General features: G+C 44.6%; 14 protein-coding genes and 1 long non-coding RNA gene across 50 annotated transcripts in view; 7 read left to right on the forward strand and 8 right to left on the reverse strand.

Annotated features, from left to right (window-relative positions):
- The window catches only part of ARMC7 (armadillo repeat containing 7), a 4,510-nt gene extending 2,972 nt beyond the window's left edge, over positions 1–1,538 (forward strand). Inside the window, exon 3 of the mRNA XM_048965128.1 lies at positions 1–1,538. This exon is cut by the window's left edge and continues 1,655 nt beyond it. The gene's annotated coding sequence lies outside the window, so the exon portion shown is untranslated.
- A 60-nt stretch (positions 1,539–1,598) lies between these two features.
- Positions 1,599–11,398, reverse strand: JPT1 (Jupiter microtubule associated homolog 1). 2 transcript variants are annotated; one of them, XM_048965129.1, is made up of 5 exons: positions 11,207–11,397; positions 8,774–8,916; positions 8,049–8,140; positions 6,177–6,204; positions 1,599–2,577 (listed from the first exon to the last, which is right to left on the reverse strand). In XM_048965129.1, the coding sequence occupies exons 1-5, from the start codon at positions 11,260–11,262 to the stop codon at positions 2,429–2,431; spliced, it is 468 nt and encodes a 155-aa protein (XP_048821086.1). In that variant the 5' UTR covers positions 11,263–11,397; the 3' UTR covers positions 1,599–2,428. The 2 variants fall into 2 exon arrangements, with proteins under 2 accessions (XP_048821086.1, XP_048821087.1); XM_048965130.1 differs by lacking the exon at positions 1,599–2,577 and adding an exon at positions 2,584–4,616 and having other exon boundaries at positions 11,207–11,398.
- Positions 11,399–16,336: 4,938 nt separating this feature from the next.
- Positions 16,337–22,592, reverse strand: SUMO2 (small ubiquitin like modifier 2). Of its 2 annotated transcripts, none has more exons than XM_048965131.1 (4): positions 22,409–22,574; positions 21,035–21,166; positions 18,983–19,054; positions 16,337–17,534 (listed from the first exon to the last, which is right to left on the reverse strand). In XM_048965131.1, exons 1-4 carry the CDS (start codon positions 22,427–22,429, stop codon positions 17,472–17,474), a joined length of 288 nt encoding a protein of 95 aa, XP_048821088.1. In that variant the 5' UTR covers positions 22,430–22,574; the 3' UTR covers positions 16,337–17,471. The 2 variants fall into 2 exon arrangements, with proteins under 2 accessions (XP_048821088.1, XP_048821090.1); XM_048965133.1 differs by lacking the exon at positions 16,337–17,534 and adding an exon at positions 17,541–18,357 and having other exon boundaries at positions 22,409–22,592.
- Positions 22,593–24,985: 2,393 nt separating this feature from the next.
- Positions 24,986–39,297, forward strand: NUP85 (nucleoporin 85). Of its 2 annotated transcripts, none has more exons than XM_048965113.1 (18): positions 24,986–27,188; positions 27,458–27,780; positions 28,308–28,378; positions 28,846–28,889; positions 29,317–29,386; positions 30,623–30,744; positions 31,091–31,225; positions 31,790–31,912; positions 32,169–32,300; positions 32,682–32,788; positions 33,031–33,114; positions 33,702–33,767; positions 34,208–34,359; positions 34,450–34,567; positions 35,607–35,707; positions 36,704–36,855; positions 38,452–38,538; positions 39,112–39,297. In XM_048965113.1, the coding sequence occupies exons 1-18, from the start codon at positions 26,952–26,954 to the stop codon at positions 39,220–39,222; spliced, it is 2,235 nt and encodes a 744-aa protein (XP_048821070.1). In that variant the 5' UTR covers positions 24,986–26,951; the 3' UTR covers positions 39,223–39,297. The 2 variants fall into 2 exon arrangements, with proteins under 2 accessions (XP_048821070.1, XP_048821071.1); XM_048965114.1 differs by lacking the exon at positions 24,986–27,188 and adding an exon at positions 27,216–27,357.
- On the reverse strand, positions 31,516–38,456 carry LOC125702191 (uncharacterized). The gene is made up of 3 exons (XR_007380479.1): positions 38,077–38,456; positions 36,605–36,840; positions 31,516–31,663 (listed from the first exon to the last, which is right to left on the reverse strand). It is a non-coding gene; the product is annotated as an uncharacterized LOC125702191 (long non-coding RNA).
- Positions 39,298–39,425: 128 nt separating the features above from the next.
- GGA3 (golgi associated, gamma adaptin ear containing, ARF binding protein 3) lies at positions 39,426–57,617 on the reverse strand. 3 transcript variants are annotated; one of them, XM_048965110.1, is made up of 17 exons: positions 57,284–57,617; positions 53,912–53,996; positions 53,123–53,198; positions 52,556–52,654; positions 51,625–51,748; positions 50,534–50,637; positions 49,946–50,026; positions 48,907–49,044; positions 48,248–48,329; positions 47,669–47,785; positions 46,473–46,727; positions 45,616–45,683; positions 44,925–45,217; positions 44,167–44,432; positions 43,818–43,987; positions 42,986–43,096; positions 39,426–41,817 (listed from the first exon to the last, which is right to left on the reverse strand). In XM_048965110.1, the coding sequence occupies exons 1-17, from the start codon at positions 57,501–57,503 to the stop codon at positions 41,707–41,709; spliced, it is 2,400 nt and encodes a 799-aa protein (XP_048821067.1). In that variant the 5' UTR covers positions 57,504–57,617; the 3' UTR covers positions 39,426–41,706. The 3 variants fall into 3 exon arrangements, with proteins under 3 accessions (XP_048821067.1, XP_048821068.1, XP_048821069.1); XM_048965112.1 differs by lacking the exon at positions 39,426–41,817 and adding an exon at positions 43,329–43,442 and having other exon boundaries at positions 42,993–43,096; XM_048965111.1 differs by lacking the exon at positions 39,426–41,817 and having other exon boundaries at positions 42,987–43,442.
- Positions 57,328–64,804, forward strand: MRPS7 (mitochondrial ribosomal protein S7). Its single transcript, XM_048965120.1, has 6 exons — positions 57,328–57,421; positions 57,553–57,653; positions 61,150–61,341; positions 61,640–61,703; positions 62,237–62,404; positions 63,834–64,804. The coding sequence occupies exons 2-6, from the start codon at positions 57,598–57,600 to the stop codon at positions 64,053–64,055; spliced, it is 702 nt and encodes a 233-aa protein (XP_048821077.1). The 5' UTR covers positions 57,328–57,421; positions 57,553–57,597; the 3' UTR covers positions 64,056–64,804.
- A 128-nt stretch (positions 64,805–64,932) lies between these two features.
- On the reverse strand, positions 64,933–71,227 carry MIF4GD (MIF4G domain containing). 2 transcript variants are annotated; one of them, XM_048965119.1, is made up of 6 exons: positions 71,098–71,227; positions 69,049–69,185; positions 68,202–68,311; positions 67,757–67,912; positions 66,950–67,042; positions 64,933–65,753 (listed from the first exon to the last, which is right to left on the reverse strand). In XM_048965119.1, the coding sequence occupies exons 2-6, from the start codon at positions 69,128–69,130 to the stop codon at positions 65,526–65,528; spliced, it is 669 nt and encodes a 222-aa protein (XP_048821076.1). In that variant the 5' UTR covers positions 69,131–69,185; positions 71,098–71,227; the 3' UTR covers positions 64,933–65,525. The 2 variants fall into 2 exon arrangements, with proteins under 2 accessions (XP_048821076.1, XP_048821075.1); XM_048965118.1 differs by having other exon boundaries at positions 68,202–68,374.
- An 803-nt stretch (positions 71,228–72,030) lies between these two features.
- SLC25A19 (solute carrier family 25 member 19) lies at positions 72,031–80,465 on the reverse strand. 3 transcript variants are annotated; one of them, XM_048965116.1, is made up of 7 exons: positions 80,255–80,465; positions 80,039–80,170; positions 79,416–79,571; positions 78,458–78,628; positions 77,310–77,493; positions 76,594–76,724; positions 72,031–75,367 (listed from the first exon to the last, which is right to left on the reverse strand). In XM_048965116.1, the coding sequence occupies exons 2-7, from the start codon at positions 80,162–80,164 to the stop codon at positions 75,167–75,169; spliced, it is 969 nt and encodes a 322-aa protein (XP_048821073.1). In that variant the 5' UTR covers positions 80,165–80,170; positions 80,255–80,465; the 3' UTR covers positions 72,031–75,166. The 3 variants fall into 3 exon arrangements, with proteins under 3 accessions (XP_048821073.1, XP_048821072.1, XP_048821074.1); XM_048965115.1 differs by having other exon boundaries at positions 80,039–80,465; XM_048965117.1 differs by lacking the exon at positions 78,458–78,628 and having other exon boundaries at positions 80,039–80,465.
- A 1,208-nt stretch (positions 80,466–81,673) lies between these two features.
- Positions 81,674–129,292, reverse strand: GRB2 (growth factor receptor bound protein 2). 7 transcript variants are annotated; one of them, XM_048965123.1, is made up of 8 exons: positions 120,449–120,516; positions 117,684–117,745; positions 116,437–116,678; positions 101,315–101,410; positions 93,938–94,035; positions 89,097–89,219; positions 85,872–86,040; positions 81,674–83,958 (listed from the first exon to the last, which is right to left on the reverse strand). In XM_048965123.1, exons 4-8 carry the CDS (start codon positions 101,399–101,401, stop codon positions 83,773–83,775), a joined length of 663 nt encoding a protein of 220 aa, XP_048821080.1. In that variant the 5' UTR covers positions 101,402–101,410; positions 116,437–116,678; positions 117,684–117,745; positions 120,449–120,516; the 3' UTR covers positions 81,674–83,772. The 7 variants fall into 7 exon arrangements, with proteins under 7 accessions (XP_048821080.1, XP_048821081.1, XP_048821083.1 ...); XM_048965124.1 differs by lacking the exons at positions 117,684–117,745; positions 120,449–120,516 and adding an exon at positions 129,268–129,292; XM_048965126.1 differs by lacking the exons at positions 117,684–117,745; positions 120,449–120,516 and adding an exon at positions 128,763–128,784.
- Positions 128,948–176,502, forward strand: TMEM94 (transmembrane protein 94). 6 transcript variants are annotated; one of them, XM_048965105.1, is made up of 32 exons: positions 128,948–129,081; positions 136,872–136,998; positions 146,364–146,483; positions 147,163–147,290; positions 147,871–148,007; positions 148,667–148,863; positions 149,889–150,040; positions 150,678–150,780; positions 151,075–151,161; positions 151,700–151,816; positions 155,507–155,563; positions 157,369–157,473; positions 158,011–158,175; positions 158,472–158,681; positions 158,844–159,159; positions 159,909–160,082; positions 162,611–162,713; positions 163,751–163,968; positions 165,181–165,362; positions 165,550–165,688; positions 166,322–166,437; positions 167,301–167,400; positions 169,074–169,182; positions 169,734–169,923; positions 170,416–170,493; positions 170,899–170,984; positions 171,549–171,630; positions 171,936–172,090; positions 172,417–172,511; positions 173,360–173,453; positions 173,711–173,881; positions 174,651–176,502. In XM_048965105.1, exons 2-32 carry the CDS (start codon positions 136,975–136,977, stop codon positions 174,721–174,723), a joined length of 4,083 nt encoding a protein of 1,360 aa, XP_048821062.1. In that variant the 5' UTR covers positions 128,948–129,081; positions 136,872–136,974; the 3' UTR covers positions 174,724–176,502. The 6 variants fall into 6 exon arrangements, 5 of the variants coding, with proteins under 5 accessions (XP_048821062.1, XP_048821065.1, XP_048821061.1 ...); XM_048965104.1 differs by lacking the exons at positions 128,948–129,081; positions 136,872–136,998 and adding an exon at positions 140,438–140,609; XR_007380476.1 differs by lacking the exons at positions 128,948–129,081; positions 136,872–136,998; positions 174,651–176,502 and adding an exon at positions 140,436–140,609 and having other exon boundaries at positions 173,205–173,453; positions 173,711–173,740.
- Positions 176,503–177,896: 1,394 nt separating this feature from the next.
- CASKIN2 (CASK interacting protein 2) lies at positions 177,897–208,835 on the reverse strand. Of its 8 annotated transcripts, XM_048965031.1 has the most exons (22): positions 208,543–208,835; positions 208,193–208,408; positions 207,953–208,094; positions 205,835–206,550; positions 189,911–189,962; positions 188,447–188,544; positions 188,196–188,341; positions 187,987–188,082; positions 187,081–187,211; positions 186,756–186,864; positions 186,501–186,609; positions 186,100–186,194; positions 185,901–186,018; positions 185,476–185,661; positions 184,984–185,105; positions 184,650–184,731; positions 184,442–184,536; positions 184,126–184,236; positions 183,910–184,011; positions 183,549–183,687; positions 180,593–183,206; positions 177,897–180,299 (listed from the first exon to the last, which is right to left on the reverse strand). In XM_048965031.1, the coding sequence occupies exons 4-22, from the start codon at positions 205,926–205,928 to the stop codon at positions 180,203–180,205; spliced, it is 4,596 nt and encodes a 1,531-aa protein (XP_048820988.1). In that variant the 5' UTR covers positions 205,929–206,550; positions 207,953–208,094; positions 208,193–208,408; positions 208,543–208,835; the 3' UTR covers positions 177,897–180,202. The 8 variants fall into 8 exon arrangements, with proteins under 8 accessions (XP_048820988.1, XP_048820993.1, XP_048820991.1 ...); XM_048965036.1 differs by lacking the exons at positions 207,953–208,094; positions 208,193–208,408 and having other exon boundaries at positions 180,593–180,902; positions 181,047–183,206; XM_048965034.1 differs by lacking the exon at positions 207,953–208,094.
- Positions 208,836–217,427: 8,592 nt separating this feature from the next.
- On the forward strand, positions 217,428–221,644 carry LOC125702225 (melanin-concentrating hormone receptor 1-like). The gene is made up of 2 exons (XM_048965216.1): positions 217,428–217,485; positions 220,599–221,644. Exons 1-2 carry the CDS (start codon positions 217,428–217,430, stop codon positions 221,642–221,644), a joined length of 1,104 nt encoding a protein of 367 aa, XP_048821173.1.
- An 8,278-nt stretch (positions 221,645–229,922) lies between these two features.
- TSEN54 (tRNA splicing endonuclease subunit 54) lies at positions 229,923–240,563 on the forward strand. Of its 3 annotated transcripts, none has more exons than XM_048964913.1 (11): positions 229,923–231,649; positions 231,793–231,927; positions 232,646–232,709; positions 232,847–232,930; positions 234,080–234,178; positions 234,492–234,544; positions 234,891–234,989; positions 236,091–236,737; positions 237,310–237,370; positions 238,058–238,174; positions 239,262–240,563. In XM_048964913.1, exons 1-11 carry the CDS (start codon positions 231,621–231,623, stop codon positions 239,410–239,412), a joined length of 1,539 nt encoding a protein of 512 aa, XP_048820870.1. In that variant the 5' UTR covers positions 229,923–231,620; the 3' UTR covers positions 239,413–240,563. The 3 variants fall into 3 exon arrangements, with proteins under 3 accessions (XP_048820870.1, XP_048820871.1, XP_048820872.1); XM_048964914.1 differs by lacking the exon at positions 229,923–231,649 and adding an exon at positions 231,669–231,683; XM_048964915.1 differs by lacking the exons at positions 229,923–231,649; positions 232,646–232,709 and having other exon boundaries at positions 231,746–231,927.
- Positions 240,564–240,928: 365 nt separating this feature from the next.
- Positions 240,929–276,464, forward strand: LLGL2 (LLGL scribble cell polarity complex component 2). Of its 8 annotated transcripts, none has more exons than XM_048964910.1 (27): positions 240,929–240,947; positions 249,859–249,956; positions 257,476–257,573; positions 258,744–258,825; positions 260,087–260,202; positions 260,827–260,985; positions 261,536–261,698; positions 261,892–262,024; positions 262,722–262,776; positions 262,969–263,123; positions 266,180–266,397; positions 266,900–266,967; positions 267,343–267,496; positions 267,605–267,709; positions 267,986–268,278; positions 268,517–268,670; positions 268,968–269,118; positions 269,785–269,901; positions 270,424–270,590; positions 271,350–271,614; positions 272,162–272,315; positions 272,927–272,964; positions 273,699–273,746; positions 274,291–274,333; positions 274,597–274,651; positions 275,088–275,149; positions 275,817–276,464. In XM_048964910.1, exons 2-26 carry the CDS (start codon positions 249,882–249,884, stop codon positions 275,139–275,141), a joined length of 3,120 nt encoding a protein of 1,039 aa, XP_048820867.1. In that variant the 5' UTR covers positions 240,929–240,947; positions 249,859–249,881; the 3' UTR covers positions 275,142–275,149; positions 275,817–276,464. The 8 variants fall into 8 exon arrangements, with proteins under 8 accessions (XP_048820867.1, XP_048820869.1, XP_048820868.1 ...); XM_048964912.1 differs by lacking the exon at positions 240,929–240,947 and adding an exon at positions 242,261–242,388; XM_048964911.1 differs by lacking the exon at positions 240,929–240,947 and adding an exon at positions 242,544–242,563.
- The last annotated feature ends 4,324 nt before the right edge of the window (positions 276,465–280,788 follow it).

The following is a 280,788-nucleotide window of genomic DNA, read 5'->3' on the forward strand; positions in this document are numbered from 1 at the left end:
GAAACGGCTGGAAACTGCAGCATAGGAAGTTCTGCACCAATGTGCGCAAGAACTTCTTTACAGTGAGGTGACGGAGCACTGGAACAGGCTGCCCAGGGAGGTGGTGGAGTCTCCTGCTCTGGAGATGTTCAAGACCTGCCTGGACGCCTACCTGTGTGACCTGCTGTAGGGAACCTGCTTTGGCAGGGGGTTGGACTCGATGAGCTCTGGAGGTCCCTTCCAACCCCTACAATTCTGTGATTCTGTGAACTTTCCACAGCCAATTCAAATGACTTTGAAATGACCCAAACTTCATCCTTCCTGCAGAAGAAAGGTGTTTCCCTGCCTGGTACTTTGCAATCCTATTACATATTTGGTACTAAATATACTGTCTTATCGTCATGCCATAGAACAGGTGATAGCTATCCTTTAAGTCAGGAAGTAGAAAGCTGTATTTCTCTCATTACCACGGGTGAGAAACGTGCAGGTAGAAAAAGGGTTTATGGCATTCAGGTTCACAAGAAAAGCCTTATCTTAGTAAAACATTAACTTAACTATTGTGTAAACAGTTATCTGTAAGCTTGTAAATACTTCTCTGCAACACTTGCAGCCCAGCCTCTGCCTGCTCTTACTAATGCATGTGGGCCAGAAGTTGAAGCCACTTTGCTCTCCTTTCATTATCAGCCAACCATGCGAAAGGTAACTCAAAAGCCAGGGTGGCTAACTGCCTAAAAACATAAATCAGTTTGGTCCTTTAGCACAGTGCTTCCTGAAAGACAACGCTGCATGCCTGTGAGTTTCAGAGTTTTGCTTCCTCCCCCTTCACCGCAGCTTGAAACACACCAGAGAGAGCTTAAAAACACAAAAGCCAACTGGGGTGTGACAGCTCTGCTGTGAGCGAGCAGCTCCTCTGTGCACACTGGGCACCTTTTTAGCAGACAGCCTGGTGTGCCCAAACTCATCTCCTTGCAAGTGAAGAAGATGTAGCCACGTCTGCTGCTCATGGGGCTCGCAAAGGAAATACAACTTCGTTACTTACTTCCCCCCTCCTAGGCCAGGAAACGGGTAGGCATGGTTTACATGAACCCAGACCACGTTCCCTACCTGCTGTGCAAAGAAAGGCCATTAGAGCAAAGCCAGTTTGATAGTCAGCATGTGAAGGAGGGGGTTCTCCACACCTCACTGGGAAGTTGGGGTATTTTCAGAGCTTTTCAGGAGTGGGAAGGCAGGCTGGCAGGCTGGCAGACACGCAGCAGCTGTGCCGCACACACTGAGCTCCCGGCCGGCCCTGCCTTCCCACCAGGCGTTCGGTCACCTCTGTCAGGCTGTTCAGGCCCTGACTTAGCAGTTCTGCCACAGAATCTAATTTGGTTTTGAGGAGAAATTTTCATTTCCTCTATTCTGGTAAAACATATCACATGTACCAAGCCACACTGCGTGCTTCTTTGAGAAAATTGATGTTTGACTTTTAACATGGAGACAGCATGTGATGATACCCCCAGTCAGGTGTATGCACTCTCCTCTTCTGCTCCATCCCAGCCCTGTTCAGATTAGGGCAGGACAACTGAGAACAATGCAGAACCAAACCCACAAAATAAAATCCACGCAGGAAACATTGCTTCAAAATTTCTATATTATTTACTTTAAGCAACAGTCCAGCTTCATGAAATTACAACACACACTTTAAAGAATGAGATTTTCACCTCATGGTCAAGCACCAGCATGATCATGCACAGCATTGAGTCAGTTGTATTTAAAAAAAAAAAAAAAAAAAAAAAAGCCCTGTAAGTTTTTATTTATTTCTATACTCCACTCCACCTTTGCTGAATAAAGTCCAAACAAAGCCCCTCCTACCCTCAGGCCAGGTGACTCTGATCATCAGCCCTCTATTTGGCACATACCCTGCTTTACACTAGTCCAGTACCAATGTTTTTTTTAAAGGCAGCATGGTGTACCCTAACCACTTTAAATGGCACAGCAGGGCTCAAGGCATTCACCCTACACAATGAATTCTTTTAGATCCCCAAAGTTCACATGTGGAAGAAGGGACCACTCTTGCTGATCATTTGCTGGCCGCTTTAACCAGGACTTTAGACCCTTGTGTAGCTAAGGGGTTCTAAAAATCTCAGTACAAAAACCCTCTAAAGCACACTTAGAACCTATCTACTTTCCTTTGAATTACATTACTATACTTCATAAAGCTTTCCCTCAAGTCTATCACTAGAAAACACTCATGTAACTTCCAGCAGATCTAGGGGAAAAACACAGGACAAAAGTGGAAAAAAAAACCTTGATCTGAAAAAAAAAAAAAAAAAAGAGTACATAAAGTGCTTCTTTTTAATTGAAAGAAATTCGAGATGTACAGTCAGGCTCAAGTTGTGCAGTTCACAAGCATGGGGGGGAAGGGTGGGCAAAAACAGACACAAGTTCAAGTCAGGAAAGGAAAGGTTTAACCGAGGACTAGGCTGGACTTGCCACCGGGTGGATTTCTCCTGGATGGTGCAGGTGCGGGTGCTACTGGGCTAGGAACAGGTGCAGCAGGCAGGGATTTTTCTTCATTCTGACCTGGAGCAGCCTCTACATCAGCCTCAGTGTTTTCTAGAAAAAAAGAAGCTTTTTTAAGGTGTTTGATGTGGATGATAAAAGCCAGAGGGTTTCTCTGGCTTAGGCAGAAGATCAACTCCTTTGAGTTTTCTCCAGCCTTACAGTCACACAGAGCTGCTGTCATCTGTTGGCAAGACAGACTTCCAGCTGCCTGAAATATTTTTCAGAACCCTGATGCCTTCAGTTGAGTTTCAGGCATTTAAGAGTTGCATTCTCTTAGATGCTATTAGGGGACCCCAGTGATTCAATTTTTTTTATTTTTTAACTGACAAGCAGCTACAATCAAGTCTTGTACATAGTGTGTGACCACCCTAATAATTTTAACTCAAATCTGAGCAAGTGCTGGAAATGGAGTCACAGAAGCATCAGTACTTACAAGCAGGAGTTAAGATTCACACCACATTCCCAATTCTGTTAGAGGAGAGAATATCTGACACCTCTGGGACTTTGCATAGAGCAGACCAGGGAATGCAAATCCACGTACGGGCAGGCTCAAATTTACATTCCCTGGAAAGCACATGCCAGTTCCATCTGTTTTAAGTAGTTCTCAACAACCACAAGACAGGACACAGAAGGAATTACTCACAGGAAGCACTTTAGATACTCTAGCAAATAATTTATGTATCTACTTCACTGACAGTTAATGAGGACCACGAGATCATTAGCATCTCACATTTTTGCAGATTAACAGAATTAGTTACAAGCCAAAGGCCTAAACACAGCAAGATTTTCTCACCATCAGCACTTTTGACCACTTGACAAAACTTAGCCATTGCCAGCAAAATCGAAGACTTAACTGTTCATTACCTCTTCCAGGTCATGGATGAAGGCACCCAATAAAACTAATCCCAGCACCACTTCCCACTGCCCCAACAGCAATTACTAAATCCTGCCTTTCACCTGCTGTTTTTTATCTAGCTTTTTATTACAGGAGATGCTTTTCACCAATGCTGTGGCAACTTAGCATTGCTTTTTAAAAAACCTTTGATGCAAGATTTTATCAGAAACACAAAACCCACTTGTGACCCTCTGCACATCCATGCTTATAATAATCTCCAAGAACTCTGGCAGCTTGTAGTTTCCATGCAACCTCAGATTCTCTGCTGCCTTCACCAACCCACAAGCACATGAGAACAAAGCAGTTAAATACAAAGCCTTAAGCTCAAAGCCTCTGCAACTCATGTATGCTGCTGCCTGCTTACTCAGCAAGCTGGGAACAGTGGCAGCCACGGCCACCATTCACACAGCCCCCAGTGCTTCATTCACAGCAGCCCGTGCTTCAAGCAGACTGCTGGAGTACTGCAAAGAACTCATGATGATAAACTTTCTACTGAACACCAGATTTCACCTTAATGTAATTACAGTCACTTGTGACCATCTTAAGTGCTGTCTAATTCTCTTTAGTCAGTCCCATTAATCCAGTACAAGGTGCTAACTGAATTTAAAACAACCTCCTATCACAGGAGACTTCCGGAAAGTTTCTACAGCTTGTTAAAGACTCCTTCAGCCATCCGATACATACACTGGCACTTCTCAGATCAGATGTTGAAGTTCTTTCCTTATCAGAAAGGGTATAATCTCCGAGTTAGTTTGCTGCCAAGTACACTGCAAACTACTGGAACTTTTGATGTGCAAAAGGAACTACAGCGTTCAAACAAGAAGCAAAAACATTTCTGCAAAAGGCACAAGTTCTCTTCTCCTAGACAGACATGACTAATAGAAAGTACATATCCCTCTGGACACTTACCTTAAGTTTTTATAATCAGTTACATACAGAAAATCATTTCCAAAACCAGAAGAGGAAACATCTTTTAATGATGGAAGCTTATTAAAACTATAGTTATGCTGTGAGTTTGTAAGCAAATAGCTTTTTTTGGAAGCATATTCATTCCCTTGAAAGCCCAGGAGACAGCCATATAATGTCAAGTGCAAAAATCACATGCACGATAAGTGGACGCTCACCAGCTCATGTCTGATATCTCGCACAGCAGGAGTATGAAGCGATGAAGTGACACGGCTAGCTCAACAGGACTCTGTACTCCACATTAAGGTAAAATACCCAAAGCCAACAAGGACGAGATTAATTTAACAGCACATCAAGATTCTCAGGTACTTGTCATATACACCACTTCCAGTGAGCACTAGCTTTCTACTCCTTTCGAAGTACCATCAACAGAAGTTTAACAGCCAAACACGTGCTGACATTTTTATTTTGCCAGGACTGTCTTCAAAAATTTAATTTTTGCCATAGCCACAACAGCAGTAAACTTCAGTTGGGAATGCCAAGTAGTTACTTTACTTGTTCGGAAAACCCCTTTCCAGCATACATTTACTCAGCACTTGCTAAGAACATTTTCCTGTCACCTTCTGGAAACACTCCAAAGGCCCACAAACACTCAACCTGTGAGAATGGCAACTTCCAAGAGCCAGCATATCATTTTTTCACTCTGTTTCGGACAGCTGTTGCTAACCCAAGCAGTCCTGTTTCTGCTGCCTCCAATCTCATCTGTTCTCGCCTCACCACTCCTCCCGACACCACAGTGAGCTGCTTTTAACAAGTACCAGGAGAAGAGCAGAGCCTGCAGACTCAAAAAAGTATCAAAACCACATTCTCCTGCCTGAGGCATGAACTCTAAGTGCGCACACTAGGATGCCAATTAAGAGTAGACAGTCTTGAGTAAGAAATACTGAGCAAGCCTGCACAGTTCTACTAGAAGCAGCATGCTGCATCACAGTATATCTACAGTATGTACATCTACAAGAGCAAGATGCTCCAAAGAGCTTTTTGGCCAGAAATACAACACTCAGAGGTAGTTAGCAGGCACTCTGGAAAACTTTTCACCTTCCCAGCAGAAGTCGGTTCAGGATATGGAGATCTTTAAAGATCTTCCACAATTCTAAGGTGTTAGAAGTAACACTTAGAAGTACTTGGTGAACAGACATATTCCTCACATCAGGAAGTCAGCTATTCTCAATGAAAATCTTGCTAAGGAGAGATTTCCAGCGCCAGAGCTACATAAAAAGCCCTCAAGATAAACACACATTCTGCCAGGTGAAATCTGCATTATGATTACTTACTTCCTTACAAAAAAATCAGCATTTAAAAAGCATCAGGAACTTGAAATCTAATAAATGAGGATGCTTTCAGATGCAATAGCTGTTCTTGATTATTTCTGTGAATTGAGAGTTTGCTATGTGGGAAGACAATAAGACAGAGGTAAAAGCAAAACCTGAAATCTCTGGAGTTGACTGTACTATTTAATTACAAGCTACTACAATGTAGTACAATCTATCAATCACACAAGTCTTTGGATGGTATCCACCTTGCCTTACAAATTTAGATCTTGATACCAGTTGCTGCTGCTGGCAAAATAAATGAACAGGACTGCTCTCGTTTTTAACGTGATGTCTAACAGAGGCATTCTGCTATTACATTCTGCATCACCACCAGCAATTTCTGATGAAGCACTTAGGTAATTTCATGATCTGATGGGTTCAAACGGCAAACCAAGCTCTCTTGAGATTTTTTTTTTCTCCCATCTTCTTCTATTTTGAGAAAATGTTTTTACAACAAGCCTGAAGGAGTTACTCACCGAATGTTTCACCACCACCATCTCCTCCCTAGAAAAGAGAGGAACACATTATAACTTATAGTTCAAAACACAGTTTTACCGGGCTTCCATTGAGAGGGCACTCACACTGTGACTGATCAAGCCATTGCAGCTGGACACACTGCTCTGCCAAGCAACATTCTGACAGACCCACTGAAGCACTTCTGGACTGACACCACTCTTACAGGCAGATACCAGAGTAGAGCAAATGGTTCTAGATGCATGTTTCAAGAGATTTAAAACGATGGATTTGTAAGCACCAATTCCTACAGTGAACAATTTTACTTCATCAACTGGTCAGTTATGTAACACAACTCTAGAAGTTTAAACAAAGATACAGTTGAAGTAATCCCAATGACGTGTAACATCAGTATACATGCGATGCCCCCACTGTGAAAGATGCGGGTGGCCATGAGCACTACTGTGTACAGCACCCCTCATTAGGCAGAACTGACAGGAACCAGAACACTGGAACTGTCAAGCAGCAATGACAATAAATTAAGCCATTAGCCATCAGTGTCTCCTCTTTTTTCCTAAGTGACTCTTTCCAACACCTAACGTGTAATTGCTAGTAAAGCCAAGAACATTCATTCCATCCGGTGTATTTAGCTTTTGAGATACCAGTTTCTGACAATGATAAAATTTCTTTCATTACATAAACAGCTAAACATTCTCTTCATGATCAACCTCTTCAGAATGTAACTTGACACAAAGATACAGCAAGTCCTCTAGCAGCAGCAAGGGTTCCACAATAGCATAACGTTTTAGCAACATTCAATCTATGAAAGTTGATAATTACAAAGTGAACTTTCAGTTGTCAGGATATTAGTACACAAAAATCCCCCTCAGAAGCTCTAGTTTCTGTCTGTAGTTTTAATCACTGCACAACATTAAAATATTTTCTATTATGAGAATCATGATTGCAAAGCTGAGAACGGTAACACATTTATTTAAATAAATAAAACAGAAAATAGAATTAAGACTAAATCATTTATTTTTGTGTTCTGTGGCAGCAGTTACAAATTTATATATCTCACTTTTGTTAACTTGGAACAAGACGTTTTATCTAACAAACAATTCTGAGGCTCAAATACACTTCTAACAACAGAAATGGGTTAAACTGATGATTGATGCCTGCTATCAAAATAAAACCTGTCATTTACAACTCACGAGGGAAAAGATATCTGCCAAAAATTTACCTATCTAGTTCTGTTCTGGAAACCTAAAACTTGAGACATTTCTTGTCCACCTACAGAATTTATTTATGTGAGTGTGAGCCGTTCTTGGCTTCCCTTTCTTTTTTCCTACCTTCAGTGAAATGACTTCTCATCCTATTTTCCCCATTAACTGTATTCGTACATAATGCAAAAGCCAGGGTAACACTACGAATCATGCTCCATATCGCTATCAAGTAAACAGCTCACATGGAAAGAAACACATCTGATGGCGTTACTAAAGGCATCAACACAAATGTAACAAGCATTCCTGCCACTGGGAAGCATGGTGCTGGGTATGAGACCAAATCCCACGTAAGTCAATAAGTTCACTGTAGCTAACCTTTGTGTTAAAACACAACTGCATGCTTAAGGCTGAAGCAAGATCTCACACCACCTCACTGCTGTCCCATCAGGAAGAAAGAAAAGTTAAGAGTCTAGAAAATACACATTTAGAAGAATCCAACCCTTCCACAACATGCAAGAACTATCACGTGGAAAAGGGAACCTGCACAGTAAGAACAGATTTAAGAACAAGGTTTCAAACTCTACAGGGCTTTCAACTGTGCATATGTCACTGACAAAGCAGCCAGAGAGCCATGTAGCCCATTACCACGCTCTTTACAGGAAGCATACTGACCTTTGGATCTACATCTCCACAGTTAGCATCAGTTGAGTTTCTCTGTGCTCCAGATGGTTCAGTGTCTTCTCTGATTTCACCTGGCTTTGTCCCTAGCAGCAGAGATTGATTCTAATTAGGTTGCAAGATAAACTTACCAGGAAAGTAGATGAAAAAGTGATGTGGCATGTTTTATTTTCTTTTCCTCCTCCCTCTACTTCTTTTTTGAATTAAAGCTTTACCATTCAAAGTTTGTCCTGGTTCTTTACATAATGACTCACAAATTACAAGAGCATTTTGTGCAGCTGAGGGCATCGCTTAGATGGATAGCAGGGTCCCAGGGCCATCTGTTTAGGAAATGATCTACAGAAATGGAAATTTAATCCCAGCTGCAGGTACAACACAAAGCAAAGCTTTCTCTGATTGATCAAGAACAATAAGTACTATCCCATATACTAAGTCACAAGTTTGCCCTACTCTAACATAATTAATCTGGAGAAATTACATCCAAAAATACACTCTCTCTTAGCTACCTGCTTGCAACAACACCTAGGTCCGATGTTTACATATTAAATAAATAATAATAATAATAATAAATCCCACGTCAGTAATGCTAATTTCTAGCCCTGATCTACAAAGCAAGAAATGAACTTCAGTTTCCAACCACAGACACCAGCAGCTTCAGGCCAATCCCAAAAATGGATTAATGCATGTCAGCAAACCTGCAAAGAAAGCAGTGTTCTTACCCGACGATTTAGCCCAGGAAGGTGGATTTTCTTCAGGAGTTCCAAAGATGCTGGATGCCATTTTGTTCTTTCGTGTGGGCTGTTCTTTTGGTTCATCAAAACCCAAGGAAAAGTTGGAACCACCGCCAGGAGGACGCAGCACTCTGCAGAGAGATTCAGCCTTACAGCCTGCATTACTAAGCAGCACTCCCAACATACACAGAAAGCCCACTATGCTAAGAGAGCACTGCTGGCTCTTGTAGCGGGTAGCTGCATGGGCTGAGCACTGCCAAATGTAAACATGAGGTGTCTGTATTACAGCGTTTAATAACCAACGCTCACTGTTATGTCTTGACTGCGTAACTCAAACTATAAAACTAAATGGTTTCCCAGAATTCAATCCAGGCATTTTATCTCCACTGCTCTTCACTTTGGTGTCACTTATCAAAACTAAGTTTCTTTTTAAAGAACCCTGTGAAGGCAATTAATCTTCACATTGGTGGTACAGCAAAGAGTAAACTTTGGCATGAGCCGTAGTGCTGCTTGCAACACTGACGACTGGACTGCAGCCTCTGTCTAGATTTCTTCAATCAGAAAAATTAATTTGGGGCAGGCTACCAGGCTGATGTTAAAAACATTTCAGTACACCAACAGAATGGTGTTTCCAATGCACCCAGTGCTCCCAAATGAAGCCGATGTAGGTAGGGAAGGGACACGTTCCATCTTCTAACAGTTTAATAAAACACTAGAACTATAAAAAGTCAGAACGTAACAAGCTGCGTTTTCTATGGTGAATACACCAAAGCTGTGAATCCCACACAAAGACGATGTCAGAATTTGCAGCGCCAGCACCACTGCAAACAGCACTTGGATTTTTTGAGGCTTGGTGCCTACAGCGCTGGAGATGTAACTCAGAAACACTTTCCCAGTCTATGGGACTTCAAGACCACGGTAAGAAAATAATGAAAATGTCCGAAAAGGGTATTTACTGTTGCTAACCTGATTTTCATTACAAAATCCATCTCCAAATACATAATCAATGGGAAGATCCCAGCCAATTGGGTCATGCGTTTTAAGAAATCCAAGAACACTCCTAAAATTTGCTGCTTCTCCCTTCTGAATGGAGATGATACAATGATCCTGAATTGCCAGTGCCATTTTTTTTCCTTATACAGAAGAAGTGCCTGCGTTTTTTTATGCCACATCTGTTGCACTTACCATTACATCATCTTTCTTCTACTACAGCAGCGAAACCACTGCTCTTAACAGTGTAACAGTTTGCAAAGACTTAATGAGATTAACAGAAAAAGTAACTGAAGCAAAAGAGCAATTACTTAAACCATTAAGTGATCATTTCTGCCAATGCTAGATGAAGGTTCATTAGAAGATTCTCCCAGTCCTGAGGTATTTGAGCATGCCTCAGCAAAGCACTGTTCTTAACATCACACCTGGCACCCGCCGTGCTGCACTGAGAATCCGCCCATATTTAGGAAGGGCTTTTCAAGTGTTTTTTGTTAGTTACTGTTCCGCCAAGCCAAAGCCGTATTGAGAAGACGGCCGCCAAAGCGCGGCGCTGACCGCGACCCTTCCAGGCACCTTCCCGAAGTTCCCTTTGTTCCAAGAGCCGCTCCGCGCGAGCTCCAGGTCCGGCTCCAGCTCCGTCCGGGCCCGCCGAGTCCCGCGCTTCCTGACGCCTCGAGGCCCGGGGGTGCGGAGCCGAGGAAAGGCGTCACCCCCACTCCCTCCCCCTCCCCTCGAGCATGCTCGCTGCGAGCCGGGTGTGAGCCCGTTAAAGCGGTCGTACACAATGAGATTAACGAAACGGACACCGCCGCATGGCGGTGAGGGCACCGCGGAGCGGGCGGCGGTCACCCGCGCGAGGGGAGAAAGCGCGGTGCGCAGGTAGGGCGGGGGGCGAGGAGGGCGGCGGAGCAGACAATAGAGCCGCCTCGGCCCCACCCAAACACCGGGACTGCTCGGCGCGGTGCGGGCAGGGGGGACGACGGCAGGCATCGAGGAAGGGGAGCGGAGCGGCGATCCCCGGGGCGTTCCGGCTGCGTGGCTGCGCTGGGCCGAAGGATTCGCCTGCCTTCTTTGTTAGGAAGCGGCTGAGGCGGGCGGCAGCCCAGGGCGAGTCCTGCGAGCTCCCACCCTCGCGGCTCGCCCCCCACCCACAGCCATCGCGTGGCTCGGTCCCTTCCCCTCCCTGCCGAGCCCCGAAACGGCCGGCTGTGCCTTCGCTGGGTGCGGCCCGCCCCCGCCTCCTGCTCGGCCCGGCGTGTTCCCAGCCCCGACCCAGCCGCTGCTCGTGCCTCCCCGGCCGGCGTCGCCCCGGGGTCCGTCCGCTGCTCCCTCCCGCCGCCTGCAGAGCCTGAGCTGACGGGGAACCGCAGCCCCGCCACGCGCCGCCCTAACGATCCCGAAGGCCTCGGAGCCCCTTCTTCCCCTCCGGACCTGGAGCTGTTCCTGCCGCTGGGGTCCATGCCCGAGAAGATGGTTGTGGTGGTCATTGCGGCAAGGATGGAGAAGACGGGGGAAGGGCTCCGTTAAGGCGGTGGTGAAAAGTGACGGTACTGGGAACGGAGCTCCCTCCCCCTCGCCGCACCCTCACCGCTGCCGGTGACAAATGCAGCCCCCCCCCCGCCCCTGCCGCACCTTTTATGCAGCGCGTAAGGCCCGCCCCCCTAGCTGTCCTCTCAGTGGACGGTTCAAACACAACGCCGAGTTTCTATTAGACAACGCCTTGCCACTCTACCCTTCGGCCCGCCTCGCCGTCTATTCTGAGGCGTCCCGCCTCATCCCCTAAATCTCATTGGTCGAGCAATACGTCGGCTCCACAGCAACCGACCGCACCTGCGCGATGAGGGCTTTCGTTAGCGATTGGCGGAAGGACGCGCCGCTCACTTAAGGTGCACCGGGATTGGCTTCTCCGCACGTGAGACGACACAAAAGTCACCGCGCCGCTTCGCTCTGCAGGCCGCTCCTCACCTCTGGCGCCGCGGGCCGTGTGCGCCCGTCCCACCACCCGTTTGGCCACCCCTGCAAAGGATCCCTCGCGCCCGTGCCCACGCTGGGAGGGAACCTGGCCTGCAGTAGCCGCAGAGCTCCTCGGAGCGCACCAATCTACGTTCGAACAATAGCCGTAGCGGCCATCGCGGTGCCGGAGCGTCCGGCGAGGCCGTGGCCGCCGCCTGCGAAGGGCGGGCTGGCGCGGCGCACGACGCCGTCCGCTGAGCGGAGCGTCCCCCCTCAGCAGCGGGGCGCCCAGCCGTGCGGCTGCACGGAACCGCAGCTCCGCCTCAGTCTGACGCGGAATCTCCAGGGCGCACAGCTGCAGGCCTCGCCGATCGCTTCGCTCCAAAACGGACGCACAGGGACCGCCCGGGGAAACGTGCCTTTCATTAGTACTTCAATGGTACGTGCTTAAGGAAGAAGGAAAGAACACCCGTGTCTGCTCCGGACGTCGCTCCCAATCTGCACTAACAACAGCCTTTAATACCCTCCAAACACTTTGGATTTAAAATCTTAAAAATACTCATTTTTGGTCAGGAAACCGCAACTTCTGGTTGTGTTGCTTCACTCCACGTATAACATGAAATCAATTGAATAATCAGCCTTAATCAGCCTACTCAGGAAGGAGTTGAACTGCTACAACTACAAAAACAGGACCATGTTACTTTACTTTTTTAAGCTAAGATCTATAAGAAACTCCTGTTAAAAACAAAAACAAATACCATCGCTATTGAAGTCCCCAGGGAATACTGTCCCATCATGCCTTCCTGAAGCTACATTAAAGGCAAGTTTTAATCTACACGAAGCATCTGCTCTCTTGGGAACTTTCAGAAATATTTTGTCACTGAAAAGCCTTTTATTCAAACCCACAGGATCTGAATCTTAAGTCTGAACACGACTATGGCCCTTAGAAATAAATTTTATTATTAATACTCTTATTTATTTTAAATGTGGAGAAACTCATTTACTCTGACAAAGCTAGTTTCAAAATACAGCTTTAAGATTCTAAAACTTCAGTATTTCCAAGTGACTCCACCGATCTGAGGTGCTGAGACAGCCCTGAATGCAGGTTAGGCTTTAAATAAAAGCTGCTTTGCCAATTTTTTACTAATAACAAGATCAAGGGAGTTACGAAGATTGTCACAGAAACTGGACTTACACTCGTCTCCAGGGTCATGAGATTTGACCAGCGATTCTCCTGTTTTAACCAAACAATTCCATCAGTTGCTGAAACTCATCCTGCAATGAATGTAAAAAACATCTGGAACTCTGAACGAGGCTCCAGAGAATGTATATCAAGGCTAGGCAAGGAGAGATACTGCTGGTTTGTGAAAAGCCTCAACTTGATGATCCTTCCAAGACCAAGGGCTTTTCATGCCAGTCTCAGATACTTACGACAGTCACAGAAGACATTCCCCCCTATCCCCAAGCACATAGTACCAAAAAGAGGTTTTGACTCAATCTTGTCTTCTCCCATCCATTCACTCACAACTCAAACTAAATTTCAGCTAACCATTTCTGCTCCAGATGGATTGAGCAGGCCAAGCCTTGCATCTGAAGTGTCTGTTCATGGAAGGCAGGTATCACACAGGTTAGGCTCAAGCTTATCCTTCTAAGCAGATGCTGTATTTTTCAAGAGTGTTAAAGCAATTAATCCCATGCCACAAGTGAAAAAATGGGAAATGTCTGAAATGAATTATCTTGAAGGCCAACCAAAACTAAGGACAGGGAACAAACTCCAGTCTATCATGCTACGTCTTCACTACCAGGGAAAAATGCTGTAGTAACAGAACACAGTTTGGCAACAAGCTAACAGCCAGAACAACATCAGTAATCCAAAGACTGAAGTACATTAGGTCACAGGTGTACTACAATTAAAAATAATTCAAGTTACTTAAATGTTTCTAGACCTTTTTTTATAATACAGAACAGTGTATTACATAAGCTGATAAAAAGCACACCAGGAGGAGGCTACTATCTAAACTATTAAAAACCCTCCAATTTAATTTTCATTTTCAATTTAATAGATAAAGATCAAGGAAGCATTTTGCTTGTTTGTTTTCAGATTTGAAAATATATTGCTATTCTTTAGAAATTGAATTGTTTCCAACTGGCTAAAGCATAGAAAGCATTATGTCTTTGAGCCAGCCACATTATGCTTTTTCATTAATATTGCAGTAGGGTCACAATAGAATCAGTATCCAGCAGACAAAGTGACAGCACTTGGATTACATTGTCAGATTCAGAAGTAACCAAGTAAAGGTACCAGGAAAGAAATATTGCTCTGAGAAAATGACCTGTATTTGACTGTAACCTTTGCAGAGATGTTGTATCTGTTTTGATACCACTGTTAATTACCTTGCAGCAGCAATTATTTTAATAGGATTGCAGGGATTTTTTTTCTTTTTGTCGACATCACCATATGCCAGTATAAGAATCTGTCTTGTTATCACCTGGAGTATTTCCTTACACACTTAACAGTTCAGTACATGCCATTTCAGAAATGCCTTGTACTTCTAGGGTGCAGATTTTCAGATGTTAACTGAGTAGGGGTTCCACTCAAAGCCAATTTGAAAATTGTGAGTAATGATTTAATTGGCTTGAGCTTTTGAAAGATCCCAGCTTTTTAGTAAACATTAAAAACTTACCTGTCAACCAGCGTGACAAGACCTCTTTGCCAATTTTCCTTTATCTTCTGATATGTGCACTTCTTGCAGTTCCTTGGGCTACTACAGCAAACACAAGATCTATCAGAAATTAAGCCAGATCAAAAACCTGAAAATCTCCCAATAATGCGGTCTGAATGGATGGTTTACAGCCCTGTGACTTCATACTACTTCTGAACTGCTGAACTTAGCTATAGCTTTTTACAGAAGATGAAGTCACAGGAAAATCACCGAAGTCCCAGCAAACAGCAACTCATAGGTGAATCCTCTAAGCAACACAGGGGTAGTGCTAACAAGGAAGAAGTTCTGTCACAAGGCAAGTATTTGCATAACCACAAAAGAATTCTAAAAAACTAGTTGAGGGGGAAAAAGTCAGCATTCATCACCTTACATACACCTCACGCTGTACTGTTCAAGGAACTATTCTAGAAACGTCAGGAGCCATCTCAGATGAATAGCAAAACAGTATTAGGAACTGACAGATTTAAGTGATCAGTGCCTCCTCATTTCTTTTAGGAGCGTGATGCCAAATGCTAAAGGAAAATTCAATTTATGATGGAGTATTTCCACGGCTGCCACATCAATTGAATGCCACAGAAGAAAGTTTTTCTTATACTTCTGTACAGGAGAATTTTGGTTATAGCTAGACACAATTCATTTCTAGATGGCCTCGCTTTATCAACAGAACATATTACAAGAGCCCTGCTCCTAAGTTAACAACAGATGAAGTACCACTGTATGAATTAATGAAAGTAAGACACTGTTTTTGAAAGCATACTGCTCCACAGCTGTCACTTGACTTTTGTTGCCTCAGGAAAGAAAGATATTAGACAAGATGCGGCAGGGAGTTTTGAGCTCCACAGTCTTAACTCAGGCTAAAAAAAAAAGAGAAAAAAAAAAAGCTGTACTTAAGGAGACCTCACCCTTTCTTCAGAAACTAGAACAAGTCCAAACATCTTTTTTTGGCCAAACAAAATAAAGACAACTTTCACCTGGGAGAAGTCCTGGCATGACATCCAATTGAAAGAATTCTATACGGTGCTATCAGTTGTCTAGCCAGGTTGGAAGCCAGAGATTCCAAAGTCTGAGAGGAATATATTCTATGTCTAACCTATGGAAGGCATTGAAACATATCCACCCTTCTTTTTTTTTTTTTTTTTTTTTTTTTCTCCAGGCCTTCATAACTCTATCTATGAAAACATTCGTTCACAAAATAGCAATTTTGACCTTGCAATGTGCCACAGAAGTCTACGAGATACATGCCAGAATAAGAAATTATCCAGTTAGCATGAGATTTGTCTAAAAGTTACAACAATGGCACAGAAGTGAAATCCTTCAGCTACACAGTCAAAAACAAACAAAAAACCAAATACCATCTTTCTAAGTCTACTTTACATGCAATTAATTTAACATTAAATAACTTAAAATCATGATATAAATTGAACAAATAATTGTCCATGCACTAAATGCATGAGTCCATCACTTTGGCACAAAATCAAAGGATGTCCTGATCCAGCAGACTCAGGCCAAGCACATATCAATTGCTTCTTGAACTGACTGTTACAAAAACTATCACCACAAGGTAAGCTCTGCTAACAGTACCTAAAAGGGCATTAACTACTCGCAACTACCAGAAATACTTGAACATTCCTAGGACATTAGGGAATGCATTGGGTCTGCTGAGCAGACAGTTCTATAATCTTTCACATTCACAGGTTTCACTGCAACCTCTCATCTCCCCCAAGAAAACTGAAGAACCACAGACCTGTGGAAAAAAATAATGAAAAGCATCATTGTTGCTCTCCCAGCGTGCCGAGGAGACACAGCCTTTCCTCCCCTTCAGGCGGGAACACTGCAACGGTAAACCAAAACTTGGAATCCTCATCATCATAGCTGAATACACCCAAAAAGAAAACTCATTTTTTTATTTTTGCTTTACATTTCCAAGCATCTCCCATTTGATACCATGGCAAACTGAATGTTTAACAAAATGAATGTCTCTTTATAACTTAACGTTTACATCAAAAGGCATTCAAACACAAAGTATTAAATATGCTTTTGTAACAACATTGGTGCTTCTAAGAAAGACTGACAAAAAGAACCCAACCCAAAACCATAGGCAAGTAGGTCCAGTATAATGCAGTTTGCCTAATCAAACATTTTTGGCTTAGCAGAACATACACACGAATCAAAATAAGAGAAAGCAGACTTCTATTTCCAGTTCCATTGCTGGTTGGCTGGCTGAGAGCTCTCAGGGAAGCCTTTCATTTTCCAACAGTCTTCCCACTGCAACTGGGGAGTATGTTTATTTGCTCACCACACAGAAAATTAAGAAATGAAAAACATAAAGTGCTGCAGAGAAATAGCTACAAGTTCTGAGTACTATTATTCCACAGGGGAGGAAAAAAAAAAGAAAACTGGTTATTTTAAACAAGAAGTTTATTTAAACAACAAGACGCTTTACTAGAAGGGAGAACTATCTAGGATTTTTTTTTTTTTTTAAGAGTAATTTACCCCTACTTAGACAGATTGCTCTACAATGTAACAGCTACGTACAAAAAAGTTATAAAATTGTCCTTGGTTTTACAATGATAAAAGAAAAACATTGAAATTATCCAATCAAACAAAGTATGTAAGGTTTTTGTTTTTAAACAAGGAGAGCAAAATAACTTACTGGAATATAAAGATAAAAGTAGAAGGAGCATGCCACTAATGGAGAAAGGGGCATTTTCACAGAACCAGTTTGTTTTCCCACCCCATCTCCATTAAATGTTGATCAAAACATACCATTGGCCATTTAGTTAAAAAAAAAAATGCGTTTTGTCTGTGCACATACACCAGTTACTTTATGTACAATAGAAGGAATAGGAAAAAAAAAAAAATCAAGAGAGAGAAGAGAGAAAACTATACTGCAGTAGTCAGGATGTGGCTGAACCAAGTCTTATTTTTCTAATTGTGAACGTGTTGCCTGTGGGAGCACAGTTCTGGAGAGGAAAGTAGCAGGTTCTTTTTTTGTGGTTTGTTTTTTGTTTGTTTGTTTTTTAGTAAACTCCTCCTGTTTGTTGCTGGAACACATCAATTGTATCTTCATCCTCCATTTCCAACTATAGCAGAAAAGAGAAAAAAAGCTTTCAACTACTATAAGCTGGGTTGTTTTCACATTTCCTTTCTTCATGTTTGTTATGCAACTTATCCAGCCCAGCCCCACTCCCCTCCATCATCATCATCACTTTGTGCATTTAACCTACGTCACCATGATTCAAAAGCAAAGAAACGATGTAGAAATAAATGCCAGTGGGTAACTTGTCCTGCAATTAATGCTTGTACATAACTTCAGGGCGCACTGTGGAATTCCTATGGAAAAGATCAATGTTTCTAATACTTTCATTTTATTGTCTGCTTTGCCACTGCATCTTCTTTCTCCTGTTTAATTCCTCCATTTACCTTAGAACACTGCCACAATTCCATTTTGTTGCTGTTGTTCAAATGTGCAAATGGCTTCGGCTACAGCACTAAAGAAAGCATACTATGATTAAAGCCCCTAGGCCACCAGGCAGTAGAACAGACAGTCAGTAACTGCGAACAAATAAAACATTTTATATGGTCAACAACGCAACAATCTGCCCATGAGAAGCAGCAACACTGCATCACTGCGATTCTTGCTCGCCCTGTAAGGTCTGCGGTTGCTGTTCCTGGATGCGTTACCTACTGACAAAACCTGCACCAAGACTAGAAATACAACTTGTAAGTTATAGCACCTTTTTCAAACAGCCTCAATTTCTGCTCCAAGAAATCAAACTGGTCTATGGCATTCAGTGCAGGTATAAAGAGACTGATCCTCAGCTTCAGGATAATATGGATGGAGAGAAAGGCACCGTGTTGCTTCAATTCTCAGCATTTGAAGTTTGAAAGTTCCATAGATCGTGGCTGTAAGAAGCACATTCTCAGGAGAATCTGCCATAAACCTTCTAAAAATAAGTCTCTTATTTTGTAATGAGTAATTCTAAAAATCATATAAAACTGTAAAATTCTATTTAAATGCAGCTACGTGGTGCAATACAGAAAAACAGTTAAGTGACAGTGAACCACCTGGGTGTTGGAATGGCCTTTGCTTTAACCACATTATAGACTACCTGAACTCCATGATATTCATTAATTTTACGCCATTGAAACACAGCTTCAAATTACAAATAGCAAAAAAATGACTTTTGTGTTACAAAATGCAAGTTTACAGGCAGGGTCTCTGATAACACCCGTTATAAAAAACCTTTATGAAAAAAATGAAGTTACCGCTTCAGGAAAAACTCACTTCTTACCTTACTGGTTCTTATTTCAGAGCTGTGACTCAATAACCTGGCAGTCTTGCAAGATTCACCACCTACTAACATCGTACTTCACCTCTATTGCTACAATGATACAGGCTTGCTATGCAAAGCACACAAGGAGTCTCAGATTTCATTTCCAACAGTTCTAAAGTAGGTCTATCGGAACATCAGCAACAACTTCTGCAGCAACTTTCAAATACAGCCCTTTAGTTCTGCTTTCTGTTTACCTGTGCAGGTGTGTCTGTTTCATTAATTGGCTGTCCATCGAACCGGAATCTGATTTGCCTCATCGACAACCCCTGGGCAAAGAGAAGCAACACAAAAGGAGCTATGTTTTGTAGAAACCACTCACTACTTTTCTCTTTAACTTGTTACTAGAATTGTGGTACAGTCACTAAAAGCCATCATTCATGATGCATAAAGCAGTTTTCATACTCCCCTCATGCACTCATTTCAAAGCATTTCATTACAAGTCCTTGCAATCTGTTTTGCATTAAACACTGTATTGTGTCCAATTACTAAGAGAAGCAGCAGCGTCCACCCTCTGACTGAAAGTTACAGTAATTTCTAGCATAAAGTTGTCACCCCAAAGGCTAAGATTTTTATAGTGCTTTGTAATAATAATTCACTGGGAAAAAAAAAAAAGTAGATACAGCACTTTGAATAACAAGTGTTGAACAGTAACACTAAGAACAGCTTTTTCGCTCTTTCCCAAAAGCAAAGGTATCCTAAAACATTTTCCCAGGAAAGCAACAGCTGCCTATTAGCATAGGATAGTAGCATAGGACGACCAATGGCAACTTTTTGGCCTTGAACAAGAAGCCAATAGAACAAAGTTTCTCCATATACAGGTGAAATGAACTTTCCAAAGAAGTTAATATTCTGAATACCAGAATTATTAAAGAGCGTTGTGAACCAGCATCTCTACCACACACACCAGTCATTTTGCTGGCCTGTTCCAACCCACAAAAGATTACTACTCATTCCTGCCTAAACCAGCGGAGAAGTTTCTGTGTCCCCTCTCCCTAAACATACAGGAAACCCACAGGGCTCTGAAGTCAGTGCAGTGCATTGCATGGCTCTGCTTTGGCACCCCTCAGAAAAGGAGCCCCAATTTAGCCATGCAAGAACACATGTAATACAGAATGAAACAGCCTAATGATGACTTTTGGAAAGTTTTAAGGAAAAATTTGTTAAAGAATATTATGATGAGCAAAATTTCTGTTAAGACTTCATAGATCACAGTGAATACATTCTTCTAGTGTGTCTAAGATTCTGCAACATTCCCTCAAAACATCATCTTATTTAGGAAAAGAAGTGGCTACGTGTCAGGACAGCAACCGGTTCTGCAGAGCTGTGTTCTCAGACTTTGCCTTTCCTAAAATACACACTTGCCTATTTAGAAACCTTTGGGTTTTTTTGCAGGTTCTCGAGGACTTCTGAGCTTAATAAATGCTAGCTGAAAAAAATACTAAAAAGCTGTACCTTTGTGGATATTAATCTCACCAAGAGTATATTGCAATAATTATTTCAAGAGGGGGAAAGTGGTCTTAAATAGTCTTGATCTTTTAAACATATAATTCATGGCTCAGTCACTGCCATTTTCATCTACTACATGCAATATGTCTTTTCATTATTGAAAGTTGCTAAATTCTGTTATATACAGCTTCTACCTCTGTAAAATCAAACCTGAATCACTGCTTAAGAATTTTAATACTGAGTATGCCTAATTAGCAGTATGAACAAAGTCTGACTTTCAGATTGACAACTAGATGGCATCAGGAAAAAACAAGCCTCATCATTATGCTCCTTCCTAAGGTAAATGTTAAACACTTTTAGACCTTGAGACGCTAATTGACATTCTGTCATCTTAACAAGGAAGCATTAAGCTAAGAAATCAGAATTCTATGAGCAATCCAGTAGTTAAGTCAGTGTTATAACACATGCTGATCACCCAACTCTCCCCTAAGTTCTTTCTGCAGGTTCCTAACTCACCCTTTGCACTCTACCAATTTTGAGACACAGAGCAACGGCCCCCACCTACAATCCAGATTTCACAAAGATAACCCACCTTCGTTTAACCCATTTCCTGTCACCACTCTCAGTCCTTTCTAGAACAGATCCTAAGAACAATACACCCTCACCACACAATTAGCTCCTGTTAAGCTTCTATCATTCTGTATATTTACGCAGTTTAAGACTTCACCGTTTTCATCCAGCCCTTAGGAGATGCCCTCTCCCCAAGAAAACCCTCTGATGTGTTGAGGCAAGATCCATACCTGTCGTTCACAATAGGCTTTCATTAGTTTACTAAGTGGTGTATGCCTCTTAATCTTAAACTGCACCACAGACCCATCTTGCCCTGCCACCTTCAGATTAATGTGGTCATTGTTTTCAGTCTTCACTCCTTCCTGTTGAGGAAATTAAAAAAAAGTTTTCTTAAAAGCTATGAAATGAGAAGTTCACATTTTATCAAAGTGCAACAGGTCATTAAAAATGAGGAAATAAAGTTATTTACCAACATGAAATGCTAAGTGGGAAGTAAAGGGCAGTGCAACTTGGGCAATAAGTAACAACAAACACTAACAGCAATGAGAGTTGTCACTCCTGAGAGTGGTTCATGAGCAAAGTGGCAGTGAACAGCATCATAGCAGGAGTAAAAAAAAAAAAAAAAAAAAAAAAAAGTTATGTCTATCAAGGACACACTAACACACAGCACTGAGTTACCAATCAAAGGAGTAAAACCACGTGTGACCGTAATCCCAAACACTGAGGAGGCCATTTCACACTTTATCTCAAACTTTTTGGAACTCTGCTAAGAGACTCCTCAAGAGAAGTTTAGAACACTTTAAGGGGTTGCGTTTTGAAAAGGCGACGAAGTCTGAACAGCAGCAGCTTTCTCCTCCATAAAGCGCTTCGGAGGCGCTCCCGCAGCGCCGTCTGACGCTACTGCTGCACACCGGAGCCCCGCGGGGTTTTACAGCCACCGCCTCCCGGGGTCCCGCAGCGCGCGGAGCGCGGCCGCCATGTGACAGCTCCGCACCGCCTCCCCCATTATTCCTCAGAGTCCGTTTAAAAACAGAAAAAGGAAAGAAAGCAAAAACAAAAAAAAAAAAAAAAAAAAAAAAAAAAGAGGAGGGAAGGAAGAAAGGATTAAAAAAAAAAAAAAAAAAAAAAGGAAAAAAAAAAAGAAGCCGGGCAGCGCCGTTTGCCGGCTGCGAGCTCTCGCCGCGGTCGGGTCTGTCGGTTTTATTTTCCTGTCGGAAGCCGAAGCGCCGCGCGCTCCCTCAGGGCCCAGAGCCCCGGGGCGGGCGGAGCACGAGAAGGGCCGGATGGGCCGAGGGATGCTGCGGCGGCAGCGCGCGGAGCGGCCGGGTCCGGCCCCGCGAGGAGGAGGAAGGCAACGGCAGCAACCGCCTCCGGCACTGCCTCTCCCCGAGGAGGGCGGGCGGGCGGGCAGCCCGCGTTCCCCCCCCGCCGCCCTGCCCGGCGATCCTCCGCCCGCCCCGGCCGCGCTCCCCGGCGCCGCTCCGCGCAGGAAAATGGCGCGCAAAGGCGGCGCGGCCCTGCCCGGCCCCGGGCCCGGCGCGGCTCCCGGGCCTCCCGAAGGACGAAGCCGAGAGGGGAGGGGGGAGGGGAGGCGCCCGCCTCACCTTGGGTTTCTCGTCGGCCATGGCGAAGTCGGCGGTGTCCGGGACGCTCCGAGCGCTTCACAAAGGGGGGGAAGGATCGACCGAGCGCGGCGGCGGAGAGAGGAGGGAGAGAGAGGGAGAGGGGAAGGCGGGGGGGGAGGGGGAGAGCGCGCACGCACCGCCGCGGGGCCGCGCCTTGCCCCGTGCGTGCGCGCGCCCGCCGGCCTCTCCCCCGCCCCCCCCGCGGCGCGGCCCCACCGCCCATTGGGCCCCGGCGGACGGGGGGGGGGCCGGGAGGGCGGGGGGAAGGCGGAGGGGGCGGGGGGAAGGCGAGCGCGCGCGCGCCCCGGCCGTTACATAACGCGGCGGCGGGAGGCGGAGCGTGCGCGCTCCCCGCCGGCTGCCCGCGCGCGCCCCGCCCGCCCGCCGGGCGCAGCGGGCCGTGCCGTGCGGCGGGTATTGTCCTCCTCAAAATGGCCGCCGGGCCGCGCCGCCCATCCCCCCTCCCTGCCGGGCGGCTCCCCGCGCCCCTCGCGGCTCCCCGGCGGCGATCCCGCCCGGCTCCTCGGCCTCCCCTCCGGTGACCCCTTCCCACCTGCCTCTTGTCGCCTCTTCCGTCCCGGCTGTAGCGCCGGATGCTTGGGGCCAGCCCGGGTGCGGGCATTGTGGGCCCGGGGTGGGCGGCAGCCAGCTCCGGCCTTTCCCGAGGAAATAGTTTGCTGCGGACTGTGGTGGGCTCTGACCCGCGAGGCATGCGCTCCCAATGCAAAAGGGGAAGCGTTTGTCATAGGTAAAACAACTGCGGTCAAGGTTTCGTTATTACCTTCTTCAAATGTCCGAGAATGTGAAGCGGCATTTCAAAGAATAATTGTGTCTCTTCTCATGTGTTTTACCATGTTCACCCCAGTGGCGCGGTACCTCAGGCATTGCACAGCACTTCATCTCTGACGCTCCTCCGCCTTTTGGTACCAATGTAACGTCTGCTGCCATTGCGTCGTTTTTCCATGGCCTGTGTGGAATAGACCCCAAACGGCCCTCATGGAGGCCTGTGGTGCGGCTTGGCCGGGCTGTTCCTGCAGAAAATCCAGGCCTGCATCGTTCCACAGGGATGGGATTTGTCCAGAATAAGCGGCTGAAGTAGTGAAATACCAGCTGAACAGAAAATGACCTTACTGAGCAAAGACTCTGGACTGTTCTCCCTGCAGGTTCAGCTCTGCCTCTCTGCCTGTTGGCACAGCCTGGTTGCCTCCCTTTGGAGGGCAGACACTCAGGAGGTGTTTTGTTTTACTGCAGTTGAGCATCTTAAAACCCACTCTATTCTTATACCTCAGACACTGTAGACTGCTTTTTTGAGCAAGACTCAAACCATATGGGTACAATGCAGAACAAAAGACAAGGATGCTAAATTCTGTTTAAAGAAATGCAGCATCACAGAGAAGTGACTACTGTGTCACTTCTCTGTGAAGTTGGTTGATGGTCTTTGCTTTTGCCATTGCTTTCCACTCCCTCTTTTAAGGTCAGTGTGTTGCAGACCAGGAGGAGGATTTCTTTGGGAGTGGCTCTGGGGACATGAGATGAAACTGGTCAAGGCTGAGAGCACCATGAAAAAGCTGAATGCCAGAATGAAACTAACTGGAACATATATTAAGGCCTGCATCACAAATAGAACAAATCTGCTTAAAAGGAGACATGAAAATAAGCTGGATTTAATGAAAACGTATGGGATTTCTCTACCGCTGCAGAAGTTGTATCTGCTCAAAAAAGATGAAAAATGTTTAAGCTGTAGCACCACTGGTCTTGTCTTTCCACCAATTACAGATTCCCTAATCACAGATGTTTCTACACCCCCTGTTCTTATATGGCTTTTCTTCTTACAGAATGAGAGGAAACTCAAAGGAGATCCAGTTGAGCTAGCAATAAACAGTGCTAAAGAGTGTAAAGATAACTGGCTACACAACAGCACTCAGAGCAAGCGGTGGGAGAGATGCCACACTGAGAACTACAAAAGACCCAGTCCTGCAGAGTCCAGGCTGCAGCAAAGTGGGGCAAAGGCAAAGCTTTATTTCTCTCTGAGCTCCTTTTACGAATAGAGTTGAAGAGATGTGAATGGAGAAGCTCCACAGTTAAAATTCCATAGAAATTCCATCTCTGGGGAAAAAAATCCCACGTTTCTCAAATATTTCTGTGCCTTGTTTTATTGTACGGTAGTTTTATATAGAAGAAATCTGACTTATCTCAATCTTGCAGAGCACTTATGCTTAGTTCTCCACTTTTCTGAAGAGGGCAGGGAACACGGGCATTCAACCTATGTTCCTTTTCACCCCAAGACTTCAAGAGATTAAGATTTTTACAATAAGACGGCTGCAGGTGAGTGTAGGTGCCAGTATGGATTAGTAAGCACAAGGCTACAAGAGCAACTCCAGACCATTCAAAACTTTTTGGCTTTACAATTAGCTCAGTGCAAAAATGGTGAGACAATAGTTACTAGAGCTGTAAGCAAGAGAGTACAGCTAAGGCTGCCTTTGTCATCCAAATTGTCACTCGAAATCCAGGCAGAAAACGCTCTGACTACAGTGCGGTGTTGAAAGCAGCATTCCTTTATTCCTCACGATACGTTCCGGGTGACTTAACAAGCCAGCGCGCTCTCAGAGTCGAGGTTCTACATTCAAACAGTTAAGACATACATTTCGTTCTTTTCCAGTAACTCATTAATACATGTTAATGTTCCTCTGTGCATGTGCAGTTGCATTTAGTTGTATGCCCACTTACTTTATCCCCATTTTTCCACCATTAGCTTCACGACAGAGACTTATGGCTGACCTTTAGCTGTTTTTCCCTAATCTGGCAAAATTCAATTGCTCGTTAGGCCATAATGAGCAATTTCCAAAACAATATATGTGAAAATCTGTGGAAAACACCCTTGCACCTGATGAAATGCAAAGACAATTAGTCTGTTGTGACTCCAGTGCTTCTCGTGAAGCAGAATTAAGAGAAAACAAAGCTGTTCACACACCAAAGTTGAAATTTTTAGAATTGGCACTCATTGATTCCTTTTGCTGAACTCATATATTGGCCCTTAAACTAATATACTGGATCCCTATTGCTAAACAAATCAGCCTAATTGTCACCTTTTCAGCCTAAACTCTGAAGGGGTGAGTGGCTTATTCAGATTTTGCTCTTCATTAATATTAGTGCAGCACTGGGAGCAGAAAAATATTGTCTGGGGAACTGCCTGTCCCATGCCTCCCCTTTCATGATGCTTATCTCTCTTGCTTTTCCCAAGCTCCAAAATTACTTCCAAACCTTCTATTTTGTAACTTTTTATTCCCTTCCTCATTAGACCTCAAAGTTCTGCTGCTTTCCTCCATCCTCAGAGAACAGTAGCATTCCTTCTTGGCCTTTGCCTTCGGTGGCTGAACCAAGAGCCTGAACTCTGAAGTCATTTTGAACAATATGTGCTTCCATGCTGACACTCCGGTTGCCAATTCAACATAATTACACAGACTGGACAGGCACAAGAGCCTTTTTTGAGAAAGAGTGCAGGCACATCTCCCTTCCAATACATGCAGCCCTCCAGCCAACCTTCCAAGCAGAAGCACAGCTCTTACTGCTGGGTTTTCAAAGATCCTGTTTTGGTTTACATCTAGAGCAATTTTATGTCTGAAGGATATTTCAGATCTAGAACTCAGCATCAATATCCTCCAGAGTCGTAACCATAAGGCAGCACCATCTTCTATGACAGTGGAAGAATGTGACTCTGTGGAAGAGATTCAATTGTATCCACATCCCCAAACATGGGACTCTTGCCTACCACAAATCACAGAATCACAGAATGGCCAGGGTTGGAAGGGACCTCCAGGATCATGACTCTCCAAACTCCCTGCCACCATAAAGGATGAGCTCTCTTAGATTAGTTCCTAAAGCAGGTTTCTGAAGATTTCAAATTCTTCCACCCTGCAGAAGCCATTCCTCCTGCCTCAAACAGACACCACTTCCTGTTCTCAGCAGGACAGTGAAAAAGCCACGCTCTTAGCAGAGAAAAGCACTAGCGTTATCTGTATAGAAAATGATGGATGCGGTAGCCAATAAAGAGGCAATTTAGCAGCAAATTGTTGCAGCATTCTTCTTATGAGGTCAGCAAATGACATAACCAATACTGAAAAATTAACCCTGCCCACAGCACGGGGTTTGGAATCGGATGTTCCTTGAGGCCCCTTGCAAGCTGAGCCATTCTGTGAATGCAGGATTCTGCTCCAGAAAGCGCCCAATGGGCCCAGCTATCCGTCAGTGACAGGGGGACTGACTTTTTCCTGGTAAGAATTCAGCAGGACAGCGCAGTCATTTTTCTTATCGAGCACACCTACAGGAACGAGGAGCAAAGCGAGGTGCCTGCAGGCAGGAAGGACAGCACGAAGGGGCAGCGTGCGGACAGCGCCGTTCAGAACTGCTGCCGGCCCGCCGTGCTCAACGTGACCCTGCAGTAAGAGATGCCCTCGAGCCTGCAGGCGCCCAGCAAGGCACAAAGCACGGAGTTCCACCGGCCCGAGAGCCGCAGCTGCACATAATGTCTTCTGGAGGCTCATTTACCTGCGAGGGCCTCGAATGCGTAAAGAGAGACCCATCGTTAGAGAGCGACCGCGGCTCGGCGCCGGGCACAGCTCCGCCCCGCTCCCGCTGCCTCCCCACCGCCCCGCTCCGGGATTGCAGCGGCCCGCCCCGCCGGGGCCTTTCGGTGCCGGCGCTGTTTCCGGGGCGAGCGGCCGCGCCTGCCCCAAAGTCGCGGAGCCTAGGCGGTGCCGAGGTGGGGAAGGACGGAGGCGGACGGAGGGGGACGGCCGCCGGCCGAGGGGAAACGCCGCGCAGCTCCCTGCGTGGCAGCAGGCAGCGGGGCGGGCAGCCACGCGGGGCCTCGGCTCGGGCGGGAGAGCGGCGCGGCTATGGAGGAGCCGGACGCGGAGCCACCGCTGACGGTCAGGGCCGGGGTCGCGGGGCCGCTCCGACGGACCGTACCGGGTCGCCCGTCCCCTCACCTCGCCTTCTCTCCCCCCGCCCCCCGCTCCCTTCCCGCAGGTGGTGCCGGGCGCCGACCCGGCCCGGACGCGGCTGTGCTTCGCGTGGGGCCCCGCCGAGATGCTGCTGTGCGAGACGCTCTTCGGCTGCAGAGGCAGGGAGCGCCGCGAGGCTCCGGGAGGCAGCGCAGGGCCGGGGCCGGCGGGGTGCGGCGCTGCGGGCGGTGGGGACGGAGCGGCGGGCGCCGCGTGTGTGTTCGTGGTCCGCAGGGATCAGGACATCTACATGGAGACGCTGCGGAAGCTCTTCAACGAATCCCACGGCATCTTCGTCGGGCTGCAGCGCTGCGAGGAGGAGCGAGCCGCGAGGGCGAGGAACGCGCAGTGAGTGGGGCTGGGGCCGCGGCGCTGGGCGTCTTGTAGGCAAACAGCGTTGCCCGAAAGGGCCCAGAGCGCCGAGAACCGGGCGGATGTGCGGTTCCAACCGCAGTTCCGGGTTGATCGTGGAATGGCTAAGGGGGGAGAAGACATGAGGGGGCCAAACCCCATCCCACCGCCACGGCCCTCGGTGCCACATTTCTGCCTCCAGGACGACCCCGCACCTCGCTGGGCAGCCTGTGCCAACCCCTCACCCTTCTTCTGGAAAGAAATCTTTGCTAATATCCAACCCGAGCCTCCCCGCCACATCTTACGGCCGTCACCCCTGGGCCTGTCTCTACTACCCGGGAGAGGAGGCGAAGCCTCACCTCACTACAACCTCCTTTCAGGCCCTGAGCAGTACCTGGTACCCTGCATACCCGGGACCAGCACAGCCACCCATCAGGCTTACCCCGTGCTGGAAGCACCCACAGATGCACAGAAAGGGGACTAACCCAGTAGCTCTCTGTAAATTATCCCTTTTTGTTTGGCAGATTAGTCCAAGTGAGCAAAAACTACCGCTCGGTCATAAGAGCCTGCATGGAGGACATGCACCAGGCTGCAAGTAAGTCTGTTTGTTGTACTGCAATAAAAGGAGATGCTATTTGTGATTAGAAAAATAAGATTTCATTTGGAAGTTGTTACAGCTACTGAAAAATGGCACGTATAAACTTCAGTAATTAACAAGATTCCATTTCCATCACTGAGATTTTCAGGTTGGTTCATCATCTGGTAACTGATTTTGGGAAGATTTACAGTCTTTTCATGTCATGGGTTGTGGTTTTGTGGAAAAATGAGTCAAAATTAACAGCTTTCCTGAAAAAGTGAGAGATCTCACTCTGTTTTAAGATCCTCGTCCTGTAAATTTACCAGATTTATAAAGAGGTATGAAAGGTTAGCTTAGCTTTATCAGTTGCGTACACATTTGGGTCTGTACCAAGTGAGTGGTCAGGGATTGCAGTTATGAGCTCACAAAGTACTCTGAAATAAGGTAAATATGCTACTTTTTGACTTGGCTTATTTTTCACTCAGTTTCAACCCGGGACTCTGCCCTGCACAGCCAGTACAGCATTCAGGTAATCTGCAGTCACACCCGTGTAGTTGCGTGAATACTGGTTGGTAAAGCCATGAAGACCAACGCTGTAGCTGTAGTTTCGTTGTATAAACTGTGTTGATGTCGCTTAATTAGCCTTTTGTTCTTTCTGTGCTCTTTGTAGCTCTCTGGAGAGTAAACAGGCTTAAAATAACACTTTTTGTACTGTTTCCTATTTCCCTGAGGAGTGATTACTGTTGCATTTCAGTACACAAACAGTGTTGATATTTTGTAAACTAAATATGTGTAGAGAAGTTATGGCCCATTTCTATCTTTTAATTTGTGTCTCTGAAATATCAGTATGACATTTATCTATAAAGACTGGTTGTTATGGACAGCAAATTCAGCTGTGCAGTTAAAAAAAATAATGGGAACAATTACCCTGAAATGCAGCTCTGCTTTTTTTTCAGGTTTCTATTCTCTCTGCTATGGAGCTGATTTGGAATCTGTGTGAGATTCTGTTTGTTGAAGCAGCTCCAGGTGAGCAGCAAATAATTCTGATGTTAAGACTGAAAGTGGTCTTGTTTGCATAATTAATTGTTTAAAATGCAGATAGCATCCACTGTGCTAGATTTTAATACATTTTGTAGGGAGTATGACAAACAGCACTAAGTTCTAATACCTCTTCAGCCTCTGTAAATTGCATTTTTTTGTATTAAATTATGTCAAGATGCATTCTACTTTTTCCCCCCTTATGCAGTATGCTACAGTTTACACTGGCTTATTTATTTCCCACAGAAATGTAATGAAGAGAGATAACAAAAACTTGTTCTCAATTTATTTGACTTTAAAGCATAAGCACATTCTTAACCATTAAATCAGTAGATACCAACTAACATTTACACATCTTGATGTAATTTCTTTAACAACAGGATGACATTTCATAAGTGAGTTTGTTTATGAGTGATTCAGAATTGTTTTCTTAGGAAATCAGATTACGCGAACAAATATACTCACAATTCAAACCAGGGATTCATAAATTATAGATTATTTAATCCAAAGAAAAAGCGAAGTACCTACCACCAGATTTCATCCTCATATTTAGTTAATATTGAGATGATGGTTGTAGCAGAAATCCTAATCATGGCTTGAAGCAGTGATGGAGCCCCTGATGGGAAGGCAGGGCCAACCCAGGGGAGTTCAGGTTGCATGCAATGCACTGAATGACCAGAAGGGATGGAGCCAGGATCCATCCCTTCCCAGCCCTCACTTAAGGGCTGGCAGTGGAGGCAAGGGGATCTCTCTGGAGATCTCTGCCTACCTGAGGCCTTCCAAAGGTAAGCAGCTTTTTTTCCTCCATTTCTGTGTCCATGTCAGCTGCATTTGGGCTTGTCCTCATTTGCTGCAGCCAAAGACATTGCCACCCTGCTATTACTGTACTTTCCATCACATTATAGCATTAGAATGGTAAATTAAACAGACGTTTTGTGGATCTTTTGGCATTTCAAGCCTTATGATATGAATCTTCAAGTAACTTGTTTAGGTTTTCTTCTGGTCTGTACTTCTGCCTTGTCTAAAACTTGTCACAGGGAGCCTGGCGCTCCTGCAGCTTGGCTATTTAGGGAACTCCGTGCCTTTCTAGTTTGAACATGGCAGATGGAAATCTGCTTAGTGAATCTCATCCAACGATTGTCAAACTGGTAAGGTTAGAGGCATATAAATTAACAGTCTGGGGATAAACAGATTTGGAACTAACGACACCTTCTCTGTGTAAAGCCGGTCCTCTCCTGCTTCGTCTCCTTGACTGGGTTCAACTTCACATCTGTGATGTAGACAACATGGTCCGTGAAGTTCTGAGCAGTGACAATCCATCAAAACACAAGCTCTTCTGGAACGTGGTGAGTGCAGCCCCGGGTACAGCTTTTAGATGAAGAGAAAGTTGTGCCCTATGCATCTTGCATTCCTCTTCCCTTCTCAGCACTGTAGTACATCTCAGAAACCGATACTTGACATGCTGCTTCTGTCTGTACAGTTTTGAGATGAAACACTGTCAGGATCATCCTGCCCCTTGTTCTACCTTGAGCCTTTCAATTTCATGATTCACAGAGTTGTATATTTAAATAAGCAGGAGCTGAAGTTGAAATCTTGTAACTCTACTTAATTTTCTTGAAGATTCCCCTGATATTCTCCCTGGGTCTTTGGTAGCTTTGCACAGCTTGGTGCTCACAGATGTGCTTTCTGCAGGTGGATATCTTTGTGCTGCAAGGCCGAATGGATGAAGCACGCCACTTGCTCTCCAAGGAAGCCATTGCAAATCCCACATCAATGAACATGTACAAAATCCTGGATGATTTGATGAAGAAGATGCCTGTGCCCAGTGTATGTACAAAGCACTCTTTTTTTTTCTTCTTAGTTCTATTAAGAAAGGAGATAAGAGCGATAACAGAATTAGTCTGTTTCATCTCTGCTGTGGCTCCTTTAACATCACAGGCTGTTGACCATTGAAACATCTGTCTTAATCCTTGTAAAAATACTTGTCCCAGTGACCCAAGAAATCCAAGAATACAGCTGAAAATCTGTTAGGTGATAAACCAGCATAGTCAGAAGTGATGTTTTTGTAGCAAGGTACATTGCTGGGTTATCTGAAACAGTTCCTGTTGAGAACTTACAGAGAAGTCTTTGGAGACCTTTCCTGCAGGTTTTCCTCTGTTGCGGTGATCTCCTTGTGGAGGAAAAATTGCAGCTGCATCTTTGATTGGTTGTCTTGGAATCCTTTTCCTTTATTTAGGTACACAAATTAAGACATTTCAAATGCAACTGGAGAACAAGGGAAAAAATGACAACAACCTCCTTGTCATTTTAGCATGAATGAGTGCAAGTTCAGACCAAATACCTGCTGTGACTTGGTATTTCTTTTTACTTTATGCCTCTTACTCCATGCAGCTTGGTAACACCCAAACGCTGACTGAGATGGAGCTGAAATGGCAGCACTGGCATGAAGAATGCCAACGTTATCTACAGGATGGAACCTTTGCTTCCAATTCCCACATGGAATCCATCTGCAAAGTATGTTTTGTTTAAGAAAGGAAAGTGGACAAGTACTGGATTGTTGTGTACTTCAGAAGCCACATGTAGTGATAAGTACCTGTAATATGTTAAATCATCTGTTCATTAGATCACTTGTGCAGATTGCTTTCCTGTCCTAGGCTCTTAATTAAATTGTAAACTTTGCAAAATAATAGTAGTACCTTTAAAAAGTTAAGATGCAGCTGTGAACATTGCTGAATTTGCAGAACTACTCCTTTGCTTTCCTTCCTCTTAGATCCTGCTGGGAGATGAGAATGCCATACTAGAAAAAAAGGAACTCATGACTACTTGGTACCACTTTCTGGTTACTCGACTCCTGTATTCGCATCCAACTGTGAAGCCAATGGAACTGCGGTTCTATGCACAGGCAAGAAATATAATCATTTTTATATCCTCCATTTTAATGCACAGAAAGATTATGGTACTTTCAGAAAGCTTTGGGAAGGTTGATGTTTTATAGAAACTACATACAAGACTTTTCCTAGCATTTTTAAATGGACTGGGAGACTGATACAGAAAAACTAATGGTTGAAGACCAAGTCTCTCTAGTGTCTAGTGTTACCAGTTTTGGTCCTCAAATTGTCTTCCCAATTTCCTAATGCTAAAACATTGCTTCTTGGCTGCGTTCAGTTTCTGTGATACACTCTCCCATAAAATAATCTAAATGAGGCTATTGCATCAAAACAAATAGTTTTCCTTCTACCCTCTCGCATTTGTTTTTTAATCATGTCTTGTAATCTTATTCCAGTCTAGTATGGACATGTTCCTGGGTGAAGAAAGCAGCCCTGAACCTCTAGACATAATTTTAATGGCAGCCTTTGAATTTGAGCTTCACCAAGTGATCAAGGAGTGCAGGTTGAGTTCTTAAAGTTTTCGTTTCTCTGGATTTACCGTGTTGCTTCCAATAGCATTTGGGGTAGAGGATATGGGTACAGGCTGCAAATGCTATGCAAAGCGAGTAGCAAGTAAAAGTATTCCATTCGTGGGACACTGCAACCAGACACCGTGCTGTAATACAGCTTTTGTATGTGCAAAACCTCACGCATTCCATGGCAATTGGCTAAGCATTGTTTTTGTTTTGCTTGTTTCAAATACAGTGTTGCTCTGAGCAACTGGTGGTTTGTGGCTCATCTGACTGACCTTCTGGATCACTGTAAACTCCTGCAATCTCACAATCTCTAGTAAGTATTTATTTGCACTGATTATTCAGTCACTCAGAAGTAAGAATTACTGAAACAGCACGTCAGTTTTGGTGAAAAAGAGCACCTTAGGCATTTATAGAAGATGGAAAATAAAAGCGCTCCGTCAGCCCGGACATTCTTCAGAAGCAGTTGCTGTCCTGATGAGACATGCTATTCAACAGGACTTCAGCAGCATTCGGGTTTGTGGTTTGGTTTAAGTGTATTTTTAGCTGAAATATTATCAGCAGCTCAAATGTTTGTGATAGTGAGAAACTCATCTAAAAAGAGTTTCCACACATAAGTCTTCAACAAACTTCATTATGAGCAATTCTGCTATTTGCATTCTCCTGCTGTTTCAGTTTCTTAAAGCAGTCATTACTGTAAGTTACATTTGCTAAATGCTGTAAAGATGTAGGTATCCCCCCAAGGATAAAGCTGCCCTGCAAGCTTAGGCTTGATATATGAAGTTTGTTAAGATAACCCTTGAGAAAACGTACTGCAGGTGCTTCTGAAATTGAGACAGGAGGCTTTTCTGATAAGGTGCAAATAGTAATGCCTATTTCTTTTCTTTCTTCATTCCTTCCCAGTTTTGGTTCAAACATGCGTGAATTTCTTTTACTAGAGTATGCCTCAGGACTCTTCTCCCATCACAGGTAGTAATCTTTTTTTTTTTTTTCCCCTCTCTCCATAGGCTACACTTAGCATCAGGACAGCAAAAAAAAAAAAAAAAAAAAAAAAGAAAATCTTGCATAATAATAAAACGAAAAGGCGAAACTTAAGCCACTGTTAGAATTTCAGCAATCAGTTAAAACCTATCAGGTGTATTAACCAGGATGGAATGGCTGCTGCCTCTGTGATGCTTTTGGTGTACTGCATTTTTGACATGCAGGAATTCCAAAGTTGTGTACTAGGCAGCTGATAGTAGAAAGTAAAAACCATTTGGATGTAAAAAACATCCAAATAGTGTGTTAACCAGGATTAAGTATTATTAATGCAGACTCAAATTCTGCTTGTTCTTTCCTGTTGTGTTTATTTAAGATGTACAAGACTTGAAATGCTTGACTTTTTCTTCCCCCTCCCCCCCATCCTCCAGTCTGTGGCAGCTGGGGGTGGATTACTTTGACCACTGTCCAGAATATGGCAGGGTCTATTTGGAACTTCATATTGAGCGGATACCTCTTAACACAGAACAGAAGGCCCTCAAAGTGCTGAGAATCTGCGAGCAAAGACAGATGCACGAACAAGGTGACCGATTCTTAAATTTCACTGTTTTATAGTGACACAATTGAAACTACTGAAATTGATTTTCTCTTTTCTCCTGTGTTTTCTCCAAAGTCCGAAGCATCTGTAAAATCATGGCCATGAAGGCTCTGCGAAATAATCGCTTGGGCTCTGCCCTGTCTTGGAGCATCAGAGCCAAGGATGCAGCTTTTGCTACACTAATATCAGATCGGTGAGTCTATGTCAGAAGCTCTCAGGTGGCCATCATTGTAGTGGGCTGGTAGGAACGGGAATAAAGCAGCCATCCCAGAAAGGTCCCACTGCAGGCAGAGTGGGGTTATCTTTCTCTCAGAAAAGGGGTCTGCTTCTGGGCTAGAAAATGACATCCTTGGGTTTCTGTCATCTGCAATAGCCTAGCGGTTTTTTTTTTTCCCCTACACCATTGAACTTCAGGAGATCGACAGATTAAACAGATTTGCTTTACCAAATAGTCCAGTAATAGAATTGAAAATGCTGCTAACACTTAGCTTAGACCTAGACAAAGGGCTGGGGCTTCACTTGCAACTCTTTTTGTGCTTCTGAATCTCTAGCAGCCCATGTCATGGACATTTTTTTTTCCTTAACTGAAATCAGACAGATAGCAATCTCTTGGTATAGTTATAGTTCCATAATTATGCCCTGGATAGATGGCTAGGTGATACTACATCTTCAGCAGTGTAAAAGAAACTGCTGGCTTCCCCCCTCAATTTGTTCTTAGAGGGAGTGGGGACAGTCATATTTCTTTCAACAGAAGTTGAAAGAAAAGCACTGCAGGAAGCAGATGCTGAAAAAAGCAGCATGATGAAGGTTGTGATAAAAGAGATGAAAAGCTTTTAGAATTGTTTCTATTGCTTGCCTTTTTAATTTCTTTTATTTATTTGGTGTTTTTAGACAGCAAAAAAAGAGAGCTTTGTTATGATCTGCGCAAGTTACTTATGTTGCTACCAGCCTCAGCTTTCTGCATTCCTTCCTTTCCTTATTCTTTTTAAGAAACAGATCTCAACTACTACAAAATCTAGAAGAAAAATGAAGTGTCAGTAAAATGCTCACTACGCTGACTCATTAACCACTCCCAGAAAATGTTTTTATGTCTTCTGAAGTTCTCAGTCATAGTTAATTAAGATGAAATTCAGTTGTATATTAAGCTTCCCTGTGAAGGGATGAGTAGATACAAAAGAAACATGAAAAACAGCCTCCCCTCTAAGTCTTTGCTGCATTTACTTTCTCCACAGATTCCTTAAGGACTACTGCGAAAGGGGATGCTTTTCTGACTTAGACCTCATAGATAATTTGGGACCATCCATGCTGCTCAGTGACCGGCTGACATTTCTCGGTGAGAAGGGCCTAATTTTCAGGGTGTTCTGTTCTTTATAACACAGCTACCTCTACACTGTTTATCTTCTGGCAATTGAATCTCCATTTCTGCATTATGTACAATTCTTTAAAAGCAAGAAAGATTCCTACTTGGTTTTCCTTTAGAAGTTTCAGGAACATCAGGTGTGCTTTTTTACTGAAGAACTCTCACACATCTCTATCTCGAGCTCAAATGTTAATCAAAGTTGGATTGGAATGGGAATCATTACTTCCTATATTTTTGCAGTTAAACAGATATAAGTCAGTCATAGAATAAAACACATTTGTTCTCAGCCAATTATTATTCTAGGTATTATTGATCCAACTAATTCTTAGCAAAAGCAGAATATTCTGCACCAACAAAGATCTCATTTTCCATTTAAGCAGCAAAGCCTTTCACACCTCTCAATCTCCTGAGGTATCAGGAAAAAAAAAACAAAAAAACAAAAAAACCTGAGTTGGAAGGAACCCATAAGGGTCATTGAGTCCAACTCCTAGCTCCACACAGAGCCACTCAAAAATCAAGACTATATGTCTGAGAGGATTGTCTAAACGCTTTCTGAACTCTAGCAATTTGGGGCTGGAACATTCCTCCTCCACTCCTGTTTGGTTTTTTGTTTTGTTTTTTTTTCCCCTCTAAACAGATGCTGCCAGTCTCTCAGCCACTCGTGTTGCTCCACCTGCAAACACTCAGCACCGGGCAGCATCAGTTCAGTAACAGGCTGATTCAAACAGTAACTCTTAGCAAAAACAGTGACAGGTTTTTAACTGTTTTTTGTTTTTGTTTTTTTTTCCCCCCAGACAACCTGTATTTTAACTTTCCTTCGTGCACAACATTCCCATTCCAAAGCAGCTGAGTCTAGGGGAAGTCTCTTACCTACTGCTTCATGAGAGCAAACTGACTTCTTAGCATCCATCAATCCCAGCTTGCACTGTTCTGACAAATACCTTTTACCCTTCCAACACCCACACGTAGGCAAGTACCGTGAATTCCACCGTCTGTATGGGGAGAAGCGGTTCTCTGAAGCTGCCAGGCTGCTTTTGATGCTGATGACTGCTCACATTGCCCCTTGCTCCTTCTGGATGACCCTCCTGACAGATGCCCTTCCCCTGCTGGAGCAGAAAGAGGTGAGGATGCTGGTCGAGCACAACAAAGACGCCCCACATCCTTTCTTTTATTCCTGAGAAGTTATCTCAAAGCAGTTGTGCTCCACACTTAATGTCCCCAGGCTAGGACTGTTCATAGCAGTTCAAGAATTGCACAGTACTCCTACTGTCTTACTGAGGGCAGGGGGATGACAAATAACTTCGAATAAGATAATCACTGCTTTTAGAAAGCAGCAGTGGGATAATAGAATAAACTTGCTAATGGTTTAAGTACAAAGCTGTCCAATTCTTTCTGGTACTTTATTTTAGCATGCTTTCTTCTGCTCAGCCACATTTTTGCTTTATGATTCATCAAGAAAATGAAAGTTTATTTACTAGAGACCTGTGACTGGATAAAGCAGAGGCATGCACTCTGACCTCATAGCTCATCTTTTGCACAAGAGGTTATAGATCTTCTCCAGAGTCACTTAGAGGTCTTTTCCAACCATAACAATTCTAAGAGAATCTAATTCAACTGTCTACCTACTACCAGTGTTCCTTAGCACCACATCTACATGTTTCTTGAATGCCTGCAGGGATGGTGACTCCACCACCTTCTTGTCAGCTGGTCCCAGTGCTGGACCACTCTTCTAGAGAAGTTTTTTCTAGTATCCAACCTGAACCTCCACTGGCACAACTTCAGACCATTTCCTCTTGCCCTACCACTCTTAGCTGGGGCAAGAGGCTGACCCACACCTCACCACAACCTCCTTTCAAGTAGGTGTAGAGAGTGAGAAGGTCCCCACCCCCCTTCACCAGACTGACCATCCCTGTTCTCTCTGCTGCTCTTCACATACAGCTGAGTATTGACCAATACCCCCAGGTCTGTTTCCTCTGTGTGGTCTTCCAGCTACTCTACACTGAGCCTATAGCATTGCCTGGGGTTGTTATGGCCAAAGCGCAGGACTCAGCACAAGATCTTGTTGAACCTTCATCCCACTGGCCTCAGCCCAGCAATCAGCCTGTCCAGGTCCTGCTGTAGGACTTTGTACCCTCAGGCAGATTGACACTTCCTTCCACCTTGGTGTTAGCTGCAGACTTACTGAATGTGCACTCAATCCCCTCATCCAGTCAATAAAGATATTAAACAGGACGGGCCCTGTAACATGATGGAAAGCACAGCAATGATTGCAGAGTAATAAGTAAGGACTTTCTCGAATGCAGCAGCTGTGGACACGGAAACAAAGGAAAGAATTTACTTACCTTCAGAAGGCCTCAGGTACATAGGGATCTCCAGAGAGATACTCTCACTTCCTCTGCCAGCCCTTAAATGAGGGCTGGATCTTGGCTCCACCGCTTTATCACTTAGCAATATTGCATGCAGCTGAGCTCCCCTGGGTTGGCCCTGCCTTCCTACCAGGTGCTCCATCACTGCTTCATGTTGTGATATAGCATTTCTGCTACAGGCCGTAATTCTGACCCTTTCTACCATGAACTGTCCTGTGATCCTGTGAATGAAAGGTCAGAATCAATCTGTGGGCGTATGAATGCATTCTCTTTCATCTCAGTTGAGTGTTCTTAGACTGCACGATGTCCTTCATCGCAGTTATTTTAATGAAAATACTTTAATTTCCACAGGTCATATTTTCAGCAGAGCAGACTAACGAATTAATGCGATGCCTGGAAGATCTAACAGCAGGGAAGCTGGATAGGCAGAAGTTTCAGGTACCTCCCATTTTGAGGACAAATGGATAATGAATCAATGGGGTTGTGGGATAGTCAAGGAAAGCACTAAACTTGTTTGTAGGTGGGGACAGAAACAAGGAAGAGCCTGAGTTCCTGAGGCTGGCACTTCATTAATAGCCAGCAAACTGAGGCGTCAGCAGAAGATAATTAAGCATACACAAAAATAGTGCAGTACTTCCATTCCTGAGTGTTCTGTTGATTTGGATTGGACTACAGGGTTTTTTCCAAATTTCTAAATAATTGGAAATTACACGGGCAATGGAAAGCTGAGATGCTGTCATCTAACAGCTCAGGCTAGTAGATGTTCTAGGCACAAAACAGGGAGACTTTTGCTACGCATGCAGAAGTCTGGCAGAAAGAGAAAAGGTTTGGTAGTTCTGTCTTTAGACAAATTTAAAAATTAAGAAATGTGGCTTTTACCCATTCTGTGGAGATCCCAATGACAGGAAAACGTGTATTCTCACTCTTAATGACCTGCGTATTTGTTTTTCAAAACCCAGGAGAAACAGCTCGTTATTGCATGCACTGATCTAACCCAAACTCTGCTTTTAGGATGATGATGTTGAGACCATGAAAGTGGAAATGCTGAGACTTGCTCTTGCGCGAAATCTTGCACGAGTCATTGTCAAAGAAGGCACATTAGAAGGATCTTGTAGACAGTAATGTGTGATTTTACTCTGTGTGGCTTATTGTACATAAACATGACTGGTTTTCTAAGAATAAAGGTCTTGTTTTGCATATTGTTTGGTGATGTGATCTTGTCTTTCATAAAAAAGAACTTTAAAAATTGTGCAGCTGATTCCTAGGGTTGCTTGATCCAACTTGGTCTGGCTATCTTCCCCTTCTGACAGGCCTCCTTCCACCTGTGTTTTCAGTTGCTGTGCCACTAATTATCCAGAACTGAAACCAAACCTATCTTTTAAGCCACTGGCATTTTTAACCAAAAAGGCAGAAGTTGCTGTTTTCTAGTTTGGATAGGCTTCAGATGATGGACTGAGCCTTAGTGTTTCCAGAACCAGCGCTACACTCCATGATCAACCATCAGTAAGGGCTATCCCCACAGAAAAGTAGGGAAACCAATTTATTTAACATGCAGCAAAACAAATGTATTTAGATGTATTTACAGTAATGGCTGTTTGGTGTGAAGCAGGAACCTCAACCTACTAACAAGGAACTCTCATTCATAGCTTAATTTCCAAAGCTTGTAACAATGCATTTTCCATGCAGCAAGACTATGGCATCTTTGCATTTGGCTTTACAGCACAGCAGTGCACTGCCAGTAACAGTGAGAACAACGCTGTTCTGCAGAAAGCACTTGTGCTCTTCTGACTTCCTCAGAGTCACAGTGAGATTCACGTACAGGCATCTAAAGCAGTGAAGTCTGCTTCCTCAGGGTATGCTTACAGCACCTGGGCAGACTTAAGTAACCTAAATACTATCCCTATGCCTACCGTGCCTGAAGTGGCAAGAACATTTCTGAGGCAGAAAGAATTCTTTCCTTGTTCTCCATCACAGTCCATCAGTTTAAAATTGCTGCTTTCTGTAGGAATCTAAAAGAGGCACCTCCCTTTTGCCTGCCCTCCTTGTCAGGGAGCTGACAAGGATGTGTCCTCATGAGCTTCAGAGCAGCATACAGCAAGGTCCTTGGCCAAAGCTTTGGATTCCTCCCCCTCAGAGTTTCCACAATTGCCAGATACCTCTGATCCTTCAGGCCTTTAAATCCACAGTTTCTCCATCTCTAGTATTTATTTCTCATCACAGAAAAGACAACATAACTAACTCCAAGCAGTATTTGAGTTCTGGTTTTAGAGCCTGTATTAATTCCAGCAGCACTTTGACGAAGGATCCATCCTAGCTGTGCTTTTGTCAGCGGTTGTTGAAAACAAACACTAAAACAGTGTCTCAAAGCTATTTGAGGCACTGCTTGAGATTGAACTTTGAGAGAAGGAAGGGGCTTCTGTAATCAACTTTCAGTCACTTAAACCTAGTTTCTAGTCAATTCCTCTGCCACCTGCTAGCACTGAATTCTGATGTCCAGTAAAACTCTCCCTCTTCTAGAGATGATTGCACTAAGCCACTTAGTATAGAGAACTATTAAAACAGGGCATATGCATCGCCACAGCAGTCTTCTTTCCCTTCCCCGCTTGTTTCTGTTCAGCCATCCTACAGCTCTATTATTTCCACATTGTATTTCACAGTAATCTTAGTACTGAACTACATAACACTGCCTGCAGGAGAGGACCTGAGAGGCACTCTCCCCATCCTTGGGTTAGTGGCTGTAAAGACACTTCCGCATGCCAGGTGCTGCCCTCCATTAATGCTGAAAACAATTTTCCAGCTCCATTGCTTGGTTTTACCACCTCATCACACTTTTTTTCCCCACACTACGGAATGCGATGAATGCAAAAAAATAACCAGTTCAGCCATTTGCATACAAAACAGTCCTAGCTGCCCCAAACGGATACAACAAGGAGGCAGCCCACATATAAATATATTAACTGAAGATACAGCGGTGTCACACCACACAAGAGCTGGGGTCTGCTTACACTGGCCACTGGAAATGCAGCAGATGGAGGGAGCAAAGTGCCACTTCAGTGTTTAAAAAAAATAAATAAATAAAATAAAAAAAGCATTCCCTCATGGAGCCAGCATTATTGCTTAACATGCTTAGCAGGTCCAGTCTGGCACTGAGGAGGTAAGCGTCCAAGGGAGGACACATGTAAGGGCTCTGCACTGAGGAAGCTCAGGGTAGCATCATTACCAGCATGTATGTAACTCCGGACAGCAGTACAGGAACACGCTAACTTAAGTCTCCTGTTGACAGGTCTCCCCTCAAAAAACAGTAACTTCAAGTTTAATAGAGTGGAATATAGAACCATTCACCTGGAGGTCAAGATAAAAGCAACCAGCACTACGTGTCACCAGCTGCCTTCAGTTCATACTTGGCATAGATGTCCCAGGACCCCTTCAACATGGTGTGCAACGTTCTGGACTAAAGCTACAAGCAGAGTGGGCAGGACACGTAAACAAAGCTTAACATCACCAGTGAATAGCATGTTCGTCCCTCCCCCGCCACATTCATTTCAGTCTTGTGGGATCCTTTCTGGGTCCTGTCACAGTCTCTGGTTCAAGTCCAAGGTTCCAAGGTCATAAATTCCCCCACAGCTCCACTGGAGGGAACTGATCCACTTCACCAACCTCTGTGGCAAGCTGGTCTCCCAGTGTGAAGGTCAGTCTGTATCTTAGCCTCACTTTCTCCTGCAAAAAAGACAAAACCCAAGAGCAACACATGAGAATAGCTCCAATTGTTCAGGAACAAAAAATTTCACTATCACAGCTCTACAGAAATCACAACACTGTGGTGCTGCAGAGGGTCAAGGTAACCTGAGTTATTTACCTTACATATTTAAAAATATAAAAGCTTTATTGCTTAGCATGAAACAGCAGAAAAAAAGCACGAGTGATCAGCAGTAATAGTTTGCTATACATGCAGCTAGCACCCATTGCTCAGCTGCTCTTCAAAGAGCCTGAAGAATGATGCTGGAATAGATCAGCATTTTCAAAACTGAATTATGCATCACATTCAGGAAGACAAAGAAGGTTCTGCTCTGTAAAATTCCCAGTAAGCAGCAGATGGAACCCATCTTTCAATAAGGGATCTCCATGTGCTTCAAAAAGTGAAAGTTTCAACAACCTGCAAACACCTCTTTAAATATCATAAATTTCAGCTGATACCTTAATGCCATTTTTGCTGTAATTCTCAACCACTTCAGCATACAGCTTTGAGGTTTACACATCATCAGGGCTATCTAAATGACTAATTGCAGGAAGGGTTTCCACAGCTATTCACACACTCCTAGCATGATGAGCAAAAAGCGAAGTATTAACCACACTGTTTCACTGGTCACAGGCACATCTCATAACATGCCAAAGGGAAGGGACAGGACCTGATACCAAACAGTTTCTTCAAGTCTGTCAGGCTGTACAGAGCCTCAACACAGCAGAACTCTTTCTAGAGAAACAGTTAATTTTATATCACGCTAAGCATCATTACAGCAGGGCACATCCAGTGCACAAGGGATTTAAGATAAGCTCCTGAAGCAACTCTGATTGTTCTCCTTTCAAGCTAAGCCCTATAAGACTTTTGCTCCTTTGATAAGAAAAAAATGTACAGTGTTTTTTCTCACACTTTTCCTTCCTGAAAAAGTCTGTTGGGGAAAAGATTGTGTATAGCCCTTCTCAAGCCCTGAATTGAAACAGCACTGATCTGCTGCTGTAGTAATTGCTTCTGAAGGGCAAGCTAGGAATTAAGAGCAGTGCTTGCTCATAGTTTTGGTCCAAACTCCCCGAAGAATTCATCTTACATCGTATTAACCTGAAAACTGACAAGATAAATGCCCGCTCTGTTATAGTCCATCCTTCTCACCTTTGTAGGATTTGCCAAAAGCATGATTTGGGTGATGGCAGCAGGCGGCTGGATGGGATTGAATGGAGACAGCTCTGTGCCAGAGGGTGGCTGCAACTTCACCTTCATGGACTGCAAACAAACAAACAAAAAAAAATGGAGTATCTCCTACCTTTGGAGACAATGGAAGATGTATGCAGAGACTGTGGAGACAACAGCAGACATCCAAGGTGAAGAGAATCAATCAGTGTGTGAGAAGGAGGAGGCAAGAGCCGGTCCACTTGCAGAACAGAATAGGACCAGGCAGACCAACACGTCAGAGTAAAAGCACTGGGGTCAAAACACCAACTGCACCCCTTCTTACCTGAGTGCTCTTATAGCAGAGGTTTTAACGCAAACAACTTGATGACAATGGGCAGATTATAGCCATTTGGGCCACACTTTTCAAAACACAAATCAGCCATCCAAAATTATGTAGCTGCAGTAGTGACAAGAATGGAACATACTCTTCAATTTAAGAAGTCTTCATGAAATTCTGATTCCCAAACACCTTAAGGATGGGCTTATCCACACAACAGTCCTGTCAATGCACTATCTGAGCTATGACATGATCAAATACAGTTGGATTGATTTTAGATAGAAAAAACAACAGAATGTGTACTACTCACAGTTCTTGACATGTCCTGTTTAGTGTTTTCTGCTTTTAACTACTTCTATGTTTTGGAAACAGGCAGAGCACAGACTACAGAAAGACAGAACTAGTGTGTTGCAACTTAAGTTCCCTGAGTTCATACCCATACCTCCCTGAACGTGCAGATTCACACTGCTGTGGGTCTGAACTGTGCACCCCTACCTTAGGTACAGCAGCCTGCAGCACAATGTTCTTCACAGGAAGGGGTGCTGTGTTCAGCATTGAGACTACCACAACCAGCACATCTGACCTTCCTGGTGGGCACTCCTTGGCAAAGTGCAAGAGGATGCGGAAGCCATTCTTGTCATAGGCTGTCACCGGGAGGGCACTGCCTGCCACAGAGCAAGGGGATAGGAACATAGTTTATGCTGCAGAAAACAATCGTCAGCAGTACTGTCAATCTGACATTTGGCTGGGTGTCTCACCATTGTTCTTCACTTTATAAACTCAGTCAGGAAGCTTTGCTTTTAAAAAATGTTCAGCGAATGGTGAAAAACCTGAAGGTACTTACTAGGTTTAATAGATTCCAAGGGAACATGGACGTTGGCCAAAGAAATTTCAGGTGCTTTCATAGGACTGTCTTGCTGCTGGAATGATGCTGGATGGAAGAGAGAGCTTCCTGAGACAGCAGTGCAGCTGTTTGGGAAAGGAATTGGGGGTGTTCCTGGAGCAGTGACTGGCAGCCCAGCAGGTGCCATTAACGCAGAAGACGTGACAGAGGCTGGCAAAGTAACCCCAGGTAACACTGAGGGTGTTGCCATGCCTTGCATGGCAGTCCTGGAAGACAGAAAAATCATGGAAAAATTAAGCTGAAATTGAAGCAGGCATTTTAGCACAAACCCAGAGATAAGAGCAAATCACAAGGACAAAGCAGGAGCCTGGAGCCAGTAAGGTCTAATGTAAGAAGCAGAGCTACAAGAAAAATATGGTGTTGGTAGGATTATGCATAATTCTTTCTAATTTAGTACAAAAGCGTGAGTCCCACCTTGGCAAAGAGGAGCTAGGCTAAGATGGCCAAAGGCCTTTGTACCATAGCAGCCAGTTTAACTTTACACTGCACACTTAAAATCTGACAACAGCACAGCTGTCGTACTCTACTGGTAGTTTCTGCCTTTCACTGCTGAAGCTGAGACTGTCATACTAGTTCGTACAAGTCCCAATCACGCATTTCTACCAAACTGAAGTTGAATGTCTATCTCTGAAGCTGACACTACAGAAACTTGGTTTCCTAAATGCTGAGACAATGCAAAGTCCAGAACTTTTAGTTACCCTTTGGATTCTTCAAGGAGTTGTCCCAATGCAGATGAGCTTAAGTACCCAGGAGCAGCTGGAATTGTCTTGGAAGGCCCCACAGGGGCAGCCAGCCCAGCAGAGAACACGAATGGTATGGAGTTTGGTGCAGGCATGCTGGGAGCAGTCTGAGAGGCTGTGAAAGCAGAAGGCAGTGTCACTGATGTTCCACATGTGGTCTGCAATGTGTGATGGAGAAGATGGTTCCCTGTAGGGTTGCAATCAACAGTCACCGTCTTTGGATTGAAGAAATCCAGGTCCAGCTGCTCATTCTGCAAGAGAGCATAAGTACATGCTCTAACTCACTGCTACCCCTGCTGTAAAGGTGACATTGTTACAGAGGGAGAGAGATTTACCGCAAAAATAGGTGGAAGGTAGCAAGCAGCAAAGTCTGTGGCCTATGTCAGGACTACATCTGATCTGTAATTTAAGCAAAGGAAGTGCTAACACCATGGGGGACGGACTGGAAACTGAGAAAGCCATGTTCAGGTATATCTACTCCACTCAGACACAGCTAACCCAGATCTTGGGGTTAAGCCAGACTTCCCCTCAATAACAGCTACCCCTCTGCTTGCATGTGATGTTTCTCTAAGGTGACAAAATGTGTCACGAGACCTCCCACAATGGCAAGCCCTCCCTTCCTTCCCCTGAGAAACTCTCTCCTTGCTACCTCAAACATGCTCCACTGGTTTTTTTCTGATGCCTCCTTCCCTGCTGCAGGATCTGGGTCATTCAAGCCTGAAAGGAAAATAACAAGTAGGTAATGAGTAGAAAATGAGGCTGCATACCATGGCAGTTGTTTCAGTGCCAAACAAATCGATTCAGCTCCACCACAGCCCAAAAGCCTGATGAAAGATCAAAATGGATTGCAAGTCTATGCTGATGAAGAGACCAACAGAACCAGTTGCCAATCCCCTGCATGCAGCTCCTCTAATCCATCCTGATTTACAGCATCTCCTGCTATTCATATCTGGGCTTCACTTGCAGGCATTCTGCAGCCTCCTTCCAACAATCCCCCTAAGGCACCTTTCTCTTTATACAGCCACAAAGTCAGCAGTGAAATCACAATGTATTTTCATTTGAAGCCTACTCTTCAAATGAATTCATCAGAATTAAATACTAACTCACAGACTAGTTCTTACATTCAGGATGACTCAGTGTCTCAGAAATCCTCCGGACTTCTTAAGAAATAATAGACCTGAAAACATGCAAGACTGACCAGAATCACAGCAAGGAAATATATCCCAATATAAATGTTTTGGGAATGGCACGAATTACTGTTCCCATGTGCACCACCTGAATCACCAAATTCTCTCAATCCTTCCTCTCAAACTCCACCAGAAGTGAGACCTAGGGCTCACTAAGTAACCTACTGGATGAATCAAGAGCAAAAGAAATCTGGTGCGGTCAAAATATAAGGCATTTCACGCTCTCTTTAGCCAACCCTCAGACTCACGCTGGAGGAAAGAAGTTGACTTTGTCAGGCAGGGATTGAATTGCCCTTTTCTAGGCCTCTTAGTGTCTTACCTAAACACAGAAGCTCCTCATCCAGCAAGGAAAGAGAATTAGCTGTGCTGCTCTGCTGAGTGGGTGCAGCTTCCACTTGGCTCAAGGAACTGCTCCGCAATTGTGAAAATGTCTGTGGAGGAGGTGGGAGAATAGGGATTTCTGCTGGAACTGGGGCTGCTGTGGGGGCTGGTGTCAGGGTGGTGGGTGGCACTGGAGGTGTTGAGGTGCTGGTGACATCCAGTCCAGCAAGGTCAATGAGGGTGTTCTTACTCCCTGTAGCAAACAGCAGATAAGCACAACTAGGAGGGAAGGCAAAATGCTTAGAGCAAGAACATGTACAGAAGACACGATCAGAGAGATGGTTTAGGTAACACGGATATGCACTTAATCGTGGTTTATGGCTCTTACAGAGGAGAAAGCCCACAGGGTGCGCATCTAACCATTTACTTAAACCAACCCAGATGCTTAGGAAATTTCCATCTGAAAAGCAACACCTATCTGCTCCAGTCGCTGCTGTTTCCCCAGCGTTTCTTGTAGCATCATTCATGATCCTCTCAAAATCTTTTGAGCTCACAGAAGACTTTGGGAGATCCTACAGAATTACAGTAAATCAAGGCTACCAGAAGGACAGAATCGAGGGTAACATATACTGTCTGGATCTAGAATTCTCTCCGTATTTTGGAGCAGACTTGTCCCAGGAAGATATTAGACAGCAGTATGCATTTCCTTTACTGCTCTTTATACAGAAAGTGACTCCCAACCGACAACAAAGCATCCAGGGATTTCAAAGGCGAAACTGAAATGTAAAGTAGGCAACTGGCCTAAATTCATAAAAGGTACTGCTGGCAAAGCCAGGTCAGGACCCCCACCTGGCCCTCACTCTTCTGCTCTCATCTTTTACATAAAGTTGTGTTCTTCTTTTATTGCCAATTAAGAGATAAGACAAAAGTGGAGACACAAATGTATGAGAACTTTCAGGCACAAAAACTATTTAGATAAAGGTTTGCTACCAATGTTATCAAAGAATTTGATTACAAGCAATGGAGAATGCAGCATTGTTGTTCACGTCAGAACTGTCGTCCCCTTTCCTGATCAGAAACTGTTGGCCAGAAGAACCATCAAGCCTACTTTACCAGAATTCATAAGGAAATCCAGTCTAAAATACTTAAAATTTTAGGATTAGAAATTAAATATTTGGCTTCCCAGGAACTCACCTTCCACTCCTGAGATCACTTGGAGATCCACTTCACCATTGATCACTTGCCCCTCTATTGTTTTTTTATAGGAATTTATCACACGTGATAAGTTGTCACTGGCCTGCAGAATATCTCCTACGTGAAAGACAGATAAACACAACCATCAAGACTTTGGTCACTTTGCTCCCACTACCGCTGAGAATAATCAGTTATCAGCTAAATAATTAGCAAGAAAAAACACAATTGTTTAGCTACAAATTCTGTTATTGTCTGTTCTGTACCATGCTTCTCTAAGCAAGACCCTGACCTTTCTAGGTCTGTACACATTACGTACGCAGTAACAGTGAAAATGACTCCAAGGTTTTGTTACCAACATAACTCTCTTCCCCTTCCAGAACAGCAGCCATCCCATATTACCATCCTTCCCCAGCCTCCCACCAATACTGTCAAGCCCTTGCCCTTTATCTGCTTGCTCAAAGCAAAGCTCATCCACAGTGAAGAGGCATCTTTAGAGTAGTCGTTCTCTTGCTCAACCCTTGAACAGTCATAGGGTCAGCAGTTAAACAGCAGTTCAAGGAGAAGCGTAGCTTATTTTACCCAAGCTGCTGTCATTATCCTCCGTCTCACTGGCTAGTTTGAATAATGTCCGTCTTTTGGTTTCACACCTTTCACAGAGTTCCTGAGAAGAGAAATCATGACAAAGGGTCTCATCAACCAGGAGGCACTGTCAGCAATACCAGTCAGCACAGAACGACTTCCCCAGCATTCTCTGGAAAGGCCAGAACAGAGAAACCAGCCTCCCTGTGCTGGACATCCCAGTTGTTTTAATTTTCATCTTCTTGGTGTTCTCCCAATCTTGTAATGCTAGCTATAGGAAAAGACAAATTTTCTGCCATGTTCCACCTACCCACAGCGCTGTGAGGGACAGTTATTATCAGCAGTGTGCTATAATAGGAGCAAGAATCAGAAATTCCAGCTTCTCGATTCTGCTACACTGCATCTTTGGAGAATAGCTGTACCCGACTTCATCCACATGCAAGAGAGCTATTATCCACCATCCTTGCAAAGCACCAAGTCCTTTGGTGAAAAGTCTTTAAAAACATGGTCATTACATAGTTGTTTCCAACAAGAGCTCTTGTTCCTTGCTACCGCTCTCCATTTTATAGCGCTGTTCGTAATTCTTTGAAAAATTCAAAATCTGAAAAAGAACAAAGAACTGACTGCAGTATTTCTGGGAAGCAGCAGCTCAGACCCACCTTCATGAGCTCTCTATCAGCCTCTGATGAGTCCTCTTTGCTATAATGAACCAACATCTCGTTCAGCAGTTTCACATTGTTATTTACTTCCTCCAACGTGTGCATACGTTTTGTCACTTTCTGAATCCGAGCCTCATCCTTCAGGATGCAAAGAGACATGAAAAGTAAGCTTTCCTGTAAGGTTCACAGTACAACAGTAGGTGTTATCTGTAAATCATATCAGGTAATGTCTGTTCAAGGTTGAACTAAAAAACCCCAAACAAAACAAAAGAAACCAGAACAAAATAATTATTAGGAGAGTCTACCCTACCCTAGAGACAGGGGAAGCTTGAATGGAAACATTTCAGTAATCTATACATCCTCTTCAGTCAAGAAGCTATACTTTTTTGGGGGGGGGGAGTGGGGGGATTGCGGGGTGGAGAGGGGCAGAATCACAGTGAGTCATTTCCTGGACTCCATGTTTGTAATGATTGCCCTGTGTGGATGCATCACAGCTCTGCAAACAGGAATTTGTTTCCATGAGGCCCAGAGATGACTCAGTCCTCATCAACCAGAAGTAGTACAGTGGTGTTTCCACCAAATTCTCAAGTGAAAAGCCATCTAAAGTGACAAGAAATAAATTAATTTCAACATCGCATTCAATTCTGGCACCTTTTTGCCCTGTCCCATCAGGTGCATCAACTGCAGACTTTTCTGTTTTACAAACACCACGCAGCAGTGAGCTAAGGGCAAAGTTACCTAAGCATTTGTTTCACACAGTGCTGTTAAATCATCAGATGGCACCCTTTTACGCCACTAATGACCTGGACTACCTGCAAGTTAGTAGTCTTAGAGCTTTTAAGAAAACAATAGGAGGTTGGATGTCGCTAATAGCCAGTCTCATTCAGTTATCTATGGAATGGACACAATGCTTCTGAAACCCGAGAAAACAAATATCTGCCATTCACACGATGCTGAAGCTCTCCAACAATTTCGAATAACGTTTTAAGAATTGCAAAGAACACCACTAACCCGGTTCAATTCTACAGGACTTTCTTACCTCTTTTACCATGGATTTAATAAGCTTGTTGGCCTCTTGTAAATCGTCCGGATTTTTGCTTTTCAGTAGTTTGGCTAGAAGCTGTAAGATAAGAAGGGGACATGTGGGAAACAAAGACTGGCAAAGGGAAGATGCAAGAAGAAATTAAGGTAACAATTCACAGTAAAGATACACAGTTCACACTGCCTTCACAGTCAGTGACTTCAGCAGGAGTCACATAAGGGTTTACTGTTTTACACAAGTTGCTACATTCTTCCTTTTGAAGAGGACATACATGCTGCCACATCTCAAGAGACTTGACATTAGACAATTATTTCTCCTATACATGATTTTTGGCCCTGTTTGTGAAACATTGTTTGCCTGCTAGCATTACAGCAGGATGGCACTTTAACAACAAATTACTACATAACCGTGACAGGTCTTAGGATGGATAGACAAAGCAGACGTGTTCAAACCAATGAATTCTTTGAAAGTACAGAACACGTCCCCCAAAATAAAAGCTGAATTAATGTACTTTTCTTCCTTATTCTAAACATACATTAAGTAACTACTTTTTGTTAGTGGTCACAACACAAGTCTTCCCTATACCTTGGATTTCTCTTCATCATCAAACACAGGGTTTTTGGGACGAGGTGGTGGAGAAGGAATCAGGATTTTGTCCACAGGAATCACAGGATCAAACATTACAATCCCTGAAAGCAGAGAGGAACCCACAATGATTTGCACTGCAGTCAGGCCAGGCAGTGCACCCTTTTATTCACGGGCTGCTGTCAAAGTGAGCAAGCAGCCAAACTGCCCATTGATGCTACCGCACAACTCCAACACACAACACAGCATCAAAAATCAGTGAGCACACTAGCTAGAAAAAAACAAAGAACATTTTCTTTGATAAAGGCCAAAACCCCAGCAACTGTTTTGCCATCTTCATACTGTTCTAAGCCAGTATAATCAATAGTTCTCTGCTATTCGTCTTTTCCTCTTTCACATCAGCTGCTGAGCCACTCTGCAAAGTCCCAGACAACCTAGCTTTGTGCAGACTCGAGGGCACTACACTTTTTTCTATAATTGAGCTGTGCTGAGCAGGAACACAGACAGCATTGCAAGCTGGGGTGATGAGCAGACTCCTAACCATTAGAACCATGAGTGGTAGAAGAGCCAAGCTTTCTGCTTGTCCCCTTGCCAACACTGAGATTTGTGCTCTACTCCCAGAAGTTTCCCTAGAACAATTTTATCTGTTTTTTGAAGCCATGTGTTCCTCAATTAAGCTTCTTCCACTTTGCCTACACAATAAATTTCTATTGGATTAAAGGCACGATTGTAAAGCAATATGGTTAAAAGAACACAAAAAGCTACAGAAATGATCTTATTTCTCTTCAAACTGGCCTTAAATCATTTAAAGAGCAGTTCCAGGACAGAGGTGGGAGGAAGGGCATGGAGACCCCTACAAATCCAAACAAAAGCATCTGCAAGGTGTTTCACTAACCTAGGTGAAAATTAAATAAAAATAAAAGGCCATTCCCCAAAGTCAGTGAGTAGCTTTCTCAGTGTTTCAGGGAATTCTTCCCTTGTTCCATGTCCCCTCTGTCTGCGCATATCATCAGAAGTTTTTATGTACTGTGCCACTCCTGCATACAGGCACAGGCTAGAAAGAACACATGAATGAGCAGCTGACCTCCTACCTTGTCGCTTCAGCATGTAGTAGGCATCTTTGATTTTATATTCTTCTGGTAGTGCCACTGTCCAGCTATACAGCAATTCAATGACTTTCGTCTTCACTTTCTCTGAGACCCGATCTCCTAGATACTAAGAGTGAGAAAAAGATGAAGACACTCCACATTCTTAGTTTCTTTTTAAGGAGAAAGCCCAAACACAGACAACAGGGGGAGTTCAGTGATACACACTGAAGTATGCAACCAAAGATCTAAGACACCATATTGGGATGAAAAAATGTTTCTCTAATTTTTCTGAAGTAACAGTGAACAAAGTCTTTGTGATTTGTGATCTTCATAAAAGAAAGAACAGATATTCTGTTAGTTTCAAAATTTTGCTATTCAAAAATTTTCAAATGCAGATACTGCACCTTCCCCACTGTCTTCATTGGGAAAGAATTTTGCAATACTTCACTGCATTAACTATGCCTTGGGGTGTCTCCATCTATCTTTTGCCACTTTAAACCAATCGTGGATACTGAAGGATTGCCTTGGAACTCTGCATGACAAACTGTCAGTAAAGTGAGATTACAACTCTGAGGTTGATGCCAAATCTCATGCTCTAACTCCTGCATCACTGATGTTGGGGTGATCCCTCCCTGTCCTAGAAATATAAAATTAAACAAAGAAAACAAGGAAAAAATCACCAAGCAGTTGACTGCTCAATGCTTCATATAACACAAGGACTTTCATAACAGTACAAGAGTTATACATTAATAGTAAATAAGCACAGATTACTGAGAAAAGCAATAAGAAGAGCACACATAAAAATTAGCAAACAAATCCTCGTTGAATATACACTAGTGAATGCAATGAGGCAGATAGAAACATTCTGGAGGTTGCCTGTTGCTCATGAAGGCCAGACAATACCTAAACACAGCAGCAAGGCACAGGGACTAACCTTTGGAGACACAACTTTTATTAATTCATTCAAAAAGCGAAACTTTCCTACTTCATTATGAAATCTTCTCCCACAATTTTTCATACAGGCTTCCAGCACCTGCATTCAAGTAACAGAAACAAGAGCTGAAGCAAACACAAAAACTCTACAGTAACAGCACACGTGTTCTGCTTATAGGGGAACTGAAGGACCCCATCAGTGGCCTACAGGCATGGACCCCCAATCTTTAGGTGACACATCAAGGGCTGCAGCAACTCTCCCACTCCCAGCAACGTATTTATGAGTCAATTACCTCCCTATTAGAGTTCACAACAAGAAACACAAGTCTTACCTGAGAATAACAAAAGAAAGCAGCTGAAACATACAAAGTCTTGTCTGTCGCTACTGACTAATATGGACACTTCAGTTTGGCAAGCATGCTCCCTGCCAGCAGAGAAGAAGGGAATCTAGCCCCAGAATTAGCCCCAGATGGCATCACTAACACACACTGTGCTCCTTTCATACTCTCTATGGAAGACGCCAAATGATGTGTAACTGGATTGGAGAGAGGTGGCAAGGAATACCTACTGTCAAAGCTTGGACTGCCTCCCATTCCTGCGGCGACTGGATCTTATGAGCCAGGAGTCTTACAGCTATCTGCGGCCTGAAACAAGGCAAGTGCTCATTACAAACAAAGCAGGCAAACACAGCAAGGGATTTTCAGGCTTTCACAAATACTGCTGTTTAAATGCGAGGCTTTTCATATGATTAAAATAAATGTCACCCAGTACTTTCAGGCTAACAAAAAAATCTTCAGGGCATCTCTGTAAGCCTGGTTGTTTGCATGCATAAAAGGAAGTAGGACTGGTAGTCCGAATTCCAGATTGATTCCTCCATGGGATGGGCCAAACAACACCCAAGTACAGTGTCCAAGCCCAGGAAACCACATAATTACTCAGTGCATTAATTTCCTTTTTCCTGAAGAAAACATCTTCCTTAGCTCACAGGAATGCTGTGACCCAGGTTTCCTCAGTTAAGTCCCATACAGATTTCAATGATGTGAAGCACTAGGAGTCATAACCCCATTTTACAGACTGCAAACTAGGAACGAGTTTGGCTGGATGAGAACCCTGTAGCAGCAGAGGCTGACAAAAGGCAGATTCGGGATTCACTTTTTCTAGTGCTCAGTTTGCACGTAAACCACGCTGCCCTTCACATAAGAAAATGCAAACTTTGCAGCACGTTTTTTCTTTTGACTCCAATCTCCTTTGCAATATCAGTATATATAGGAAGGCCAATATGAAACTCCGATGATCAAATGACATGTTCTAAATTGCATATGTTTAATTACTGAGTCTAAAGAGGACTCACACTCACCCTTCAAGCTCTTTGTTGATCTGGTCACAGAATCCAATGATATATTCCCAGTCTTCTTGCCTGTTAGATGGGTTAGTCGCTTTATCTTTGGCAAGGGAAAGAGAAGATGTTACAGCTCAAGAAAAAAGAAACAGCGTAAAAGGTCATGCACTTTCTAGAGAAAAGCCTTTGACATTTGTTACCAACTATAAAATGAAGACTGAAAGTTCACATATGCTACTTCCATTCAGGAGAAACGACACATCCAAACTGAGGCACCCAAACAACCATCGAAAATCAGATTTCCAAAAAGATCCCAAACATGAAATACTTTGAAACACACAATTTCCGTATTGTGAATGAGAGTATAAAAGAAAATGTTTGTGCTTATAAAACTTCCCTCTGCCCGAAATGTTATTTGGTTATAACATTAAACTCTTTAGAGGCTAAACTCTTTGATTTTTTTATATGGGAAATTGTTTCTGTATTTCCTGGGAGCTTTGTAGCAGCAAGAGCTGGCAGATCAGATGTTTAGTATCAGTCATTTAGCTCAGACACTTGTTTTAGAGCATCAGTGATCTGTTAGATGCCTCAGCATTTCTCCTGGGAACAATGAATTTAAATTTATTATTATTCACTGAGTTGTTCTTGCAGTAATGAACATCACAGCCTGCAACTGATAGGGAATTTAAACCCTGGATGCCCAGAGAGATGCTGCACTGTGAGACATGTTACTGACAGATCCTTCCTCAAACACCAGCATCCCTCATATCGCACTGGCTGCAGAAACCCGAGGCTATCAGCACATTTTTTGTTATGAAAGCATTTTCTCCATGAGTTTTACTTGGCTCCGACAGACCAATGAATTTACAGCAGACAAGACTCCCACATTAATCTGATTTTCCAGATGAGATTACTAGACACAGATCTTTCTTCCCTGTAAGAAAAACAATGCACTGGGCTACCTAATGGCTGATGTTTAAAAAGCACTTCTCAAAATTTGAATACAATGCAAATAGATACAGAAGAGAATGCATTACTTGGCCAAATAGTATAGAGCACAGGATAAAATACAGGCAATTGTTTGAAACATGTGACACTTAAACCTTATTACTACACTCATAGCTGCAGAGCGCTCTGCAAGCATCAGGAATACAGAGCCTCGCAACAAGCTTAAATATTTTCATGCAAATCAAATAGCATTGTGTTCTAAAGTAGTTCTGCTGCTCTGCAGGCAGAGATGAAAGAAGCATGCCTCTTGGTTGGGTCAATGTCTTTCTTGTAGTGAGGGGTCCAAAACTGAGCGCAGTACTCGAGATGTGGCCTCTTCAGTGCTGAGAGCATCCCAGGCGAGCCAGTTTTCTTTGCTTACCCTTTTCAGCATGTCCACACATGAAGATGCATTACATTAATGAAAAGATAATCTAAAATCCTCTATTTTTAGTGGAAAACTTAAAACCTAGGCCCATGGCAATACAAGAAGAAAAAAAAAAAAGAAAAAGAAATAAAGAAAATTGGAATATGTTATCCATCTGCATCTATTATATACCTGCATTGCCTGACAGGAATGTGATACAGTAAGTTTCTTTTAGGAAGAAGCAGAACAGGCAGCACTCAAGTCAAAGCTGGGCTCACACAACCAATGCTGTTTTCTAACCTCTTTTATTTCAACTAAGCACAAGGAAAGAGCCTGCAGGCAAGAATAGAACAGGAAGGATCACCTTCACTCACCCCAGCTGCCTGAAATGAGAGAGAAGATGAAGATGCAAGATAATCGCAGACCAAAGCGCAGCACTAGAACACAAGGGTGATGTTACTTCATGGCTCTGTGCCTCCACCCCATGAGAAAGACAGGGCAGCTGGAAGGCTGAATAGCATTTTTACTGCATTTGGCATCTTCCTGTGAGTGGGAAGCTGCCATGCTGCCAAGCAGCTTTTGCCCTGCCTTTGTAAAAAGGGCACAGCAGGTGCACATGCCCCTCAAGTTTAGTGTGACACACAGTACATCCTACCGTTAGTTCCAAAAAAAAATAACCTCAGAAGGCCCGGTGAGAGCACTCAAATGCACAGCATCTGCACCCTGCCCTCCTCATCTACATGGCTGCTTTGGTAATTTATTTACAAGTGATCTGTGCTCCCTCACTGTGGGAGGAGCTGTACGATCACACCAGAACAAATCATGGTAGCAGTGACCAGACATAAATGTTTCATCTTAGATGAGAGATCAATGCTCAAGCATTTAACACCATGGGTTACTGAAACAGAAGCAGGCAACAGTGCTGGCAGCGAGGAATTGCTTTGCAGTGCTGCTCCTCAGCATGTTCTCCAGTGACAGAGCTTCACTGACCATGCAAGCAGGATGTTATTCTCTCTCTCAACTTCCACAACTAAAAATAAAAACAAAAAGCAGCCAAAGAGCCTTCCAGGCTGCACAATCCAAAATATCCTTCCTATTACAGATATTTCCATACACATACTGAATTTGGTGAGTCAGTTCTGCTCAGAGGAAGATTAAAGGGAAGAGATGTGGGCATTTCTTCAAGTGTCTCACTGGCTACAATTAAAAAAAGAGATATTAACAAACTGTGGGAGCTCAGAGAAGGAGTGGAACAACGAGGGGACAGACGGGGTTGAGCTAAAACGAGAACTGAGAGCTGAAAACATCCTGTAGCCGATAACTGCTGTCAGCAACGATAACACCGTGCATTGAATTAAATCTCATATAAACGAACCAAAAAGGAACAAGAATTATTTGATCTTAACAGAACGAAGAAGCACAACAACTTTTATATTCTGAAGCACTTAGGGGAAACACATGATCATTAAGACCACTGAGCCTAACCACCGCCCCATCCCGCGGCAGTCGCAGCCCCGCTGCCTGCAGGGCTCCCAGCCGGCGCCGTCACTGCGGGCATCGGCAAAGGACGGCGCGCCGCGTCCAGCAGCGCCAGTCCCTGCGCTAGGAACACCTGCAACACAAACCCCGACCGACCGACCGACCTACGCGGGACCCCACAATGTCACAGCGCGACGTCGTTACAAAATCATTTTCCCTAACAACGGATTTTTAAATACTGCAGTCTGCAGCCTTCCAATGGGCATAACGGCATTCACAGCTCCTCCCCCACCCCCCCCCCAGCGGTGCCGGGCACAGAGCGCGGCCCGGCCGCACGGAAACACGTCCGTACAGCGCAGGAGCGCAATTTACAGGGGATCCTCCGCAGCTCTGCCCGGGGGTGAATCGGCCTGACAGACCCGTGCGGGGGGGAGGCGAAAGCAGGGGAAGACGGGAATCGGCCTCCGAGTAAAGGCACCAGAAGCGACGAGGATGGGGCTGAGAGGGAGAGGGTGGAAAAAAGAGGGGCTGGAGGGGCTCGAGCCCGCGCTACTCACTGAGCCACGACTCCAAGCTCTCCCCTTCCGCCTCCGCCATGATGCCGCCCCGCCCCGCCTGCGCGAGAGCCGAGCGCGCGCTTCCCCCCGGGCCGCCGTCGTTTTGCTTCTGCGTCAGGAGGGGTTCGGTGCCGTGAGGTAACTCCGAACTTCCGGTGTTCGAATCCCGCTGCCGCCCGCAGCACCGGGAGGAAACGTCCCGCACTGCCACGGGGTTCATGTTCTTTTTGAGCTGAATTTTTGGAGCGGTTTCTTTTTCTTTCCTGCAGGCGCGGCCGGGTCGCCTCCGTCCCCGGTCCTGCGCGCACCACAAGATGGCGGCGCCCACGGCGGTGGGGCTGCGCCCGAGTCTGCGGGCATGGCTGCCTCGGTGAGTGCGGCCGAGCAGGGAGCGACGCACGCTGCGGTAACATCGGTATCAGCAGTGTGACGCGTGGGGCTGCCCGCAGGAGGGCTGCGGGGTGGGAGCTGACGGCCGGCTGAACACGGACCAGCAGGGTGCCCAGGTTGCTTCGTGGCTTGTATCAGAAGTAGCACAGCCAGCAGCAGCAGGGAGGCGATCATCCCTACGTGCTCAGCACTGACGAGGCCGCATCTCGAGTACTGCTCTCAGTTTTGGGCCCCTACAAGAAAGACATTGAGGTCCTGGAGCGCATCCAGAGAAGGACCTGAGAAGGGTCTGAAACAGAAATCCTGTGGAGGGATGCTGAGGGAGCTGGGATCGTTTAGTGTGAAGAGGAGGAGGTTCGGGGATGACCTTATCGCACTGTACAAGTGCCTGCAGGGAGGTTGTGGTGAGGTGGGATTCAGCCTCTTCTCCCACGTAGCAGCGGTAGGACGGGAGGGAATGAGGGAACGGCCTCACGTTGTGCCAGGTTCACGTTGGACGTTAGGAAATACTTCTGTGAGGGAGTGCTCAGGTGCTGGAATGGGCTGCCCAGGGAGTGGGGGAGTCACCGTCCCTGGAGGGTTCAAGAACATTCAAGAAACGTTGAGATGTTGTACTGAGGGACATGGTTACTAATTTTGGATGATGGTGGGATGGGTTGGGGTTGGACTTACTGATCTTAGTGGTCTTTTTCCAGCCTTAATGATCCTGTGATTACTGTGCAGCTGTGTCAGGGCATAGGTACCTCTGCACTGCTTTTCTGTTCTAATATTCTTCATCCCCTTCCTCCCCCCAATCCACTAGCACTGATGTATTTATGCAAACTATCTGGACCCCAACATGTTGCAGCTGCCGCCTGTGAGCCCTCAGCACTTTTCTCTCCAGTGGGAGTGAGGTACAGCCATTGTTGCAGAGCAGTGCTGACCTGATAGGTTCACTGCACTTTGCTTTTGTTGCACTGATTTGTTCCAGTGTTCAGCTCAGTGATTGTCAGCATGCAGCTTCCTGAGCTGCAGTGCTTGGCTCCTATTCAGTTTGCTGTGTTTGTGGTGCAGGGATTGTTTTGCAGCCGCAGTGTTGCCCTTGTACATTAGTGTCTACAGCTCTGCTGTTGCGAGTGAATAAGTGATGAAGGTGGAGGCAGGCTACTTGGGGAGATTACAAAGAAGTAGCTAAGGTATGCAGGGAGGAGGTTAGGAACGCGAAAGCCCAACTTGAGCTCAGGTTGGCCTCTGCAGTAAAAGACAATAAAAAATCCTTTTATAAATATACCAATTGTAAAAGAAGAACCAAAGATAATTCTCATCCTATACTTGATGCAGCAGGGAATGTGGTCACTGAGGACAAGGAGAGGGCTGAGGTTCTCAATTCCTTCTTTACATCTGCCTTTAATAGCCAGATCAGTTATCCTCTGGGCTTTTTATGCCCCGATCTGGAAGTCTGGGACACTGCTCAGAAGATGCCCCCAGCAATTCCGGTGGAGGCAGTCAGAGAGCTCCTCCTCCGTCTGGACTGTCACAAGTCCATGGGACTGGATGGATGGACTACACCCTCGGGTGCTGAGGGAGCTGGCAGGGGTGATTGCTGAGCCCCTCTCAGCCATCTATCAAAGCTCCTGGTTAACTGGTGAGGTCCCAGAGGATTGGAGGCTTGCTGATGTGACTCCCATCTTCAAGAAGGGCCATAAGGAGGATCTGGGGAACTACAGGCCTGTTACCCTGACCTCGTTACCAGGGAAGGTTATGGAGCAAATCATCTTGGATGAGATTGCATGGCATGTGCACTGTGTCCAGGGCATCAGGCCCAGCCAGCACAGGTTCGTGAAAGGCAGGTCGTGCTTGACCAACCTCATCTCCTTCTGTGACTGGGTGACCAGTCTGGTAGATGAGGGAAGGGCTGTTGATGTAGTCTTGTGTATGGGAACTGCTGAGTCATGGCCTGAACCTCTTATTGATCACCTGAGGTGAGCCATGAATCAGCCACAGGAGCACAGGTGAAGGCAATTCAGCTGTGCTGCCGGACGGGGTGGAGCCTGGCTGCACCCCTCCTAGACCTATTGAAGAGCTGGCTACCAGTGGAGAAGGATCTCGTCTGGAGATCACCTCTGCTGGTGTTTTGTGGGTGAGCCCAGCATAAGGGGCCCAGCATAAGCCTTCCATTTATTCTCTTTTGTTATCATAGTCTACTTCGCCTAACTCTCTTGTTTATTTTGTGATTATAATATCTTAATATCCATCGATAATACATCTTCCTAGACTTCAGCAAAGCCTTTGACACATCCCTCATAGGCTTCTTCTGGGGGAACTGGCTGCCCGTGGTCTGAACAGATATACACTTCTATGGGTAAGGAACTGGCTAGAAGGCTGTGTCTAGCGGGTCGTGGTGAATGGAGTGAATTCCAGCTGGCGACCCGTTTCAACTGGTGTCCCCCAGGGGTCGGTACTGGGGCCCATCTTACTTAATATCTTTATGGATGACCTAGATGAGGGGATTAAGTGTACCCTCAGTAAATTTGCAGATGACACCAAGCTGGGAGGTGGTGTCGATCTTCCTGAGGGCAGGGAGGCCCTTCAGAGGGATTTAGACAGGCTGGACCGCTGGGCTGAGGTGAATGGGATGAGGTTCAACAAGGCCAAGTGTTGGGTCCTGCACTTTGGGCACAGCAACCCCATGCAGCGTTGTAGGACTGGGGATGAGTGGCTGGATGACTGTGAAAAGGAAAGGGACCTGGGGGTGTTGGTTGATGCTCGGCTGAACATGAGCCGACAGTGTGGCCAAGAGGGCCAATGGTATCCTGGCCTGCATTAGAAATAGTGTGGCCAGCAGGAGCAGGGAAGTGATCATCCCCTGTACTCAGCACTGGTGAGGCTGCACCTCGAGTACTGTGTTCAGTTTTGGGCCCCTCGCTACAGGAAAGATGTTGTCCTGGAGCGTGTCCAGAGAAGGGCAGCAAAACTGGTGAGGGGTCTGGAGCACAAGTCTTACGAGGAGCGGCTGAGGGAGCTGGGATTGTTCAGTCTGGAGCAGAGGAGGTTCAGGGGAGACCTCACTGCACTCTACAACCTCCTGAAGGGAGGTTGTGGTGAAGAGGGATTTGGCCTCTTCTCCCAGACTATAAGCAGGACATGGGGTAATGGCCACAAGTTGTATCAGAGGAGGTTTAGATTAGACGTAAGGAAGAACTTTTTCTCTCAGAGAGTGGTCAGGCACTGGAATGGCTGCCCAGAGAGGTGGTGGAGTCGCTGTCCCTGGCAGTGTTCAAGAGGTGTCTGGAGGACGTGCTGTGTGATGTGGTTTAGTTGCTGGTGGTGGCAGTGGTGATAAGGAGACGGTTGGACTAGATGATCTTGTAGGTTGTTTCCAACCTTGTGATTCTATGATTTAATAGGGATTTCCAAGATGTGTTCTCATGGCTGTCCTGCTCCCATCTGAGACATACCAGGTGTTGATTTACAACCTTCCTTCTTGGTCTTTGCAGGTTGGCACAGGTGAGATGGAGTCGCTACAACCCCAGCTTCCTAGAGCCAGAAGTGAACAAAGAATTGTATCAGAAACCTTTTAATGAGCTGTCCGAAGAGGAAAAGGAAAAGCAAGAGCTTAAGGCTGTTCATCCCATAAAAGCAGCTCCTCCTAGTATCTCCAGCTCTGTTTTCAGCGACCCTATGATCAGGTCAGAGGAAGCACCATCTCTGTTAAACTAGGTCCTATGGAGCCAGATACCTGGGAGCTGGACTATCCTTCTTGGCCTTTTCTTGCTGTGCTGCACGTTGCCTTCTGTAACAGCACAATCTCTTTATTTGAGTTAATCTTTTCCCACAAAGCCAGTCTATTAACTGGTAGTGATTAGAGATAGTTTAAGCAGATCTAGTAGCGCCCAGACTTAAGCATGTGAAAAACGCAAGGGTGGGGACACTTATTTTGCAAGTGATGAGCTGAGAATTTAAATCAGATTGCTTTTGTGTTCACAGTAAATTCACCAATATGATGATGAAGGATGGAAATAAAGTGCTGGCCAGAAGCCTCATGGCTCAGGTGAGTGCTCATGCTTCTTCCTTCTAACTCTTAATGCCTTATATTCTGTATGCTTTCCAATGAAGGCCCACAAATGTGTCACTTGTATGACACATTTTCAACCCCTGCTCTGACCTACAATAATTGGTATTAGCTGGTGTTGTTCCAGCTCTTAAAATGGGGATATGTGTTGCCCAAACTGCTAATTACATAGGCTGTGGGATCCTGAACACCAGGCTTTGGAGGAGAAGATGCTTCACGCACACAGATCCATATTGCTGTCTCTGCTTTTTCCCATCCCTCCCTTGGCACCTGTCCCATGTCATGCTACTTGACCTCCTCACCTCAAATGCAATGTCTAAGGAAGATACTGAGAATCTGGAAGAAAGTGAAGTAAAATTATCTGAGTAAGAGAATCCCTGATGGGCCTGTTACCTGTAGGACTAAAAAACCAGCTGTAGGTTCAATTGTATATGGAATTCTTAAAAAAGTGGTATAATTCCATGGGATAATCTATCTGCTCTGCCTATCTCCTTTCTTGACTTTATCTCAAGACTTTAGAGAACATTAAGAGGAAGCAACTGGAAAAGTACCACAGAGCTCCAGATGATGAGAAGGAGACAGTTGAATGCAACCCTTATGTCATTTTCCACCAGGCTCTGAAAAACTGCCAGCCTATCATTGGACTCAGCAACATCACAAGAGGTGGCAAAACCTACCAGGTGATATGAGGGGGTCTTGAGCACATCTGGTCAGGGGAGAATTAGTTAGGGAAGCAAATGTGTTGGTTGCTACCCCTTCAGCTCAGCCATTCCTCTTCCCCAGGAAGAAAAGCAGTTTGCAATCTGGATTAAAACAACACCTATCCAGGATTACACCCCTAGCCTGTGAGCATGGTAATTTCTGATGAAGACAGACTGAGGGAGCTGGGCTTGTTCAGTCGGGAGAAAAGACGTCATTGCAGCCTTTCAGTACCTAAAGGGAGCCTAGAAACAGGAAGGGAATCAACTCTTTGAAAGGGTAGATAACAGCAGGACAAGGGGAAATGGGTTTTAAGTGGAGGGAGGGAAGATTTAGGTTGGATGTCAGGGGGAGGTTCTTTGCTATGAGAGTGGTGAGGTGCTGGAACAGCTGCCCAGAGAGATTGTGGATGCCCTGTCCCTGGAGGTGTTCAAGGCCAGATTGGATGGGACCCTGGGCAGCCTGGTCTAGTATTAAAGGGAGAGGTTGGTGTCTCTGCATGTGGCAGGAGGGTTGGAGTTCCATGATCCTCGAGGTCCCTTCCAACTCTAGCCATTCTGTGATTCCCTTAGAGGCATTAGTCGGTTTCTCTGAATAGATAAGAAGTAGGATATTGTTGTGATTTAACCCAGCAGATAGCTAAGTACTACACAATGATTCACTTACCCCCCCCCCCCCCCCCCCCCCCCCTTCCCACCCCAGTGAGATTGGGGATAGAATTAGGACAAAATGCAGTGGAATTTGTGGATTGAGATGAAGACTATTTACTAAGAAAAAAAAAGTGAAAGAAAATAACAGTATTTATACATACATACATATACATATATGTATATATGTATATACATAGACAAAAACAAGGGATACACAAAAGCAATTGCTCACCACCCAACAGCCAATGCCCAGCCAGTCCCCAAGCAGCAGCCTCTGCCCAGCTAACTGCTCCCTTATATTTGCATGATGTCATATGGTATGGAATACCTCTTTATTCAGTTTGGATCAGCTGCCCTGGGCCTGTCTCTTCCCAGTCTCCTTGCTGGCAGAGCAATACAAGAAGCTGAGGAGCAGGAATGTCCTTGGAACTGCCCAGCAATAAGTATAAACAATGGTGGGTTATCAGTTTTGTTTTTCTTTTAATGCCAAACATAGTGAAAACTTTGAGAAAAACTGATTTCAGTGGAACTAAGACAGATATGCAGCAAACATTGCCTAAGGAGTCAGAGATCAGAGGAAGGCAGCAAAAGAATTGGCAGTACTAGCGCTAGCGGTCCCACCCTCTTTGCTACATCATGGCACTTGAGTAGAAGCTCCAAAGCTCTGACTTGGGTCACCGTAGCAGAAAAGATCAAAGGTAACAGTGCAGGCTGCTGTCGCTCTCTGTACAGTAACTGTTGTGGTTTAAATGTGTCCCAGGTCCCGGTGCCTTTGAAGGACAACCGGAAGCGCTTCTTGGCCATGAAGTGGTTAATCACTGAGTGCAGGGAGAACAAGCACCGCCGGACGCTGATGCCTGAGAAGCTCTCCGAGGAGCTGATCCAGGCCTTCAACAACGAAGGACCCATCATCAAGAAGAAGCATGTGCTACACAAGATGGCAGAGGCCAACCGGGCTTATGCCCACTTCCGCTGGTGGTAGGGCTGCCGCACGGGGTGCACACACTGCAGAGCTCTGTCACTGCTCTCAAGGCCTGGGGAGCAGAGTCCCAAGGCCACCTGGTTGAGAGAAGCTGGGGATTAGAGGGAAAGGTGGAAAATCCCTTCTGGACAGCTTCTGAACTAAGCCAAGGAAAGTTTCTCTAGTCCCCACACAGTTCATTTGCTTTGTGCTTATCTGGATGGGAAAAGGGGGAATCTGAAGTAGTTACTGATCTCTGCACAGATATGCTAGTTTTTCGTAATCACTTTCCTGTGGAGACAAGCTTTAGATGCAACGCTGTACAAAATATTCTACTTAATGTGTTTCCTAGAGACTTTTAAATCTCTGCTCTTGCAGCGACATTTTTCTCTTTCTGGCTGCATAAGTAGGAAAGAGCAGATCTGGAGGGTTTTTTCCCCACACCATAACTAGCCTTGACTTTCAGTTCTGCTCATCAGCAACATTGCATGGATGTCAGGGAGATGTTAACAGAAAAAAAATAATACCAATGCTTTATGGAGAAGGTTTCTTGATTCCAAACCTTTGTCTGTTGCTTCAATATCACACTGTTCTTTCCAGCTTCTCTGGTTGCATGAACCCCCTCTGTCATTCTATTTGGGAAGAAACAATTAACATCACAACCTTCTTGCCTCAGTCAGGACCAACTTTTTAGTATTGCTTACATCTCAGCAGATGCTCAGAGAGAAAGCAGGGCACACGTTAGTGGAAAACTTTTATTACAAAAGACACCCAATAGACTATTTTGTTTTCTTTCTTCCTTCCCCATTCTTATTCTCATACCATATACAAACATACCATACTTGAACCTTAATAGATTTTGAAAAGACCCAGAACAGTTACTGTATAAAACATATAAAAAAAACTTGCTTCTAGCTACATGTGCTCGAGAACCCGTATCCTGCTGAAGACTGCCAGCAGATATTGGTAACTAACGACCCACAGTCATACACCTATGCAGATACTGCCAGTCTGCTGGAAGTAATCAGTGGAAAGCAGCAATTTGGTGAGCTATTTGTGATGTATCTGACCACAGTATTTTCTGTAACTTTTCCTAAACAACCTGGTCTGGGACTGTGAGCTGTGAAACATTTCTCCTTTGCCTCCCTCAGCAGTGTTGGCTCTTGGCTCAACCACCATGCTCTCAGCTTTCCTTAATACTTGTATAAAATGCTGGTTTAAGCCTTCCTTGCCTTCTGCTGGCAGCAGCCCATCATTAAACAAAATGAGTGGAAGAACTTGCTGGTTTCAGTGTGCCCCCCTGCCTAAATATCCAAAATCAGGCTAGCACCGGTCACAGACTGATAAGATGACAGTTAAATACCCAGAGGCTTTAGCCAGGATAAATCCTATTTACAAGAAGTGCTTAAAAAAAGAAAAGAAATTCAAACTTGGTATGAAGCTTGCTGGTGAAAGTGCTGTGGACATCTCTCCACCTCTGCTGTAGAGGGCTTAATCTGTCACTTCGCTATAATAATATTTCTGGGCAGCGTCTGTCATCTTCCAGTCAGCAGCCCGAAACTCAATGATCTCCAGCAGCAGGAGCTGTGACAGGGAGCTGAGCCCCTCCTGTAAAAGGAAGCCATCTCGAAGGAGTGAGAAGAGCTCATCCATCCGCTGGGAGTTCATCTTCTCCAGCTGTTCACCAATACGGTGGAGCTGTAGGACCAAGCAGTCCACCTTCAGAAGGAAGAGAAGGAGATGGTTGAGTACAAAGGAATTAAGAACTTTGGTGTATCACTGGAGGCCCCATCAGTCACTTTTGGATCAACTCATGCTGCTCCTTCTGCTCTGAATTTTCAAGAGGTGACAGTTCTGTTCCAAGTTGCTGTGATCCAGAAGGCTGAATGTCAGGAAAGTGCTGGGAAAACACATCCTGAAATCCCCTGCCTTGTGAGCAAAATTGCCAGAAAAATGAACCATTAACAGTTTTACCTTTCTGCAGGATGCAGAACGAGTTGGCAAGACTGAAGGCAGAAGCTGGAGTAAGAACAGAGGGAAATAGGTGGAACACTTTCTAGAAATCCTAGAAAGTCAGGAGATGTACAGGAAATGGGCACAGACTGAATCTTTGGATAGGAGGGGTAAGTCAGTGAATCACAGGGATGGGAGATTTGTGCTGAGGAAAAAAAAAACAAAGGGCCCCATCCAAGGGCTCATACACTTTACAGTAATCCATGGGCAGCTCAAACATGCCCTGAGTATGTTTCTGCGCCTTTATATGCTGACCAGACACATATAAAACTACAATTCCAGAAGAGCCTGGAGCCTGCTGGCATTTGGCACAGCATCAGCTCTGCAGGCCCAGACGGATGAGTAGCAGCTACACAAAACATTGTGCATGTCACTGAGACCTGCAGGACACACACAGAAACTCTGTAGGCATGCAGCCACTGCAGTATCTGCCATCACCTCCCATGGCTGCAGTGCCCCAGTAGATCAGTCTGACAGCTGCTTTTCCAGATGTCCAGCAACTGGGGCTGCCAGAAAAGCAGCTGCTTTCTGTGAAAATAAGAGACAGTAGTTACGTTTTTCTTGTATGACGGGAGATGAACTTGCAGAATGCTAGACATCCCTTATCTCAAGGATTGGCTGTGCTGCTGGGTCTCTGCAGCAGTGTGCAGCCAGTAATGACATAGCCACAGGGAAAAAAATGCTATGCAAGAGAAGGATGTGTAGCATGGGCAAAGGAGCCACAATTAGCACCTCCATCCTGCTTCCTTCTGCAGTGCAAGCCCTCTTGTCCAGTAGGTTTCCTTCCAGCACGTAATGGGGAGGAAGGCTCCTGCCTGGCCGTAAAGCTCTCTTCACCCCCCAGAGCTGTGCTTTTTGCTTGTCCTTAACTGAACAAAGGGTACATGACCAACCCTCCTCACCTCTTCTTCCTTCTGCAGGCTATCACGCTGTGCTAGTCGGAACAGACAGTCGTAAACAGGGTTCACCAAAGCCATCATGGGCATGTTGTTCACCTGTAAAGAGGCAGGAGCTATTGTCAGCTTGGTGGCAGAAGGGGAAGAGTCTCTTCGGCTATTTTAGATAATTCTTCTCTTGCTGCATTTCAAAGAAGGGAAAAAAACTGCTGCCAAATGCAGTAATGGTGTTATTTACATAGAAAACCAGACTTTTGACTCTCCAACAGCCACAGAAACTCAACAAGCGATGAGGAAACATCTATTTTTAAATGTAAACAGGTAGTTATGGGAAATACGCTTCTTGTATCAGCATTCTTCCTGCCTGCAGGAATTGCATCACTTTTACATCCACACCAAGCAGGCATCTAAAGCACACACTGCAGCAAAGGCTTGCAGATAAATTCCATTATTATGTGGGTTAGAAATTATTTGATCACCTAAGTGACTAAAAAAAATGCAGTTACCCTTAGACTTAACAGCAACTAGTTTGATCTAGGATATTCAGAACAGGTTAAATGAAGGGATTTCAAACACCAGGTATGAAACACAATAGCTCAGACTTTGTGACTGTCCCCAGAGCCATCTCTGCCTCTTCAAGGCTGATTACTTGCTCGTATGTAGCAGTAACCTGGGAGCATCCTCATTCTGAGAACTGGCTTTGGTCCCACTCTGCTGAGCTGTGGCCCTGGGATGTTGTAACACACGTTTGACACTTCTGCCCTGGGCCCATCTGGTACCCTTCAGCCAGGTACTCCTGCTCTGGCTCCTTACCTTCAGGTAGTCAAAGATGTTGCAGATGAACGTGACGTAGCAGATCCATGCCTGCAGCGACCGGTTGCGCAAATCCTCTCTGTCCTTGTACTCCTGCTGCAGCCGGTTCAGCAGGCTCCTCCGGAAGATGCTCTGGCCGACCTGTTTGCTCTCTGCCTAAGACCCCACAAAAGCAGGATGGAGGGATGAAACTGGGGTAGAGAGGGGCAGGGGGGATAGGGATTTGGATGTTGCAGGACCATCCTGATACCCTCCTGTGATGCCCAGAGACATAGAAAGGCTGCAGCTGTCTGCACCCACCAGCTGCACATCTGTATCCTGCCAGTGCAGGGGCCAAGTGGAAGAAGGGAGATGCTAGCTGAAGAGTCAGAGTGCAGGGCTAGAAGATGTCCTGGCCTAGCACAGGTTAGCAGCATTTTACTGTCCAGACACAAATATCTCTTACCTGGATGATGGTGTAGCAGATGCGCCCTGCCTCTTTGCTGAACACACAGTCTTTGAGGGACTGGTCAACTATAACATTGGCCACTTTGTCCAGGTCCACATTGCTGGGGTCTGTAGAGAGGAGAAATACTGTCTGGATCCAATATTTCTTATGCCTTGCTTGCTCCAAGATACCTGGGAAGCAACCAAGGTTGGCATGGAGCACCATACAACTATGTCATATGGTACAAAAACTCATGCTCACTCCCACATCCCTCTTGCACACCATCTGCTTTGGAGATACCACCTCCAACAACTGCACAGACTTTTCAGGCTGGACACAGCCATAAAGATGCAAAAGTGATGGAGAAAAACATGGTAATGAAGGGAGGCAAGAAGTTGATCTGTATCTGAAGTCCCAGCACTGCTTTGAAGTTGGGCTAGTGGCAGACAGATAAGCAAATTCCCACCAGGCTTTGAATAGACATGACCTGTGAGCAGGAGACACTGGGGGACAGGGTGCAGAAACTGGGCACAGAGAGAAGAGTGAGGGGCAAGATCTGAAAAGAGATGCTGAGTGAGAACAAGAGAAGAAGACACCAGTGATGAGAGAAAAGCACTATGATGAGCATGGTCCTCTGAGAACCTGGATTTGAACAACTAGCCCACGATTCAACAATGAGGTAGAGGTGGGAGAGAAGAGGCAGGGAACAAAGAACCTCCTGGAGGGATTCAGTCCCGTATCAACAGCGTTTATGAAACAGCTTTTCTACGCTTAGCAATTGGTGACAGCAGAAGGGGCCCAAGTATCTAGCCACACCAGTGAGCCAAGCTGAGTGTGGCAGAAAAGCTAGAAAAAACCTGCTGACCTTTGAGTGCTGTTTTCAGCAGCTTCTGAGTCTCAATGTCAAACGACTGTATTTTATACTCTTCTTTGCCTGTTTCCCCCATGACTGGCTTCCTCCAACAGCAAGAATCAGGGGAACAGATGTGCTAGCAGCAGCCCCTGTGAAAAGAGCAAACAGGACTTAGTTGGCCAGAGAGCCCAGACCTCCACCTAGCCTGGCAAGTCCCATCCAGTCCTGGAGCCCAGACTTCTACCTCAGCCCTCCAGACAATAAGAAGTATCCTGTTAATACAGCATCCAGCTCCAGCCCTAAGTCTGGGCAAAGACCAATTCCCACATTTTTTTAAGTCTTGCTTCCTACTAGCTTATGACAAGGAACTTTTGGGCTTCATCTTACATTCTTCTGATGTGAAAATCAGTCTATTGATTTGCAGATTTAAGGACAGCACACCAAATCAATCCCCCAAAATAACTGTCTTCGTCCAGAAAGCTTCCCTGTGGTTACACCAAGGAGAAGTACGTATGCAGGAGCACTCCATGCAGCCACTCTTTTGTGCCTTTGAAACAGCAATTCAGATGATTTCACACAAAGCCTGGGAAGATTCAAAACCAACACTTAAGCAATCCAATCCACACTCTCCTCCTGCAACGGAATGAGGTCCCTTCAACTCCCAGAACACAGCAGAACACTGGAAAATGTTCAGCCAAATTCCAGCACGGCTTCTATCTCATCCTTTTGCAGCTCTCTGCAGTGTTGAATAATCTCTAGATTAATTTTTTGCTGGTTTGTGAGGCAGCAAAGATGGCAAGAGGGTAGACACGGCACAGAGGCAGGGTTTCCTCTGACACACACAAGACATTCTGCAGGATGAAAAATGCCAGGCTACCAGACCTGCAGCACAAACAGGGAGAAGGCAATTTAACAAATTAGTTTTGCCAGCTCTTTGAAATTCCTCATCTGTTGCTCACTGCTCTGTGCAAAAGGTCCCTTCCACAATTAAAGCTGAAGAGCTTGTTGCCCTTTAGAGGCGCATCGACGGATCACAAACAGCCTGACCCACGGATGCTCTCCTTCCCACAAAGCTGTGGCACAACACATTAACAACCCACAGCATTCGGCAAAGCTTGCTGGCACAGAAGAGGCCCAGGTCTGCCCTCCTTGGTGCCTTTTAGGGAGGCCCAGGGCAGACCCTGCCCCATTGGGGCTGCCACAAACCAACAGCACTCACAGCTTTCCTCTGCATACCATTACTTACCTCCAGACTGCACTAAAGTTTCCTCCCAGATGGATTCACAACAGCTGGGCACCCCTGCACCGTGCCCAGCAGGAAGACCCCTTCCAATCTAAGCTGTCCCCTATTTGCACTGTTCTCTCTCTGTGTACCTGCACTCAAACCGCTCTTCACGGCAGCCTGAGCTCACCGGCAGGCCCACGTCCTGCTGACAGCACAGCCCATGGCGAAAACCTAGCCAAAGCGTGGCAGGGCAATGAGGCAGCACAAATCTGAGCCCGTCTGGCAGCGTCTGCGCCGTCACCGCCCACTGCCTCCCCGAGAGCTTCACGGGATGCTCGGGGACGGAACGGCCAGTTTGTGCAGCGCCAAGTAACCCTGCCCAGAGCAACCTGAAAGGCGTGAGCATAAAAGCAGCACCAGAGTGAGATCTTGCCGCTTGGTCTGTCAGCCTGGCGGCAGTGCCCTTAGCACAGTTATCTCCAAATATCCTACCGAAAGCACACCGTAATAAGCCATCTTAGTGCGATCTGGAGGGACGTGGTTGGGGTGAGCACTCCCGACCCGCCAGGGCCTGGTACCCCGCCAGGTGCGAACCATCACAGCGGCGGGGAGGAGAGCAGCGAGCCTCCTTTCCCACCACCGAGCCGTGGCCACCCGCGGCCGTCCGGAGCACCCAGTGTCGCCCGGTCCCGACACCGCCTCCTAAGTCGCCGGACTCCCAACCCTCACTCAGGCCCAGCGGCCCCGGGACAGAACGGGGTTGGACGGTCCCGGGGAGCTCCTGGCAGGGCGCAGGGGGGGGAGGGGGGGGGAGGACCGGGCGCCGCCGCACCGACCTGCCGGGCCGCCCCTGCTCCTCCAGCCTCCGAGGCTGCGCAGGGCGGACCGCGGAACGCAGCGCCATAACCGCGGCGCCCCGGACCCGCCGCGCCGACACCGCCCCGGGTTTCCTCTTAGGTCATTTCCTCGCCCTCGCTCCGAGGGCGGGAGGGGGCAGGGCGAGGGCCGGGCCGGGCGAGCGGCTGCAGCGCCGCAGCCGGCAGCGCAGGGCCACGGCGGGGCGGGGCCGGCGCCGCTCCTCCCCGGGAACCCCCCCAGCACCGCCGGCCGCCCCCGAGATCCCACCTCACCTCACACCACCCCCCCCGCCCCCCGCGGCGCTGTGAGGGCCGCGCTTACCTCATCGCGCCTCGTCTCGCCGAGCTCCGGGTGAGAATCGCGCTTATTCCCCATTCACGTCAGGGTGAGCTGCAGCAGAGCAGCTCCAAGCCCCTGCTGTGGTGCTGCTTGCTGCCGAGTATTAAAATTAGTATGAAAATTCATGGAAAAGGAGATTAAACACCTCATGCTTTCAAGAGCTTGCTGAATGCAGTGTAACTCATACGGAGCACACAGTTTTTTTCTCTCAGGTCGGGAAGATCATTCAGCTCTTGACGTTACTGCAGCTTTTACCAGACAGCAATGCAGCCAGAACGCTGAAAATGGAAAACAGCCGGAGGAAATGCAGAGTGAGCAGTTTGTAACATTTTCTGCAGCATTGTGTGGCCTGGCTGAAAACAAAGCCTGAAATCCTTCACCGTGGATTTGCGGCTCAAGACAAAGCCCTGGCTGTGACTGTTTTGTGCAGTTCCCAAAGATACTCAATGCAGAGAGGATAGCACAGCTCTGCCTGCCAATGGCTCCCAGGAAGCAGCTCCTGCCCCAGCAATCGTGCAGGGTCCAACTGCACACACTGACCGGAAGGGAAGGAATGAGAAACTGCAGCCAGACACGAGCACAACAAAGTATTTAATGTCTTGTCTTTATGAAGGTAGCCACATGCTTTAAGCACTTTGTGCTCACATGCCTTCAGATGACAGCAGCTGCAAAAGATCTACCCAGACAACAGAGAGAATTATTGTTCTGCATCACAATAACAGCTTAAATGCAAATTAAAAACAGTCAATTCCAGAACCAACTGTAAAACATTCATTTATTTTTAAAGATGCTACTGGATGAGCACCCATACAACCATCTAGGAACTCAGAGATGGTCAGTGCTAAAGGAAACAGTGCATCCATCACAGAATTTGCGCGTAAGGGCTCTCCCATTTCAGGCACGTATGGTGGACCCCCATTGCCACAGTGTGATTTGTGCAATCCCAGAATCGTAGAATGGCCTGGGTTGAAAAGGACCACAACAATCATCTAGTTTCAACTGTCCTGACATGCGTGGGGTCACCAACTACCAGACCAGGCTGCTCAGAGCCACATCCAGCTGAGATGTAATGCTCTGCCTAAGTGCTTTTGGACATTATCACAATAGAAGGCACTGGAGGAAAACAAGTACAACAGCCAAGCGCTTGAGAGGTGAATTTCAGGCTACACAAATCCCTACTGACAGGGTTACATCAGTGAATCCCAGCTATCCCAACAGTTGGACTCTGGTGGTCTCACAGCAAGTCACCCACCGCAGGGTTCACTTGGATCTGCACTGAACTGCAAAACTTTTAAGAGATAATCTGTTCTGTTGTACAGAAGAACCAGGGGATTACAGCTATCTCCCATTCTTCCGGTTCTAGGAAATTTTGTTTCGAATGGTGTTCATGGGTTTTGCTTGGGCAGCATCAGAAAGAAGAGCTACCACAGTTCTTTGCATTACACGACTCTTACTCCCTAAAGTAACATTGCCATTACAGTGGTTCCCCAACAGCAACTCTCAGTCTGCCAAGTGCACATCTCAAACTCCTCATGGACAGATGCTGCTGACCAAAGCAATGGTTAGGTGCAACTTCCAATATTGTACAGTTGAGGTTGTCACCTCTTTCTCCTCCACTCACTGAAAGATCAGCTGCCTTTATGAGCCTCTAACATTTATGCCTAACGGCCTCCATGACGGACCTATAAACCAGGTCGCATGCCAAAGCTGTGCCCGAGGAGAGCCTCTTACAGAGCCCAGGCTGGACTGACGTAACTTAAACACTGACACCTGCTGGAAGCAAGTCATGCGTTGCGGAGGAAATCTATCCGAGGGAGAAGAGGCTGCCCTATGCTCTCCATTGCTGCCCCTTCCATGGAGCAGGCAAGCACTACACACCCTGAAGCAGTCTGCCTGAATGACCTCAAGCCCCACAGCACATTCAAGGGACATAATCTTAACAGAGTACAGTTTTGTGCTCTTTATTCTTTGCCTCTGTGACAACCAAAGAAAATCATCCTCTGTTCCAGAGCTTACATTTCTCACTGCTGAGTTCCTACCCAGTTTACCTCTATTGTGTGCAGCTGAACTCTTTCACAGAAAACAAGAGTCCTGTAATGTTTAAATAGGACAGATGGCTCCAGATTTCCTATGGTGGTATGGAGGTCTAAGTCAGCATGGAAACTTTTCTGTCCTTGCTATAGCATTCCTCTCTACCAGTAGCCGAAAAAACAGTAACAACCCCAACCTATGTCTGTTTTGAAGGATGTCACGAGGCTCAGTTCACTACCGGTTATGATGTACGCCAAGTCATTATGGGCTATGATGCCTTCCAAGAATAACAGATAAACAGTAAACAAAGGCAAAATATTTTAAAGCACATTTTGAGGAGACCTCATTAGAGCCTATGTAACACAGGAAAATGCCAGTGGGATTGAGGAACTCTGAGAAAACTTGTCAGCATTTTCATGCCCATTTTCTTAATGCATGCATTTAAAACTCCTCCTTAGAGGCTCATATATCAGCCTCCTATCTGACAATGCACAGTGAATCAAATTTTATATAGCTCTCAAAATCATCTGCAGTAAGAATTTCACTGGATATCTCATCCACCAGTGAAACAGCTGCTTTTTAAAAAGAGGCTCTCACAATAGCTCAGGATAAGTAACACTGATATGCAATCAAAATCGCTTGAGAAGGCTCGTATCAACAGAATGGAATTGGTCATGCTGGAATTTGACCAGACCATTTAGGATTAACACCCTGATGACTGTAAAAATGTCACAGGAAACTGTTTTTAAAAAAAGACTCTAGCATAGTTTCCACTGGACTTTCCTTCACCGTTCCAACATAGTCTAAATTAAATCTACAAAGCACTTGTTCACCCACCTCATTGCAGCAGGGAAACAAAAAACTATGAAGTAAGAATTGGGCTTGTGCGTTGAAACCTCACAGAGTGGGGTTCTTCTCCCTTTGGGTTTATTTGTAAAAAGCACAACCGAGGCAATGCAAAATCTTGAGAGAAAAGACATGCCAGAAGAGAAATTGGCACTTAAGATACAATCAGGCTGACCAGAGGTAAAGGGAGAACAAGCTCGAGTTAGCACAATCCACTAAAAGATGCTGTGTTTACAACTGGCACAGCCAGCAAGCTGTAATCGAGAAAAAAACGACCGTCAGCAAAGGAAACGAAAACCAAGCATCTGTGTATGCTGAAGTGGTTTTAGCTGTCTTTTCAAATCCGGTGCAGAGCTGCCTGTGCAACAGAGAAAAGAATAAGCTGTGAAGAGCAGGCCGAAAGGAAGAAAATAAAGTTGTGCAAATGCAGCATTAAGCGGCGCTATGTTGGTGAGGCAGCACCAGCTGTCCAGGACCCGTCTGTGACCCACGGCAAGCACAAGCACTCACCCAGTTTACCAAGTGTCTTGTCAGAGCACAGTCTGTGCCAGGTAGTTAGTTGTATGCTTGGCTGCCCTCCTCACTAAACACACATTGGTATCAGGGGAGACAGAACAAAGAAGTGCTCTCTATAACAGCTTCCAGTAAAGCAATTCAGTGCATTTAGCACAACTGCAGTCACCTTCATCCCCTGCTTGGACACAGGACACAATTTCCTATGGGCTAGTGGAGTTCTGGGTGCTCTGACATTTCCAGCATGATAAAGACAGAGCAAAGCCTTCAGTTTCCCTCTTGCAGGAGAACACTAGGTAGACAAAACACATGCCCCTTTCAGCCTCCCTTCCTCTTGGGGCTGTCAGCATTCTTCAGGGCACACAGCAGGCTGCAGAACAGCTCATAAGTAAAGAAGATGAGACCAGTAGAGACAGCAGCCTTCAGCAAGCTGGGTGAAAGGCCCTTAAAGAATCCACCCGGGCCCTCCTCTCGCATGATCTGCCTTATGCAGTCCAGGAGACCCCTGTATATCCGCACCTGGGAAAGAATGGCACAAGGTTAAAAAAAGAAATCCAGGACAGCCTACTTGCAAAAGCAACAGAAATTCCCAGATTATACCACAGAAAAACATAATCTAGACATGCAGCCTAGAGATGCTTTTCTTTTATTATAAATAACTGAAAATTTCAGAGAATCAGTTTGTTAAGAGTGCTGGTAGAGGGAAACTATATATTTTGCATCAGCAATGGCTTAAGTAGATTGTTTTAACTGAAGGTCCATAAAATCTTTATGCTACAATGGCATGCATTATTTATGGTGCAAGTTTGTGAAGCACTTATTTCAGATTGTGCTGCTATTGGTTTCCATCTCCTTCACTCTCTAAGAAGGGACAACTTCTCAGTTCTCTGACAGAAGAAAAACACATCTACAGCACTTAGAAGTCTATAAATTAACTAGCTGCACGTCATCATATCATACCACAAAGGTTTAATACTGTGACACATCAATGCTAAGAACAAACACTGTACCTCACCAGAAGAAAAGAAGCATCAAGTGTAATAAGTTAAGATTTCAAGAGTTTCTTCAAATACAGGCTGATTTGCTTTTCAGACCCAGGGAATTTGGAGGAAAAAAGGAAACAACTACTTCTCAGGGAAAAACATAGATAGCTTCTTGAAAGATCTGTGGTTGCCTTAAAGCGTATTTCCAGATGTGATGAGCAGGGATTAGGAATGCCAGAAGTATTTAATTTGCTTTGAATTTCAGGACATTCTGGTACATAAAATGTATGCTTTGTATACTTTGAATACTTTGTTCCTATTCCTTGCAGCAAAACATTAATTTCAGAAAATGATCCTGAGAGACAGGTGACCCCAGCATAAAGCTAGCATAATTCTCGGTCACCTATTTGGTTCCAAATCACAAAATCAGGTGGCAAGTAGAAGAATAAAGGAAATTAAAACCCCTTTGTTTTTACAACTCATCCTCAGCTCCAAGACAGCCTAGCTGATGAAGATGGATGACAAGGCAGAACACAGGTATGCTGGACAATTTAAGAAAATAATCCAATTTATTCAAGCAGCTATTCCCAGTATTAAGTGAGAACAGTGCTTAGCTCACAGAAGCTAGAAAGTTGCCAACCACATACAAAGACAACAAGTACTTCTAATGAATCATCACTTCACTGCAGTGATGAATGGGCTCTGGATTGTCTTGATGTGAATCCAGATGAATGAAAAATAGAGAATTCAAACATTTCTTACCTGCCCAAAGGCTGCTCGGGCACGCTCAAAGCCACCCACTTGCAGTCGTTTTTTGATCAGGTCAAAAGGGTAAGTGAGGGTTTTACTGATGATTCCAGCACAGCTGCCACAAACAAGGTTTTTAACATTGCCTGAGAAGCAGAAAGAGGAAAACACAGCAAAGAGGGAGAAAAGAGGATTAGCAGTGACCTCAGATTGAAAAGTTATTAAAAGTAAATTAAAATGCTTTTTAAAAGAAGGAAGGCCAGAAACACTGTGAAGTTACACCATTTTTTCTGCATAGTTTGACCACTGAACCTCAATCTATATTCTTCCACACTGGGGTCCCAATGCCCACTCTGGAGCCAGAGTGTAACAGCTCACCTACACTGATTACATTAATTTATGATTTTGACCTACCAAGTGGCAGTGCACAAAAGAAACAGCCACCAGCTCAAGAAAAAGCACCTTGGGCTGCTGACACTTCACTTTCCCATCTAGTTACATTTCCTTCACGACCATTCGAAACCATTCAAAAAGGTGCTTGAAAAATTAATTCCACATACGTCTGGAGTATCCCTGCAGGGTTACGAATGAGATGGGGAATTCAGATGCTTTTAAGAGGTTGCATACAAAAAGTTGATAGGAATGAATACTGAGTTTATGTCAGTCCCCCTAAACAACATTTATGATTACTTTCTTTTAATATCGCAGACTTAATTATGTTAAGTACTTACCTCCTTCTTTTCCTTCATCTGGAATCATCCGTTCTGAAAACTGTTGCAGAATATTGTAGAAGGAGAATTGGAAACCAGCATATGGGAAGACAGCAATGATTGTAGGGGTCAGACCTCTATAGAAAGTCCGAGGCCCTTCTGTCTGGTACATGGTCATCACTGCATGGTGAAGGTTCTGATAGATCTGGACAACACAGAAGACATTGACTTGCCAGTGAAAGAGGCTTAGAAACAGCAAAATCAAAGGTTAGGATAATTGTAAGTAAAGAGTATAAGAACTTCCTTTTGCCTAAAATACAACTGACTGATTTTCAGCACAGTGCAATGAACAAAACGATTTCGTATATCTTCATGCAGTATTCTCAGCTAAACCCTTGTGGCTCTTATAAGTAAGCTGACAACTTAAGCCTATGCCTAACTTAGACTAATTGAACAAACAGATTGTTAGGTTTGCACTAGAGCCTGGGCTGACAATGAATCCCACATCTAAGCCATGCTTCTGAGGGAAACAAATGAGGCACAGGGCTGAGCTGTGGATTGAGACCACTTGAAGCATTGATGTAATTATTTAATTTGCTATTTAACAGCTCAGCTTGCTCCTGAAACAGAATTCAGACAATACATACTGTGATTCTACTGCAAGCTAAAACAAAAACCAGAAATGGTTCCAATACAAATTCATATGTGTCTAATTATTACAGACCTAATCAGCATGGAGACCAACTCTTGCATAAGTAAGATTAAGAAACACAGGTAAAAGGCATCAATTATCATCCTCATCATGACTTAAACTTCACTGCATGTAAATCGAAAGTCAAACGTGAAGCACCACAGACTAAGGATTATTTTCTCCAACTGGCCAATAGCCAAAATGAAAACTGAGTTATCTTTGTAAGGACAACTTTACCTTTCTGCATCACCTGTCAGAAGTCAAACAAAAACAGGATCAGCAAAACACAATTAAAGAAGCTATATCAACAGTATGGAGGATACCCTGCATGCAACACAAACATTGCCCAGTAAGAGCAACTTCTCCTTTATGCTGACCCACTGTTAGCACAGACTGTTTCAAACTTCCTGTATTCTCAGAAATGAAATATTGCTGCTGCTATGGCTTGTAATTCCAAACATCAAATCCTTAACCATACCTTAGGCTCACCCTGAGCAGCAAAACGAGTACGTAGTGTGTCAACAGGCTGAACTGCAACAGTGGCTGTGCAAGCTGATAGTCCACCACAGATGAAGTGCACAAAGGAATTGCGGGCATTGTATGAGGTGATGTTGTGCACCAGTTTGGTCAAGCTTTCAAATGCCATGAACTTGCAGAAACAAACATGCAGAGGTCAAGGAGTCATTTCTTATCACTGATGCAGATCTCCCACTCTTTCATTTTACTAAGAGCTCCACCCACAGCTTACAACCACCTCCTCTCTCTATCCTTCAAAAGTTCTTCAATTTGCAACCTACTGGAGCATGTGCTCAAAGAATGCCTTGTAAAAGTCACTGAGCAGCCTGAAGAATGCTTGGGGTATTGTGATCTCTGATATTTCCTGTACATCTTACATTTAGAACTGCAAAAAACATATTTTAAAGCTCTCTCTATATATTGAAAATTGTTTACTATATTACATACATGCTGCCCATTACTTTTTCAACCAGAGATCATAAAACACGCTGCTAATACTTATAAATTAAGCATAGCAACACTGTGCAAAATGCTGTCATCTGCTTCACTGACTTCACTGCCCTTACAGCTTGCTAGGAAAATGTGAATCAAAGCAAAGAACTACACATGCTTGGCTCATATAAACAGTTACGAGAAGTGTCAGGAACAAGCAGGGCTTGTCTGTGACACCAGGGTACTCAGTGAACTGAGATTGCTTTTGCTTTGCTCCACACTGGCCAAGCAGAATTAAGCTGCGTTCAGGAAGCTCGGAAGTATTAACTTAAGAACTAGACACCAACATTATTTAACTACACATATTTGAGACTGGAGTTGTCTTGAATCAGTCCTATTAAGCTGGACCTTTCTGCATCAGCTCATTCTATCAGTCTGAAGAGAAAAAATGTCCATACAAACACCGGGCCCATCTAGTATCATCTTACCTGAACTGCTCCATAGCCAACTGAAAGGAGCTGTGCAGGAACATGACCCTTCCAGAAGGCTAATATCCCCTCCTCCTGGAATATACGCCGTGCAGCCTGCAAGATGCCATGATATTTAGCCCCTGGAGTTTTGAAGGAGAGCCGCTCAATTTGAAGCTGGAGGAAAACAGAAAATATTTTCAATTCCACATCACGATTCAACAAGGTTCAAGTGTCCCATGCAGAAATTCATAACCCCAATAGCCAACCAAAGCTGAGTGAAGACATTCTGTGTTCCCTCAAAATCGCATGTAGAACCAAGTGGGATACTTTCTATACAGGACTTTGAAGAACAAGAAACATGCATACCACATTAAAGTAGCCAATAAGGACGATAGAGAAATTCATTAAGCGAGATTGTTTAGAAGATGAGGAAAAGAGAACAAACTGTGAAAAACACAAGATGCTATTCAAGCATACAGGTTACACAAAGAGAAGTGCTGGCCTCAGCTCAGTCCTACTGCCTCGAATCGCGTGCAGCATCCACAAAGGCAGATTCATCTTGCCCTGGCTGAGGTGACCTTGGTCACACAGGACAGCGAGCTCTGCTCTGTGACAGACGCGTCCCCCAGCAAGTCAGGTACCTGAAAGCGGATCTTGATGACGTCCAAAGGGCTGATCAGGACCCGAGTGACGAAGCCCGATGCTGATCCTGCTGCAGCTGCTTCCACCGTGGAGACGCACTTTGCCTCTGGGTCATAGCCGACCATGCCTGCCTGCTGTCACTGCAGTGTCAGTAGGAGCCCCGCTTTCCCGCGCTGGGGCTCTGCGGCCCCAAACCCCCTACACCAAAACCGCACCTCACGCCAGGGGCCAAGAGCCCCACATCCTCACCACCTTCCCACCCCTTCTTCAGGCCGGGGGCCCCAGCAGACACCCCCTCGTCCCAAAACAGCCTCTCCTCGCTCCACGGGCCCCGTATCGTACGCCGGAGCAGCGCGGGACGCAGATCCGAGTGCAGCCGTCGGCCGCAGCTGCGCCGGGCCCAGGCCGGCGTTAGCCGCCTGCAGGCCGCCGTACTGCGCCTGCGCACCGCGGGGCACGCTGGCAGTTGTAGTCCCACAAGCCCCTCAGCAACACCGAGAGGAGCGGCGGCCCGGCCGCCCCCACGTACCGCTGCGCTTCTCGAACGAGAGCAACGGCTGCGCAGAGCAGGCAGCACGAGAACAGCAACAGCGTAGGGGCCCGCGAAAAGGTCGCTGGGATAGTGGGCTTTTGTACTTACAGCGTTTTTGGCATCTGGGGCAGCCAAGGTGGAAAATAACTCTTCCCTATGTGCCGTCACAGCAGCAACAAACATTCTTCTTTCCTCCTTAGATCAGAAGGAAAGAAAGCTTTGCTCAACTTTTCACTAGAGGCCCAAAGTATGAATAACAGTTCGGAGCCATTGATCCAGCTTCAGCATTGTAAAATAGAAGTGCCAAAGGTACAACCCCTACTACGCATTTATTTAAAAATTGACTTTAGTGGTACAAATAGGAAAATAATGGAGTCATTGGTACATCTTGACTACATCTGCATTTGAGCATCAGTAAGAGGAATTGTTACAACACAGTTTAATCAGCAGATGTTCTCCTTTCGTATTTTAAAACCCAGTGCCTAGCCGAGAGGCACAGTCTGGACATAAGGCTGGGAGGAGATGCAGATTCAGAGTAGCAGCTGCCAAAAGGTAACACTGAGCACCTCATTAGAACCATCACTTCCATTGCTTTATGCAACAAGAAAAAAACAAGTGACCTATAAGGCACTGACCAAGCAGAGCTAACCTTCATGTGGCAGTCTGAGCTGAAGCCACTATTCTTACAGAAGCTTGTCCTTCCCTCTGTCCTTCAGCGAGATGCTCCAGAAATAACTAGCATATCACTCTTCCTTACTGCCTCCTTACTACATTGGTCAGCACCACAGGTTAGGAAGAGCTTAAAAAAAAAAAAAAAAAAAAAAAAAAAAAAAAAAAGGAAGAAGTGTTTAAGTGCCACTCCAAATTCTGCTAAGAGATTCACTGCTTTCCTACTGGACAGTGAACCAATAAATTCCTTTCCCCTTTCTTTACTATTTGCAATAGTGTAAGTTACATGGATTGTGGCTGGCTTAGACCAAAAGAGCAGTGAATTTAGGTAGGCATGCTGAGAACCAATCATGATGCCAGTAAGTCTGAGCACTTACAGATTAGCTTTATCAGCTATATTCTGGTCAGATGAAATAACAGACAAATGCCCAAGTGAAGAATTCAATGTATATTTATTATTCACAGTTAATTACTATCTACCAAATGCTGCTGCAGAGTTAAAGGATTAAGTACATAGGCCTTTTTTTATTTAAACACTGATTTTTTTTTTTTTAATATATATACACACACAAGACATATGTCTGCAAGGTTGCATGATATACACCAATTCCAAAATAAGGAAACAATCAAATGGTCCAGGTATAGAATGCCATAGATTCTTCTTCCAATCACTTTATGAAGAAGGAAGAAAGTGAGTGACAGCTAGCAAAGAGAGGGGGAGAAAGTAATGCTCTACAGGATAGCTCTCTCTTTAATCTGCTGGAAAATTAAAGTGTAAGGCAGAGTTTGTCTCAGAAATAAAACATAACATTTAGTACAAAAAAGGCACCCTCCAACAAACGACTGCCTGTACTTAGGCAGGACAGGAGAAGCTCTCCACTGCAGTTTCTGGATTCGTTGTTGGAGTGAAGGGATCCAGCCAAGTAGCTCTCAAAAGGAAAAATAACACAACTGAAGATTGGCACAGGGAGTAATGCAGTTTGATTTCTTTCTATCCAATTCAATGTCACACTGCTCTGGTGAAAGAGCAAATGGCCACAATGAAGGCCATTATTGGAAAAGGTGGGAATTATAGTCATCACACAGCCTGCTGTGAATGGGGAGTCTAACAGTAACACTGACCTGAAGAGGGAGGAGAAACTGGAGAACAGTGATGCCAACCCCACTTTTCAAGAGCAACACAACTGCAAATAACTCCCTTATCCAGGCAAAAGAGACAGGCTGATTACATGCATCACATAGAAACATTCACTAATAGCATAAAATGTTTTCAAGCACTGTTTCTTGAGGTTTTTCTGCATTATAATTTTCCATCAACGGAATGTACGTTTTGTAGGACATCTCAGGGCTACTCTTTCTCAAATTCCCCACTTAACCTTCCCTCCCCCAAATATTCTTCCACATTTTCCCTGGTCATATCTTTCCCCTTTCTCTTAAATCTTTTGAGGCTTCTGGTTTCAGCTTCCCATGTTTGAGCAGCCCAATCAGCCAAGGAATGCCTTTTTTTTTTTTTTCCCCTGTAACAAGGAAAGTCAAAGAACAAGTCAAATCTTTAGAACAAAGCTCCATCTCTGTAGATTTTTTTCAGGTATCCATTGACAAAGCCACCCTTCCTTTACACCTTCCATCCAGAAGTATTTATTTACACATAGGCAGAAAAAAAGGCCCTCTGAAAAGCTCTGGACTGTCCTTTTAACTTAAAAAATAATAAAAAAAACAAGGGAAAGGCACTATGGAAAAAATTACAGAATGTGCTCAACCGTACACAGTTAAGAAAAGAAACAAAAAGACTATCAGCACAGCAATAACAAACTTCGGTTGTAGTTTGGAGTTTCTGAAAGCAACTCTGTGACTCAAACAAAAAAAGAAATCCACAACTCTTCTCCCTTCCTCAGCTTGGAAGCTGCTGAGCTTCAGAAGAAAGTGACAAAGGAGAAGAGACAAAAATTAGAGCAATACCTCATCTTTCTCAGGCAAGAGCAGCTGAATGCTGAAGGCAAGAGCAGAGACTTTTTAAATTATTATTATTTTTTTTTTTTTTAAAGGCAGGACTGTGTATTTGGTTTTCCTCTCATGTCCCTTCATGACAAATAAACCATTTGCAGAGAGAAAATACCAGCAGAGTTTCTCCCTTTTCCTTTAACTGCATGGCTACAATTTTAAATGGCATTAAAACTTCATGCCTGGACAGAGGACAAAGGGAAACATTAAGTAAATGAAAGGGAGTAACCCAGGAGCAGCTGAGGAAATTCATTATTTGTTTGTTTTTTTTTTTTTTTTGTTTTTTTTTTTTTGTTTTGTTTTGTTTTTTTTTCTTCCTCTTTTTTGATAAGTTTTGGTGTGTAAGTTGAACTCTTCCCTCCCCCCCAACCCCTTCAGCCCCTGAAGTTCCACACTGTGAAGGAGGATCACCTCACGGTGAAAGGTGACTCAGGTTTTATCGCCGTGTGATTTTAGGTCACTGGCTGCAGTTAGGCTCTGTATGTAATTACTGTTTCTCTTGTTTCTTTAAATAATCTGTAATATTTATCTCTAGATGTTCCGGTTCACTGGGGTCACATAGTTGCGTGGAAACATGCCCGTCTGTCCGTGGCAGGCTCCCTTCCACCAGTTGGGGTCAGAATTGTCAAGGACTTGGATAAAGTCTCCGCGGCGGAAACCCAACTCTCCTTCCTCCTGGGGATCAAAATCAAACAGAGCTTGAACGTACGTTGGTTGCTGAAAATAAAGAAATAAAGATGTGTGGAATGAGAATCATCCTCAGCACTCAAGACATCTGCTTCCTCAAGCAAGATTTTAACTTATACCAGATTTTAGTAGTGAACATTTGGGCTGTTTCATTTCCCTTAAATCCAACCTTTATCATCTGTAGCAAGACAATTAAAAAGTATAGTCCACAGAAGGGAAAGAAAAAAACAAAAACCAGAAGTTATGGTTTAACCCAGCAGATGGCTAAGCATCACACACTCATTTGCTCACTCCTCCTCTTCCCAGTGGGGTGGGGGAGAGCGTCAAGAAAAAAAACAACAGTAGAACTCCTTGGTTGAGATAAAACTGTTTAGTAAGACAGAAAAAGGAAGAAGAATAATAGTTAATGACTATGCATATGTGAATGCATAACAAGTGATGCACAAGCAGTTGCTCACCACCTGCCAATCGATATCTTCTCTGCCTGGAGGATCCCAAGCAGAAGAAGAAAGAGATGAATGCCTACCCCTTTAAAAACTTTTCTTCCACATGATATCATATGGTATGGAATACCCCTTTGGCCAGATTAAGTCAGCTGTCCTTGTTCTGTCCCCTCTCATTTCCTCGGACCCCCTGTGCCTCCTAGTTCTCTGTGCATCCCCTTATTGGTAGGACAGTAGGAGAAACCAAGAAAACTGAAGTGTCCTTGGCTCTGTACAGCACTGCTCAGCAACAACTGGAAACACTGGTGTGTTATTGTTTTTGTTTTCAGGGGGAAAAAAAAACAAACACACAGAACCCTACTAGATACTGTGAAGTAAAACAACTCTGTCTCAGCTGAAACTAAGACAACAGGTTTCTGTGAAAGTGCAAAATAAAACCAGATGTCACAGATGTTCTAGTATTTATTTTCCAGTGTCCAAAACTTACTACAAACTCCATACTCCGCTGAATTATGATGGTCTTTTTGCTCATTTGCCCTGCTACATCAAATGACAACATTAATATTACTGATCTACCTAGCCACTGTAATACACAAAATTCCTCTGCAGAATTGGATGTTGGTGTTCTGTACGTTTCCTTTAAGCCGCTCCAGTATTAGAAAGTTTTGCTATAGAGTGTGTGTTTTGTCACCAAATGCTTCTATTCCTACAGAGAAGTTACACATTCATTTAAAAATGCATTTGCATTCTTAAAACATGGAGTCTAGAAAGGTATCTTCATGCTGCTTGCTGTTTTCAAACAGCTCTTTTCCCATTCTCTGTTCACCATTAACTAAACAGCACAGAGCCATATGTTAATTCAGATGAACTGTGGCAAAGGCTGACAGCATCCAAAGAGCAGTACAAGTTTCCACATCTCTTCAAGATGGAACTAGAATACTGCATACAGAAGCAGTTATATCCAACCTAACATTCTGTATGTCCTGGGAAACGAAACAAAAAGACAGACACAACCTGACACTTAGTAGTAGTTTTTCAGTTCCTTTTTACATTTGCCAAGTTTAAAACATATGCTACTACCTGTAGCCACTTCTTCAGGCAAGACCACTACTAAAATTTCACTGCTATTGAGGAGTACAGTTCTGGCTCCCAACCAGGACAAAACCGTGCTTTCTTACTGTATCCTAAACCAGAAGTAAACATGCTCGTAACTCACAGGAATTGGATTATCTTACTTCAACAGTGCCCATAAACATTAACACAAGCCAACTATTCAAGCAACAACACCGCCAGAAATGAATACTAGGAGTTTTAGCAGGTAGACTGTGCACAAACATCCAGATTATTTTCCAGTATACTGGCAGCAAGATCCAAAAATAAACTCCCACAGGCAAAAAAGTCAGTTTTTCTCCATCCCCATTCATATAACCTAAGATGCAATCCCAGTTCAAACTGTGATTGCAATAGTTTAAATATGCTCTGAAGAAACGGTTCTCTTACCTGTGGCACCTGTTCAATATCCCGTAGAAATATTTGCTGGTTCCTGGAGACAGACGTGGATCTGTGATAATCTACCAGCTCATTCAAAGAATTGAACTTCACCACCCAGAGGAAATACTTGCCAGCCCCATCTCTAAGCACCTTGAAGTGCTGCACATCATTTCCAAACCTGGGAGAAAAGAGCAAACAATGCAGAAAAGAACAGTCACCGAGCACTCTTCTAGAGCTGAGACTTTACAACAAAAAGATTATTCAGGACATAGTTGGTGACAACGATAATGCAGGTATCAACCAGTTGCTGTGAAGATGATATTTGAAAACTGTCTGGCAATTGTATATTACAGAAATCAGAAACCAGAGACAGAATTCAAATACTGAATTTATTTTGAAAAAAATTCTGCAAGCTTCACATGCACTCTTCTTAATAGTAGAGCTTCAGTTTAAAACCAGCTTTTCAAACCGCTCTGAAGCTGCACAAATTTGAGGTGGTTTAGTCAAGGATTTCTGGTGTTACAACACTCCAAGGCTATGTGCACAATGATAACTGCATCAGTGTATCACTACACTGCTAGTGTTAAAACACAGGCACTTCTTGATTCATGTATGCAGTCAGAGTTGCTGAAGCCTATGCACTGAATACTCAAAGGCCATGGACTACATGTGAGGTGTGAGGTCACAGTAAGGTAGGCACACCACAGTGCCCACCCACGCTACACATGCTTCAGTTCAGCTTTTCAAACACAGGAAACAAGCCAGCTTAGGTTCACACTACTCTTACTATGGACCTGTACTTCGCATAATCCCAGTCTCTCACTCACACGGTACCATTTCAATACAAAGGCACCAGTCCCAACAGTGGGAAAGTGCTGGGAAAGGAAGTGCCACAAGTGGGGCAGGATTGTCCCAAAGCTTGGACTCATGACTTATGAAAAAGGATGCCTTGCAAAACAGACAGATTTCCCCACTTCTATTTGTCTGACAAGTGATGGCATTCAATTGAAGTTACTTTTTCAACTATTTTATTCTACATAAAGTGCAACTCCAAAGAGGGCTATGAGGATTTTCCAGACGAACAACATATTAGAATTTTTACTTTAGTCTGAAACAAAAACACTGAAAACTGGCAGGGAGTACATTCCCCACTTGGCATCAAGAGCTTCCATACCTCAGTTTAGAGTGCAGACACAGTCTACACAGGCTACACAGCTAACAGGCTACAAAGCTAACATGAAACGGTCAATGAGTACTGCCTTTGCTGTCTCCTCTTCAACCTGAGAGACTGTCATCATCTCAAATTAAAAAAAAAAATCACTGTTCAGGGGTGAGTGGAAGAATGCTTTTTCCAAATTAATCCACCAGAAAAAAAGCAACATACTACCACCAGGTGGCAACACTAAGCTAACAAAGCAGGCAGGGCTACATTTAAAAACCTTAAGTTTCATGAAGGAAAGCAGTTCCTGCAATGGAGCTCCCTTACGTATCTCATATTCCAGCTCAGATTATTGTACCCAGCTGAAGTATAAACACCTCTCTAAAATGAGTAGTTTTAATTCAATTTTGTTGGCAATAATTAAGGCTGCTGTACGGGATGACAAAATCTTGGTACAGACCAAAGATGAGCCAAAAATACAGCAAACACGGAACTGTGCATGAATAATCAATATAAGATTCTAAAGAAAATCCTGTTCATTTCTGGAAGGAAAGGAGAAAGCTATAGAAAGTTAAGAAGGACAAAAAAAATCAGCTACTGAGGACAGAATTCCTTCCCTCCTATGCTACCTTACATCCCATAGTCTTCCAAGTTTCTAATACCTCTATTTATAGTGGCTTATACCGAGCTGTGAGATAGGTAGACAAGGCTCACATGCTAACTACCAGGAATTGCTGCTGATTAAGAGCCAGCACTTCTAGAAAGGTTATACAAGGATGAGAACTGTTCCTCTCTACTTCACTGTTACTAGACTGAAATTCCCTGTTAAGAGAATGCCTGTACAAGAACCCCAGGCACCTGTACAGGCTGGGAGGAGCGGTCCTTGAGAGCAGCTCGGCAGAGAAGGACCTGGGGGTCCTGATGGACGAGAGACTGAACATGAGCCAGCAGTGCGCTCTGGCAGCTCGAAAGGCAAATGGGATCCTGGGCTCCATCAGGAGAGGGGTGGCCAGCAGGGACAGGGAGGTGATTGTCCCTCTCTACTCGGCTCTTGTGAGGCCCCATCTGGAGTACTGTGTCCAGGTGTGGAGCCCTCAGTACAAGAAAGACATAGAAGTTTTGGAAAGGGTCCAGAGGAGGGCGACTAAGATGATCAGGGGGCTGGAGCACCTCCCCTATGAGGACAGGCTGAGGGAGTTGGGCTTGTTCAGCCTGGAGAATAGAAGGCTGCGGGGTGACCTCATTGCAGCCTATCAGTACCTGAAGGGAACCTACACCCAGGAGGGGAGTAAACTCTTCAAAAGGGCTGACAACAGCAGGACTAGGGGAAATGGTTTTAAGTTGAAGGAGGGAAGATTTAGGTTGGATGTTAGGGGGAAGTTCTTTACTAGGAGAGCGGTTAGGCCCTGGAACGGGCTGCCCAGGGAGGTTGTGGATGCCCCGTCCTTGGACGTGTTTAAGGCCAGGTTGGACGGGGTCCTGGGCAACCTGATCTGAATGTGTATGTTTGGTGGCCCTGCTAGGCAGGGGGGTTGGAACTACATGATCCTTGGGGTCCCTTCCAACCCAGGTGATTCTGTGATTCTGTGAATGCATTTGAGAGAAATGGAAAATAATTTGTTTTCATAGCTCCATGTCCCAGTACTGGGTAACACAAATATCCCCAAAGGATGTGTCAAGCAGTCATGAAAAATATTTGAAAGTGTACTACCCAAAGATAGAGGAAAGAGTAATGACTTATGCTATGGAAGAGGAACAAAGAAGGACGGAAGGGAAATTGCACATTTTAGGCAGTTCATAGTTGAAACGAGGAGGCACAGGATCCACAAATTAACAAATAGTGTCTGAAAACACCTAAGTCAGACAGCAACACACCACCAACTCAGCCATGTAGGCTCATTACAGAACAGAGTATATTTGTACTTCCTCTTTAATAAGGACAAAAACCACATATCACTGGAAGAATAGGTATGCTATCTGGATTATTGCTGCTCCTCAGTATCGATGATCACTTATCCAGGAGTCAAGATGAGTGTCAAGTGATTTCCACACAATTGTTTCAGGGCACTACTTACTTGACCGAGAGAGAGAAGTCCCCAGGAGCACTCTCACTCTCCCTGATAAGGAAGGCACCATCATGTCTCTGTTTGCCTAGCATCTCTTCAGCCTTTGCCCGGGGAATTTTTCCAAAAAACCACCTGTGGAGTAAGCAAGGAAAAGGAAACAACAGAGAAAGTTAAGAAGTTGAACTGTCTTACGGAAGAGCCCGACACAGGTAAACACACTGAGGTGAAATGATTCCTAGCAGAAATGACTGAACTGGATGTATTTCATTGTAAATCTACTACAGGCTACCAAACTATGTAGCTTTTCACATTTTGTCCTAGCAACGAAGCTACCATGACTTGATGAGCACATACTCACAACAGCCCTATTTCATCTAATTTAGGGAAGCAGAAATGTGCTGCTAAGAGTGAAATCCTTAATTTAAAGGATTTATTTTCAGAAGGATAAAAAAAAAAACAGTCTGCTCAAAATATGGTGCGTTGTTATCAGTTTTGCATCATACTCTACCTATATATGATTAACATATGCAACGTCACAAAAACTAACATCCACAGCTGATTCACAGCAAAGTCCTACTTTGTGAGACTAAGACCATTCTGGGAGCTGGCTACAGTCTAGGACAAAGTTAAACTGTCTGTTAATGGTCTTCGTTGGATCTTAGTAACCAGACCCCATAACCTAAGGACAAACATTAATGCCTAGCTCGGGCAAGAAACTCAACTCCTAACATTTTCTCTGTAACTAAAGGATAACGTCTCATGTCTAGACACAAACGCACAAAATTTTAATTGCCTGAACTGTATGATGCCATCAATTTAGATATGAAAAAGCCCATGCATTTGGGGCTAGTCAGTACTTTACCTCTCCATAGAATCACAGAATCACCAAGGTTGAAAGAAACCTACACGATCACCCAGGTCCAGCCATCCACTTATCGCCAATAGCTCTCACTAAACTATGGCTCTCAGCACATCCAAACACTCCTTGAACACCTCCAGGGTCAGTGACTCCACCACCTCCCTGGGCAGCCTGTTCCAGCACCTAACCACTTTTTCCAGAAAAGCAGTATTTCCTAACATCCAGCCTGAATCTCCCCTGGCACAACTTGAGGCCGTTCTCTCTAATCCTATCACTAGTTACACGAGGGAAGAGTATGATACAAAAGCATTTGTTTCACTATTATTGCTCAAAAATAATCACCGGGGAGAAATTACACACACTCCTTTATTACTTAGGCCTCCTAAGGAGAAGCCACTCGTGCCTTAGTCATTGCAGATGACACCGAGTTGGCAGGAAGTGTTCATCTGCCTAGGGATAAGAAGGTCCTACAGAGTGATCTGGACAGACTGGATAACTGGGCTGAGGCCAATGAGACGAAGTTCAACAAGATCACGCACCGAGTCCTACACTTTGGCCACAACCAGGCAATGCTACAGGCTCAGGGCAGAGTAGCTGGAAGACCATGCAGAGGAAACAGACCTGGGGTTATCTGGTCAACATCTGGCTGAATAAGAGCAATCATGGTGCCCAGGTGGCCAAGAAGGCCAATGGCATCCTTGCTTTTATCAGAAGTAGCACAGCCAGCAGTAGCAGGAAAGTGATCATCACTGGTGTGGCTGCACCTTGAGTACTGAACTCAGTTTTGGACCTACCACTACGTTAAAGACATCGAGGACCTGGAACACATCCAGAGAAGGGCAACAAAGCTGGTGAGGGGTGTGGACTGCAGGCCTTATGAGGAACAGCTGAGAGTGCTGGGACTAGTTTGGAGAACACAATCAGCGGTGAGGTTACTGCTCTCTACAACTACTTAAAGGGAAGTTGTGGTGAGGTGGGAGCGGGGTCTCTTCTTACATGTAACTATCAATAGGACAAGAGGCAACAGCCTCAAGTTGCACCAGGGGAGATTCAGATTTGACATTAGGAAATACTACTTCTCCAGGAGAGTGGTCAGGTGCTGGAATGGGCTGCCCAGAGATGTGGTAGAGTCACTTCTATCACACTGAAACCTTAAAAAAAAAAAAAAGAATTTCAGCTTTTGCAAAACAGAAGGGAAACACCAGGAGCTCACCTTCAGGTTTATTCAGAGACATCAAGTTGTAGAAACAAGATTGAGAACAAGTGAGGAAAGTTCCCTCAAGGTCTCTGTTTCATTATAAGATGACTGTTGAGTTGGGTGTGTAATTGAGCTCTAAAAAAGATGCTGAAAAAACTTGTTTTAGTAGTCTATTTTTTTTTTTGTCTTCTCCTTCTGTCAGGACAATCTGACAGCTTTCACATAAACAGTCACATGAAACAGCTGCAGCATGGAAGTCAAATCAGAACTTGACAGCTGCACATAAGTCAGCCATAGGCTGACCACCCGTACAGCACCAAGAGTGAACCTACATCAGGCAACTAAATCATTAGTGCCCACTAACATCCTGTGGTCACAGGATTCTCATCCCAATTTACATTTGTGTTTCCAGACTAACCCAAGCTTAAAGGCAAACAAGGGCTGAGCAGTAGGTCACATGATGTGGGAAAAACAGAACTATCTTCAGAACCAAAAAGCATAACTTTCAGTTCTAAGTAATGGATCACACAGGAGGGGTGCACTTACCACAGCCTTTAACCACACAGATGATTGAAGTCAGAGAGTAGTACTAAACAGCTCCACTTAAAAGGTTTCACAGAATCACAGAATTGTAGGGGTTGGAAGGGACCTCCAGAGATCGAGTCCAACCCCCTGCCAAAGCAGGTTCCCTACACCAGGTACTGCTTCTCACAGGGTAGGTTTTGGTACAGCAAAAAAATGGTCTCTGTTTCAGTGATAGTTTTGAAGCTTCCTTCTTAAGAGAAGTTAAAGCTTTTATGAAATCACGGTCTCCCTCTCAAAATAACAACAATCTCTAAAGCTAGAAAAAGACTGCAGTATTCGATAAGGCTCTTGGTACCCAAGATTGTGGCAGAGCCAGCAGAGGAACATTACCTGTCTTACTGCACTGTACTGCCTCCAAAATTACCCAAGAGAAATCATTACGTGAAGGTCTTTCAGAGTTCCAATGTAGTATTTTTTTTCCAGGATTTTGGCACAGTTGTCAAGACAAGAAAGCCCTGAATTTCACCTTTGCCAAATGTTACATAAAGCAAACTTTATCTTATGATTTTAGATATCCTGCCACAGTTTGTTTACCAAGTGTTTTAATTCTGTTCTCAAATAACTATCAGTTACTCACATACTACTTGTAAATGAAAGCCCCAGCTTAAAAAAAAAAAACAACCCAAAACCTCACTCATCTCTGTAAAATAGAAATAAAATCTGGAAGAACTCAACAGAACCTATTAATCCTCTTGAAGCCTCAAAAACACACACTAGTTTCCCCCTCAATTGTGCTGGATTGTTATCAAGTATAACTATTATTTGATTAATGAAAGTAACATAATCAACAATATAAAATTTTCTGCCTACTGCTTCCAACACTTCTTAGCTGAAGTAGGAAGATTAAGAGATCTTCCACAACCCATAAAACTCTACTGCAGTTTTATGACTTCATTGCAACATCAGTCACTCACACAGCAGCAAAGACTGATTTTTAAACATAAAAAGATTTAGAGAAAGAAAACTCCACAGGTCAAAGAAAGTAATTTTGAAGAACTACTGCCCAATTACAGACATGAACACAAAGCACCAGAAATGTTCCGCACACGTTGATCTTTGCTACAGAATGGTTCAGAAAATAAAAAACACAGCATATCCAAGAAACTGACATTCCGAGAGCTTCCTTTCTAAATGGCCAAACTTTGATAATCCTTTCTAACACTCACCTCCAACTAGCTTTGTAACGTAGCTCATCCAGTTAGCACTGCAAAACCAAACGCAGCTATTACTTCTGATACTGCACTGCAAGAGGGAGATCTGTCAACTGGTACAATGCAAAGTTCATACCACATTCAGACTCCTTTCAATCAGCAGCTCAACAATTCTTTCGGCTTCACTTAACACAACCATTTTAGCTTGGCTTCTTTCTTCCACATAAGTTACAATTTTTGCAGAGTAAGATTTCAGCAATATCTTTATAAGCAGTTGATGAAGAATACAGACTTGGACACACCACAAGCCTGATCCAGGCCATTTCATAAACAGAAGTTCTTGCCCTGCCCCCTTATAAGCAAAAAGGTAGCCCTATCCCCTGAATGGCACAGCTGAGCCTTCATAGGCAGCCTCCCTGCTCAGAGTTTCCTATAGCTGTCCACTGATTATCAGTACCTATATATACTTACACATTCTCTTTGTTAATTAACATGAGATTTGGATTAACCCTATGAAATCCAGGTGATCCAGCAGGTGACTATGATATGCTATATTTCCCTTTCAGTCTCATCTGCTAGCAGTTAAAAAGAAAATTGGAAGATTTACAGAATACAAGCAAAAATGAACACTGTTTAATACAAGAAATGGAGCTGGAGGATTTAAGTCTCAGATCCTCGGACAGGACTAACATTTAAAAGCATTTCCAGTTACTTTCCTTATAAATTCTCTTGAAAAGTACTCACCTCCTTCCCACAACACTGATACCAGCCTAAGAAAAGGAACATTCTCCTTCTTACATGTGGCTGCAGTTTGTTTTTGTATTCCCTGCTGGACTACTTAGAGAGATCTGCATTACTGCTCAGTAAACATGACACTATGTAAACTTCTGCATAACCTCCCCAGGTTGTTAATGCACTAACAAACACCTCTGGCATTGCTGACATACAAAGCTAACATGATCCAGATGCCATCAGCAGTTTAAATGTCTTCAGAAAAAGTTGAATTATGCTTAAAATCCACCAAACTCACAGGAACTATCACCAGAGCTCTACTTACGGATGTGGCTTCATTTCTATATAGTTCTTGGGAATGAAGCCATCTTTTCCATTGAGTTCTGCCTTGTACCAATTCTGATCACATTCTTCATTCAAAACCTGAAGGAAACAAAAAATGAAAAAATAAGCTTACCACATTTCAAGTTACAGCAAAACAGACGAAGATATACTAGCTTATTCTTTCTATTTGTGTTTCAAAGATTGCTCACGTAAGATGAGCCCTTAAAAACATGCTGTAGGCCATCCTGCTCCACTGCATTTTACCAACCTTCAGAACAACAAGGTGGATCAGTAATTTAAAATAGTCCAAACTCCATGCTTTAATACGCAAGTCAGTATTTCAAATCATACTTTCTCTAGAAGTTTTGTTGCTTCTGCCAAGTGGTATAGTGCAACAGACAAGGCAGGCACGCAGTCTGAAAATAGCCTCTTAAATAAAGGAACATTAGACTCTAAGAAAAAAACACACCACAGTTGAAATTACCTCTGCCCAGAAGAATTTGATTTGGGTTTGGAAACAAACATGTAGATTCTGCTCACTTCCCTACACTGTTTCAAAACTGAACACCACAACAATATTTTTTTCACCCAGCATTTTCATTCCTCCTCAGCTTTTTGATGTCATCTTTTTCTCTCTAACATGAACCAACAAAAAACTAGATCTGAGTTTAAAAAAATACTTCTAGCTTGAAATCAAAAAAGCATCATATGATTAGCACTGCTTGAACATGGGGAGATGAGGAAATGTAGAGAAAGCCAACATGAATGCAGCTCCAGAGATCACAGAGTACACAGATACAGTGAAGATAAGTACCAAAAACACCTTCATAAGCAATTTTTTTTTTTCCTCTTCCTTGGGAGGATAACACAAGGGAAAAAGGAAAAGTAGACAAAATTTGCCTTAAAATGCTTATAGCTGATGCAAGTGTTTCAGAAAGTTAAACTCCATATCAATTTCTACTGCTTTTTTTTTTTTTAAAGAAATCTGAACAAGAACATGATACTAATACACAAACCTGCTTCAATACTGATTGCCTGATCTACAAAAACCAACAAACTGATCAGCTACTGAAATTAAACTCAGTGAAGCAAAAAGAACAGAACTTGAAACACCACAGAGAATTACAGTAGATAATAATCATTCATCTGACTTTCTCAACTCTCAGCCACACAAGATGCACGCCCCCAAGTGCCAGCAATTGCATGAGATAAGGAGCACAGCTGTGTCACATCCAGACAACTTCAGATGAGGAAAAGATATGCATCTTTATGATCCAGTTCAGAATTTTCAGTTGAAAAGGAGACTCCAGGTTTTTTTTTAATATATATATATATATATACATATATATCATACATACATATACATATATATATATATATACACACACACACACACACACACATATATATACACACACACACACACATATATATATATACTTAAACCATCTTTTGTGCAGTTACTACTTCAAGTTCCCATTTATTTATAAGCATTACAACTCAGTCATTTAACAAGGATAATTTGACCACAGGTCACAAGGAGTTCAAGGATGGCTATGTTACAGACTCTGAAGTAAAGGCTTGCACGTGGAGAACTAATACATATCAGCTGATGTCTGCTAACTTGTCTATCAGCAAGAAATTACAATTACTGTGCATCTCAACTGCAAGGCAGATTTTTGTGCAGAAACCAATGCAATTCCAGAATACAAAGTGCATGTAGATGACAGCAATAGGTAACTCTGCGATACTAAGCAGGGAACATGGAACTGTAAAACAGATACGTAAAAAAAAAAAAAAGTGAATTGTATAGAGGCTGAGGAAACAGAGGTTGAAGCCCTGATCCTCAGCTTGGTCATACAAACAGGGCTGCATCAGAAGAGCAGTGGCCAGGACAAGGGAGGTGATCGTCCCCCTTACTCTCTGCCCCTGTGAGGCACCATCTGGATTACTGGGTCCAGATCTGGGACCCCCAACACAGGAAAGATGTGGAGCTTTTAGAAAGGGTCCAGTGGAGAGCCATGAGTATGATCAGAGCGCTGGAGCACCTCTCCTGTGAAGACAGGCTGAGCGAGCTGGGCTTGTTCAGTCTGGAGAAGAGAAGGGTGCAGAAAGACATCTTTATGGCCTTCCAATATCTAAAGGGAGATTATAAACAGGAGTGATATCAACTTTTCACATGTGTAGCGATAGGGCAAGTGGAAATGGTTTTCAAATAAAGGAGGGGAGATTTAGAGGAGAAAGTTTTTCACTGAGAAGGTGGTGAGGTGCTGGAACAGGTTGCCCAGAGATATTGTGGGTGCCCCATCCCTGGAGGTGCTCAAGGCCGGGCTGGATGGGGCCTAGGCAACCTGATCTACTGCTTGATCCAGCAGCTGGCAACCCCGCCTCTGGCGGGGGGTTTGGAACTGGATGATCCTTGAGGTCCTTTCCAACCCAAGCCATTCTGTGATACAAAGATTTTGGCACATAGCTTGTATGATCAGAAGTTTGGTATTATATGTCCTAGGAGCCATCATTGTAGTCATTGTACAAAATAACACAAATACAACATATTTTGATGTTCTTTCTTATGCAATGTTTATCAAAGACAGCACAGACCAAACTCATTGTAAGATTGCATATCACAAACCCATTCCATTACCATTATTACAGTGCAGTAAAGGGATATGGCAGTCAGCTCTTTAAAAATATCCTGCAGTTGCATATGCAGGATATTACCACATATCTGCGCTTTTAGCAGCAGGAATCAAAGATACCAAAATTCTAAAGAATTTGAGTTTTATCTGGCTCTTAAGATACACTAATAGATTTGGAGGAGCCAAATCACATCAGGCTTGTGGTACTCATTAATGCTTGCCCTCCAACCAAATGCCTCTGCAGTGCTCCCTCACTGGTATGTTACATGTTTTGTGATAAAACAAAAGAACAGCAGGATGAAAGGCATAGTAAGACAAACTGCCTACACATATCCCCACACCACCTTTTCAGGAGGCTTTCACTACGGTGATAAATCCTCTACAGCTCCCCTCCACTTGGAGCTTGCTTTGCTCCAAGGACTTCTTGCTGCTTCACTCAAGACCGACATATCTCCATAACTGGTTGCCCATTCCTTAGTAATTTTAGCCATACAGAACTTACTATATTTCTCTAGAAAGGTCTATGTTCAAATCTCACTTAGAGAAGTCACCTCCAGAACACAGATATCTACAAAAATCATTTGTTCTGACAGCATTTAAAAATAAGCATCCCTTGGACTGCTCCCAACACTTAGTTGAGCAGAAGTGACTTGCACTGCAGTACCTTAAAGCCATGACAACTGTGCAGTCAGGAGGCAGCAATTGTGATGGCTGCTACCAATTTCTTACTATTGCTATGACAGCTACAAAAGAGTCAAAATTTCAGCTTCCAGAGTTGCACCACTACCATCCACTGCAGAAATGCAATTAAGCAGTAAGACAAGAGCACATAAATCTTTGCACAGGGGCATCCAGCCTAGATGTTTGCATCTAAAATTGCTCTCATTTTTCTTTTATTCTTAAACCCACAGAAATGACAGAACAGATCTTAAGTAATTAAGCCATTTTGTTGCAAAATATTTTAAGCATCCAGTCAGGTCATCTGTCCCAAATCTTCAGCTGGCTTCCAGATTTCCAGATAATTATCAGGATTGCAATTTCTTATTTGGATATACTTAAAAAACAGATCTACACCTCTAAGACAAATATCCTTAAACTATCATAAGATTTTTCTAGACTTCCCAAAGCTATAAAATGTAGATAAAGCATTGTATATATCACTGAATTTTGCTCCAAGAACTCCCCCACATATAACTGAATGCAGATAAATTAAGCAACAAAATTAAGCAGAGATTATTCCAAATCAAATAACCTTCAGAGTCTGTAAAAAAAAAAAAAAAAAAAGAACCTAAAACGGCACAAACTCCTATTTTTATCTTATTAACTGTTACAAATTGCTGCTCTTTGTGAAGGCCAAAACAAAGCAGTTCTCTGCAGCCAGTTCCTATACCTGCTGTAGATCCAATCAAGCCTGTAGCAGAGTGACTCTTCCTCTCCATGTGCACCAAGGAAGAGGAAGAAGGAAGAATATTTTTACCCATTACATTTGAACACATACTGCCATGTGATGTCCTCAGTCTGTATTCAGCCCAGCTTTACAGTAACAGTGGTTCAACTGCTGCCTGCCAATTTCCTAGCTTGATAACAGAACTCTTATCAACAAGAACACGTCTGTTCCCATGGAAATGGAGAAATGGCACCACAGAAGAGCCCCACAACAAGGCAATCGTGAAGCTTCAGTCAAAACTGCTCACACAAAGAACCCGCAGTTTTTGATCCCATACTCAGCAAATATTCCTGTGCATAGCTTTGTCATCTTGATGAACCATTGCACACTAGCCTTGACATTCTCAAAGCCAAGCAATCTTCATGCACGCACGTTCTAAACCAGAACACAACAAGCAGACCTGTCATTCTCAGCTCTTGGGCTGACTCCCGTTTGCAAACATAAAACTAAACATAAGCCCTCGGATGTATTTACAGGCTTGCAAAGTTAGCCAAATTCACCAGAATGCTTGGGTTTTGGGGCAACAAAATCCAAGAAACCTGTTCAGGAAGAGCTCTGCCTTTTGGCTGAACTCCCATCCCTTTCCCCTGAACTGTGAGGTGCTAACTGAAACAGAAAGCAACTACAGCTGCTATCATACAACACTGTTAGCTGCCAATACGGTTTTCTTCCTGAGCAAAGTTCCACTGACACCACGGCAAAGAAAACAATGCAGAATACTGAAAACACTCATAAGTCTCAGGAACCCAAGGAAAACACAACATCCCTACCACAACAGGAGTTAAAATTTAAAAAGCAATTCAAAGCCAGCAATGCTGAAACCAAAAATTTTACATTCAGAAATTACTCAACTCAGGGTAGAACAGTGACTGGGAGGTCAGTTAATTGAGTCGTGACACTGAGCTGCACTGGAGGCTCCAGGATTGCCGGTTCTCACCCTCTTTCCAAGTGCTTTGACACAGCTTTTCATTCCAGAAAAAAAAAAACAAAAAAAAACACAGCTCCTTTTCTACTCCAAGAGAAAGGATACAAGCCAGCCACATCACAAGCAGGATCCCACTGCTTATGGGCTGGCAACACCTGGTGAGTTCAGCAGTCCCTTCTATAGCTTATTCCTTCCCCAAACTTGCTGCAATGGCATTGCAAGGTATTCAAATTAATCTCTTCATGTAATATAAAAAAAATGGCCCAGGACACTGCCTAGTAAACTGCATCCCTTCCCTGCATTACCCCAGTACTGCAGAAAGTGCCCTGAACAAGCGAGTTCCCCTCACTCCAGCTGCTTGACACCACTGACATGAAGGCCTTGATTAGGGAATGGCATCATCAGAAACCTAAGGTAATCTGCGTGTCAAAATGGCATTATAATTCAGGCCAAGGCAAATCAGAATCTTTCCTTTTTTTTTCTCCTTCGTTTATTCTTCATGACACAAATTACGGTTCATTTCAACTTCAAACATTTGATGCAAAAAGATCAATCAAGCAGGTGAATGCAACTAGTTCGGGAACTTAAAACTACTAAAATATTTAAGGCTTTTCCTTAAGTAAGTTTTATCATAATCTCATAACGAGAATATCTACAATTTTCAGATTAAAATCTGAAGCACCATCCTCTGACATGACCGCTTTAGACTCTGAACACCTGCTCTCTGGCAGGTAGAAGCAGCTGTGAAAATACTTAATACCCAGAACAAGCATTACCAGCCATTTTTAAACAGCAGTCAACTATCAAGTGTTACCATACAATAATTAAATCAGGTGCGTAGATCACAATATAATGGAATTACCCGTCAGTGGATATAGGTTTTTATTCTCACCTTCACTCAAATTCCCTTGTCATCACTATAGGAATGTTTATCCTCCCTTTATCATTTTAAAGGCACAAAAAGAGCATAAAATTCAAATTCCAAAAATTTAATTTCACCATGCAAAAGACCAGATGGAGATACACAAGTACAGTGGTCAAAGAAATTGAGTAACACCGGCTGGCAAGTACAGTACAGAGAAAAGTATGTTGTAACAAAGCAAAATCCAAAGACGAGAACATTGCTAGAAATTTGCATTTGAGCTTTCACTTCAAAACAATCTCAATTTTTTGTGCACAAGAATACCTGAGGCATTTAAGTTTACTGAGGCACAAACAGGTTTAGCCACAAGGACAGAAGTCAGCACAAACTTACCCTGCCTCTCAGGCCTTGCAAGTCTTACACTACTACTACCTTTCTGGCAGAAGCCTTCCATTCTTCCATCAGTTACAATAAATTCCTTAGAACAACCTAGACAACAATTCTTTTTCTCAGCAGCCCAACTTTTTAGGATTACATGGCATGGCAAACAACAAAAAAAAAAAACACAGTGTTTTAAGGTGTACTGAGGTGGCTTCCAAAATACTTGATGAAGGTCCCAGAAAAAGTCTGCAACGCTCAGGGAACTTCACCACAGTTACTTTCAATAATGCCTCCTTCAACATAGAAAATTCCTGGTAGCACAACACAGCAATTTAACTACAAATTATATTACTCTGCCTACACTCTTTGCAAAGGCTGATTACTGAGCTCTCCCCTTGCGTTAGTCTCTCTCACTACTGCCACCTGTATAAAGGTTAAGCTACAGATATCACAAAACTGCGTACTTTCATGAGGAAGGTTGAAAGATGTAAAACTTGTTATACAGCTAGCAATTTAATTGGGCTTCAGTTAGCCAGGAGACCCCCAGGTATCTCAGTGGCAGCATAGACTCTCAGACACAAGATTCACATTGTGTTCAGTAACTTTTATGGTGCTTAACTGAATGCTATCTCTTACAAAGTGGATCACCTAAGAATTACTGCTTAACTGTCAACATTTGGACACTGCAGTGAAAGCAGTCCCATTTCAGTACTTAATCAAAATATAATGCACAAATAAAGAAAGGTCATTACCACAGCCTAAGCTCCACAGCTTGGCTTGCGCTTGCACAGAGCAGAATGCTACAGGATTCACAAGAACACATTCTTAAAAAGAAGGGAAGTGTTGTTTTTCCCTAGCAGTAGCTTAGAGCAACAAAAGACCAGGACCAGCAGCCTTTTATAACCAGCTCAGGATGTTATTACTGAAACAGAAGATAAAACACCCCATTTTAATCCACATTTAATCTGGAGGCATTGAAGAACACTGTATTTTGTCAGTTTTCTGTTGTCTCATACAGATTAGTTAACTCAGGTATAGCGGGGATGGTCATTTGCTTGCATATGAGTGTTCTTTCTTATTGAGTTTTGTTTAAGAAGTGAACAGATTTGCACTGTTACATTCACCTGTAGCAGTGTCCCAAGAGAGGAATCCCCTGTGAAGCACACAGAAGAACAGGCAATGTTCTGAGGCCTAGAGAGCTCTCCTGTCATCCTCTACTCCTTTTAGCAAAGAAAGAAAACAGACCTGAATTCTGAGTAAGATCCTGCTATGTTTGCACAATCCACAAACACTCCTAAAATAACCCAAGTGCACATAAGGCCATTTGTACCTAAAGAACAGAATATATCTTGCGTTTAGCATCTAAATAAAACTACAATTTTGAGAAAACCGGTTTTACGTAGAGTTCAGACTAAGGTCTCCTGGTTACTATTCCTGAATCTGCTGCTAACATGAATGCTATGAATTCCAGGCCCTCTGAAAAGAGAGGTTGATTCTAGCTTTCCCTTCAAGCTTAGCAGAGTGGATAAAACACCTGTTTAAGCTCACTCATTTTGCTTCCCTTTTGTTTCCTGAAGAAGGCCTGAAGAAGCAGTAACATGTATTCCATAACTGGTGTCTGAAGCTGTGCAGAAAAGCTTCCTTTGCAAGTTTCAGACAGACCTTTTGGAGTCTTCCTAATTTTCAGTCTACCTGAAGATATCTGCACTAGCACTCTCAGCAAAATGTATTATCCCAGTGCAGAAGAGACCTTTTATCAAGAAACAGAAAGTCAACAATTCAAAATCAAGGCTGACCCTCCTCCAGTAATGATAGGAAAAAATGAGCGGTATATACTGAAAAGCCAGGGAATGCTATGCTCCCATTCAGTTGTCTCCCCTTCATTTAAAATATATGGCTACGCACTTTCCAGCATTAATTTTCGTATAACTGAAATAAGGAGATACTAATTTGTTATATATAGGTAGAATTTCATCCTTTATAAACTTAAGAGTTTATTTATTCATCATTTTAGCTAGTCTGTACAGACAAAAAACCCAAAATCTTTGAGAACTTTATTATTTTGCAATGACATATTTAATCTCAACTACTTTTTCACTAAATTTTCTGCAACTGTTGAAGGGTTAAAATCAGGACCTCAAATCTAGAGACCAAACGCAATGAGATCAGGATAATAAGATCACCATAAGCTGCATCACACAAATAGCTTGGATCAACCCTAATCTCTTCATATTGAGACAGATGGAAAAAGCGTGAAATCAGATAACAGGAGGCCAATTTCCTATAATACGCAACTTTTCAAGGTTCACCACAGCATAAGTCAATATTTTGCAAGATTTGTACCTATTTAACAACTTCAACATAGCATATTGGAAGGCAGAAAGGAGCACCTCCAAATTCACACTACATAATACAGAAAAAGTCAAAGTAATTTTAATATGTTGCAGAACATTACAGACAAAGACCAACTTACTGAGACTCCAGCCAATTCCACTTCTAGACATACTTTTTAGTTATAAACACTGCTAGTGAAGAGTCAACCATTTGAAAAACAAACAAACAAACAAGGATTCCAGGACCGCGCATCACAAGACTGCTTATTGACTTATATTGTAAGGCAGATAAACGCTGCTAGGATAACAATTTGCATCTGCAAGTAGTTGGACAAAGCAGTTACAGGGAAGGGACAATTTTAATGTATTAATATGATTTATTTTTGATTCTTGATTTTTATTTATTAATAAATATAATTTGTTAATAAATGTAACTTAAATGTACTAATTAATAGATCCAACATGCAGTGATGCCTCAACTCTTTTTAGGATTTGAACATACACAGGGAAGCATGAAATATCCTCAAATGTACAAGATAGCTGAGTTACAGCAGCCACTATCCAGCTACCTCTGGAATGGCCAAGAATTGGCAAGAGGGAAACATGTGTGAGCTAAGTGTGTAATACTTTAGCTCTATTCCAGGTCAGGAATATGCCTTGAAATTAAACAACATTTAAGGAAAAGCAAGCAGGAAATCACCCAAGGAATTACATTCAGACTGGTGGTTATGAGATAGATGGAAAAAACACTTTTCAAGCAGCTAACAGGTACCAACTTTCCTCCTAGGAAAAGAGAGCTCTGCTGTGTAGATCAGCAAAAGCCCTAGGCTCTCTAAATCAAAGCCTGCCACAAAACACCTTTGAGTTTTGATGTGAAATTGAACAGAAGGGTAATCTATAAAAGCTCCTGTGAAAAACTTTAAAAAAAAAAAATGCACCACAGGATTCCATCTCTTACCAAGCAGGTTCATCTTCCAGTTTAGACTAATTACTCTCATAACTCTCATAAGACATAAGTATTTTGCACATATCTGCTTTTAGCAAATAATTTTACAGTATTCCTTAACTCAGACCACAAGAAGCCTGTTCAAACTCCTGCAGCCCTCACAATTCTATGAAACAAATACAACCACAGTTAATAACTTGGTATTCACACAAAGCTCCTTCTATCACCCAAACTCCACTTGCACTTCCGCATGACTTGCTACCTCAAACTCTCATCTGTGCATTTTATATGTTAAGTTAAACTCTCCTTTGTGGGGAAGATAAAATGATCTGCAAAAATCACTTAAAAGGCACTTCCATTAGGGGATGATCCCCTGACTCAAGAGACCCAATTCACATCAGTTCCACCAGGCTGCTCAGACAATCTTGTAGGCATAAAAACAAGTCATATTGACAATAGGGAACTGCAGCCTTCCAGCAGGGCTAGTTTTTCGCTTTCTATCAGAATCTTAACCCAACCACAGTTATAAACAACCCTTGCTTAAGATGAGACACCTTCAGAAATTGACTATAAATTCAATTATAGATTAACATTGACTGAAAAAAAACAAAGAAAATAAATTAGGCTATAGCTCTCCCTGTACAAAGAAAGACAATTTCAGTGCATACAGTTATATTTTGGCTTAGCAGGACATAAGAACTCAGTTTTCCAACATATAAAAAACATATTTGGGGCACCTAGAAGATAACTGATTTACCAATAAGGAGCCACAATTATATCCATCAGAAAAGAGATCTATCAGCTGCAGAGTGACAACTTTCATCTAGCAGATTTTTGATTTTTATAGCAGAATCTTATTTTACCGAGTTATGTTTAGCAACATCTTTAGCTGCAGAGGAAACGCACAGGTACTTGGTCTGGCTGATCTTCAGAGAAGCACAACGTGTAAGAGAACTTTTCCTGTTATCCAGTCCCTGCAAAGCTGCTCAGATTTCCTCTTTAAGGGGACACGCACATGCAAGAGGAAGACATTTGCAAACAGTTTCAGAACACAGCACTGAATATCATCTGACTCATTCCTGTCATATTTGCATAACGTAAGCACACAGATCTTGCAAACCTTCACGAATGCGCAACAATGCATCAAAAAGCGCAGCATATCAAACTAAGCAAAATGAAGGGAGCTCACATCAGCTCTAGAGCATTATACTCACTTGAAACATTTCACAGAGCATCTCCAACCTCATAAAACTGTATCAAGTGAGATGAGGTGTAGTTTCATTGTACAACATTGTATCAGCATCAGTGATACTGACACCTGCACACAACACTGAATGAGGGAGCAAAAGAGGAGACTAAACACACCCAGTGATGGAGAACTGTTCTTAGAGGGCTGCTTTTAAAAGCCAAGAAATGTATACTGTGTGCCTACCTCCCAATGAAGGGTTACCACTCTCATCTGTTTTTGGTCTGCTTTACGCACTACGGTATAGCACTAATAACATGAAGTTTAAGGCCAGCTCAAACAGCCCGTTGTCACCGACACTTCCAAGCCACTTCAACCACCTAAGATTGTTCTGACAGACCAAAGAGTTTTCATTCAACTTTGGTTATTTCCACCTGGTCAGATCTTCCTAGGATAACAAGATAACAATTTCAAATAACATGCACTAGAAAACTCACTATCCAAAACCAGTAGGTACACTCTAAAGTCAAACTTCTGGGCATGGTGGGAACAAATAACTTTTAAAAAAAAAAAAGAACAGTCAACAAAGCGAGGATGTTTCACCAAAAAAACTGGAATTCGTTGGATTTTGCAACTAAACCTTCGTGAAAATAAATCTGATCACAATTCTTGTTTTTGTTGTTTTCAGAGTGTTTATACCAATTTTGGAAGCCAATAACAAACCGTTCTGACTGGTCATGCTCAGTTGCCTCTGTAAATCTACACAGTGCCTAAACGAACTCGTTTGAGATATAAGCCCTTCGCTTCTGGGTTTTCTTAGCTATTGGATCCTGAGGCATACAAGTTGTGTATCGGTTTTCTCAACACAGTTTGTTTTTCTAATAAAACGATTGAGGATGCACAATAAACTGATCCACAATCAACCTCAGCTTTCACAAAGATGCCAAATCCACTATCCTTTTCAGCACAAATCTTCAGGACTTTCACAGCGATTCGAGTCCTTCACATACATAAACTTCTCTAGGGTAAATGCATAACATTCTACAAAAATAGAGACTAATTTGGGTGTACCAACATCTAATGTTGATCTTTAATTTACAATAAATTTTATGATGTACGATTGCTTTCAGACTGGAATTTCTATTATATCTCTGAAATCTTTCAGTTACATTTAGATTTAGCCTGCACTGTGGCTAAAGGTGTTGATTTACTCCAAGACTAATTTCTTTTTTTTTTTCTTCTCCAAATTTACCACTGGATTACGATTCAATTTCTGGAAAACCAATTGCACAACTGAATGAAACATCCCCGATTCTATACTCACAGAGTTGGAATAACAAAATTCAGAATTACAATGGCCTCAATTTAAACAAACAGCTCAATTACTTCTGGCACAACTGGAAAGTTCAGCCTTTTGAAAAAAAGAAAAAAAACTACATCCTACTTCAAAGCCTGTAAAAATATACATCCTCACTAGACTGAAAAAAGAACTGATCCTTAGCGATGAAGAGTTGGAAAGAGGGATGCCCGGAGCATTAACAAGGAAATAATGATAAATAATACGGATTGCCCCCCTAAAGCAAGAATCATTATTGCGACTGGTCTACATCTATCCCCACAATGAAGATAACACCAAATGTCAGAAGCCCTTATGAATGGCAAAATGCAGAAACACCAGAAGCTCCTCCGCTCAAGAAGCTTGACCAGCCATGCAGTGAGAGTCATTTAACGGTACACAATACATGCTCGTTTCAGCATCAAAACAGTGTTTCTACTCTGACTTAATCTAGAAAAGTGCAAGACCAAAGAACTCTAAAACAAGTTTGACTCAGCTTCTGCCTTAGGAAAGAGCCAATACCACAGCTGTGCTTGGTTACTGAAAGCAATCTTCTGAATTACACGCAAGGGAAGGGGCATAAAAAGAAAGAAAAGCACGCTAGGATGTTGAAGTGACACCTTCAAAAATTTCTCATGTTATTAAGTTCCTCTTCAAGTTCAAGGCTAATAAGATAGCTAATAAGATAGCATTAATGAATGCATTATTTGCTCCATACAAGGCAAATTAAACATTTAAATGTAAAAAACCTTTGTATTTCTTAAAAGACTGAACTCACAGTAGTCATTGGATCTCACTACCAAACAGCTTGGGAAAAACACTTGTCCAAAGTCACTCAGGATTAAGAAGTAAAAACAGTGCACTAATATAGGGTGGTTTTTTTTTTTTTTTTTTTTTTTTTTTTTTAAGTTTAGAAAGCAGTATGAACTGTAATATCACAGGAACATAGAACTGGAATTCCTGGCACACGCCTTCTACCCCTTCCACCTTTAAAAATATCATACTACTAAAACCACAGAGCTTTACAAAAAAGGTCTACTGTTACTTTCCTGCATTATGAGTTAAAAAAATAAAATCAAAGACTGTCCTTGAATAATGCAGATACTAATGCTAATCATGTTACATACCAAAAGTAGTAAGCACCTTGCTCCAGAATCCTAAGACAGCTGAGGCACCAAGTTCTTCATGGAAAAGACCAGAGATAAGACCATCTCCTAATTAGAATCTCTAATTAGTAGAACAGTTCCAGGTCAAGAACAAATTAAAAACAAGAATAGAAGTCATTATGGCTCTGTTGCAATAACTTGGAAGGAATATCATAATGCAAGTCACTGACACCCTAGGGTATATTATTTGACCACAGGCTAATTTTAAGCTCCCAAGTATGTTATGGTAGCATAATATCTCCATTACGTTTCTCAGTAAAAGCTAAGGCACTGGAACTCCCCCCTGCTGGGAGATCCTGATCAGACCAATGCCTTTACCACAAGAAACTCCCCACAGGGCCCTGAATAGGAATCGGTCATTCCTATGTAACAAAACAGGTGTTTGAACTATTCATTAATGTGGATACCTTCAAAGTCTTCCAGTTCTATGAATTCACCATGTTGACACTTTCACATAAATAAAGGTTTCCCAGGACTCCAATACAAGAAATCTGTCTTGCTGACATTTTCAAAAGCCAGGATCAGGTATTCTCTAAAGATATTAAATACATCTATATCTTGCACCACCCCAGACATCAGTTGGTCCCTGATGGTTTGCAACAATATTGTTAGTATGTAGTCATAAAACCTTCCTGACCACAAAGCTATCCAATTAAGTTCATCTTCAAGCAGCTGTTTGGAAACTGGGCTTTTCTGGCAAAGCAATAAAAGCAAAAGGCAGTCTTCACCTCAGACCTCCCATTTAATCACTGGCAAGACAGAAAACATAGCTCCATGCAGAAGACAAATGAACCATTGAGATGAACTGGAACAGTTGCAAGGCACAAGCCTTGAGAAGACTCCAGCTTTTCTAGGTTTTGCAGGGATTGTTTCATTCAAATAAAGAATCTCAGGTTTTCTGCTCCTCATCTCCACAAATGCTCTCATCAACAATATAAGAAAATTCCTCAGTGTCTCAGGATGGGGTTGATGAAAGAAAAAACAAAGAGTCTGTCTAAAATGGAAAGCCAGAATTTACTTCCACAGTAGAAAGTCTGAAGTAGAATCCTCTCTAAAAGTATAATAAATTTCATACTACCTGTGGCAACAAACAGGAGAAAGCTGACTAGCATAGGTAGCTGGCAACATGACATGAAGATCATATAATAAGTCAGCTTAAATCTGCCTGTACTTGAACTGAAAAAACCTGCTAAATCCAAGCACACTCCTACCTGAAAAGTTTCTCATTCTCTGTGTTAGGACATAAAGGCACCACCATTTCGACTGTTGGCCCATCCTTTCCTTCAGCACTCCCAATCCTCTCGGCCGCCATTATTAAATAAGGAACTTTGCAGACTGGGACCAAGAGAGAAATGCAGTTTTGCAACATTAGGTATGGCCAGGCTTCTCATTTTCACTTCAGTCCTACATAAAAGCAGCTACATCCAGCAAAAAGCAAACTTTAAAAATTAGTGCGAATGTTTTTGCTTTGTGGGGACTTCAAAGAACCCTGAAGGACCTAGAACTACATCCTTGTGTGGTGCACACTTTTACAGAAAGGTAATCTGCAATTTTCTTCAGTCTCCCATGGGTAGATTTCAGTAGTTGACCGTACTATACATTATCTGTTTTATCAACATGTTGCTGTATATTTAACCCCTCCAGCTTTTTGCAAAGTCAAAAATAATCTCTCTTCTAAACAAGTAAGCTTTACAAGGGACTTTTTATTCACAATGCAGATATCATTTATAGTCTATCTAGTCTTACAGCACTATCACACGTTTGTAATTCAGATAGGAGATGGGTGGAATTAAACAAAGTTGTCAAGAAAAAGAAAACTCAAAGAAGTTTACAGAAACATCATAAGCCTCTTTTTATGCGTGTTCTTCTTTTTCATCTTAACTAAACAGAACACGGGAAATAGCTTGCAGTATTTACAAATACAACAGGCTGTAAAGGAAGGTACAGAAGGTAGGAAAGCTGAGACAACTGCCATCAGTTGGGTTGTCTCAGCTGGATCTTTCTGCAGCCTGTGAAGAGAGTGGCTGGTTTCAATCTGGATATTCCTAGGTAAGTCACAACAGTCTTCATCCCTCAATCCTGGCAGAGATGAAGTCACACTCCTAATCTTAAAGACAGTTTTCAGGAAGAATCCAAGGAATGCAACATTTGCTGCTCAAGAGTAAGACAGTTGTCTTAGCATCTAGCCTGATGCTAGAAGAGTTAAAGTACTTGGGTATAAACTGTCAAAACAGACAAGCTCATGGATTAGCTTTTGAAAAACCAGGTTTAAGAAAAGAGGACAGAAATGAAGGCAAGGAGAAAACAAGTACCTTCTGCTTCCTCCATTCCTGAGGTCAGAAGAGAGCCTCAACACTATCACGGCCTACACTTTATTCCTCCCAGGGGCAAATACACCTTTAGCAAACAATTCTTGGAAGGCATGCAAGGTACCAAATTACCACAAAATACATGAAATTTATCTATGAAAGATATACACAACAGGTTTTCCTGATACTGCCTCAGTAAGGTATGTTTGTCGAGCTGATACTCATCTTCCAAACTTGAAGTACAGTTTGACGGCAGGGTCAGGAAAAATATTTTAAATCCTTTTAAAAGTGTTCAGTGTATTTGTCTTGAATATATTTTTGCTCCTTGCATTCATTTTTTCCCTTCCCCTACAACTGCAGGTCAAACTTTCACCTCCCCCCCCCCTTTTTTTTTTTTAAAATACAATTTACTTGGAAGTTTCCCTCATTAGTTACACCCTCAAGTAGTATTAAATATCAGAACTACAAGTTTTAGAGCGACACAGGAGTTCAGAAAAAACCCTTTAGAAAAACCGGCAGATCTTCCAGAAGTAGAGAAAGGTGCATACTTCTACAGCTTAAAATCCTCCCTACTATGCTGAAATAAAGTCACTTGAACCTGGAAAATCAAACACACAGCTTTCCAAGCAGATTGTGATTTACTATTAACAGCAGAAACCGAGAACCAGATCAAATAGTAAAAAACAGTTTCATACTTACACTGAAATAGTTGAAGATAACAGAAGCACGTGATACTCCAATTGACTGCATACAAGGGTTTGCAATGGAAAAATTTATTCAAGATCAGCAAGGTTTACTTTTTTTTTTTTATTTTTAATTTAGTGCCAATTTCTCACAAACTAGAGGGCTGACTGCTTAGACCACAAGTCTTCTTCACTAGCAGGGCTGCTATGCTTAGCGGAACTTGCTGGCTCATACTCATGAAGAATTCCCCCTTTCGTCCCAAGGGAAGCAATTTTGCATAAATACAGCACCATTTTATTTTTCCACGTGTAAACCCATAGAGATTTAATATAAGTTAGAGCAAGAAGTAGGTTGGCTCAATGCAGAAAGTATAAATTCCAGAGACAACATATTTAAATATGAGGTTTTAGAGTAGTAATGTAACTACAGCTTAGTTGAATCAAAAGAAAATCTACCTTCTAGACAGAAATATCTGTCTTTTACCTAATTCCAATCACTATCCTCACTTGCCCCTGTGGAATGGGAAGAGAACTGTTTTGACACATCTTCAGTAACAGGACTTGCCTTTCTGCTTTCATGAACACAAACAATTGGAAAGAAAAAGATTCAAGATCAGGTACAGAAATACAAACAAGCAATCGTTTCTTAAGAGGGGGAGGAAAAATAAAGCTTCCTAGGCTCTTCAAGATATTTTTAAAACAGGCTTTTATTTAATATCTAGAGAAAAACACTATTTTAGCACAAAGATAAAAATAAGCTTAGGAAAATTATGAACTCAATTTAAAATGCAAATCTCATATTCATCTAGTAACTAATCAGGAAGTACTGTAGAGTAGCATCTGCATTTCAGGAATATAGTAAACATCCTAAAAATGAACAGTTGTGGAGATTGTCAGTTCATTTTTTGTGTTATTAGAGCTTAGCTTACAATCCCACGTGCTCAGCACAAGCCACCATGAACAACACCTTTTAAAGTTTGTTAAAGCAATTCTCACTCAAGTTGTCAGACAGTGGCACCAATCAGGCATATAATACATGAGAACAAGCTCAGGCTCCAACACATACAGGCTGTTTCATAGCCATTTTTCTGCTCCACTTTAACACCTACCCTTGTGAGGTGCCACAAGATGATTTTAAGTTATGCATACATCGCTCACTATCAGCATTTACATATTCAGCAGAAAATTGCCTAGATCCTGACCAACGGAACGCAGCTTGAGGCGTGACAGATGGAGATTGGCAGTGATGTTTCTCTAAAAAGATACATATATTTGAAAGGAATAAATTTATACAGTGTTTCCTACACTGTAGGTAATGAGAAAAGCCACAGGAAGTATCTTCCTGCCTTTCTTTTCTCCAAAAATCTGAAGTATGTAAAACACATTTTTATTTCCTTGTCTATATTCTAGTCAGTGATGCTAGCCCAGCTTGGAAGCGAATGTTTGGTAATTGCCACTGCAGAGCCAGCAAAGGAAATGAAAGAATGAAAACTGCTGCAGGACAAAGCTGCAGATAAGATCCTGTGCATCAAAGTGCAGCAGTATCAGTTTGCTGCTCTGTGTAGAAATGCAGAACGCATACAATTCACTACTCATCTGCATTTTGAACTTTTAAGAGAAAACTGGAAATGGCATAGACTGAAGGCAGCTTTCCTAACAGATGAAGGCAGGAAGAAAAAAAGCACTGAAACCTAGTGCCACTTTTCACTAGTGCTCTGGTAAAATGGATTATTACACACAAGTTCAATTTCTAGTTCATAAATGTTAGTGTTCAGAAGAACAGTACTCTTTACTCTCCTTTGTACCTAAACATCAAATTCAGAAGTCTCACCTTCACCCTTAGTTAGCGCCTTTCCCAACACTACTGAATGAAGGGAGCAGGGACAGGTGGGGAGAAGGGGAATATCCTTTACCACGCATCTTCTTAATCACCACCTTCATAGGAGCTAGCTTGAACACCAAAGCATCGTACCCTTGACAGACAGAAATAAGCACAGGCTAAGAATTCATCCAAAGTCCACAATCCTTTGTGCAGATGGCTACAACACCTGCCCTCAGTTCTGCTAATGCTTTATCTCTGTTCTGCTGTCAAACCTGCAATTCAGCACCACAGACCAGAAGAAACACGAAGCAGTGTACACACAGGAAAAACTCAAGCAAAATTAATTCTCATGAATTTAACTGCAGCATAGGAAGTTCCACACAAACATGCGCAAGAACTTCTTTACAGTGAGGGTGACGGAGCACTGGAACAGGCTGCCCAGGGAGGTGGTGGAGTCTCCTTCTCTGGAGATGTTCAAGACCTGCCTGGATGCCTACCTGTGCGACCTGCTGTAGGGAACCTGCTTTGGCAGGGGGGTTGGACTCGATGATCTCTGGAGGTCCCTTCCAACCCCTACAATTCTGTGATTCTGTGATCAGTCCACATAAGATGACAAATACTCTGCTGGTACCCTTTATGTACAGGTCCTTAAGTATATTGCTTTTTTTTTTTTTTTCCCTCCCCTACCAAAGGAGTTTATCGTTATGATCCCATAACTACTTCTGATTTTTCAAAGCTTCCAGCATATATAAATAAAATCATTAACAAAAGCAAAGATTTTCATTCAGAGGCAGTCAGCAAATATGGAAAACTGACAGCATCAGTATAATAACCTTAAAATAATATAACAGTTCAGTATCACAGTGATTGTGAAAACATACTAATGTTGCCTTTAGTAGTTCAGAGAATTAATCTAAACTGGAAGAACAAGATGAATTGTTACAATGCACCGCTTCCTTTTTGCTCAGCGTGAGATTTTAAGTGTCGTTAGGGAACTAACACTTAACTATTTCATATACAAACTGAAACACTTATAGGCCAAAAGGCTTCAGGTAGCACACAGCATGCAAGAGTTAAAAATAAGTCAATTGTTAAACAGTCACATGAACAGAACCTTGAGGTAACTGTCAAGTGTAGATTTAGAGTAGAAAAAGAAACCCTGGTTTTGCTGAACGGTGCTGTCAGTGATCAAAATTAGAATTCCAGGGATCCAGGAAAGCTGGTTTGTGTGTCATACAAAAGTAAAAACCTCAAAATTAAAGACAAAAGGCTGCCATCCAAATAATTTTATTCAAAAATAATCAGTAAGTACTCTTCAATTTTGCTGACAACCACTGAAAACAGGAACTAATTTGCTTCTTCAGAAGATCACTTTCCAGCTATGCCCCAGCTCTGGGAAAGAAGAAGGAAAAAGAGGAAACAGCAGCAGCCTATTTTATTTTGTTTTAAACAACTCTAACATTCAAGATATTCATTAATACAGTTAGTTATTTCATACTACTATTTCAGAAATAGTTAGCAGAATAGCTTCATATTAAACTGTATACTTCAGATTGGATATAGGAAGAACAGAGAAAGAGAGGCCTTGGCTGGTTGTATTTGAGTTTTGCTATTCTTCCCACTTTACTCCTGCCAAACCACCAGCAAACATCAGCAGACTTCAGGTCTGGATACTTTCCAGTTAACACAAAGGCCAACAAAACCAGAAGTTGCTAGAAATACATAAGGTTTTGGGTACTCAGAGCTTGAATAACAAATATAGATAGAAACTGAAGTTACCAAGTCTCAATAAACACAGCAAGTGAACTGAGAAAAGACTGAAAAAGCACCATGAACACTGTTAACTACTCATAGTGAAAAACAGTAATCAAAACTTCCAAGTAGGAATTCTTCAAACTTCTGTTGCTGTTAATAATGACACAGGCCATCCTCACACACTTGACAGGATGCCAGACACCAAATTTTATGAAGCAGCCACTAGTTCATGAAAAGAATGGTGAACTTGAGAACTGCAGCTCTGTACTGTAACCAGAGGACACAGAAGGAAACAGCAACCTTTCTTTCCTCTGGGAAAGGCAAGGCAAGTAGCATTTCAAACATTAAAGCAGCTTGAAGAAAGCTGTCAGTTTTTACCTCCTGAATGGCAACACCATGCTCTGCTATAGAATCCTTAGAATAAACCAGCATAAGGATCCAGCGTACTGCCAGAGATGTAAAAGCCATAGAAGCAGCTTTTATGACATACTGCCCACAAAAGAAAAGGCCAATCACTTCTCCTCTTCACTCAGCTGTTTTACAATTGCAAGTCAAAGGTCAACTATCTTCACTCACTTTTGGAATTCTGCCACAAGACTACTAATAACAACAGTTCAAATGCTATTCAATCAAGCTCGGAATACATTGGTGTTCAGCAATAGTGGCACCATGACATCACAGCCAAGTTATCTGCTAAAAAAAAAAAAAAAAAAAAGTCAGATGAAGTCAGACTGGGTGCACCTTTGCCTTCTCTATGCAAACAGAAAAACACAAACTTTTAAGGAGTGGGAAATAAAGGGTTACAGATTGTGTTCTTTCCTTAGTGTGGTTAAGGCATAACATTTCTCTACAAAACAATTTCCTGCCATCAATTATACATGCCATCAAATTTACTTTGCCTTCCAAAGCTGCATCAAGATCACTAAAGCTAGGTAATAGCTAGATTTGGAGAAGCCTAGACATTTGAAGCTACACACGTGCCTCAGCAAAAGCTATCTTATGACAGAAGTGTATAGCAGCATTCAATGCACTACAAGTTTATTTCTCTTTCCAATTCACTCATTCAAGGGCAGCAGATCTGACTTGATAAATAAAACGAATTACATGAGGCACATGAATAGGATACTCTGAGGCTTTTCAGTCACAAGTATAATACTAAAGAAACAGAACTGGTATGCCTGATGAAAATTTCTACAAACTGAAAGGCATTTGAAGTGACAAATTGTGTTTCATTATATTTGTTTTCCTTTCCATTTAGCATTTTCTGCAAGTTAACTTCAACTACTCTCTTCTTCAAATACACACTTCAAATACAAAAGCTGAGGGCAGTCAGCAGTGACTGAAAACAGAAAATAAACAAAGTTATCGCAGAAGAAATCTAGTATTATGACAGTTCTGAACATTTCAAAACATCGAAAGGAAATATTATGGTAATTACGTAAATATGAGAATTGAGGCACACAGGTCTAACAGGTGATGTTAGGCCCGTCATGGGCCAGGGATGTGAAAGACATAGCAGATACAATTATTTTAAAAGTACAGTTTCAAGGCAGGCTGCATTTTTGCAGCCATGCAGTAGTACCGCATTTCTAACAAAGCCATAATTTATTCCATAATTTATTACTGAAATGCCAACTCTAAAAGAACTGTGTAAGTTTACGTGTAGAGGACCTTTTTCCTACTTATCTTAAAATACTGCTAAATCAAGCCCTTTCCTGGTAAAAATTTTAAGCAGCTAAATAATCCCATTGAAGTCTGCAGGAGTTATTTGTCAACATGCACAAAGTCAGCCCAACATCTGCAAAATTGGCACTACTCAAGGCAGTCTCTACTCAAAGCAATTTAGAAATCAGCACCTTAAAATATTTCTATAGTAAATGTATCACACTTGGAAAGAAATGCCCATCTTATACTATCATGGTGTAACACTGACTGAATAAAACTCAATTACATGATGCAAAAAAAGCTCTTACTAGTCAGAAATAAGCTTAGAACTATGCTTCACTGAAGCCAAATCACTACAGATTTACATTTTACTCTCCCCACAGCCGAATTTTTGGGCTTGTTCTCTGTGTTATTTCAAATAAAGTTTTAGAAATTCTTTTATTTCTCAAAGTCCTTTAAAGAGGGGTTTTCAAAAGCTTTTGATATATTGAAAGAACTGTAGATCAAAATTCCTCTAATGCACTCAAACATCCACTTACATCTGCACAGATTCATTAAACATAAAGCCACTCACTCACATTCATCAGGCCAGAAGATAAAATTCAGCACCAACATTTGACAGCCTGATGCTAAAATATTATCTACTAAGAAACCTAATCACTGTTCTTGACACCAGAATCTTTGGCAGGAGGCAAAGGAAAGGATCACCACACTGATCTTGATTACTTTAAAGGGCAATCTATTGTGGAATGAAATTCAGCACAGAGTACACTGTATTGTACTTCTGCTTATTTGCAGACTAAGTTTTCAAATACTCCACAGTCTGAGAAGAGAGGAGGAAAAACTCTGGGACGTGGTTAACACAGAAAGGAAACAGCATCTGCTCTGGCCAGCCTGGGCTTGAGGAAACCCTAGGGTACCCTATTAATCCTCCACTGAGTCCCCAGCAAAAGCCAGGTCCAATGGACCGGAAGTGACTGACCAGACAGAAGTCAAAGAGGGGAAGGCAAAAACGGGAATCCCTAATCCCTTACCCTCCACTTACCTTAAGTATATCCCCCCGTTTGAAGCTTAGCTCGTCATCTGCCGTAGCTTTGAAGTCGTATTTGGCGATGGCTTCCATGCTGGGGCTGCCGCACCAGGCAGTGCGGGCAGTAGGAAGGAAGCACTCCCCGCAGCCTCCTTTCCTCCCGCGGCGGCTCCCGGCTCAACCCTCCCACGGTCCGGCTCCGCTCGAGGCGCCGGCCCCGTCTCTCACATACAGGGGAGGCCAGGGGACGATCCGCCCTAGATGAGAGAGAGGAGGAGGAAGAGCCGCGCCATTAGGGGAAGTGGCCCGGATCGATGGCCGGGGCCGCGCCCAGAGCCGCTCCCTCCACCCGGCGCGGCGCGGCAGCCGCTTCCTCCCGCCCGTGCTCGCCCAGGCCCGGCTCCCCCGAGTGACACGGCCGGCGGCCAATGGGGCCCCGCAGCCGGCGGCCGGGGGTGGCACCAAGAGGAGCCGGCGGCCCGAGGTGCGGGGCGCGCCGGGGCGGGCGGACAGTAACCGCTGAGGGCAGCGCGCTCCGATCCCCGAATGGAAAACTCGTGCTCGAGACGCAGCTTACACAGTGTTACCGTTGCGTTTTCTTCCATTCACACAGTTTACACCGATTTAAATAGATTTTAATAGACAAGCCAACGAATAATTCTGTACATCTTAGAAGTCCTATATTCTTACATAATACTCTGTAAGAGCACTTAACAGGAGTGTCTATCAAAGTGACATAAAATTATATATAAACAACAGTTTGGGCCCAGCCTAACATGAAAGCAACCTTTCTGAAGCTCTACTGTCTTGAGCAGCCAAGTATGTCAAACAATAACAAACATCTCCAGAAGGAGCATGTGAAAGCAGCGCTGAGTCCAGCATCTCTTATGGCACCAAAGAAGAGATGACACCAAATTTGGCATTACATACACAGACACCCTGGAACTCCTTAACCTCCATATAAACCTCAATCTAGGTTAGAAGAGGATTTAATGTAAGCCTAGATTCATTTGATAGCAGAGAAGGTAACAGAACTGAAAGAAGGAAGATGGTGAATTAACAGCCATCACAAATAATCCCATGCAGAGTGAGCAGAGAGCTGATGCTTGTCAGTGACTCTCCAAAACAGAAGAGATCTTACAAACATCAGTTCACCCACACACCTGCTAATTCAGTCTTTTGTTGTCACAGTCCAGAAAGAGCAGTGTTACTCAGAAAGGCACCATTATAACTCCTCTGTGGAAAAAAGAAATCTGCCTTACATGAATGCAGCGAAGCAGAGAACATGCTTGTCCAATCTTCAGCTCCATAAGTAGTGATGAAGCTTGAGACAAAAAAAATAGAACAAAGATCTCTACTGCAGTAAACTGGCAGAATAAAAATGAACACTTAAAAAACCAAAGAACATCTCATTAAAGTCTCCACATTCACAGAGTTCGGGGCTTTCTTTCATACTCCTACACACTGCTAGCAAAACACCAGTAAAACTAACAAAGCTGTCAACAGCCACGAATACCGCAACTGAACAGTTTGTCTGTGCTATTGGAACTACCAGAAATAAACGTACAGTATCCAAGCTTAGGATCTTTTAACTGTTATTAACTGTTAGAAGAAATCCACTGCATAAGGGGAAAAGAGCAAGCTTACTGTGAAAGTGTCTTGTGCTATGTCACTGCCCACTGGAAGTACAGCTGTAGGCATTCACTCTTGGCAGACTGCTGTGAAACAGGACACACTGCACACTACTGAACCTTAGCTCCATAAGCTTAACTAGGATAAGACGGGTAGGAACATAAGCACAGTCAAAACATGAACACAGTGAGTACACATTACAAGAGTTAACAGCTGCTGTTCAAGTAAGATCATCTAAGATTTCTCAGAATATCACTGTTTTCCACCTCTTGCCTTACTGAGTTTTGCTCTTAAAAAAAAAAAAAAAAAAAAAAAAAAAAAAAAAAAAAAAAAAAAAAAAAAAAAAAAAGGGAAGAGGAAGAAAAGGCTGCAGATGCAGCTAACAGCAAACTTTTATTTGCAATACAGTGCTGCAGATCAGGAAGGAATACAAGTAATTATAAATAGAAACCTCATCACTGCAGCCAACAGGAAACAATTCTCATGATCTTTTTAAGTGATATTTCAAAAAACATGTAGGTAACATAGGCCTCTTACACTGCTCCTACAAATAGCTTTTTTTTTTTAATAGCAGGTAAGAGCTTTTAATTTTTCTCATTTTACTATTCCTCTGGAGTCTGATATGGAGAGGAGTAAAACAGTATAAAACAGATAAAGTGAGGGAAGGAAGAAAACGGATTCAGTAGATTTTGCAAAGAATCAGAGTCTAAGCCTCATCAGCTGTTAGAGGACAAAACATTACTAAGGGTATTGGAAAGAAAAACATGTGGATACATCATCAGGAAGACATGCAGAGATGTTAAGTGTCAGCTCTAAACAAAAGAATAGAAAGAAGAATCAGTGCTCTGCACTTAAGATTTCAAATTAACACAATATAACAAAACAAACTAACCAGGTAAAACAGAAGTTAAACATATACAAGCCAGAACACAAAGGATAATAAATGATATTCACTCGGCACTCAATACCTCATAGCTTAATACATTTCACCTTCCTTAAGTACGTATTGTCAGAGGACAAGTCCTGATATCAGTACAAAACTATGTACAGTAAAAAGCACAGATATTTATCAGATCAAATCATTTCATTGAGTAAAAAAAAAAAATTAGCTTAGCAGAAATTTATTCTCACTTTCTTATTTTAGATTGTATAAAGAAAGTTCAAATACTGTAAGCTTCTCTGGTATTATGAAATACTTTAAACACTACATGACTCAATCATGAGAGATTACAACAACTCAATGACCATTTTGGGCATAAATTCTCAATGTACAACACTTGTGCAGAACCGGATTACAAACGACATTGCATTTGAAGATTAACAATCCTTCAATCCTTCAAATTTCAGCCCTTGACAGAAAACATTTAATAACTTTTAGAACAAGGAACAAACTTCCCTAAACGCTGTATTTGATCTACAAATTATTCTCCCAGTTATGAAGTATATTTCATAAAACTTTCTCTTATGTCATGAAAGAGAACACTATTTGAGGACAGAAGTTGTGAGTTAGTAAGGCTGTATCCATGTCCTCCATAGGTTACTTGAAACTGTATTGCCAAGTTAGGGCCAACTGCACAAAACCAACCCTGAACCTCAAAGCAGGAAGTTCAGAAGAGAAAGAAAAAGCTAAGGAAAAAACCGCTATCTTAGAAACTCACATTTAAAGCTCGACCCAAAAGGTTTAGAAGAAAGAAAAGTATTGATGCTAACCTGCCTACGGGCTAGTCACAACCTCACAACCTTTCAACCTTTGGAAAAGACCTAAAGCTACAGAACCCCTTTATGGAAGGTTTAAAACATATCCCAAGAGCCTTCCCCTCGTGCACACACCCCCACAGACACACCCCCAGACCCAGCTCTCAGGCCAGCTGGGGACCCAAGCAGAATCGCAGAATAGCCAGGGTTGGAAGGGACCTCAAGGATCATGAATCTCCAACCTCCCTGCCACATTCAGGGCAACCAATCTCCACATTTAAAACTAGACCAGGAGGCTGCTCAGGGCCCCATCCAACTTGCCCTTGAAGACCTCTAGGGACAGCAGCACCTGACCAAACTCCTTCCAGCAGACAACACAGGATCTGGTTCCACCTCTCCCGGCCCAGGCCGCCCAGCCAGCCAGAGCCTCACCTAGAAGCACGCACCGCCTCTCGGACTCGGGCCCGCAGCCTCGGCACTGCGGAGCGCACCGTGGAGCACGGAGAGAAGCGGAGCCCCCAGGGAGCGCAAGCCACGATAGAGAGGGCCGCCCTCCGCCAGCGCTCAGCGTCCTCTCAGCAAGCCGGGAAGCCAGGCCTGGAAAAGCCTTCCCATCACCGGAGGGGGTTGAGGACGGGGGGGAAAAAAATCGGCGGCGCGGCGCCGATCCGCCCCGCCCCTCCCCCCCCCCCGCACTCACCACGCAGCGCTGGGGGCCGCCGCCCCGCCCGAGGTTTCTCGCCGCCTGCTCGCCCCTCCAGCGCCGCCTCGGTTGCCGCCCAAGCTCCAACCCCGTCCCGCGGTTCCCCCTCCGCCTGCTCCGCCGCGGCCGCCGCCGTCCCCTCACCAACTCTCGCGAGAGCGGCCCTGTCAGCCACTCGGTGCTCCGCCCGCTGCGGATGCGGCGCCTGCGCACCCACGTCCCTCGTGGAAGACAGGCAGCGGCCTTCGCGCATGCGCAGCTCATACGGACGGGTGCCGGGACTGGGCTCCGTGAGGAGAGCCACGTGGGTGTAGCCTCGTGGGCCGAGGCATCGAGCCGTCCTTAGGGAAACGAGCGGCATTCGTAATACATTCGTTATCCCCATGAAAAGGAGGAAACCGTGGCTGCGGGAATTCCGACGTAAAACCACTCGGTTTTTTTTTTTTTCTTTTTTTTCCCCCCCCTCCTTCTTCTCTCCAAGATATATGCCTCCTTTATCTGTGCCTCTGCTATTCTGGAAGACAGGGAGGCCTAACTGCATGGTGTGTAACATGAAGTGCATTTGGAAAGTTACTGCTAGGGAAAATTACATGCCAGCATGAATGCTGTGCTCCTCAGCCTGTGTTGGAACTGAGAGGATGCAGAGCTGCACACTTGGTGCTCTATAACCATCTATGCCGAGCTCTGCTGAGGCACCCATGCTGAAAAACAATGCATTAAAATGTGTGCAGAGGGCAGAACCTAGACTGAGCATGCAGCTCATTCTAAGGTTTAATTATATGGCCCTCTTACAATTCTTTTAGCTCTAAGAGACTGTAATTGCAATACTCAATTCATCAATGAAGCAACTGCATAGAGAATATTTCCTCATGCTCTAGAGAGAAAAGCTATTTCTGAAACAGAGGCTTTACACTACCAATCCGAAAAGGAGCCAATTATACAATACATCCGCTTGCCAGTTTCCCAAAACAAGCAATGACCAGCCCACAAGCAAACTATAGAGGGTTCTCTCCTGCTCATTTTGCAGAAATCATTCCTCGCCCTCTGAAAAGAAGCTGAGATTGGGAATGTGGAGTCTAGGCATAGCATGTAACAAAGTGCAGAGCTCACACCTGGGCTCATCTAAATTCAGGATTATTCTGACTGAAGTCTGACTACATCTCAGTTCAGAGTACAGAAGTGATATTTTGTTTTATGACAGTTGTATATTCTCAGCCTTCAGTTAAGTCCTCCTTAAAAAAACAAAAACAAAACAAACACCAAACTGGTTCAATTCCTTCAATTCCCCTGAAAGGGGATTCACGGTTTTGTCCACACCAAGATAAGAACATCAAAATATATACTGTTACTTCATACAACTCTCCTTATAAACCATGCTCTGCAAACACTGGTAACATTTTCAATCTAAGTGTTTAAGCAGCTTGATGAGGATTCTTGAGAGGGTTGGTTTTTCTGTGTTTTTTTTTAAAACTTCATTTTAGTATGAAATTTGTGGTTTAAACCCTTAGAAAAATGTTTTCTCATCCTAGTAGCATGGTATTTAAGGGATTATAATTCTAATTTCTTACCAGATTTGGACATTAGGGGAACATATGAATTCTTCTAATACTTCAATCAAAAATTGGAAAGGGTAGAGAAAAAGAGCTTCGGGAGTTAAGGATGTTACGAATGTTTCAGACATTCTTTCTGAGGATGCAAAAGTAATTTACCTAGGATGACACAGACTGCTGAAATCAGAGCCAGTTTCTAAGATGTCTGAAGTCCCCACTGCTAGCACAGAGCTAGATTCTCTGGTTTCACATTTGACTTCAAAGGGAAGATTTAGAACTTCTTAATAAGCCCTCTATAAGTTAAATAACATTCACAGCAAAGTTACAGCAGGCACTTTTCACTGGACTTGAAAAACCAGATATGGCTAGCAGCTACCAGATGAACAATGGCTACTTTAAGAGGCTGTAGCTGCCTGACTTTAAAAGGGCAGTCCTACAGGACCAGATAAGCAACAGACTTCAGAAATAGCAGAGATCAAAGTGTATAGAAAAATGCTCCTAATAGAGATATACTTGTCTACAGATCAATTAAGGTCGGTTGTTCACCCTCATTGCAAGTCACTTTAAAGTGTACAACTTATTGTACAAATACCAGTGCAGCTTCACTGCAGCAAGAGCTGAAATACCAGCACAGCTGTAAGCTAGAGTGAAAGAGATGTTTTGCTAGAGGATCAATTTCAAATAATGTTGTGGTCCAGGAATAGCATGAATCTTCTATGACCATTTGTGGTGATAAAAATCTGAGAGTAGTTCTGAGTATTTTAAGTTTTAAGATAAAACTTTGTGCCTGACACTTCTTCAGGATCTTTTCTTAAAGACCTCAAAGCAGCCTACAGAAATCAATGTATGATTTTTTTTTTGCTATTAATAGATTTAAAGCTTTATTTTTGCACTACTAGCCATCTAAAACTTTAATTACATTTTTTAAAGGTAATTTTAATTTTTTATTTAAATTACAGTTAAAATTACTGCTTGGTATATGCTGTATTAATACAACTTTACTGATGACATGAGGTTTAATACTTGTAACAGCAGTCATGTTAATATTAGTTATTGAACACAAGCCTTAATGATATTTTGACACCACTTTTAACCTAAGCTACATTAATGTCTGCGTCTTTGCAATGGAATTCACATAAACTTCTACCTTAGAACTCAGAACTTACGTTGCATGTCATCTAGAAGCTACTTTCTGTCACAGCAAATCATGACCTTGGTGTACATCTTAACATAATACTCCACCAGACAAGCAGCTCTGGCATATATTTAGACACAGTATACAAATTTATATTTTTGTTACTATCATAGTGCTACTGGATGCTGCAAGTGTACTTCCTTGTAGAGCCAATGCAAGAATCTAAATATAAACCAGGAAGATTTCTGGACTGTTTCTTCTCATTCAAAGGAGTAAAAACATGACCTCTCGCTCCCGCTTGCTGAGGGCATCAGCACATACGACTTCAAAGGCAGGTTTGAAAACTAAGCATCATAGCTTGAATTGGAGCTCAGAGGCCTATTCCTCAAGCAAGAGAGCTACTGAACTTACCAAGGGTTCATAATTTGAAAATATTTGCTGTAGCTTTAAATCGTATCCATTCTCTTCGTTGCCAAAGAAATTATCAGCTTTAATGGAAAGAACAGAGCTAGAGTGGTCTCCAAGTTCTACATGCATTCGTCAATAAAGATAACTACAGCAGAACCTCTCTAGTGACAGTGCAAAACAGTAAGGGCCCAGTAAGCAGTCATCCCTTTCAGAAGGGCAGAGGCTACATCAAGGAAAATCCAAGCTTTGCTAGAAAACAAAGCACATAATCCTTTGTCTGCAGTGCTTTAATTCATCCTTGTTAAGTTGATGGGAAGTTTCATGAGACAAATTCTTTAAGGCTTCTAATCAATCGAGAGAAAAAAAAAAAAAATCATCTGAGTAGTTTAGATACTGTCAGTATCAGAAATGAAATGGGAATTAAATTGGGATATAATTGTCTGATTCTAGCAGAGGAAATCTTCAGCCTTGATGAACACCTAGCTTCCTTGTACTTATGATTCACTGACTTATCACCTTTTCAACAAGCTTTTGAAAACAAACTTTATTTAAGATAACATAGCTTAAACTTGCATTTTGTATTTCAGGCTGTCTTCTAAACCACAAAGAGGACTCCACTGTTAGAGCTCTCCAAAGAGCATCAATGTCCTTTCTGCAGTCTCGAAATTTGTTCCCAGCCTCATTCTCCTCATAGAGAGCTGCTATCAAGAGCTACAGTACAGTAAACAATGGCCAATAACTATGAATGTTAGTAACTGTCTTCAGTATTTTTTTTTTTTTGGTTAAAAACTGCTTCGGGCACAGAAAATTAAACACATTGCTAATATGTACCTTTCTTCCTCCAACACATTTCCTGACTTCAAAAAACTGCAGTGTTTTGTTAGTTTTTGAAAGCAATACTCTGGCTAGCTCAGCTCACCTTCAGATGGCTAAAGCTTCATATCACAATTCTGCATTATATCACTGCAGTTCACATAGCATGCTTTGTATGACTGTAGTTGTATAAAAACAACCTGATGTATGAACCCAGACAGAAGGCTTTCTCCTATTGAAAACAATCCAAGTAATCTGCTAACTAGAATGCAGAATAGCCTTACACAACTCAAGAAGGCCCTGATCAGTTTTCCAGCAAGCTGAAAACATAATACCAAAATACTGTTCTGGCAACTGTGGGAGAATTGATTTCCTATACATCTCAGAGGAACAGGGTGCAGCTAATAGAGGAATGCTAGGAATGTAAGTACAGCAAGGAGAGAATGCTGGGAGGGGGATCTGTTGCAAGAGCAACACCACCTCACACCAATCCATGGTGGCCTCAGTTATGAAAAATCAAGCCTGGGAAAATGACCACAAAACCCTCAACTACTCCATTTACTAGATGATAAGGTGTCCCAGAGCTGAAGTTGCTTAAACAAGTGTGCCTCACATGATAAAGCAAATGACCTACTCTAGAAAGACCAAATACATTGAAAGAGCCTAGCATCTAGGCTATAGTCTGAAATCTGTACACAAAATAGATTTGCAGATACTACTTACAGATAGAAGTATTAAAATGATTACCAAACAAGCTTGGTCCATTGGTGGATCTACCGCATTTAACTAGTATTACCACAGTTCCTTAAAAACCTTAGGAACTAGGTTTCTGGTCTACTCCCCCCTTCCCCCCCCCCCTCCCCCCCACACCTGTATCTGCAACACTGAGAGGCAGTGCTAACAAGAGAATCTGATCACAAAAGAATTTGATCTGTCCAAGTGTTTTTTCTGCGTCTTTTTCTTGAGAGCAGATAAGTGAATGGAGTGGACAACTAACTAGTTTGCTACATACAAAAGACTTAGTTTCATTGCAGTTGGCAGCTGTTAGCTGTAGATGCAACAAATATAAATATCCATCTTCTACAGATAAGTTCACTAGAAATCATACCACAAACTGATGCCACACTGTTCAACAGCACTGGGAACAGAATTGATGGCTCTTGACTTGTGAGCCTTCTTGTAACTATCAACTACTCCTCCCTGTTTAGAAACCATCCTAATGTTCTGCTCTGACTTTCTCACATACACTGACATTACTGCAATTGTTTCTGTGAATCTAAGTGCAGTAGATAAGTGTCACTACTGGAGATGCAGACAGGACAGCTGATCTGCCTGAACACTTCACAAGTACTCTTCAGATCTGTAATGAGTAAAACTGTGAAGCAGCTTAATCCCCAACAAGACAAACATGGACTGCTTGGACTTTAACTGAACAGAAAGAAAAATTAGCTTAGGCTCAGAACTAGCTAAAATAGAACTGGGCCAAAACAATTGCTCATGAGTCTTACAATAAAGCTCAGAGAACAAGGAAAAATATAATAAAAGCAGATTTTCTTCTACACCATGCATCACCACAGTCACATACAGAAGACAGAGCAAGACCTATAAAAATTACTATGGAGGAAACGCCACTATACCTGAGAACAGTGATAGCCACTGCAGGCATTAAGAAATTCAAGTTGGCTGGGATCACCTGGAGCTGCTTAAGCTCTGACAGAAGTCTGTAAAAGGGAAAAAAACAGATCCAGCTACAGTGTGCTATCTCCCTCAGTTTAAAAAAAAAAAAAAAAAAAAAAAAGCCTTCTGCTTTCTTCCTGCTCCCAATTTAGTCACCTATCATTTTCAAGACAACTGACAATTCCAAGCTAATTACTTTTCAGTCAGAAAGAAAAACAAAGATGTTCATTAATAAAAGGGTGAATCATGTTCTTTAGAGGAATAACCCACTTTTTTGTTAAAAAACACTGAGTTATGTACAGCTTCCCTACATATTAAACACAAGCTGGAAAGCAACATCATTTGGCTAAAATGAAATACTGTCTTCCCTTGAGCTTTTGAAGAGGTGTTGGTCAACTACTGCTTTTAAATATTTAAGACTCGAACAGGTTTTGTATCAATTTCCTCTTTTTAATTCCTTATAGCTATACAAGTACTAGAAATACAGTTAAATCCTAGCATCTGGCATCAAAGGTGCTGGGGGAAGGGACAGGGAAAAGGAAGTCATACAGCAATTGCTTCTTCTAAACAATACCAAGAAATTCACTGATTTAATTTTTATTTTGCACAACCATTCAGAAATGCTGCTCATCACATTGATTAAAGTTATATGCAACTTCAACACCTTTTAAAGAGCTTAATTTAGAGAAAGCATAGTTTTTTCCCCTCCACATACAGTACCTGCTTCGAAGTGCTCCTACTCAAATTCTCACATCTGCTCTACACAAAACAGCACACTGATGAGGACTGACTGAAATGCAAATACAGGGAGGCTAAGTAGCTCCCTTGGATTTGCCAGAGGCTGCAATTCATTCAGAAGCACAAGATTACTGCACAGGACGTCTCTGTCCATATGTTGTGGCCCCAAGAGGAGACATCATATCCCTGCACTGAAGACACAAGGATTTTCAGAGCGCACACAAGGGTTTGCATTAACTATTTCATTTCTTTAAATTCAATTCCTACCGAAACAATATTGAGGCCTTTGCATAGTGAAACAGTTCCACAATTGCAAGAGGCACAAGGATGTGGAACAAAGCACCCAAAGAATAGTTTTAATATTCATTTTGAAGCAAGTGTGGAAAATAATCCTAATTTGCAGGCAAAACTGACCCATCTGAACTTTCCATCCTGGAATACTACAATACCATAAAGATCCAGAAATAATCTTGGATACCTTTAGAACATTCATTCACAATTCTGTAACACAAAATGAGAGGATGATTACTTAATGTAAGATGAACAGAGCATTCTCTTACAGAAAAAAAAGTCTTTAAGCCAAATATCTCAGATTTGAAAAAAATAGTACCAGGTTATTTTATCTCAAGTATTCAACAGCATTTTGCTGTTCAGTTTTCCCTTTACTATCAAGTACTAGAAATCATGAGAGCTTGTTCAATGGGTCACCTTTTCTATTTCTGCATCTCCTAGCAACACTAATTCAAGGGTATTTCTACTCCTCCAAGCATCCTTGTAATACTGTGTTTTGATAATGTTTTTCACTTAAATTCAACATGCTCTACAAACACGAGGTTTTTAAATCACTCTGAGATGAACAGTTAGATCAAGTTTACCAAGGAGCAAATAAAGACACAGATTAAGTATCCCATCTATTAGCATCCACAACTGCAGGGGAAGTTCTATTCAGAACACAACAGTGAGAAAAAGCAGCATTTATTAGTGGCCTGCTTGAGACCTGCAGGGAACCTGCGTTTAGAACCAAGTAATCCAGAATCTGTTCAAGATTCTTTACTGTAACCTTTTCTTTAAAGCATTTTACTAATTAACTATTTTATTGTGGTGGTGGAGAAACAACTTGAAGAGGAACAAGATGCTCACACAGCACTAAGCCCAACTCATGATCTCATGTTACTACAACTCCAGTAAATCACTTATCCCCTTCCCCATACTGTGTCTAAACTACAGTAGAAAATCCCCTAGACCTGCCACTATTCCCTTTTAAGGAACTGTAAAGGCTTACAGTGTCACTCATGTGTACTGGAGTTCCATTTTTCTTTTCTGGTTCTAGGAGACTGTTCTGAGTAACCAGAAGCTCAGGAAAGCCCAGAGTTCCACAGTCATCTTCTTCTTACTAAGCCTTATAAGGTATTTAAAAGAGCTGCAAACAATACTATAGAACTCCTAAAATCAAATGTACATTCAGTTCAGATTATGTCAAAGGTGCAGAGAGCACACTCTTAAATCCCACTTTCTCACCCAAAACGTAATTGCAGGCAAAACAGCGCAGAGCTCTTTGTTTGTGCTTTTACACAGTAACGTACACAATTCCACTAGAGTGTGGCATCTGCACTTCAGCACGCCAATGAACATCACACTTCTGTAGAGAAATCTCATATGGGAGCGGCACATCACAACCTGGATATATGAGCGCCGAATTACAGGAAGGGAATAAAGACAGAACATAAACCTTTCCAGTTTAGCTGCTCCACCATGCATTCAGAAGACAGAACCCAAACTCCGCAGGCAAAGGCAGAGTGAGCCGTCTCTGCCTCACACCCGATTTCCTTTCCGGATTGAGCAACGGTTCAGATTTCTCCTCAGATTACCGGCTCCACGCGCCCGTGCGCTCGCTGCCTCACGGCCCCTTCCGCACTTCCATTCGGTCGGTCGCCCTACGACATAAGCAGCTTCCGCAGTGGGAGATCAGCACCCTCCCTCCGACACTCACGGGGCAGACGGGCTGTTGTCCCGCTGAGGGAGCCCGGCGCTCGGGGCTCAGCCGCCGCGCCTCAGGGTGACCCGCCGCCAGAGCGTCCTCTTGGCTTCGCGCGCCACTCTGATCTCACCAATCAGAGAACGGCGTACGGCCGACAGCGCGGGATCCCACCAATCAGGTACCCGCTTCTTGAGGCAGCCTCGAAACGCCACCGCGGGTCCCCAGCGCCGTGGCGGCCCGCTTTGCCAGTGACCCTGATGGCGGCCCCGGCGGCGCTGGGGGAGGCCAGGAGGGCGAGCGGCTTCCCCGCTGAGGCGGCCCGGTGCGGCTGGTGAGTACAGGCCGAGCGGCGGCGGCTGGGCTCCGTCCCGCCGTGGAGCGAGTTCGGGAGGGCCCGCGCTCCCGCAGCTGGGATTCCCCCTTAGCCCCGGCCCTGTCGGGAGGCCCGAGGAAAGCTCTCCCCAAAGCTCGGGCCGGAGGCTCCCGCGCAGCACCGTTCCCCTCAGAGGAGCGTTACCTAGCGGCTTATGAAGGAGATGGGAGAGAAAGAAACAAATCGCAGAAAGCTCCGGCACGTGGTAGTTCTAAGGCATACCCGGCTGTGCGCTCCTCTCGCAGGTGGGGCTGCAGCCGGGCCCACCCGTACGGAAGGAAGCGCTTCAGTGCCCACCCTCACCGCGGGGCGGCCAGCCGCTGCTCCGCGTCGGGGCTCACGTCTGATAATCGGCTCGTACTTGATAACTAACTGAGTCTTATCAGCACCTAAAGTTACCAGACCGGCAGTGCACGGACCCAGCATTATCCATCTATTCTCCTGAAGCAGCTCCAAGTAGTAGAGCTTCCCACACACATACTTTCAAAAAAGATGAAGCCCATGGCAAAATTACTTGAAATCCTATTATTTCTTACAGTAATTGTAGAAATCAAGTTCAGAGTGGACAGCACAGTATGCACAAGAAGATGCAATAACATTTACATTCCAGGTTCCTTAAAAACAAGTTACAGTGTAAACAAACTATTAGCAGCTACTGTACTATGTTAAAGTACACATCTTGTTCAAATGGAGCAGAATTTAAATAACCTGGAAAGCATAGGAGTCACATTTTAAGAAATCTGTATAATACAGACATACGTGCTGCTGGCTTTATACAGGCATCTTGTGCTCTTTCGGTTAGTACTTTTCCTCTGTCATCTTCTATTCAAGCACATCAACACATACTTTTAACTCGAACACTTTGAATAAGTGTATTGCCAACATTTTATCTGATGAGAAGATTAAAATATTAGCAGCTTTAGCCTAGGTCCCAGGAACAAATATTGGCAACACAAGCAGAACCTAGAAAACTAAACTTTTCCATTTAGTCTTCATATTACATCTTTAACTGTTGAAATTTGTATTTCTTGGATGTCACCCCTGTTTCAGATACATTTTTGTCAGACTAGCTGCTAGAAGACACAGCAAACACTGCTAAGATCAAACTGCTCAAACAAGAGCCACCCTAGAAGTGAGCGCTTATATACCCCCGTGACTGGTGAAGCTTGCTGTGAGCCATAGGGGATTGGCCAGAAGACAAGTCCTTTGGTAGGGTTGTCCAAAAACAGAGGCCTGCCTAGGGTGTGAGCATCACCGTCCTACCTGTAGAACAGAGTTTGGTTTGTCACATTTGGATTTTTAACACCTGTAATTATATATGGGACCACTTGTACCTCATGGAGCACTTGGGATCTCTGTCCAGAATACTCGTAAGTGAACAGTGGAAAAAAATTTGCTAGTGAGCCACACACAACTTTTCTGTTCTCTAGTCATAGTAGAACAAGTTAGCTTACTACCATGATTCTAGACACAGTTATTCATCATAAGATTTTAGTGGAACTCATGAAAATAGTAAAATACAAAAGTCTATTGAACTGAACAGTGCATTTTCCACTTAAGAGTAGTATTTTGTTTGAATGAACGTATGCACGTGATCACCCTAACAGCCTTCAGATGCTGTGCTTATTTTGGGGGAATTCTCAGAAAACATTCTTACCACTATGCTGTTTGTTAATGTTCTACTTTCAAAGAAACAGCATTTCTTCCAACAGCTTTTTAGCAACACCAGATAAAGTATTCACAGGTAGACCAATAGTCATATACAGAAAGAAGAATGGAACTCACCCAGCTGGTGAATGAGCTCTCTAGCTATGCAGCATTCCTTCCCAGAAAATAGACTGGTCTAAAAGATATCTATCTAAAAGATATAAAAGATATATATGGAGTGACGGCATTGGTGGATGAAGGGAAGGCGACCGATGTCATTTACCTGGACCTGAGCAAGGCCTTTGACATGGTCCCCCACCACATCCTCATCTCCAAATTGGAGGGAAGTGGATTTGATGGGTGGACGACCCGATGGATAAGCAATTGGTTGAAAGGCCGCAGACAGAGGGTAGTGGTCAATGGCTCTATGTCCAGGTGGAGGCCGGTAACAAGTGGTGTCCCCCAAGGGTCTGTCTTGGGACCGGTGCTCTTTAACATCTTTATTAATGACATCGATGAGGGAATTGAGTGCACCCTCAGCAAGTTTGCTGACGACACCAAGCTGAGTGGTGCAGTTGATACGGTGGAAGGAAGGGATGCCATTCAGAGGGACCTCGACAGGCTGGAGGGCTGGGCTCAGGTGAACCTGATGAGGTTCAACACGGCAAAGTGCAAGGTTTTGCATTTGGGCCGGAAGAACCCCAGGCACCTGTACAGGCTGGGAGGAGCGGTCCTTGAGAGCAGCTCGGCAGAGAAGGACCTGGGGGTCCTGATGGACGAGAGACTGAATATGAGCCAGCAGTGCGCTCTGGCAGCTCGAAAGGCAAATGGGATCCTGGGCTCCATCAGGAGAGGGGTGGCCAGCAGGGACAGGGAGGTGATTGTCCCTCTCTACTCGGCTCTTGTGAGGCCCCATCTGGAGTACTGTGTCCAGGTGTGGAGCCCTCAGTACAAGAAAGACATAGAAGTTTTGGAAAGGGTCCAGAGGAGGGCGACTAAGATGATCAGGGGGCTGGAGCACCTCCCCTATGAGGACAGGCTGAGGGAGTTGGGCTTGTTCAGCCTGGAGAATAGAAGGCTGCGGGGTGACCTCATTGCAGCCTATCAGTACCTGAAGGGAACCTACACCCAGGAGGGGAGTAAACTCTTCAAAAGGGCTGACAACAGCAGGACTAGGGGAAATGGTTTTAAGTTGAAGGAGGGAAGATTTAGGTTGGATGTTAGGGGGAAGTTCTTTACTAGGAGAGCGGTTAGGCCCTGGAACGGGCTGCCCAGGGAGGTTGTGGATGCCCCGTCCTTGGACGTGTTTAAGGCCAGGTTGGACGGGGTCCTGGGCAACCTGATCTGAATGTGTATGTTTGGTGGCCCTGCTAGGCAGGGGGGTTGGAACTACATGATCCTTGGGGTCCCTTCCAACCCAGGTGATTCTGTGATATCTTCCCTTCAGTAGCTGGCCCCTGGGTCCAACCCTTCTGGTCACAGGGGAAGCACAGGTACACATTGCCTGCACTCCCTAGGCCAGCTACACACCTTCACCAGGTGCTCAATCTCCAGTTCAGTTTGTGACTTGTAACAATTTGCCTACAGTTAAATGTCTCCAAATGACAAACACTGGTGTAAGAACTTTTTTTACTTAGATTTACTGTGAGCAGTTATACAGTCTTATTTATAAAGTGAAATTAAGAGAAAAAGCTATGCTTTTCTCTGTGAGTCAGTGTACATCAGCAAAAAGTTTGCTTGAAGAGCCTATAGATACAACGTGGTCTTTTTAATTTTATTTTGGGCTGCTGTGTCTTTGCAGTTTTCAGTCGTTTAAGTGTTTGTTTGATTGAGGTTGTTATAAAATCCTGCTTACTGTAATAACCATTGTCACGATGAATGACAGCTATCAGTTTTGCAGTGAATTCTTCATACATTTGCTGTAAAATGTTTTAGTTGCCATTTAAGATACCATACCACAAAGCAGATGACATCATCACTCTGCAGAAGCTGGAGAGGCCCTCACAACTTTTTTTTTGGTTGCATTTTTCAATTTCAGTCCTTTAATTGTAAATACTCTTTGTATAATCAATGAATATACAGATGTTAATTATGAAATAAACAAGAGAGTTTGGCTAAGCAGGTTACTATTCCAAGAAGAGAACAGATAGAGAGCTTACCCTTATCCTGGGCTCACTGTAAAACTCCAAAAGAGAGATCTGCCGGAAGAGATCCTTTCCTACCGGCAGTCAGCTCTTAAATGAGTGTAGGAGAGTGCAGCCAGGCTCCACCCTTTCCAGCAGCACAGGTGAATTGCCTTCACCTGTGCTCCCATGGCTGACTTAGTGCTTGCCTCAGGCAGTCAGTCAGAGGTTCAGGCCGTGATTCAGCAGTTCCCATACGCTCTTCTTTAAAATCTATTCTTCCCAAGAAAGAAAAACGAAGATAATTAAACTCTTTCAGATATTTTGTTCCTCAGCTTGGGGTGGCATCAACTACTGTGGGTAGAGCAAGGTAGACTAAACTACTTTGATCGTTCTTTTGATCAGATCTGTTAATTGCTTATCAAGTCACCAGAGAAAAAAGGAAAAAAGGTGTTCTTTCAGTTATGTAGCATTTTGTTTTACCCATCTTATCTTTCAAGTAAATTGGTACTCTCACTGAGGATATTTACTTGAGATAAAGACTGGTGTGCCAAAGCTATGCCTTCCTTCCCTACTCCTTCCTTGTAGCTCAGCTCTTGCTTTAAGACACCAACATTCTTTGGAACAAGTCTAATGAACAAGTTCTTTGCACTGAAGAAATAGGGAAGGAGTCTGAGATCTTTTTTCCTTTTGAAAGTTCTCAGCAAGTACTATCTCTCCAAAAGCATACTTTCAGTTGGAAGACAAATTTTAAAGTGAATTTCAAGTTTAACCTTGCTCCTGAGTCAAGGTAGAATAGATCTCTCTCTACTTCCTGTCACCTAGCAAGGTGCCATGTACACAGCCATGTACAAATGAGACGTTTGGCCACTACTGAGTTGATAATACTTAGCACATATACAACACCAATTTAGAGGATTCACCTTACAAATACTCATACGCTTACTTCACAGTTTCTCTCTGATGCAGATATGTATATCCGTATCAGTAATATGAGGTTATTGAGGCAAAGAATGTTTAGCTGGTCCAAATTTTTACAAGTTGTTATTTTTTTGCAAGCCAATACTGAAGCCAAGAAGTGTTGCTGCCAGCTCCCTTCTGTGTTCTCAGTGGGTCTCACATCAGTTGACACTATCACTTTATGCATCTCTGAGAACCCATATGCCAGCAAATGTGCCAGTGTTGCAAATTAGCAGACAGACATCAGCTCCTCATGAGTAGGAAGTCCATATGTTTCTGCTGATAGCAAAACAATGGGCTCTATCTAAGCCATGTTTTCCTAAGGCAGCTGCTTTTTTGATTATTATAGGTTCCCTCTTGTTTCTGTTCTTGATGATGGATTGGAATTCTGTTATTGAGAAATTCATTTTTGAAAGTTTCACTGAACATGAAGATGTGTTCAGTTTCCCCACCATATTTTATAGTCTGTTCTAGAGAATCAGTGATTGAATGCTGTGGGGAAAATTAAGTCGATTTGCTTTTCTCCCTAAAGACTCCTCGAATGTGCTTTTTTTTCCAAGTGTCTGTAGTGGAGAGTTAGAGTGAATGAATGCACATCTCTGCACAGCTGTACACTGTTCATTGCCTGCAGAATGCATAAACTGCTTCAGCTCCTTATTGTGTGAAGCCATTTTCTGGGTGTTTGCAAGACCTCTGTGATGCGTATGAGGTTTTAGTTGCTATGGCATTTGCAAACAACCTTGGAGAATATTTATTCTGGTCAAGTACGTATTTGAAAGAAAGCTTGCAAGTCACAGTTTACATGGCTTCAATACCAATTCTAGTGTAGAAATTTAGGAAAGATATTTCTCACTATGGTTTGTCTTCTTTAGCATCACTTGACCTGAAGCTAATTTTGGAGAAGCCCTGAGCACATGTGATGATGAAGCATGCATTGCTCTGATTGCTTTTACAAGCTCTTAGTATATCGCTCATTTTAACAGGTTTTGATTTTATCTAGATAAGAATTATCTTTCTAACTAGTCTTTCCTTTTTAGCACTTGTGCTTTGTATGCTGCTTCCTAGCACTGAAGGACTTCAGGGTGGTATTCGTAAGCATGCAAATGATGTGCCTTGAACTTTAAGGAATGGCGTGCTTTGCATTCAAGATCACGTTTCAGTTTGGTGCTTAAATCAGAATGTCATTTGCTGTAGTGTAGCAAATCCTGCCTCCTGCCCAATTGTCTCCCTGCATGGCCCCTACTGCTGCTAGCGATACAGCACCAAGAACAAACAGCTGAAGATGGTTTTACTTGCTCTGCTGTTGTGCCTGTGGCTTCCCAGTTGCCTGGTCATGTCACTGATAATTATGATTCTGAAGTGCAGATCCAGAGAGAAAGACAGGCATGTAATTTTTTGTTTGAATGTGTAAGGACAAGGCACACAAACCCCTTGGTAGATCTAATGAATCTTCTGCTGGGGATGGGGTAAAAAAAAGAATCCTGGATTTATTTCTTAGCCCTCTCATTGTTAGTGGCCATCTTCTCCATCTTAAAATCATCTCATCTTGCCTTGCCTTATATAGAAATGATGCTCAAGTTAAAAATGGGATACTGATGCTCTAAGCTGCTGCGTGCAAACATGCAGAGTTGTGTTTTCCTCCTTCCAACTCCCAGCACTCTTTGTCAGCTTTGCTCCTGTAACTTTATCTGATCCTCTCTTTGCAGTTGCTGATTGGCCTGACTGGGATACAGTGTGCCTGAAAATAGCTCTGTTCCCTTGATGTGTGCATATTGACAAGAGTCACAGAACAGAGTAGAGCAGAGTCCAGACTTGTGGCAGATGGCAGATAGAAAACTGCACTTGCAGACATTAGTTTCTGTACTGTAAGCAGTTCTTTGATAAGCAGAATACTAAATACTTGCTGCTTCCCAGAATGCAGGGGCAGTACTTGCCTGCAAGAGAGGATATTTATATCTAACTTCAGCATGGCAGTAGTGGCCTTCTGAGTAAGCTTTGGATGCCTTTTATTTTCCTGGAAATTATGTAGCACCACAGTATTCAGAAAGTATTGTAGAATCATGTCATAGAATCATAGGATGGATGGGTTGAAGGAACCCTTAAGATCATCTAGTTCCAATCCCTTTTGCTATGGGAGCAGGGGCACCTCGTGCTAGATGAGGTTGCTCAAAGCCCCATCCAGCCTGGAAGATTTTTTGAACGCTTCCAGGCAGGGAGCATCCACAACATCTCTGGGCAATCTCTGGTGAGACATTCTGTTCCAGTGTCTCACCACCATCACAATAAAGAGTTTCTTTCTAATATGTGGTCTAAATCTATACTCTTCCAGTTCAAAGCTATTTCCAATTTTCATGTTGTACGTGCCATTACAAAAAGTCCCTCCTGAGATTTTCTGTAGGCCCCCTTCAGGTACTGGAATGCTGCTATAAATTCTCCCCATGGAGAGGCGTGCTATGGGAGATCAAGGAGCATATTGTCTAGAAAAAGTTGGGAGCTCCAGAGCTGCTTCCTTCAGCTAGAGTCAATTCTGCTTTAATTCTGCTGGAGTTCCCATGTGCTACAATAAAAATGGTCTAGTTACTAGCAGCGTAACTCTATCAAAGATTGGGAATGCTTTTCTGCAAATAGAAGAATCATTACTGCAGGCTTCATTAGAGCTTAGCTGGATAAAGCTCCCAGTTGATAAGAAAAGCAAGACAAATAGCTATGGGTAGCAGCTTGCTCCAACACCTGGCAGAATCCAGAGTCTGGTCAGCTTTTTCTGGGGACTTGCCTGACAGTCTGTCAGGGCTTCAGCAATGCTCTCACCCTGAGGCACAGAGAACTTAATTCATCTCCTGTTTCCAGTTAAATGGGATCAATTCTGTGTAAAGAGGGAGATGCTGTACTGTCGAAAGCACTTTTCCAATCCCCAGTTCTCCTTTTAAAAAACCATTTGAATTATGTGACTTCGATTACTTTCTTGTCCTAAAGGCAGTGATATTGGGAAATTAACTGCTTCCCCTTCTATTTCCACAGATGGTGATGTGGTAAATATAACCAAGCTCATCTCTACCTAGGAGACATTCTTCCCTGAAAAGCAATCCTCTCTTACTGGACATGCTTACAGAATTGCGTAGCCATGGACCTCAAAGAGAAGTGTCAGGTAGGTGTCCTGATAAGAATCATGCCTAACCTAAACGTTGAGTCTTTCATTATTTTGAGCCAAGACTGACCACTTGGTGTTGTTGTGTGACAATATAATCCATGGTTAATACAAAAATTGAGACTTCTGTCACCTTGACACTCATCGAGATGTACTCACTTGCCTCAGTAGGAAAGGTCTGCTGCCAGGTTGTCCAGCAATGGCAGAGTGCTGTTCCGTAAGAATCACCTCCATTGTTATATCAACATTCAGTGTGGTGAGATCTAGGTATCTTCAAGTGGTGAACAGATCTGTGAGTAGGGCTTTCAAGATACAATGTTGTGATTTTTTCATGCACTCACAAGTCAGCTGTGGATTTTAATGGCTTTTCAGTTTTGTTTTAGGAAATGTCAGTTAACCCAGGTGATGCATTTGGGAAATTCATTTCTGTTTGATGGATTTACACATGGCTTGGCCTGGCAGAGGCCAGAAATTGTTTCCCCACAGAACTACTTAAATATGTTGAGTTGTAGGGTGCGAATACTCACTTTTCAATCAGTACCCTTTACAGAGAGTCTCAGTGAAGGTGAGAGACTGAATAGCTTACAGAAACAACTCTAATGCCTAGAACAAGTCCTCTTTAGGCTGAGACTGAAGCACCATGGTGGAACAACATAGATGAAGTATATCGTAGAATCGGGAAATCATAGAATGGCTTGGGTTGGGAAGGACCTCAAGGATCATCCAGTTCCAAACCCCCTGCCAGAGGCGGGGTTGCCAGCTGCTGGATCAAGCAGTAGATCAGGTTGCCTAGGCCCCATCCAGCCCGGCCTTGAGCACCTCCAGGGATGGGGCACCCACAGTATCTCTGGGCAACCTGTTCCAGCACCTCACCACCTTCTCAGTGAAAAACTTTCTCCTCTAAATCTCCCCTCCTTTATTTGAAAACCATTTCCACTTGCCCTATCGCTACACATGTGAAAAGTTGATATCACTCCTGTTTATAATCTCCCTTTAGATATTGGAAGGCCATAAAGATGTCTTTCTGCACCCTTCTCTTCTCCAGACTGAACAAGCCCAGCTCGCTCAGCCTGTCTTCACAGGAGAGGTGCTCCAGCGCTCTGATCATACTCATGGCTCTCCACTGGACCCTTTCTAAAAGCTCCACATCTTTCCTGTGTTGGGGGTCCCAGATCTGGACCCAGTACTCCAGATGGTGCCTCACAGGGGCAGAGAGTAAGGGAGACGATCACCTCCCTTGTCCTGGCCACTGCTCTTCTGATGCAGACCAGGATACAGCTACTCTCAAGTTTTTCTCCCTATCTGTATGTGTATCTGGGGTTGTCCTGACTTGAGTGCAACACCTGCACTTGGCTTTGTTGAACCTCATTAAGTTTACACAGCCCCACCTTTTGAGTTTGGATGGCATCCCTTCCTCCTGTTGTATCAACTGCAAAACTCAACATGGTGTTGTCCACAAACTTGCCAGGAGTGTACTTGATCCCATCACCTGTGTCATTGATAAAGATGTTAGAGAGTACCAGACGCAAGACAGACCCCTCAGGGTCACCACTCGTCAGCACCCTTTGCCTGGACATGAAGTCATTTACCACAATCCTCTGTCTTTGACCACCCAGCCAATTCCTTATCCACCAAATAGTTCTGCCTTTAAGTCCATACCTCTCCAATTTAGAGATAAGGATGTGGTATGGGACCATGTCAGAGGCCTTGCTCTGTTACTGACAAGTTGCTTTATTTACATTCATTTAAGTCTCCAGAAGATGCAGAGCCACAAGAAACACTAAGTTGGAAAGGGGCTGATACATGTATGGTATGTGAGGATTTGCCCAGTATTGTAGTTAGTGTTCCTTTTTTTCTCCCTTACTTTTTTTAGTTTGTGACAAACTGAGTAGGTGAATATAGTGAAAAGAGTATGTAAGAAAAAAATGTACCATTAGGACATTTTGTTCTTTTCTGCAATTAAAAATTGTTGTCTAGGAAACAAAGTACTCCACAGAACTATGAAGAATATCTTTTTCCTTTTTTCTCCTCCTGCTCTGTAGTGAATTGACATTAAATATGGTGGCTGCTTCCTTTCAAGATTTGAGAGCTTTGTGAGATGACATACCAAAGTATAACTCAGTGCCAACGTGAAGATGATAACTCATTCTTTCAGGAATTGTCTTAGATCAACGTTGCATCTATTATCAATATGGAGACCTACAATCACTGTATTTCTGGCTTTAAGCAAAGAATATAAAGTGTGTCTATTTAGGCATCTGATTCTCAAGTGAGGAGAGGAAGTAAAGATTTTGGCTAGGACTGGTAGGCAAGTCCTGACACCTGCATGTGGTGTTCAGAGCTGCACAATATGCTGAGACTGGAAGTCTTTGCAATAAATGCCTGTTCCATTTTATACAGATTGGCTATAATCCTTGGCAAGCTATTGACATGGTTCCAGTTCTTCACCCTTTTCTATGTGGAAGGAAATAATTGATGTAATGATTGCTTTGCAAAACTGGGTAGCTTGGAGAGAATCAGGACAGTACTGAAGCAGGAGCTATATAAAAACCCACTTAGAAAGATGTTTACTTCCAACAACAAAAAGGAAGCAATTCCTGCAAAATATGAGAATGAGAGAAAGTTCATTCCTTCCTTGCCTCCAAAGGCCTTTTCATTACCTGTCATTGCACTCAGCCCTTCCCTGTCTGCACTATTTCTTCACCTCTCTGTGGCACTGAACAGCTGGCAGTAAGCGGTGAGCCCCAGACATGATTATGGCTATGAAGAATCTCTATGCACCTTTTGGTTTAGATAGGGTGGTGCAGGATGTGTGAAAGCTATTGGGGCATTTGCTGTTTTCTCTATGTCTTAGTTTCAGTTGGGACTCTGGAGAATACAATTCCATCCTGGCTGAAACTAAGACACACTATCAACAGGAAAAGAGGGCAGGAACACCTCAGACTGGACCTGTAGCCATCCTATTTATTTTTAAGTTGAGCTTGAATTCAAAGCTATGGAGTCCCCTGGATGATTCTCCTAGAGTTACATAGGGAAATCAGCATTCCTGGGGCTCTCTGTCTCTTACCTGTTTTTTGTCCCTTGGCTGCTTAGGTGTTCCTTCTTCTATAGTATATTTTACAGCACTTTGTCCCATCTGATTTGCCATCTGTTTTTCTAGAGAGCCCTGTCTGTCGGCATCAGCCCTTACTATGCGTGCATATGCATCTCTACAGACAGGGAATTCTAGGGATCCGAGGGATTCTAGCTGAATCAACTCTGATGAAGGACTATTCTTTCAGATGTCTGGGGCTATGGGCAAACTTCCTTCTGTCTCTGTCTTTTTCCCTTTCTCTCCTCCATCCCCCACCCCCATCCACCGCCTCCTTGCTTGATCTGCAGCGTGACTGAAACAGGCTGAATTAATCAGCAGACTGGTGCTTCACTCTGCTGCTTCTGTCTCATTCTCTGCAGTGCTGGGTTGCGCACAGTCTTTCTCTCTCTCCTTCTCTGCTCTCATTTTTGGAGAGCAGCAGCAGTGCAAGTTGCTGTATAAGTGGCTCAGGAGTGTAGGCCAGATGCTCTTTAAGCAGGCTGATTTCTGGATCACCCACCAAGGCAAATGCCACAAAGTAAGTTTCTCTCAATGTTTAAATTCAAAATGGCTTTTTCTCTCTCCTTCCCTAGCCTGCATCTTGCCTGATGTGAAAAGCTGATGTGAATAAGCTCTGCATGAAATGCTTGGAGGTTTTGAGGAAAGACGTTATAGCAGGACATGAAGCAGTGAAGATTTTTAGCAAGGGAATGGCTTTGTTGTTGGAGGGGTTGGTAAGAGAAGCCTTGTTTTAAATCACAGGTTTAATTGTAGGACCAATGGGAGGGGGCAGAGATGAATTTAGCACCTGCTTTGCTACTCCTCTACCTTTTGACTTAAATTTGTCTGTTTCTTCTGTGTGCTTTGATCTGTGGCTGTTGAACATCAGTATTCCTTTTAAACATGTTTTGTGGTGCATCTGCCAGGCTATATAGTACTTTTAGTCCTCAGAGTCTTCAGATAAAAAGTGGTGGTGGGAAAGAAACTAATGGGAAGACGAAAGAATTGCTGAAGTTCTGTGAATTTCTGAACATTTGAATTTCTGAACTTGTCTGAGAGAGGAGATTAACATCCTCTGGAATAAGCTCTGCATTGGCGTAAAGCACCATAGTGTGTATCAAAAACAGAATAAATAAATACGGAGCCGTAACTGATCTCTGAGCTTCAAGGCACTGCATAAACTCTGCCTCATCCTGACAGCAGCCTGGTGGAGCAAGGAACTGTGGCTGGGAATGTGCTGCTGCAAACAGGACCAAAGGAACGGACAAGCAAAGGTGCAATTCAAAACAGTTGTACTGCTAAGCTGCTACTAGCTGAGGGAGAAAGAAAGTACTGAGCTTTGCATTACCCATGTAGAAAGGTTGATTGTGCCTGTTGGCATCTTACTCTGTGCTTCACAGAGGGCATAAAATTTGAACGTCATTGTGTGCTATGAAATGGACTCTGTTCCAAGCAAAATGTAGCCAATTAGTGCTGCTCTGGCCACACATCAGAGATTGTTGCTTCTGCTGCTCTGTTTCTTTGCAGTGTAAGTCTACAGGTGATGAGCAGCAGAGAGCTTTTAAAGCAGCTTCCCCAGGGAAGCCCCCCCAGGCACTCAGTTACCATGCTGTGGGGCCTCATTTATCCTGGGGTGGGGGGTTCTGGGCTGCCTTTCATACTGCTGCTGCAGATGGAGGAAGGAGACAGTTGTTGACTGTTCTCTGTCCATTAATCTGGGCACTGCTTTGCAGAAGACTTAGCTTTTTTCATTGTATTTGAGACCACCAACAGTTAAGCTGTGGCTGCCAGGTTCGTATCAGGTGACAAGTTTTAATAGCTGTGTTCATTTGTGCCTTCTGGTACCTTTCCCTGTATGTCCAGTCCTAAAGACAGTAGTTCCCATAGAGCTATGATGTGCTTAGTGGAGCTGCCTGAATTATGCAAATATCAACATGCATTTCTTCTTTTCTGTGCTTTCCAGTAGTGTTCAATAGAGTTGGTGAATATTATAGTTTCACGTACATACAGCTGGTAGGGAGTTAATAGTCCCATTGTAGAGACAAGAAGCTAAAGCACAGAAGAGCTTTAGATTTTCCTCGTCACGCAGAAATCTATGGCAGAAGCAGAATCCAGCTGTTGCTGACAGCCCAGATTCTCAGTGAAGAGGTTGTCCTTCATTATTACATCTGGAGTGGAAATAGGTAAGGGTAGAAGCTTTATATGTTTTGGGTCACTTGGCAAGCGCACTTGTGGAATCAGGATAGATCTCTCTTTAAAAGTAACTGGGTGAACACCAACAAAGACAAAACACGTAACTGAGACCAAGAATGTAGGTAACAACGGGGAAACCTTTGCCTAGAGTGGCTATCTCCTAGCTTTGCTGGTACATCCGTCATGCTACAGATATCTATATCTGCATATATATATAATAACCATTATTATAGATATTATTATAGATAGCCTGAGCACTAACTCAGCAGCCGCACTTAGACAGAGCTGTAGCACACTGAAGTATGACTTACTTTAGAACAAAAATAAATCACTCTCTAGCACTATCTTGCTGTAAGAAATGTTGCCTGAAGAAATGGCGTGCTTTTGTGTATATGGTCTGCCATCCCCTTTGATTGGACAAAAAAAAGTGCACCGTGGGTGTATGGGAACTGCTGAGTCATGGCCTGAACCTCTGATTGATCACCTGAGGTGGGCCATGAGCCAGCCACAGGAGCACAGGTGAAGGCAATTCACCTGTGCTGCTAGAAGAGGTGGAGCCTGGCTGCACCCCTCCTAGATCTATTGAAGAGCTGGCTACCAGTGGGGAAGGATCTCTTCTGGAGATTGCCTCTTCTGGTGTTTTGTGGGTGAGCCCAGCATAAGGGTAAGCCTTCCATTTATTCTCTTTTGTTATCATAATCTACTTTACTTCTCTTGTTTATTTTGTGATTGTAGCATCTTAATATCCATTGATTATACACTGCGTTGTATTGTGCCTTGTTATAAGCAAGAATCTGACTTTATGTTATGCAGATGTATCTGATGAAGTTGATTCTTTTCATGTGTTTTTGAAGCTGTGAATAACACATTTCATGAGGTGTAATCAATGAATTAGATTAATAGCGTGAAAAATATAACTGTTAAATTAAAAAACGCGTTCTTGTTTCTGCTAGAGCAATGCAAAATAGCTCTCAGAAAAAGGAAGAAGATTCTCTTGCACAGTTTCCTGCCTCCAACTGTTGAAATCTGAGAAGCAGTTGAGTCAAAGTGTTGAAAAAGGGGACTTAGTGTATGCATCCTGGAGAGAGGGAAAGAATCTGACAGCTTCCTAGTAGGAGCTTTCCATACCACTCTGAATCGGAGAGGTAGAATTGCAATCTATGAAAACTGAACCCTCTAGCAAATCTTCTGATTCCTATTCACTTATTTTTTTTTTTTTTAACAGCCTTTTTAAAGGCAATTATGTTGAAATGCACTGTAATCTTGGTGAGAAGCTTTATTCTGCAAGAACCAAATCCACAGAGGACAAAATGTATCTACCGCTGTGTAAGGTTGAATAAGTGTGCATGCCTATAGAGGCAGTGGAAAGAGTGAGTTTTATAATGCAGAACGTATATTTGTGCTCCAGTATTGTTTAACAAATGTTTGGCACATATTCAACAGCACATATTATGTAAATACTGATACAGTAAATAAATATGCTACTGTGGATGTGTGATGGCTGCATGAAAATAAGAGGAATTCAGGATACTAATGCAGGAAGCAGACATGACTAGGTGGCGATGCTCAGGAATAACTTGTTATTGTAAGAGAAAATGCAGATAATAAACAGCATTTTCCTATACACAACCTGAAAGCATGAGGAAGAGAAAGGAAACCTTTTTGCTCTGAGGCAGGCAAGGCTGTTGAAACAAACTCCTGGATTTGGTATTTGGCAACTGATATCCCTATGTCAAACTACGGAGGGAGAAAGCAACACTAAGTCTATTGATACTGCTCCACTTCTAGTTCTGAGCTGCTTCTGGTTTCTTCCCTGGAGAGCCAAACCTACGGTTTTCTGAGTTAGCACAGGCAGCTCACTAACAATATTACAGTGTTTGTTTACCTGGCTCTATCTGCTTACTTTATCATAAACTCCATGTTTTAAGTGTCAAGATGGGTGTTTAAAAATCTTTATTCTTCCTCCTCATCATCCCTTCCAGACTTTGTTCTTTCTTACCTACTGCATCTTCTTTCCTTGACCGATCCTATGGCAAAACCATAACACCTGTGTTAAGACTGGAGCAGGTGTGCAAATGTTTCAGGAAACTTCTTGGTTCCCTCTGAATTTGCTCCCTTCTCTTACTTGCTCCCTACTATGATGTGACACTTTCTAGGAGTACATCGCTGTATTAAATGTTGTCATTAAGCACAGGTTTCCTCACATTTCTTCTGTACTGGTTGGGATCAACTCAGTGGTGTTTAAGCAGATATTGCTTTTTGGTTAAAGTCCCCCTATTGCTGCATTTCAGTTTCCACCTTATTTATCTGACTTCTTTCTCACTGTTGGAAAGAAAGGGTAAATGTTTTTCTGAGTGCTTTGCTGTGCCCCAGTCAGCTAGCAGTCAGGAGAGAGAGAACGTGGTTGATGCTTACTCTGTGTTGCTCTCAGGCACTCCTGCTTGCAGCACCCCCATGGTGCCATGGTGTGCCTGTTGCCAGTTTGCTGCCTGCCATCTTCTCCCTCGGGAGTCTTTAGGCGAATTCTATGTTTAGTCCTGTGCTGCTGATACCTGAGCTGCTTCCAAGAACAATACAGAACTGCTTCCTGAATTCCTAAAAGTGACACGGAGAATGAAAACTAAGCAGGTTTATTTTTATTTCTAAAAAATTGCAGCTAAAGCAGCACTACTAGACTGTGTGGCCAGAATTTGCTGTTTCAAATTGTGCCTGATAAGTTGGGGGAAGGGAGAGGTGAATGCCTGGATGATATTTTAAAGAGCAGCTATCAGCCATTTCTTGACACTGCTGTTACAGTTTTTGATTGAGTCATCAGAGTAAATGGATTCAAAGTGCAAGGTTAATTTCTAGTAGAAGTTCATCAACAAAAACACTTATTCATGGAACACAAAGAAAAGTGCAAACCAGAGTTGAGATGCATTTGCAGAGCTGGATGTCCATGCATATAGCTGAACAGCAGAGAGCTGGGAAGAGCTTGTGACTGCAGTAGTGGGAAAAGCCACGGATCCCGCCTGAACTGTATTTGCTAGAATATGTGTCACACTAGTGGGAGCTGAGGGAAGCTTCCTGCCTGCTTTGTGTTTAGTAGGTCTGTACTCTGTAAACAGCATGATATACCTGAGCACTGCTAATGTGGAGGATATTCTGTTCACTGTCACCTTAAGGGTATTTCTATTAAAGCATGAAATGCAAGCGAGAAATTCTATTGTGCAGTACCATGGTATTCGCAGCAGCCACCTGCCTGCTTTTCCTTGATTCACTTTCAGTGATCTGGTAGTCCCAGTACCTCTCAGCAGTCTCGGATTTGAAAGGAAGGTAAATGCTTGTGTTCTTATCCTGGAAACTCAAGCATTTGCCCTACTTTCGTGATAATCAGAAACTTATGGCAGTGCTGCCCAAATAGCTCTCCCTTGGGTTGTATCCTTTCAGGCTCTTGCCTCTTTACTGAATAATGAAGGAGTAGTAGTTTGGACTGCATACGCTCCCTTCAAGCCAGAATGCCTCACCTGTACGTTCTCACAATTCAGCACTAAAGACTCCAGTGCTTTCTCTTGTAAAAGGATTTGTTGATGCTGGAATAATCTCTTCCTGAACCTTTGAGTGGCCTAGCACTTAAATCTGGGAGATTTTGTAGCCACTGAAGCAGAGTACAGAACTAAAATTTGTAATTAGCAGTTGTAGAAACTGGACCCCTCTTTTTTAGCACTGCAGGTATTCTACTGCTTAGTTGTTAGTTATGTTAGCAAAATCTATCCCATATCAATAAAATTTCAGTGTAACCATCTGCGTTCTGTTGTCTGTATAAGCTGATACCAGTTCAGGTGTCTGTAACCTCAGAACTGAGCAGTCTTTCTTAGTATTGTCCCCAGTCACTGCTAAGAAGAACATTGTTTTGCAGAAATGACTTGGTGTATGACTATATAGGTGCTATAATTTCAGCCAGCAGTCACTAGAAGAGAGATGATTTCAGGGAAATGAATAATCAAACTGGTTGTGATGAGTGTGAGGCATTCACAGTAGGGTGCTCAGTTAGCCACCAGAAACAAGCTGAAAAGGAAAATAGGAAAGTACTAAACAGTTTGTTTTTCTGGCACTTCAGGATGAGGTGACCTCAGGTTTGGGCCTTACCACAAAGAAAGCTCTTATGATCTTGAGAGACCAGTTGACAACACTGCTGGAGGGACATCAGAAGGAACGGAAAAAAGTGACTTCATGGAAGGTAAGACACCAAGCAGCATTAGGTTTTGCTCATTTTCCCCTTTTCAAAGCAAAGTGGAGGATTAACTGAAAGTTGGCTGCATTTCCTCTTTGCAGCAGCAGCAGTCAAAGTTTCCAGGTTTAGAGCTGCCAAAGTCTTTGGGAACAAAGCAAGGAATTACCTAGGGGTACATTTCTCAGCACTTCTCTTGTGGCTGCTGGTGTTCTTCAGGAGCTTAGCTTCCACTATTAAGGATCTAACATCTTCTAGAGCCACTAATGGCAGTGTGTGCAGGAGAGCCATATTAAGTGGAGAGAAAGAGAAGTGGAACTCAACGGTCTTCCCTTGTCCTCCGTGTTTATCTGGTACATGCATTGAATACAAAGTCCTAGTGTTTATTCATGCTACTTAAAGATATTTCTTTCTAGATAGTGACAGTGGAGTAGCCTGGCACAGAAGTCTCTTCATTCTTCTGAGCAAGACTAAAGATAGCGATGCACACCCAGACTCCCCAGCTGAACAATCTTTAGTGCTGTAGCATTTGCATAGCTGATCTGGGATGCTCTGTTTAATTCTAAAGGGATTTACAAAGTTGTGTTCACCTTGGAGTGTCTGTTAATGCTGCCTTTATCTTTCCTCTACTTTTTTGAATACCTAGCTTTGTATTTTATGAATGCTTTCTGCTGCTTTCCTTTTGTAGGAGGCATGGAGAAGCAGTTTTTTGTACCATGGTAACCGTTGCTCCTGTTTCCACTGGCCTGGTGCATCTCTGATGCTTCTGGCAGTGGTGTTGCTGCTCTGTTGCTCTGGGAGCCAGCCACAGGGAAAGTAAGCAAAAAATCATTTACTGGTTGACTGAAGCAAACGATAATTTTACATCCTCTTGATTCTGTGTATGGCTGACGTATCATCATTGTCCCTCATTCTGTGTAATCGTGAACGTGTTCTGGTAATTCTGTCCCTCTCCCTTCCACAAAACTTCAACTAACTTAATTCTACTTCTAATCTACCCATAGAGCATCTTGTGGAGAGAATGAGATTTTCTTTCTACAGTTTTCCTAGAACTTAAAAAATCCTGAGACGTTAGAATTGTTCAGGAGGATTTTGAAACTAGAGAAGTTAGTGACTCATAAGAGAAACTACTTTATGGTTACAAGAACCATAACATGCTTGACTGTATTTGTAAGGGTGTTTTTTAATTGAGACAGGTCTTTTCAAACTTCCCTGGTTCTTGAAGCAGTGTGGCTGTGGCTTCTCTGCTTTTCTTTTTTAAACATGAGTCTTTGGGATGTAGGAATAAACAATTGAACAGATGTGCATTTATCTCTGTGGGTGGCTGGCAGCATATTCTGCTCACTTACTCAAAACTCAACTGCTTTCTGCTTTCTTCTGTTTTTGCTGTGCGAAGCCAAGGCGCTGAAATAGTTAATGCATTGGCACTCTTCCTCCTTCTCCTCTTGGATCTCTTCATGATTGGACGTCAGGAGAGGCTGAAGTGTAAAGAGGTGGAGAGAAGACTTCAGATGATCATTGATAAGATAAATGGTGAGGCCTCATTCATCTGTCTGTCATTTGGATTTGTATTTCCACCACATTGGATTTTTCTCCAAAACTTGATCATGTATTATTAATTGAGCTTACTAGCCTTGCCCTATGTTACACAGAAACAGGAGTGATAGCTGTGTCCTGTGTCATGCCTGTCCTGTGGAATCATTATTTTGAGCTGTGTTGTGGCCATGCACTTCCATCTGGTATGTTACCAGATAGGTGTGTGTTGTGTCTGTGCTTTGGAGTAATTCAAATCCCAAATTTCTTACAAAAGTATCTGCCTTGCTGCAGATGATGAAAGAAGAAAATGTGAGATTGTGCTACAACATAGAACAGAAGGAAATAAATTGCTGTACATAAGCATCTTCTCAATGGGGGCTTTTGAACTCAAGGTGGCAGTTCATTTCAGTGTGACACCTTTAAGACATTCCCTAGCTTTTTCACTGTATGAGTATGTATTTAATGTTACCGTGTGACAATGTTTAATGATTATAGAGGGTGGAGGGGGGGGAAGGGAAAGCTAACAAGGTTAAAGTTCATGGGCATGGACCAATCTTAGCACTGGAGGGCCTATAGCCACTATGAAATGTAAATTGATGTATGATTGGCCTCTTCCAAATTTTATCACGTAATTTCTTCACATCGTGTGCTTTCAGATACACTTAGCAAAGAGGTGAAATGGCCAGACTCCATGTACCCTGATCTCCATATGCCTTATGCCCCATCCTGGTCCCTTCATTGGGCATACAGGGATGGTCAACTTGTGAACCTGCCTGTAAGCCTGTTAGTAGAAGGAGATGTCATTGCTTTGAGGCCAGGACAGGAATCGTTTGCTTCTCTGAGAGGAATTAAGGTAACTTGCTTGTCTTAGTTCCCTGGCCTTTTCTTATTAATACTCGAAATCTCAAAGTATGAATTATGGGAATATTTGATTCTTCTGACCTTTGAAATGCTTTGAAACTCCAGTTCAAAGAAAGTGCTTTGTTAGACAGCTCTATCTTCCTTAAAAACACCCAAACCCAACAGACTGGAGACACTAATGTGATACTGAAGCACCATATCTCCATTCATCCATTTTCCAGGTCAAGGGTTAAGTGTAATATGCTGCTGATTTAAGTATAATAAATCTGTCCAGTAGGATGATATGATATACAATCCCTCTACTTTGTCCTGTTTTTTTATGTGGAGCAGTGAGTTTGTCTGTTTTGACCTTCTTGCTACTGATTTAGTGTGAAAGAAAGTAACATAAACTACCTGGAATAGAAGTACATTAGCAAATCAATTGCAAAATCTATGCAAAGAGTTTGCTGCTTAAAGAAGCTTAGCAACAGTTTAAAGCTTGACATTTACTTACCTTTGTTGTTAATTTTGACTTTTAATCCAAATGCTTTTAAACTAAGACAGCAAAGACTTAGGTTAGATATTAGGAGGAAGTTTTCACTCAGAGGGTGGTGATGCATTGGAACAGGTTGCCCATGGAGGTTGTGGATGCCTCATCCCTGGAGGCATTCAAAGCCGTGCTAGATGTGGCTTTGGGCAGCCTGGTCCGGTGGTTGGCAACCCTGCGCATACCAGGAGGGTTCAAACTAGATGGTTTTTGAGGTCCCAGGCCACTCCATGATTCTATGAAATGCTAAAATTCATGAATAACCAGGTGTGTTTTGTTACTTCTGAAGGCCCACGAGCATTTAATTTTGCTTGAAGTTTGAAGCAGCAGTTTAACTAATGAATTTTTGAGAGCTGACAGAGAACTGTGACAAGTGTGTATTATCACTTGTGGTGGGAGAAATGCTGCTGGACTCAACCTCCAGTCCGCAGAAACAGGATTCCACTGAGGCCCCAGATGAGCAGCCTTTGGCTCACTGACTTCTTTTCTAGGATGATGAGCACATAGTTCTGGAGCCAGGAGATCTATTTCCACCTTTCTCACCTCCACCCTCCCCAAGAGGAGAAGTGAAAAAGGGACCTCAGAACCCTCAGCTGTATCGTCTGTTCCGTGTCTTGAAGACTCCAATAATTGATAATGTCAGGTGAGTTAAATACTGTGCTCAACGGTTTCACAGCTTATCTTGATCCTTGCTGATGCCTTCTATCAGCAAAAAAGAGAAATTTTACCAGTCCAGCCCAGGAATTTCCTAATATGCTTTGCTGTGTCATCTGTATTACCTAGGAATGCCTTGCTGTAAGATTGTTACTGTTTGTCTTCACTTGTCCTTGTTAGCTGATAGACTGATATTTAAAAACATGCATGCTAACATATGCATTACTGCTCATTACTTTCAAAGTCAATTTCAACAATACAGGGAGGTCATAGATTTCATGCATTTGATAGCAGAGATTTTTGACCCCGTTGAGATTATTTTAAATCTCAGAGATTGAGACTGAGGATGTAGATTAATTGATAAATCTCTGGCCAGTGGCATCTTCTGTAACTCAGAGGCCAGGATCTTGAGATAATTATAAAATCACTGCATCCATTCCAACTTGAAAGCAAGCCACATTTTGGGGGGAAAAAAAAAGATATTCTCCATCTTAAACCTGTCGAGTCTTGGTTTCTCTTTCAAAGGCTCTCCTTGTTAGCAAAGGCTGAACACAGTTTCTATCTGAGAAAAGTGCAGGGCTAGGATCTTGTTTCCTAAAATTGCAAGCTGTTTTCTGTTTTTTCAGGTGGTGTCTGGAAATGGCGTTGTCACGTCCTGTGACAGCCCTGGATAATGAGAGATTCACTGTACAGTCTGTGATGTTGAAATATGCTGTCCCTATTGTACTGGTAGGTCTCATTTCAAGCCTTTGGTATTGAATATAGCTGTGTTTTGTCAATAAAGGTGAAGAATTTGCAGCTGTCAACAGGAAATTGTGGCCCAGCTCTAACTCATGCAGCTGATGTGTATCTTCAGGAGTGCAGAGGAGCAGAACTACTGAGCTGCCCATCTATGAGAGTGAAGAACAGCAGACCAACTGTATCCTCCAGATTTTTTTTCTCAGGGCTGAGAATGTTATGAGGAAGCAAAAACTTCCTTACAAGTACCAGTAATTTGCTGATGGTGTCAACTCTGAATTGCAGGCTGGCTTCCTAATCACCAATGCTGTGCGCTTCATTTTCAAAGCTCCTGGAATTGCTTCTTGGCAGCATACTCTTCTTCAGCTACAGGTAAAGAATGTGCTGAGCTCCACTACCCCTTTCTACCCCAAAGCACCGCTGTGGCAATTCCCTCCATCAGCAACTTGCTTCATTCCATGACAACATCCTGTGTACGCACTGCCCTGTGCACATCAGACCCAAGAGCTCTCAGTGGTGAAGAACAATAACACTACCCTGTCTGTTCCTTCTGTGTTGTTCTTTGTTTTCTCTTTCTTTCTCACCGTGTATCCATATCTGTAAATACACATATGTATGTGGTATGTTTTTCTTTTAAACTTTAAGAGCTTATGCCAAATTCAGCAAAAAGAAAAAACAGCTACAAGTTGATGCAATTTATTCATAGCCTTCTTCATTACAAACTCTTAAGGGTATGTGTGTCTCCCCTTCTGTGCCTCTCCCTATACTGTGTTGCTTTCAGTGCAAGCTGTCCGTGTACTTCCTGCTGTTGCCTTTTACCAGTCCACTCTGGTGGAAAAGAGGTTGTATAACAGGTTTAACTTCTTGTTGTCTCTGTGCTTACTTGTGACTGGAGGTTTTATTTTTTCAGGTGAATGGAGTCCTGCCCATCCTTCCATTGCTTTTTCCTGTCCTGTGGATTCTTGCTACAGCCTTTGGAGAAGCCAGAGTCTTGGCCCAGATGAGTAAGGCCTCATCCACCTCACTGGTAGGTATCTGTCCACATCAAACCATTGCAGAGAAAGGAGCAGTAGATGAGAAGGGCTCTGTGAAGCAAGGACAGTGCATTTGGCACATAATCAAAAAAAAAAAACTGTTGGATCTTTGAGCGTCCTGGCTAGATCATTTTCCTGCAGCACCATGTGACTTTTTCTTGCACAGATGTTTCAGTTTTTCAGCTGGCCTACAAATGCATTCTATACCCCATGGGTGATAGGAAGATTCAGTGATACCCTAAATCTCTTCAAGGCATGCGCTTTCTATCAGCTAAATGTATACTGTCAGAGGAGTCAACATGGAGATAAAGGCCACACAGTGTCCATAACTAGAGAAATTAAGCCATGGAAAAGGAATGTGATACATAAGATCCTTTGTTATAACCTGTGGGCTGAGCAGCCCTTTCTTGAGGCTCTGGGGCTTGGCTTGCAGACCTAGCCTTGCCAGTGGGTCAGAAAGTAAGGCAAATTTCTGGTGACTGTTCTGGTTTGGCAAATGGAAATTTGGTAGTCTGATGGATATGTGATTTTGAACTGGATATGCTGATGGGTGTCTCTTATTTTCTCCCAGTGGCAACATTGGTGAGGTGCACTGTGCTGTTTGTTGTCTCTGCTGATTTCTGCTAAGCCTGTGCTTGAACGAAGTTTCTCTCTCCTTCATGTTATTCCTTGGCCTCTGTGGTGCTGGTTCTGTTTTCTGTTCTCTGCCCTATGGGTTGTACACGACTAAACTGGGAGGATAAACTCATGCTTCCCCCTCCAATGGCACAATTGCACCTTTACCATCCCTTTTCAGTGTTTCCTCCTTTCTACATTTTCCATCCATTCTCAGCATCACTTTGTTACTATCCTTAGAACCATCTCTTGCCCTACGCATCAGAACTCCTTAGCTTCCATACTTCCTCATTCTCAACATATCCATTTGCCTTGTTACTCACATTTGCACCTGTGTTGAGTTCTTTTGTATCTTCTTGTACAGGCAACTCATTCTGTCCAACCAGCTCTTTCTGTGACATCTCAAACTCAATCCTCCAACTTTGTTGCTGCAGAAAAACCATTGTAGTGTGCCTTAGTCATTCTCACTCTTCACTAGGGAAGCGTACTTTTGGCATCTCTATTTCACTCTTTCATTCTCTATATTCTGTTTAAAGTGTAAGACCTTCTTCAGTCATTTGGCGTGTGTGACACTTCTCTCCATCTTCTGCACCCTCCCATTACATTCAAGCTCTTTGATTTCCTTTTTTTTTTTTTTTTTTAAGGCCATAGGCAACTCTTATGACCAGTTAGTCGTAACTGCATGGCAGATACCACTGGCTGCCCAAAAGGAGCCCCTGCCTCAAGTTTCATTACTATGGTTGCATTATAGCAGCATTCCTTTTAGTAGGGGATTTGATGTTGGTTTGAAAATATTCCTGCTGCTTTTGACAGGTTGTTTCAGTAATGATTTAGTATTAAAAATTGACATTCATATGTTAGCGTTTTCGTAGAATCTGATTTCCAGCACTTGAAACTTAACCTCCTTTGTCTCATAGATTTAAGAACAAATCAATAAAGTTCCTGTTCTGTGGTAACTGCTCACAATCCCTTTTACCATCTTTTTGATTAAGTAAACTTTTTAAACACCTAAACTTCTTAAACACCTTGAGTCACTGCAAGCATATCTGCCAATTCTCTAATATTTGTTTTGGCTTTCCTCTTAGCTTTCTCCAGTGCTTCAGGATCACTGTAGAATTATGAATCTCCACAACCCATAAATATTCCAGTAACAGTTTGTGCTTGAGCTAAACTTGAGAATAATTTGAGCTTTATGTTCCCTTGTTAGTACAACAAAAGATCACAGTAGATTTTTTAGCCGTTGCCTTAAATGGCCAGCTGTTTTTCAACAAATAATTTGCAGAGTTACTGCTTTCTAAGCTGCAGTCTCTTTTTTTAAGCCCAAATTTCATATTTTCTGCTAGGAATGCAGACTTATTTTTGAAGTGTTGCTGTGCATATTTTTGCTCATTTTCTGAGCAGTCCATACTGTTTTGTAGAAACAATTTGATCTCTTTAATATCTGACCCTTCCCCAGTCTTTGTATAGTGTACAATCTCTGTCAGTAATGACCTTGTGTTTTATTTCAGGGTGTTAACAGAACACCTAGAATTTGTCCCTGCTTGAGATAGTAACACATCCTACTGCGAACGATTGTTTGGTTATCAGAAAGATGAATTTCTGATCTATTTAGATATGGGCCTTCTTACTCTGGAATTACTCTACCTTTTGTTTGAAAACTAATAAAGCCTTTTTCATCAAGTCAAAGTTCCAAGTGTACTACATCAACAGCATTACTTTTATCAGTCCAGTTTGTTATTCTATCCAAAAATATCATATACTTGTGTTGTTTGGTGCTGATTGTATTATTCTACTTCCATTCTTTTAATATGTGTTTTATATCCGTTGCTCCATTATGCTGTTTGAAATCACAGTCAGTCTGGGCTCTTGTGGTAACTTGATGTGTTCTCCTTATCCTCATTAGGCATTGTCACCACATTAGCTTTCATCCACTGCATTAGGTCTTAAATCCGTGCTTCAAACCTAGAAAAGGTAAAAAGTCAGCAGTAGCGGTCACAAATTTGTCTATTTTAAAAACAAATTTAGTTTCAGTTGCTGGTGTTAAAATGGAAAATACTTCATAGTCATCATACGATCTGAACATATCACTGAATAATGAGTAATGGTATTTAACATACCTGGTTTGCTTGCAATGTCATCTGCAATTCCACTGTTTTCATCAAACGATGGATTAGTGAACTTGTTCTTAGGTTTTTTTTTAATTTCTGTTTTCACTCCTTCTCAAAACCAGACATTATTATTTTTACTGTGGGATTGTTGCTTGTTAAATTTAAATAAAATATTGCTAACTGTTCCTAGTTATCCTTCATAATTTTCAATTTAAATTATTTCTAACTGATCTGTGTTGGCTTTTTGCAGATGTTTAAAGCTGATTTCTTCTTAAGTGACAGATACATGCATTATTATTTGGGTTATTGTTTTTTTTTTTTAATATATACAAATTTAATTGCCATGTTCATTTATGCTTATCAATCTACTTCAATTTAAACTTTTTTTTTCAAAATTACATCTTCTGTTTAATTCCTTTAAGCTGGATGCACAATTTTTCAGTTAGTAAAATTTGCAGTGGAATTCCAAGAGCCTCATGGTAGCGCTCTACAAAAAATAATTTCTTTTTGTTTCCTATCTAAAACCTATTCACATCATCTCATTCCGTCAGCAAGTACCTGCTTTTGCAGTCACTCTCATCTAGTTCCTTTCTTTTAACCGATCTGTGCAGTTAAGAAAAAGTCAGTCAGTACTGACTTTGTCTTACAGTGACCATCCAGGAAGATGTTCTGCTGGGTCTAATTGCTGTTATCCAAAAGTCTACAGAGAAAATAACAACTGTGTCTTCTGTGATTTACCAGCGCCAAGCACTTTGTGCTTCACAAGTAGATAATGCCGCTGCCGTAGTCCATTAAAAACATAATTGCTTTGGAGAATTATTGATCTGTCTTGGTACAGGAGTCCTCATAGGGCAGGACTTTTGCTTTCTTCTCTCTAAAGGCATAGTACTTAGGGATGCATCTTCTTCAGGACACGTTTCTGAGCATAATTATAGTAACTGGTCTCTTCTCTTGCTGCAGCTTGCTAAGTTTTCAGAGGACACTCTCAGCAGCTACACAGAGATGGTATCTTCTCAGGTACTCTTATTATGAATTGTTTACTTACATCTTTCATCTTCACAATATCCTTTCCTTTCCTTTCTGATCCCCTGCTTGTTCCCAGAGCCGTTTTTGCTTGTGCCTGTTGTCTGTTCTCACACTTTTGCTGCTTTAAATTGCTGTGCATGCAGGTTGCTTGTCTTTCCCCTACACCTGCCCATGTAGACACTGCTCTACTGACCACAAATTGAGGCACCTTTCATACTGAGTACAGCTGTGCTTTTCTGAATATTGCAGATGATTTGAAATCAACTTTTTCTGTACTGGAGAAAGTGCCTCTTTAAAGATCTATTCCAGGAGTAAAATAACTTTTTATGGTGTGTGTCAGAAAGAAGAAGTATTTTACTTATACCAGAAACACTTAGTTCTCCAAGCCACAACTAAAGAACAGTGAGAACAGGGGTCAGCGTCAAGACCAAATGTGAAAAGGGGAGCGTAGGATGTTCATGCAAGAAGTCTGATCTTGTTTCAGAGGCTTGCTAATGAGCTTAAGCACATTACTAATCCTTCAAAATCTGGGGCAAATAAACATTTGAAAGAGATGTTTTCTGGGGGAGGAACTGCATCTGGTTACTCTGTAAATTGCATCACCCAGATTAAACAGGTAGGTGGAGGAAAGACACTTCACTATTCTAGCATTCAGATTCCCATTTCCATAAGGAAGCAGATGAACTCCAAAAGCAATTAAAAGTCCTGCATATCGTAAGAATCAATTTATGTCCCCTCGCTCCTAGCCGCATAGAGGAGTGCACATTGAGACACATGCTTTCTTTGTTGAATATTTTGTTGTCCTTCTCTGCCAGTTCATCATTTTAGCTGAGCTATTTTTCAGGTATTGAAACGGGGTTGATTTGAGCTCACCTTACCATTGTAAAAGACCTACTTCTTTTCTTTTGTACCCATGTAAAAACTTTGCCTGCAAGAAACTGGTTTAAATGAGTGTTTCGTTTTGTTTTTTTTTTCCCCTCGTGTTTGCTCTTGCATTCAGCTTCATGACTGTACTTACCCTTAGGATCTAAGGAACTGGATCTAAGGATTGCTGAAGGAAATGTTCTGCAGTGACAGCATTCCATAGCAACAGCTAAAAAGCAAAAAAAAAAAAAAAAAAAAAAAAAAGTTGTAAGGCAAACCTGGTTTGCTGGCTTTGGGTATACACAGAGAAAAGTCTAGTGTTCAAATTGATTCCTACCATCCAGGCCCTCTCTGAAATGTTTTTATGTGAAAGATACAGGGTGCCAAGTGCCACCATGACATTTGAATTTTGCAAATTATCTCCATCCTTCCGTTTATTACTGCGTTGATATGCTTCATTTATAATGATGCAGTCAGTAGTCAGCCCACCTCAACTTCATTTCCAACTTTGTCACTTCCCCAGTGACTTTACCCAGTTTGCAGTGTGATTATCTTAAAGCGTAAGGCAGGGCCTCACATTCCTTACTCCAAGGGGATGAGAGGGAAAAAAAACCAAGAGGTACCAGCTAAATTAGTCCAAAGAAATCCCTTTAGAATTTCTTCCTATGTTTTTGGATAAGCAAAGGTAGTTTCAGTGAATTCTCAATTCAGCAATCAAAATTTCTGTTGGTATCCTTTGTGAGAAAGGAATGCCTTCCCTTGAGAACAACAGCATATTTCAGTTAACAGGTTCGCACGAAGACTGATGTTTATCTTGTAGTGTGTTACTGTGTTGAACCAGAAAGCAGGTAATGTCATAATTTTTCCTTTTCTCCCCTTGTCTTCTCTGAATGAGTCTTTAATTAGATGATGTTCTGTGCTTCCCTTGGCAGGAAATGATACGCTGTATCTGGAGCCACTTCTTATGTGTTTTAAAAGGCAAATCTCCAACACTGAGCTTCACCTCCAGCTTGCTCCATAGTCTGGGATCTGTCACTGTGAGTACTGTTGGGCTGTTAGGAGGGCTGTTAGGAGAGGCCTTCAGTAGATGCTTCATTTGCATCGATCGTGTAGTCCTTGCCTGAGCACAGACTATTAGTAGTCAGTTTACTGTGATGGGAATAGATACCCCTCAGGTATCTTGCAGAAGATCTTAAAGCTGTCGTGTCTAAGCATATTGACAGGCTAAAACAATAGTGAGAGATACTCTGTGCTATCTAATATGAATGATATCTGTATGTTCTACAATCTTCTGCCAACTCTTGAAACAGGTTCATTAGTTGGTTCCTTATCATGGGCTTCATGCCTGATTTTGCAATCCCAAGATCAAATTGGTATTAAACAACCAATCAGTCCAGGTAGAATGGGGAAATATCAGATGCTGGAGATTCTTAAGATAGAAGGTTGATGAAGGAGGGACTTATCTGGCCTCCTACGTGTTTATTCAACTTGATGATATTTGCAACTATGTGTGAATGCTTAGATGTGTTTTCACTGAAATTTTGCGTTCTTGGGGGTGTTGTGGGATGTTCTAGGTGCTCTGCTGTGTAGACAAGCAGGGGATTCTCTCCTGGCCAAATCCTAGCCCAGAGACTGTTCTGTTCTTCAGTGGGAAGGTGGAACCACGTCATGATAGCCATGAAGATCTGACTGATGAGCTCTCTACACGGTCCTTCTGCCACCCTGAGATGGATGATGAGGTGAGGGATATGTAATCCATAACGTAGCATGTTAGCTGTAAGCATACTATGACTGACATACACAGTTTGGTATTACAGAAGGGTCTCTTTGCTTATGCAGAAGTCTTGTGACCGTAATTCTTTGCTTATAAGATTAAGAATCTATGAGGATGAGGTCCTCTTCTATAGGAGTCATAAAACAGTGTTTTTCCTTCCCTTTCTCTCTGTCACCACTTCAGCACATTTTGCATATTAATCAAAAGTTGTTCATGTTCAAGTGCTGAATCACCACTGTTCATTTTGTTGGTATTTTGCAGCCCCATGAAAGAGATGCTTTGCTCTCTGGCCCTTTGGCAGACACAGTCCATGTGACTAATGAACAAGAGAGGAACAACTGGTCTAGCGACCCTCCAAAGGCTCCTGATGCCCATGCCCACCGAAAGCCAAACAGCAGAAGCAAGCATCCCTCTGGGTCCAATGTGAGTTTTAGCAAGGACACAGAGGGTGGAGAAGAAGAACATAGTCAGGTAAGACATATAGAAGGGGCACACAATTAGTCTTCTGTGGATCTACAAGATAGACAACCCTGTAGAGTCTTCTGTTTGGGGAATTTGAGAGTTCCCTGAGGGATTCTGGGCTCAAGCTGTAATCATTGAAGCTAACTAGAATTTTCCTATCTGTTGCATTAGGTTGCTGGTGACACTGAGGTGCTGGCTTGTGAGGCTGAAGATTTTGTGTGTGACTACCACCTTGAGATGCTTAGCCTGTCCCAAGACCAACAGAACCCCTCTTGCATCCAGTTTGATGACTCCAACTGGCAAATACACCTGAATTCCCTCAAGCCTCTGGGTCTGAATGTGCTGCTCAATCTTTGCAATGCCACTGTGACAGAACGCCTGTGCCGCTTCTCCGACCATCTCTGCAACATAGCTCTCCAGGAAACTCACAATGCTGTGCTGCCTGTCCACGTGCCTTGGGGCCTCTGTGAGCTTGCCAGGCTAATAGGTAAGAAGAACTTGAATGTGTGGATGCAGAGAAATTAGTGCTGCCACTTAATCCTTAGAAAGGATATGCAAAATACTTTCTCAGACCTGGTTTCTGAGAAGGTAGAATTACAGAGCTGACTGTCATTGTCAGGTTGCCGAAGTAATCTATTAAAGATGGTGCTTTGGAAAGTTCAGATACTGTAGACATTAGCAAAGGAAAAAATGTCATCAAGGATATTTCCAGCAAGCCCGAGGTCTAATACCAAGTCTAATACCAAGTCTAGGTTTGGTATTCTCCTGGCTCGAATCTGCAGTTTTTGTTCAGGGACAAAAAGAGCTGCTAATGGAAAGATAGATGCTCTGTCTTTACCACAGTGCTTTACCATGAGATTGGGTATAAATGATGTTGTGTACCTCTGTTAATATTATAGATGGGAAAACTGAAGCACACAGGAGGTAAGATGCAGCGCTAGAACTATAATCTGAAAGCTTTTGAACTCAATTCTGTGCTTGTTCTTCACAGCTCCTTTCTTCAATGAATCAGAATCATGAAAGCTGTAATTACTAGTAAAATCTAGTCCTTCTGAATATTATTCATCATAATCTTGGAACATCTTGGCGTAGATGCTCTGTGAGCACTAATTAACCTACCTATTGCTGGGGAAAGTCAAAATGAGAGCAGGCAAGATAGATGGCACAGAAGCAGGAGATAGCAAAAGAATATTCCTTTGGTTACTGTCTAATTTTTTCCTCATATTCATGTTTCAGGTTTCACACCAGGTGCCAAAGATCTTTTCAAGCAGGAGAATTATTTGGCCTTGTACCGCTTGCCAAGCGATGAGATGGTTAAGGAGACAATGCTGGGGAAGCTTTCATCAATCACCAAGAGAAGACCACCCTTGACTCACATGATTAACCTGTTTGTGAAGGACACCACAACCAGTAAGGCTGCCTCTTTCTTTGTGTGTCCACGTAGGTCAGGAGCATCTTTTTCCCAGAGAACCTAGAAAATATTCAGGAACAGCTTGGAGACTCCAACTGACTGGTGATAGCCTTGCTCTGCCTATGATCAGTACAGATAAGTTCAACAAACCTAAATGATCAGTGCTACGGAATACCGAAAGGGGGAATTCTTCTCAACCCTGGATTATTCAAGGATCATGAAACATTTTTTTTAAAATTGTCTTAGTATTTGACAAGTCTGTTTTCTGGGGCCAAATAGCAGTGTAGAACAAGGTGGGTTTTGAATAGTCTTCATTTGGTTGGTGAAACTGATACTGCACAGGTTTGAATATTTCTCAGGGTATTAGCTAGTGATGCTTATCCTTCTCATAACACAAATCGTAAATAATTATTAGTGAGTTGTACAGTGTAGTAGTGTATTATATATTCTATTTCTATATTACATTCTAATAAGAAATCACAGAAATCTTAGGCAAACCCATGATGATCATGAATGCAGCCCCTGAGGCCATGCTGGTTTCTCCACTCCTACTGCTCCCTATTCCAATAGGAAGGGGCTAGGATGGAAGGGATGTGCGGATGGATGCAGTGAGGTTCTAAAAGCACCTTAGCAAGATTTAACAGTTTGCCCAGCAGAGGTCTTAGTCTCTTAATAATACCTTTAATTGACTGAACTCAGCTTTCTGGAGTTGGAGTTTGTTCAATATTGAATCTGAAATACAGCTACTGTATTGGCCCAAGATTTATCAAGTAAATGGGGCTTCTCTTACTTGTTTCTTCTTAAACTTGTATCTTAATTTATGTAAGAGCTTTTTTGTTTGTCCCAATAGCTGCTATCTTGCCTTTGTGAGCAAGAATTTTGCTGATACTTAGTGTAGATGAAAACCTTCAGTGTTGCCTCATTTCAACTCCTTATCCTCAATTTTAAACGGTTTAGTTCATAGGCTGGAGCTCAGACGAATACATGTGTGACCTGGATTATGCTGTCTAGAGTAAGTTTGAAGGGGAGTTTTGCGAGCAAGGTTATTTAACCATTGGGGCACTTCTCATGTGATAGTTTTGGTCCTTGAAACATTCTAAAATGTGTGCAAACAAATAATGGATTATGCAGATATTATTGCATGAAATCAAATAATTGTGTTTTCACTGAGTCAGACCAGAATACTGTAACTAACCTCTTCTGATTCACTATTTGTGAATAAATCTTTGAATCCACCCACTCCCACATACGTAAGGGATGTACATAAATTGACAACTGTAGCAGAAACAGAAGGTAATTTATCTGTATTTCCCTTAGTATTCCATTGAAATACGTGCCTTCCCTTTGGCAGCATTCTTCCCAAATCGTTAGTAACCACATGGAAATGAGGGGCTCACCTGAATTCTCAGCAAAGTAAAGTGGCACAATACTGCCCAATTTCCCTTGCTGTAGCTGCATTCTTAGCTTCTTTTTGCTCTCATTGGCTCAGCTCTAGAGGCCTAGTTCTCTCTGAGTGCCAGCATTCATGAATGGGTAGCTGTCTTCCATGTCCTCTTCATCTTTTCTCTCCTTTGTGCCAGAGAAATTCTGTCCTTCATGTTCGTGACTTAGAGAAGAAAGAGGCTGAGCTAACATTGGACAGCTGACTGAGTGCCCTCCAGTTTATAGGACATGATGTCACTGTCATCTGTCCCTTAGAGGAACTGTTGTGTGGCATGCTGTTGACACTGAATGGAAATCATATGGGAAAAGATTGCAGTTGCTGTCAGATACAAATGTAGGTGTGTGCACATGTGTCATGTGCACGTTCTTGCTCTCTGTCTGGGGCATAGACATTCTATGAAAGTCTTGTTCTCTTTTTCCCAGCAAGGACTATCCGACCATAGGACCTAGGTGGGAAGGATTAAGTGTTTATGCAATAAAATTAATGCCATACAAGTACTCCTTTATGTCCCTGAAACAGGCTCCTTCTTTCATGCACAGTTCCTATTCATCTTGGAGGATTGTTACGCTGATAAACTTGGTGCACAATGACTCTCTGTAGCAGAAAGCAGAGAGCTGCTATGTTTTGGAAAATTCCCCGGTGTTCCTGAAGGTCCCTGCCGGATTTGTGCAAGTGTATTTTCTTGGCTCTTGATTTCATTAGCTAGCATGAGCATTTCATCAATGCTTATATTCTCATGAGAAGATGCACACAAGAATATCTTTTCTTCTGTTCCATTGCATGCAGGAGCAAGATTTTTTTCCCAGCTTCTGTAGGAGTGGGATTGTTAATAGAATAGAATAGAAACCGATCATCTGCCTCATGTTTTATCACAGCCTTGTTTGAACTTGCAGTTGGACAAGTAGCAGCTGAATACATTATTCAAACTTGAATAATTTCTTAAATGGGAACTGAGGACTTTATGGAGGAAAGCATGAACCAGTGGATCAAAGAACCACTATTTTAACAAAGGAGCAGTTAGTATGATCTCTTGCCTGGGATCCTGTATGTGTGTTGCTGACTCATTGTTTACCTGTATTTCAGGTACTGAGCAGATGTTTTCACATGGGACAGCCGACATCATCCTTGAAGCCTGCACAGACTTCTGGGATGGTACTGATATTTACCCCCTCTCTGGCTCTGACAGGTGAGCATCTTGTCATTTGATGTATTTAGGGACTGCAGTTAAATTGCAGCAGGAACCTGGTCACTGTATTAAAAGCTATTTAATATAAGCTTGAAGTAGGTTATGAACATAAGTTGTCTCTGCTTATAATTAACTGTTATAATTATAGCAGTATAAAAGATGAGATGTCAAGAAATAACAATGTATGACTAAACCATTTTGTACTCTATCTGTTGACATAGTGTCCTCTTAGAAGTGGACTGTGACTGTACCATGTAGCAGAATGGTGAATTCTAATCTGATCATGTGATGGTGGCAAAGAATTGTTGTTGTTGTTCAATAAATGGCTTATGTATTACAGGAAAGTGATCAATTCAACCTACTGTTGACACATTCAAACCAGTCCATCATAATGCATCACACCCTATTAGTTTTGTATCTGTTCAGTATCTGGCAATGTCTCTTGCATTTTATCCGTAAGACAATTTTCTGTTCCTTCTAGCAGAACAGACAGACTAGCAATGTTTAGTTTTATTGAACAGCAACCAATGGAAAAATACCATGTACATTTGAATTTGTTGCCTTTATGAGTTCAGCATAGGGAAGGAACTTTAAACTATTCTAGTGACTAAATATTGTCTAAATGTAGACTTGAAATACAGCTTCTGGGACCCACACTATGAAAGGGAATATCAAAAAAGTCTGTTACTGTAACTATCTGCTGTAAATATTACTGTCAGAGTTGTGAGTTGCTTCATGTTTATCTTATATAAATAAACTCTGATTAATGTATGACAGTAGAAATCTAATTAAAGTCATCTGTCAGTCACATAAGGCATATCATTAAGTGTGTTCACAGAGTGCTGTGTTCATATTCATCAATTTGTTTAATCAACATGCAGCAATGCTCACCACTGCCTCTGTTGGAACACAGCTCTGTTCCTCACAGAACGTGTTTTTCCAGCTACCCAGTTGGTGATTTTTGTATCAAACTATTTGTACGTTGTCAGAAATGCAGCACATTTCTGCTAAATCTGTTTTTTGTCTCTTCCATACAGGAAGAAGGTGTTAGATTTCTACCAGCGAGCCTGCCTCTCAGGGTACTGTTCAGCTTTTGCATACAAGCCAATGCATTGTGCCTTGTCCTCCCAGCTCAATGGCAAGTGCATAGAACTGGTGCAGGTCCCTGGACAGAGTGCTATCTTCACATGCTGTGATCTGCCTGGGACAACCCCCATCAAACAGAGTAGTCGGAGGAATAGCTGGAGCTCAGATGGTGTGTATGTGTTTCCTGTTCTGTCTGTAAGAAGTTATTCTACTAGCCAGGTGCTTTCTTTTGGATTGGTCTAGAGCTGTAAGAACATTGTTGCACTAATTAAGCAATACAAGTGTCTGAAGTAGATGCATTTCCAGAAGAAGTAATGATGCAAAAGCTGCTTAGTATGATTCTAGTTTGGCTATCGAAGCTTGCACAGTTTTTTTTTTTTTTTTTTTTTTTTGCCTTGGGAAGTCTGTTTCTTTATGCAGGCAATTGTGAGTCAAGACTCCTGGGTATTTTGATGCTTAGTATGCTGTCTGACTGACTTTACGGAAGTCACTTGTCTTTTCAAAGCAACTAAATGTTTGAAGGTGTATATGACTACTCTCCTGTGATGGATTTTGCTGATGTGCTGAAGGATAAGGTTCCCAGTAGATGTAGAATTGTACCTATCCTCCAGAACAGCAACTGAGAAATAAGCACATACCGTTACATAAGGCGATACAGGAAATTCTTTTGTAAGACTAACCTTAATCTGTTTCTGCCTTGGTCTCCCATACTGTAAAATGTGAGTAATAGGGTTTTCAACATCTGTGAAGCAGTAGTGACTGCGTGTTTTCAAAACACTTTTTAGTCTCACCTGTGGCAAACTTTGTGACTGTATGAAGTGTTTTGTTATTTTGTTCCTCATGCTGTATCCAGCTCCCATTTACACAGGTGGTGATGGTGAAGGAACACTCTCAAAGAGCCTTTGCAGGCTCTTTGGAAGCATCTGCAATGTCTCTCAGGGGAACATGACCCAGTTCCTCTACATCAGCCTCTTGTACTCTGAAGCCTCTTTGCCTCAGCCAGACTTACCATACTTATAAACACAGTATGATGTATTTTAAATGCATATGCAAACGTTATGCAGCACATATCTTCTACCTTTCTGCGCCAATTTCTCATGACTGATCCTTGTTTTCTGTTTTGTCTTTTTTCTTTACATGCTGTTTCATACTCTTATTCTCACGTGTGGGGATGTTCTGAAACTGCTTCTGTGGTTGGGTGTGCTGGAACAAATGGATGCCTCTTAACTTTCCTGTGTGTGTGTGTGTTGCATGTTTCTGTGTCTGGATACCATGTCCCTGCATATTACCCTAATGGCCTCTCCCACCTTGTGTATTGTTATCTGACGCGCATCTGGTCTCTGTGTCTCAATGTGATTGCACGCTGTTTGCATGCTTGAAGAAGGGATTGGGGAAGTGATGGAGAAGGAAGACTGTATCCAGGCTCTGAGTGGACAGATCTTCATGGGAATGGTCTCATCTCAGTATCAGGCCCGTCTTGACATTGTCCGCCTTATTGATGGATTGGTCAATGCCTGCATTCGTTTTGTCTACTTCTCCTTGGAAGATGAGCTCAAAAGCAAGGTAAGCTGTCTTTGCTGACCCCTGAACTTGTATGTCCTAGCTGTCGAACTGGAGGGTTTAGCTCCAAGGTTAACTTGATTCACTTCCCTACGGGGTCCAGAAGGTACTTACGCTCCAATATGGCATTGGTCTGCAGTACTCTTCGTGTGGATAGCTACACTAAACTCTTCTGCCTGCTCTCCTCTAGGTGTTTGCTGAGAAGATGGGTCTTGAAACTGGCTGGAATTGTCACATATCTTTAACACCCAATGGAGATGTGCCTGGATCTGAGATCCCTCCTTCCAGTCCCAGCCATGCTGGCTCTCTGCATGATGACCTACATCAGGGTGAGAGAACTCCACCTAATCCGCTTTGAATGCCACATTTCCAGAATGGTTCCCTTAAACCCATCCATAGGATTCTGTTTCCTCACCAGATATCTGATCCTTTAGATCTTTGAGCTCAAAACAAGATGGGCCTGAGGTGTGTGCATGTGTGAGTGAGAGAGCCTTACATTTATATATACACTTATACATTCCTACCCAGGCAGTGCTCTAGCTGTTGGAAACAAGCATCCTTCTGTGCACAAATTGCCATGCTTTTACAAATGCTCATCAGTGATTTTGGTTCTTGCTAAAATGGTGGTTAAGCCACTGGAAATCAGTCTTTTACCTGTTAATTAGTCTTCTCTTACTTTAAGCAGGCTTCCATCACACTCCTCTTCTTCTAAAAGAAAGAACAGAACAGATAAACTTTCATGTATCAAAAGAGCAGAGACTAGGCTCGTATATCTACTTCTGCACACATTAGTCATCTAAAAAAACTGCATCTTAGATGATTGAGGGGGATCTAAGTGTTAACCTAGAAAATAAGGCTTCACATTTCCTTGCTTCTGCAATGCTGTGTGAATATATCATGTAGTTGGCACAAGAATGGCAGAGGTGGGTTTGGGCTTATTGTTTGTGCTGTCTCTGCTCCAGTTTCTCGAGATGATGTGGAGGGGCTCTTGCTAATGGAAGAGGAAGGGCATTCAGATCTCATCAGCTTTCAGCCAACAGACAGCGACATCCCAAGCTTCTTGGAAGACTGTAACAGGGTGAGGCTCCCTCTTCCTATACACTCTGTGGTATTGTCAGGGTCACTATAATCATAACAGCATATTGGAGAATTCATTTTTCAAGCCAATTGTTGACTAGTTCATATGGCTTGGAAACTAGGGGTTGGGGTTAATGATAATCTCTTGGTTAATCACTTTTACTGAATGTATTTACATATATTTTCTTTGGATTTTAAAAGAGGAGATGATGACCTGCAGAGTGGTCTTGAGAGGCTCATCTCAGTCTGTCTGGATTCCCTTGCCATGTGCTGGGGAAGGAGTGGAAACATGCCCACACTGTTCACAGACGGAAGAAACTTCTAACCTCCATCCATGAGCAGTAGTAGCTGGTGCTGGCCAGCAGTCAGGGTGTGGAACATATTCTTCCTGCCAGAAACTGAGACATGCTCAGCACAGGTTACAGAAGTATCTAATAGATACAGATTTATAAAAGTAATCTTTTAAAAGTTTATAAAAAGTGGGCTGTGTTTAGGAAGCAAAATTCATTCCCTTGCTGTGTAATATGGCTGCAACTGCAGTAGCAGGTATATGTGCTGGCAGATGGCCCATATTCCCTAACCAAATTCTACACACAGATAAAAATTCCTTACAAATTATTGAGACAGATGTTGTTTTGGTTGTGTTTTTTTTTTTTTTTTTGTGGTCGTACAAACCCTAAAGGACTGCACAGACTGCCTGGTACATCAGTGTAGAACTTCAGTAGGAAGACTTCTTCTAGTGGCCTTGGAAAGGCAGCTTCTGTCTGCATTTATCCTGGGAGTCATCATTATAATTTCAGCAGTTCTTCGTTGTCTACCTCCCTCATACATACACTCCTGCTTAGTCTCCTCTGTCTTTTTCAGGCCAAACTTCCACGGGGGATCCACCAGGTCAGACCTCACCTGCAAAACATTGACAATGTGCCTTTGCTGGTGCCCCTCTTCACAGACTGCACCCCAGAGAGTAAGTGGCACGGAGCCTGGGTCTGTCCTAGAACTAGGTGTAATTACTTTCCCCCTGCACATTCTCTGGCTCTTCTGGGTGTGGACCAGAATTATTAGTGAATGACACAGAACAGAACAGAAATCCAAAAGGGTATTTTAATATTAATGACCATCTATTGCTACCTGAGGGGAGGCAGACCTTTGTCTTAATACAACTTTCCTTAGTTACAGAAATGAGCTAAGAGTCACTTCACTTGTAATTAAAAAAAAAAAAAGACACAAGTAAACATCCACAATGCTACTGCTTTTCATGAAGGGTTATCAGTGCGCTAGGAACCTTTGCTTCCTTATGTAACTCAGAAATCACCTCCCGGAAGTACTTTTCTCTGGCAGTTACCATGGCACCACTAGCTGCTTTGCAGTTTTTGACTGCAGAGACCAAAAAGAACAACATTTTTTTTTTCACAGAAACACTGTTTTATCTAAAGGGCCTGACTGCTCAGCTGGCAAATACCTGTCCTGAGAATTTCTTGCCCTGAAGAGATTACAAACTAAATACAGAGGCAGTAACTATAAAAGGAAAAAATTACACACAGCAAGGAAGAAGAAAAGTCCCTGGAAAGGAGCGAGGGTGCACATTGCATTACCCAGAACTTTACCTCCAGAGCCACTGCTCCACTTTTCCCTTGATGGGATATCTCATAAGCCTCTATTTGCTGCTTCGTGAGTTGGGCTAGCTTCTCTGCGAGCTCCCGCCAGTATTTGCCAAGCTTCACAGCTGATGTCAAAATGATGGGGTCCTGGGTAAGACGGGCCACTAATCCCTGGCAATCTTTTTTCAGTATAAATCCCAAGCATCATGATGATTTGACATTTTCAGGTACTTCTGGGCACAGTTCAAAGGAGTGCCAATGAGAATCAGCTACAGACCAGTCTGCCTAGGTGCTCAGTGTATTTAATCTTTCTCTGCACTTCCCCACTTCATCTAACCTCTTGCTGTTCTGCAGAACCAGGTGCACCAAACATTTAGATTAGTTGTTTTATAGGCATCTGCAGAGAAGATGGGTGTTTTGTTTCCCTTGACCTTTTAGAAAACTCATATTCACAGAGTACTGTGCTACAGAAGGAAAGTCAGATCAAAAAGCAGTTTTGATTTAGAGTCCTCAAGAAGACGTTAATAAAAAGATTGAGGGCTTAGAGGTAGGGCTGGGATTGGAGTTACAGGGACTTGCTCTGAGCAAGGCTAAGCATGGTGTGCTTCGTTATATTCTTTTTGTTCCTTCAGACTTGGAAGAGCAGTGAGTTGATGCAGAATTTGAGATTGTGTATTTCAGGTTTGAATTAAAGTAAATTTAGTTTCTGCTGTTTTCTAGCAAGACCATCTGATGCTGATGTCATTTGTTTTACACAACCAGGGTATACCTAGAACTCTGGCCAGAAAGAGGCATGCTAGAGGTACAGATCTCTGTGTCACAGCATTGTGAATCACAGCTCAGTTCCTTCAGTAGGCAGATAAAAGGGCACGTGAACTGCAATTAATTACCTATCTGTTTGTGTCCTTTGACTTTGAATCTGATTACACATGAGGGGTCATTTTAAAAGATCTGTCTGCTCAGTATTCAGACTAGAAAGGGTGTGTGAAACCTACATACTTAATAAGATAATGCACTTTCTCTTTTGGTCTCCTTGCAGCCATGTGTGAGATGATTAAGATCATGCAGGAGTACGGGGAGGTGACATGCTGTCTGGGAAGCTCTGCCAACCTGCGGAATAGCTGCCTCTTCCTGCAAAGTGATATCAGGTAGGACAGGATCCAGAGTCCTCTTTTGCCTTGGGGTTATACAATGCCCAACCATGGGCCCCAGCTGACCTGGGGACTGTCAGGAGGATTGCTTTGTCTATAATTGTTAGCTAATTGTGTCACTATAAGGGACATTTTGAATGGTGTTGGGTGGGATCCCATTATTTTTGAGTCAAGTGACTGCTTGGATTTGTTGATACAGATTTTTCTCTATCTTAGAAAGGAAGCTGTTACTCTTATATGCTGAAATACTGCTCGCCAACTGGAAATGCAAAAGCTTCCTTTTTGTGCAAAATAGTGGCAGTGCCCCTCTGGATCAACCAGTTTGTTGACCTTGAGCCATACATCAGAATGTATTCATTATTTCTCTGGGAATAACTGAAAGCTTGGGATGATTGATCCTGAATTCATATCTCAGATAAGGACTTAATTACCAGTAAGGCAGATGGGGTGGCATGGCACAGCGTGAGTTTACAGGCTGGCCTGTAGTGGAGAACAGTTTCTCCTTTGGGATGAGGTATTTTCCTAATGCTCCTGTGTTGTCCACACAGTATAGCACTGGACCCTCTCTACCCATCCCGCTGCTCCTGGGAGACCTTTGGCTATGCCACCAGCACCACCATGACTCCAGCCTCTGATGAGCTCACCCCACTGCAGCTCTCAGGACAGCTCAATAGCCTGCCTTGTTCCATGTCCTTCCGCCAAGAAGAGAGTACCAGCATTATAAGACTTATAGAGCAGGTGAGCCAGACATATTCCCTTTCTAGATTTCTCTATCTTTGGCCCGCCTGCAGCTCATGAGGAGCAAAGCCAAGAGCCTGTGTGAGCATTCTTGTTGAGTTGCCTCCAGTGAGCTGCCAACATTAGCTGTGCTTGGGTGTCCTATCATTTGTGCAGAAAGCACAAAAGATTCTTCCTGTCTGACCCTGCTGGTCCAAAGTATAGAGGATGACTTGGGAATGGTGTCCTGTGGCACCACGACAAGAAAGTAATTCAACTGAATGAAGTATAAACTTGCTGAGATTCCATAGCTGGGAAAAACACATGCTACAGTGAGGCATTACCCCAGAAAATCTAGGAGGTTTAAACAAACCTACCCTTTGGTTAAATTCTGTCCTTCCATCGCAACCTCTGCATCTAGGCAGGATGCTTCTCCTCTCCTGCAGGCTACATGATCTGCCCCTGCCTGCTCCCATCACAGTGAGGGCTCTGAGGGTTTGTGCTTCCTTCCAGGCCCGGCATGCAACTTATGGGATCCGCAAGTGTTTCCTCTTCCTGCTGCAGTGCCAGTTGACGTTGGTCGTCATTCAGGTGAATCCTGGCCTGACTGGGGACAGCATTTAGGTCAGCAGACAGGGGTGCTAGCAAGGATACTGGGTGGCTGCAGCAGGGCAGCCTAGCAAGGTGGGGAGATAGCCTTCAGGCAGTTTAATACAGCATGTTTGGAAAAGTTACAATAAAGATTATAAGGTCACAGTCCACACTCCCCCTTCTCCTTGATACTCTTACAGAAGTTTCTCTCCTACTTATTTTTCCTTGGAGAAAAGCATCCCCTACAGCATCTGCCCTAACAGCCTAAAAAGTATGGAAGGGCTGTGCAGCAGCCCACTAGTTACCAGATTGCACTAGTGTTCTGTGGGAGGATGGTGGCACCTGGGGGTAACGGGGCTGTCCTAGCACTGCTCACACTCTTCACTCTGGACTGTTCCTGTCTAGTTCCTGTCCTGCCTGGTACAGCTGCCTCCCATCCTAAGTACCACAGATATTGTGTGGCTCTCTTGTTTCTGCTACCCACTGCTCAGGTGAGTCTGTCAGGCAGGGTGAAACATCCTGCTTTCAACCACCTACCACACAGACAAGTCCCCCAACCTACTGTGTCTATGAGGAAAGGAAGTCACGTCACCCACAGCATGCTAAGGAGGCTTCTATATGCCTTCTATGACAAGATGCTGGAAAATACAGATAGGAGTATTTGTGTACTGCTGGGTAAGCTCTGCATGCTACCTGAGAGCTTTTTTTATCTTATGGTTCGAACTTTCACCCGAGAATAATTTCCTAATCCTGATTCTGCTGCACTGGCTGAGGTGTGATGGAGAGCATAGGGCATTAGGCAAAGGCCAAGGTGCCACTAGTCAATTTTCCCAATCACACAGTTACAAGTTGCCTCTCTCCGTTTGCTCCTGCCATGCCTGAGAACTTCAACAGCACGCACCTGAAAGAGTGGGATACGAGCATAGTTCAAGTACTCACCACTGAAGTGCCAGTGCTCCAGTCAGAGAATGTTCTTCAGTTTCAAATGTTAGCCCACAAAGCAAAAGATTTGGTGCCTGAACTCATTAATGAGAAACTGACCTCCCTTTCTCCAGCATTTCACTCCTGGGCAAGCCTCCCCACAGCTCCATCATGACCATGGCAACAGGAAAAAACTTGACTTCTATTCCTAAGAAGGTAGGTGGCCTGTCATATAAGAATGTTTCCCCCTTCCTTCTCTTTGTCCACACAGTGACACATAGCTGAGAACCTGTGCTAATGTAGGTCTTCCGAAATAACTCAGTAAACTGATCTGTGGTGTAAGCAATCCTTATTAAAACTCTGGCATGGACACAAGGGGAATCTCCTGTTGCCCATATGCCTACAGAGCAGATTCACAGTGCAACATCCAGAAACTGTACTGCAGCCTCTGATAGTTCATGTTGGGGACCTTGGGCCAATGACATGCCTGTGTCACTCTACTGCCTCTCCCTTATCCACAGACTCAGCACTACTTCCTGTTCTGCTTCTTGCTGAAATTCAGCGTGACCATCTGTTCCTGCCTCATCTGCTTCGGTTTCACACTGCATGAGTCCTGCAAAGAGGTTAATACTACCAGCCTCAATCTCACAGCCTGCCCCTCCATTATGCTGCACAGGTGAGGAACCAAGTCTGGCACTGTACACCCTCTTGCTATTCCCAGGTAGAAGTGATCGCCCTCTAACAAGCTTCAGGCTCTTACATGAGCCAACTTTAATGTCTTCACAGTGTTCTTCCTAGCCTTGACAATAACATCTTTAAGGCAAAAGCTGGCCTTGTTCAGTATCATGTGGTATCAGGACGGCCAGTTCTTCTAGCGAGAGTCTGACTCCAATCTCACACCCAGTTCTCCCCACTATCAAAGCAAGACATGGCCCTAGAGGGAGCAGGTTAGACAGTAAGTTCCTACTGTTAACTTATTTCTTGTGTTCTCTCATTTACTAGCAATGTTCATGGTGCTCCTGACTGGTTTGGGACATTTTCCAATGTTCTTCTTGTAGCCCAGAAGCTCACAGCTGGCCTGATTGTTTTACACACAGGTGAGTCCTTACTCTCAGCACCCATCTCCCCAGCTCTAGGAAAAAACATGCATCTTGAGTTTCTTCTTGTGTCCCCACTATGCACAAACTCCATTAGAAGCAGAAACTCTTATGGCCTCCTGACAAAAACATGAAGTCTGTTATATTACTGTACATCACCCGAATAAATATAAGTCAGCACCTTCAGAGTTGATTCCACCTTTTACCTGCTGGGGAAGCACTTATTCTGTTGCATCAGAAAGGTATCCTCTGTCTTTGTGTAAATTAACTAACAGGGTTCTACTGCTCTTCAGAAATATGACTCACCCTCTGTTCCCGTCAGCATCTTATAAAGAACCCCCCATTCCTTCTCCCAAACATCAGTGCAGGACTGTGACAGTCCTGCAGGCTGAGGGGAGCCAGGCCCTGGCTGACCCTTATCACCGGTGCATAGTTGCCTGTCAGAGTAGCTCCAGCTGCTCTCCTGTGATCTCTGCTCCCTTTTCACCACATTGTTGTGCATCAGTGCTTAATAGAACGTATCATGTTGAGATATGCAGCGTGTCCAGGTCAACAGAAATGTTCCTGATTTGAGAGACAGGTCAATTTTTGGTGTGCATTACATAAGCACACCAGGCTGAGAAACAGCTTTGGGATCCCTTTGGTGTGCAATGCTGTGCAGTATTATTACTGTGCCCCTCTTTTCTTATTTAGGGACTTGGATTTGCTGTGGGGAGACTGGCCTGCAAGGACCTTGAATGAAAGCTAGGTTTCAAGAACATAAAACTTCTTCCCCTTTGGAGTAAGAGCTGTTGATGGATATTGTAAAGCATCGTATATATAACATTCTGTTTTATCTATCTCTGTAGTTTTCATATCCATCACTCATGTCCATCGGACTAAGCCCTTGTGGAAGAAAAGCCCCCTCTCCAACTGGTGGTGGACGCTCACTGTGGCTATTGTGTGAGTATCCCCAGGCCCTGATAAGGGATTCCAGAGTGCTGACGGGAGGAGGGCTCTAGACCTTCTCCAGCACCAGATTGCTGACACAGGAAAATGGTAGCATGCAGCACTGGTTCTGCAGTGCTGAACTTCATGCAAGGCGAAGTATCCCTGTTGTGAATCTGGAGGTAGTTTATCTGGGCCTGAATCCTGATGTGCAGATCCTGGAAAGTGTGTTAGCTCTGCTGAGAACTTGCTGTGTCTGTTTATGATCTTAGATTAATGGGGCAAGTAGCACAGACCCTGCTGGACCTGAAGCTCTGGGAAAACCTCAGTTCTCCACTGACTTTTAAGTACATTTCCATCTCTCCAGTCTCGTGGCTCCTGGGTTTTCTTTCCTTGATCCTGGTGGTTATCATCAATGAGATTGTCAAGCTGCATGAAATAAGGTATGGGAGCAGCTTAGTCTTGAGCTGCAGAGAAATAATACACAGAGAACAGGTGGGGAATAAAAAGGAAAATCTGATTGTGCTGTGTAAATCACCTGGCTATTGTGTGCATGCTCATGTTCCAACTCTCAGAAAGGAAGTACAGAGGAGGAAGGAGGGTCAGAAGAGGGCAGGGACACTGAGACCAAAATTCCTTATCTCCCCCTAGTGAAAGGGAGACAGCCAACATCTGTGAGATGCCAAGTGTGGCTTGGAGAGAGCTGTTCTCTATATCTTGTCCCAAGAGGGACAATGAAGTAATGAATCACAGTAGAGGAAATAATGTCTTCACACAGTGCCTGGATTGTGGGATCCATTTCCATGTAAAGTAGCTGAAACCAAGAATTGGCAGGCAAAGTTCTTCCTAATACGGGGAGCAGGTAGAGCTGGGAGTTAATGCTAATGAACACTGATTCAAGAGAGTTGATGGGGAAAGGCACTGGGGATTGCAGGGAATGTTGATTGGGGTGCAGCTTCCATTTCTCTTCATGGGAGGGGTTTCTGGACCTTTCTGCACTATGTCTGGTGGCCTTGGAGACAGGACTTTGCTGGTGGGGGTAGGTGTGAGACCACGGGCTGCTCTCTAGATTTGACTCTCCTCTTAGTGTTGGAGGGCCCTGGCCAGAGGGCTTCCCTGCTTCTCAGGGCTGTGCAGCTCAGGAACTGTAGTGGGGCAGCTCTGCCTTTTGCCCTTCCATGTGCTGACTGCTATTTCTCCTGTCTCCTCTAGGGTCCGGGTCCGTTACCAAAAGAGGCAGAAGTTGCAGTTTGAAACAAAGCTGGGAATGAATTCTCCATTTTAAACGCTTTCAACTTGAATTCCCTGGGGGCAGGGTCACACAGCAACATCCTGCAAGGGGAGAGCAGCTGCTCACAGGCTCAGGAAGTTTCCTTTCACACATACAAACCAGACGGCCTCTGCAAAAATGCATCAGCACCTTCAGGGGAGGCTCAGGCAGGACTCTTCTAGTAGGATCCCCCAGTAGGTATGCAGTCCTTTTCTGGCCTGCCACATTTCTCTCAAGGGAGCCTGCAAGCTCTGATGGCTGTTCAGGCTGCTTTTCCTTTATTTATTTATTAGTAGAGGTTTTTGTTAGCATAATTGTGATGCTGAAATCAACTGACTCCTTCCTGCTGGGTTCCTTCTGGGTGAGCAAATGTTTGTTTTTTACCTGGTTGGATAATCTAGGGCCAGAAGGGGAGCTACAGGGCTGCTAAAGCAAAAGATTTCTATTGAAACCCATTTGTTTTTTTTCCCTCTGCCTGCTTTCCTGGATGATGCATGTGTGCATGCCTGCGCATGCCCTCAGCTGCCTTCCTCAGCTATCTCTCCTGCTGCTCTTGAGAGTATTGTGGGAATGTGACCTCCAGCCCTCAGCTGGCACAAAGGGATACTGGGAAGGAGCTCTGGTGCCATGTTAGGAAAGTCTGTCTGTCATGGCCAGGACTGCTCTTTAGTGTTGTAGCTGCGTGCCAACTGTTAGTGCTTCAGGAGATGAATGGAAAGGCCTTTAAGAGAAGCTGTCTGAGTTTAACCCTACTTCTGTGGAGCACAGGGAGTTAAGAGGACAGCTCTGCCTGCTTGCACAGCCCAGCTTCCTCCAGCCTATTTGAACCAGCTCTTGTCTGCTTTAATTGCCCTCAAACAGGTAGGTTTACAACTGTCCTCATTTTTGTGATTTTAATTGCTGTTCAGTGAAATGGCTGCTTGAGAGAGCAACAGCAATATTTGCATCTAGAGATAAAACCTGAGACCTCCCTACCCCTTGCATGGAGCAAGGGAGGTGTATTTCCATCTATATCTTGCAGTTGTGACTCCTTTCCCAGCCTGGAACTGTGCTGCACCTGTGGAATAGGGATTCCCTTCTCCCAGTCATGTCTTTCTGTGGTAGTGCTTGGAAGTCTCTCCCCCCGTGCTTCTCCCCACACAGCTATACCCATTTTTCTGGAGACATCTTTCTTTAGCTTGGGGAAACATTCCACTGCTGGCTACTGCAAACCATGATATGCCCCTAGTGCTGCACATACACTCCTGAGCTCTGAACAGACCCCAGCTGCAGGGGAATAGTGGTGCTGTTGTGGGCTTATAGTTGGGGGCTATGAAGGAGCACAGAGGCTTGCCAACCTATTTACAGCTCATGGAGACATTGACTGTCTTTCTAGTTCTAAAAACTGGTTAAACCTGACAAATCCTGGCAGTGTTTTTGCTTCCAATATTAACACTACAGTACACAGCTGCTGTTTCCCTTTGGTGTCCTATGCTAACACAAGGCTGCTGGTCTTCTCTGACAGGCAGGGCGCTAGCTGGGATACCCAGCCCTACCTGCTGCTCCACCTTGTCTTCCTTACATTTCAACAAAAACAGGGAGAATGCTTGTCATTAAGCAATACCCTTATTGCTGTGGGTCTAACAGGGGAGCTGGAGTACAGCCAGTCTTTGAGCTCTGAGGACAGAGTGAGGCTGCTGGAGGCACAGTACAGGTGTCAGGGGGTCTGGAGCCTGCTCTGCAGCTGCAGAGGGGCTGCTCAGGCTCTGTGCTGCTGGCAGAGTTGTATGGAATAGGGAGCCAGTAGCTCAGTGGGGAAAGCAACAACACATCATCAGTAGGGTAAAAATAACCTGTCTCACGACGGTCTAAACCCAGCTCACGTTCCCTATTAGTGGGACCTGCAGTGCAGCAATACTAGGTCAGCCTTTGCCAGGTGAGCTGACCTGAGCTGAGCTCTTCCTTCACTCCTTTTGAATCTGCAGGGCTGCCTGGCTCAGAGAGAATGAGCTGCTGCTTTCAGTCTCACTTAGCTTACTGAAAGTGAGCTCCAGATCACTGGCAACTGAGAAATCAGCTTCTCTTTCTGATGCTAGGGCTGGCTGACAAGTCGGGCACTATCTTCTCCATAGCCAAGTTGGGCTGCAGGTGGAGGCAGCACCGAGCTGCTCCCTGCTATGCCTGCAGAGCAGCCTGCCACCCAGACCTTAGCTCTTGCTCTGTGCTGCTGAACCTGTGGGCAACAAAAGGCAGCAGCTAGGACTTCCTGCTAGCTGCACCTGCTGCGAGAGGCGGTGCCTCCAAGGTTTCTTTCTGTGGGTGATCACAAAAGTTATTGTTCTGCATCCTCCTTCCTGTGTTAGAGTTGGGCAGAGCCACGGCCTATTAAATGGGCCTTTGGGATGCTCTGACATTGCCCCCCCCTCTGCCATTGAGGCACCTGAGGACCGGAGTGAATGGCTTCAGGAAGAAGTTTCCTACATCAAGATGTTTTTAAATGGTGTATATTTTATATTAAATTTTGGGGGGATGTATGTAAAAATATTTGATTTGTATTAAAACTTGTATTAAAAAAACAAACAAACCCTAACACACGTGCATCCAGTATATGAACAGTAATAAATTACTGTCTTAAAAAACATATCCAGTGAAAGCTGGAGGCAGTCTACACCTTGCAAAGCAAGGGGCTATGGATGTGTGCAGTTGGTCATGCCATGGGGTCACAGCTACTGTAACTCACCTCTGTTGTAGGAGCCTTCTTGGCCAACCTTTCCCTTACCAATTGATCTCCAGGCAGGCGCTTGCTGCATGGTCATTGCTGACTGCTGTGAATGCAGCAGGCGGGGCAGCTTGAAACTCAAGAAGAAAGGCTGGTGGTGAGAAGCAAGCACTGGGAGCTCTGGAGAACCACTGATGAGATGAGGCCTAGGCTGCTTGGCCTGAGCAAAGGATCCAAAGCTGGGCAGAGGGACTGGAAGGCAGCACTCGGACCCAGTGTGCTCATCACATGCTGCTGTCACAGTCATCATGCTCAGTCTGAACATTAACCTTGCTAGAGGTGACAGCACATCTTGTATCAGGGAAATTATCTGAAGGAACCCAGATGTTAAGCATGCAGGGGGCAGGGTAAAACTGCTCCTCAGCGGACTTCAAACAGACCAGGAGGCGAGATTGTGTGATTTGACATGAAGAAGACAACTATGCAGAACTATAAAAAGGGTAAAATAGGCCCCACTGTTTAATAGAATTCAGTCTTAATGGATGTTAGTGGAAAACAAAACATTATCAACACAAACAGCAGAAGGTTTAAAATCTTGTCAGTCTAATGATTACATGGGCAATTTGTTTTGCCTCTGTCTTGCTGCACGGAGCAGGTGCAGGCAGGGTCAGTCCCAGCCACAGTGTGCATAACTTACACACCGTACAGTAGCTTCAAAATAGAGATCTAGAGCTTAAAAAATAGGTATTCTTCTGAAAAAATCAAGTGTTTAATTCCCTTATTGACAGTGAGAGCGGCATGATGCTGCCCTCAGGTGGCTCAGACAGCGACAGCTCCACACCAGTGTCCTCTTACACCTGACCCGAGGGTACAAGACTTGCGGTTCTGGCTAGTAAATATATATAATAAATCACATTTAAAATATATACATTGGCCTTTTAAAAAAAAATTACAGTTTATCAATGTCAGGAAAAACAAACAAACAAAAAAAAAAAACCAAAAAAACTGGATTTGTCCCAGGTTGACTCATGAGAATAAAAACAGTTGTTAAAAGGTTTGTGCAAACCTTTTGATAAAGTGCCACAGGCTGGAGCTATTTTAAAATCATCATGTCCACGATGCAGCACTTGCCTGTCAGACGTGGTCATTTAAACACGCGCAATATGATGTATAGAACAGAGCAACCAACTAGCCAGGAGTAAGGTGCCTTAACCACCTCAAACTGACCTCAGGTCCCAGCCAATCCTTTCTTGGGGAATTTTCCATCTTTGCTTCCCAGCCCAGGAGCAAGGCTAGCACATCCTACCAGGCCGTGGTGCCATGGCCATGTGGGGAAAGGCCCACGTGAGCCAACTGGGCAGGCTCTGCTCTTCCATGCAAGGTAAAGGGCTGTGAACAAGCTCCTTCAGTCTCACATTCCCCAAAGGACTGGGAAAACCTTCTTGGCCACCTTCTCCCTTTCCAGTTTGGTTTTGTGTGGGACATTTTCTAACAGAGGTTGGAAATGGAATTTATTTTTCCCTTTGTTCAGAATTTTTCTAACAAATGGCACTTCAGAACAATCTTAGGTTCCCTTCTGGTGCTGCGGTGCTTTCATTTGCTTGGCATGCTGAGTGCAAGCCAAGTTCAGGGCTCTTGGTCATATTTAGACATGCACTACTAAACAGATCCTGGAAGAGAAATCTGTCTTCAAGCTATGCAGACGTTCCTATTGCTGGATGCAATGAGCTACCACTGCTGTTCCCCTGCTGCAGCCACCGGGCTGTAACTGCATCCAGTGTGTGTGCACAGCAGCTGTTACTGAGCTGAGTTCACCCCATGCATGTGAGATCACCCCTCTCACTGGGTTTTAGCACTGCATGGAAGCCTGGTCCCAAATGCTGCTGCTGTGTAACAGCATTCACAGCCTGTGCCAGCATCTCCTTGCAGGGAGAGTGCAAATGGGAAGAGGGAGTAGGAAGAGGGCCCACACCTAAAAAGAAATGAGGGTTAAAGAAAAAAAGAAAAAGCTACCACTAACCATGCTGCTACTTCATCCCTGGAAGCTCGAGGGCTGTATTTTGGGTAGGCACAGTGTAGCAAAGGCCAGCCTCCACAGAATACATTGCTCTAGACTGCCTTAAATGCGTCCACCATCCCCATGACTGTGGGCATACACAGTGCAAGCCCCATCCTGGGAGGTGTGGGTCCCACTGGGGCTTTCAATCCACTCGCATTACATGCTGCCTGACACTAATGCATTTGGAAAAGCAACAAATAAAGCAGGAAGGTTCCTTCTCACTGTACGAGCTGCCAAATGAGGACAAGCCCTGTCTTCTTTCAGCTGCTGTCAGGCAAGGCTCTGCATGGTAGCCAGCTCCATGGCAGTTGCCCAGGAAGGTCTTTCTTTTGACACACTGTTGGCAGGGGATAAATAATAAGAAGCAGGACTCAGTGCAGTGAGGAAAGAGAAAGGTCCCTTGTGGAGGTTCCTCAGCTCTGTGCAAGGGAGCGAGGACTCCTCCATGGCCTCCAGGAGCGCAGCCCTCCTGGGCTCTCCTCTTTCTGTCAGTCCAAAGGAAAATGCCCGACTCCCTCAGAAAGCAGCCCGCAGTTGTGCAGCAGTGGTGACATGAGGCCAGGCAGCTCTCAGTGACATGAGTGGTGAGGAGGGCAATCCACATCCCCAGCAGTGTTGCAAAGTGCAGGGAGGGGGCAGCTGGAGGGACCTAAAGGCACCGCTTGGCGCTGATCCGTTCTTCCCCCATCAGGCTGACAGAGCAGACAGAGGCGGGAAAGGGAAACAGGGAACAAGCCTCAGTCCAGCATTGCATCCAACTGGTCGGCCAGATCATCAAACATATTGCTGATGTCCTCCAGGATGTTCTTGGCTGAGTGCGTGGCCCTGAGGGGGCTGTGAAGGGAAGGGAGAGGTGGTGAGAACACAGCCTGAAGGCTCAAAGTGCAAATGGGGCAGAGGCAGCCAGGATGGACTGGATCCTCCCAGGCACAGCCAGACCTCAGCATGCTCGACTGAGTGTGTCACAGGCATGTGTTATCTGTGTGCTGCAGCCTGCACACAGTCCTGGGGCTGCCTGGGCACCAGCTGCTGCCTGTAGGGCTGGAGGCCCCCAGCCCTATGCCTGGCTCCCCAGTACCATTCCCAGGGGTCTCACCCCAGCATCTTCTCCCCCAAAGCCATCTCACCTCTGCACCTCCTCCACTGTGATCTTCTTCTCAGCTGCCTGCAATGTGGTGATGCTGGTGTGCTCCAGCCGCTGCTGGACCAGGGCAGCCCCTGGGGCAGAGGCCAAGGGCTTTACAAACACCTTGCTGCTTGCCTCCAGTGTCAGCGGGCTGGGGCCAGCCAGGGACCCGATCACATCTGGCACTGACTCAGTGGCTGCCCAGGGAGCGACAGTATGGCGGGAGGGCTGCAGGACCTGCTGGTAGATGGTCTTGGGCCCAGAGAACACCAGTTTTGTGGACGCCACTGAAGTGTGCTTGGCAGGGATGTCTGCAAGAGAAAAAGCCTCATGGCATGAGGTGACACAGGTCCCCCTCACTGGGCTGGTTGGGAATGCCACATCGAGCCAGCCATGGTAGAAGAGAGCCTCAGACCCTGCCACAACCCTAGAGGCCTCCCCACAGATCCCCATACCTGGAGCAGGCATCCTCACCACAGTAGTGCTGAGCAGTTCTGTGGGGCTGGGAGCTTTGATGGGGCTTGGTACCTTCTTAATCCCTTTCTCCAGTGACAAGATGCTCTTCTCTATCTCAGCAATCCTGAACTCCACACTGTCATCATCAAAAGCATCTCCAGCCAGTCCAGCCTGTGGTGCTGGCCCCTGTGTGGTGGGGCCCACGATGCTTACAGCCTGGGCCTGGGCATACTGGGGTGCAGAGCTGGCCCCCACCTCAGCCTGCCCTGCCATGCTGAATGCCTTCAGCACTGCCTGCAGCGGCTCCCGCTCCTTGAAGCGGGGTCGGCGCTTCACCGTGTCTGACTCAGTGAGGTTGAACTCCAGCATGGGCAGCTCCCTGGTGGCAGTGGACACAGCCGTCTCCTTCCCATCAGAGCACAGGGACTCCGCAGGCTGGGAATTGGGCTCTGTGCCTTGCACTGCAGTGTCAGTCTTAGGTTGCCCAGCAGGCTTTGGTCGCTGCTTGATAGTTAAGTTGCCTTCTTCTGCAAAGGGGATGCACTCACTGGAACTGTTCTGGGAGGATGAAGAGACCTCTGGCTTGGCCTCTTCTTCTGCATCTGAGCAGGCATCCTCCTGCCTACCCTGCACAGCCTCTGACATGGGAGTACTGGGCTCACTCAGTGTCCGTCTCCTCGGCTTGCTGCTATCAAATGAGTCCCAGCCAGAATCAGAGAGCACAGTGCCACTGGGATCACAACTGTTGTGGGACTTATCATACACAGCAGCCTTGGAGAGAGAGTCCTGAGTCACATGCAGTGGTTTCGGGGCTAGGAGAGGTTTGGGTGGATTCAGCCCTGGTGTTTCCTCCAGTGCGGCCACCAAGCTCCTCACTGTCCTGCTGCAGCCGCTGTCACTGGGGCTGGCACCTGTGTCAGCCACATCCCGGGGTACAGAAGGCTGTCGCTCAGGGTTAGGAGGCTGTTCATTGTCCACTTCGGTGGTGGGAGTGCTAGAGACAGAACTGAGACGCTTAGGAGGCGGCGGCGGGGGGCCCTTGCGCTTGGCCCGGATGGCAAAGGACTGGCTGCGGGTCACCTTGGCCTCTGTCTGCAGGCAGGCCCGTGGCATCTGGCTGCGGCCTGGCCGCCGCGTCAGGGTGGCATAGGAGCCCAGCGTGCTGGTGGGCATCCCCTCCTCCTCCTCAGGCTCTCCATCCGACAGTGCATAGCGGTTCAGGCTGTGTGAGCGCTTCTTGTTCTTGGAGCCTTCGCCCCCCTTGTGCTGCTCCCCTGTCTGCCAGGCATTTGGGGTTGTGGCAGCTTTGAGCAGCTCAGCAGGGCTACATTGACTGTGCAGGTACGAGAAAGCTTTTGGGGCTGATGTCTGCAGACTGCTTTTCTGCCCAGAGGAGGGGTAGGAGTGTGCAGAGGTCTTAGGCTGCTCTGCTCCCTGGCTGGAAGGGGTTCTTGGGGATTTCAAGGAGACATGTGGGTACATGAAGACATATGGAGCTGTTGCCTTGCTGGGAGTCTGGGGAGGAGTGCTGGGAGTGACCATCAGTGTCCCCACATGGCCAGCACCTTTCTGAGCTGTCAGCCGAGCATACTGATCTGTGCCTTCAGGCAGGTTCCTCTCCTTGAGAGGGCTGCCCCCACTGCAATTAGCGAAGCCATTCAGCCCCTCAGGGGAGGTGAGCTTTCCATAGGGCTCCGGGCTAGGCTGTCTCGGCAGGCTGGCCAGGTTTTCCTTGCTGTGAGGTGGCATGCAGGACTGCCCGCTGCTGCTGCTGCTGCTCTCCCCGCTGCCCAGGCTCTCCTGAGAGGGACTGGAGAGGTGCCGGCACGGTACGTTGTCCTGTGAGTGCCCCGAGCCCCGGGACCGCACCCCAATGCTCTCCTGGCTCCGTGACATTCCCTGGCTGTTTTTGATGCTGAGCGTCTCATGGCAGCTGTTGGACATGGCTGTCTGGAGCTCGTAGCTGAGCTCGCTGTCCTGGAACGTTGTCATTTTGGGTGTGTTTGGGGACTGGCACTCCCCATTCTCCAGTGACTCAATAGTGACAATGTCCAGGGCACCAGGGACTTTATGTCTTGTCAGTGTCGCTTCTGTTTGGCTGAGGCTTTTGCGGAGGTCTCTGAGCTTCTTTACAGCCAACATGATCTTCTTCTGGTGGCCTGGGAGAGAGTTTCAAGAGGAAAGGGATGTTAGGTTGGCTCCTTCCCTCGAAGGCCTTTGTTTTTTGGCTGAGAACAGCCAAGGTCATACCACCAACTGGGGCAAAGGCCTTCAGGTTATCCAGAGCCTGCTTATGAGAGGAGATAAACCAATGCCAACCTCCAACAAGCACAGCATGACTCCAGTCTGCCCAAGGTAGTCCTTGGGGATGACCAGGAACTCCCCTTTGCAGGTGTACAGGACATGCCTGCACTGCCCACCCCATGCGAGGTCAGGACATGAGGACCTGGCCAGGAGACTCAGCTGCCCCGGGCTACCCCTATGATGCAGCAAGGACTCACCCAGCTTGTTGATGCCAATCTCTTGCAAATCCTCCCATGTCAGGTCTGTGACAATGGTGATGGAGTCATAGCCATTGTTTACCAATTTTTTGTGGTATTGCGGCAAACCAATGGCACTGAGCCAATCCATCAGATCAGCCTGTGAAGAGCACAGAGATGCTGCCATGAGCACCAAGGGATGGGCAGTGCTTTCACCCACCTTCTCCCTGTTCCTGTCTGGGAGGCTGCTTTCTCGGGATCTCTCTCTGACTGAATTAATGCAGGCAGTTTCAGTGTTCATTTTCTTATAGCTCCCCCATCCTGTCCTGGGGAAAGGCAGCTCTGAGAAAAGAGGACCAAAGCCCTGACGCCAGGGACTCACCGGAATATAGTTGGGCAGCCACTCGGTGATACTGAGCTGCCCAATCTCACTGGAGATCTTCTTCCTGTGGCCTGGTTTGGTCACACCGATGGCCGTCAGGTCCTAACACAAGCAGAACGGGGCAACAGTTAGCAGCAGCATGGAAAGCATGGAGCAGCGAGCACCTACAGCCAGCAGGACAAGGGGTGCAAGCCTGCAGGGAAGGACTTGCCTTACCTCTGGTGTCATTCGACTGATGGTGGGGACATCGTAGCCAGCGTTGAGGAAGTTGACAGTGTATGACTCCAGCTGGAACTCACTCAGCCAGTTGTAAATGGCTTCTGCATCCTGGGGAGAGGACAAGGCAAAGAGAAGCCTGTGACGATAGCTGCATGGGTTGGTTGGAGCACAACAGGACCTCCTTGAGCAAGACCCACTCGTTCCCAGCATTCCCAAAACTCATCTCCATCTCCCCAGTGCAGCAAGAGCTGGGCAGAGAGCCCCAGACATGGTCCTCCCACCCTGCATACCAGATGCTGCCTGGCCTAATTACCTTCCCCTCAAGGAGCTGCTCAGGTCGCAGAAACTGGTGTGAAAAGACTTTGTCTCCAGGGGTGCAGCTGCTAGGGGTCTGGTGGCCTGGGGGCCCTGGCAGAGAGGACAGGGGAGAGGAGAGAGTCACACAGGACCTGGGCAGCACACAGCCCCAAGGACAGGGCACAGCTGTCCCTAAGGCCCCATGGTTTTGAGACATCCCTCACCGGTCATGGAAGTAATCTGTTCATTGCGTGGCTCTGATCCCAAAATCTGTTGCTGGAGGTCATCACCAGTGGAGGTCAGCGGCTGAGGGAGAGGAAGAACGAGTGGAGGAAAAACATCCCTCTAGAAGGGCCTTATTTCTGGGACCTCTAGTCCCACTGTTTTTTTCCCCACAGCAGCAAATACATTTTGATAAAGGATGCTCAGCTTTGTCAGTCCCTGCTTTGCCAAGAGGTGCAGGGGATTACAAGGGAAGCGCTGGACTACATCGTCATCCTGATTCAGCCCGGGTTAACTGTGGGGAACAGCATGGGGACAGCAGGGGCTGGTACCTACCCTGGTGTTCTCAATGACGATGTTGGTGTTTTGCCCGTTGGTACCCTCAGTGCTCTGTCCACTGCCTGCACTGCGGATGCTGCCAATGCTGCCCTCACTGCCCACGCTGTTCCTGTCTCCTGCTGCTCAAGGATAGGAGGGAAGGCTGTCAGCTGTGACAGCACAATGACAACAGCAAAATCCAGCCCCCCCCAAGGTCCCTCCAGCCACACATCATGCAACAGTCCCTCCTGGCACACACAGCACAGACAGGGTGACCTGGGCTGGCATGGGACACACAAAAGGGACATGAGAGCTCAGTCTGACTGAAGACACCGGAAGGCTGCTCTATGGACTCCCCTAAGCTCCCTTTCTCTACAGTTGCTCCCTCTTGTCTAGCTGCTTCCCTGTGAGGATGTGGAAGGAGAAAGTATCCCAAAGTCCCCCACACAGACAGGGCTGGGGGCAGAGAAAGGTCCGCAGTCATTCTCCCTCCGCAGCTGCATCCCTGACCTGAGCTGTCAGGGCCTGGGGCCGTCCAGGTTAGGGTGAGGTGGCCATAGGATGCTGGGGCTGCCTGCTGCGGACACTCACTGGGGAGATGCTGCAGCTGTGGAGGGCTGCAGTCAGGGAGTGCCGTGGGGGCCCCAGGAGTGCCCTGGTGCTGGTGTGTGGACGCCATGCGGGGGAGGATCATGCCTGCATTCAAAGACAAAACATGCATGGTCAGAGTTTGTGTAGGAGACAGCAAGGGGGCACATCTCAGTCTCAAACCCCAGATTTCTACCACACCAGTCACACAGCCTCCTGTGTCCACCAGAATCCTCTCTTTCCCTGCCACCTAGCTAGCCAGGGCTGCAGGGACTTGTCTATGGGAGGTGCTAGGAAGGGTGAGATGGTTTCACATGGGAGACAACAGACCCAGGGTGGTCACTGACCTGTTCGCTTGCTGATGACTTCAGCAATGGAGGGGGGGAAGTACCCAATGCGATCAGTGCCTTTCTGAATGTCATGGATGTGTCCCTTCCATCGCCCATCCGGATGCTGCTCCAGGACCTGATGTAGGGAGAGGAGGATGGGGCTGGTACTGTGGGTAGTGGTGGAGATGGGGGGGCAGGGAGTCGGGAGCAGTCTCACCGTAATGACGTCTCCTGCCCGGACATTGAGAGCAGTTGGGTCATGGAGGTTCCAAAAATCCTTCAAAGCTCGTACCTTCAGGATTCCTGATGCCTCTGAACAAGAGACAGAAAAACAAAGGAAGGCGTCAGCGCACAGCAGGGCAAGGGAGTGGATTAGGAAAGGCAGGAGGAGAAAAAAAGAGTGAAGAGAGAACATTAATACTGCAGGTGCGGCTTGCTTGATCACTGGGGATCACCCACAAGGAGAATGGGAGCACATGTGATGAGACTCAGCTACTGACACTTGGACACAGGCTGGTTTAAGACTACTGGGAGGGTAAGAGCAACAGGCAAGTTCCATTAGGAAGATGTTCCTCTCAGTGCCAGGCAGGCCCTGGCCACAGGCAAGTCCCATCTCACCTCTCAGCAGCTGCTTTATGTCTTTGCTGGCATGTGAAGTGGTAAACTGGTTGACAATGTCCAGTGCTGTCTGGTTGTAGGTGTTCCTGATGTTCACGTCAACACCGCCCTGCCCCAGGAGGGATACAATTAGTGCCAGAGTCTGCAGCAGCAGCCACCTGGCAGGGGATGGGGGGAGGAAGGGCATGAGAAGGAGAAGGTGATCAAGCCTCATGGGTTTGTCCACAAGTGCAGTCCTGTCCCCATTGTGCTCACCTCCAGCAGCAACCGCACCACCTCTGTTTTGCCATAGAGAGCGGCCTCATGCAAGGCTGTGCCTGTCTTTGTCTGCTTATTGATCTCAATTCCAGCCTTCAGCAGCTGCCTGGTAGCAAGGAGGAAAAGGCATGAACAGGAGGACACAGGAACAGGGGCCAGGGGATCAGCTCTTTGCAATGGGAAGGGGACAACCCTCTGCACTGCTGAGGCTTTGGGAATGAGGCACCAGTGCCTGTAACAGGGACATGAGTTTAGGAGGATGCTAGACCGAAGTCATGACGGTTTTTGGCACTGAGCAATGCCAGGGCTGTGTGGGGGTTACCTGATGATCTCCTTGTGCCCATTCTTGGCTGCCAGGTGCAGTGGGGTGGTGTAGTTGGGGTCGGTCGCGTCTTTTGACTGCCCCTCCAGGAGGGCAACGCACAGATGGCTGTTCAGTAGCAGTTGGGCCACCTGCATAGGCACAGGGTGAGCAGTGAGGTGCGGGTGACCCAGTCACAACAAGGCACTTGCACTTGCTTTCTTCAGGGCTGGCTCTGTGCTCCTTATCTCATCACTTCCATCCATCCCATAGCCTTAGGTCTTGGCTGTGCCTGGACAGAGCTTGGCTGCGACCACTGTATTGGGAGGGGCTGCAGAAAGTCACCACAGCCAGAAATAGTCTTCCCATAATCAGGCTTTTCAGATCAAGCCCGAAAAAACACATCTCCCCAAGCCTGGAGTGACTCTCAGCATCTCAAGGCAACCCAAAGGCACAGACGAGTTATTTTTACTGCCCTGTTTATAGCTGCAGATATTACAGATACTCCAAAAATGGAAATATCCCCATGTACCCCACCCCAATGGGGCATGGGACAGTCTGGCTGGCCACACACCAGCCCAACCCCACCACACTGGCTCAGCTGGGGTCTCCTGAGTCATAGGGAGGCTCTCTGTCCACACAAACTGAGCTGGGACTTTGAGCAGCTGAATGGAGCTGGGCCCTGCAGGCTGGTGGGGATCAGCAGGCTCAGCCTGTCCTTAAATGAGAGCAAAGCCACAATGGGTGGGGGGAAGGTGTGAGCTCTCAGAAACAAGGAGACCCAGGTTCTCTGTCAGTCTGCTGCTGCCTTGCTGTGAGGCTGGGAGCAAAGGCAGCAGCTCGAAGCTTCAGGACCTGGTGTTGCCTAGCCACAAGAAGAGGTGAGTGCTGCCCGCCAGGCTGTGGAGTTCATGGCAGAGTGCTCACCTTCAGTCGCCCAAACTCGCAGGCCAAGTCCAGGGGGGTTTTCTTCGCCTTGTTGATGAGACAGGGGTTGGACTGGTGCTGCAGAAGCATCTCCGACTACAGGGGAGCAATGTGGGGACTCAGCATCGCCCTGCTCCTGCATCACACCCACCCACAAGGACAGATCCAGCTGAGGTATGTGGCCGTCGCTGGCTCCAATTCCCACTTACCACCTCGTAGTGGCCATACTGTGCTGAAAGGTGCAGTGGAATCTGCCCATCCAGTGAGGCCATATTGACAGAGGCGGCAGCACGCAGCAGCACCCGCACTGGCTCCACGCGTCCCTGCCAGGCTGCGTAGTGCAGGGGGCGCATCCCTGGGGGAAATGGGGCTCAGCAAGGCAGAGGGCAGCTCAGCGTCTGATATGGCTCAGAGGGCTAGGCTGGCTGCCGTAGGGAGAGGGCACGAGGTCACCCCTTACCGTTGCTGTCCTTGATGTCCACAGTGGCCTGTGCCTCCAGCAGCAGTGAGATGAGGTCCAGGCTGCCACCCAAGGCTGCATGGTGCAGTGCTGAGAACCTATAGCACAAGGCAGGGCTCAGTTCCTCCCATGCTGTTCTGACAGCCCCACTTTGCACAGGGACACGGGCTGAGGGTTGGGCCGGTCACTAGGTGGTTCATGGCTATGTCCCTTTTGACTGCTCCAAACACAGCTCAGTGTCAGCCAGTGCCTCAGTTTCCCCATAGCAAAGTGGAGGTAAATACCCCTGTGCTGTTCCTGTTCTGTCTTGCACATGCCAGCAGTGATGCCAGGAGCCCATGGCACAGTAGGAAAGGCTGCCAGCAATTAATATGCTCTGTGTCTCAGGGCTGTGAAAGGAGTCTATTTGCCCAGCATGCTCCCCCTGTGCTATCACCTGCTGGGCTACTGCCAAAATACGAGGTCCTTACTCCATTGAGGGAACTTTAAATGAGGAGGGATGTGCTGACCACAGCAAAGGGCTGCTTCCTCCTCCAACATAGCCACACTGAAACCTCTACCCCAAAACAAGGGTATGGTTGGGAGGAAATCCCCTTGGCCATCCCTGCAGGGGCTTCTTATAAACCAAACACCACATGTGGTGCTTCAGCAGGGACCCTTTATGCACCAGCAGCCCTCCTGGATCTGCCTGAACATGAGCCCTATGCCTTATCAGAATTAGATCTACTTTTACTATTAGATTTTTTTTCCTGTTAAGCTCCATCTATATACTATTATTTTAAGACGGTCACGCTGCACATTTCCAACCCCCTGTAGGCCTACTAGCACTGACGCTTCCTCCTACAGAGTCCTCGAAAAGAAAACAGAAATTAGGTACAACAATACTTAAACCAATGCTAATAATTTATGGGTCAGAGTTAATTCAATAAGAATAATGTGCTTATTTATTTTATTGGCCTCTGTGGTTTCCTTAACTCTTAGAACCCATCTTATTAAGTGCTTGGATTTTGGAAGTGATGAGCTGCACAAATATGCTGCGGTCACTTAGCAACCACATCTCTTCTTTCTTTAACCCCCCTACATAAAGGGATTTTGCTCTTGGGATGTTAAACATGCACACAAGTATGTGCATGTTCTGTGGCTGGCTGGACAGTGCTCCTCAGTATGCTACCCAACACTCAGGACACCTTGAACTTGTTTCAGCCCCAGTCCTACAGGAGGGGATGCAGAAGAGCTCAGATCCACGTTTTGTCTGCCTCTGTAGGGCTTGCACTGGCTCCATAAAGTAGCACTGTCTTGAGATATTGTAGCATTTTCAAGGCTCAGCGGTTAACTTTGAAAACTTCACAATACCCACCCAGAAGCAAGAGGGCATTGAAGAGAGAGCTACCCCAAGCAAACCTTTCCCCTCCTCTCTGGAAGCGCCGAGGCAACCAGCAGCCTCATGGGGCAGGGAGTACTCACCCATCTGCATCCTGGTAGTTCACATTCAGGCGCTTGGCAGATCCCAGGAGCTCTACAGAGACAAATGATGACAGTCAAGGTGAGAAGCAGAGCCCCTGCAGCTGAACAGGACACCCACGAGGACCCACATCCCACAAGAAACTCACCTCCCAGCATGCAGACCACTGCCTGCCCCATCTCTGCAACGTCTCCCCTCTCTTGCTCCACATTCACCTCCACAATTCACCTTCATGAACCCTCCCTCCACCATTCCTGAGCCCACTCTAACTCAGATCCATTCCCCTCTGTCCTTCCTGCCCCCTGTCCTTCTCTGTGCACCCCCAGGACCCTGGATAGGTTGGACCCTGCAACTCCTACCACTCCGTGTGGGATAGTGCTTCCCTCCCCTTTATAAGCAGCAGTGCCCCAGAAGTGCTGAGCAGGGCCATTTCACCCCCAGTCGCTGTTGTTGCCTGCCAAGGCCAGGCCCAAAGCCCACACAAATGGCATTTTTATGGTGCAGTCAGAGGCTGAAGCATCTGGCCATGAATGCCAGGATTGTGCCACTGCAGCCATCCCACCACCTGCCCCTCCCTCCCCGCTTTTCAGGGCTACAGAGCAACAGAAGATGTTCACCCCACCCTGGTCCCAGCACGTGTTCCTGCTCCCCACTCCTTCCCTCAATTCGAATGAATTCCTTTCTCCCACACAGAGAGGACTGTATTCTCCACGAGGGGCTGGCAGAGGATTAACAGCTCTGGAATTCATGTGCTAAGTAAAACAGGAAAGAAAGGAAAAGGTATGCAGGGGACAAGAAATGAGGCCACTCATCTGCCTTTCCAGGCAGAGCTATCACTGATGAGCTGAGTTTAAATGCTTTGAAAGATTTCTGTGCTGTTCCCTATGAAAAATCGAAGTCCGACAACTGGGCTTCAGATCGGGCTGAACCAGCTCAAGCCACACTGAAATGAGATGGGGTTCTAGGGAAGGAGCCTCCTTCCTTGCAGCCGAGCAGACTGGGAGATGTGCAGCCCTTCTGCCAGAAACCAGGGCTGAAAACGGGAAGGCACCCATTCATCATCCAAATGTATGATTAAAAGGAAGCCAAGTAATGGTGCATGCATTCCTGCCACTTAGAATGTTCTGTAAACAGCCTAATTATTCACAGAATCACGGAGATTGGAAAAGACCTCCAGGACCATCATCCACCACTATTTCCCCACTAAATCATGGCCCTTAGAACCGCCCTTAAAAGGTTCTTGAACACGTCCAGCGATGTGAACCAACCCCATTCCTGGGCAGCCCATTCCAGAGCCTGACCACTCTTTCGGAGAAGAAAGTTTTATCCATGAAGATGTTAACTGGTTCTTATTCTGACCAAACGTGGCATTGTCTTTGGTTGTGCTATTTTTTTGGATTTATTTCTAAGTTTACTCTATGTAAACCTTTGCTCATTACACATATATGAACGCACTTTGAGTAGCTGCTGCTGAAGGACTCGTGACTACTTGCCACGACTAAGATTGGGATGGGATCTCCATCATCAGCCAAGCAGCAATTCGACAGACCTACAGAGCTCCTGCAAAGAGATCCTCACTGTGTGCATGGGCAGGAGCTCCAGAGCTTAGCTAGGTGGGCAGTGCTGAAAGAGTGCAATGGATGGAGATACCCACTGAGTACAAGCATGCCTGAAAAGGCAGAAACCCTGGGGGCTTTGCACAGGCAAAGAGAAGAGCAGAGTGATGGAGATCAGCCTGGCAGGGGAAAACGTATGTAGCACAACAAGGCAGCTTCTGCCAGCCCCACCCTGTCTACCCTGTCCAAAATTGCGTGTATGGCACATGGGAGCCAGTCAAAGCAATCCCAAAAAGACAATTTGCTCAATGTGAGGATGGGTTAAAACTGAGCAGGACCAATCCAACCACAACACTGCAATGTGGCAGCTGGATCCTTCCCAGATGCATCATCACCTTCTTTGGGACTACACCGGGGCTGGAGTACTCACAGGCCTGGCCAACATGCTGCTGGGCATATGCTCACCTCCACGAAGGATTAATCTGGACCAAGGCCACCAAAGCAGAGAACTGATATTGAAATGCAGAAAGCCCTGCTAGAGAGAATTTCAGGGAAAAAGTCTACTTTGCACTTCCCAAAGGTTAACCCTAGACACATCCTCCATACTCATCCCCGTGCTCCCCCTAGGGGTCCTGCTGACTCCATCCCATACCCTATGCACTCACCTGCTCCTTCCCAGGCAGGATGGGACTTGGCAGCACTGACCAGGGCTGAGCAAGTCCTTGAGGGAAGGAAGCAAACTTCTGTGCAGCATCTTGCTCCCAAGCAGCAGGCAGGAAACACCTCCAGAGAGCTCCAGCAAATTGCTTACACATACAGGGTCCACATGCTACTCAGGATGTGGTCATGGCAAAGGCTGCACTCAGATATGGTGCCACAACCCTAATAGCTGATTGCTCCACCCCAGCTGTGGGAATGCACTGCTTCTCAAACTTTTGGACTCCTGGTTACAGCAGTTTCCAGCCCTGCATAACTGGTGGGGAGGGGGTTGGCTCTAAGGCACCTGGCAGGGGGAGTTGGGATTGTATGTCCCCATAAACATGTTGCAAAACAGCTCACCAGCAGCTCACCCATGCAGCATGTTGCTGCCCCATGCCTCTGCTTCCCCATGGGACTGGATTGCCTCCATGGGGCTGCACTGTGTGACATGGGGATACCCAAGAGGGCAGTCTGCGAGGGTGGGTACCTTTCAGCACCACTGGCAGCCAGCCTGGTGCAAATCCGTATTTAACCTCCTGGGACACTTGCCAGGCACTGGCTGCGTGGAGTCAGACTTACCCTTGCCCAACTCCCTGTGCCAGCACACTGGGCTCCATGAGTCACTCATACGTTTCATCTCATCCCTGTGGGGACACCTGCTGTTTCCTCAAGCCCCACTGTGGAGATAGACATGGTCCCTCTGGAGCACTGAACCATTTGTTGGTTGCTTGCAGGGAAGGAGAGGCTCACCTTGTTTGGGTTTGGCTGGGTATCAGGATAGACCTTATATCTCTCACGGAACTGTGGCATGAAGAGGTGACATCCACCTATCTCTCCTCTGCTGAAATTATCCCCTTCCTGCCATCCATCCATCCACAGGCACGTCTGCCATGGCCACCCAAACCAGCTCCTCCTGACACAGCTGCCCAGCATAGACCTGCTATTTAAAGCGCTATTTCCTAGCAGGTAGGAAGGGATTTGCTCACTTTGACAGGAAAGGAACTCGACCACAGATGAAGAAATTCAGCCAAAGCCATCCAGCAAGCTTGGGACAGAAGCTGTGTGAGGGCAAAGCCTCCCAGTCCCAGACACCAGCCTGCACGCCGAACACCAAGCCCAGTGCTGGATTCAGCTCCCCTGACAGGAAGAAACCCCCAAGTTATCCTGGAAGATGATGGGAGATGCCATCCAAACCCAGGTGTAAGGTGCGCCAGACCCAGCCTTGCAGGCTGCACAGTACCCAGTATAAACATGCACTGCTCCCAGTTTCAACCCCAGATCTAGCTGGAATAAGCCCCCTGGGCACCCTTGTACTAAGGCTGCACTGAAGGAACTGAAGGAGCTGAAGTCCCTTTTCTGAGCAGACAGCAGAGGCCCAAAGTTTCTGCCTTCCTCCATAGTTTGCTATGGGGGACCCACAGATACTGATGGGCAGAAACAGGTGCATGGGAGCATGACAGCAGGATCATGGTGTCACCCGGGAGACTGCTCCCTTATTTAGTATTTCACAGGGAAAATCCAACAATTAAGTATTTTAAAGAAGTTGGAAACAGCAGGAGCAGCACCCCCACACTGCACAGCCCATCATCTGCAGGGACCTCTGGTCATACCCCAATTTCCCCCTTGCTGTTCCCCCTAAGCAAAGCAGGAAAAAAACAAGCAGCATCAAAGCAGCTTTGTTCAAAGCAAACATTCCCAGAACAATGAAAGGAAAAAAGCAAAGTCGGAAGCCCTGTCCCCATCTGTGCAGCTGAGAAGGTGCAGCTCTTGCCTCTCTACTCCCAAGATTTCATGATCTCAGAGGACACGAATGGTGCTAGCACCAAGGAGAGGAAGTAACGAAAAATAATCCCTTTGGAAAGACATGTCTGGAGTCACCCTTTTCCTTGAGGAGCAAACCACGTGCTCCTGCTGCAGGTTTCATGACCCAGAAAGACTTCAGTAAGATGGAGGGGTTCACTCCATCTCCTTCTGCTACCTTGGGGTTTGCACCAGCACATGACCATTCCCCCTGAGCACCAAGGTGCCCACATCCCCACAGCTCATCTCCCGATGTGCTGCAACCAAGTGGGAGCTCCCCTTCCCATGAAGCTGAAATCTTCACTCCACATTCCCCAGCCCATCAGGCTGGAAACATCTGCTAAAGACTTTGGGTGGGGGAAGCCAGGCAGCTCATTCAGAGATATGGAAGCTCCTTTTCCAGCTGGCTGGAGAAACACATTACCAGGAAGTGAAGTCACGGTCCCGGCTGGGATCTTGCTATTTCGCTCTGCAGGATGTGAATTCAGAGGAGCTGTATTTGCAGAGGGAAGAGGTGGAGTCTTTTCCATTTCCCCCATCCTTCCGAAAGGACAGTACACCTTCTGCAGCAGGAAGAGATGGGGCGATAGCGGGGGGGGCAGCAGCCAAGTGTGGCTTCTGCAGCTACCCTGGGAAGGACAGAGGTGAGCACCACCTGTGCCAGAGGTGACACACTGGAAATGCCATGGGGCTGAGATCACTTATGGGGCTGCAGGATGCAGGCACCAGCAAAATATTTACTCTGGCACTAACAATGTGCTTTGGCTCCTGATCAGCTGGTCCAGTAGGAACTCTGAAGGAAGCCAGGGAAAGGACTGTCAGTCCTCCTGCATGCCCAGACAAAGGGGCTGCAGCAACACCTTCAGCTTTTTCAGTAATGTAATGCCAAGTAAATGATAAATTGTAATCTGTAGAGAATGCTGAACCGATCATTGAGGACAGCAATCATACAAAGGGCTTTAAAGAGATCAGGAAGGCAGCAGGCAAATTCAACTTGGGAAAATTGCAAAGTATAGCATTAGGGGAAAAATAATCTGACAGACACACATTCAATGGGAAGAAAGGGCGGAAGCAGGATGTGGGGACCATGCAAGTAATGCGCTTGTGAATACAAAAGGAGCCAGAGCAAGGAGAACAACCCCAATAATAGCACCAGGCAGCCCTGCATGGGGCAACCCCCTTCTTGGGGTGCCTCCATGTGCCCTGTCCAAGGCTACCACATGCCCATGGCCATGAGCCCCTCAGGCTTGGTGCCAGACATGCAAAGCAAATGCCAGGAAGAGCAGCTGGAGGGCTTGCCCTGCACAGGATTAAGGCAGGTCAGTGAGTCCAGATTTGCTGAGCAACAGTTAATTAGGGAGGGCACGCAGGGACACAGCAACCCACCTACACCTGGCAGGCTTTGACACTCCAAAGGAGCATGTAACTATTTCACAGTTCTAATGACAGCCCCAGATAAAATGTAGAGCAATCAAGAGTGGCCAACAAAAACCCGTGAGTTCAAGGGATTGAAGCAAGGATCCAGACCTCCAGCCACAGTAAACTGTGCAACTCCTGGAGATAGCAGGGCCAGACTGAGGCTGGGGTACCAGGCTGATGCTGCCTAAGGTGCTCTGTCCCCATCTATCCCAGTTCAGAACTCACAGAGACTCTGCTGTCCCCTGCACATGGCAGCTGACATTAGGAACTTGCTCTGCCCAGTAGAGCCGGTCCTCAAAGCACGTAGCAGTGGCTGGAAATCGTGTGACTTCCTCACCCTTTAGCCCCAGGGAAATGGCTGTCAGGAGCTGCCAGGGTAGATGGAGCCACTGTCCCCACCCTGGACGTATTCTAATCTGGGCAAGGCATACACAGGATGGGAGGGGAGGAACCAGGAGGTGAAGCCATTCACTCAAGGTCACCCAGAAATGCCGTGGGTTAAGTCACCACTCTGAATAAAGGCTCTGCCCCAACGCTGTAGTGGTCTCAAACTGAATTTTCCCCTTCCACCAGCTCCCACCCCACAGTTAACAAACTGTCTGCAGCTGAGAACTGCAGAACCTCAAACTGCTGTTCCCAGCTCATGGCTATGCGGATGGGGTGTGAAGTCACAAGTGTTTAAAAATACCTTGCAGATGCCTTTTCTAAACTCTGACCTGTGAGCAGGTGCTGCTGTCAGCCAGCCCCACTCATTAACACACGGGCAGCTCTTCTGGAATGCACACCCTTGGCTGGGCAGGGCATGAGGAAGACAGCAGATGCTTTCAGGGGATCAGCTTTCCATCTTCATGAGACAAAGATTCCCTCTTCTGGCAAGGGATGCTGCCTCCCCAGTGTGGCCAAGACCAAAGAAGAGGCTCTCTGCTTCCCACAGCCACCTTAAGCAGCTCCAGCAAAACTTTTTCTTCCCTCCAGGACAGAGCTGACACATGGCTCCAGCCTCCACCACACCCAGGGACGTCAGACGAGCAACACTTAGCCCTAGCTCCTGCAAGTGTCACTGCTGCAGCTGGTGATAGCATCTGTGTTGGGACAGAGCAATGGGATCTTATGAAACAGTGGCAGCTCCGCATTCCCACACAGCGAGGGACAACATGGATTGGTAGGGATCACTCTGCAAACCTCATCTCAGACAATGGAAGGGCAAGTCAGGAAAGGCTTGGGTACAGGGGACACTTATCCCTCCTTGCTTGTGTGTGCCATCCCCTCGTGTGAGGTCACAACAGGAAGGAGAAAGGACAAATCTGTCCCTGCTGGCACAGGCAAAGGTTCTCCCAGTCTGGAACGAGCAGCCTGAGAGGACACCTTTTTGCTCTCCTTATCCCTGCCACAGGACAGGTAAAACAATTGCCTCACTGTGTCACAGGGCTGTGGTACCTACAACAAGCTGTAGGTCCCCACATGCCATATGTTTTAGGACAGGCATCTTCCTGTCCCCATGACAGAACGAGAACATACATCAGGGGCATGGCAACCACCCTGCCATGGGCCTCAGCGGCTGCTGAGTTATTCCAGGCCCCACATTCCTGATCCCCTGTACCACAGCTGCTCAGGGTCCATGGGTTCCTCACATTGCCCAGCCCAGGTTCATGGCCCTATGGCTGTTCCAGAGACTGCTGGCAGATGCTCAGAACCAGCTGGGGACTAGGATAACACAGAGCAGCCCTGTCTCCCACTGCATACTGCACAAGGGCCGACCTACAGCAGGATCAAGGATTGTCCCCTCAGTTCCGCCACTCTCCCTTGGTGCTTCCCACACCTCAACACAACTGCACAGTGCTGGGCCACATGCCAAGACCTGCCTGGTCCCTGGACCCCTGCCGGGAACCTGATCTGTTTATGCCTTCCCAGCACACCGGGTACGTGTTAGGAACGGCCCTGGCAAGCCTGAGTTGGCGGCAAAGGCAGGACTTGGGAGCCGAGCACAGAAACTCCACCTGCTGCCTCGCAGCATCCCCCAGAGGGAGTGGGGAGGAGAAAGAGGGAGTGTGAAGGGGAAAAAAGGGTCACACTAGCTCATTTTCACAGGAAAAGGCACCACAAAGAACCAGCTTACCCTCATCACCACAGTTCTTATATACATTCTAGCCAGGAAAACATCCAGGATTGCATTCAGCATGAATTTGGACACAAAAAGCCCTTAGGATTCACAGCAGGGTGCAGTGGTATGGTGCAGAGCCATAACTTGCAGGGGGCAGAGCTGGAAACCCCCCCACCCACATCAGAGTCACATTCAGTCCAGCACACTGCTAAATATAACCATAGGGACAGATACCATATTGGAGAGCACCACCTCAGGGGAATGCAATAGGTAGCAGGGTTCCTCCCTAGGACTGGGCAAGTTTGGGGATCCCTCAAAGGGGTCCAGAGGCAGCTGAGCTTTGAATGGCCACATTTCACCAGCCTTGGTTAAGGCAAATGAACCACACACTCCTTGCACTTTCACAGGAAGATAAAAATGCCATCAGAGCAGCACAGCCCCAGGGATGTTACTACAATCACTCTGCCAAGGTATTGAGCCACGTGCCTGTGCCACAGAGCTAGGCTGCAAATAAGCACAGTGTCACCACACCTCCTCGCTTGGCCAGAGCTCAGTGCTGCTCTGGGACATGGCTTCACTAACAAGGAAACATTTGGGGCAGCTCAGATCGCTGCCAGCTGCAGGGATGTTGCTGACTTCCCAGTACCCCACTGCCTCTTCCACTGCAAGGAGGTATATTTTCCCTTTTTTTAAAACTGATAGAATAACTGGGAGCTTATCTGAGGAAGACAGGAGCAGCTCTTCCCATCACACCAGTTCAAACAAAATCAAACCTGTGGTATTTCAGGTCTTGTCAAAGGATGAGACTAACACCTGAGCTGGACTGCTGGAGCGGAGAAGGGAAAGAGAGCAAGGACAGGAGCTGGGGGAGACTTTGAGACCAATGCTCCAAGGGGACAAGAGGCATCTGCAAAATGGAAAGCTTGAGCCACCCCACGCTATCCTCACTGCCAGCATACACATGGCCACCTCCTCACAGATCACGAGGTCTGTACTGCAGAGTTCCTGCACACAGAGGCAGAAACACCAAGGTGTGTTATGCAACTGCCATCACCAGCAGTGCTCATGGTGAAGGGCAGTATTACGAAATCCCAGGAGATTTCACAGCTCATGGCACAGCCGCCAGTGGGGTTGGCTCACGCTGACTGCTCCTGAGCACAGCAAGGGGAACACGTGCTGTCTTCCCACATTTGGCTGGGACCTTGTGGAGAAGCTGCGCCAGCACTGGCAGGGGTTTGCAGAAGCACACCCAAACATGTTGCACCAGGTTTGGGAAGCTGCAGGAGCCGAGTATCTGCCATGCTTGCAGGTTTGCCCTGCTCCCTTATCTTGCCATTGAAGCAGTACTGATCTGCTGCTCCAGCTTCTCTCACTTACAGACTGCAAACAGCTTGTAGTGACCGTGCATCCACCCTGCACGCAGAGTGCTGCAGCCCTGGGCATTTCACAGCAGTGAGGGATGGGTGAGGACATCCGGCCCCTCCCCAGCAGGGTAAAGATCACTTCAGCAGAGCCATTTCCAAGCAGGTTGGGCATCTCCAGACAGGTCTGTGACTCATCGGGACACCTTGGCAAATCCTGGCAATGTTGCAGCCAAAGGTTCAGGCAGATCCTAGCCTCTACAGCCAGGGTGTGATTTTGGGGGAACTTGAGGCACAGTGTGGGGGAAACAGCAAGTTTGCAGCTCCCACCCTTCAGCTCCCCACCCCCTGCCTGCTGCAGGAGCCAGAAAAGGTGGTTTACTGTTATTTAGTTTCTGCCCTTTCATACTTCTTCACCAAAGTTGCATTTTGCCAGTGGCAGCCCTGAGGCTGGCATAGGGCCAGGCCAGCCAAAGCGCTTTTAAAAACAAAGCAGGGCGCGTGCATGCACACACACACACACAGCACCAAGCACCTCTTTAACTCTTCCTGGCCTTCCCCGGTTGCTACCATGCACTCTCAGGCAGCTGGAAACCATCTTCTTCAAGAGATGCTGTCAGCTCTCCTTGTCCTGGAGAAAAGATCTGACCCTCAGCCCAGGAAAGTTGACAGGAGGTGAGCATGGTTCTGTCTTCAGGGACAGTCTTGCCCTTGCTCCAAAGGTGCCAATGCCCATGGTGCAGAATACACTTTGAGTGGCTTTTCTAGGTTGCAGACTCAAATCTTCAGCCTCACAAGGAGGATGTCAGAGCTTTTAATACAGAATCAGCTTCCCTCTGGGTGGCAGAAAGCCAGCAGCCCAGGTACATGCGAGGCAATGTCCAAGCACGTGACAGAGGATGAGGTGTGTATGAGAGGTGGCTCCCAATGTGTGCCAGCCATGTGCAGTGCTTGGGCATTGCCAAGTCCTGTCCCCTCTGCTCTGGGCTGGCAAATAAGAGCAGTCCCAGAACAGCCTGCTCCCTTTCAGTGCTATGGGCAGACTGGGGAGGCTCAAATGCTCCTGAGTTAGAAGATGACAATGCACAGTTTGTTGCTACTCAGATCAACTCTATCCACCATGTGCCACTTCCTTGCAGGGACCCCTCCATCCCACAACATATCACAGAATCACAGAATGGCCAGGGTTGGAAGGGACATCAAGGATCATGAACCTCCAACTCCCCTGCCACATGCAGGGCCATCAACCTCCACGTTTAATGCTAAACCAGGCTGCCCAGGGCCCTATCCAACCTGGCCTTGAACACCTCCAAGGACGGGGCATCCACAACCTCTCTGGGCAGCCTGTTCCAGTACCTCACCACTCTCTGGGTAAAGAATTTCCTCCTGATGTCCGACCTAAATCTCTCCTCCCTCAACTTAAAACCATTTCCCTTCATCCTACACATATCAACCCTTTCAAAGAGTTGATTCCCCTCCCCTCTGTAGGCTCCCTTTAGGTATTGAAAGGCTGCAGTGAGGTCACCCCACAGCCTTCTTTACTCCAGGCTGAACAAGCCCAGCTCCCTCAGCCTGCCCTCACAGGGGAGGTGCTCCAGTCCCCTGATCATCCTAGTGGCCCTCCTCTGGACCCTCTCCAGCAGCTCCCTGTCTTTCTTGTACTGTGACATGTCCCAGTCTGGCAAACAGAAGATAGGACACAAGCGCCAGCAACATCCTTGCTGCATCTCTTACCCTACCCTAGGGAGCACTGTCTATATTACAGCCTGCACTCCTCCAGCAGCCAAGCACACATTGTCCTGGGCTGCTAAGAGCTTCCCTGACTGCCTGTTTTTAAGTTATTAACATCCAAATCATGCCACACTTCTGAGCCAAGCAACTGAAACAGCCTCTGCAGCTCTTGTAAGATGGAAGCAGAGCCCCAAGTCCAGGGCTGAGTCACCACAAGGTGCCAGAAATCCCTCTCCTGCTCTGAACCTCAGCTTCCTGCATACTGTGCCTGGGATTGCTCTGAATCTGCTTCCGATTCCCATAAGAGATGGGCCAGTCCCCAGGCTGCACAAAGGTGGAGGCAAGCAATGCCCCAGAGCAGCTCCCTGCACATCCCTTAAGATATCCTTATGGACATTCTCCACACTTAATACTTTTTTTCTTCCTACTATTTCACTCATGAAAGAAGAAAAATAGCAATAAGTGGCATAGGCAGCAGCAAGGCACTGAAGACTGCAAAAGCACTTTCAAAGGATGAGGACAGAAAAACAGACCCAGAATGAGGGTGATATGGACCTGTGAATATGGGCTGCAAAGAGAGACAATGATGGGGCTACGTCCACCAGGCTGCATGCTGAATCTTCTGTCTGCCATCCACCTCTGCACTACTGTTTGCTGATGGTTTATCTCCTGTGCTTGGCACAGAGATGCTTTCCTGGACTCTGGGCCCCATGCAGGGCCAGCAGTGGACCCTTTCCAAAGACAACAACTGTGAGAGGCTGGCTTTGAAAAGTGATCGCATGCTCACTACTTTTGCTGCTGCTGCCCATGTAGTGCTCTTTCTTCCCCATGAGAGAAAAGAAATAGAAAGTGCTAAAACCCACAACTGAGCTGGGACAGACAAGATCTGTGATAATGAGGGAAAAGAAGGTGAGGAAAAAAAAACAAAAAAACACAGAGCACAGAGCAGGCTGGCACATGACTGCTGGAGGAGACCCCCCAAGAGAGACCAGAAGCTGTGGGATGGGGAAAGGAGCCCTCCTGTGCTGTGCACTGCAGTCTCGCCACAATCCCTGAAGCAGGAAGGCAGCCATGCTTGCAGGAGCCTTTGAAGCCTCCTTCTCTCCCTTCCACCCACTGTGGGCTGGCTGGAAGCACGTTTCAGCAGGCTGCAGGCAGTGAGCTTCCCAGTGCAGGGCCACTGCCAGCCAGGCTCTCCAGGGCACAGTGCCTCTCCTCACTCTGGGCTGGCTCTCAATGGGATGAAGAGCTTTTCCTGGTTCAGCAGAGCTCTATGGCATCATTCACAGTGGCCCTGGAGCACACTGCAAGCTTTCCAAGCCTGCACCCAACTGGTCCAGCCTGTCAGATCTACAGCACACATGAATAGGAAGAAAGGACCATGCCAAGGATGCTTAGGAACTTATCCTGGAAACCTAGGCTTTGAGAAACACAATGAGGGCTGCATGCTGGCTTGATGGCTGAGCTGGATCCAGCAAGCTGTGATGTTCAGTACAGAATCACAACAGGAAAGTTGCCCAACTGTCCTTTTGCCATCACCAGTTGGATATGACAGAGTCTGAAATGATAACGATGCTGCCCAAGGCAGGCTCCTGCTCTTCCCCACAGATGGACTACCAAAGCTCCCCCAAGAGCAGCCACAAACAGGACAGTCCTCCCTGCAGGACACCATGATGGGGATAGTGAGCTGGGCTCATCAGCTGGTGCAAAGGCATATCCACATCACCACAAAGTAACTCCTGGATTGGCAAAAGCAGTGACTTTTTCCCCTGCACACAACCATGGGAACTGCTGCCACTGAGACAAGGAGAAAGTCCTGCTGGACTCAGAGGGAGGGCAGGTGTTTTGGTGAGAATGGGGACACCAAGCATCAGTAGCAAAGGCTAACAAATAGCAGGAGAAATATTAAACCTCACGCTTTGGAGCTTAAGCTGATACAGCTACTAGAGATTAGCAGGAAATTTAAGGGGGAGGGAGCAAATTATCCCACATCTGCCTGTTGCAGACTTGCAGCCAGCAGAGCCCATTCAGCATCACCCCTCTCCTCAGCCAGATAAGTGACAGCAGCATCCAAGGACTGGCACTGGGAAAAACAACAAAAAAAAACAACAACAAAAAAAAACGCTGTGTCCCATGCTGCCATCAGTAAGAAGCACCAACCTACACTAGGGGATAAAGCCAAGGCTTCCCATTAGGAGCTTTACTTGCATTTAACAGCTTGTTAGGTCAGAGCCCAGATGGATCCAAATCCCAGGCACCCATGCCCTGCTCTTGATATATCTGAGGTCTGGGAGTTCCAAAAGCCTCAGTGCCACTGCTGAAAAGGGGTCAGCAGCAGGCTGAGGCCAACCAGCCCTTCCACAGCACTGGGTGAAAGCCCAGCAAGAAGGCCCTCTATCCTTGAGTTTAGCACAAGTTTGCTCAGCTGTTGCACTTTCTTTGCACTTCATGCACATTTAAACAAAAAGCTTCACCACTCCCTTAAGAAAGGCAAACAGTGAGTCCAGCTCCTGTTCTCTTCCACAGCACCTCCAGTCCTAGGCTACCTCCAAGGCATTAAGGCTCACTCCTCGGACAAGTCTCCCCACCCCCCCACCAGCAGCTGTCCCCACTGCCTTCACCCCGCCATGGCTGCAATGAGCTGGGATGGGGTCTGCAGGTCCCGTTTGCCCCTTCCCAGGGGCTTCTACCACCCTGCACAGCCTCCCTGGTTCTGTTGCATTGTTAGTGAGCACAGCCAGGCAGGAATGTGATTGATCGCCAGGGAGAAAGGCCAAAGCCGTGACGGGTCGTTTAACAATTTCAATTAAACTCTGCAGTGCTGAGACGGGGAGGGGAGGGGAGAAAGAGAGAGAAAGAAATTAAAAAGAGGGATGTTTCTACTGCTGCTCAGGGGAAATTCAACAAAGCACAGCCGGGGCAGTGGGAGCAGACTCTCTCCTTCCAGCTATGAGTGACTATGGCATCATCCCCACGGCCCCTTCCTGCAGGCAGGATATCTGCCCATGCTGACTCTAATCCTCCCAACTCAAACTTTCTCTCTGCCCCTCCCTCCTCCACACCCCCAGCAGCCTTGCAATAATAGGCGCTGTGACCCACTTGCACAGCAGCGCTTGCTTGGGGATGAGGGCTGCACACGGTGAATATTAAACAATGTGTCCCTGAAGTTCCTGCTGCCGGGACTGGCACTTGATTCTTGCTTATGTGCGGTGACTTTTTTAGGCACAGGAAGTCCCGGAGGGCTAATCACAGTGACGGTACTCTGAATCCATTAAGACAGCAGAAGGACTCTTAGAGGGATTTAAAAAAAAAAAAAAAAAAAAAAAAAAAAAAATCAGCATCTCGGTCTGTCATATGGAAAAGGCACTTTAACGAGCAACAAACGCTCCACTCACATGGCATGGGCAGAAGGAGGCAGAGGGAAGCATAAGGGATTGGCAGCAGCTGCCCCCCATGCAGTGGCTCAGGGCTTGCAGACAGTGCCTTGCCATGGCCTGGGCTTTTTGCTTCCCCGCCTTATAAACGAGTAACATGAACATAAGCATAGCGAAGGACCTGCTGACGCTGCTTCAATGGGGAATTTCAATGCACTCAATTCACGTGGGTGTCCCATGGCTGGAGGGAGGGAAGACGCCAGAGAAAACACAGACAGGCTTTAACAGGGAGAGAGGTATTGGACGTCCACCCCCGGCACACAGGCAAGGAAAGCTGTGGGGGCCCCATGCCTGCCCGCATTATGCTGCCTGGCCACAGGACACCAGCTTGGGGACCCACGTTGCATCTGCTGACATTATTTACTGCCTTGGAGCGGCTTTCAGGCCTTCTGCACGAGCAAGTCCATCTTGCTCCAGCCCTAAGATCTGCCCTACACAGGCTGCAGCCCCAAAGAGGTACAGATCCTGAGCACTGAGCAGAGGCAAAGGCACCTGATCCTGTCACCCAAAGGGGCACCCAGCCTCCTCTGTGATAAAAGCAGGCTCAGGGCTGGCTCCAGTGGCAAACAGCAGCCCACATAGATTTATAAAGCTTTGGCACTAACCAAAGCCTTCTAGGAGCCAATCCTGGGGATTTTATCCCCATCTCACATCTAAAATCCTCAGCCTAATTAATGTTTCTCAGCACCAGCCTCTCTGCTCTGAGCTGCACCGATTAAGAATGAGAGCTTTTACTCCTGGCTGCTTCTCCCCACTCCCTCCAGTTTTTCCCTCAAGTTTTCCTGCAGAGACCCCTGAGACCCTCCCACAAGGCACAGCCTGGATGACAGCCATAGCCAGACGGGCTCTTTGGGAGATTATATGAACACTTTACTGTAGGGAGCTAATTCTAGATCTGTTTTGCCTGTTCTAACTTCCCAGTCAGTCATCCCTGCAGGCTGTAAGCATGGGACAGGGGATTCTCTGGCCAATCCTTGCCCAGAGTGGCTCCCACATCCCACACAGGAGCTGTGCAGCTCCCCCTGCTCACACCCCGCAGACAAGCACTCTTTTGTTTACTTTTTCCAGTTTGCTTCTCTCTGCAACTTGCAAGCAGTGACCAGAGTACCTGCTCATGAAGCTCAGCCTTCTGCAAGTTCTGTAGCACTAGGTCTGCTCTTCCACCTTTTACACCCTCTGTTTCCAGTGTGAGTTGTCAGGTACTTTCAAGACACCAGGGCCCCCATGACCTTCACAACACCAATGGGAGGTGGGCCATTGGCCCATCAAACACCTAACACTGGTCAAGCTTGCCATTTGCTTTGAGCCTGCTTGCAGCTGGCCTTTCCAAGCATACATGAAAGAAATCAGGACTGCTGAAGGGTTAAACATTACCAGACTGAAATTCAAGGTTTTACAATTGGTTCCAGTCGACTGGCTTGGATGATAATTTTTCACAAGATAAATACAAAGTAAGTGGCAATTGCTAAAGACCTTTTGTACCACATCCCCCCAAGCAGCTTCATGGTCTCCCCTGCTATTTGTTTCCCTTTGCCCTTCCCTGCTCAGTGCCCACACTTCAGGGCCCCTGGCCCTGAGCCCAAAGGGAACCCGAGCTCTGCTGGGAGGATCGTTTACAGCTCAGTCATTCATCAACACAGGCTGCATTCACGCCTCTAACCACAGCATAACTCTCCCATGGGGGTTCAAAGTCTGCACCAGCACCCCAGCTCAGATGTTCAGAATGAGCCCTGCACAGAACCTGTGGACACAGCTTGTGGCTTGGGACATGCAGTGATGCCCAGAGGAAGGAAGGATCCCAGCAGCCCTGCACCCAGATACTCACTGGTCTTGGATGCTTTGATCTTGGCCACCAGCTTCTGCACACCAGGTATGTCCCCATTCTTCACAGCCTGGATCAGTTCCTGCTCTCGCCCCATTGCAGACAGGTGGGAGGAGCGGCACAGAAGGAAGAAGCCTTCAGATCCCAGTAGTTTATAAAGCCATCGAAATAAGTTTGTAAATCCTCAAAATATGCCTGAATAGGAGGTGAAATCCAGCAAGAAGAATGCCTTAAAATTCCACGGGACATAAAAAAAAGGAAGAAGTCTCCCTTTCAGCAGCAGAAGTCCCTTTCTTCATTGGGAGCAGCAGGACCCAGATGGGGTTAGGCTGAAGAACATGCCATCAGTCAAAATGAGGAGAGTTCAGTGCTGCAGGACCAGTTACTGGCCACCACAGAATGCTACAAGACCAAACGAGGCAGCTCAGGGCAGGACAGCCAGCGGGGCCAGCGTCAGGATGCTGCCAAACCTGCACTGGACTCTGCAGCCAGAGGTGCCTTGCTTGGCTATCCTTGCCAGGCTCTGCCACGCTGATGAGTCCCTAATCCTTCCCAAAGGGATTACAGGCTTGTTGCCATCTGGAAGTTATAGATCCTTCCTCTCTGGTGCTCATTAGCGCTTTTGTTTCAGCATTCCTCTTGGAAACTGTGCTGCAGCCACAATGGGGAACCCCGCACACAGATGAGCCCTGTTTCAGGCTGGCACAGCAGCCCAGGACCTGAGGAAGGGAAGAGCAGAGTCAGCCTTCAAAGAACATTTACCTCCTGGCTGGCACCATCATGATAGCTTCTGTATCCATGTCAAAGAACAAATACTTTGACTATATTTAGTCCTGGTGGGACTTGGCTCATCCTTGTGATAAAAAGAGGGAAGGACCTGTGGAGGAAGCCTTCTGTAGGGGAGCTGTGGATGGATGAGTGGTGCTGCCACTGCTCCTTCCCTGTTCTCACAGCCCATGGGGCTGTGCACGCTGTGCACTCTACACTGACCACAGATGGGGTCCAGGTCACTGCAACTTCTCCCTCTCCCCTCTGCCACTGGTAGCATCCAAGTGATGGAGCTGAGGTGGTTTTGCCAAAGTCTTCCAGGGGCGCTGAGACTGGCTGAACCTGCCTGGTACCTTTCCCATCTGGTACAGGGACAAACCCTGGCCTTTCAAGCTACCATGAAAGCTCAGTGCTCTGGGATTCAAGACACTCTGTATCCAATACATGAACGCTACTGGGCCCAAGTGAGCGCTGAGTGCAAACCATAGCACAACCGTGCTTCAGGGAACATGATGAAACCCCCGTCCTAGCTGTACAGGGCACCCTGGAAAGGGCCCAGGCTTCTCCAGCCATTCACATCTCCCAGCCAACACTTTGCCCTGTACCTGGGTTGTCCAAACAGGGCAGTGAGAAACTCTATGCTGGTTCAGGACCACGTATCCAGCAGGCTGCTCTGAAGCCCCAGGGACAAGCATGAAAGCAGGAGGGCAGGCAGCATGCATTGTTCCAGCTGCTGGTCTGTCACACATCGCCCCACCACTCCAACCCAGGTTGGATGGGAACCAGTTTCAGTATCCCCCAGCTGCTGCCCAAGTCTGTTGTCTCCCTTTCCAAAGCACTCACCCCCAGCCATTTAAATAACGATGGGTGCTTCTACTTCTGAGCAATCGAGGTCACCGTTTTGAGGGCAGAACACACAGGAGAGAGAAAGAGCAACAGTGGGAGAAGTCTGCCTGGTTCATGGGCAAAAGCAGAAGGGGCGTCCCAGTCCCTCATGGGACCCCACATCAAGCATAGTGTTGCTCACCCCACCCACTTGCAATACTGGGAACTGCAGCTGCCTGCAAGCACAGATCCCCAGCACCAGGCTCCCCTTGCTCCAGCCCTTCCTTATGCACAGCTGCAGAGACAATGCTCCCATGTAGGTGTAGCTCCTGGGACAAGACAATGCCCATGTTCCCATACCAGACTGAGGATTTACCCCTCTGCTGTCATTCCCTGAGTCTCTGGGTTTGCTGACTGATGACCCATCAGTGCAAGGCTGCCTGGGAGTTAAGTGCCTGAAGCCAAAGCCCATGCACACACAAATCAGATAGCACGTCTCCGTACCACAGAGCACCCGCACCAGCTTACCTATTGTACAACAAAGTTTCAGCTACTGGAGTCATAACACCTTGACACAAACAAATTGCTTTCCAACGCCTCCTGCAACCCTCTGTCTTCAAAACTACTTATTTTATTTCACTCAGAGATCTGCATCCAACTCCACACCCCTCTGTAAGCACAAGATACAAATACAGGACCGTTGAGGATATTTACACATTCATTATCTGTGCAGCTTCACCTAGAAAACTGCCTCACACTGCTGCCTACCTCTCCTGGAGCACACAAGACTCAACAAACAACTCTGAAGTATCAAGAGCTCCGAATACCGATCTCCACCTATTCAGCCTCCCAAGAAAAGAGCAGCAACAAAGGCAAGACTCGAGGAAGGCACAAAGCTGGAAAAGCAAAACATCCCTCCCACAGGAGCAAAGCGAAGCTTCAGCCCACAAATCCATCCGGAGATCCGAAGTATCTGAAACAGTCCTACAGCCGCAGGAAAAAAAAAGGAGAGAAGGAAAACAACCATCAAACAATTTACGTAAGTAAGGAAGGAAAGATGCTAATGAGGAATCGGCAAAGGAACTCGGTTTGGAGGGGCGGGGGAGAACCTCACCTACCTCGGGAAACCCCGCAGGGTCCCGCTCCGCCTCCCACCACAGCGCTGCAATCCGGCGGTGCTCCGAGGGAGCTCCGCTCCACTTCGGGCGAACCGCCCCGAGTTCTGCGCGCTCCGCGTCCCGAGCGAGGCGGCTCCGCGGACCCAACTCACCCGGGGGCGCTCGCAGCCCACCGAGACGCACAGCTTGGACTGGACTGGACGGGCCGGGCCGAACCAAAAAAAAAACACGCCGGCGGCCCCGAGCAACCGCTCCTCCGCTCGCACGGCACTCAGCCGGGTCCTGTTCGGGCTGACCCCGTCCCCGCAGGAAATCCCTCCCCGGGCCGGTCTGATTGGAAAAAACCGGCGGGATGTGCGGGCTGGGCAGGGCCAGGCTGGCTGTCACTCACTGTGATGCGCCGCCAGATTTGGGCAGGGGAAGGGCCGGGAGCTCGGCTCCTGGGTCCCGCTCCGCGCTCCCAGCTCCGGCTCTGCTAGTTAGGCTGCCGAGAAGGGGCGGCTCGGAGCTCAGCTGTGTAGTTCTGAAGACTGCTGGACCCTTTCAAGTCGGAAGTCCGCAGCCCCTCATCCCAGCCCCGAACTCATCCCGCTTTTCCGAACCACTCTTCGCTCTTCCAAATCGCCTTCTTTTCTGCCAGCCCTCAGCAGAAAGAGAGAGCAGAACCGAGCACTCCCACGCAAGCACTGTGCTCTTGAAACAAGAGACTGCTAATAAAGCTGGACAGCTTTTGCTACATGATACCACAGGATTTACCAGCATCTGATCTGCTTAAAAACACACAGAGGCTTTAATTTTACTCACTAAGTGCCTAGCCCACAGCCCAAGGGGAGGTGCAGGCATCTCTTAGTCCCAAACGCAACCCCAAAAGAGGGTTCCTTGAGCAGTCCTGCTAGGGGAGGACAGGGTGAATCGTCGTGAGGAGAAGCTGATGCTTCCAGAAACACCCAGCCTTGTGAGTTCAGGAATAAAGAGATCATTATGCACACCTAATTATAAACATCAACATTTTACAGCTTCTGTGTTGAAGCATGAAGCCCTAAGTAGCCCTGCTAGGAAGCGCAGGGAAGTGAATGGTCTTGTTACTCCTTCTTTGAGTTTCGTCAGAGCTGTAAAGCACATTGACATTTATAATAATCCCCTAAACTTACATAGCACCTTTTGTGCTTTTAAGGATCTTAACTATGCTTTGCAGTCCCCTGAACACAGACTGAACCTGCTTTTCAAAGAGTAGCCCAGACCCTGCTTTGTATAAAACAGGTCCCGCATCACCGCTTTGTGCAGGATAGGACTTCACCTCCACTCCTCTGTAGCACAGTTACACCATGTGTTCCAAGGGTATTCCCACTCAAAGGTTCAGCAACACACACGTCATTAAAGCTGGGTCATTTAGGTGTTAATCTCTGCAGTCATACACACCCTTTGAGCAGGGGGTACCACAGGGAAGTTCACTCGTTTCCTGGATATCCACAGCCTTTGAACACAAAATCAAGTATGGGTGCATCTAACACTGCAATCTAAACCCCACACTCTGGCAGCAGACAAGCAGATGAGAACTAGCATCAGCAGTCTGGATTTCCTATCATGTATCTCACAGCTTTCATTTAAGTCTTAGGGGTTAAATAGTTCTTCAGTGATCCACAGCACAGAGACCTACCAAGGACTGCAGCTGGGTGACAGATCCCTGCCCTAACACTCATTTCTGCCTGTCCACGGATTGGGGATGAGAGAATTGACTGAATTGCCACTACAGAAGTCCTTCATAACATGTTGCTATTTCTCTGCCCAGGAGTAAGTTGTATTTTAAGAGATGCTTCTGGGATCAGAGAGCAGCCCCAGGAGGGTGGCTAAGAGCGCGGCCCTGCCCTACGGCCCCACACCCGCTGCGGAACGCGCGCCAGCAGCACCGAGCCACGGCCTCGCGGGGCAGATTGGCACTCAGCCCCTCGTCCGAGCCGAGCTTCTTACGGCCAGCAAGGACCCTCCTCCTCGGGGCGATGTTGCCATCTAGAGGGCCACGCTACAATGATCGTCTTGTTGCACGCTGTTGGGAAAGCGTTTTTGTTTTTAATTCAAGGCAGCAAGTAAAAGCAGCGTTCTGAGGTAGTAACTGAGCAGGAGGAGTACATATTATGCTCCTGCGGTTGGGATGCTTGACTTAAAACGTCACTGCACGATGCTTTGCCAGCTCTCCCCAGTCCATGGCTTCAGCAGCTGAATTATGACTGGAGCTCAGTGTGTTCTTTTCACAGCACTAGCAGCTGTTCATCTCCGCTTCCTCCTCCCTCCCCTTTTTTCTGAGATTTACCTTAACATTCCTCTTTCTCCATAACCAAAACACTGCAGATGCTGCCAGGGAGAGAAGGGGTCCCACTGGCACAAGTGACACACTCAACAGCATCTGCAGCTTCAGGTGAGATGGACACAGATGTGCAGGCTTAAGATGCAGAGTTCCCACTCCCCCCTCTCATCTGCAAAAATCTAACTTAGAAAGCAGCAGCAGCCCCACCCATAGAGGAGCCGGCAGGGCCCAGACTTGAAAAAATTCAAGTATGTTATGAACCAGCTGGGCGGCATTGTACTACTCCCACTCCCTGCTCAGCTGCAGCTCAAGGTCCTCTGTTCGCTGCAGCAGCCCAACATGATATCACCCTTTGCAGGCATTGCTGCTTTCCCCAGGTAGGAGCACAGACATGGCTGCCAAGACACTTGGTAGAAGTGAGGCAGAAATCACCCTTTGCAGAGCTGGTAGTGATAGTGTAATAAACCACAGCTAGGAGTCAGCGTCTACTTGGCAAACAGGACTTAGAAGGGATTCAGGAAGTTCTTACAGCAAATAATCCTTTTCATACACACAACCACAGACAACAAGCCCTTGCTTCTCCTTCACCAAGCTCAGCTCTCATTTTGTGTCACTCTGCTGGACACCAGCATGCATCACACAAAAAGCAGCTCTACAGCCTGGTCTCAAATATATGAACTGGAAGCTACAGCCCAAACCTTTCTGCACCCATCACAGCAATCCCTTCCCTACATCTAGGTGGGAACCCAGGCAGGAGCAGCCCTTATATGTGCTAGCCACTGGAGTCACCTTTCCATGGCACATGCTGGTGCTGCTCCTGCTCCTCTCCCCTTCCTGTCCTCCTGTTTTCCTCCTCTTTCAAAAACTGTCCATGCCAGCTGCCACCTCTTTCTGTTCCCATGCCTTTCCTCTTCTATCTCCTCCTCTCAGGAAATTAAAGATAATACCTCCCGCCCCCCCTTTTTTTTCCTGCTTGAGTCTCTGCTTAACATTCACTGCATGTGCTTGCACTGATTCAAAATGGGATTAGACTTTGTTGCTTTGATGTCAGTTGGGCTTTGCACTTAAAGCAGAGAAGGAAATAAACTCTCCATTACCAAACCTGCTGGGTGCTGTCCACCCATTTTCAGCCATTCTGAACATGAAGAACAGGTACATTTACCTTCACAGAGCAGATTCTCTTCCAGGACCAACCCCACTCTGCAGTGCCAGCCATGTGCAGTCCCTGTGGGCGCTATTCCCTGGAAACAGCTGATATCTACTCCAAATGTAATCAACCACCATTGTGGAGCTTAGACAGTTCTCTAATCAGAAAACACAACTATGATGTCAGTGAACACTGCAGCTTACAGCTGCCATGCAGCAAGAGTGTGCAGGCCCTGGCATCACTCCAATAGAGATCAGAGCTTGGGACTCTTGCTGGGAATATCTTGAGTTACTCTAGGATGAGTGTGTGCTCTGGGATGGCCAAGATAAAAATGCACATCCTCTTCTCTGTAGCATGCCACCCACACTAAGCACAGCCATAGAAACAGACACTCGCCTCTGCATTGCCAGGCCTGTGACTCTCCATAGAAGATGCAGACTTCAGATCGTTTTATTATTTTTATTAACCAATACCTCCTGCTAACCCCAGAACCAAGCATTTGTCTGAAGTAGATGAAGAGCTTGTTACGGACAAGCTCACCTCATCCCCAAGAGTTTTGCTCTGCCTCCAAGACATCATTCCTTGTGTCCAGCGATATCCAAAGTAGCCCAGTAGCACTGTTGAGAGCTGGGCAAGATCTCACTTGTCTCTATCCTACACTGATCTTACAGCAGAATTAAAGAACCTTTTACACGGGATGCTGCAAGAGTCACGACCAGGGCTGGCATCCAATAGCAGATCCTGCTCACACAGGACCATCTAGTCCTGGAGTCTACAGGGGATCAGAAGTGATGTTTTCTGCCATGTGTGTCAGAGCTGGTGCTCCACCTCCATTCCCATTTGAGCTTCACCACACAGACAATTGAGTCTCCACTGTGTGACACAAGGTCTGGAGACTGCAGATATTTGGGTACACCTGGTACCATCGCAGGAGCTTCCACCAGCTGTTTGGGAGAGCAGTTCTGCAACAAATAAAGTTCAGCTATGGCTGACATCTGCTCCCCAGCCCTGTCCATGTGGAGGGAACACAACAGGTGATTGTGAAGAAGAGCTGGGAGCCATCCAAGCTCTCTAGCAACTGTAACCTCTGTTACCCACACCATGTCACCCTGCTGCAGCTCCAGTTGGAGGCTGCCTTAAGCCAGAACCTTGGGCATCCTCCAGAATATGCCTCTGCTAACAGCGTAGCGTCTAATCCATTTTGCCCAATGCATGCACATAGACTTGATTTAATGTCTGAGATGAGCTCCATCCATCATCAGGGAGTAAAGGAGATTAGCTCCACAGCATACCTGCCTCACACTGATCCCATTCTCCAGGCTTCTTGATTAATAGCAAGGCCACCTTATCTGGCAGGCCAAGAAACATGAATATCCAGATTGATATGAGATGAAGGGAAGCTCAGGCACTTGGGCCACTACTTGCCACCATCAGGGCCATGCTAGCAAGCCCTAGCCAGCCCTGTGATCTGTTCTCCCTGTCCCCAGTACTCCATGCCTCTTGGCACCTTCTGCTCCTCCCTGCCAGCCATCCTCTGCCTTGTGGGCAGGCAGCAGGGAGAGCAAACACCAGGTCACTGATGCATCACTGCTAAAGTTGGGGTCCATTTCCCCCTACATGCAGCAGGGCAGACACCCCCTATCAGCAGGAGGAATTCAGAAAAGCCCATTTGGAGGCCTGATGTAACCCGACAAATACCCATAGCTGCCCAGGGCTGCAGCTGACCAGCAGCAATGCCTGCTCGGATAGCCTCTTCCTGGGAAGATGCTCTCAAAGTAAATGCAGTCCATTAGCAGTGCCATCTGGACAGGTTCCAGCCCTTGCTCTTGGCTTGCTGCTGACATTTCATTAACAACTCCTTCCAGCTCCTGCCTCCACGGCTTCTGCTGTGATCAGCTGGGCTGCAGTTTTGTTGCCCTGGTTTTTTTCCAAGTGGAAATTATTTCTCATTTCTTTTAATAATCAGGACACAGAGAAAGAGACAAAGGAGGGAATTTCCAGGAGATGAAAGGGCAGGATTAAGGACACTGCTTTCACTTTGTTATTCCTCTAGTGCAGTTAAGTATATTCATTTCAGGAGGAAGCTTTAAATAACTACATTTTTGAATAACTACATTCAGGAAAGGAACCTGCATCTAGAGATAGCTCTGATTTCTTGAGTCCGCTAAAATCTCTAGCTGCAATGTCAGCAACAGAGATTCACATGCATGCATTCTTACACAAAACATCTCAAATCACTTTACAAAGGCTCTGTCACCTCAGTCTGCCAAATAAGGCAGAGAATAAAAAAGCAGACATAAGCAAGGGTACTTACGCACTGCCAGCAGGAAGAGGATTCAAGTGCCCCAAATTGCAATGGCTCAAGATATGGGAATAGGCCTTAGCATGGAGGCCTAACTCAGAGGAGACAGCAGCAATATCTCCAGTGTCTTCCAGAGGAATCGTCCCACTCACGCACCAGGAAAATCAAGGGTAGAGAAGCGAAAAAGAACTGGTGGCAAACTGAGACATTTAGAAAGCATCACATTGATGCATCTACATTCTCTCTACCATCACAAAACCCTTCAGGAACTGAGTCAATCAGAAATAGTATTTTGGGTTGATTTTTATCCAGATGAACTCTCTCCCCAAGTATTTCAAGTCAACTAGCAAAATGGTCTATTTCTGGTTTGTTTAACCCTTCTGTTGAAATCTCCATCAGGTTTGAAAGGCAGAACCACCTCAGAAAGCATCCTGTTCCACACAACGGGAGGTGGTACCTGACCTGCCCACTCTTGCTCCCTGTGTCTCAACTTTATTCCTTTCTGCAGCTAAACTTCCTATGGAGACCTGCACACAAATAACCAAAAATCCATAATGGTTTCCAAAGGAGGTCTCACTTCATCTTATGTGATAGCAGTAACTTCTGCAACAGAAACATCTCACCTGGCCCCTCTGAGAACCCCATTTGCCTTTTGTAAAGCCATGTCAAACAGGTAGTTCATAACAAACCCATGCACGTCCTACTCCTGCCTTCACACCTAATAAACTCCCAGCTGATAAACAAGTGCTTACTTGTGCTGCTGCTGAATGTGTGCCTCTGCTCGTAGTCCCATGGTTGTTAACACTAAGTGGCTTACAATTATTGTATTCATAAGCAGTCATCCTTTTAGTTTATCATTATCTTCATTATCTTTTTAAAAGGTTTCCATCTCTTCTACTGCTTGCAACACTTCAGACATCAGGGTGGTGACACGCTGGAACAGGATGCCCAGGAAGGTTGTGGATGCCCTATGCCTGGAGGCATTCGAGGCCAGGCTGGATGTGGCTCTGGGCAGCCTGGTCTGGTGGCTTGCAACCCTGTAAGTAGCAGGGGTTTGAAACTGGATGATCATTGTGGTCCTTTTCAACCCAGGCTATTCTATGATTCTATGATCTCTGTGCTCAGCAAAGAGCACGTATGGCTGATCTACCAAGTGAACAGAAAAGAAACATCTGGCTGCTACAGAGCTCTGGTTGCCAACTGAGCCAAGCCCTTTTTCTAGCTTGCAGGTCCACACCAGGAAGGTATTCCATCCAGTGCTATCAATACTCACAGCCTCTCTCCCATCACAAGTCTCCAGCATCAGTTGTGATTCATCCCTTATTTTACAAATGTTGTGCCTCTCCATGTCTTCTCCAACTTTCAAGGATTTCCTGGGAGACACTGTACTTGAAATGTTTTAGTGGACTCAGCATACTGGAGCTCAGAATCTCAGCTATTACAATTTTCTTCTTGCCTTTCCCTGCTCAGAATCAGATAGCAGGATTGCAATAACTGGTTATAAAACATCACCTCTGTTTTAACAGCTTTATCATAAATCCTTGTGCTTGGATTTACAGTTTCGTGCAACAGCTCTTTCCAGTGAAGTTTCTCTCATCTCTCTGACTTAAACCTCTTGGACTTTCCAATTTTATTAAATCTCAGATCTCCAATATCCACTTTCAAGTTCAACACCATCATTGTCCTCATTGAAAAGGGTAGCAGAGCAATAATTTGGGTGTTGGGCAGGCATCTAGTCTTGGTTAGTCCACCCATCATTTCATGCAGAACAGCCTCTCTCTCCTCTTGAGCACACTTATCCACAAGCTACAGATGTGAGCTCAACTTTTTGAGTTTTTTTTCCCCTATTCAGGCTCAGGAGGAGTTCAAATTACAGTTGTCTCTTCCTCATGCTAATGCCTGTTTTCATAAGAAAAGCAGCAACACAATTAACACCACACCCTGCAGTTGGATTTGCCTCCCTTAGAGCTCCTGACTGTTTCTGTCTGACACTGAGTACTGCCTGCAACCTTTTAACTTCTGCAGCGGGATCTGCCTGTTTGCTGAGAGCACATCTGCTGCCCTGAGTTCCACATACTGGTCATGGACAGCCTGCAAGCCACTCTGCTTCCTCATCACAGAGCAAGTTCTGCTTGGTCCTTCCTTGCTTTTGGCTGTGCTTCCATCTCTGGAATCCTCTAACATTCAGCAGTGAAAATAAAACCACATAAAGCTGCTGTCTTGGACTTCGGCTCACTCTCAGTAGCCAGAATAGGTAGAAGCTGAAGACTAAAACCTGAAGTTAGCAGTATGGGACTGGAATTAGCTATGACTGACCAGACAGCTCAGATCTTACAGCAGGAGGAGGTCTAGCCTGCAGGGAGAAGTGGTCATCAAGCTTTGGATAAAAGTCCACTTTGTGCTAATTAACTAGAAATCCAGCATAGATAGCAAGAGTTTAAATAATTGTTTAGCTAATTTCTAAACTAGGATGCAAATGAGCTATGACAAGAAATACAGCAGAGAATTAATTACAAGTGAAGTATCTCAGGCTGGAACTTGAGTTAAAGGAGTCAGATGACTAAAGCAACGCCTTTCAGTGGGTGATTTGGCACCTTGATATCCTCCAGCCCCACTAGTGGGGACAGGATTGTGACTCAGGAATGAAAAGAGCATGTGAGTCAAGAGAAAAATCCATAGCAAAGGCAAGAGAGTGGAGATACATAAAAGGAAAAACATAGCTCTTATGTCCTACTGATAACAGTGAGAGAAAGTTGGCTATAATTTGAAAGGTGCAAATCCCAGCTGTCCATCAGGGGATCTGGGGAAAATGACACAAAGGGGCACTGGCTGCAACTCCACGGAGGCAGCGCCTCACCGCTCCCTCTCTCCCAGCATCCCCTCCTACCCGATAGCGACAGAGGGATGCTTTCAGCTGAAGTGGCTGCCAGTCAGCTGCTCCTTGATGTCAGCACTCGCTTCGAGCTCGACAGCGCTGAAGCCAGCAAGCAGAGCACAGCCAAGCCTCAGACTCCGCTGCTGCCTCCCACACCCCGTTCAACCCCGGCTGTGGGACCCACCCCATCGCCGCCACGGATCCCTGGAGGCAACTTGGCCAACTTTGAGAAGAACCTCAGCCTCCGGGGCTAATTGCCATGGCCCCCATCAGCTCTTTGCACAATTTCTCCACGTTGGAGGCTCGGAACGGCTCAGGTGAGCTGGGCTGCGGGGTGTTCTGCTGGGTACTGACCAGCCGGGTGCCCAAAGGGCAGGGGCCAGGAGCAAGGGCACAGCCCCAAAGCTCCCCGTGGTCTATTTGCTGTGCCTTCAGCACCTGCGGGCGGACAGCTCCGGGCCCCGCCACGGGGCGCTGCCGGGAGACGCGGCGTCCGAGCACCGCCGACAGCGGGGCCCAGGGGGAGGCGGGCTACGAGGAGCAGCCACTGGGGCACTAGTACTGAGGATGGAGAAATGGGGGAGGAGAACAAGACAAAGAATGTAAAATCCCACTGGGGCAGAAAGGAGAGAGGCCCCCCAGTCTACCGCATGTTATCAGTGTTGTCAGACAAATTGTGTAGGGACAATAAGGCAATACCCTCAAGGGTACAACAGAAGTGTTTAAAAAACGATTTTTCATGCTCAACATCTTCTATATTGCATAAAAGCACATTTTAGATGCTATCTTCTGAGATGCAATAAAGATTAGATTGCTGCACATGCGGGCATGATTGAAGAATACAGTCCAGACTGGTTCTCACTGAGTTTCCAGTGAGGACTACATTGTGACTTTTCAGGAATAACAGGGCAGCCACAGATCTGCAGGCAAAGATAAATCAATGCCTAGAAGTAACTCTTTTTGTATACAAGTACAGCCACTTGGTTTTGCACAAAATCATTATTGAAAAAATCAGATTGAACCATTTCTAAAACCTCTATGTTCTTGAGATAAGGGGTAATTTTTGATAATTTGGTAGTCACACACTTCTAACTCCATTCCACAAAACACACATGAACTCCAGCTTCCAGCTAACACCACTTGTTGCTATTAGTACAAGCAGGAAGTACATCAGGCAAAATGCTACAGCACTATACAAACCACACCTCACACAAAGCCTTTGGGCTTGTGCATACTTCACTCAAAGGCCAGCTGAGTTCATTCAAAATATTACAAGGGTAACCATGAGCACTCTATTGATAACACTGCAGAAAAAGGATGTTTTGTTCCAGTTTTCAGCTAAACATGCAGCTTTTATACTTCAACCTTATAACCCATTTCCACTGCACTAGTAACAAAGTTTCAGGCTAAAAGAAAGGAGAGCACAGCTCATAACAGCTAGACACAGAACAGCAGGACCACAGTCATTTTCCAGTCTCTAATCTTCCATCTTCCAGCATTAAGGAGATGTGAAATCTGTTTGAAAGTTCAGGAAACACACAGGCTGAATGCTGGAGACTAGTACCAGGTCTCAAGTGGGATGCTGATAACACTACTTTATTTACAGCCGCTTAAATTGAGCATTTTCTTGCATCGAAGAGGATCCAGGAAGAACTGGGACCATTAAAGCTCCTATATGGCCTTGAGGAGGTTTACTGCCTTATCAAACAGATCAGGTTCTCTTCTGCACCTGTACTTCAGGCCCCTGGCAGTTCTGCTTTATCCCTTGCTACCTGTTTTATCATCTCATAAAAAAGCTTCCAGATAAAGTGACATAACCCCCATTTTACTGGATTCTGGCCTTTGCTTATGCCTAAGCTGACTGCATCCTACTACCAGCAAAAGAAAACAGTAACCCACACCATACTCCTGGGTGGACAGAGGTAGTACATATTGGTGACACAAAACTCTCCAGCCATTGCCAGGCCAGCAACACAGCTTCAGTTATCTTGCCAGTTCAGTGAATGTTCTCAGTGACACTAAAGCAAGACTGCAGACGCTGGTACTCACGAATTCCAGATGTTAGTCAGCATATACCATCTGGCAAACAGACACCACTTTGGCTGGTAATGTTTTGTGATTATCTGTCACTTAATCTCATTTACAGTATTTCTCAGTTATGCAAGAGGAGACAACATCCCTTATTCTACAGGAGTAGGCTGAGAAAACCAGTAGTAAAGAAGGTGAAAAGCATTTCCAATCAGTATCATTCTGAATAATCCACAACTCAATGAAAGACACACACAGTCTAGGCTTAGGGGCTGTTAGGCATATCTCTGTGACAGCCAAAATACACACATAAATAAAGGTCCCATAGGAAAGGAGTAACGAGATGAAATGAGCTGAGAAGGCTGATTTGAGAGTCTACCACAGTGCACACGAAACTTGCAGAATGCCTTAGAACTTAATGTGCCCAAGAGCAGAAATTTCTGTTGTTTGGCACTACAGGCATGTGGCTCCAAAATGTGATTTAAAACTATAGTTAGTGACAAGGAGAACATGAATTTGATTATGTTCAGGCCTCCCACTTCAAAGTATCATTGCCAGTAACCTATCAGGCAACAATTTTGCCTTGGAAATCTACCTACACTTAGGAGCCAGAGAGCAGCTTTAAGCCATACTTTTTCTCCTTCTAGGTGATAAAGGAAGGCCTATACTGAAGCACGCTCCAAACCCTGCCTCTTCCACACACTAGGATTTCTTCTACACCAAAACTACAGAAAGAGAGAGAGGCAGGGAAGGGAGATGGGAAGCAGCTGTGCTCTGTCCTGATCCCAACAGAGCTAGGACATAGCCAGGGTACAGTCACAGATTCCACAGTGTGGATAAGCATCAGTTATGTCCTAGCATGGTCAGTGAACTTTGCCTCATATTGAACAATTGATAAACTACCCAGCAGACAAGCTGAAGTTGTCAAACAACAGATTTGGTGTTAAATATATTGGAGTTTTGGCACCAGTACATGCTTGCTTCTGATTTGCAAAGATGCCTCACCCACTCCTTAAAAAAAAAAACAAAAAAAAAACAAACCACAGGCTGGACACCCAATATTCCCACTATCAATTCCCTGTCAGACAATTGCAAGAGCAGAAGAATACCAGCCTGTTGTTAGCCCCAACAAAAGCTAGAGAGTTCCAGAAAATGACATAAGTATTTCGGGAGAGATGAAGGACACTTTCACAGCCAAAAATATTTGGGGTGGGGTGTGGGGGTGTTACATGCACTGCACAGCAGAGGAGGAGGTGTTACATTCACAGCTAAGCCCCTCCATGTGCAGCAGAGGGTGCTCCAAACCACATCTTTGGGAGGGATCCAGTTGCAAGATAGGGCAAGAACAAATACCAAGAGACTGTTTCTGGATTGCACTTAGGATTTTGGTTTGTTTTGGCAGTAGCAGAGAAGCCAGCACCATACACCAATGTGATCATGCCCAGTCTCTTCAGCATCATCTGCTTCCTGGGCATTGTGGGGAACCTCACTGTCATTTACACTATTGTCAAGAAGAAGAAGCTGAAGCGTAACCAGACCGTGCCTGACATTTTCATCTTCAACCTCTCCATCGTGGATCTCCTCTTCCTCTTGGGCATGCCTTTCCTCATCCACCAGCTCCTAGGTAATGGCTCATGGTACTTTGGAGCAACCCTGTGCACCATCATCACCACCCTGGACAACAACAGTCAGTTCACCAGCACCAACATTCTTACAGTGATGACCCTGGACCGTTACTTGGCAACTGTCTATCCTCTAAAATCCACCTATGTCCGGACCCCATGTGTCGCAGCTCTAGTTATCTGCTTAGCGTGGCTCCTCTCCTTCCTGACTGTCATTCCTGTGTGGATGTATGCAGGCCTTATGCCTCTGGCAGATGGGACTGTTCGCTGTGCTCTCTTGCTTCCCAACCCAGAGACTGACATCTACTGGTTCACTCTCTACCAGTTCATGCTGGCATTTGCCATGCCACTGATTGTTATCTGTGTAGTCTACTTCAAGATCCTGCAGCACATAACCACCACTGTGGTCCCACTGCCCCAAAGGAGTCTCCAGATTCGTACCAAGAAAGTCACCCGCATGGCAGTTGCCATCTGCTCTGCCTTTTTCATTTGCTGGGCTCCTTTCTACATTCTCCAGCTGGTTCAACTTGGTATTGATACACCATCCATGGCCTTCTTTTATGCCTACAATTTTGCCATTAGCTTGGGCTATGCCAACAGCTGCCTCAGCCCCTTTCTCTACATTGCCCTCAGCGAGACCTTCAAGCGCCAGTTCTTAGTAGCCATCCGCCCTTCAAAAGTGGCATGTCACAACAGCAGCTCTGCCAACAACAACAGCATGACAGATGCCAGCATATGCCTAAAACTGGCTTCAGAATCCACTCAGCAGACTCTGCTTCCAGAGGACTCCCCACACTCACTGCCTGCAAATGTTGCTGTTCACTAGGTGACACTGGAGTAATCATAGCAGAAAGTCTTTTAATCTGTAAATCTATGGAGGAGCAGCAGCTTCATGCAGCACTTTGTGAAGCTATAGACTGCTGACTCCTGCATTCAAGAGGGCAGGTGCTCAGGTATGCTGCTTGGCATTCTGTGCCAGCAACAGACACTTCCAGTGTCCTTTCCTGTTCAGCAATCAAGATATTTTCAAAAACTGGATAAATTTGATGCTAATCCTAAATATTTCAAGTAAAATCAGGCAGATAGCAATTGTACAGCATCAAAGAACTGCAAACCATTCTCAGAAATACTGCTGCAAACACCAGATTTGTTGCTTATTGTGCCAATGAGCCTATTTTCACACTGCCAGTTCCTCATGCTGCTCTTGTGTCTTGCAGCCTACATGACTATTGGGAAACCCCTGCTGAAGGGCTTTAAACATGGCTAAAAAGCATGCAGTATGCAGAGACCTGTAAAGCATGAAGATGGGAAAAGGCAGCTCAGAAACTGAATTGCTTACGTAACTCATTCAAAATAACAAATGCCTTACAAAATTAAAGGAAAATTAGATGCCTATTCTGCATGCAAGGCTTAAACAGTCAGAGATTAGGAAATAAATTTACCCATTACAAAGACTAGGAAGAAGGCAGCACAGATCAGCAAAAGGCAGGAGATTATACTGAGACTGCACAGGACTCCTCCCACGGGATAGTGCAGGTATTGTTAAACACTTCATCAAACACAAAGGAACAGTTCACTGTAGATTAATTTCATGTAAAGCAGCATGAAAATTATCATATAGCACAGAATTATATTACTACACTTATGGTTTCATGCTGCCAGCCACCAACAACACAACCATAACAGAAATTCACTCATTCATCTGGACTGTTACCTGCACAGAACTTTCTAAGCTTACAAGTGTACTTAACATACACTCGTGACACTTGCACATATTTAAGTGCAGCTAACACTTCATTCTACATACCAGAGAGCACAGCAATTCACTCACCTCTAGTGATCATAGCAGGCTGGTGTGAAACACAGCACTTTTGTCATCAGATGCAGAGAGATGATTTTTGAATTAATGAACATTTGTTAAACAGAGCTGTGTTCTTCCATTCCAGACTGCGCACCTCAGAAGCACATCCACATCTATAACTGTGTGGTATTTTTGTTAGTTTTCCACCCTCTTTTCCTGGACTACAAAGCCAGATAGACGCATACAGAGCTTGCAAACTATGATCTTAAAGATCTTTGCCCCATCTTAAATGCCAGGAATTCTCACCTGTGCTGGTTTTCATGGAACTTCTTTGGTCAATATTCTGCCTGAAGAGAGCAAAGTTCAAGGAATGCAAGTTTGTGCAAGTGCAGACTTGCTCTTAAGACTAGCAAAACTGTTGTGTTAACTTTCTCCTACACAGAAGCCAAAGGGATGACTGAGACTTTCTTCTGTATAAGATGGTGGAGGTTGGGCATTTCCCCCCCCCCTCTTAATACCAGCAATTAGGAAAGTATGAGGGAAGGGAAAAAGGGTTTCATTGTCTGAGCTCTCAAAGTAGCACATTAAAGATGTTATCTTGTTTACAGTAAAGGTGTTTATGATTCAACCAGTTTATTCTCACCTTAAATGAGTCAGCCTGACATGGTGTGGTCAGGCTTCATGGCCAAAATCAGTGGGACACAGTGGGCTAATCAAGAAAGGAGGCCAGGACCAGCAGGGAAGGGTCTCTGTGGGAAAGGCCTTTTCCAGACCTCATCACGTGGAAGTCAAGGCACAACACACTGTTCACCTTTCTAGGGTGAAATCTTCGCATAGATAAGATCTGACATATGAGAAGCCAGGAGGATGGGGGTTTAATCACTGGGATTTTATTCACATTTATGGGGCAGGACAAAAGCTCTTCCAACTGAAGAGCCACCAGCATCCAAATCACTCTAACAGAGAGTCTCTACCTAGGTTGTGGGTTATGATCAAAATGTCCCAAACAGACACAAGATTCCACCATAACCATTCCCTCATATAAGGGCCACCTTTAACAGCTCAAGACTGGCCACATCCAGTCCCTGTTCTCCTAGCAATCTGCCTCAGAACTCAGCACCACCGCAAGCCAGAAATTTCTCCCTGATGCCATTTTGGCATGATTGGCACCAAATACCCTATATTTCAAAGCAAATTCTGTTAACTTGGAGTGTATCATTGTTCTGATGTGTACCCAGATTTATGCCTTTGTCCACTCTTCTGTTCATATTTGTTACGCAGCACCTCTTGCCCCCATCCCAGTGACTTTGTTGCTAACTGCAGAGACAGAAAACAAAGCACTACTCTATTTAATAGAAAAAAAATCCACAGCCCCTCTTGCAGATAGGCAGTCTGAAGGGTTACTGCAGTCTGTGTGAAAAGCATGGTGAGAAAAGGTATAGAAAAAAATGCAGTATGTTTTCCTGCACTCCCACATCTCACATGCAGCCCTTTGTCTCCTTTGCTTGATACGAACTAAAGGAAATCCAACTAAGCAGCTAGGAGCACAAGAAAAGACCAAATCTAAATAAAACCACCTTCACAACACATGGTGGAAAAAGCCCTTTCAGACTAGTTGCTTGGTTCGAGAGCTCGCCATGCTGGATGAAATACACTTCCTTGGCTCTTTTCACCAACACTTTCCCTATGTGTTTGCTAGGTACCACATCAGACAGCAAGATGACAGATGGGTTTATTCTCCCCCACTCCTGTTCCCCTCCTCATCCTTTGAGGTGTGACTGAAACCCATGTCATAGCTGTGCTCTTAATCAATTCCCATAAGGGGCATACTGCCCAGTTTATTTACTTCTAATTCCTGAGCTATCAAAAGATATAAACTTTGGTTGTGCTTGCAGGGTTCACTTCCTGGCTCAACCTCATTAGTTAACTAATTTATACTATCCTAACCTCCCCCCCCCCCCCCCCCCCCCTTTCAAATTGTGGACATACGGCAATAAAATCTAATCCTACCTGCTCCACTGTTGCACTCCTAAGGGAAAGCTGGAATTGAGGTCCCAAAGCCCTGCCAGTTAGCAGGCTAGTGACATTCTTCCCCAAAAACTGATCTCCACAGCTAACCCTGCCCATGACAGCTGGGTAACCATGATGGAGAGCAGGCATATACTGCCAGGTGGGGATGGATGACTCACTGGCCCTTGGGAGTCTGTTGGAATTTGGCTAATAGTGTTTTAGCAAGCAGTCTTCCCTGCTTGCTAACTGAATTTCATTCAACAAACTCACTGGTGGGAGACAAGCCACATATGTTCATATTGTTCCCAGTCCACTTGCTTCACGTTACTCCTGCCCGATGCTGGGGCCACACAGAAACACCATTTTCTGGTCGCATCCATGAGAACAGAGCAATGCATCTGTCCACTCACACTCCTCCTACAGCCTTTCTGCTGCATGGTCAGGGAGGGGACACAGTGCAGGGAAGGGGCAGCACACAGAGGAGTCGCTAACTGATGAGGGGTTCTCATCTGGAGCCTCCATTTCTAATTGGGGAGGTGGGAGTCATTTGATGCTTCCAGGTGACATATGGCATTTGAAAGCATCTGAACAGAGATATCTGCTCCAATGAAGGGAAAACCTTTGAGAAGAAATGTAGACCTTCATTACAGGAGAATATTAGAAATGACACCTGCTATTAAACTTTGTGCTGTAATGCTGTAACACAATGGAAAACACAGCAACAATAACAGAGTAGCAAAGTCTTAGGCCACAAGTGAGGATAAGCCCAAGTGCAGCAGGCATGGACACAGAAACAAAGGGAAAAAGCTGCTTACCTTCAGAAGCCTCAGGTAGAGAGGGATTTGGGATCTCTGGCAAAATGTCCTTGCCTCCACTGCCAATGGATCCTGGCTCCACCCCTTCTGATCACTCTGGTACATTGCATGCACCTGAGCTCCTTTGGGTTGGTCCTGCCTTCCCACCAGGTTTTCAATCACTGCTTCAGGCCCTGACTTAGCATTTCCACTATGCAGGCTAAGATCTCAGCTCTGGAGTTTGAAGGAAGCTGAAGTACCTCATGAGGTTTACTGGGTTCCAGTAACCACTTAGGACCAAGCACAGCTCTCGCAGCTCCAGATAAGAGGCACCTGCCAACTGCTCTTATGATACTCAGTGCCACCAGGATGATGAAGAGCAGCAGGATATGAACTACCCCCCCAAAGCAGCCAGAAGCTCTCCCCAGCTGCCTCACTGCTAGACAAGCATGCACAGCAGCCCCAAGCAGGGGAGCAGGCTATTACCTTATGTCAATATTAAATAGCAACATTATGGGAGCGGGGAGCAGTTTGGCTATTTGGAAAAAAATACAGGACAGTCCTTGAATGCGTGGCAGAATCTGATGCATGCAATACTCATTGGTGCCCCAGAGCTACTGTACATATGTGAACTTTGCAACATAATTCCACAGCAAGTGCTTTAGCATCTGCTGCTGATGTTAAGCCTGGGGTGCCCAAAACAGATGAGGAAGAATCTAAAGCTTCTAACATTAATCAAAAAGTACAGAGCAGAACCTTGGTCTCTCAGTTGCTTGCCTTAAACACTATTTCTTCCCTCCCGGGCCCCAGCACAAGCCAAAGACTGTCTCTTGCCTCTGACTCCAGGGCAGTTCCTTACCAGGCAACTCCTTTTATGTAAAGCTTAGCAAAAAAACTGCAGGTTTGCGAGTGCTTCTCCAGACCAAAGCCCTGGGAAGACATTTCAAAACACCCAGGGAGTACAAACACCTTGCAGATAAGTTATGAAGCTTGAACAAAAAGCATAATCTGTAGCCTTGAACTTCAAACAGCAAGTCTCTTTTACCTCAAAGCAGGCATCCTGGTGCAAGATTGACAGTCTGCTCGAGCAATCCACAGCATGCCAAGGCACACTGGGAAAATGAGAAAAGCTTCAACCACTCTTTCCAGAGGTCACCTTTTCACAGAATCACAGAATTGTAGGGGTTGAAAGTGACCTCCAGAGATCATCGAGTCCAACCCCCTGCCAAAGCAGTTCCCTACAGCAGGTCGCACAGGTAGGCATCCAGGCAGGTCTTGAACATCTCCAGAGAAGGAGACACCACCACCTCCCTGGGCAGCCTGTTCCAGTGCTCCGTCACCTCACTGTAAAGAAGTTCTTGCGCACATTGGTGCAGAACTTCCTATGCTGCAGTTTCCGGCCGTTTCCCCTTGTCCTGTCTCCACTCACCACTGAAAAGAGTCCGGCCTCGCCATTCTGCCCCCCACACCTTAGATACTTATAGACCTGGATCAGGTCCCCTCTCAGTCTTCTTTTCTCAAGGCTAAATAGACCCAGTTCACTCAGCCTTTCTTCCCAGCCTAGAACAGTGCATCACTGAGGTAAGACAAAGTCTGGATTTGGTCCATGGTTCCTTGAATTTTCAAGTATAATTAACAATGTGCAGGTTTCAGTAAGTAATTTCAAACATGTTCAGAGAACTACCAAACAGTACCTCTAGAAATTCATATAGCAGTGACTGAAAACCCAGATTCAGGCCATCACTTAGGGCCTTTATTAGTTCACTATATAATGATGCTATTACTAGTTTTTCTGCCACAGATCAGAGTCCCAACAGTCATGCTATAGACTATGAATGGTCACAGCAAGACCACTGCTACAACACATTTACCAGAAGGAAGAAAGCAAAATTTAAGCTCCTCCATTCCTCATCCATCAGAAAGCAGCAGCAGCATAAGCTAGTGAACCACAACACACAGAATGGTTATGCATTTAATCCGATGTCCAGTTCTCAAATGTTACTTAAAAATCTTGTCCCTACATCTCACCTGTTTAATCCTTTAGCCCAGAAACCTGCCTCAGAAATCCCCTTCATATTTAAAAGTCTTCCCAATGCTCTTCTCATACAACCTGCTGTAACACACTACTGTACAATCACAGACATCACCAGCACCCTACAGCAGCAGGGAATTTGTCAACAGCTCTCAAGCAGACTGGTCCCACATACCCCAGGCAAGCTGCAACACCTGGCCTTACTATCTTCTGTTCTCACAAGTCCAAGTACTTTAATGGCTATTTAAAGCCTGCCAAATCCTGTTTGAATTAGTTGCCAAACATTCCCTTTTTTATATTCTTAAGTAGTTCAAGTTGTCAATACAACGCTCTCAAAACAAGGAGCTGAGATTTTGGTTATAGAAGTATAATTAAGTGTAATAATTAGACAATTTTATGCTAAAAACTGCTAAGTTTATACAATAACAGGAGTTTTGAACAGTGGTTGTTTGAATACCAGTTAAGAACAACCATGGTAACAACACACACAAGAATTTGTGCACTTGATGGAATTTGTAACATCCTTGTCTGCCCCCAATTCACACAGAACACCTACACACAAAGCCTCTGGGTATTAGGACATGCTCTGCAGGATGCAACAAAGTCAATGCGGACAGGCCACATTACACATCTCAGACAGCTTTTCAAGTGTTACTATTAGCTAGCGAACAGCTAAGACTCAAGCATAAAGAGCTGAGGTGCAGTTTAATCAAAAGTTTCCAAGTGCTACAGTAGGAATTGCAGGATGTGTTAAACTTGGAGATTAATGTGGGTACCTGACAGTATGACCTAGGTCAGGCATGCGATTCCCACCTTGCTGTACCTCACACATTATATGAGACTAGAAAAACAATCTCAAGTCTATGCTTTCCACCATTTTCTCAACTAAAGCATGCTATGAGTCTACTTACAGCAAGCTGATCCAAGAGTTAACTATGAGGAACTCATGATTACAGCGACTATTAAGCATAATTCCGGCACACCAAATTAACAAAGAAAAGTTTTAACAGAGCTCAAAAAAACAAAAAAAAAACAAACAAAAAAAACAAAAAAAAAAACAACCAGGAAAACTCAAAAACATTCCGTCACACATCAGTTCTGCTCTATCCAGAACTCTAGGGTCAGCAGCAACAGGGGAGCAAAGAAGAAGCTGCTTTATTCAGAAGGCCCAAGCTCAGCCATCCCTTGTTTTCCGGTCCAATTTTTTTTTCCTTTTCACCTCCCATTTCTGACTGCCTTTATAAGACCTGTCATTTCAACTTCACTCCCCCCCCCCCCCCAAAAAAAAAAAAAAAAAAAAAGACAAAGCCTGAACAGCCTGTTCAGAGAGATATACTCTTGAGATACTGGGTTGGAACATTCAGCATTACGTCTCTCCAAGAAAATGAAGTGTGGCTTCCTCAAGGCAAGGGTTCTGATGGAGGAGAAGCAATGAGCTTTGACATCTGCTGTTAGCCTCCTTTGCAGCTCCTCCAGAGCCTATGCACTGCTCTAACAATGAAGGTCAAATCCTGCTCTGCTCCCTGATACCACACACCTATGCTCTCCCTCTTTAGCAGCATCCAGGATCATAGTCACCTATCCATCCTTGTAATCCTCAGCTGACTATTCAGTTACAAAGTTGCTTTACCAGTACTCAGCTTTCTGAGCAGCTCTTCAACTGCTCTTTTAGCTCAAACAAGAACATCTTTCATCTGTCCGCTTTCCCTAACCCTGCCACAAAGAATAACTGCAAAGAGCCTAGGAAATTCCCCAACAGTAGCATTTTAGGTTTGCTGCCACAGGTAGCTACTAGATAAGAAAGTCAGCTGGGACCTAGCCAGAATAAGGAAGAAAAGCCACCTAAACTTAAACAAACAAAAAACTTCGTACTATGAATGCTGCAGATATAGTCTCAAGACAAACACAAAGAAAGCTCACATTAAAAAACCCTGCTTGAGCACAAGAGAAAAAAAACAACTAGGTTCCCCGCTCACCTATTTATAAGTGAGAAGAAAGTGCAGTTCCCACTTCCAGCTAATGAGACTCAGCCTGTTAGGGCTGATTAAGTGGTTTCAGCTGGGAAAAGATTAACTTTATCAGGGAGAAGGTGTTACTGGTGCCTCTGTGTAAAGCTGGACTCCTCTATGATAGCTAAGATCCCAGTATTGAAAAGAAATGTAAACTGAGATTAGTCTTGATGTTGCTGGGTCTTGCAATCATAGTGGGTGCAAAAAGCAAATTCTGGATTAGAGTCTTTTCCAGACCATTTCCTTTCTGTTTTAAGGAAAAACTGAATTAAACAAAGGGGTGACAGACTGGAATTTGAAAGGAAAAGTAGGTGGTGTTCTTGAGTTATGCAAAAATCAGGTAGTCTGGCTATCCTCCAAAATGCAACTTTTTTTTTTTTTTTTTTTTGGTAAAGTAGGGAGAAAAAGGTGCATCTGCCGCATGTCCTGCTGCCCCTTGAGATATACAAGAGATACATCCTTGTTCCCTGCACTGTGCTTCCACATGCTGCAGAGAGACAGTTGCAGCTAGCCAGCACTGTGTGGCCCCCCTGAAGGACTGAGGGTCAGTTCACAAGGAAGGAGAGGAATCAGTAATCAGGAAGGAAGAAAAATTAAAATAATGCACTGGAAAATAGAGCAGGATGTTTTTTGCATTTTTTTTGCCTATGCTGGCATTTTGTCAAAGGGGCTATTACTGGGAAACTGCAGCAGGAAGCTGAGATGTTGGTGGGGAAAAAAGCTGTATATTTCCTATTTGTCAGTAAACAAAGTCTTATGAGCTATCTCACAGCAACAAGAGAGAAACTTGAGGTGAAATCTGAGCTTTTGGTGCGTTTTCCCATCAGATCAACTCATATCTCCTCAGCAGCAAATCCAGCTTTGTCATCAGCCAGACGGGCTTGCAATGTGCTGAGTTTTCCTGTTTTCCACTGTAACTGGGCCACAACGCACTCAGCGCTGCCCTGCACAATGGCATCTCACCAGCCTCTGCTGGAGGCACAACCAGAAGAAATAGTGATACCTGCTACAGAGAAAAATTGCCTTCCCCAGCTGCTGGGCAGGAGGAGCTGTAATTACAGCAGCTTGGCCATTGTTTCACTGTTTTTCCCCACATTGACTGAATTTTTCCTCAGAATGAGTGGTGAGCCCAAGTACTGCGGTAAGGAATGGGGCTGGGTGCCTGCCTCAGTGCTAGCAGCCCAGCTGTGGATTGTCACAAGCTCTTGGAAAATAACACGTGTGAGGAGGCTACCCATCATGCTGCTGCTGGCCTCTCCAGGTCAAATTTCACACCTGATCCTGTCCAGTGACTGCAAATCCAGAGAATTAAAATCCCTATTAGCCACACAGACAGCAGTGAAATCCTGGGGCTTCATTGCGATTTGAAGGCTGCATCAGGGCTGCAGTCATCAGCACCTTTGTTCTGAGCCCAGCCACAACACTCCCATGCTACCAACTCCACGGCCTGGATGCTCCACACTAGACGTGCTTTGAGACCTGCAGTTCTGCCCAGAACAGCGTCTTTTGCAGGTACCATCACTCACATATTTTTCAGAAACCCTGAGAGGATGCACAGCTCCAACAAAACCATTGTGGGCTGAGAAGATAGCACTGGGCTCTCCTCAGGACTGCTTCTGCCAGACATAGATGATCCTAGGTCATTCTGGAAGGTTCTAGAAGTTTCTGGGCATGTCCAGAAATGGTTGGTTCCAGAGGGTTCCAGGCTGTTCCAGAGGAGTTCTGGCCAAGGTTCCAGAGCATTCCAGAGGTTTTCAACCAGTTCGGGAGGATTGCAGGCAGTTCCAGAAGGTTCTTGGTGGTCCCACAGCACCTGTGATGCCTAAGATAATGACGTGGAGGAAGAAGGTGCTTTTTATCTTTTTTTCCTCACTATCGAAGTTTCTTTTAATTGGTATGAAATTTAACTACTTTTTCGAGGTTATTAGATAACGATTTCCCGTCTTTAACTTGACTCGTCAGCTTTTCCAACTGTTTTTGTGCTAATTTAGTGTACAGTTCCACGCACACTGCCGAACGGCTTCAGAGCCCGCACTGCGTCTGTTCCCAACTCTGACGGCCCTCCGAGCCGCTAGAGGGCGTGCTAAGCTCTCATAGTGCTCCGCCGATGCTAGGGCCCCGCGGTGGGCGGAAGGGGCGTTCCGCGGTGTGCACCGATGGAGCCGGGCTGCTCGCGCCGCCTGAGGTAGGGAGCGGCGAGGGCGGGAAAGGTCTTAAAGGTGCAGCTCCGGTGGTGGAGGAGAGGATAAAGTTGATGGTTTAGTGGTGGTGGTTGTATTTGGGTTGGTGCTGCTGCTCTCTAACTGTTGCTCTTCTCCTTCACCGCAGACGCAATAGGGCCCCTCGGCGCTCCTGCGGCCAGAAAGAGTTCGCGCCCGACGGCTCTGCCGAGCAGGCCGAACGTCTGCGGTTGTGCCTGGAGGAGCAGCGGCAGCAGCTGGCTGAGGAGCGCGTGGGACGGCCGTAAGTCTCTGGGCCTCGAGCTTGGGTCCAAGCGGCAGTGGGTGGCATAGCCGGTTTGGATGGGCCCTCGCAGCCCCTTGCTGCTATTGGGTGGGCCTGCGTTTCAGGCAGTTCTTTGAGCTCCTTATGCATCAGTTCTGGTGGCTTCTGCTGTACTCTGGAACTCATAGTTTCTTGGGAGCTCTCTGCAGCTACCTGGCACTTATTCTGCAGTCATGTAGTAACAGTCTTTCTGTTATTGTTAAGTGGTAGGAAACCTTTGCACAAAGATGCACAGGCTTTCAGAGTGGTGGCTTTCAGGCAAGGCTGAGTAGGTCGTTGTCTTCCACTGCACATCCATAAACGTGTGCCTGGAGCAGCAATGGAGGCTTTCAGGATGGGAAGGAGGTTGGAAAGGTTAAGGTTCCTTTCACATAACAGCCCCTGACACAGGGAAATTGATCTACTAAGCATATAGCTGTGTTTCCAGCAGTATGCTGCAGTATGGACTGACATTTGGGTGTTGCCTGGAGGTGCTCTTAACTAGTGGGCAATGGTAAAATTGTCACCTGCTATTGCTAGTTGCAAAGAATGGCAGCTTTCTCAAGCTTTACACTGTAAAAGTGCTACCTGAAAGCTTGCTGTTGTTTGACCTTGTTAAATTGCTAGAACAGGAGTTGATCATGGCTGATTATAAAACAAGCTGGTAATAAAAAAACCTAATTTTTAACCTTCTCAGGGAGAATCTGGTGAAAGCCGTGTGGAAGCCAGAACACGGCATTGTGGAGCTGGAGTCCCCTGCGGTGAGTCTGCTGCAGAGTGTAGTCAGTACCATCATCTCCTGCTGGCAACTCCTTCTTTTGCTTCTTGAAATGAGAGTGAGCATAGTTGTCAGCAGTGAACAGCCAAAGTCCATCATAGGTTTGTGCTTCTGTTGCAGGGGAAGTTCTGGCACACTATGGGGTTCTCAGAGCATGGCAAACAGTGTCTGCTGCCTGAGGAGGCTCTGTACTTGCTGGAGTGTGTAAGTAGGCTACCTACGTGTGGATGGGAGCATTGGGCTATTCAGGAATGACTGAAGGAGCTGTAGTAGCTGGACGTTTATTCCCCCTTTTGACTCAAGTCGAAAGTCAGTTAATGTGTGTTGGTTGTTACTGCAAATTGAGCAGTTGATAAATGTTTGGTTCTCAAAGTGTTGTCTCTTAGCCTGTTTGCTGACGGTAGTGTTGGTTTCCAGGCAGTGAGTTCATCTGTTGCATTCTAAAGCAGTCTTGGTGCTACTGATAGGATGTGTCAGTTGGATCAGTAGCCAGTTTATCGAGCTGGTATTATCTTTATCCCACTCATACATCAGATATGATGGTAGAGACTGGGAAAGTGTCTGGATTATCTGCGTTACTGTTAGTAAAGTAGTACTAACTCTGGGTTTTCTCTTCATAGATAGCTGTTACCAGTGACTTAGATGGACCAATCTAAAGGGAAGCTCTGCTGCCCTTGATCAGATTATGGGCATCTAACGATATTAAGTCTTTATTGCAGTAGCTGGGTGTTTTTTTGCCTTTTGCAATTTGACAATAGACCTTAAAAAAAATATGTGTATATATATAAAAATTAATCAATTGCTAAGAATCCATCCCAGAAGCAGAGAAGACCAGTTACATGTTTTTTGTTTGCTTGTTTTTGGAAAAAGAGGCATAGCCTCTGGAGGTTAATTGTTACTGCCTAGGGATATTTACCTCTGGGATTGAGGCTGCGGTAGATGTTTAAGGAGCCACCAACTGGTAGTATCTCAGGATGCCTTCAATTCCACTTTCTCAGCGTTCTTCATGTTGCTAGTACTAAATGTCTTGTGGTTGTGCTGTGTCCTGAATCACTGAGATACTCAAAGTTAAAGGAAGTTATCTCCTAAAACAATTATATTTCAACAGTTGAGCAGATGCAGTGATATTAAGGGATAGTGCTGGGACAGGGGCTGACAGCTTTGGATAAGAACTTCTTACCTTGCTGCTAAAACCAGTGTTGAGGAGGGATTGTAGGTAGTAATCCAGGAAGGGCTTGGGAAGGCAAGCAGGGTGCTAGGTCCAGCTATCAGGACCCAGTGACAAGATGCTGTTATGACCTTGCATAGATTTGTTCCCTGTGATCCTCTAAACATGAGTCTTTATCCCCACAGGGCTCTCTTCAGCTCTTTAACAAAGATGCGCCCATGTCAGTTCAGGAAGCCTATGAAATTCTGCTGTCCCAGGGGGCAATGAACCTGCTACATTACCAGGTGTGTTGGGAGCTCCAGCAGAGGATGGAAGCAGGGAGCCGAGCCCAGCCTTTGCCACGTGACCTTTCCCAGGGACAAAGTAGGCAGGAAGGGGAGTCGCTCTGAGTTTTCCTCCCCTACCGCCACCCCCACCCCCACTCATCTTTTTCCAGATAATCACTTCCTGTTTCCCTATCTTTGCTCTAGCTCCTAACCTTAGAGTTTTTTTTCCTCTGCCCGTGCAGTACAGTGTTTACATAGTTGCAGCAGAAGTGAGGAAAGTTCTTTGGTGATGGGGTGGACACTTAACTTTCTTGTTTTCCTTCACTCCAAGGTGTTCAGCCACTTGAAGCAGCTGGGCTATATTGTACTGAGATTCAACCCCAGGTAATCAGCTCTTTCCATGTTGCTTTTTCCTCTCTAAAGACCTTGAGCAGCCCTGTGCCTACTCTGCAGCTTTCATGGAACAAACGAGAAGAGGACTTTAACCCTGTGTTCTGTGTCTTGGGAGGATTAAAGGCTGAAAGTGACACCCTATCCTTTCTTCCTCTTTCCTCGTGAGAAGGTTACTGCTAATATAAAATGTGATGTGAATTTATGATGACTTTAGTCATTCTTGTGGATTTCTTCTTCCTGAAAGAAAAGTTTTTTGCTGCTGTTTTCTTTGTATTGAGCAAAAGAATATTTTCTCTACCCTGCCATGCTCTCAGTCTCTGTTTGTGTCTCCTTTCAGCACTGTCTTGTCTCCCTGCGAGAGGCAACTAAACCTGGAAAGTCATTGCAAGAGGTGTGGGAAACGCCAACACAAAAGGAGGAGGAGTTCTAGCCCTGGGTAAGGATGTGGCCCAAAGCTGCCTTCCATGCTCTCCCAGGCCCTGCTGGCTTTGTGTGGTGACATTCATAAGTACTGCAGTGCTATTTGTGAACCCTTTGCAGTGTTTTCTTCTGTCACATCTGTATGTCATCCAGGGCTAATATGATGCTGCTAAGCTTCCCAAACGGAGTGATGTCAGAATGGATGGGAAGAGAGATCAGTGCAGAAGAAATATGGCAGATGTCTTCTCTCTTTTTTATTTATTTTTTTTTTTTTTGAGGGACCAGAGACAACAGTGTCTGTTTTGCACATTTTTGCCTCCTTGATGGAGTTTGCATGTTGTGATTGCACAGCAAAGAGTGTAGTTGAGTCGTGATCCTTGTGTATCAGCTCTAGAAGTTGTCAAAAATGCAAGCAGAAGCTAACGTAGTGACTAATTTTGCTATTATAATTATGAAAATTCCCAGTAGGTGGCATCATCTTTTTAAAAAAAAACAGGGAGGAAGACCCTGATCTGCAGGTTCCTTTCTGTTACTAAATAAATCGATGCCTAAAGAGCTGTGAAGTTTTTGGAACTGGGAGATAAAACTGCTTGTTTCAGAACTGTCCATGTTTTCTGTAAGACAGGGACTGGTGCCAGGTACCAACCAGTAAGAGATACTGACAGAAATGTTTGTGCCTAGTAGTGCTGGTATCTGAGGTCTGCTCAGTTCAGCTGATGTCCATAGTGTTTGGATGGAAGTGCATGGCTCAGCATACAGGTAGTGTGGAGGCTGCAAGGTGGGTTGAGAGTGTGTGTACAAAGATTCTCTTGAATGTGGAAGTCAAATCTCATGCAGGGCTGCTGAGGTGTTTATTCTACTTCTGGCATTCTCTGTTTGGTTTTGGCCTGTTTGATTGTGGGTTTTTTCTTCTGTTAAGCAAACACCTTCCTTCCAGACATGAGGTTGTAGCCAGGGGTTTGCAGACCTGTCTGGAAGGTCCTGACACCCTTGCCATCTTTCCTTCCGGTGCAGCAGAGTGTGTTCTTGCTATTACAATGGAGAAAGCAGGATTTAAAGGGAATAATATATCACCACTAACCCTTGATGGTTTTTATGCTGCTGTTTCTGTCTTCAGATCGTGTGAGAAGAAACAAAAGGTATCTGAGGACCTTCCAAAAGCCGAAGGGACCTGTGAAAAAGGTGGACATGACTGTGGAGAATTCAGTTGTGTTCCCTTGGATGATAAACCATTGTCAGAGCAGCTGAAGGAATTGGATGCTGGCAATGGAGAGGAGCAATCTGTCACATCAAACTCAGTTCCTCTTGATACAGGAAAAAAGAATGTCCCAGGCCCCTCCTGGAGTTTGGGAACTGGAGACCAGAAGGTGAACAGCACTGGCACCCGTGCGCCACACTGGGATTTTACTACGATCTTCTTGCCAAATGTGGCCCCAGATCAGCCATGCATACATCTGCCCTCACCTGACAACAAGCTTCTGCCAGAAAATGTGCCAGGGAGGGAGGTTGATGCAGCATCTTGGTGCAGACGCATCAACCAAAAACAGGAGAAGCTGTTAAAGAAGGAAAGGGAGCAGCAGGAAAAGGAAAGCAAGTACAAGAGCAGTATCAATTCTGACAGGGAGGTGAGATGCTGCATCAATTGGCAGGAATACAAAGCTCTTTTGAGACGGAGGAGCCAGCAGAGAGTTTGGAGACGACCACCGCATCTGTGGGGCCAAGCTGTCACACCACTTCTGCAGCCAGAGGAAGCTACCTCTTTTGGTAGGGACTATGGGAGGTTACCAAGGACACAGATACTCTCAGCCTGCCAGTGCTCTGTGGGAGGCTTGTTTATGCAGCAGCAAAAGGGTGACCTGGAGACACTAAGTATCAGTTTAGGGGAGTAGGGCTTTGAGAAGAAAAGTCTTGCTCTGAAGGCCTAGGCAAAGCAGGCACAGATGAGCTGAGCACGGATAGGGGAGAGAGAAGAAAGCTCATCATCTCGCATTTCTGTCTCTTTCTGTAATTTTCTGTTGCCCACTCAAATGTCAGGATGACAGGGCCTTGGGAGGTCTTCCAATCCATTCTCCTTATCTTGCTGTATTTCAGTTCTTCATGCTGGACTATTGAGCAATCAGGGCCAGCAAGTTGCAAAGCACTTGCAGGATGTTCAGGGCTGCATGCTGGGAGGAGGTGAGGAAGTCTTTTTGAAGTATTCCCTGGTGATTCTGGTGACAGTGCTGCCAGCCATTATTGGAGGAGGAAGACTTTTGTGGGTGGGAGTGGTGGAGTGCTTAGATTGCGCTGGGACAGAAGTAGCTGGTCTGATTCTTTCCTGTTCTTCCTCCCTCCAGCTGCAGTCTGCCAGCAGATCAGTGTGCTGCAGCCCTCCCACATACTGGATGGAGCCTCCCGGTTAGTACCCAGCCAGCCTGTAGCTGGTAGGGTCTGTGGCTGGGCTGTCTTGTGACTGTCCCTGCTTGTGAGGTCTGTGAGATGCTCACAGCAGCAGCTTAGGAGCTATCTGGGGTTCTATTGCACCTGTAGTGAGTGGCTGTCATTTCTATGAAGCACTGGGTCAGGGATAGGGCTGCAGGAACAGAGATGGGGCATTCCAGGCTGATTATAATGTTGGGGTTGTTCTCTTTTTCTCACTTTTCCCTTTCTGCACCCCAGCCAGGTGATCTCCTCAAGAGGTTTGGTTGGGTTTTACCTGTAACTTATCTCTGGAATGTGCTGCCATCCCTGCTGCAAGGGTCATAAAGCCTGGGCTCTGGGATTTCTGGTTATGCTCCTGCCTGAACTGGCAGTGTGTTGTTCTGGTAGGATGAAGCAGTTCTTTGCTTTGTGTCTGCTGATGGTACCTTTTGCAAGGAATTGCAATGAGAGGCAAGTGGCAGCTTGCTCTGATCTGATTACAGAACGTGGAAGATCTAGAAGGTAGCTACAGCAACCTGGGGTTCAGTTCCTTGAGAAGAGAAGCCTTTCAAAGGGCTCAAACTAGCTAGGCTTCTAGAGCTTTTATTCATTCTTCATCTGCAGCATCTTTACCCTGCAGTGCTTCAAACCCTTAGGTATGTGCATGTTTTCCTTCTTCTGTAGGCTACAAGAGGACTTAGAGAGTATCAAGATAGACTTCAACGTGTATCAAGCAGATGCTGTGGCCAAATTTAAGAAGACAAACCCTGGGAAGCCGTATGTCAGGATGTGTGTTCAAAGGTATCCATGGGTTTTATGCTGTGATTTGAAGTTTGCAGTAAGTCCTAATGATTTGTGAATGACCCAAGATTTTGTGAGCTTTACAGTTCATCAGAATTCATCCCTTAGGAGGATGATCCTATTCAAGTGTGGTTTTTTTTGGGGGGTTTTTTTTTTTGTTTGTTTGTTTGTTTTTTGTAGTGCAGTTCTTGCACTCAACCAACCCACAGTATCTGGTCATCTGTTTGTTACTTTTCTAAGTGTTACTGGAGTCAGGAATAAGAAGCCACAGGCCACAGTTATATAAGTAACGTGTGTGAAACTCGCGTAGAGCTAGCTCAGTTTTCTAAGGTAGTTGAATCTTCAGCCAGTGCTGATCCTTGAGGCTTTCTATAGCAGTGCACTTCCCCAGAGCTAGCCCAGGGCTATAAGTTTAATATTTTAGTCTTTGCCATGTGTAACTTTAAAATCAGTACAAACAGAAGATAGGTGTTTCCCTTTCTTGCTGGATCCAGAATCTAATACTTAAATTCTGTAGGTAGGTACAGAGTTCTGTCCCCAGTCTAGTATCTTAATTTTGGTATATTAAAACTGTCCCTTTTCCACTCCTTGCAGCTGTAGTAGACAGGAAGGAACACAGTAGTGCAGTTTGACAAAAGACTGTCACTGGCAAGTGGGATGATCCTTGCTCCGTAAACACTTCCATTCATGAGCAAGCTCTGTAGAATTAAAAGAAGGGAGGAAAAAAAAAACAAAAAAAAACAAGCTAGTCAGGTGTTGATCTGAGTAGCCTAAAGATCTTCCAAGCACAAAGGTGTTAAGATTGCATTGGGTTGGCAACTTGCCAGCGGCCCTGTGAGCTGCATCTCATAGGCACAGTGTGGAGAATTGTGCAGATGCTTTTGTTTTTGGCAAAGGATTTGACAGCTTCCAGTTCCTGACTTACAACCACCTTTTTGGGGGTTGGCAGCTTCCTGCTTTGTTTGAAAGGGATGGAGAGGCTTACTAACAACTCCGAAGACCAGAAGGAGCTGTTTTTTTCTGACCAGAACAAATTTGTTTATGTATTCTTGCTGTGAGAGCAATGGGCTGTTTTTCTTTTCTACAGCTTTGATGAGCAAGTCCCATCCCTTCGGGCTTTGAAGCAGGTCACATGTCAAAGTGGGGACGTCCCAGTGGTCTTTGCTCTGGTGGACCATGGAGAAATTGCCTTCTACTCTCTAAAGGAATTCAAGCTGCCAGTTGATGCTAATTACTGAAGACACTAACTTAAATGGTGTGGGGTGAAGGAAGGATCTTCACTCAGGATTTGCTTTCTTGATTAATGAAATATTACACAAAATAGAGCCTGTAGTAACCAGATGTTACTTTGGGTGGTAGCACTGTATTTGCTGTTAGAGGTTTCACCCAAATGGAGTTGGCTCATGCATGGCAGCAAAATGCACTGAAAACAATGGCTTAGCTGAGCATTTCTGGATCAGAGTACACACTGCTTTGTTCTTGAAGGTTTTGGTTCTCCAGCTTTCTCATCTTCTGGACCACTAGTTTGCCTTTCCTGTGTCATGGCTGATCTGTGGACTATTAGAAAGCACTCTGCTGCAAAGCCCTTGTTATGTTTTAGGAACCACCATGCTAGGCCAGCTGAGCAATTGGAGTCACTGACATCAGCCAAGGGCAGAAAAAGCTGATCAGATCGGTGGTGGTGTCCTGAGCCTCTGTCATTCAGTTGCTCCAACAGATCAGAATCTTATCCAGTAGTTGAAAATGAAGCAGCCATAAAGTTCAGCCACTCTGATAAAAGTTTTCAGGCACTTGAGAGCTGGAAACTTAGTACCTTGCACACTGTCTCATTACTCAGAGACTGCAGAAGGCCCCAGAACACTGCAGATGGTGCCCAGCCTCCTCCTGTTGCAATTGGACTGAGATGTATTTTGTCTGTACAGCATTATGCCATATTAGAGTTATACCACCAGTATTGGCATGCTGGATCTGTTAGTCTTAGCATGGCTTCACTGCAGCCCCTGTTTTAACCTGATGTCCTCTTTTCTGGCTGTGGATCCTTGTCTGTGTTTATCAAGTGAGAGATCCATGAGTAGAGAAAGAAGGTTAGAAATACCTTCTGAGCCTTGCAGGCCTGTGGCTGTTGTGCTCCAAACCAAGGACATTGTTGCTTTCAAGGCCTTATGTGAGCGTTCCTCCATCATATCCAGGTCCCATATTTGCTTTAGCCTCTATGCAAAAGTACCAGTGTCAGGTGCCAGAAGGTCTGCTTAGCGGGTGCTGAGCCCAGCTGTGTTCAGTATCTAGGTTCTTTACAAGTGTAATAGCAGCTGTTTTAGGTGTATCTTATGTAATAATTTTTTAGTTCCTTTTGGAGGAGGGGAGAAGTTTAAGCAATAAAGAACCTTTTCCAACAGTGCAGGCTCCTTAGTCTGTTTCTTCACTTACCCCAAAATGTGAGTTACACAGAGAAATACTTTGGGGGAAAAACTGCTGGGCTCCTAGTGGGTGAATGCCTGCTCATAGTCCTGTAACCATGAGGCTGTGTGACTCCTACACCTGTGTTTGGATCCCACTTCCTTGTTCCTAGGAGGGCAGTGTGACTCAGAGCCTGGAGGAGCCTGCTTCCCCATGCAGTTCCTGTTGGCACACAACACCTTATGATCTTCCTCCTGTGCGGTCGTAAGTATTGTAGCCCAGAGTAGCAGCAATCTGCTGCAAGCACTGTGCTTGTTCCTGTGCCATTAACACACTTGTGTTACCAGATGCTGGAATTCAGCAGGACTTTGCTAAGGTAAGGGTCTGACAGCTTGTCCTCCACAAACTCCTCCTCTTCTCTGCCTGGAGGCTGTGCCTTTGCTTTAGTAGTCCTCCTTAGAAGCTGGGGCAGTTGGCAGTTCCAGACTGTGCCTTCAGCATTCACCCAGACCAGTTTGCAGATTAAAAGGTAGTGGGAAGAGAATTTCTAAGAACAGGCACAGGAGAGCTCCAGTCTGACATAGGGCTCTTGTTTGTCCTGGAATTAGGTCAAACTCATTCATGTTGATTTCAGTCAGTCCCATCTGCTTATGCCAAAGTGGAATTGCACTGAGGAACTCTACAAGAGCCATGTATTTTCAAGAGCCTAGAGTTTCACTGGGGCAGAGAGTGCCTGATTCAGCACAGAACAATTACAACTTAATAATCACTGCAGGGAGGATTGAGAAACTGTGGCTACCATGCGCAGCACCACAACAACATCTGACAGTGTCTTTACCTGGTTGGGATTACGATGCAGACTGATACCAACTGCTTCATTTTGGCCCATGGTGTGGATTGACAGGATGCTGCAAGGTGATCATGGAAACAAATAGTTTAATTTAAAACCTTCACCTTTGGAAGCTGGGTTGAAATACTGACGGTTGGCCCTTATCAAAGGTAATTAACTTTTCATGGTTGCAGACTTCCAACTGCTATTACACTGTCACATAACTAGTCATTTGTTGCCAAGCTCCTTGTAATAGGAGACACTGTCAGCAGTAGAGTTGTGTAACAAGATAGCAGCAGTTCTGTTGCTCTATCCAACTAAGGCTTCAAATTCCTGTTAAGTCTTCCCATTTCTTTCATTTTTGCAGCTCATTATGGGTTGGAGTCTTCCCCTGGCTTTGTCCTGTGTTGCTGCCCTGTGCAGGGCTCGCTGATAAGCAGAGCAGAGAGAAGAGGGACAGAGGCAGTGTGAAATAGGCTTTCCTGGCTCTGGCTTGTTCCTCTCTCCACACATGTCCGCACCTATCTGAGCCCACTGGGGGTACCGCTTGTGAACGGGGAGGAGAGGAGGGAGAGGAGTAGGGACCGTCCATAGGGCAGTGTCTGCTGTCTGCAGAAGCTGCTTTCCGATTGGCTCGAAGCAGGCTGAGAGCTGAACTGGTTATTTAAACATAAGGAAAACCTTGTGATTCTATGATATTACTGGAGATGTTCTATGACAGCCATGCTCGCGGCGGATGGAAGAGGGAAGAGGCCGCAGATCCGGCGATTTGCATGCAGAGCTGCCCCTGGAGGGGCGTAACTTACAGGCAGAGCTCCGCCCCCGGAGCGCGGTTTGCACGCGAGGTCCCGCCCCGCCGCACCCCTCCCAGAGGTGCCCAGTGAGGCCGCCGCCGCGCAGAGGAGGGGGAGCGAGCGCGGAGCGAAGCGAGGCCAGGGCGGCTCGGCCCGGCCCGGCCCAGGTCCCCCTTTCACCCTTCCCCCCGCAGGTGAGCGCGGCGGATGGGCTACCCGGGCCGGGCTTCGGCTTCCCGCATGGGGTCCGGTTGCGGGAGGGGTCTCTCGGAGGGCTGGGCCGGTAGCAGAGCCTGTGACCGCGGCCCCACCCAGGCACCGCGGTGCCCTGCGGGCTTTGCTCCGGAACCTTTCCGGCGGGACCGGCAGGTGCTCGCGGCGTACGCGTCCCCTGCGCTGGGAGTCCCCTTTGCCCAGGACATGGGCTCAGCTCGCCCGTGAAAGTTCAGACACTGGTGGGCTGTTGGGCTTGTAGCTTTTTTTTTTTTTTTTTTTTTTTTTTTTTTTCTTGCTTGTCGAGTTTGATTTATTACGTTTACTCTGGACTGAGCGTGCAGCTGGGAAATGCTACCAGAGAGACTGGGAGCTTTACGTTCTGGGACTTTCTTGGGGTAGTTGCTGTGGCAGCTTGCTCTAAACTTCCTGTCCTAGCCCTTACCGCGAGTGGGTTGTGAGCCAAGCAGTTGCTGATGCCTGGCCATGCTAGGAAGGCTGTCCCCTACAAAAGCTATGACTCCTTACAGTGCTCCTGGTTGGTTCCGTGCTGCTGCTGCGACCTGAGCCTCAGCCTGCAGCGAGAAGGGATGTGGCTGCAGCCCTCTTTTGTGGTACTCTTAATGCTGCAGCTCCTCTGAGGTTAAGCAACAAATTAGAATTGTCATGCATGCTTTGGGGTGTTCAATTACTACCTTTTCAATATTATATAGATTGTATTACTTTGTATTTTCTTCCCTAAAGAGCTTGCTGGGTGAGGGGTTGTGCTGCTTCTAACCAGCCTGGAGCAGGTGAGACAAGGTAGTGAGACGAGATGAGTTGTTTGGCTTTGTCTCAGGTTACCTGCAGTTGTGGCAGTGGAACAAAGTGGGTGCTGACATCTTGTCTCTTGGAGGAGAGGCTTAGCCTTGGCTTTGGGGAAAGTTTTGTGTGTTTATGCATAGTGGTGTTAGTGGAGCAGAACAGTTGAAGTGGACTCAAGGGTCTGTATTTCTGCTGGGACACAGAGCTTTCTGCTTAGATGAGGATAACGATGAGTACTTGTCTAGGATAATGAAAATTGTCCATTGTGATGTTTTACTTGATAGGAAAGCTGCATTTTGTATTCCTCTGAGGCTGCTTCAGTCAACTGGAATATCTTGCTGTACCAAGTCCCATGTGAATCTATGCTCAAAGCAGGCTGCCTACTGCTTTTACCTTTGATTTGGGAAGCTGGGACTTCTGGCAAGCAGAATGCAAAGCTGTGCTGCATCCCAAGGCTTTTCTGTGCATGCTGGCACATCGCTTGTAAAGGCAGCCAGGCTGATGGAGGGGGCAAAGGCAATCTGTATAGCTTGACGTGCTCCATTCAGTTTGTGGTAAGGAAACGGGAAAAGAATTCTCAAACATTTTTGTAGGACGGTGCTCAAGAACATCATTTTTTACTTGGTTTTGTACAGATTGCATCTGCTCCAACTCCTTGCTGAAGAAAACTATTGAAGGAGTTAAATTTGTTTAGAGAAACTTATATCTTCTGGTACAATATTGTAATTAGTATGTTAAACTATGCATGGGACTGCGGTGGGTATTTTTCCTCAAGAATGTTTTGGCTTGAGAGATGTTAGAGGATTTAAACACATGGAAGTTGTGTGGTTAGTACACGCCAGTAAGAGTGCGTGATGCTGCTAGGAACTTGATCTTCATTTAAAGTGGTTTATTGAAGGGGGAGCTGGCAGTAACTGGAAGTTTTATTTCTGTGCAGAAATTCTGTGGAAAAAACAATTGATCATCAGAAAGTTTCTTCTTGCTAGATGTTCTGTGTTGCTTTACAAAGAACTTTTGTGGCTTGCTCTACTGACCCACTATGTTTGGCATGTAAGGTGCTGTTTCAAAACTACAAGCCATCTGAATCATGCCTATTAGTAGCAGACAGAAGAGTTTTGCATGATGTGCAATGATGTTGTCCAGTGCAAAGACTTTGTTCTTCTACAGCAGTTTCATGCTCCCATGACAAGGAGAACACAATAGGAACCATAATGACACAGGAGATATGCACAGTTAGTAAATTGATTGCAAATGGGAGTTCTCTGGTAACTGAATACAAAGCTGTGAGAGTACACAAACTTCTCTGATTTGTATGTTTGTTTCTCAGTTATTTTAGAAGGATTATTGGAGAATCCATCCAATTCTTACTAATGTTCTCTCTGTTTTGGGAGGATGGCTACTTGCACAGTCTGTTCAGTTGTTCACTTAACTCTAGGTTCACAAAAATAAATCCTTTTTGCGGGAGGATCTTTCAGGTTACCTCTCTGCTGCCTGACGACTGTATGCAAGTTGCATCTGGTTACTCCCCTGTTTCTATAAAGCTGCAAATGCTGGGGTGCTAGCAGTTATTAGCACTTATGTTGTGCGAGGGAGGTTTGTGTATGGGTCTCAGATGTAGAAATAATGCTGTCAAAGCATCTTGGAGAAGCCTGATTCTGGGGAGAGGAGAGCGTATCTTGTGCTTCTAAGCTTTCTACCAACTGCAACTGCTCTTTCACTTGCTTTATCTATTCTGCTTGGCTTGTGTTTTATACTTCAATATATGCACTCTACAACCTCCTGAAGGGAGGTTGTGGTGAAGAGGGATTTGGCCTCTTCTCCCAGGCAATGAGCAGGACACGGGGTAATGGCCGCAAGTTGTATCAGAGGAGGTTTAGATTAGACATAAGGAAGAACTTTTTCTCTCAGAGAGTGGTCAGGCAGTGCAATGGCTGCCCAGAGGGGTGGTGGAGTCGCCATCCCTGGCAGTGTTCAAGAGGCGTCTGGATGAGGAGCTGCGTGATGTGGTTTAGTGCTGGTGGTGACAATGGTGATGAGGAGACGGTTGGACTAGATGATCTTGTAGGTTGTTTCCAATCATGTGATTCTATGATTCTATGTCTTGGTAGTGTGTCATAGCCAAGCGAGGATATAGAGATTAACTTCACAGTGACAGCCCAATTAAATAATAGGGATTGTTTCATTGATTTCAATCTAAAACTTTTAATTTCATAGAAATTGATGTCTGATAAGTCTAATGGCTTTCTGGAATCAATAAATTTAATGCTAATACTTAAATAATGCTGACTTTGTTAATTCCAGTACAACTGGTACTAAGGAATAGCTTTTTCCTGTGAAATTGATCCAGCCTTTGTTTTGTTACTGTTTTTAACATTTCTGAGGGCAAGGAGGCGGCCAAGATGAGACAAGGCTCTGGTGGTTACTGTTTGCTTGTAGTTCAAACAAAGCTTTTTGATAAGGACTCTTATTTTAGCTAGGCTTATAAAGTATTATCAAATGTGTAGGTAGGAGTTCTCTCTTTAAGGATTTGTAAGCAGGAAAGAGTGGTGGAGGAGGAAAGAAAAAAAAGCAGGAAACCTAAGGCATGGCAAGATTCAAAAGTACTTGAGGTGTTTGATTCCTTTTAGAGAAAGATGTTGGACTGGTTCAAATTGAGTAAAGGCCATCGAGGAGGTTAACAGACAGTAATTTGCAACTCTCTCTTACCTGAATAAAGTACTTATTACAAGTATGGCTTAACTTGGGACCATATCCACCTTTAATACTGTATATGAAAAACTTCTGGCCTGGGCTCCTCGTCTTGTAAGACTGGATTAGCTTGTGTGATTGGGATTTAGAGCGTCAGTTCTCTTATTCTCGTGGATGAATCTTTCACTGTCATAATAGGATGAGAGCAAAAATTGCAAAAGACTTCTACAAAAAGTGATTCTTTCAGCCTAGTTGGCTGAGAAAATTCAGAGTGTTTCAGCAAGCTGTGCATGGGCAGCAAGACACATGGCCACATGCTGAAGCAGTGAAGACAAAGCAAAATGTAGAGCTCTGAGCAGGAATGTTAGCACACAGCAGTGAGTAACAGTTACTGCTTTTCCTAGGACATTTTCATTGTTGAGTATGGGTCTGCCATGAGACCTGCTATGTATACTTGCAATAAATCTCAGTGTCTAAAGTGAACTGAGCTAAGCAAAGAAGCCAGAATGAAGTCTGGTTTCAGTGTTAACTCTCAGATTGTTATTGGCAACAGGATCATCTTGCAATTTGTATTAACACTAACTCTAGCATCTCTTTTTGTTTTTCTGTGTGAACAGGGAAGAGTATTTGTTTTGTGGCTAGATCTGTGGAGATCAGTACCTCACCGCGTTTAGCCAAGCATACTAACAGAGCTGAACGAGCTCAATGTGCAGCATGCTTTGAGCTTTGCTGTCAGGTGTCTGTGTACTCAGTGTGAGCAAAACTGGGACTGACTCAGCTTTGGGCTATTGTTGCCTATAAACAGACTGACCTCAATACTTCTTAAAAGATAATGTTGCATATAGTTTCTGGTTAAGAGGCTAATTTTGAAAGCCTAAAGAATTGTTTTCCTGGAAAATAAGAACATGCAGACCTGGCATGGCTTCAGAAGCTACTGGAGAATTCCTCTCCAGCTACTGGTAGCCACAATGGCTACTGTACGACTGTAAATGCTGACTGGCAGATAACCGCAGTTCAAATGGAACTGCAACTTTATGTAAGACAAGAAAGGTGTGTGGGAGAGAAACTGGTCTGCTAATATGTAAATGTGCATCTGGAAGATAAGATTATACCAACTGTGCAATCTTTTTGTTTTTACCAAAATCAGAAGAAGTATTTATTATATAAAAGGAAGATTCTCCTTATTGACAAGAGCCTTGTCAACCTGTGCTACAGTGCATGTATTTCTCTTAGCTGTTCCTTCCCAGCCATTGCCCAAAACTACTTTTCTTCTCATCTCCTCTCATACTGTGATGCTCAGAAGTTCTTTGGTCAGGCATGAATTCCTGATACGAGCAGTAGATGCTGACTTGTACTGAACACATCATCTTGCCAGGATGACGTTTTCTCCAAGTGAGTTACTGTTTTGTTCTATGAACTACTATGCTCCTTAGCCAGTTGAGCAAGTTGTTGTGGGCTGGAGCATGTATACTATATCTCTTGCATAAGCAAGTTAAAACAGCATGCTTCTAGATGCAGTTAATATTTCATGATAAAACATTCTACCAGAGTGTTAAATACAAAATAGTGACTCTCAAATCAAGCCCACTCTTCTTTTTATGTTGCTGCTAATTGTAAGTTCATCTGCTGTCATAGCTAAGGAGGTCTCTTTCCTAAAGTCAGAAGCATAATTAGCAGTTTCTCTGTAGGTTTGCCTAGTTTAACAGGTCTGGGACATTGATTGACAGTGGGAAAGGGTGTGTTTCTGGCACTTTCCTTGTCTGGCTAGGGGCAAGCTGTGTGTTACACATGGGTGTGATTTGCTCTCCTTGCCTAACACAGTAGCTTGCTGCTGTGCTGTAGCTTTTGCTAGCTTACAGCAAACATAGTCCTGTGTGAAGATGTCCCTCTCTCTCTGGAACATCCACCTGGCGAAAGTTCTTTACAGACGACTCATGGTCTGATACAAACCTTGAAATTTCAGTTCAGCTACCTAAATCATTGTAGGAAGATATACTTCCCAAGTAAACCACACATCTCTTCCTCTCTTTGAAAGGATTCCCTACTACAGGTGTTCCTGTGCATGTTCTTCATTCCAGCTACTGTTAATCACACTGTTCACCAAGACAGATGCCTACAGCTGCCTAGCTAAGAACCACCCTTCTCAGTGCAGAGTGGAGATGCCTGTGGAGGTGAAGTGACCCTGCTTGTTTCCTAGTGCTGATGTGATCTCCTAGTCCTCTGAAAGGGGACTGTGCATCAGTCTCCTCAGTGAGCTCTGGACAGCACCGTGCAAGTACCTGGAGATTTTAGAGAGTGGATAGGGAAGGCAAAAAAGGAATAATACAACAAAACAACATGGCTTCTAGCTTGGGGTCTTTCTGAAGGGGTATGGCTAGAGAGTGCTCTGTAATTTTTCTCCCTGTATGTTCTTCAGGGTTGGTAAGGCCTTGTTAAAAGCCATTTGAAAAAGCAATTCAAGCCCTCAGTAGTGGATGGCTGATTAAGTCATTAGCCATTAAGCTATTATTGGTAGAAATACACAGATAGCCAGGCACCTTGTTTGCCGGATTCTATGCTGACAGGCCAAGAAAGCTGGATTCTCTGTTACCCATCCAGCACCTCTGCTTGAATCAAAGATCCAAGGCCCTGTGTTGCTCTGGTGGTACCATCAGTGATCCTGGTCCTTCTCAGCCTCTTCTGACACTAGCCTTGTACCCCTCCTCCCTGCCTTATGTGCTTGCATCTTCTCAGACGTGGCTTACTGTAGGATGTCTGTACTGATTTCTCACTGCTTCTCAAAAGTTCTGGCTCTCATCATGTACGTGTTAGTTGTGTGCAGAGTAGCTGCAATATTACTGTAATTTCCTACCCAATGAATTAAAGAAATACTGACTGGAGTGTCCAGCATCTGTTTTGTGAAAAGCTGAGCTGTCTGAGCACTAGAACTTATGAAACTGGAATAGATTGCCCAGAGAGCTGGTGGGTGCCCCATCCTGGACATAATCGAAGTCAGGCTAGGCAGGGCTCTGTGACTGAACTATAGGTGTCCCTGTCTGTTGCAGGCAGGATGCAGACCAGAAGGCCTTCACAGGTCCCTTCCAACTCAAACAATTCTATGATTCTATGAAAGATGTGGGAATGGTGGTCCTACCTACCTAATAAGTTGTCAGGATGTGATTCAAACTTTTGCTCTTGACTTGGTAGAGCTTAGCACAAATGTAGAAGAGAGATGTGACAAAGGATCTCCTGAGCTGCACAGAGTATGAGGCTGTAAGCTGGTACCAACTGCATGACTGCTAGACTGCAGGTCAGTCTGCCTAATTTTCCTTGCTTCTGCAGTTGTGAGAGGCAAGGCAATGAGATGAACCAAAAGGCTTCTGCTTCTAACTGCACATTGGGCTGCAGGTGCAAGATTTCTTTCCCCTGCCCCCACCTTCAGCAGGGAAGTTAGTCTTGATACAAAAGGCAGGTTAATAATTAATGCTGCTACCCAGCAGGCAGCTCTGTGTCCTTTCTGCCATACCCATGGAGTGGGCTGAAAATGTTTCTTTTTCTTCTTAGCTCAGTAGCCAGGGGGTTACCTGGGGTGAAAACTGATTCTAGTCAATAATGCTATGAGCCTGGGAGCTGATCTTCAGATAGGTTTGTCTAAATGTTTAAGCAACTGCTGCAGTTTTGCTTGGCTCTTTGGATAAAGCTGGCTGAAGTGATCACAAAATGGCAGTATAAAATCTTCTGAAATCCCATTGGTTCATCTATACTTCTTTCAGCTATGTGAGATTGGCTTTGGGTAAGGAAGCCCTGCCTCTATAGATGAAGTTCTGCAGTGCTATCAGGTGTTAGTTACTCTATGGCTGTGTTTTCTCATCCTGCTCAGGCTGATTTGTTTTAAATGCTGAACCAAAATAACCTGCTTCTGCTTGCTTATTTTCTCAAGCTGCTTTTATTTATGTGTCTTTTATTTGTTTGCTTGTTAGGATTTTTGGTGCAAGCGGGGACAATGAGAAGGTTCTTAAGACCTGGACATGATCCAGTAAGAGAGAGGCTCAAGCGCGAACTCTTCCAGTTTAACAAGGTACAGTGCTATCCTTGAACTTCAAGAGATGTGTACAAAGCAAATTGATCCATAGCCATTGGACAGTGTGAAAGGAGGGAAAAACTACTTGAGTGTGGGTAGGAAAGTTTAAATTTAGGAGAAGTGGTTTGTTTTAGTTTTCTGTATTGTATCTTCGTGGTTTTTTTTCCCCTCTGCTGAACCTGACTAGTTTTCTTTATGCTTATGAGCGTGTTCTCAATTCTGGCTTTTTTTTTTTAAGCAAAATGATGCTGTCTTGCAGCTGAGTGGCACTTGCTGGAAGAAGAGATCTTCGCTGCAACTTTCCTTTACTCTGAGTGTTCAGCACTTTGTCCTGCTATGTGCTGTGACAGTTTACATTATAACTAGTCTTTGCAGTACCATTATAAAAGTAAATATTTTTCTTAAGGTAGACAGATGAGACTCAGGTTGTGATGCAGCTGAAGCCACAGTTCTTTGGCTGTGATTATACTTGGGGTTATAAGTGTACTTCTTTTTTTAAATGCAAATTTAAGTATTTGATAGAGATGTGGGAGTACCTAGTACAGTGACCATGAATAATTAATAATAATTAACTCACTATTATCTTAGTCTGATTTTGTATTGTAATTTTTTTGCCTTCTCTTTAAGAAGAGGAACCAGCAATGGCTGTGCTGGGTATCCAGCACTGTATGCGTTCTGAGTTCTGGACAGGAACATGTAGTGCATTTAACCTTGTAAAAACTTAATATGAATTCGTTTCTAAGCTAATGGCTGCTTACAAAAACTTTTGTTGGGTATTAGAAATATATTTGTAGGCTTTGAATTTCTAAAGTTGAAATGGAGTTTTTCTGAAAACTGTAATGGATGAATGACGTCAGCATATGAAATAATCTCTTTGATTCATTAAAGTGGAAATTTGGAAGCTTGGAGATAAATGTTTTAATACAATCTGGTACCAAAACATTACTTGCATGCACATTCACCTCCCACTGGATAGATAAAAGGAACTCAAGGCTGCTTCAGGCCTATTTTCTCCTTGCTTCTATGAGGAAATGCTTGTGCAGATGCAGTAGAAACTTCAGTGGATGTAACTTCAGTGTTGCGTTGTTTGCATTTAGTTGAATGCACCATCTGCTTCAGAAGACTCAGGGATCTCAGGGATAGGTCAGAACTGCTTAAAAGCATATAAAATTGTATGTAAGATGGGGGGAAAAAAAAAACTTTTTTTTTTTTTTTAAAGACATCTCTTCCTTAATAAGCCTTTTTCTTATGGGAATGTTTGGCTAAGCTTAACTTCCCAGAGTTAGACTAATTTGGGTGATGCAAAACAGGACATCTTTGAAAGAACAAACTTTTGCAGCAAAGGGAAAATTCCAGATATGTTTGAGCCTGGCATCAGAATTTGAGACTCCATTTGATTCAGTCCTGAAGGTAAAAATGACATCTTGTTTCTAGGGGGGTGACTACTTTGGAAACTTCCTAGTGATTTATTCATTGCAACCTTGCAATTAAAGGCTTTACAAAATGCATTTTGCACTTCTAAGCCAAGCAAACTTGCTCTTTTATGACAAGACTTGGAAGGATGGACCAATGCTTTCATATTACCTCCAGAGGCTTTTACATTATACCTTTTTCTTACATAGAGTTTTCCAAGTCTTGTGTCCCATTTCAGTATTTCCAAAGATGAAGAATCCTTTAAACATCCGCCCTTTGATACAATAAGTGTCTGCTTGTAGCTGGATGGACTAAGAAAATTTGGGCAAGTCAGGTCTCAGTTCTGACCCGTTGAAGGTTGTGTCTTCAAGGTGACAAAAATGTTACATTCTTGTTTAATGCGCTATAAAAGCAGTGAGCTGGTAAGCAAGTTTTATGTTAACGCTTACTATTTGAGGCCTTTTGAAACACTTCTTGTTAAGAATCTGCTTGGGAAATATTTGATTAGACTGTGAAGTTGCTAATTAGAGAAACTGCATAGCATATTTACACCTCTTCAGTGTGACTGCCTGTGGTGGTAGGGACTCCATAGTTGATTTGTCCCTTAGAAGTACTAGGGATTCCTGCTCTAATTTTATTGCTTATTCAGAAGTTGAATATGACCATATAATGCCATGTGTGCTGTGGACTCTGTTTGGCCATACTGACCTAGTAATGGATTTATTTATTTGGTTATTTTTAATCAGTGTTTGATGATTTTTAGGGCTGTCGTGGCTTTCTTTGTTTCACTCCCGCAAGTTTTGACATCTATGATCTTTTACAGCTTCTTTGTTATATCTGTTCCATACAGGAGGTAGTTGAAATAGTTTTAAAGGACTGACTGGGTACTGGATTAGCTCTTTAAATTCTCAGTAAAGTTGTGTTTGTTTCAAGAAACACCTTCCTAAGTTCTTCTAGTCACTTAGCTTTGCATATGTTTTTCTGTATGACTGAGAACTTCCCATACTTCTGTATACCTGTTGCAAGAGTCTGTTTTTAGCTTAGTGGATAGAATGAAGAATACTGTATGAATGCTTGGCAGTATAATTCTTTAAGTTTGTCCTGCTTTTAGAAGTAGTACTTGGGTGCCTTTGGCTAAGTCCAAGCCCCACAGAACAGACACCTCTAGGCTGGTGCCATCAGGCTGGATGGTGGGTAACACAGGCGAAACAAACAGCCTATCTTACAGTTGAATGCTACCAAACTGTGAACACTGTATTTAATTTGTGGCTTTATTTTTTCCCTCTTATTTTCAGTCTTCTCAACTCTTTGCTAATGGAGGTGATGGATAGCTTACCTTAAATACTGAATTACTGTTTATGCAAAGTAGATTTAACACATACTGGCTTCACTGTTTCTTCAATGAAGAAATATTTCTTATGGCAACAAAGCTGGTGAGGGGTCTGGAGCACAGGCCTTGTGAGGAGCGGCTGAAGGAGCTGGGATTGTTCAGTCTGGAGAACAGGAGGCTCAGGGGAGACCTTACTGCTTTCTATAACTACTTGAAGGGAGGTTGTAGAGAGCTGGGGGTCGGCCTCTTCTCTTGTGTAACAAGTGATAGGACTAGAGGGAATGGCTTCAAGCTGCGCCAAGGGAGATTCAGGCTGGATGTTAGGAAATAGTAATTCTCTGAAAGAGCAATCAGGCACTGGAATGGGCTGCCCAGGGAGGTGGTGGAGTCACCACCAGGGAAGTGGTGGAGACACCGACCTTGGTGTTCAAGGAACGTTTGGATGTTGTGTTGAGGGACATTTAGTGAGAACTGTTGATGGTGGTTGGACTGCATGACCCTATAGGTCTTTTCCAACCTTCTGTGGAAGGTTGGTGATTCTGTGATTCAAACAACATTTTAATAAATGTACGGTGCATGTATTGCCTGTAGTTGGTTTGTCTCTGTTTTGTCACAAAACAATCTGATAGAAATGAATTGAGGAAAATGGCACTGAATTTCAGTGGCACAGCTTTAGAGTGGGCTAGGAACAACTGCTAAGCTTGTCTGCGTTTTTCCTGCAGTAAATATGATGACTGACACTAGCTTTTCTGTTAGTTAATGCTGCTGACACTAGGCTTACTGAGTCTGACAAATCTACAGCTTGAGAAAAATGAAAATGAAAGCTCCTCAGAGAAACAAAGGCCCTCTTGAAAAGACAGGCATGCTTTGCCACTCTGGTTTCTCATTTCAGTTCCACTGAAAGGCTCCTTTGTAACCTCTCTGTGTTGTCCCCATGTCCCCCCCACTCCCCTTGCTGAGTTCATCGTTTACCTGCTGAGCAGGTGAAAGCGTTCACTGATGAAAGCTGCATTGAGACGAGAGAATGAGGCTAGCCAAACAGTTGGCTTGATGCGGTTTAGTAAAGAAAAAAAACAGATCCTGGATTTTAAATAAGTGCAAGAAAAAGGTCTGAATTAATAAGTACAGTGAATGTGAATGCCTGGCCTTTGTGGTGTCATAGACAGCCTAGAAGCCATTCTGTCTTATGGGCATCTTGATTGAAGATGCTAGGCTACCAAAAACCATTAGTGTGGTTGCACAATTGCTTATGGAGTAAAATCATAGAATCATAGAATGGCCTGGGTTGAAAAGGCCCACAGTGATCATCCAGTTTCAACCCCCCTGCTAAGTGCAGTGTCACCAGCCACTAGACCAGGCCGCCCAGTGGCAAATCCAGCCTGGCCTTGAATGCCTCCAGGGATGGGACATCCACAAGCTCCTTGGGCAACTTGTTCCAGTGTTACCACTCTCTGTGTGAAAAAATTCCTCCTAATATCTAACCTAAACCTCTCCTGTCTCAGTTTAAGACCATTCCCCCTTGTCCTATCACTATCCATGCTCGTGAACAGCCATTTTCCCTCCTGTTTATACACTACTTTCAAGTACTGGAAAGCCACAATGAGCTCTCCCTGGAGCCTTCTCCGAGCTAAACAATCCCAGTTCTCAGCAGCTGGAATCTTGCTCTCCTAAGGCACAGAGCACTGACTGCATTTTGCCTGGCCTGCATTCTTCAGGATCACAAACTCCATCAAGGTATGGTCACTACAGCCCAAGCTGCCTCCAATCGTAACTTCTCTAATGCTCTCCTCATTAGTGAGCGCCAGGTCCAGTAAGGCTTCACCTCGGGTTGGTCCATCTACTACCTGGGCCAGGAAGATGTCCTTGACAGACTTCAGGAATCTCCTGGACTGTCTGCCTCCCGCCGAGCCGCTATCCCAGCAAATATCCGGGTGGTTGAAATCCCCCATCAGGATGAGTGCAACACCTCCTGCAGCTGAAGCAAGAAGGCCTCATCAACAGGCTCTTCCTGATCAGGTGGCCTGTAGCAGACCCCAACCACAATATGCCCTTTACTGGACTGATTCTTGATTTTTACTAACAAGCTTTCGATCTGATCGTGGCTGTTCCTCAGACACAGCTCTTCACAATCTATTTACTTCCTAACATAGAGGGCAACTCCACCACCCCTCCTACCCTGTCTGTGCCTTCTGAAAAGCCTAAAATAACAGGCTATGGCTGTTAGTGATCCTCTCTTTCTGTGCTCTTGCATATGGCACTTTTCTGCCGTGGCCTTGTTACTAGCACTTTTCTCTTGGATGAAGAGTCACTGCAGCTTTTGCAAATTTGTCAACAGGCTTGGAAGGAAGGTTTCTTCAAATCTTTTAAAAGAAACTCTGGGCAAAAAATTATCATCCTATTAGTAGGACTGAATGATTGAACTGTGTAACAGAACTGTTTATAGGTCTAATATCTGAAAGTTAAGGATTATACTAATTTGTATTATGTGTTTACAAATAGCACATCAAAACCAAGATACAATTAAGCTGATACTAAGTTTAGTGTTGACAGCATCCTAACACACAGTATGGGATTGTCTGTGTCTTGGTTTTCTGTTACAAGAAGGGTTAGTAGTAATTCTCATGTTCCTGGATGAAAGTAATCTCAGACTAAATGCAATTCCTAAATTGACATTTCATTGAAAATAACACCTGGTTCTGCTGGTGGTGTGACAGCACAGTGACTATCAGGAGGTTGAAATGAAAACTAGCAGTGAAATTACACTGATCTCTCCCTACCAAATTCTTTGCTCTTTTGGAAGAGTGTGCAGTGGTGTCTGTTGTTCTGTCTTATTTGTGGTTAGGATGTTTGAATTTTCTTCAGAGACTTGTACGTGATGACATCATACTCCAACAACTTTGCCAACTAGAGAACTTTTCTATGTTAACTCACTAGCTGTCGTAGAACAGAGAAATTCTTTGTAAATGTTCATTTAGAAAACTGTTCTGTTTTAATTCTAAATCCATAGTTACAGTTCTGAATTTCATGAAGCCTCCACTAGGAAGTCTCGTATGCAAAGATGGGCAGAGGTTGGTTAGGCACAACTTCAGGTGGGACATTAAGGAAAAATTGACTTCTTGAAATTTGTTTTTGGTAGTACAAATTTAACACCTAAGTTGCCTTTGTGGTATATAAATAAGGCAAGAGATGAACCTGTAACAAAAGGAAATAAATTTGGCACTCTTGGTGCCAGTAGTGCTAGTGTTAATTTACAAGCTGCTGCTTTGCCAAGCATTATGAGTTGGCAAGGGGAAATATAGGGAATATTCCAATCTTTCCAATTTTTTATGCTCTAAAATAGCTTATCTTCTAATATGACCTCCAACTGGGTTAGCCTGATGATTGAAAGGAAGGAGGTCTGATTTTACGGTTTAAAAATTACAACAGAATGGCCGGAATTTAAGCAGTCTGGGAGACTGGGATCAGGCTATCCTCCTATGCCGGTGTTTTTAGCAGGAACAGTTAAAGGGCATTAAACTGTTTTGTAGCAGCCTTTCAGCTGGGAGCACCTCAGGCTAATACCATGACCACAAAAATGAAACCGGCTTTATTTTTTTTTTTTTTTTAACTCCTGAAGAGGATTAAATTGGAAAATTACTATGCAGGAAATAAACTCCAGTTCCTTCCATGCAGAGTAAACCATAATGCCAAGTGATGTGGTAGCTCCATCTCAACAAAATAATGGTAATGAAGATGGGAGTGAGGCACAAGTGTCTACTTCTGTAAATGGAGGGTTCTCTGCTTATCGCTTTTTTCTATGTGTGGTTATTGGGCTGTTTTGTAACCAGTTCCTTCCTGTAGTTGCTCAGCTTGCTTTTTTGAAAAAAAAAATTTCTCAAAAGGTAGAATTATAAGGATAACAGTGTTTTCTAGGAATCAGCTCTGTTTGTCTTCAGGCACATAAAGCCTTCTTTATGTAGCTGTACATTGTTGAACACTTATACATGCATGATTTCTGTGGTCAATGACAAGAGCTGTACATGAATATTTCTAGAAGCCTGACTGAGAGGTCTTACAAATGACTGCAACCTGTAAGTATGGCAGAACGTTTTGCCACGGTGTATAAATGCGTCACCTCTGCTAATTGTGACGTATATGGTGCACTTCAAATCTCAGTCTTGGTGCGATGTAAATTATACTTTGTGGAAGTCATTACAATCAAGCAATACACTGGTGTCTTTTTTTTTTTTTAATTACCAAATGAATTTCTCTGAGGTAGTAGTGCAGGCTCCCGCTCTTGTTGAAGTCTGACGTTCTTTGTGGTACCCTCAGAAAATGAATATCTGTCACAGTAGTTTTCTTGACTTCCCCCTAATCTATTTAGCTTTCATAGTGAGCATTGGTGTTTATTCTGTACTTCATCATAGCTTTGCACCATTTTTTGATGTCAGTCAGTAAGAGAAGGTCATGAAGACTGACTTTCTTGGAATTTAATAGGTAGAGCTGACTTTGCAGTAGGAAGTAGTTGTGTTAGGCTTTGAAATTATGCTGAGCAGGTGGCTTACAGAGGTAAAATTGACGTGGGGTGTTAGTGTATTCTGCTGACTGAGTAAGTTGTGCTTACACAGAGTTACAAATAATACGAAGAGCTGTTTGGGTTACTGTTTTCAGAGTATTGCTTTTTAATTTCTGTATTTCAGACTGCTATGCCATATTTAACTTGTTTTTTTATCTGTACACAACAATGCCCATGAGACGTGCTCTTTGATCATGATTTTTCTTTCTCTTTGCTAGACTGTTGAACATGGATTTCCCCATCAACCCAGCGCATTGGGCTATAGTCCATTTCTCCACCTTATGGCCATTGGAACGCGGTCAGGAGCCATCAAACTGTATTCTTTTGAACAATTTCAGCAAGGTTTCTCTAGCAGCATGAGAATATACAACTGTGAAGGCTTTATAATAAGTTGCTCAAAGTATAAATTTGCGAACACGGATTACAGAACATTGGAACAGTTTGTCTAGGTTTAAATTGATTTTTGGTTTGATCAGAATGCCAAGAGCTGAACTATTGCTCAAACAGAAGTTGAGTTTGATGCTGATGTTAGAAGAAACTCTGCTTTTGTTATGTGGAAGGTCAGACTACATTTAGCCCAAGTTTAGCAATCCTTCACGTTGTAAATTCCCAGATTGTTTAAATATTTGGGGCAGGCTTTTTTTTCTTTTCTTTCTTTAAAGTGATTTTATTTCAGAGGTTAAATCTGAAGTCAGAAATGCATTCAGCTTCCTGTATTTGTGACCCTATAGGCATTAGACCTAAACACTGAAAAAGGTGACGTTTTTTAACTAAAGCAGTGATGTCCATTTTGATTTTTTTGCATATATGCAAGGCATGGAGGTGATTCCTGTGGTGCAGTGCCAGCAAGGTACGCTGTACAGCAGCCAGATTGCTCATCCCTGAAAGAATAAGTTGGTATGCTCTCCACCTGCTTAATCGTTCCTGGTGCTGTTTGTGTTCAGAGTCTGGATTCGCATGCAAGCAGTAGCCATCTGTCTCTTGGTTACAAACAAGCAGTACTGTAGTGTCTGAGAAACCATTAAACATCTCCGAGGGAGAAAAAAACAGAAGATTTAGAAAACAGGGTTCAGGCACCTCTTCTGCAAATTCTCAAAGGATTAAGTAAACTTCCATGCTCTCCTGCAGTCTCCTTTAAGCACACAAGCACATAAAATCAAAGCAGGCATGTTTTTTCACAGAATCACAGAATGGCCAGGGTTGGAAGGGACATCAAGGATCATGAATCTCCACCCCCTATGCCACATGCAGGGCCACCAACCTTCACAATTACCAGACTAGACCAGACTGCCCAGGGCCCCTTCCAATCTGGCCTTGAACACCTCTAGGGATGGGGCATATTTTCTTTTTTTCCAGTCCAGACCATGACCAGTACAACATGGTTTCAAACTGATCTCTCTTCATCTTGCTAGCTAGCATGCTTCTTATCAGGTAACTGCAGATCTGGATATTCTTAAATACTTTAGAACCTCAACAAAGCCTTCAGATATGGTGCTCCTGGGGTGGAATTCGTGGGTTTACATGAAGAAAACAATACTGTAATGCAGATTCACTTTATACCTGACCAGGTGAGTGTATTTCCAGTGCCCCTGTGACTTTTGTAGGCTTTTATTAAATATGTGTTGAGTTTATTCCTGGTAACTGAACTCCTGTAATTGAGTTTATTCAGCTGCTGCTGGTCTGTAACACTTATTCCAGTATTCTTTGCTCTCAGCAGTACTTGTTGCTGTGGAGAAGCTTGGTAAAACTTAAGAGTAGCTTTATTATTTGTAATTTAGTTGTTTATCTCAAGTAGAGTGGTAAGAATGGTAGTAAGTCCAGAGTAGTTCAGGTTATCTGCTGCAGAGATGAAAACTGTTCCTTTTGCAGCCCCTGTAATTTTAATAGGACTGAGTGGTATTTTGCAGAACAGAACTGCTGCTGATCTAAGTCTTTTCAGCAGTTCAGCTGAGTACTGCTGATCTAGCCAGCTATTAAGCTTGCTGCCTGTATGTGTTTCTGATTATTGAATCTTGCCTTTGGAGACTGCTTTACAGCTATTAACATAAACTAAAATTAGCAAAAGCAGAGTTTTCCAAATGGCTGCTGGTTGACTAACCACTTCCCTTCCCTTGACTGTCAGACTGGTGTCTTGGCGATGTGTTTTATTGTCTGATGTCCCCAGTGTAGCCCAAGTAGTCTGTTCTGAGAGGGATTTAATTCTTGAAGTGGTTTTGGGTGTCTGTTTGCTTAACTAATGGTACATCCTGAAACTCTCCTGGGGAGTGTTGTACCAGGTGTGGCTTCAACAGGCAAAATGTTCAATTTGGACACAAAGCCAGCAGGGCGGGGCCCATGAAAGGACTCTGACACAGCTCTCCAGAATGAAGTTGAACATGAAAAATGCAAGGAGTGCGGTGTAGTAAACTGTATCAGCCCCACCCAAAGCTGGGATGTGTTGCTGCAAACCATGCTGAGCAAGATGGTGAACTAACACTTGGAGTTGCCTTACTGAGCTTTTCATCCTAGGCTGGTCTTTTTCCAAAAATCTAACTTCTCCCTTAGTGATAGCCTGTGCCATTGTTGTCCTATAGATGAAGGTTTTCAACCTTTAGACTAATTCTTGTCTTCCTCCAAATGCCTTGCTGTTAACTTCCTGAGCTGCTGCAGTGCAGCTGAATGTAGCCCTATGCGTGTGTATATATACCCACCACACATATATATGCCCACCTGCAAGCCCTGATCCTGCTTTAGCAGGGGGAATTATTTACAGCAGCAACTTAATCATTAGATTTTCTGTATTGTATTTGATGTTGTGATTCTGAAAAAAGGTAATGTGTGGTATTTTAGTGCCAGCTGGTGACATTACTAGATGATAACAGCTTGCACCTCTGGAGCCTGAAGCAGCGCAGTGGAGCATCTGAGCTGTGGGAAGATCATCGCTTCACACTGAAAGGGCCACCTGGGTAATCTTCAGGAGTGGTTTTGAACTATGTATGGTTTAGCAAGGAAGAAAACTGTTATTATTTTAGCAAGGGTTTGTCTTGATCTTACAGACTCTATGATTCCTGTGAGCTCATTAGAGAGGCACATTTAGAAACCAGCAAGAGTTGGTTAGGGCTCAGGAGACCACCTTTTAAGATTGTACCAATGTCAAGTGTGAGTTTTTGGCTAAAAATTCTGTTTTTAAGTTTGATGTCCTATATCTACTTCTTTGTGTACGGGCACTGTAAATCTTAAGGTGAAGCACATCTATACATCTGTTAAATCAGACTTAAATACCAGTATGATTTTATTTTTATTTAATCTTGCCAATTTTGAGGAAGCTATTTTTAGCTCCTTTGGAGGCATGTTTATAAGAGAGACCACTGTAAAAGGGCATCTGACTCTTTGTTCACATGCTTGTCAAAAGTTGTTTGACATAATTTACATTAACACTAGAATTTGCCTTCAAAAAAGTATGCCTGTCTCAAAATCTCTGTCCATAAAACAAATTGCACTCGTAAGCATCCAGTTGAGTTGTTGGTTCTCTCAAGTTTGGTAAACGTAACCATCTTGCATGTAGCTAACTAGATACTTTACATCTCCAGCTCTCCGCCAAGTGCCACGCAGATAACAGCTGTCCTTCCCCACTCCTCACGGGAAGTCCTTTACCTTGGCACGGAGAGTGGCAACATCTTCGTGGTGGAACTGCCATCCTTTGGAGTCCTGGAGGACAGGACCATAACCTCTGAGGCTGTGCTGCAGTGGTGAGCGAGCAGATAGGCGCTCCTGTGTGGAAGTGGAATCCCATGAGCAGGCATCCTTTGTTCAGATGTCACCCCCAATTAAATACTAGGGCCTTGCTGTTATATTATTCATTTTCCAAATCTGCAGGACTGCTGTGAAAGTGATTTTTGGTCCTGATGTGTGTTGAGTATTGATTTCAGTCCTGGTCTGTCCCTAGTGCTGTCACTGTGGGAGTGCTGAACATGAGCAGACTATACAGTGCATACTGGGAGTTAATCTGCAAACCTTGTGCACTGTTAGTTGTATGCATTACAATCTTCAGATCCAGTCCCAAAACTCACTGTAAGCTTTGAGTGAAGGGAGGGAGATGCTGGATACAGGCAGGCTGATTTGGCAGGCCTGGTTATAGGCCTTATGTAAGGTTTTTCTGCTTCTTGAAGGATTTACAAAAATATTACACTTATTCTCCACTGACTGCTTTTTATTGCTTAATTTCTTTCTTATACTTCAACTGTTATTACACTTGTACCGAGTTATACCAGAAATAAACCTCTGTTTTCTCTTCTGCAGGATACCTGAAGATTACTGTAACAGACGATCATGTGAATTGGTAGAAGCCCTTCAGGAGCATCCTAAAAACCCTGACCAGATCCTGATTGGGTACAGCAGAGGCTTGATTGTTCTCTGGGACCGGCGGGATAACAAAGTGACACACCATTTCCTGGGCAGCCAGGTATTAACCCAATCCAAAGGTAGTTCTTATGGGAGGAAGAGCGCTCTCCTCTCACGGCACTCTTGAAGATAAGTGGATGTAGGAAGAGCCTGACAAAGCTTATTTCCCCTTTTCCCCTCCCATTTCCCCCCTTCCCTCTCTCCTTCCTTTTCTTACTCTTAACTTGAGTACATCATTGTCTATTTCTTTTCAGCAACTGGAGAACCTTTCCTGGCAGAGGGATGGCAGTAAATTCATTAGTTGTCATTATGATGGAAGTTACACCCAGTGGCCAGTATCTAATGACGACAGGCAGTCTCTGCCTCTGGAAAACCTTGTGCCTTATGGTCAGTAAGTGAGATTTAGTTGTTGCACATTCATTCGGGCTCACTTAGAGCCTACGTGGGATATTCTCGATGGGCTGTCCCTAGTGTTTTATCCTGGTGGCAAAAGGCAAAACTACCGTTTTAATGGGTTGTGAGCCTGGACTAATTGATTTCAGTCCAGCTGTTTCTTGGATTTTTAAACTCCTTTGCATTGCTGAGTCAGTCTTGAACATGAAGAGCAAATGTGTTGAAGAATGTTCTTCCTTTATGAACAAGGTGTTGGTGATTCAGCTCATTGTTTTAGTTCAAGTGTCCTGTTTGACAGGAGTTGATCTTCTGGTTTGCAAAAAACACATACAATAGGGATGACCTCATTTTTTAAGTGTGTAGAAGCTTTAGAAGCTCTCTGTCATCTTTAACTTAATTTCCACAATGTCTGTGTTTTCAACATTAATCAGCTTCTGTACTCTGTTAGCCATCAGCAATGTAGTTCAAAACTTTCCCTGAATCTAAGCGTTGTTTTCCTGAGGAGTAACTGTGATCCGCATGTTCCAGCAGACTTGTTGTCTGATGTGGCTTGGTCTGGGGAAGTTTTGTTTACTAGTTCAGGTGACTCTCCTTCTCTTGGTCACTGAACTGACCTAAGTAAAGCAGAATAAAGGACATCTGAAGTGAGGATGCACTTCTTCAATTATGGTAACTAGCTCTGTTCTCATAGGTCCTTTTCCATGCAAGGCCATCTCTAAGATCTACTGGCAGACAACAAGGAATGGGTAAGGTTGTGTTATATTCCTTTGTCCTTAGCTTTGAAAAGAAGTACTTAAAGGATATAGTGTATGTTACCATAAGAGCACTTCAGAGGAGCTTTTTAAGATGTAGGGTTTTTTTTTTTTGTCAAAGTTTGACTTTGTCTTTGAAGTTGTGCTTGCTTCTTACTTCAGCATATGCTGTATCTTTCTCTTAAGGCTTCCTTACATTATATTCCAAGGGGGGATGCCCCGGGCTAGTTATGGTGACCGGCACAGTATCTCTGTTATTCATGGCAGCCAGCAAATAGCCTTTGACTTCACATCGCGAGTGATAGACTTCTTTATCATCTTCAGTTCAGAGCCTACTGCAGGTATGTGGTTGCATGTCATCGATGAATAGCTAGAATACCTGTGTACTCATCTAGAAACCTGGTGTAAGTAGCTTATGAATTGTGAAGAAGTTGAATCTCAAGAAGCTCTCAGACAGTTTGAAGTGAGAGATTTTGTCCTTTAAAAATGAAGTGTGAAATACTGACAGAATGAATGGGCCGATTACATTCATTAAATTATTATCTACTTCATTAGTGAGAAAAGATCTCTTAAGTTCATGTCTGCATAAGCAGGACGCTGGACATAACCAGGTAGTAAAATCAGGATCTGAATATTGCTGTTTGAAAACAGCATTTCAGAGAAGGCAATAATTAAAAATAGAATTTACTCCCACTGAGAAACTGTTTCTTTTAATTACTACATGGATTTATGACTAGGCCTCTGGGTAATAAATCAGCGGAGGGAGCAGAACCCAGGATTAGTATGTAGGGAACTTAATTTACTTACTGCTGGTGAACCTGAATGTAAATAGCAAAATACCAAATAGCACTCATTCTGCAACATGTTTCAGTTTGTCAGATTTTTACTTCTGCTGAAGGACTTCTTTGCCTTTTCTTCCACTATAACATGGAATTGTCAGGAGTTTTTCCCAAATGCTGATGTAGTTCTTGTTTCTGGTTAACTTGAAGAAACTGAAAGTAAAATTGCTATTTCAAGCTCCACAAATGTGCAGTATTGGAAGTTGCATCTAGACTTGTGCAGTTTGGTCTGATCCCTTTCAGTGGCTTGTAAGCAAATCTGCATTGCTGAATCTTCCCAGGTTTTCTGGTTTGCCTATTTGTCTTGCATACTGTGAGTGGTGATGGTGACAGCTCTCAGCATGTACTGTGCTGTAGCAGGCATTCAAGTGTGTGTGTGTGTGTGTGTGTGTGTGTGTGTGTGTAGGTTGGCTCCCTCTGGCTTACTGCATAAAACAGACTACAAATCTGGTGAAGGAATGTTGCTCCCTACTGCACTTCTTAAGCAGACCTTCTTAAGTCATGAAATAGGTAGGGTGTTACTGAGGTGAACTGCCTGTACATGTTTGTTATTCTAGTCTTTACCTACACAGGGATGCTTTTTATAAACATCTTCCCATTGTGCTGAACCATTAGTTTTGAAGCACTGTTTAGCTTTTTATCATTAAAGAAACCAGTCACTTTCTATGAAGAAATAATATGCAGGAATTGAATTTTAAGTCCCTTTAGGATTAAGTAACTGAGATTAAGAGACTTTATATTTTTACATCCCAAGGATTAAAGTATCCAGTTAAGCTATCTTCTAGTGACTACAGACCGAAGCTTCTACAGGGAGCTGAAGTTGTTGCACTTTAATAAATAAATAAATAAATAAATACATTTTTACAATAAAATGAGGTTTCTGTTCTTGACGAGCTTTCTTGTGGCTGATTGCCTGAGCTTATTTGGATGTGCGTAGCTTGCCTTGTTTCCCCTTAAGCAGTCTTCCCTGCAATGGCAAAATGAAGGTATTAATTGTAGACAAAACCCACTTAGTTTAATAAGCACAAAGTTCATGTGTTGCAGCATGGTGGTTGGCGATGACATTCCTCTATCCTAAATATACTGTGAAATCAATTTTGAAAAAACACTAATACTGTTTTCGTTTACTTTTTATGGATGGGTGTATGTCAGTCATGGTGGAAAACAAAACAAACTAGTATGCTTGCTACTTCAGAAGCTTAAAATAGGTGTTTGCCATAAGCAGTGAGCTCAGATATGTGCCTTTGTAGGGAAAATAATACTTTTAAAATAGTACATAAGTTTAATATTGGCAATAGTAGATACAGTGCAGGGCTGATCATGAATGATGCTATAGGTAATATCATATCTGTCCTTTATTTAGAAGTTCACTGGGAACTGTGAATGAACGCATAATAAAGCATCTAAAACTGAATGTAATTTTTTCTTTTTCATGAAGAAACTGAACTGATTAGTGCTGTATTATGGCTGTTGCCAGTCAGATGAAACTTGGGGTGTCTAACTAATTGTGATGCCAAATACTAATTACTTGAAGTTAATTCTACTGAATGATAGCCTTGGTATGTGCTTGCTTATAGGCATGCATTCTTGTAACTATATTCTGGGGGAAATGAAAGCACAGGATAGTAGGGATTGTCAGCAAAGAGCTGCAATTGGCTTTTGGCTCACACTGATTACCACCCCCAAACCCTTGCTGCGACAACACATTTAGAGCTATGCATTGACTTAAATTTCCTCTAGGTATGTTGTTACTGGATCTGTGTTTTTGGTTTTTCCCACCATTTACTATAGTGGCTATCATACACGTGCTACCATAATACAGTCCTTGCAGGGTGTTTTTTCCACTTGGTTTAATTATTAGTTACAAAAAAAAATCTTCTTGATTGTGTCAGATGTCACCTATAAGATTCTAATAATAGATTTCTTTTTAAATTTTGTCTTATATACATATAAACATAAATTGTATGATGTGCACACTCTTTAAAAAGTGCAGAAAATGTGGCACAATACTTTAGAATCGGGGAAAACTGAGGAGTAAGATAGCTGAATTGGAAACTGGTCAGCTCAGGCAGAGGAACATTCTGCAGAACCTGAAGCATTACTGTGTTTAAGCAGCTTACCTTAGACAGACTGTGGTTCTAACAGCACTAAGTGGGACACTGCTGGGCTGTATGCGTTTCTGTTCACCATATGCTGTTAATTAGCTGTAGGTAAGTGTAGAGTTCTGGCTGTGTGTATCTGTTGTGGTGTGTTTGAACTTGTGATGTGTAGTCATGGATGTTGCTAACATTTCATTTTATTCTGCAGTGTAATCCATACAGTCACTCTGGTCCCAGCAGTGAGATAAAAAAACCCATAATCTTTAGTATCTTGAGATTTATTAATATTAGTGCCTTAATAGGCCCAGTAAAAACAGAAACGTTTAGTGGCGTTGCCAACAAAAACATGTTTCTGTAGAGCTTCATAGTTGCAGTTTTAGTGTGAGACTTACCAGAAGCTTGTTTATATTAATCTTGGGTAGTAATTTTTGTCAACATCAATGAATCTTGTTTCTGCAGAGTTTGATGACCCTTCTGCTATGGTGGTGCTGGCAGAAGAAGAGCTGATAGTTATAGACTTAAAATCTGCAGGCTGGCCAGCAGTCCATCCTCCATACTTGGCTTCTCTCCACTGCTCAGCCATCACTTGCTCACACCATGTCTCCAACATCCCACTGAAACTCTGGGAGAGGATTATTAGTGCTGGGAGCAAGCAGAATGTTCACTACTCAAATATGGTATGGCAGCTTTAAAGGTACACGTGTTCCCATATATTTAAGAAGAGCTTGACTGCTCATTATGTGGGTGATCTGCACTGTTGACTGCATGTGGACGGATGAGTCATCAGCAGACATCCTGCTGCTTAATAGAGTTGAGAATGTTTTTTTTTTTTTTTCCAGAGCACTACCAACAGTTACTCATGCTGGGGTATTAAAATATGTTATTTTTGTCAGGCTTTAACAAGCTAGAAAGGAAATCTTAGCATTCTCAGCTGTCAGTTATAACAAACTTCTCATTTAGAAGCATGGAGCTTTTGGCACAGCTTCTTGAGGAAATGTGTAGAGTGTCTTACACTGAAAAGCACAGCCGGTGTCAGAACATCTAATCCTAACAAAAGCTATAGCAGCAAGAACTATTTCACTTCCGTTTGCACTGAAGTTCATGCTCTCCTCCTGGCTGATATTCTCTCCACACTGTCATTGCCTAGGAAGTCACTGTCTTCTCTTAATGTGTTTGTAGCCATGGCCAATTGATGGTGGCACCAACATAGCTCCTGATCCTCCTCAGAGGGACTTGCTTCTAACAGGGTATGTACTTATTAAAAAAATAAATAAAAAGTCACAGAGCCATTTTCAGTTGCTTTTTGTCCTTTGAACTGAGGCTTTCATGTAAGATTAATGTCTGCTTATTTGGTAGAGAGAAGGCTGCAACTTCACAAATCTCCAAGCTCAGTTTGTTAGCTTTATAATGCTAAAATCTTCTGCTTCTGAGCAAACAGGATGTGGCATCCGCAGATTATCCTATAATGTTGTTTTATTTGTGATCCTGAAGAGTTAGTTACCCATTCTGCCTCACAAACACCAGTGTAGAAGTGCAGGCAGTAATCCAGACTGGTTCAAAGGGAGCAGTGTAAATACAGAACTTAGTCATGCAGGTTATAAAGCCTTTTTTTCTTCATACAGACATGAAGATGGCACTGTGCGGTTTTGGGATGCATCTGGTGTCTGCTTACATCTCCTTTATAAGCTAAGCACAGTAAGAGTATTTCTCACAGATGCTGATCCCAATGATAACATGAACACAATGGGTGAGGATGAATGGCCTCCTCTTCGCAAGGTAAGATAGCTGTTGCATGTGGAAGCCTTCTGAAAACCTGAGCAGTTTTGATTTTTGGCATCATTAATGCATCTGCAAAGTCTACCTGTTGTATATTCTCTCATCTAGGTTGGTACCTTTGACCCTTATAGCGATGATCCTAGACTTGGGATCCAGAAGATCTACCTGTGTAAATACAGTGGATACTTGGCTGTAGCTGGTACAGCAGGGCAGGTACTGAAATAAAGCTTATTTTTAGTGCAGATTGTCTCAGCGCAACTTGAAGATACGTTAAAGTTGGAAGTGTCTATTTCTGTAGCGGCAAATTGGTTCAGTTGCTGGAAGTGTTTTTTATAGTTCTCTACTTTCTCAGATCTGTCTTTCAGATTTTATTTAACTCCTTATGAGCTCTGAGAAGTGTTCTGGTTTTTCAACTGCTTAGAGGGCCTGCAGCTCGGAGGACTGCTTGAACAATAGAAGCTGTAGCAGAACTTGTCCTCTTTCTTTCAGGTACTGGTAATGGAACTGAATGATGAAGGTGCAGAACATGTTGTTGATCATGTTGAAGCAGATCTGCTGCAGGACCAAGAGGGCTATCGATGGAAAGGTCATGAGCAACTGAAGACTCGAGATGGACCTGTTCGATTTGAAGCTGGTTTTCAGCCATTTGTCCTTGTCCAGTGTCAACCACCAGCTGTCGTCACCTCATTGGCCCTTCACTCTGAATGGAAGCTTGTGGCCTTTGGTACTAGTCATGGCTTTGGACTTTTTGATCACCAGCAGAGACGACTGGTTTTTGTCAAGTAAGTATCTTACTTTCTGAGTAATCCCCTATTCATGATGATGTGAAATTGCTAACTGAGCATATCATGAGAAGAGGTATCTTAATAGCAATCAGTATAACAAGCCCTGTCTCAATTGTCCTTGAGGATCTTCAAGAACGTAGACATATTCTTGTACAGGCATTTGTGTATGTCCTGTTAGACTCTTGGGAGTGTTTGTCACCCAGTAGAAACTGACGGTGCGTCTCCCTCCTTTCAGATGTACACTTCATCCCAGTGATCAGTTGGCTTTAGAAGGCCCACTGTCTCGAGTGAAGTCCTTGAAAAAGTCCCTCCGTCAGTCATTCAGGCGGATTAGAAGAAGCCGAGTGTCCAGTAGGAAGCGACGAGGAGTTGGTGGAAATACCTCAGAGGTGAGGGGTTCGCTTTTTTGCGTTCCATTTGCTCACAACATGGAACACGTAGGCTTCCAATTTAGACTGCCTAGAGCAGGAGATCATTTACATACTGTTATCTATTGGTATGTAAGGGCAAAAATGACTTACAGTGCTACTGCCTATTAAATAAAAATAGGATTTTAGTGAAAATATACTCTTCTCAAGTTGAACCTATGATTCAGAATATATCTGATCACTGTTATGAAGGTGCTTTTCCTTTTACTGCTGTTCTTACTGTTTCACTCTCATCCCTATGTCTCCTCATCTTTGAAGACACACGAAGCAAATGGCAAATTTGATCAGGGCATGTTACAGGAAATGGAACTGGCCCCAGTCCAACGGAAGATTGAAGCCCGATCTGCAGAAGACTCTTTCACTGGCTTTGTGCGCACCTTATATTTTGCTGATACCTTCTTGAGAGACAGTAAGTAGAAAAGGCATCTCCTTTCTTCTGGATAGTTTTTTCCCTCCTTTTGCCAAGGAATGCATTAGGATCTACTGCCAGGAAATTTCAGTGCCTTCTGTATCCTACTTTGTGTTATACCAAAAAACTAATATAGAACAAGAGCATCTGTTAACATGCAAAATTGTTGTCTACCCATTCTGTCTGCTGGCTAATCCAAGGCAAGTAGTAGTTCATCTTTGGATGCAGTCTATATGTATGGTTTTCAAAGGTGATAGAATGACTTCTGGCTTGTGAGTATAAGCTTTTCCTTATCTCATTGCTTTGAAGTTCATCCTTGCCCCAGCAGAGAATTTAATTTTGCTGAGAGTGATTGGTACTGTGCATCAGAGCCCAAGCTGATACTTTGCCCAGCTTTTCCTTGCTTGTCTCTGATACAAATGTGAAAAATGGATGCAGTAATTGTTGTGAGTGATGGAAGCACCATTCCATTCCTTTTGCTCACATGTTATGTTCACGCTTAAGAGCTTCTGACAGAGGCATATTGGAAAGAGAAGTGCTAAGAACCTGTAGTTTCCCTGGCAAGCCTGCCCAATGTAAGACTATTTAGGATGCAAACAAAGGGAGGATGTAAATAACTTGTGCGTGTCCAAGGTGGCTAGCTCACAAGCTCTCTTGTTGCTGTAGGCTCCCGCCACTGCCCATCCTTGTGGGCAGGCACCAATGGAGGTACAGTCTATGCCTTCTGTTTGCGTGTTCCACCAGCAGAGAGAAGGATGGATGAACCTGTCAGGGCAGAGCAGGGTAAGTATGCTTTGTGAAAGCTAGTGTCCTTGTAGATCTGACCTGTCGCTTGTATAAGTATGAGTTGCATGTCTTGAACCACAAAAACAGGAAGGCAAGGTAGCTCAATTACTACTGTTTGAGAGTGGAGGTAAATGAAGCAGCATCTGAGTTAGATGACACTATGGTAACTGAATTGCAGAGTAAGTGAACTGCAGTACTGTTTGGTGTACTTTAGCTTTATTTCCCACTAACTTCAGAAATCTAAACTTACATCAGCTGCCACTGAAGTTTAATATCAAGCCACAGTGCACATACCTTATTTTGACAGTACTACCTGTTATCTTTACGGTTACTAATAATGTTTACTGTTTAACAAGAACCATTTATGTTCAAATATCCTTCAACTCCTAAATCTTTTAGTCAGTGTTTCTATGGAAATGTTATATAGGTCTCCACCTCTAAGAGGAAGTGAGTGAGGTTTTTAACAATGTCTCTGACTACACTCCTGTTATCTTTTTGTTTTTCATCTTGCATTGTTAGCCAAAGAAATTCAGCTGATGCACAGGGCACCTGTTGTGAGTATACTTGTCTTGGATGGGCGCAACATACCTCTCCCAGAACCTCTGGAAGTAGCACATGACCTTTCTAAGAGCCCTGATATGCAAGGCAGCCATCAACTACTGGTGGTATCCGAAGAGCAATTTAAGGTGACTATCATTCAGGAGGTTTGTGTGAACTCTTGCCTAAAACCTGCTACAGTCCTGCACAGTGTTCAGTGGCAGGAGAACTCTTGGGAGTGCTTATTCATCAGTACTGTTATAACACCCCTGGGGTGACATTTTTGTTTGGTACAGTCCATGAATTAGGTGTATGGTGATGAATTGGATGTTCTGCATAACGATGTGCATGGTGTACATATACATTTTATTCCAATATTTTTAATACTCTTCAGGTGAGGTACCTTTTGCTTTTGGGAAACAGCTTTAACTGTGATTAGTTAGTTGGTTGCAATGCTACACAGAAGCAACAGTTGGTAGATGTTTCTATGAAGCAACCAAAAAGTTTCTTGTTTTGGTATGCTAGCCAGTGAGTGTGGAGAAGGCTTTAAGTAGCTTGCTGTAGGCTTTTAAATACAGAAGATTGCACATTGTAAACCCCTTTTTTCTGTAAAAATTTGTAGCCAAATATGAAAGGATCTTGAAATAATTAGTAGAGAAATGCAATTTGCAGCCTGAAGAGTAAAACCCCCTGTTATCAGAACAAGCAGATTCAGAACAGAAACAGATTGTAACACTGACTGTGGCAGGTTACTTGTCCCATGAATGGGAAGCCAGATTGACTCAGATTACACTTGACTGTATTCACTGTGAATGAAAACACTGTTAAAGGAACAAGCGGCGCATGTCTTGGGGTGCAGCCGTACCTTTGTTCAGGAAGGAGAATCAATGTCTTGTTTCTGTTGACAGGTCTTTACACTGCCCAAGGTTAGCTCAAAACTGAAGCTCAAACTGACAGCACTGGAAGGCTGTAGAGTAAGAAAAGTGATGGTTGCTAACTTTGGCAGCTGCAAGACTGATGATTACAGTGAAAATGACCTGACTGTCCTGACTAACCTGGGAGACATTCAGATCGTCTCACTGCCCTTCCTGAAGTTACAGATTCGCTACCCTTGCATTCGTAAAGAGGATGTGAGTGGCATTGCATCCTGCGTTTTCACTAAATATGGCCAAGGTAAGGCATGCTTCTCCCAGAATATCTGACCCTACTGCATGTTTGAAACAATGGAATAGTGAGTGTAGGGCTTAATGGCCAGAACAGCTAGTTCTAAACATCATCCAGGTGTCTGGAGATATGGGAGAGGCTCTCTGAGCAGCAGGAACGGTAAAAATAGCTGCATTGTGTCTTCTGTTACCTGTGGCTCAACGCTCAGGAATGTAAAAATTGGCATCCAACATTTTATGTCTGTTGAAGACTCGTCTCTTCTTTGTAGTTCAGTTTTTACATCTTTTTCTGCTGCTTTTCAGGAATGTGAGTACTGCAAGGTAGTTATCTTTCAACATAATATTGCTCAGTCTCTAGGCTAACAAATACTTGGGAAACTGAGGTAATGTCTTCCTCAATGATTCTACCTTATTTAAAGAGGAGAAAATGCAAGCTCTTTCTGCCAGAGAGTACCCTTAGAATATAGGGTGGTTTTCTTTTATTTGGTTTTTTTTTTTTGGCTAATCTCTGTTTTCCTGGGTTCGAGAATTGCTTATATATTTGCAATCCTCTATAGGCTTCTATCTCATCTCACCATCAGAGTTTGAGAGGTTTTCCCTTTCTACCAAATGGTTAGTGGAGCCCCGGTGTGTTGTGGATGTGCCAGAAGTTTCAAGCAACAATCACGCGCACAGTAGGTCTGTCATGGAGAATGCTTCAAGAAAATCCAGGTAAAGACTGTAAAACTCGGCATACTGATTGCATCTGAACATTGGGATCTGCTCCTGTGTTGCAGTTGATACAAGCAAGCATTATTATGAGTTCTTTTGTCTCCCTTTCCATGTTGGTGGAAGCTTTTCAATGACAATATTCCTAGATGTATTGAAATGAGGAAATGTAACTTTCTCTGTGCTGGTTTTCCTGCTTCTGTACAGCTGCTGGGACAAAGCAGGGAAGCACTGGGAGTTGTGTCCCTAAACTAGAGTCATCAACTCTAAGCTCTAGCTTGTGTTACTTGTTCTCTAACATTATCAGACTGACACCTGATTCTTGGAGACCTGGGGGGCTATTCATTGCTGAAGAAATTAAATTATTGCTCTGAGAGAAAATCTAGTGTTCCTCCTCTCAGAACTTCAGCACATAATGGTAGACTATTTAGGTTCTCTTGGGTCCATAGAATTCTTTATCATCAACAAATAATCAAGTCCTTACTACATTCTTAATTAACAAGCCGTTTAGTTAACGTGTAGTGGAATTTCTTGTAGCTGCCAAGAAGATTTGTGAATTCTCTGCACCTACTCTTTGAGTCAGTGTTTGTTTTCTGTCCCCTTTCCTTTCCCAGGTGTTCAGGAAGAAGTTCAGGTGACTATGGAGAAGATGGTAAGCAGAAATAGGAAATATGTTATTTGCTGCCTAAGAAAAGGGAAAGAAGAGAAACTAGGGAAAGATTCTGACCTGCCTGGACACAGCAGTTACTAAGGTAGATAGGGTGTGGCAAAGCTGCCTAGACAGAGTAGAACGCAGCTTTTGCTGGAAGAGACTGTAAGAAGATATGTCCGATATTACAGATTGTATGTTTTGTTAGCTGAATAGTCTTGCTGGAAAAATACCATCTCCGTATGTGAGAGGCGTTAAGAATTAGTTGTGAAGCATTCATTGTAGTCAACAGTTACTTAATGAGGAAAAAAATCAAAACAGTTCTATTGTGGGAATGTAAGTACGAGTAGTGGCAGATATAACTGCTTTAAGCCACTTTCAGATCACCCAAGAAAGGTAGCAGTTAAAATCCCCTCTGAGGATGAAGGCTCACCAAGTATCCCAAAGGAGGTGATCTCTGAGTAGCTATCCTTCCTTTGAGGCTGCCAGCCTTTAAATGAGCTTAGGGAGAGCAGACTCAGGGTCACCCTTTCTGGTCCTCCAGGTAAATTTTCCCTCTGGCTGGCTGGCAGGGGCTGGCTATGCCCATTCACCAGGTGCTCAGTCCCTGGGTCAGGCTGTGACCTGACGGTTTCCGTACGGGAAAGGATAAATGTTTTTAGATCAAAGCTTTTTTTCAACTTTTTCGGATTTCTATTTTTTAATTTTTTTTATTTTTTATTTTTTTATTTTTTAAGAAAGGAATTCTGGAAGGCTGATGGATCATGCCTTACTCAATGATGAAAGTGAGTAAGATGAAATCGTGCTAAAATCGGGGCATCTGCCTTTCTTGATGGGGAAAGAAGAAAGTTGCTGGGGATTTTGAGTTCCAGCCTTCAATCCTAAGTAATCTGAAGTTCTGCGAGACTGGTGGAAATATTGTGTTTGTTTTCCCGCGAGTTAGAAGAAATAAGGGATTGGGCTGATAGTCATGCCCTAAGGCGGGAGTTATTACACTTAGCTGCGTTCACCACAGTGTTAAGAGAAGAACCTTTACTTTCCAGTAAGGCTTGTGTGAAATTACATCTGGAATCAACTGTTTATTTTAGTTCTCATGTACACCATTGCTGGCAACACTTCATCTAGCATGTGACTGCTTCCATCCTTTATGCCAGCCTATTCAGTAAAAGCCAGTACTACTGAAAGGGAATGATATTACAAGGTTTGACTTCCCTTGGAAGGAAGCAAGTTTAAAGGCTTCTCTGCTAGGGGGTGGAATGCAGCTCGTCTGCTGCCTTGAAAGCAGATCTCTGCTGTCTTAGCTCACTGTTTTAACTCTCTGCTTTCCAGAAGTCCTGAAGGAGATCCAGAGTACTCTGGAGGGGGGAAGAGGGTGAGTATCTACCAACTTGTGTTTCTAAGGGTGGGAGTGACAAAGGAGGGCATTTCTAGTGACAGTAGGGCAGTGCCCAACAAAAGGTGGTAGAGCTCCTTGTGCTAGAGCCAGTTGACGAACTGTCAAAGGGAAGAAGAGTATGAGAGATGCTGATTCTTTTTCACATGTTGTCCCTAAAATATATATATATATATATATATATATATATTTTTTTTTTTTTTTAATGAATAATGCTTTGTCTCTTTCTCTCCGAAAAGCAGGAGAGATCACATTCCCACATCCCAAAGGAACAGGACTCTGACTATTCGCATACAGGTTTATATTTGTGTCAACCCATACTGATCTAAGGTCAGGCCACATGGGCTTAGTTGGCCGAGGATGGGACTCTGGAATTTTAATCCTGGCTTGACAGTTGTCACTTGGACATATTCAGTATCTCTGCTCCCATTCTGTCTGTACAGTAGAGCTAAGCTACCACCATGGGTGCGGGGCTTTATCTTGTATCCTTAGAATACTGATGTTCAGGTGCCAGGGGTTACAGAAATGTAGACAAAGGACTACTATTTGCAGTGGATGCAGGAAGCTTGGTGGGATTGGTAACTGCTGGTGCATAAGGATAAGTGACTGCCTGACATGCTCTGCTCTGTGCACTTGCTCTGGACACTACTTAATCCTGGTTTTCTGCCAGCAGCTGGGAGAGAATGTCTTTGTATTGCATCACAGTAACAAAACTGATCTTGTGTCATTGCAGGAGCTTTGCAGAAAGAAATTTGGCAAGAAGTCCAGTAGGACACAGACTAAGTAATGGAGGAGGTAGGTGAGGCAAAAGTTATTTCAGGCCAACTGAAGTAGAAAAGGAAAAACACAAAATTATAAACGTTCATCTGATATAAGTGGTTTGCAGTAGTGCAGAACTCCAGTCTGAATTTTCAGGCTGGGAATCTGCTGGCTGTGTGTTGTAGTACCACTGTTCAGCACATTATGTGCCGCACGAGTAAATACACTGGATCAGTTTTAAATGAATAAAAAGAAGTCCTTTGAAGGCTCCTTCATGACTCTTAACGGGAAACAAGCATGAAGGGCAGCCAGAGCTCGCAGCTGTAACCTGTTGAAACTTAGGACTGTCAAATAAATGGATGCCCTTACTAAGCAGAACAGAATGCATGGGATGCTCTTCTTCCCTTTACGCTTGAAAAAAAAGGTTTGAATAGTGACAACAGCAACATGAGTCTGTATTAATTATGAACACCCATGGGCAGAAGATAGAGGCAGGGAGAAGGAGAGTTATTATGCAGGACATTGTACTTCAGAATAATCTCACATCCATCATAGAAGTGTGTGTGCAAAGATGCATATTCTTAGAGTTTTTGGGCCCAGTGTGAATTCTTGTAGTGACACACTGATGCACATCATACAAGTTTCTCTCATTAACTTTAAAATTCTGTTTTCTAAATGGCTTTTACTTTCTTATATCCCACAGCAGACTGACCAGAATTCATCAAGGACTTTTCTGGGATTGGATTGCGTGCCATAATACTACTGATTGGGCAAACCGTCCCTGGGGAGAGCACAGCAGTGTTCCCTGTATCACAGGCTACTGAGTTGCAACTTTCATGCATATGCATGTCTGCCCTGGCCTCCCCTTTTAGTGCCTCATTAGACATCTCTTGGAGCCTGCCTTACATTAGGACAGAAGTGGATTGCCAGGTCTAATGCACCACAAGCTTCTGAGTACATCTAACTTTAAATGTTTGCACATTTCTCTTTTCTACTGGGCTGGGTTTTAAATTATGAATACTACTGCGTTGGTGCAGGATTTTAATAAATGCGCACTGTTACCTCCAACTGGTATAAAATTATTTTTTGTACCATTTTTTAAAATCATATGGGTATTTCAGCCTTAATGAACATTTTATAAATTTACCTAACAAAAAGACAAAACATGAAATAATATATGCTAGATTCCTGTGACTGTTATGTGGTATCTGAATGAGTAACTTTGGTATTTGTTTGCTGTGGTACTGCTAACTGGCTTCATGGATTTTAGTAGAATCTATTTTTGTAGCCATTCAAATCAAAGGAAAACTAATTGAACCTGATTTTTTTTTTTTTTTTTTTTTTTTTCAACACAATGTTGATCTTTTTGGAAATAAAACTCTGAATTCCATTTTGTGATCCTTGTCTGCTTTCATATCCATTCTTTGCATTAGCAACTCCTTTCATACAGGTAACAGGCTCATGCCTGTTTTACCCCTTGAGGAATGCAAGGAATTTTTTGAGCAGCAGAGACAATGAACACTCTTGCAGATTCAACAGCCTCATTAAAGAAAGATGATTGCTTAGAGAAGATGTGTGTGGCAAGCAAGTTGATTGTATCAATGTCCTGCAATCTGTGCATTAGGTTGCCAGGAAAGAGCGCTGGTTCAGATGGCAACCAGTGCCTGGAAAGTCATCTGCTGGTTTGTCCTGAAATAACTTCAGTGATGACATGCAGAAGGGAGGAAAAGTTGATCTGACAGTGTTTCTGTAATAGTCAGTCAAGGGATTATGAATTGATGCTGTTGAAAGTCTGTAGAGCGGCACTTCATTACACTTAAAAATTTGATTTAAAAACACTAATTTGTTCCTTGTGCCTGACCTCTAATGCTGCTTGCTTTCTTTTCCAGAGAAGAAAAAGAATTATTTTCCTGAATATTTTGTGTAACTTGCTTATTGTTGCTCCTTTTCTCACTGACTTCAGAAAGAAGGCTAAAACTTCCCATACTGGATGCTGAGTTGTTGTTCCTTGCATAGTTTAGAAACCTGCCTCGGGAAGCCCTCTTACTTTAGGCTCTCTTATCTTCCTGAGCAAGATGGGGTGATCTTTTATTTCTTGGGGATAACACAGTGACACTCATCTATTCTGCAAGAGAATATGGTTGAAGAGTTCAGATGAGGTTTGGAGCACCCTTACTTCTAGAAGTATTAGTATCTCCTTTGAGACCTAATTTATCTCTCATGAAGTTTTGGAGAGCCTGCTTTCGGACTGAGCGGGATATGATATGTTAGTTTCCATTTCCTTTTTTCTCCTAGCCTTATTTCCTTGTTTCTACATCTTCAGAGTTGAGACTAACAGGAAGGTGGCCTGCTGTACTCTGTCTCTTGTGCCAGACATTGATACTGCAAATTTACAGAAAATTATGTTTTAATTATCACTTTCTGAGTTGGTGTGACCATGTGCATCATTGTGGTGCATCTGGCTGCTTCTTTCTGCTCCTCACAGATGGACAGCTTCTAATGCAATTTCTGAGTATTTCATTTGTTGGCAGGCTTGGGTTAAGTGACGTAGCAGTCCTGCTCAGGGCGGAAGTGGTTAATATAATCTCTCCTCTTTTGGCCTATATAGCTTGAAAAATTCATTAACCCCCATTCCTCCCAAATAAGTTAAATCTCAAAAATGCTACCATAATTTATATACCCCTAAATGAATTTGTTTTTAAAAATAAAATGGACTTTACATATCCAAGCTTCTTATATTCTTAAAAACACAAGGCAGACTATTAATGGGATTGCAGCTAAGTTCTGTATTGAAATATGGCAGATTCTTACTAGCAGTGCTTGTTTGAAACCTACAGCTGAAGGACTCACTGGAATAAGCTGCTTGATTTATAGTTGTGAGAAGTGGCATTAACAATTCTTTCTTAGAAATACTATGTTTAAAATATAGGAGAAAGAGGAGCAAAGCAGAAGGAAGACTAGAACTCACACTGACCTTTCAATTAAATTCTGAGCTGAGCAGGAGCGGATGGAAGGACTCCCGCATGACTTTGAAAACTAGTCTGTATTTCTTTACGCTAACAGAAAATTCCTACCACGTAAGATCAATAATGGAATGTTCATGAAGGATGCATTCTTGAATCAATATCTAAACAGCTTGTGAACATGGAGAGGAAAAAAATCCCTCTGTATCTCTCCCTGTAATGGGAACTGTAAGGTTGTAGCCTGAACCAGTGATTGAGCATCTGCTGGAGGGGCATAGCCAACCCTGCAAGCACAGGTGGAAACAATTCACCTGTGGGACCAGACAGGATGGACCCTTGCTCAACTCCTCCCTAACCTCATTTAAGGTCTGGCAGCGGCAATGGAAGCATCTCTACTTGAAAACTGCCTCCTTTGGAGTGTTCAGCAGGCCCTGACCCTCAGAAAGGGGTCAGGGTTCCTTCTTTATTTTTTAATTGTGATCTCTACCTTTCTTGGGTGATCTAAAAGTGGTTTAAAGCAGCTATATCTGCTGCCGCCTATCCTTACACCCACCTTCAAGAACTGCCTTTTGAGTCTTGCTGTTAGCATTAATCTGCCTCTCAGACGACAGTAATAATAACAGCTTGTTTCTGATCAGAGGCTTCAGCTGCTGCCAAAGTCCTTAAGTTTTGTGCCTACCTCTATTTCTCATTTGAATTGCTTGTCTGGGATCTCTTAGTGACTTGCTGTTTTCCAAGAGCTAATTCTTAATGCTTGGAAGCATCTAAAGGGCTCACTGGCTGTTATTGCTTTATTGCCAGTAAGGGTCTGGCCAATGTTCTCTCTCTGTTGTGCTCTCTACAATCTTTGGGGTCTGGCATCATAGTGCCCTTTCACTGCAGGAGCTGATCTGCTGTTAACACTGGCTTCCAGTGCTTGAAAAAAGTCCCCAGTAGCTATGCTGGCAGCATGTCTCCTAGCCATTGCAGGCCTGTTTCTTTTCAGAGGGGAAAGTCTTGAATCTAAAAATAGAGTCAAAGCTTTCCACATTTGAACGCACAAATTTGTACCTGTTACAGGATTCTATTTTATAGTAGCCTGAGCTTGAGGTTGTATACCTTCTTGAAACATGAGTTCCTTCATCGAGTTTGCATATGTCATGCCAAAATTCACTAGTTGTAGAAAGGGTCTGATAGTTTTACTGACAAGTACATCCTGCTATTTTAACACAGGTACAAGCAGATAAATGTATGCTGGTAAGTGAAGGAATTTTTTCTGTATCTGAACCAGTGCCTTATGATCTTGCCATATAGTCTGGAGTAAGGGGAAGCAGCAAAATTAGCTGCAGGCTGGTGGGTCTGGCCTGCACATTTAGGAGGGAGCTCACCATCAGCTCAGCTTACATGTAAGGTGAATTTTCACCAGGATGACAAACAGAACTTGTGCAAAGTTGTATGTATGCAAAAGATGATGATGCCTTATAATGGGATACAAACACTATGGAGGAATAGCAGATTAAAATAAAATAATTAAAAAACTGGCTCACTCCTTCTGCCAACCAGTGATAGTTCAAGACTACAATCTCTACCTAGAGAGATGCTGCTCCCTCAGCTCCTAACTCGTAAATGAGGATGAGGAGGGGTGGATCCTGCCTTCATTCCTCCTGCTCACTCAGGTGCGGTGCATGCACTTGAGCTCCTGGGTTAGCCACGCCTCCTCATCTGGTGCTCAACCATTGGTTCAGGCCATGACCTGGCAATTCCACTACAAAAGGAAACAGGTGAGGAGTAGAGATCACACTAAAAGAAGGCAGTGGCCTCTTTCAAGTGACAGTCATAAAGTCAATTTAGCTATAATATGAAACATCACCTTCTCTGCTCGATTCTTTCTACCTTAATCTTTGCAAGTTTATTAGCTTCTGTGGGGATTATCAAATATCTGGATATAATCATTTCTATCTGGACAATGTAACTTTACACAGTGACGCTCGTTCCAGGGTCTCTGCTGCCAGCACGTGGCTAAAGCGCGGAACTACAACAAAAACAGGCGGGGGAAGGCTGTGTTAGTTCGAAACTGGCGCATGCGTAGTGCGGGCTCGAGACTACCGTATGCGCCGTAATATACGGACGGGGAGAATGCACAGTAATAGCTAAAGGCTAGTGCATGCGTCATAATAGCTGAAGACTGGTGCATGAGAAGTGCTGTTCTGAAACACAGCGCAAGAGCAGTGCTATTTTTTTACTAGCGCATGCATACCATTGTCTCGAGAAACGCACATGGTGTAGACGCAAGAAAGCCGCATGCGTAGTGCTTTTCTAATACTAGCACATGCACAGTGCGCTTTATCCAATGGCAGATGCGCAGAACGTTTTCTACATTAACACAGGCATAGTGCGTTCACCAGAAGAGCGAATGCGCACCGCATCGAGAATGACGCATGCCTACTGCATACTCGAGATGGCGCATGCATAGTGCAGTTAAAAACAAATGCGCAGTGCTGTTCTAAACTCACACATGCGCAGTGCTTTTTTTTTTTAAGACATGCGTAGTGGTGTCTCTTGATTGACGCATGCGTAGTGCATAATCGATAATGGCACATGCGTACTGTAATCTGAAGACTGACGCATGTTCTCAAGTTTGACGTGCGTTCTCAAGTTTGGCGCATGCGTGCTACTGTTCTCAAACCAGCGCAAGCATTGTGCTGTTCAGAAACTGGTGCACGCGCAGTTTTT

Source organism: Lagopus muta, chromosome 18, assembly GCF_023343835.1.
Source record: "Lagopus muta isolate bLagMut1 chromosome 18, bLagMut1 primary, whole genome shotgun sequence".
Lineage (NCBI taxonomy): Eukaryota > Metazoa > Chordata > Aves > Galliformes > Phasianidae > Lagopus > Lagopus muta.

Excerpts from the sequence above, each read along its gene's own strand:
- JPT1 (XM_048965129.1), bottom strand. The coding sequence starts at position 11,262 with ATGACCACCACAACCATCTTCTCGGGCATGGACCCCAGCGGCAGGAAC. Across the intron at positions 8,141-8,773 it reads TTCCTGGGCTAAATCGTCGG|GGACAAAGCCAGGTGAAATC; the intron begins GTAAGAACACTG and ends CTCTGCTGCTAG. Across the intron at positions 2,578-6,176 it reads TGGTGGTGGTGAAACATTCG|AAAACACTGAGGCTGATGTA; the intron begins GTGAGTAACTCC and ends CTTTTTTTCTAG.
- SUMO2 (XM_048965131.1), bottom strand. The coding sequence starts at position 22,429 with ATGGCCGACGAGAAACCCAAG. Across the intron at positions 19,055-21,034 it reads AAGCCTATTGTGAACGACAG|GGGTTGTCGATGAGGCAAAT; the intron begins GTATGGATCTTG and ends CTCTTTGCCCAG. Across the intron at positions 17,535-18,982 it reads AAACAGACACACCTGCACAG|TTGGAAATGGAGGATGAAGA; the intron begins GTAAACAGAAAG and ends TTTCTGCTATAG.
- NUP85 (XM_048965113.1), top strand. The coding sequence starts at position 26,952 with ATGTCTTCTGGAGGCTCATTTACCTGCGAGGGCCTCGAATGCGTAAAG. Across the intron at positions 32,301-32,681 it reads AACTGCGGTTCTATGCACAG|TCTAGTATGGACATGTTCCT; the intron begins GCAAGAAATATA and ends ATCTTATTCCAG. Across the intron at positions 33,115-33,701 it reads CTGCAATCTCACAATCTCTA|TTTTGGTTCAAACATGCGTG; the intron begins GTAAGTATTTAT and ends ATTCCTTCCCAG.
- GGA3 (XM_048965110.1), bottom strand. The coding sequence starts at position 57,503 with ATGAACCCCGTGGCAGTGCGGGACGTTTCCTCCCGGTGCTGCGGGCGG. Across the intron at positions 50,638-51,624 it reads CTACATGCTGAAGCGACAAG|GGATTGTAATGTTTGATCCT; the intron begins GTAGGAGGTCAG and ends CTCTGCTTTCAG. Across the intron at positions 41,818-42,985 it reads TTTTGGCAAATCCTACAAAG|GAGAAAGTGAGGCTAAGATA; the intron begins GTGAGAAGGATG and ends TCTTTTTTGCAG.
- MRPS7 (XM_048965120.1), top strand. The coding sequence starts at position 57,598 with ATGGCGGCGCCCACGGCGGTGGGGCTGCGCCCGAGTCTGCGGGCATGG. Across the intron at positions 57,654-61,149 it reads CTGCGGGCATGGCTGCCTCG|GTTGGCACAGGTGAGATGGA; the intron begins GTGAGTGCGGCC and ends TGGTCTTTGCAG. Across the intron at positions 62,405-63,833 it reads GAGGTGGCAAAACCTACCAG|GTCCCGGTGCCTTTGAAGGA; the intron begins GTGATATGAGGG and ends AATGTGTCCCAG.
- MIF4GD (XM_048965118.1), bottom strand. The coding sequence starts at position 69,130 with ATGGGGGAAACAGGCAAAGAAGAGTATAAAATACAGTCGTTTGACATT. Across the intron at positions 67,913-68,201 it reads TCTGCTACACCATCATCCAG|GCAGAGAGCAAACAGGTCGG; the intron begins GTAAGAGATATT and ends GTGGGGTCTTAG. Across the intron at positions 65,754-66,949 it reads GCCTGCAGAAGGAAGAAGAG|GTGGACTGCTTGGTCCTACA; the intron begins GTGAGGAGGGTT and ends TTCCTTCTGAAG.
- SLC25A19 (XM_048965116.1), bottom strand. The coding sequence starts at position 80,164 with ATGGTCGGCTATGACCCAGAGGCAAAGTGCGTCTCCACGGTGGAAGCA. Across the intron at positions 77,494-78,457 it reads CTGCTCAGGGTGAGCCTAAG|ATCTATCAGAACCTTCACCA; the intron begins GTATGGTTAAGG and ends TGTGTTGTCCAG. Across the intron at positions 75,368-76,593 it reads CCCGAGCAGCCTTTGGGCAG|GTGCGGATATACAGGGGTCT; the intron begins GTAAGAAATGTT and ends ATTCTTTCCCAG.
- GRB2 (XM_048965124.1), bottom strand. The coding sequence starts at position 101,401 with ATGACAGGAGAGCTCTCTAGGCCTCAGAACATTGCCTGTTCTTCTGTG. Across the intron at positions 94,036-101,314 it reads CTCTTGGGACACTGCTACAG|GTTTTGAATGAAGAATGTGA; the intron begins GTGAATGTAACA and ends TGTTTCCTTCAG. Across the intron at positions 89,220-93,937 it reads ATAGAAATGAAGCCACATCC|GTGGTTTTTTGGAAAAATTC; the intron begins GTAAGTAGAGCT and ends CTTACTCCACAG.
- TMEM94 (XM_048965104.1), top strand. The coding sequence starts at position 140,556 with ATGCTCTTTAAGCAGGCTGATTTCTGGATCACCCACCAAGGCAAATGC. Across the intron at positions 170,494-170,898 it reads TGACGTTGGTCGTCATTCAG|TTCCTGTCCTGCCTGGTACA; the intron begins GTGAATCCTGGC and ends GTTCCTGTCTAG. Across the intron at positions 171,631-171,935 it reads TGACTTCTATTCCTAAGAAG|ACTCAGCACTACTTCCTGTT; the intron begins GTAGGTGGCCTG and ends CCTTATCCACAG.
- CASKIN2 (XM_048965030.1), bottom strand. The coding sequence starts at position 205,928 with ATGGGGCGAGAGCAGGAACTGATCCAGGCTGTGAAGAATGGGGACATA. Across the intron at positions 188,083-188,195 it reads AGTATGGCCACTACGAGGTG|TCGGAGATGCTTCTGCAGCA; the intron begins GTAAGTGGGAAT and ends GCTCCCCTGTAG. Across the intron at positions 186,865-187,080 it reads GGGCACAAGGAGATCATCAG|GCAGCTGCTGAAGGCTGGAA; the intron begins GTAACCCCCACA and ends CCTTGCTACCAG.
- LOC125702225 (XM_048965216.1), top strand. The coding sequence starts at position 217,428 with ATGGCCCCCATCAGCTCTTTGCACAATTTCTCCACGTTGGAGGCTCGG. Across the intron at positions 217,486-220,598 it reads GGAGGCTCGGAACGGCTCAG|TAGCAGAGAAGCCAGCACCA; the intron begins GTGAGCTGGGCT and ends TTGTTTTGGCAG.
- TSEN54 (XM_048964913.1), top strand. The coding sequence starts at position 231,621 with ATGGAGCCGGGCTGCTCGCGCCGCCTGAG. Across the intron at positions 231,928-232,645 it reads GAGGAGCGCGTGGGACGGCC|GGAGAATCTGGTGAAAGCCG; the intron begins GTAAGTCTCTGG and ends TAACCTTCTCAG. Across the intron at positions 236,738-237,309 it reads AGAGGAAGCTACCTCTTTTG|CTGCAGTCTGCCAGCAGATC; the intron begins GTAGGGACTATG and ends TCCTCCCTCCAG.
- LLGL2 (XM_048964904.1), top strand. The coding sequence starts at position 254,560 with ATGTCCTTGACAGACTTCAGGAATCTCCTGGACTGTCTGCCTCCCGCC. Across the intron at positions 268,279-268,516 it reads AGACGACTGGTTTTTGTCAA|ATGTACACTTCATCCCAGTG; the intron begins GTAAGTATCTTA and ends CCCTCCTTTCAG. Across the intron at positions 270,591-271,349 it reads TATCCGAAGAGCAATTTAAG|GTCTTTACACTGCCCAAGGT; the intron begins GTGACTATCATT and ends TTCTGTTGACAG.